Source organism: Seriola dumerili, unplaced genomic scaffold, assembly GCF_002260705.1.
Source record: "Seriola dumerili isolate Sdu_G_001 unplaced genomic scaffold, Sdu_1.0 BDQW01000191.1, whole genome shotgun sequence".
Lineage (NCBI taxonomy): Eukaryota > Metazoa > Chordata > Actinopteri > Carangiformes > Carangidae > Seriola > Seriola dumerili.
Genome location: NW_019174446.1, coordinates 1 through 217,410, shown reverse-complemented (window position 1 = coordinate 217,410; position 217,410 = coordinate 1). Strand labels below are relative to the sequence as shown.

At 41.0% G+C, this 217,410-nt stretch overlaps 7 protein-coding genes and 1 long non-coding RNA gene across 9 annotated transcripts; 5 read left to right on the top strand and 3 right to left on the bottom strand.

Moving 5' to 3' along the window:
* Nucleotides 1–6,915: 6,915 nt before the first annotated feature.
* LOC111227776 (phosphatidylinositide phosphatase SAC1-A) lies at nt 6,916–19,419 on the bottom strand. Its single transcript, XM_022753484.1, has 20 exons — nt 19,364–19,419; nt 18,767–18,864; nt 16,265–16,339; nt 16,045–16,172; nt 14,280–14,429; nt 13,938–13,997; nt 12,968–13,001; nt 12,464–12,565; nt 12,093–12,178; nt 10,539–10,625; nt 10,389–10,457; nt 10,156–10,235; nt 9,964–10,062; nt 9,683–9,821; nt 9,335–9,404; nt 9,161–9,233; nt 8,634–8,727; nt 7,427–7,519; nt 7,285–7,342; nt 6,916–7,156 (listed from the first exon to the last, which is right to left on the bottom strand). The coding sequence occupies exons 1-20, from the start codon at nt 19,390–19,392 to the stop codon at nt 7,020–7,022; spliced, it is 1,761 nt and encodes a 586-aa protein (XP_022609205.1). The 5' UTR covers nt 19,393–19,419; the 3' UTR covers nt 6,916–7,019.
* Nucleotides 19,420–24,884: 5,465 nt separating this feature from the next.
* On the top strand, nt 24,885–34,082 carry fbl (fibrillarin). The gene is made up of 9 exons (XM_022753541.1): nt 24,885–25,000; nt 27,848–27,976; nt 28,123–28,284; nt 28,474–28,568; nt 28,800–28,970; nt 29,488–29,620; nt 29,711–29,823; nt 30,075–30,220; nt 32,875–34,082. The coding sequence occupies exons 1-9, from the start codon at nt 24,991–24,993 to the stop codon at nt 32,897–32,899; spliced, it is 984 nt and encodes a 327-aa protein (XP_022609262.1). The 5' UTR covers nt 24,885–24,990; the 3' UTR covers nt 32,900–34,082.
* Nucleotides 34,083–34,671: 589 nt separating this feature from the next.
* LOC111227913 (dual specificity tyrosine-phosphorylation-regulated kinase 1B-like) lies at nt 34,672–85,683 on the top strand. Of its 2 annotated transcripts, none has more exons than XM_022753662.1 (13): nt 34,672–35,347; nt 75,057–75,223; nt 76,396–76,515; nt 77,562–77,750; nt 78,280–78,427; nt 79,362–79,511; nt 79,919–80,055; nt 80,704–80,850; nt 81,277–81,417; nt 81,918–82,038; nt 82,546–82,728; nt 83,441–83,544; nt 83,953–85,683. In XM_022753662.1, the coding sequence occupies exons 2-13, from the start codon at nt 75,155–75,157 to the stop codon at nt 84,466–84,468; spliced, it is 2,025 nt and encodes a 674-aa protein (XP_022609383.1). In that variant the 5' UTR covers nt 34,672–35,347; nt 75,057–75,154; the 3' UTR covers nt 84,469–85,683. The 2 variants fall into 2 exon arrangements, with proteins under 2 accessions (XP_022609383.1, XP_022609382.1); XM_022753661.1 differs by lacking the exon at nt 34,672–35,347 and adding an exon at nt 59,824–61,885.
* LOC111227915 lies at nt 85,305–88,435 on the bottom strand. The gene is made up of 3 exons (XR_002665361.1): nt 88,175–88,435; nt 85,742–85,880; nt 85,305–85,390 (listed from the first exon to the last, which is right to left on the bottom strand). It is a non-coding gene; the product is annotated as an uncharacterized LOC111227915 (long non-coding RNA).
* Nucleotides 87,992–101,507, top strand: ppox (protoporphyrinogen oxidase). The gene is made up of 13 exons (XM_022753663.1): nt 87,992–88,076; nt 91,000–91,086; nt 91,697–91,831; nt 92,963–93,078; nt 96,295–96,427; nt 97,496–97,640; nt 97,769–97,962; nt 99,471–99,531; nt 99,635–99,753; nt 99,869–99,982; nt 100,101–100,250; nt 100,408–100,450; nt 100,533–101,507. The coding sequence occupies exons 2-13, from the start codon at nt 91,003–91,005 to the stop codon at nt 100,667–100,669; spliced, it is 1,431 nt and encodes a 476-aa protein (XP_022609384.1). The 5' UTR covers nt 87,992–88,076; nt 91,000–91,002; the 3' UTR covers nt 100,670–101,507.
* Nucleotides 101,508–102,058: 551 nt separating this feature from the next.
* rbm42 (RNA binding motif protein 42) lies at nt 102,059–109,562 on the bottom strand. Its single transcript, XM_022753660.1, has 12 exons — nt 109,225–109,562; nt 108,875–108,931; nt 107,714–107,849; nt 107,477–107,546; nt 106,262–106,333; nt 105,402–105,556; nt 105,032–105,202; nt 104,671–104,805; nt 103,362–103,479; nt 103,003–103,100; nt 102,471–102,567; nt 102,059–102,272 (listed from the first exon to the last, which is right to left on the bottom strand). Exons 2-12 carry the CDS (start codon nt 108,928–108,930, stop codon nt 102,160–102,162), a joined length of 1,221 nt encoding a protein of 406 aa, XP_022609381.1. The 5' UTR covers nt 108,931; nt 109,225–109,562; the 3' UTR covers nt 102,059–102,159.
* A 4,137-nt stretch (nt 109,563–113,699) lies between these two features.
* Nucleotides 113,700–189,322, top strand: LOC111227846 (NLR family CARD domain-containing protein 3-like). The gene is made up of 12 exons (XM_022753571.1): nt 113,700–114,414; nt 121,022–122,897; nt 123,785–123,958; nt 172,495–172,668; nt 178,127–178,300; nt 178,809–178,982; nt 179,954–180,127; nt 180,279–180,452; nt 181,263–181,436; nt 186,494–186,667; nt 187,809–187,982; nt 189,313–189,322. The coding sequence occupies exons 1-12, from the start codon at nt 113,700–113,702 to the stop codon at nt 189,320–189,322; spliced, it is 4,167 nt and encodes a 1,388-aa protein (XP_022609292.1).
* A 9,477-nt stretch (nt 189,323–198,799) lies between these two features.
* LOC111227688 (NLR family CARD domain-containing protein 3-like) lies at nt 198,800–209,453 on the top strand. The gene is made up of 11 exons (XM_022753323.1): nt 198,800–198,898; nt 199,406–199,425; nt 199,711–199,836; nt 199,958–200,052; nt 200,734–200,810; nt 200,972–201,200; nt 203,430–205,233; nt 205,961–206,134; nt 206,585–206,758; nt 208,698–208,744; nt 208,918–209,453. Exons 1-11 carry the CDS (start codon nt 198,830–198,832, stop codon nt 209,451–209,453), a joined length of 3,351 nt encoding a protein of 1,116 aa, XP_022609044.1. The 5' UTR covers nt 198,800–198,829.
* The last annotated feature ends 7,957 nt before the right edge of the window (nt 209,454–217,410 follow it).

Sequence of the window (217,410 nt, the reverse complement as noted above, 5' to 3'; positions counted from 1 at the left end):
CAGCAAAGCAGGGAGACATCTAGTTTAGTAACTAACGCATGCCACAGGTGAAAGCCTGTTCCCGGCCCCCGGTTCAGTTCCAGTAGAGAAGCAATGGTAAAACTAGAATCACGTCCTCGTGGTTGTCTGCCTCCTCCACTCAGACTAGTTTCAGGTTGCAGGGCTCAGGTGATCTGTTTATCCAGAATCATATAAAATATGAACCAATTCTGTGAAATTTCATCACCCTTGCTCTGTGAAGTTTTGAGTAATGGCTAGAAAGTGTTTCACTGAGGTCACGGTGAACTTTGACCTTTGGTCTTTGACCCCAAAATCTACTCCGTTCATCCTTGAGTCCTAGTGAATGTTAAAGTGTTACTGAGATATCGTGTCCACGAGAATGGGACAGAAGATGATGGATGGATAACTAAAAATCAATATGCCTCTGGCTGTCGCGGTGCGGAGGCATAAAAAATTCTATTTCCTCCTGACCTCCCACAATAGAGGAATGCACAGATATATACAATGCAAAAAATTACGTTCTCACTTTGCCTTAAATACATAATACATTCACTAAGTTATGGTCAAAATAAGTTCTCCTATGTGTATGGACAGGCACAGCCACATATGTTGGAGGTTAACAAATGAATTGAACCTTGGTTTGTCCTTGTTTAGTTGGACGCTTACTTGTGTATGTTGATGTGTATATATACTGTCACATTTCTTCGTCTTTTTTCCTGTCTTGAAATTTTGATAACTCACTGGAGTTGTCTCCCAACACCATTAATGCACCACGTGTTAAAATACATCTTTTTTTCAGGATTGTTGTTGGATAATTATTGGAAATTCTATTGAATACATTTTGTTTAAAAAAAAAAAAGGAAAAGGATGTTGAGAAAGGAATGGTTCTTGGGCCATGCTGTTCATGTTTGCTGCTGACTTCTACTACTTCCTGTGTCTGTAGCACTCTGCAAGGCGATATTTCCTGTAACTGGTGAAATGGTCTCAACTATTCCACAAAAACACAAATTACAAAAAAATATATATTTTCCGTCTCCTTTTATGCCCAAAGTTGTTTGTATTTTCAGTGGTTAACTACACAAAAATGGCCAAAATAAGTTATTGAAACTATTTGAATACACTATGAAGCATATGAATGTAGCCTGAACCACTAGCAAATGTATTAATTATATGGAGTTCACTTCTCCCCAACACTGATCTTATTCCTGTAGTTTCTCCACCTCCCTTTCTGCTGGAGCCTCCTGAATCAGCCAGTCATGTGTTATACTGGAGTGTATTTCAGATCCCATTATCTAGGTCGTCTTTCTGTTTATATCAGGATGTAGACTCAGGATGATGTTGTGATGAACTTTGAACATGCCTTGAATTCTTGAGCGAGTAAGATGATGCCTTACACAAAGTTCCTCCTGGGTCATTTATATGGTTGTTGTTTAATGTTTGATACGAAGTAATATATTATTTCGGACCAACCTATACCACCTAAAAAACATGTATAGCAGCTAGACCGTATCTGTCGTTAGGCTACTGCAGACCAACGTTATTTCTTATCAAATTCCAGATAGCTCGGAAGTCGAATGCCATGGCCTGTCAAGTACAGCGTGAATGGCTTGACCTCGTCGAGCTTGGACTTGGTTTACGACAACAGGTCTGATGAGCGGCCAATTGCATTTAACAGTAAGTATGAATCAATCAGGATTATTGATTTGTTTGGTTCTAATTTCAGTCATTTACAAACAAAAATAGTTCCGCAACTGTACTGTTGCCCTGAAACAACAGCGTAGACATTTGCCTGACCTGAACGATGTTCATATAAGCACAACTTGAGGTGTATGCAACGGAAAGTATCCTGCTTCTTTCCTCCCCTACATCATCAATCAGAATGCTTATTCTCTGGAAATATAGTTCATTCTCACAAAGTTCGTGTAAAATTAAGATGGATACAGACTTGTTAATATACCTTACATTAACGGTAATAGAAGCACCTTGTGAAGTCAAGTGATAGCATGTAGTTAAAAAGTCAGTGCTGTTGGTGCTCTGGATAGTCAGCAGCTCAGTGGGAATGACTCTCATCCAATCAAATGTACTTGGTTGGTAACAACTGTTGTATACAACCGTTAACATTGTTATCATCCACACACACCTCTAAACTGCCGCCCTAGAAGAATTTCCCCGCGTAAGAATCTGACAAATTCTTTTAATCCCAGTTTCCAACTTCATGCGGAATAAGTTATTAATATTAAAACAACGGAATAAATTTGTCCCTCTAGGTCACCCAGTGTGTGTCTTCATTGTGACATCCACCAGTAGTCTTTGTTTGTAGAACCCCTTGGGTGCAGAGAGAAGCTGTCCAGTCTCAGACCCAGGCTCTGATGTTCCTGTCAAAACAGAGACCAAAGGGATTTTTACAACTATGGACAGCTCCTCACAGTAAACAGTAGTACCATTAAAAATATCATTATATACTCTTAAGCTGAGACACTCATCGTGAAGAAGGAATTATAGATACAATAGACTTGTAATATTTGAGCTAATAGAGAGCCAATATCTCTCTCAAAAAAGCTGTAGTTCAGCTTCTTCCAGTGTAAAGTAAGTGGTGGCTTGAAAAGTAACTAAGGAAGCTTCCCCAACGCTGAATAAGATTATGTAATAGGCTCATGTTGTTGATCAGTGATAGAGACACAGAGAGGAGAGAGCCCAGCTGATGATGATGATGATGATGAAGAGAGCTCTGTCTCTAACATGATGTGGACTGAGGCGTCAGACTCAGACTCCTTCATGTTCCTCACACTGGGTTAAACATTTGTGACACAGCAGTTTCTGTCAGGTCCTCCTGCCATAAATACCACCACACTTTTTATTGACAATGCATGATAAAGGTATCAGTTCAATAGTGTCTGAGTCACTAAGTTTTATGGTGTTAGGTCAGTGAGCTTCAACTTTTTAGGTTCATATTAAGAGCACGTTTATTAAATCACGGCACCATATGAGAGCAAGTTCGTGTGTTTGAGCTCTTTTACTACAAATCCTGTTCAGAACCTCACAGTTCCACCAAACACCACGTTCCTCGCAACGAACTCCACTTTGAGCAGCTCACTGATAACATCTACTGTATATGGTGCTGTAGTACATTCATATAAACAAGGCAATAATATGTCATGTTTTCAGGTTACTCTGCTGCCGCCAAGTGGCAACAAAAAGGAAGTTGTTGTGTGTTACTCTCCCCCTCTGAGCTGACACTGTCTCACACTGCTTTGACGACAAAGCACAAAGAAGAACCAGGACACTACCATGATCATCTGCCCTGTTTATTACTGCAGCTGCTGTCAGAGGAGGCATGTCATTGGCTGTCCGAGTTTCCAGTGAGAAAAATCAGGTAACAAGAAAAACACTCCTATAATTACATAACAGCTTTTTACATTCTGAGTTCAGCAGAGGTCAGTAAATGATTATGTACAGTCAGACGCCCCCTCAGTGAACAGTAAGGCAGCAGCTCGGCCTGATGGGTAAAGGTCCGGTGAGTACAAACAACAAATGAAAGAAGAAGAGTTGGAATGAATTCTCCTGCATCAGCGTCACAACCTACAGTCTGACACCAAAACAACGTGGTCTCAGCATGGACTGAACTTTACGGCGTCCACTCCCTGAACTCATCCTCAGGTGGGTCATATAAGGCTGAACACTGTCCCTCATTCTCCCCTGGTGCTGTTTTATAAGAACCTGTTCAGCTGATGTTCTACAGTCTGGGCCCAGGTTTCTGTGGAGCTGTCAATCATGGTGTCATCACTGTTCTGATGAAAACGACTGCAGCTTCTCCCACATGAAACACACACTGTAACACACACGGTACACAGTACGTTACATACACAGCAGGTTTACATTCAAAGAGGATTCTGCCAAACATGACATTTTTTTCCCTTCACACCAGCAACAGTCATATATATATATATATACAATCTATAAAAAACTATAATATATATATATATATTGTTTTCAGATTGTCCATCCATACAGTTGGTTGTCAGTCCCATTCCTGTGGACATGATATCTCAGTAACACCTTGATGGAACTTCTTCAAATTTGGCACAAACATTCACTAGGACACAAGGATAAACTGATTCGATTTTGATGGTCAAAGGTCAAGGGTCAATGTGAGTGTGATCTCACAAAACACTTTCTTGCCATTACTCTGGTGATGTTCTGTATATTTCAATGTCAACAAATCCCAGACTCAACCAACTAGTGACCGTCTCCTACCAACCAGCACAGTGTATCTACAGTCTGATTCCTCTGAGCCACAGAGCTCCAGTTTCAGTGACATGTTCCTTCACCATGAACACACACTGTAGTTTATTTAGACTCGGTCACACATAATCCCAAACAAAGTCAGTTTCCTCCTGTTTGTTTGATAGAAATCACTGTGATCAACTGTTTCATCAAAAAATCACTGAGAAAATGAAACTATGTTTGTGAGCAGTTTTTAAAGATTTCCATCCTCAGTAGGAACCAATGAGCTGAGACCTGAGGGACAGACAGAGGAGGGAAGTCAGGAAGTACTGAGACGGACTAACACACTGTTGGTTCTGAACTTTTCATGGGATTTGTTGACAAAAATAAAATTATAGTTGAACGCTAGATTAAACCTTTAAGTTCCTCACGAGTCAAAATCCCATGTGGAGTAGTTTTGTAGCTGCGAACTTGTGTCAGAGTTCAGAGATCACCTGGAAGATCTGACCCACATTCAACTACAGGTCTGTTACATCACTCCTTACAGTCCCCATCACAGATCACATGACAACCTGACAGCTGTCTGATCTAAAACACGGAGCAACAGGCCACAAGGATTCAGATCCTGCTACAGGAGGAGGAGCTCTCAGATTCAGAGTCAACTGAATCGTCATCTACATTTCTGACACTTCACATTAATGTGTCAACTTTAGTGGAACAGATCAGGAGCGAGTGTTGCTACTGTTGATACACTGAGCCGGTGATCCTGAGGGAACCACAGTGAACATCAGGACCGACAGCTTGGGAAGACTGATCAAACTACATTCACCTCCTCGTGGTTGTTTCCTCCACCAAGCAGACAAGCTACAGGAAATATGGTCACAATCTACAGTGTTGAATCATGGCCAGAAGTGCTTTTGCAGAATATTATCACAGTGAAGTTGACCTTTGACCTTTTGGATATAAAATGTCATCACTTCATTTTATCCTTATAGACATTTGAGTTAAATGGTGTCATAATTCATGTATGAATTTGAGTTACGGCCAAAAACATGTTTTGTGAGGTCACTGTGACCTTGAACTTTGACCTTTGACCACCAAAATCTAATCATTTCATCCTTGAGACCAAATGGAGGTTTGTTCCAAATTTGAAGAAGTTATGTCAAGGCGTTGCTGAGATATCGTGTCCATGAGAATAGGACGGACGTACGGATACGTCTCTGACTGTTGCCGGCGCACAGCAATGAAAACTATTCATCAACTTGTCAGATGTTTGGATTGAGTTCTTTGTTTGTTGTTTTCTTCCTTTAAACAGTTGAGGACTTGATTTTCATGAATATATTATTTGGTGAAGAAATAGAGTTATATGGCACCAACATGATGAGAGAGTCTCCAACACGCTACATGTTTGTAGTGTTTGACCCATAGATAAACCAACCTGACAGTAATCAGACCAGGTTCAGGTTTAAGACCTGAGTTTGGTTCCAGTCTCTGGTCAGAGCCGGACCACATGACACAACCTCAACCAGTATCACAACCAGCCGAGGAGCAAAATGAAGCTGGACTCAGTAACTGCATGTTCCGCCCCACCAGAGTCCACTGAGGACGGACTCTGTCCCAGCAGCACTGTTGTCTCCCACAGTCAGCTGTGACCACCAGAGGGCTGAAGAGGACTGAACCTGTGGCCCCTCCCACAAACACACGGTCCAGGTCTTAAGGCAGATTCAGGTTTCTCCATGAGGGTGAAACACTGGGCCTCATGCAGACACATGATGATAAACGGCTACATGAAGGTTTCATTCACAGACAGGCTAACAAAGAGAAGGAGGAGGAGGACGAAGCAGGAGAAGAAGAAGAAGCAGGAGGAGAAGGAGAAAGAGAAGAAGCAATGAGATGCCTCACTGACCGTGATGAATACACCAATAAACATCTACTGTAACTCCACCCAGTGAAGCTGTGATGATGATGATGATGATGATGAGGATTCATTTAGCATCAAGTCTGTTTCATTTATATATTTTATTTCAGTGTAATATCTAAACTCCAGATTGGTTCAGATTAAGGCTGACCTGTACTGGTCTGGTCTGGTCTGGTCTGGTCTGGATTGTCATGAACTTGGTTCCTCTTAAATCCCTAAAAGAACTAATGGAGGTTCTTGCATGAGGCCCAACAATAAAGAAGCATAAATCTACCTGCTGCATCAAACCTCAGTCGGTCTGTCAGACCAGAGTCCACTGTGTCAGTGGATCAGAGGCTGGACGTGTCACTGACCTCCAGACGAGCAGCATTGAACCCGAGGCAGAATCACTGCACATGATGAACATGTTGGCAACAGCAAAAAGAAAGACAAAGAGAAATTAACAGTACATACAGTAAATCATTCACAGCTGCAGCAGCTGCTCTGATCTGATCCCAGTACATCCAGTAAAGGACAAACAGGAAACAATACGTCGGTCCCACCACACATCCAGTTAAACAAACTCCAGAGAGTCCAGTAAAACCAGTGGACAGACAGTCCTGTCCACCTGACGACTGCTGCAGTGTGGACAGCAGCACCCCCGTGCACCCCCAGTCTCTGTCTTTCCACCACCGCTGTACACGAGGCCGGCCCCCTGCCCGCCGCCCTCCTCCTTCCTCCCTCCTCCACCACCACCCCCCCTCCCCTGTCAGTAAAGGCTCCAGGCCTGCTGATGCTGATGCTGATGCTGATGCTGATGCTGGGGGTAAAGTGATGAAGAGCTGGAGGATGAGGCGGTGAGCTCTCCAGGGCCAAGCTGCTTTCCACACACACACGTTCAGTCCAGCTTCTCCTTCTGCACCAGCTTGGGAGCATCGACAAAGTCACGGCCGTTAAAGAGGATGAGGCCGCCCGTCACCACGCTGGCCGTCCCCCAGAACAAGACGTAGGCCAGAGTCTCAGTCCACGTGTCACCTGAGAGGGGACAGCGGGTCACAGCAGGTCAGCAGAGGAATACAAACATGTTTCAGTGCAGACATGTTACAAGCCTGATGTGAATTCATTTGAAGATAAATAAACTGTTGAACTGCAGTTTGTCTCACCAGCCATCAGCAGGCAGATGATGCACATGGAGAAGGCGACCACCATGATGATGGGCAGCTGGAAGGAGAAGAAGACCAGAGTCACATTAAACACGTTGGACAATTTAAACCTGATCAGTCCATCATCCCGAGTCTCTCTCACCGTCAGGAACTTCCAGTCTTTGGGGTCACGCAGAGGCGTGGTCCAATCAGCTTCCTCCACAGCATAGTTCCCCAGGAATACATCAATGGAGTCCTGCATTAGAACAGACCAGAGTTACCAATGTTTTTATTAATACAAATAGTGTTAATTAACTAATAGACAGGAAATCCCTTTCAAATTATCATAACCGTCTCTGGAAATCGTCACACAGGCTAGAAACCTTGGAATGATCCTGGATGCTGACCTCTCTTTCCAGAGCCACATTAACAGCACAGTTAAAACTGGTTCTTATCGTTTAAGGAATATCACAAAAGTGAGGAGTTTTTTATCCCAGGAGGACACTGAAGGATATCTATCTATCTGTCTGACTTGGTTGTGAACTGTGAACCAGTTAGAACCTGTTATTCCCCGGGTCTCCACAAAAATTGGTGAAACTGCCTTCAGCTTTTATGCTGGAACATGTAACTTAATCACAGTAGAGGTGCTGCCATCTTTTAAATAAACTGTAAACTTTCCTTTTTAGCAGCGCTTTCCAGTCATCTGCTTTGCTGCTCTTAATAAACCATTTAATTTTATTTTTTATAGTTTTTATTTTTTACTATTCGGTTGTTGGTCTTAATAATCTTCTTTTCTTTATGTGTATTTTAATTTGTGTCTAATGTTTTATCTTTACACTTCCCACATCATTTTTGTGGTTGCAACCTCCTTGATAACTCAGGCTTTGTGCAGCATGTTGCGCTTCCACCTGGAATGAAACGTGCTGTATAAATAAAGTTTTTCTTACTGGCAGAGTGAAGTCCTCAGCTGCCCTGAGGGTATAAAAATCTCTGTTCTGGATCAGGTTCAAATTTAGTTTTGGTTCTTTTCAAAAGTTCATTAAAATCTTTTACATTTCAGATGTTGCTTTACATGCTGCACCTACTCACTGCACCTGAACTGAATCCTCCTCATTCAGACTCTGGACTAAGCTTCTGTTGTCAGGCAGAATCACTGGAGCCTCTTTCTGTTGCCATGGTAACATGTTACCTCACTGCTGTACACAGTGTTATTTGAGAATGAACAGAAAAGTGCACACACCTGAAAGGTCCAGTGTGACTGTGCAGTAAATTGAATAACTGCAGGTGTGCTCAGCTACAGTGAGTATGATTGGTCAAAGTTGAACCAGGAAGTAGCGCTCAGGCTGTGAGAGGACACCTGTCTGACTCACCTGTCTAAACCCGTCAGAGAAGTTGTTTTTGTAATATCGGATCATGGAGTTCCAGCCGTCCATCAGCAGCCCCCACTGAGTCCTCTTCCCCGTCCTGAAAGAGCAACCAATCGGTCAACACCACACAGTGACCTTTGACCTTTCCTCCAGCATCTCCATTTACACCTGTAGACTTTAATATATCATAACTCATTCACTTTACTGAGGACGTTCATGCTCCTAACTTCACACTAAATCTTGATTCTGTTTCAAGTGGAAGTGACTGGACACATCAGTCAGTAGTGATCAGTGAGGGCCAGAAGAACAGCTCAGGAGAACCAGGTCAGGAGAACCAGGTCAGGAGAACCAGAACATATCAGGATTCCTCTTCTATGAACATCCAGGTGTTTTACAAAGCCGGACATTATCTGTTAAAATATATCTGAACCCAAGTGTTGGGGGAGGGACGGCTCGACAGATCTCCATCCTTACGCTGAAGCAGGTAGCTAACATGCGATTAGCTGGTTGTTATCTGTGTGACAACTGACCTGGTGAAGTCTGTCTTCAAGGCTCCAGTTCCAGCGTACTGCTTGGCACAGGCGTCAGCATTGTCTGCCCAGGCTGTGAGTGGACAGGGAGGGAGACAGGGAGAATGAGGATAAACATCTATGACCTTAAATCTGGGTGTATCAGGTGACTCATTTGGGGGGGGGGGGGCTTACCGTTCTTGTACACCTTCTCAAAGTCTGCCTGCTCCTCAATCTGCTGGCCCGTGTGCAGGACACCCATTTTCTACAGGAACAAACAGATCTGAGTTCAGAGGTACAATCAACATAAACCTCCTGACTCACATGTCAGAGGATGCTAAGCTAAAAGCTACGACTGAGCCTCCCTGTTCTCCGATCTGCTCTTTTCTCTTAATGCAAAAGCAACACTTCCCGTTCACCTGAATATAAAACCACTGCACTCCACACAGCCTCTGTTCTCTATGCAGAACACGTTACCACTGTTCAGTCGTTTTATCACTGTCCTTCTCCTCCTCCTGTATTGGGGGGGGGGGGGGCTCCTACCCGTAGCTGTGACTGCAGAGACCGCCGTGCCAGCAGACTCTGGATCACATTGGTCCGGTCCAGACAGTCCATGCAGTTGCTCCGAAACGTCCCCTCCTGGTTCAGCAGCACCTTCCCATCTGCATCCACCAGGAAATATCTGAACACACACACACACACACACACACATACACACACACACACACACACATCACACACACACACACACACATTATTACTTCTGATGTAAAGATATGTGCACATATATATATCAGCCTGGTGTACTTGTATGTCACACTGACCCAGATTCATCCTGCATCTCAGCGACCATGTCCAGTAAGATCTGCAGGCGGTGCCACCTCATCCGACTGCACTCCTTGTGGAAGTCAAACGCTATGTACCTGCAGAGAGGAAACAAAGACTTCAACCAGATCTGAGGTGGAGGACACATGCGGCTCTAAAGGGATGGATGGAGGAGGCGGTGGTAATCTTACTTGATCATGCCGTTACCCAGGCTGGTCACCATCTTGTCAAACGCCATCTCCAGTGGCTTCTCTGAGCCCTTCTGGTTGATCTATGGAAAAACAGGAAAACAGGAACTCGGTGGTTTTATCTAAACCTAATGTAAACAGCCATAAATGAATATGTGGTTGTCGTGTCTCATTATTATTCTTCTAATCAGGGTCGTATCACGGATTAAACACACAGAGTGCAGGTTTGAGCTCACCAGGTTCAGAATGACTTGTCTTCCATAGAGAATGATCTGTGAGTCAAAGTGTCTCTGGAATCCGTCCAACTACAGAGAGAAGAAACAAACTGCATGAGGCAAACTGACAGACGCACAGTTCGTCTGACATCAGTGTGGAGAACAACTCACATGGTTCACTGTCTTGTTGATCTGTGGTTTGGGCTTGTACTTCAGGTTGGGTCTTTGGGACCAGTAGAAGGGGATGGAGCCTCTGGTCTAGGAAGGGAAAGGTCATAAACATCATCCAGTCTTCAGTCACCCACTGCTCCACATACAACACTGTTGCAGCCGCAGTGCAGAGGATTTACAGCATTCTGTCAGAGTCCACATTTCAGAGTGGACCACTGGACCACAACAGGAATGTGGACAGATGTGTGCAGCAAAGTGATGACCACTGTGGGGTTTCATACTGTATATATCATGGAAAACTGATCTAGGGGGAATATAATAATAACAAGACTAGGTGAAAAGCTAGTACATGTCTGGACCGCCTGTGGTCAAATCCTGATTTTATAACTGTGACGTCGTCTGACAAAATCACCAAACACGTAAATTAAAGATGAAGACTGAGCTGTGAGAGAGACAGAGAGAGAGAGACAGAGAGAGAGAGAGACAGAGAGAGACAGAGAGAGAGAGAGAGACAGACAGAGAGAGAGAGAGAGAGTGGGAGAGAGGGAGAGAGTGAGGATGACTCACAGCCTCCGTCTGGATCCACAATAGTTTAGTCTTTATTTACTTCAACTCCAGAACGTCACAGACTTTTATTAGAGGCAGGTCTTTATGTCTAACTCCCTCTATTTGATATGTAGAGTTGGTCACAGTCGTTAGTACGAAGCCTCGTTACAGATGACCTCTCTCTCCTGCTCTCTCTGCTCGGTGTGTCTTATGTTTAGTTATTCCACTGCCTCTTGCCATAGTGGAGGCGAGGCTCAGTGTAATGGAAGCGCTCCTCTGCTTCCTGCAGTTCCCAAGCAGCTGGGAAACCAGAGCAGCTCGGTAGACTGACCATAATAAGATGTGTAGCCCAAAGCCCCCAATCAGCATCCATACACGTCCAAAACCTGAACCAGGTTTACAAGTTTAAGTTGTCAACACTGCAGCTGTAAACACCTCCCTAATAGAACCTGTTTGCACCAGAAACTCCAACTCATTGACGAGGCACTCGGCTGACCAGTGATGGAAATATCATCAGTCAGTCAGTGACATTCCAGATTATAGGGCTGCCCCTGCTGTTGCGGTCCAGCCAACAATAATAATAATAATAATAATAATGAGCCAAATATGCACCTATACTGTATATATGTAACAGCACTAAGATTATCTATAAGATCTTTTGTTGCACTGATGTTTCTTCGTCTCATTGTCTTTGTTTTCCTGTTTTTCTTAATGTGTAGACTTTGTCTTGCACTGGTTGTGTGTTCTCTTTTGTGTAATTTGCGTGTGTTTTAATGTCTGTTCAAGGTGAGACAAACAAAGTTTCTTGAATTGAATTGAATAATCGTACAAAACTGACACAGATTGTTGTAATGATAATTTGAGGGTTGATGCTGTAAAGTATTTACAGTGTGTGGCATCATGATGAGAGGACAAAACGTTAACATGACATCAGCAGGTTGAGAATCTGGACTTGGTCTTCCTCCACCTGAACTGAGGCTTGAGTTCTTCATCACAGCTCTCACTCACCTGAACAAACGAGGCCTTGGCGCTGTTGAACTGCACGATCTGCTCCGTCTCTACGTAGTTAGCAGCGTGGCCTTCAGAGTCAATGCCTGCAGACACGAACACACACAACTGAACACACATCTAAAGGCTCGAGAACTGCAGAGACAGTGATCTGGACTTCATGTGCACTGGATGTGCCTGCAGAGTGTGTTTTTGTCACATGACATTCATTTGATGTTCACAGTGAGGTTTTTTTCCTGTCACAGATGGTTGTAAAACAATAATAACTATACTGTAAACACAGTACGTCTGCTGAAGACGCTCCTCTTCAGAGACAGACCCAGTGGACATGAGACAGAGACGTGACACAGCTGTGTGGGCGGAGCTGTTACCTCGGACGTAGTAGCGGACGCCGGCTCTGAAACAGCTCCTCCTGGAGATGATGCTCCACTCAAACACCTTCCCGTTGATGCAGCACGACTTCATGGTGATGACTGGTCAACAGAGGAGTTAAGAAACCAACAGAACTGACATGGAAGAGCGGAGAGTCACATTTAAATAAAACATCAAATAAAGAAAATTATCTGATGACTGATGATGAATATCTGATTTTTTTTTCTCTTGTTGGATCAGCATGAAAAATCTTCTTCATAACAAACACATAGAAGACTGTTTACTGTACTGTTGTTTTTCTACAGCTGATAGTCACGTGTTCAAGGACAAACTCGCCTCTATCAGCATATCTGACTGCATAAAGTATATGGAAGAAATAAAGCCATAAAGACGGCGTTAAACTGGACACACCTTATTTACTGCTTCCCTCTGATAACAGGTGAGAGGGGACAGGCCTCACACTCAGTCACTAACATGCTGTTGTTACACTGATGAAAGGATACAGCCGTGGATGACAGGATACACAAACTTGTGCAGCTGGAAGATGAGAGCAGTGTTAATGATGATGTGTTTTACTGTCACATGGATGTTATCATTCTGTTCACAGTTGTTCTATAGGTTACCTGTGTAACCTTGGTTCTTGGTTAATCACGACACTCACAGAGCCAGAGTTACACAAGCAGCCTTCAGCTCCTTCCTGTCTCACTGCGGGACAGGGACTGACTGACCAGGTACTGCAGGGGTTGAAGTAGCAAAGGTAGCACAGGTGAGAAGTGATGACCAGCTACCTGTCTCAGACCCTGGTTACATGAAATGAAGATCTACAGCTCTGGTGTTCTGGGCTGGGAGAAAAGACTCTAATCCTTACTGAGGTCAGCCCAGGACCATCAGAAACAAACCAGGTCATACCACCTGTCATCTGAAGAGGTCTAAAGGTAAAGTAGTGTCACCTGTTCCCACTCTTCATCAGGGGGAAGGCCTGCTGTCAGAGATGGGGATAACTGCACGTACAGTCTCTCCTGGTGTTGGTGCACACTTTGAAACTGATTGGAGTCGTGTGGACACTGAACAAAGAGAGTTCAAACCCTTCCCACTTTCCACCTCCACACGCCTGACCAACCACTGCAGAGAGTGAGGAGGGGAGGGGCTTTCAGACACTCCCACATGATGCAATCCCTACTTAGTTTACATGGTTAGTTTACTTAGTTTATAAATGATTAAGTGCTTTTTTTATTTTATATCACTTTTTATGAGCAAACATATTTTTAACCGAACTGATAAAGACTGATGGAGAGTTCCTCTGCTGAGAACAAAGAGTCAAAGCAGTGAGGTCATGAGGTCAGACTGTATCACTGCTGCTGCAGTCTGCTGTGGTGAAAGCAGCTGGACCTAAACACAGCTCCAGACCCTGGTTTCATAGTCCTCAGAGCTCCAGTCCCACAGTGAGACGGCAGAACATTAACTGTGTCTCACCTCCGGCTGAGCCATGAACTCCCGCAACAGGTGACCGTTCCAGACAAAACGCTGATCTGCCTGCAGCATGGACAGTAAGCACATGTTAATACAGAGCCAAGTACCTGGGCAGACGTGGGCGTGGCCTACGCCTGGAGTTGAGGAACATGCCCCCAAAATATATTTAGAAAAACAAACGTTATTGAGATAGAAGATGTTTTAGTTTTATCTACAACTATTAAATTATTCATGTGGATTTAACTTTGATTTTATGATTAACACATTCTGATTGGGCATCTAATTCCACACTGCACTGTATACAAGGTATTTAAAGGTATACAATGTATATAATGTGTATCTAACCCTCTCCAGAAGGCTCATCTCCTGGAACTCGGGGCTGGTGTTGGCCAGCCGCTGCAGGGTGTGTGTCAGGTCGTAGTCTGTAGCGAAGTAGAAGCCGTCTGTGTGAAGAACACTGTTGATCATCGACAGGAAAGCCTTGTTGTCTTGCATCTGAAACAAGAGACACATCCAGCTCCAGAGGAGGGCAGAGACACAAACTCTGACGGTGGAGGGGAGGGAGGACACCTGAGCGACCTCAGCTACACCTGAGGAGCAGCTCATACTCCTCCTCCCTGATCCTGGTCAGTGTCAGTCAATGAACGGTGAAAAAAAAACTTTCACACGCCCCTGTTTCTCCGTAAGACGGTGTCATTATTGAATCCCATTTCACGTCTGTGCGAGATAGTATATTGTTTTTTTATCACATCATTCCAGATGTTCGCTTATATCACAAACTAATCAGCCTATACACTACATCATTCCAGCTGTGTGAGACAAAATAATCTCAACTCAACTTAATGTTTTTTTTTAGCTTTCTCTAGTTCTGCATCATTATCATCATGATATGATTACATGTTATTGTTATTTTTATAAAATGCTAATTCTAAAGAAAACAGACACAGTTGTTATAGTTTAGTTGGTTGTGTTGACCTTTTGAATAGTTTCCATTTCAGAGGAATTTCTCATAGGAACTGCTCCATTGATTTATTCATTATTTATTTTCATTGGAAACTTTGTTCTTCATACTGTACATGTTCATGTGTATATGTATATATACTGTATATCTAGTTTAAATGACTTGGATCTTTCAACAGGCCTCCAGTGGTTCTACAGTTCTGTATCAGTAACTGTGGAGAAAATGATGGACCAGGTCAGATAAAGTGTTTCTCCCTGGTCCTGATGATGCTTCATCTGGACAGATGTGACTGATACAACAATTATCTGTCTGGATAGTTTTAATAAAAATGACAGTATCAGAGCAGATTATTTTAGCTTTAGGTACACGACAGTTCAATGGCTGTACAAGGCGTGCCATGCTTAGGCCCCACTGCCTGCTGGGAAATAATGTGTAAGAGACCCCTTGAGTATAGTTCAGGTGGTTTATCTTCCAGGCCTCAACAGCCCAGGGACTAAAACTATGTGTACGCACAAAACCAGAAACACACACACACACACACATTCTTTTCATCAGAATTATGAAGCCGTGCGTTCACATGGTTCCACTTTATAAATCTCACTCATTGTGCACAAGCCTCATTTCCACTCCCACAGTTAGCCATGAATGGATGAAGACTCTCCCTTAAACAGTCAGTTTGTATAAAAACACCGTCTGTGCCACAAGTTCTAGAGAGAAGAAAGACGGGAAGGACCTTCATTTACTGGGAGCAGAGAGTCTTCATGAGGCTCCACAGGCTCCAACACTGTGATTATTAATATTCAAATAGTATGAAACAGTTACAGAATGACACAATAAATAATCAGGATATTAAATGATGCTGAAGGAAACATTGAGAACAAACAATTATTTCTGTTTATGAAATGTAAAACTGTAAAACTTATAATGATGATAATGAATGAAGCTCCGTGAAGTCGGTTATTTTATTAGGTGTTAAATTATGTGTCTCAGCTTATTTCACTTTGGGAAACCGTGTGTCACATGGTCAAAGGAATGTGTGAGGTGACACACTCTGTCTTTATAAATACCAATTTACATGAGGGAGGTGGCGTACGCATCATTTATACATCTGGCCCCTGGAGTCAGACCATTAAAACCAGAGGATCCTACCTGGTTGTCTGTCAGGTGAAGTATCGTTTTCTTATAGGAGATGATGTCAAAGTCCAGAGCCTTCCACACAGCGTGACCGAGCAGATCCCCCACCTTCTGCTTCTTTGTGATCACCACCAGGTACATACCTGACACACACAGGTGGTGATGAGACACACAGCACACAGCTGGAGTCCAGCTCTCTAACAGCTGATGGCTGCGATCTTCCTGCTGAACTCACCTGCCACCAGACGTATAGTCCCCATGAGTCCACATACTGGCCTGGTCTCGGCTGATGCAGGGATGTCCCTCCTCACTGAGGACACAACAACAGTTATCAGGACTTTTACTGACTTCAAGAATGACACACCTGACTGATCGAATACAACAATATTAAGTGGAGCTCGCAGCAGCAGCAACAGGAGCAGCTTCTCCCTGTGCTGCAGTCACAGAGCGACTCAGTGTGTTTGAGTGTGTGTGCGGCTGGACTTATCAACCCAGACTAAATCTGGGTTTGAAACCGCTGTTTCAGCTGATTCTGTGCTTTTATGACATGTTGCAGACTCCTCATTGAGCTTGTGTTGTGATCAGCATGGGGCCATGTCACATACTGTACACACAGCACAGAGATGTACAGCTGATATTTGCCCCGGACCTCAACCTCTCTAATGATGCGAGGAATCTAGGGTAATATTTGTCACTAAGCTAAGCTTTGATAATCAAGTCAAACACGTGCTTCAGTCTCGATTCTACCAGCTCAGGAATAATTCTATCAATCACTGACCTACAAAAAGTTATACACATGCATTTATCTATTGCAGCTTGATTATGTGATGCACTTTATTCAGGTATCAGCCAGGCCTCCAACTACCATCTTCAGCTGATAGAAAAAGCTGCTGCTGGAACTAACAGGTACAGCCACATGACTCCAGTGCTCACCTCCCTTCATCGGCTCCCTCTTAGATTTCATATTGATTTTAAATTTTTACTAGTGACTTTTAAAGCCTTAAATGGCTCTGCCCCCAATTACATCTCTGATGTATTGACATGGTATGTGCTCAAACAAGGAGTGAGATCGGTGGATGGAGGTCTGCTGGTCCCCGCAAGGTCAATGCTTGTGACTAAGGGTGACCGGGCGTTTGATCTTAGAGCCCCAACACCCTGGAACTCTCTCCCACCTGGAATCAGACACTGTAAAGCTTTACCTTTAAATCTCTTCTAGAAACGCGTTTCTTTGTCTCGGCCTTTGGTTCGATGTTTGATATGTGTTTTATGTATATTGTTTTATCACTAATGATTGTTTTTACATATTTTATTTCCTCTTTTCACTCACTTTCAGATCTTTTTGCATCATGTTTTTTCTTTATGCTGTTCCACACTTCTTTATTATACTCAGGTTCTTTGACCTTTTATTTTATCTGGCTTTACTTTGTTCTTGTGAAGCACTTTGTAACTTTGTTAAGAAAAGTGCTATATAATTAAAAGTTCTTCTTCTTATTATTAAACAGGTTAATTGAGTCCAGCTGTATAGCATGAATCAGTCTCTGTACATAAGATCAGTGTGTTATAAACAGGCTTCAGCCCCCTTCACTCTACTGTGTTGATATGAAATGGATAAAATTACCATCAATAATTCATAATGACCGAAAAAAATAATCCAGGTCTTTGTAGGACCCCCTTCAGCAGCAGGTACAGCTTCAGTCTTCTTGGCCCTGTTCAGACCTGGTATTACCATGCGTCTTCAGTGACCCGATCACAAGTGGTCCTCTCTGAGTACGTCAGTTCACACCTGGCTTTAAAATGCGTCTCCACGTGTCTCCAGTGAAAACTTGTTACTGGATCTCACTTGCTGCTTTATATGCAGATAAACAGGTTGTCAATGTAATTGTGTGTGTGTGTGTGTGTGTGTGTGTGTGTGTGTGTGTGTGTGTGTGTGTGAGTGAGTGAGTGAGTGAGAGAGAGAGCAATCGGGGCACAGAGGGGTTAAGCAAATGAAAGCGCTGCCCACAGCTCTACAGTGAAATAAAGTTTTAACTATTTGAAACAGTAAAATATTTCCCGTTCATTATAAACTGTGTTGGACTAATCAGACTGAGACAGAGGACGTCAGTAGAGTAGTCGGTCCTTCAGTGTGGCCCAGGACACATTCACGTTCACACTGCTGAAAGAATGTGGACACATGTGGTCCAGACCACCTCTGAATGTGGTCTGAGTGATCCGATCTCAAATGCATCTTGGGTGCGTTCACCTTCTTACCTGGTTCCTCAGTTTGTTTGGATACAAGCTCTATAGGAGTCCTGGTTCCAGACTTGTTCCTCTTCACAGTTATTGCCCCCAAGGTGCTCCTGGGAACACTCAGAGCTTTTTGTCCTGATCTCTCTCACCACAGTTAGATCACAGAGGTCTAATGAGAGTTCACTGGAATTCATGTCTTTGTCCTGACCTGCAGGTGAACTGTCGGACCCGATACACACAGGTGAGTGTTTCTAAACTCAGTTCACCACAGGTGGACTCAGTCAAGGTCTAGACTAACTCAAGGATCATTACACCAAACAGGAAGCAGCTGACCACAGTGTGGAGCCACAGTGAAGATCTAGAGACTTTAGTTCATTTTCAACACATTTGCAAAAACATTGTTAATGTTTTCACTTTGTCAAAAATGTCAACGTCATCCATTTCAAATGAAATCTACAACACAGTGAAGTGAAGGGTCTGTGTAGGTGCTGACCTGACCTGTACCCACCTGTCAGAGTCATCTCAGTTGACACTCTGTCAATAGCCAGGACGTCCTCGGAGCCATCGTCACAGGCCTCTATGTAAAACTTCTCTGGTGTGGTGCGCCTGGTGAGACAGAGACAACAGCTGTTTCAAAACCAGCAAACACCAACATCACACCTCCACCACCAGCAGAGCCAGCACCTCCAGCCGTAGATGGCGGGCCGGTAGAAACCAGAAACCACTACACTAAACACACAATGAACAGAGAGCAGCTATGAGCTAAGAGCTAATGCTGGGGCAGCTGCTTCAGAGTGAGGCTCAGTAACAGCTGCTAACGGTCCTCTGAGCTGGAGCTCCACTCTGAAGCACAGCAGCCATGTTACCGATCCTGCTGTCAGACCCAGGTGGACTAAAGCGGACCGTTCGTACAGAAAAGTTGGTCCGGGAACGGGTGTAGCACAGTTATCAGTGACACGAAGGCAGCGCCGAGCAGAGACCGTGCGCTCGGGGATCTAGTTTATCGTGAGCCCGGTCGGTATGAGGTCCTCCCGGAGACCTTTCACTCAGCAGAGACATTAGACACACAGCCGGGACTCTTCACACACTCTTCATTAGCACTTACAAGTTGAAGCTCTCATAGGTGCTCGCCATCTTTCCTCCCGTTTGACCTCAGTGACGTGTCACCCGCACACCGGCTACTTCCGTCATGAGTGGCGGGGAGATGCAGCAGCGAGACACGGGATGGCGCTGGCTCCACGGGGGAGGCTCACCCATCAGGACAGGACAGTATACCTAGATCCTAATGGAATAGACTCCTTAACCCGATGGCAAAAACATTTTAAAACTCAGTTCTTCCACTCCAAGCTTTCTGATTTCCCTCTTTAATGTGTATCGTTCCTCTGCTTGACAGATGTTTGTTTATTCTGTGCAGTGTTTTATTGAGTCAGGTATGTCCTACCATTAGCCTTGTTTGCCTCGGTGCTCCTCTTAGCTGTTCTCCCTGCGCCCACTTCTCTCTGTACTGCATAAAGGTGTTGTCCTGTTTTTCTTGTATCCCAACTATGCTGCCACTCTCTAATGATGTTTCTTCTGATTATTCATTTTGCTTTACTAAGTGAAATGTCCAGGACCTCCTCCTCTTTCAGAGCCTATTTTGCTAATGAACTCACAATTTCATTGCCCTTAATCCCTCTGTGAGCTGGTATCCACATAAATGTTATTAAAATATTCATATTTCCCAATCTGTGAGGACTTTCATATATCTCATTGACTATATCCTGCCTACTTTCACATGTAAATGACTGCAGTGACATTAATGCAGAACATGAATCTGAACAAAGAATAAAATTCTTAATTTTAAATTCTTCTACCCACTGTATCGCTGTTGCTATCACCATCATCTCCACAGACAAATGATCTAACGCTCCTTTTTTTTTTAACAGAAACCTGAAAGACTGGTATAGAAAAAGCATAACCTGTGCTTCCTGTATTAGGGTCCTTAACTCCATCGTTCATATTGGAACAAATGACTGATATAATGTTTGTAATCAGTCTTCAACCAAGACTACGATATTTCCAACACCTTTATGTACCTACATTTTTTCCAGTATGTAGAAATCAAGTGACACTGAGGGAAACAGCCAGGGTCGTCTAACTGGAAACGGAAACGCAGGGATTTATTTTTGTCATATTTCTAGCAACTTTCTCACTACACCATGCAGAACACTCTGGCTCGGCCCTTTCTTTCTCTCAACATGGGAGAAGTACCTTTACCACTGGATCTCTATCTTCTGAGTGTCCTTGAAGATTTGCCCAGTAGTTCATTGACTGTTTGCATCTAAAATGCAGTGGCATTTCACCGTCTCAACCTGCAGAGAGGACACAGGAGTCGTTTTGAAAGCACAATAACAAAGTCTCAGAGCTTGACCTTGCACCACCTCCAACTTCTTTGAGATGTTTTCGCTGCTGAACCATAAGTGATACACCCATAGTCTAACACTGATCTAATCAGCGCTACATAAATATTCTTAATTGCAGATCTGCTCGCTCCCCAATCTGTTCCTTTTAAACATCTCATCACATTTAATATCTTTTTACCCTTGATGTTTATTTTATGAATATGTTCATTACATGTTAAATATGCATCAAACCACACCCCCAGAAATTTAAAGACTTTCACTTGTTCCTTTGCCCATACATCTTTAACTGTGTATCAACACCTCTCTTTCTAGTGAACATTACTGTTTTGTTTTTTTTCTACAGAGAACTTGATCCCCATGAATATGACCATTTTTCAACTATGCTGACTGCTTCTTGTATTTTTCATCTAATGTGATTATTATTTTTCACCCTTTTCCACAAAGCTCCGTCACCAGCAAACAGTGACTGTCCAATATAATCCTGAACTTGAGAAAACACATCATTTATCATAATGGAAAATAGTATTGGACTAATGACACTGCCCTGAGGAGTACCATTGTCTACTACATAACTAAGGCTGACCCAATTCTAACTTGAATAAATCTATCAAATAAGAAATCTTTTATTCAAATAAAAGTTGTACCTGTAATTCCTATCATATTTAATTTGATCATCAACCCCTCCTTCAAGACCATGTCATATGCCTTTTCTACATAAAAAAAAAAACCCATTACTGATTCTTTGTTAAATTGTGCTCTCTGAACCTCCGTTTCCAAACATACGACAGGGTCCATGCACCTCTACCTTTCCTGAATCCGCTCTGATGGGGTGATAAAATTCCTCTCCTCTCCACATAATATGTTAATCTTCCTGTAATAATTTTCTCTATTGTCTTTCTGATGTGTGATGTCAGTGATATGGGTCTGTAGCTTATTGGATTTGATGGCTCTTTCCAACTTCTTGGTAACTTCCCATATTTTTATTATAAAATCCTAGCAACTTCATAACAGCTAGAACGCCTAAATGTTTTAACATTATATAGCCTAACAAACGTCATCCTTCCCAGGAGAAGTTAGTTTAGACTTTATTATTGCCCTCTTAATTTCTTCCAAAGTAAATGGAGCATTCATTGCACTGTTACTGTCTTCCTTTATCTCAAGTAGTCCTGGATGAATTGATCTTGTTGTTTCCATCCTCCCTTGCCCTCTTCATTCAGGTTGTCCGCACTGTGGATCTTAGCAAATCTCAGCCCTCTCTCCATCTGCCACTGCTACTTCCTCCCCCATCTTAAGTACTGGATATTGCCATTCCCTTCTGATTGCTCTCATTCTCCTAATCATGCCCCAAACATCTCCCACTGGTGTTGTTCTCCCAATTTTGTTGCAAATGGGTCTGCCAGCTTTGTCTCTTTGCTTTACACACAATTTTTCTAACATTTGCTTGAATTTGCTTATATTTAATTAAATTCTGAAAATTATGAGTCTTCCTTAATCACGTGAAAGCTTTATTCCTTTCTCTCACTTCTTTACTCACCTGTCCACTGTGCCTGCTGAATTACTAGACACTAAGGTTAGATCTGGTACTGACGTGTTCCCTGTGTGCACATCTAGCCTGGTCCCTCCCCCATCATTTAAACAAACCATGTTCTTTCAATCTAACAGTTCTTCAATTATCTCACCATTTACCCCACCCCCCCATAATGGGCTATGTGCATTAAAGTCCCCACATTCCAACACCCTATTCCACCCAGCCCCTCAATTTGTGTTAACCTACCCAAATCTAGTTTCCTACAAGGATTGTAGTAGTTAATAATTACAAACGCCCCCTCACCTGATGAATGTTGCACACCCTCCCCCATGCGCCCTATGCGCCCTACCACACCTAACAGAAACATAACCACATTTAATCTTAACCACGTTTCCTGTATACGAATGACGTCAGGTTTACTGGATAACCCATCTACATACTTTTTAAATTCCTATGAATTGGCCAACAAACTTCTAGCATTCCGCTGTAGCAGGAGGACCATTATAGTAGCTACCATCCAACCCATGTATGCTACTGACTTGCTTGAATAATGAGATTGTTTCTCACCTCCTCCCATGTCAGCCCACTTATATCTTATGTTGAACTGCTGCCTTTAGGACTATTTGTATTCTCTCTGTTTTGGATTAACTTCCATTGTAGCTATTACTACCCCTGCTATAAAAAGGACTAACTTCTTCAAATCAACCATCACTTTAACTTCATTTGTCTGGTCTGATTCTTTTGTGGGTCGTTTTCCTGCTGTGTTCATATCTTCAGTGCCCTCTCTCTGTCTCATCATCTGCATATGTGACCTTTCTCTGCACTCTTACCTGCTGTATTTCCATTTCTCTTTTCATCACTTCACACGCCCCATACCTCACACTGTGACTGCCACCACAATTACAACACTTTGGTTGTTTGCGCTGACATTGCCCATACTCAAGTTCTTCACCACACCTGGCACATCTTCTCCTATCTTATCATGACTTGGCTGTATGACCAAACCTTTGACAGTGGTAACACCTCATTGGCCTTGGTACAATTACTCTCTTACACTATAGCTCAAGAAGCCCAGCGTCACTTTCATTGGGAGCATTTTCTCCTCAAACTCAAGCACAACACACTCACTGTCTTTTCTTACTCCTTCTCGAATTACCTGCGACCGCTGAGCACTTTTCAGATTTCCTCCCCTAAGATTTGACTTTATTTCCTCCATAGTGACTCCAACTGCCCCCCACCCCCACCCACCCCAAACTCACCCCCTTACTCCACTTACTTCCTATTTCAATGCGGCTCGTACTTAACACTTTAAACAACCCTACTTCTTTCATCCTGTCCGCTCGCTCTCTCTGTTCTTCATTTTTACAAACAATCAACAGATTCCCATCTTTCAAAGCCTTCGCCAAGTGAATATCCCCAAACTGATTTCTCAACACAGACGTCAATTTCAGCTCCTCTCTCCTCCTCTGAGTGAGCAAAGGTATATGTTTACAACCAGTGAACACACTGAGGTTTATTTAGGCACGAAGCTGTGAAACTGTGTTTGTCTACATTTAAGGTTCAACATTAAGTTTATTGTTCCACAGAGTCGGGCTCTGCACCCATTTTGCAGCCATAGAAATAAATGACAACTTTTCATATAAAAACATACAGATGTGTTGAAAAAAATCAAACCAGGGTCATGAATAACAAACAAGGTTTTTAAAGGTATGTATCAGGGCCACATTAAAGGAAAAAACTAAATCTGAAATTTCAAGAATAGTCATAATATTTTAGGAAAAAAAGGTCATACAATGACGAGAAAAAAGTCTTTAAAATGAGGAACATGGAGCATCCTGTGAAGTTCTACTCTAGCAGAGGTTTCACTAATAAGGAAATACTTCATCTTTTTGCTCATCATCATCATCATCATCATCATCAGGACATTGAAAAGATTGTGAAGAAACTGAATCTATTGTCAGACAGATAAACAGCAGCTGCCAGAAGCAGCTCAGGCTGCCACTGACTGTCCTTTCACCTGGTTTATTGGTTGATGTAATATTCCAAAAAATTATGGGTTTTTTTTTTCCTCTCGAAATTCTACATTCTTAATTCTCCTAATATTATGACTTTATTCTCGAATTTTTAGATTTCTTTTTTTGTTCTTTTTATGCCTCAGTGTGTCCCTAATACTCCACCTAGTTTATCCACATTCAAGGTTCAAAATTAACTTTTTTGTTGTACACAGTGAGAGGCTTGTTTCGGCTCTTCACGCACTTTGCAGCCATTTTCTAACAAAAAAAAGAGATGTGTTGATAAATATCAAATCAGAATAGTATTCACAGAATGAATAGTGATAGTAATAACTCTAATATCACTCAGTAGAGTCCACACCTCCACCAAGACCAAACAATCCTAAAAAAGAAAGAAAGTGATAACATATGTATTTTTATATTCCGCCCCTTTGACCAGATATGATATGCACCAACCTTTTTATGGGTTCTTCTCTGGCCCCTCGCCCATCCCTCCACTAAGTCTGGTTCGGATCAGTTCAGGACTTTGTATTCAGTTTATGTTGAAAGTAAAACAACTTTCTGGATCTGAGAGAGACGGATGTGTTGTTGGCTTTGTGTATAACACCATTCCCCACTCCGACCAGCGGGTGTCGCTGTGGAGCCTGTTGGTGACACGGGACGCTGCAGTAGAAGAAGAAGAGTACGAGTCGCACGTGTGATCACAGTCCGTGTGTTCAGATCGGGTCCCGGTCCAGGAACGAGAAGAGTCCCGTTGACAGCGCCGGTTCAACGCCTTACACCTGAAAACATGAAGCCAGGTACAGTAGAGTCGTTAGCACCTCACCGTGATGGTGTTTTCATGTAACGTTGGACGGTAATTCGGTGAGGCAGTCCTCCGTCAGAGTGAAATAAGAGGTTGTGTTCGGCCTACTCCGCCATGACGCTCCGGTAACCTCACTACGAACCGTGTTCTCTGGGAGGGAAACCGCCGCCGAGTGTGTGAACTTTCTCTGGTTATATCTGTGACATGTGAGATAAAATACAGAGTTAACGCTAGGATAACGTCAGGTTAGTGGTTTCACGGTGGGAGCAGGCAGACCAGATAAATAACGGCTCACCATCGACACGCTGTGCACACGTGTTGAGCCTTGTTCAGCTGCACAGAGTCAGGACTGGTCTGTACGACTGATCCAGATCTCAATATTCCGTTTAAATGAATGTTTGTGTCGGTGCAGTGTTTACGGGGACGCAGATGTTTGAAGCCGGACGTATTCACTTTGTGCCACGAGGCACGATCAGCAAAGTTACCAGCAGCTCATGCTAATGCTAGCTCGGACCAGAGCCAACTGTAGCCTTGTTTACCGGACCCAGGTCCGCGTCCAGAGAGCTGATTTGCGTACCAAAGTAAGACTGGGTACACTATAAAAGGACCCGAATGTTTGTGGGTACTTATTACACCGAGTCGTGGTTGAAAAAAAAAAGAGAAAAAAATATGGGTGAGGTTCATGCTCATCTCATGTGTTCTCAGACTTAGATCTTACAGAAGTAAAGGTTTGGAGGATGAGGACTTAAAACTGTTTTTAGGCCTGGTATTCATCCCACCTCAGGTAAAGAGGAGCTGCCCCTCTAAGCCTTTCTATGGGACCACCCGGGACTGTGTCCATGCTGTGGCTGTCCTGCACAGTCCTTCACAGTGTTAATGTTAGCTGTTATTTTACTATATACGTTTGTATCATCGATACAGGTCTGTTCGTATTATTCCACAATATACTCTCTATCAGTAATGACGCCATGTTGTCTTCTGATAGCTAAAAGAAAGTTTTTGTTTTAAATATACACTGCTGTGCTGTTCTTCAGTCTCCCATGATGCCTCCAATTCTGCTGGCTCTTCTTCTGTGTCACATGTTCACTGGAGGCGTTTTTTCTCACCACCAGCAGCAGCGCTGTGGAGAAGTGTTTTTATCAGCAGGTCCATTTTGGTTTGTGTAATGCCGTCCACCCTGTCGACAGTAGGTGGTGCTAGAGCACCTAGAAAGGAAGCAGTGTGCCAAGTAAAGAAGGAAAGAGAAAACAGATTTTACTGAAAGTGGATACAAACAATACATCTCTCAAAAGAGTCAGAAATAATCCACTCTGCACAGTTGTGAGGATCCATGTGACGTGAACCTCATCCTCTTCCCTGTATGTGAAGAAATGTCAGCAATGAGTTAATCAATGGAGAAACAGCTTCTTCAGAAGTTATGTTGGTGCAGAGCAGGACGATGTGAACACAGAGGGGCAGTGAGAGGCAGGTGGTCTGGGTCTTCATTTAGTTTGTACAATGGTGTTTATCTGACACTTTTCATTTGTAACTCTGCTGTATCATGGTCACATCCACTGTAAAATGTGGCACAACAGCATTTGCATTTCAAGAATAAAATATGAAACAACAACTTGGCTTAAAAGGCAGAAATGAGGCAGTGACATCAAGGTGATCTGATGTTTCCACATAAAGAGTTATCCATACGAGTGATGATGGAGCAGCCTGATGTGTGTAGTTATTCTGTAGCACAGAATTTGTTTAAGGTAAACACAGTGGAAGGCCCCACCTGATGTCACCGCACTGTTGAGCAGCACTCGTCCAATCAGAGGCTGCAGATTCATCAACATATGTCCTGCTGCCTTCAGGTGCTGCAGGGATTTAAAGAACTGAAGGAGAAACTGTTCAAACAGTAGAAATCAGCTGTGGACAACAGATACTATCAGAATCACCCAAATGCATTTATAGATCAGTGCAGACTCATTTACTGACGCTCCTCCTTTAAACCACATGAATGTTATTTTTTTTTAATGCTGATTTAAACACATCCACCAGCTGGAGAGTGATTCATTAAATAGTTTATTAACATGTTAAGCATTTTGTCATTGGTGCACATTTGCTTCAAGTACGAAGTCTGCTCTTGTTGTAAAAGCAGCAGACTGTCAGTGAAGTGACATTGGTCCAGAAATAGACCTGGTTCTGAGACGTCTATTCTCAGCTCAAACCCTAAGACCCAATTTCAACCAAAGTACCAACAACTCACTTTGCGCTGCCTGAATTAAATCACCCTCCTACACTGTGGGTCTGTACTGGACACCAGAATACCATCAGCCAGAGGAGCACCTTTTCTGCTGGTTGTTGTGCCACCACACCAACAGAAACACAACTGTATGCACATCCTCAGTCCATGTTCCTGTATATATATATATATATATATATACACACATACATAAATGCATACAGCATCACAATGTATATTTTTGTACACTGATACGGTTCCCATTTACCTCAGTGTCAGAATTTCCACAACTGCAGACGAGCCGAAGCAATCGCTGAATAAAAACACAAAATATTCATCAAAAACAGTCAGGAGTATGGAGAGCAATAATTTAGCTTGATGATGAGGAGAGTCGAGAAAAGAAAAGAGGAAGAGCAAGATGTTTTTGGGAGAGTTTGCTGCATTATCAGAGAGATTACTGACTCAAGAAGTCCAATCAGACCAGTCACACTTCCTCCGATCTTCATGTGGGATCGTCCCACAGAGTTTTGTAGCTCCTGCAACATGTGAAGGCCCCGTTTATACTCCACAGCCTCCTAATGCACGTGTCTGAATCCCACTGAAGTGTCTCTGCTGTTCCTTTTTCAGGGTTCAGTCCTCGTGGGGATCGAGGAGGAAGAGGAGGACGGGGAGGATTCGGTGGAGGTAGAGGAGGGTTTGGAGACCGAGGAGGGTTTGGAGACCGAGGAGGACGAGGGGGATTCAGAGGAGGAAGAGGTGAGGCTGGAGGAAGAGGAGGATGATGATTGCAGTATAAAGCGTAGTGAACATGTAATCTGTATTGTATGTGTGTTGATGTGCATCAGTTAACATGTTAAACACCTGTTTTACCAGAGGAGCTCTAAAACGTGTCTGTTCTTCAGGTGGAGGATTCAGGTCCCCGGATGGTGGAGGATTTCGGGGCAGAGGGGGTGGAAGAGGCACCCCGAGAGGGAGAGGAGGCAGAGGAGGGAGGGGCGGTGCCGGTGGCAGAGGAGGCTTTGGAGCAGGGAGAAAGGTCTTGGTTGAGCCACACAGACATGAAGGTATTTATAAGTCCTGTTTCCTGTTGTTCTGGGTTATTAGTCGGGATGTAGTAACTTAATCCAGGAGCCTGGGTGAGACGTTAGTTTTTCAGCTGGCTTCATTCTATCCTCTGTGCTTTGTTTCTGTTCATATTCACCTGTAGACAAACTAGGTACAATAATGTTACTATTGTGTCCATCCATCCATAGGCGTGTTCATCTGCAGAGGGAAGGAGGACGCCCTGGTGACCAAGAACATGGTGGTGGGAGATTCTGTGTACGGAGAGAAGAGGATCAGTGTGGAGGTGAGATGTTAGTTCACAGCAGCACAGTGGTCAGTGAAGGCAGCACATTCATACTTGCTATCCTCTGCTGTGCTGCATTGCAAACTGAATGGGTAAATATCTGTTTGTCATTTATAAGACCACCTCTTCATCAGTCCTGAGGTCTTGAAGTGTCCTGGTCCTGTGAAACCAGCAGCTGTGATCTCTGGTGTCACAGTCAGACTCACTGTGCTCTGACTCCCTGTCTGTCAGGAAGGAGAGACTAAGATTGAGTACAGAGCGTGGAACCCGTTCCGCTCTAAGCTGGCAGCCGCCATCTTAGGAGGAGTAGACCAGATCCACATCAAGCCTGGAGCAAAGGTCATGTACCTGGGAGCTGCCTCTGGAACCACAGTGTCCCATGTCTCTGACATCGTTGGACCAGTGAGTACCACACACTCAGTAAAACCATCTGATTTGTTTAAGAACTTTACACATTGGACAACTTTTTAATTTAAAAGGATTAAAGCTCAGATTGTCCTGTAAACATGGTTCTGATGGCTGTCCTGTCGACTCATGTAATCGATCATAATCGTTTGGAATCCAAAATCGTAATCAAAAAATAAAATTAGGTTAATTGCCGAGCCCTAATGGATCCCTTTCGATAAGATTTTGTCCCAGTGTCACCCATGTGATAAAATATTTCTTTTACATGTCAGAGTCACACATTCTGTCACTGTGTTACTTAAGGATGGAATTAAAGTGAAAATAAATGATTCCCCCACTTTGAGAACCACTGCTCTAAATGAAACTTGGGATGAATTTGAAGACAGTTAAACCTAGTGTAACTGAGCTGAGCCTCATCACATGAATGTAATGATAGCTTGGTGTTATTTTCCTGACGTACGCGTGTGTGTTTTTTACATTGAAGTACCCTGTGTGTGTGTCTGTTGTGTTAAAGGATGGCCTGGTCTATGCTGTGGAGTTCTCCCATCGATCAGGTCGTGACCTTCTCAACGTGGCAAAGAAACGCACCAACATCATTCCCATCATCGAAGACGCGCGGCACCCGCACAAGTACCGCATGCTGGTTGGTAGGTAGAACTGACCACGGAGGCTGGAGGAGTCCTCATCCATCAGTCTGGTGGTGTCACTGCATCTTCTGAACCTCTGTGTCTCTGCAGGCATGGTGGACGTAATCTTTGCTGATGTGGCTCAGCCTGACCAGACGAGGATTGTCGCTTTGAACGCTCACAACTTCCTGAAGAACGGAGGACACTTTGTCATCTCCATCAAGGTACGCTGACGAGCCCCTCAACACACTGGAGCTCTGCAGACTGTAACACACGAAGTACACGCTCCGGTATCATGTCGGTGAACTGGTCCTGTTACAGTGACGTGTTTATAGAATCAGTCAGGCATTTAGCTGAAGGTACACCAACTGTTTTAGATGCTGTTTGACCATGAGACTGAGCTCTTAGTGGACAGATACTCAGTACGCCTCAACACGTACAGCTGCTGATGCCCATGCTGTGTTTCCTTCTCCAGGCGAACTGTATAGACTCGACGGCAGCTCCTGAGGCGGTGTTTGCCGCTGAGGTGAAGAAGATGAGCGCTGAGAACATGAAGCCACAGGAGCAGCTCACACTGGAGCCCTATGAGAGAGACCACGCCGTGGTGGTGGGCATATACAGGTACACCAGCATCAGGCTGACCAGCTCCTATACACTTTCTGTTATTATGAAACAATGTAGCACAGAACATACGCCCCATGTGTCAGTCTCACCAGCTGCTCAGATGACAAAACCAAGTCAGCTAGAGCTGCCCCCTGGTAAGTTAGTCGATGAGAAGTTCTGATTGGTCAGTTGGTCGCAGGAAATAAAAGAATCGATCTCCACAGGAAGTGGGGACCCTCAGTTCACATTCAGATTTACAGGCAATTGAAGACTCCTGACTCCTTAGTGTCCTGACTGTATGTAGAACTCAGTCAATGTTTAGTCTCATCCTCTGTGACTGGAAGGTCGCCAGTTCAAATCCAGCTCAAGACCTTTGTGCATCATCCTCCTATTTTTCTGTGGGTTGTGAACATCCACACACAATGGCACTTCGTTTTATAGTGTGTGTACATATTTATGCCAAATGACTTTCTTTTTTGTAATTGTCTTTTTTAATTTTTTAAAAGAGACTGAACATAAATGAACATCAGCTACGACTAACACCACATGAACCTGTGGAGCTTTTCGACATGAGGGAAAATAGATAATTAGTTAATAAGTTACACTAGATACATAAACAACAGGTGTATTTCTGATGCTGTTCTGAAAGATGAAACACATCAACAAACAGATCCCATCTAATGTTTCCCTCTGGATTCTCAGACTGAGAATAATTCTCCTGTCACATAAATATTTAACATTAGTTGATCTGTTCGTCAGCTCCAGGTTTTTCTGTCTCCAGTTATTTTTGACAGACTCCAATAATATCTATTTATCCTTCTTCCTCTAATCAGCTGCTCCAATCAGAAACTAAAACTTTTGATTTAGACAGTTTTCGGGATGATATGAACTTTAGTCCAAAGTGACGCCACGGAGGCACAGATTTAAACAGTTTGTTTTAACATTGAAATTTGTCTCTGAAGATGCTGAAGGCTCGAGTTTAATTTTGAAATTACCTTTTATAAGATTCACGCTTATGCTGTCATAAATATTTGAAGTGGCTCATTTTCTATCATCAAATTTAAAAAATATTTTGTCAGTGTCTGATTTGGAAGCTCTTCTTAAATCCTGGGTCATGTACAACCTGTTCAGACTTCAGCTTCCTTCTTCAGATTGAATTCTTTTGTTCCATGTCAGTGTGAAGTAATGACACTCAGTTTATAGTTAACTGACAGTGAGGGATGAACAATCACTTTACTCAGTGATGCTCCTTTTCCCATTGCTTTATGTTGAGATGTACACCATTTACTTCAAGGCCTCTTTGGGCTCTTATTATAATTAATAATCTCAGAATGAATGATCTTCACAAACAGGAAGCTAAACCCTCTTTGTTCTTTGGCAGCTGTAGAGGTTTTGTCCTCAGTCCAGATGAGTCTAGATCACCATTCTGTTCTGTTCCTGAAGTTGTTTCTAATATTTCTGTTTCTGTTCTTGAAATGTTAATTCATCTGAACAGAGTCAGTGTTAGAGCTTAGACTTAACTACAGCATTGAATTCTGTCACAAGTCTCACTTAGCTGGTTGTTGCTGTCAAACACAAACAGGGTTGTATTACAGGGAGTTCCTGAAGCTTCATGGTTTCTGTGGTTGATCAGAGCAGTGAATCACAGCTGGAGCTGAATATGGCGGCACCGTCGGCACCTGTATCAGCTGGGTTAAACGGCTCCATCTGCTGGACTGTTACAGAAGTAAAATTGTCACCATATATGACACATAAGTTAAACTGGAACAGCTAATTGTGATGAATAGTATGACAGCGAAGTGTGAATAGAGGACAGACAACCTGGGCTGTGGGGTTTACCTGTTCGTATCTCATCCAATCACGTGACATGTAAATGACTGAGACATGTAAATGAATGAGTGCAGGAGAGTCAGTTGTTGAATGCCTCTTACAGGATTTTAATATTGGTCTACATTCACAGTTGGCTCAAGATAACAACTTACTACTCACTGTACTTCTGTTATTTACAAATTGATGTTCACAATTCAAATATATACACACGTCTGGATATAAGGTCAGACCGTAACTGAAGCTCAACATCATCATTTAGCTTCATTACAACCCGGGTCATATTTTCATAGTTGGGGCCGTAGTTTCAATCAGTTATGACCATGTTGTAGTTGCCCAAGCAACAGGATCTCAACACACGGGCAAACCAAAAGTTGATCTAGATAATTTAGTCCTGAGTGGATGTTTTACATCCGATGGTTTGATCAGTTTTATGATTCACCTTTGTTTTCTCTTCTGAATAAGTCTGTGGATCGTTGGAGTTTGTGTCCAGCCTTAAAGTATCTCCTACAGTAGTCAGTAGTTCTACAGTATCTGTAGGGAGTCTAACAGGGTGGGGCCCATGTAAACCCAGGTCTACAGTGTCAGACCTGTGTGGGACTAAAACACATTAATATGGTGAACTAAGTAAACAGATGGGTCCAGGTGACGGTGGTGCTGCTCCAGGACTGGGACTGTGAGGTGTAGCAGTTTCACGTCCCTACTAATGTTCCCAGAGTTGAGTTATGGTGACAGGTTGGCACATACATCCAGACCCTCCCAAAGTGCTGTGCTCAGCTCTACGTATATAGTCCCTGCTCGTTTTCATGTCCTGTGTTAACGGACTCTCTCCTCTCTCTCCTCAGACCTCCACCTAAACAGAAGAAGTGAAGTGTGGCAGGAAGCAGAGAGAAACGGATTCCTGTTCTCAACCACCACCTATTTTACGTACCATCTGTTGTCTGTTGCCCTCCTCCTCCTCCACCTGCCTGTTTGTAGACTTCTGCAGTGTGAAAGCATGACGAGCACTCAGGGCAGAGCTGGGCTGGGTTTCCTTTTTCTTTTTTGAGTCCTTTGACCACCCACCTGCTGGAGGGTCTGTCCATTACCAGTAAGGTTGGAGCACATTACATGACACTGGGCCATTTGAGCCACAGGTTTCATCTTGAGTTTGCCAGATTGAAGCAGGTTATTATAGTATATATAAGTTTTATAAAATGTAGAGGTTCACCTCAGATGCTGGGTGGACTGGCCTCAGTTCACGTTATCAGGTCGGCTCCTGTGTGTTGTTACACAACTGTGGTCGAGTGTTCACACCCGGTCTTGTCGTGTAGTGTGTTCTCAGCCTTGAAGAGTAGTCTTGATTTTTATTTTTTTTATTTTTATTATTTTTATTATAAATTCACCAGCCTCTGCCCTGTGAACTAGTCACTTCCTACTGAGGAATATTTCAACTGTCATAACAGTTAACCTGAAAGACGTCTTTGTAATTACACACATTTGAATAACTACATGACTCCAGTGAGGATTTTTGTGGTTGTTTTATTTCATCACCTTTTCGCTTCTCTGTGCTCCTGCTTGTTTTCTTACTGAATGTCTCTCTGGTTTTTTTTGTTTTGTTTTGTTTAATGTGTTTCTGGTCTCCTGCTCCTGACTGATTCCAGAAGCACATCTCAAGTATTCACACATCATATACCCAGATGGGTAATATTTTTAGTGTACGAGTTATGTCTGAACTTATGTACAGTAAAATATACTTTTTCTTAATATGTTGTGTGTCCTCGTGTGAAGAGCTTCAGGTTGTCACAATATCCACCATTAATCCTGGTCTGTGTAGTGGTGAGGAGGTAAACTGACCCTGTTCGTGTGTGTGTCTGTGTGCTTGTGTACAGACAAATATAGAAAGTGACTTTTTCACTCTGACTTGTAATTTGATACCAGTTTAACGTTTGTGTGGATGAGTATGAAGCAGAACAGTTGTAGATATTTTACAACAAATTATGCTTGAAACCTTTTTTATTGACATGATCAGTAACTTTGTTTTAATAAAATGTTTTGATTGTTTTTGATTAAATCACCTTGTATATTTACCAATATAACAGTAAACTCCCACTCACATTGTAAACACCTGACAAACGTTTTTTATTTTTATTTTTTTTTAAAGCACTACATGTCCCCCTGTTACGCCTGAGACTGACACAGGTGATGGGTCAGTCCAGGGTGGTGGTCCAGTTCAGGACCAGGACCAGTACAGATGACAAATCATGTCCTCATGTGTTATACTAGTAAATCCAGACTCAGACCTACATCAGGAGCTACCGTCCTCTGCTTTGAGGGTAACAGGCTGTAGTGGTTGTTAAATCTATGCGGAGGAGAGCAGTCAGGTTCCCTCAGTGTAAACTCCCTGTTCTCACCAAACCGCCTCTTTTCTAATCGAAGCCTCTACACTAAAGCCCCCGGTCTGCAGTCGGGTAGTCATTTTACTACATAAAAAACCTGCTCTTAATTTAACGACTAACTTTTGTAAGTTACTCGTATGACTGTCCGCGGTGGATTTGTTTTGGCAGCCATTTTGTGGGAAATTTCTCTGGAGCGCGCTGGGCCGTACTTGCCTGGTGTCGGGAGTGCGCTCTCAATGCAGCCCCTCTCTCCTTTGACCGATATTAACATCACGGAGGGGCTGGCCGGCATAGAGCTAGCTGTAGCGGTGTGTGCTAAAATACGTGTAGTTTCTTCATAGCGGCTGCTTGTATTGTCCATCGGCCCATCGGCTGGCCGTTGCCCGCCAAGCAGCCTGCAGTGTGCGGACTGTCTTCCTCCAAATTCCAATGGCAGAGTTTTATTAGACAGCTAGCATGCTAGCTAAAAGCTAGCTGGCTAATGTTAGCTTCTCGCCTTTATATTAATTTAAAAAGCTGACGGGCTTGCAAAGTCATTTGGCCCACGCCGTATGTGTAAGGTGCTCTCTTATGTATCTGAGAATCAGTCTGGAACAAGTGAATTAAGTTTGCTGAACAGAAAGAGACTGAGTTTGAGGTGTCCGTGGTTGAGGCGGCGAGCTGCCCACCTCCCCTTAGGCACGGCTAGCTGTGCTGCGCCGGCGATCAGTTCCCATCGACAGCCCGCTCTCTGAGCTCCGGAGAATAACGCAATTTTGCTGGAAACTAATCTCACCGGGATTTTTTATCGGCTGCACAATTCTGCACTATCATATTTGGATTTCTGCTGTGGAAGAAGGACGACTGACCCGGGGGAGGGGGCTCGGTTCGTGCGGACAGAGGGAGATAGGGGTTCCGAACATGGCTGCTACGCGGAACTTGGTTCGACACACCGCCTGAGGTAAGACATAACCGGTCGGTGTTGTCTTTTTTTGATTCATGTATGAATTTGCGGCTGGTTGGTTCTTGTCTCTAATGTGTGTGTGTGTGTATGTGTGTGTGTGTGTGCTAGAGGTTTGACAGTCAATGAGAGGTAACAGTGCTGGGTAGCATAATGTTACCCCTTCCCAACGTTATTCGCCCCTGTCACCCGGCCTCGTGTCCCCATTCCTCTGCCGCTCAGATGGCTAATGGGGCAGGAGGCAGGCTTCGATTAAACAGGTGGGTTAACGTCGGTGTTGGACAATGGATCATGCTGAACAATTAAGGCTTGGCTGGCGTGTCTACAGTAGCTGAGGCGTGCATTATGGTGATGGACTACACGTTACCCCTTTTTAGTAGCATGCAATGTCCTCCAAGTCTGTGGTTATCAGCCCCCTGCCCTTCTAGTTTACCTTGTGACTGAGTCGTTTCTAACGGCTAACCATCTGGCGGGTTGACCAAGGGCTGGGTTGGTCTTAAATAGGCTAATGATTGATGCGATCAGTGTGCGTGTATCTAGGCAAGTTTCAGTAGCAGCGGCATCGCGACCTGCCTTAAGTTAACGCACGACACCAATAGACAGGGAGAGGGTGCCGGCGGAGCAAAACGGAGGGAGAGAGGGTAGATGAATGGTTGTGTGGCTGCATGATGGAGACGGGTTGATATCCTCTAGTATAGGCGGCTGCACACTGCTGGTGTGGCGTGTGGATGGCGATGACTTTGGGTGTCACAGCAGCCAGCAACCCCCGACTGTCCTCTGTAGATCTGCAGCGTTTCATCTGCTATGGCAGCTAACGCTAGCCACTAGCTTAGCTACCGCATCAGCCCCAGCCCCTACCCTGCCCTGGAGTAGAGGGACACAGGCTCTCAGTTACCGGGAGATGACTGCTTCTGGGCAGGGAACAGGGATATGAGGAGACCAGAGCTGATGCACAGCTGGAGGAATCATGACTTGACATCTCCTCCCTGTTTGTGTGTGTGTGTGTGTGTGTGTGTGTGTGTGCGCGTGCGTGCGTGTGTGTGCGTGTGTGTGTGTGTGTGTGTGTGTGTGTGTGTGTGTGTGGCTCTCTGGTCCTCTTTCTGTCATTGCTCAACTGAAGATGTTGTGGTCTGAAATTGTTGCCGATTTAAATACGGAGGTTTGTCATAGATGCTGTGCCCCCTCCCCACCCACCTCGATGAAGTTGTGTTGCTGTTTTTCTTGTGCTGCACGCAACTGAGTCTCAAAATGGACCTTTCTCCCCAGCCATTTCTGCCTTACTTCATTTTTTTCATTCATTTTTTTGTCCTCTCAAATCATGTCTTGGTGTACTATTCAACCACCAGTGTAGTAATGTGTCCACTCAATCAAAAAGGCCACATACAGGCCAGAATGGAAAAATTCAGGTGAGAGAAATGACACAATTCCTCAGATTGAAGCTCCTGTCACAGACCGGTGAAGAAGTGCTCATGGAGATGTAATCCAGGTATTTTCAGTTCCATTGAGTTACACAGGTCACAGGCCATATTGTTTGTTTCATGTCACAGTGGATACAGTGAATACATTCAGGTTGTGCTGATGAGCTGTGTCCATCATGAACCTGCTGCTTAGTTTCAGTCAGTGACTGGTCGGTACAAGTACCTGAGCCTGGCTGGAGGATTAGCCCCTTTCACAGAACTGAAACCACCACCACCACCCCAGCATGTATGAAAGCTAAGATGTCTGTGATTACATTTACCATCTGTAGCTGTGATCAGACTTTAAAACTGCACAGAAAAATATACAAATGTATTAGATATTACAACATTCCTTCACATAATTTGATTTAAATGGGAAATTAATTAGCATCTTGGTGTTGCAATACGGCAAAGTATAATACCACAACATGCATGAGGATAAGCATCACCAAGCTCAGAAATCGACTTTAATATCAAGACCTTGTCAGTTGGATCTGAGACTGGGTGCACAGTGGGAGTAGAGCACCTAGGAGTGGCTTCTTCCAGTGTTTTCTTTCCCTGCAAGATAACGCCTCATCCCACACATGTAATGTAAAGTAAATTTTTTGGTTTGCTCTGATGGCTGGAGTGGTTTTGCAGTCTGTGTCTCTTGGCCACAAACAGCCAATGGACTTGTTCCCTGACTGACAGCACAGCTGTGACAACAAGCTCAGACCGTGTGTGTGTGTGTGTGTGTGTGTGTGTGACAGCTCTGACACACAAATTCAACACTTTGATAGACGGACTTCTGAACTTACCAGGAACACTGATAACTCTTATTTTCATCATCATCCTCCTCTCTCATGGTCTCCTTCCTCTCTGCTCCCCATCTCCCTATGTTCATGGATTCATCCTGGAACAACAGCACCTTTACTCAGGCTCAAAGTTCTTCAACAGATGCATCTTTGCTTCAGCTTCTGCCATGTAGTGGCAGAAGCTGTATCTCTGTCCTTTGACTCTGCATGCACTCATACCCCCTCTTAACATTTCCTCATGTGTTATAATGAAACTAAATGGCAGCATTCACCACATGTCATCTGGAAACTGGGGTTTGTGGCTAACTAAGGTGGAGAACGTCAGAACAACCATGTTCAGACATTTTCTCTTCATTCTAAAGAAACAACCAAACGGCATGTTTTCAGGATCAGACACTTCCTGCACATGTCAAAGGTGGGTGAGAAAAGTCATTTTCCAGGGTGTTCACAATTTTTTTGTAAATGTGTACTCATCACATTTTTATTAATACTACTAATAACAATAATTATAATACAAATTATAGAACAGATTTTTATGTAGAGAAAGGAAAATTAGAACTGCATCAAATAACTACATCACTGTAATAGTATGGCTAATAATATAGTCACAAATAGAATAATCAAATAGATGTTCATTGTAATGTGAACTGATTGTTATATCAACCCAAACTGACCATGACTGAGCTTCAACCACTCATTGCATTGGGTTTGAATTCAGAGTGTTGTAAAATAGCAACACCTGTATCATGCAACACAATTTGACTGAATGTCTAGAAATGATGATGTTAAATTGTCCAGTTTTATTAAATTGGATTTTCTGCATCAAAGCTTCCACCCATGTCATTTTTGATATTGATTAATCTGTATATTATTTTCTTGATTAATCAATTAGTTTTTTAGTGTAAAAAATGTTCATCACAGTTTCTTAAAGCCTGGGGTGACATCATCAGTAAGTTGTTTCTCCAGGCAGCAGTTCAATACCTAAAAATATTCAGTTATTGTTGAATATCACACAGACGAGCAGGACGTTGTAAAACTGAGAGACTGAAACAACGGAGTGATTTAATTAGAGATAATTAGAGCAGCTGTTTTTTATTTAATATGATGTTTTTATCAATGTGATGAAGAACCTTGATTTGTCATGAATTCATCTTCTTGGATTATCAGTCAAACAATAGACATTATATTTAACATAGATGTTAAACATTTACTACTAAACTGATCGTGAGACTGAGCTGGTCTCCAGGAGCTCACCATATACACTATCTCTGGAGGTGGAGCCACTCAGTCCAGTAACAATTAAAATTGTAGATGAGTCATGTTATTGATCTGATCAGCACATTAATGACATCACAGAGACCGCCTCTTTTCACATTTACTACTAAACTGATCGTGAGACCACAGTTAGCAGATCTGTGGTTTCCCTCAGCTGAACACTGGACTAGCCATCACAACAAAATAAATACTGCTCAGCAAACATCACGCGCACAGGTAAACCTTCACATAGTTAGTGTAGTTAGTAAAATAAGATTGTTGCCTTACCCATAATGTATATGGGCTTTGCTGAAAAAACAGTCTAGTGTTTATTTACTCATTATTATTCATTTACTAGGATAATGCATTAATGGTATTGACATTACTCATAAAAACAAAAAGTATTTATTTAAGAATGCTACATATGTTGTTCAATACTAGTATTGATGACAAATTACCAATGAGTCATCTGAAAGTGTTGGTGTTACCTTTCAGGTATAACCTGATTGTGAAGGTCTCAGCAGGTGTAAAAGACATCTGTACAGTCTTAAGATCACCAGGTTGAAAGGTCACCTAACTCTGCCACTTCCTGCTATCTCAGACTGTAAAAACAAGGGCAGTTTGAATCGAGATAATGATGACACTAATTAATTCCAGATGTCATCATCCAGATAAAGTGTCCAAATACACATCACACACGAATGTCAGGTGAAAATTGGGTTCAACCTCACATCATCAGATCTGGTGGAAGTTGAAAAACAGTTTGAATAGAGCTTTTCTTCTGGAATATGCAGGAAAACTTTATCCATATTCACAATGGTTATCCACCACAGCTATAGACCACCAGCAGCAGTTACTCAGTGCACAGACATCCACTTTAGTAATCAGGTTCAGCACAGATGGAGCCGAAACCGCAGCTAGCGAGCTAATGTTAGCTATTCGCAGGTAGAAACGGACTCACCTAAGTTGGAATCTGTACACTGGTGCTTCAGTTCTTTCATATCATAAACCCTCCTCAACAAAGCCAGAGCTGCAGCCACCTGCAGCTGAGAGAGGTACCTAGCGCCAAACTGCGACTGTCTGACTCAAAGTAGCTAATGTAGCCAGCTATTGTCTACGAATTCAGATTAATTGAAATCAATAGATATAACACCTAGCATGATCTGGTGTGGTTGTTCTGCACAAGATGTGTGGAAAGAGCCAGAGAGGATTCCCATAACCAGTTCCCAGTTAGTTAGTCAAACACACAGATTTGTTGAGATCCTTGTAAAGGAAACACTAAACACTTATTAAACACCATCTCCCCTCACTCAGTGGAAAACATGCAGGTAGCAGACATTTGGTTTTTATCTCTGTTTGAAATGTTAGACATCGGCTGTAACTAATGAAAATTAACTCTGTAGCTGGTGAAATGAAAAGTTTGTCTTTTGGTGATGTGCTCTGTGCAGCTTGTGTCTGTACTCAGCCAAAGATTGTTTGTGACTGACGGAGTTCGCTGCAGCACCAGGAGACTGGGTGTAGTTACTCTTTAACAGTAAACTGTTGTAGCTAGCTGTTAGCTCTTTTGCTTAGGGATATTTGTTAGTGCATTTTTAGTATAATGTAAATATGTTAGGTTAAGTTTCACCCACCTAACTAAAAGTACAAGCTATATAAATTATGTTGACATTTCCAAAAATCTAATTCAATTGTCCATCAGTTCTCAGTAAAACAAAATTATGACTATATAGTCAGGCTCAGTGGTTGTACCATGGCACAGATGTATTTACATTTGAGGCTGTATCGTTCTACTGTGAGCAGTGTTGAAAATCAACATGGAAGATGTCTTTACAGCAGTATCAGATTTATATGATTTTTACATGAGGTGTGTTGATCTGTCAGGTCTTTGGTGGATTAGCCTCAGCAGACTTCCCAGTTTAGGTATTTTACACTCTGTAAACAGACATTTTTACTGATATCATAATGTAAATGACACACAACATTTCTGTGCATGTTATGTAGGATCTGTTGTCATTCATTCATTTTGTTTCCTTTATCTTTGTCTGAAGACTCTGTCCGTTCTTGCCGGTTGACTGTTGGTTGTTTCCTTGACATGTCTGTGTGTCATGGTGCAATAAAGGAAAGGCATGTTGTTAGTGTGGTTGAAACATCACAAACACAAAGTTGTGGTGAAATTGTAAATCAAAACATAATAATAGTGTGGCTGTATGATATTCAAAGCACTGTGTCACTCTATGATTTACAGTGCTATATATGTTTACTTATATATAGATATATTTTTCAATCTTGGGGCCATTTCACAATATTTTCTTTACCTCCAAGATTAAACCATTTGAAATCAGGGCCTGAAATTAATTTTTTAAAGTGAGGGGTGGATCCCTTAAATACTTCATATTGGGGTTTTATGAGCTTAGTTGTTACTGTCCTGTTCTTACCTCAGATTGCATTGAGGAGAACTTCAGAGAGCTGTACATGGCTGTAGTTTGTCATCTCTCTCCTCTGTAGGTGGTCCTGTCTCTGAGCTGCACCAGTGTCCATAGTCTTTCTTTTAGTGTCTCCCTCCTCTCTCTTGTGTCCATGCTCTGTTCTATCCATGTCCTCCTTCTGTTGGGGATAGCCAGGCTTAAACTGAGCATCAGATTGGTTAGGTTTGTATTACTTATTAAGTTTTGTTGCTGAATCCTCGTTCGCCTGACATCACAGTCTTTGCTGAATCTGCCTCACACTTTATCTTCTGGCTGCTGAATGAGAAACGCCATCTGGTGGCAACTTAAAGTTGGCGGTTTAAAGGCACAGCACCGAACATCTTCCAGATCGAGCAGCTCATTTCACTGTTAGAGCCACAGATATATTAGTGAGTCTAAAACCCTGTCTGTGGACTGCTGTTTCACCTCCGTAATGTTACCGTTACCTGTGTCAAGATCCCGAGTGTTACCAGTGGTGCCACTGTGCGCTAGTCTTTTCAGGTTCCAGTGTTTTTTTTCCTGAGCAGATTTCACTTCAGGTGAAGTTGCTATGAGTGAAATCTGTCTGTAGATGTTAATGAGAGATGCTACAGCAGCAGAGGGAGAGAAGTAAAGCAGATCAATATGCAAAACAATCAGTATGCAATTATTTTGGCAGACATTGCGAGATAAGTCATGCTTTCAGTGTGAATGGTCATTTTTCATTTCATTTTCACTGAAGAAAATATTAAAAATTTTGTTGTGGCTTGTGAGCCTGCACAAAAAATTTTGAGCTTGTTAGCTGGAAACATCCCGCTGTAAATATAACTCCATACAGCTCTACCTGTGTAGCGCTATGTCACTGAAAGAAATGAAGTTTATTCGCACAGCCCTGGATCTTCTGATCAGCTCGAGCTAATACCTTCATCAACCATAGTGTGCTAACTAGTCTCATTTAAATGAATGAAGGGCTGATGCTAACCGTCTAATCGCAGCAGTATCTGTCTTCAGTTTGCTCATGTTAGCGACTGTTTAAGATGAGAATCACAATTTTGTCCACTCAGAATTGAGATCATTTTTTTAATGAAAAAATGTTGATTGCAGTCGATGTATCTAGACAATAGAGACAATATGATCATTAGCTGGTGAAGGACATACTGCTTTTAACAGGCAGTTCATATTCAACTGGATTAAAAGGCTAAATTCAAAAATAATCTACAGACTGTTTTCTACATGTTAGAAAAAAATTGAAAAACCTTGAAAATGCTCACACTGTTTCTGCCTCCACACTCAGCATCAGAGTAGAGCTTGAGAGCAGGTAGCAGGTCCACACCATCAGGACCAGTTGAGTGGTGTTTATCTAGTGAAGCATTAATCCTGGTGTGGCAGTGTTGACCTGAGCCACATCTTGGACTCAGCCTCTTTAAAGCTCCTGCTGTGGTTGGGTGTTGGGGTTTTTTCTGCTGAGGTTACTTTGGCCTTTTGTTATGTGTCAGGTGGAGTGTCATTTGTTTGTCATCGTCTTTGAATCTGGTTCAACACCGCAAACTGCACAACATTTAACACACAACAACATATATTCATTCCACAGCTCTTCTCTTTCCTCCACCGTCTCACACACGTTCATTTTCAGCTTCCTGCCTCTTTGTCCCTCAGGAAGTGAGGTGCATTTGATTTGATGCACCACACCTCCCCTCTATAATACAAACATGACACTTGTCATTAAAAGTGGGATCACATAAAGGTCTGAACCTGTGGAAGAAAATCACTGCCATAATAATCTGAATTATAACTGAATGCTGAATTTTGAAATTTAATCACTACTGAAAACATTAAATACCACTGAATTTATTCTGATGAAATATATGACTTTGAAAACCACCTTTATCAATTTATTGAAGTTTGTGAAAGTCTGAAGTCAATTTCAGAAACCTTATTTCCAGATTGTTTATTTTAGAGCTTAAATTCAGATAGAAATGCACATGCCTCATATTCAGAAACTATTTAAGTGGCTTATGTCAGAAAACTTAATTCAGAAAAATAAAAGATTTGATGTAAATTTTCAAGTCAAGTGAAAAATACAACTGGTCAAATCCAGAAGCTGAAATTCACAATATCAAAGGAAAAGCACTGAAGCCTGAATGGATCTGGTCCAACCTCTGAGCTGGTCTCCAGGAGCTCACCATATACACTATCTCTGGAGGGGGATCCACTCAGTCCAGTAACATTTAAAATTGTAGATGAGTCATGTGATTGATCTGATCAGCACATTAATGACATCACAGAGACCGCCTCTTTTCACCTACGTTGCATGACTAAGACTTTGTTTGATCCCGACTTGATTATTGTGATGTTTTGCTGTGTTATCTTCCCTTCATTGACTCCCTCACACTGTCTGATTCTGCTGAGGCTTCAGATCAAACTTTAAACTCTTCTTTACACCTGAACTTTCAGTCAGCTCCTTCTTCTTTTACTGTGTCAGACTTTGTACCTGTTACCAGTGTAACACCGGAGCATCGTCCTCAGTCTCAATGAATCAGTTAAACCTAGTAAATAAACGCAGTAGAGTCCATGTCGTCCTGCTGATGAGATTATACTGTAAACTTTCTAAAAACCACTGCATCACTTATCTCTGTTTGTCCCCTCAAACATGAGTGTCCAGACTCTCTCTCTCCCTCTCTCCGTCTCTCCTCCTGTAGAGACCTCTGACTGCAGACCACCTGCTGGCCCATGATCCTGCTCAACATCCATATGATAATATTAATAATGATGATAATAATAATAATTATGATATCACTACCATTACTATGACTTTTTATCTAGGTTTGGGCTGATGTGGAATATCTTGATATTTTTCATAATATTGGAACATTTTTTCCGTTTTTCACAGTCTGACCATCCTGTAAAAAAAAAAAGAAGAGCCGACAGGTCGTCTCTCCAGCAGGTTATTATGATCCGTAGTTACATTTTGTTGCTAGGTGACATCTAGTGGCTGTAGTAATTATGACAGGAGCAAAAGGAAAAGTGCGTGACGTGGTATAAAGAGAACACAGGAATATGATACAGGAGAGCAGTTTTCGATTTCCATGTGAAAGTAGCTTTTTTGTATTGTAACCATGACAACAAAGACTGTAATGTTGAGGAACTACTTATTTTAACCCAAGTCCCAACCTTTTCCTAAACCTAACCAAGCCATGACTGTTATTATAGTAACCAATGGCGACACAGGTAAGTACGCCGCTGTCGGTACAGTCTGTGTGTTTATTATTGTAACCATGACAACCGAGATCCGGTACACCTGCCGCCGTAGGGGCACTATTCAGGAGCCATTCCTATGGGTCGTATCAGAAGGTTGGAAAAAAACAACCTATATGGTTGTTCAGGTTGGAGAAACATACAATACAATAATATCATCATATATTGGTAAAAAAAACAACAACGATACAACAATATGTATACTATAACAATATAAATGTATTATAAAAAAGAGCCCTGACATGACATCTACAGTGATTTGGTGTTATATAAATAAAATTGACTTGACTTCATGTGTGCAGTAAGGCAACAGACAACCATAGTCCTGCTTTGAATCAAGGCAGGTCAGATTTTAATCATGGAATCACCTCATAGTATTGAAAATGGGGTCAGCTGATAATGTTGACTTGTAAACAGTTTTTTTGTTTTTGTTTAAGGCCAGTTTCAAACATTGTCAAGACCATATTGATTTTATTGCAATTATTTGACAAAGCAAATACATGAATGCTTTTATCAACTAGAGTGAATTAATAAACTCGTCTGTGGTCAGGGGCAGAGTTGGAATAAAAAGTGGTCCAAGGCTGGCCCACCAAAACCCAGTCATAGGTTTATTAATTTATTATGGTTATATTATTATTATTATTATTATTATTATTATTATAGTAGACCAGATTCAGTGACAATTTTATTTTAATAGTTTAAAGAAAACCTCTTTCATGTTATACTCCACAACTACAACAACACATCAGCTACAGTCAGAAAAATGACCATGTAACTGTTACTACAGGTCAGCCAGGGATGATCAGACTGGACAGTAGAGCAGTAAATACAACAGCAGACATGTCTGACTTCAGATGTATTTGTTCTTTGGGCTTCAGTTGTGGCTGCCCTCAGTACACCTGGACACATAGAGTCACACAGACAGAGACCACTGTGTGACTAATGGCAGATATCTGAATCTGTGTTTCCTTTATATACATTTTGCAGCGGCAGCTCACTGCTGCAAAATATCACCACACCCGGAGGGAGAGAGAAAGGTAGATATAACTAACATTAAGTTAGATTTTTATTACCTATTGATATTCAGTCTAACCGCTGCTGTACTACAGGTACAACAAAACCCCTTGTGGTAAGACTGGCCATTGAGAGCACCAAGACAAATCCCAGTGGGCAGCAGTGTGACAGGTATGTGTTCCGGGACAGGGCCCAGTTCACCGATTGATTAATTTTGTCTTTGACAGACAAACAGTGGAGATTTCATCAGTCCAGTCTGGGTAATGGGTTGTAACCATAAATATCTCTGTTTAGCTTCAGATGGTTTTCTGTAAAGATGAAGGTCATTCCAGCAGTCTGCCTCTTGGTTGGTACTAGGGTTGCTACCTGTTCCGGTTTTCCCGGGATTGTTCACTTTTTTGAGCGAATGACCCTGAAAACTAATATTCTTTCTTGGGAAACAAATGGTCCAGTTATTTCAGAAAATTTTGAATTTCATTGTTTCAGGTAAAACATTTGTTTCCGACTACTGCTTTTCTGTTTCCCTCCTGGTTATGTCCAATCTTGTGTCCGTAAATGTATGAAAACAGCTAGAACAGTGACAATGCCTATACTTTTATTTGATTGGTAGCAGAATATAAAAGGTTAACTTATTACCTAGCAACTGCCTTGGGCATCCACATCCACGACCCCAGGCAAGGAAGATTGAGGTGGGGGTTAGCAAGAGTGTTAGTTAAAAAAAATTTTGTCCATGGGGTTGTCTGTGTAGTTTTTTTTAAATTCACATTTAGTGAATTTTTTGAGTTTTTTTTTTAAATTCACATTCCCATTACTCGTTAAGTACTCAATTTCAAATTGTGCATCAAGCAGATTAATGGAAACACACCTACTGTCTCACCAGTAACTTAACAACATGCCCCCACCAGCACAGCCCCCTGCTCTGTTATAACACAATCCTGCTTCTGGTCTGAAGCCAGACTAAGCACTAGGAGCTGAAATCAGGTGAACAGTCAGGGTCATGTGACTGAAAGCAGATGACCTGTTGTTGAAGGAGAACGTGATGAAAGCAGGTAAAGTGTTGGAGCTAGAGAGCGAGTCAGTGGATCTTGAATTAAGTTTTTGTCAGTTTACCTTTGTTTACTCCTCCTGAGTGGAGACTTACCCTGAATATGAACCTATATACAGTGTGTCTGATCCTAACCACTCATCTAAATTTAGATCAAAGTCATTTACATCAGAGGAGAGGAGCTCGAGGCCTCAGTTTGTGGCCGATTTAGACAAAATGTCTCCATTCAGCTTATGTGAAGTCCAGTATCAGGTCCTGAATGTGACCAGTGACACAACCTGATATGCAGGAGTCTCTCGAGCTCTGACACACAACATGTGTCTCAAACATGTTTCATTTAGTCCAAACATCTACAACTAAAAGGCAGAATACACTAACAATCACACACACACACACACCACACAGTGACAGAGACCCTCTGCTCAGTCCTCTCAGCTGTAGTTCTTGTCTTCAGGTCTTCAGGTCTTCAGTCTGTCTCCTGGTCTGGGTCTGTGTGGGGGTAATTTGGGCGAGAGGCTTGTTGCATGTGGTCCCTCCACCTGTCCTTACTGGGACTCTATTTCTGGGTCTCACACTGAACCTGACTATGTCTCGCCTGGCAACAGTGCCTGTATATATATGTATACACTGTGTGAGCGTGCGTGTGTGTGCGTGCGTGCGTGCGTGTGTACATGTGTTATTCCAGAGCTGTACAGGCTCATATGGACCGGCTGTAACAGCAGAACTGTGACCCAACTGAACCCTTCAGCTATAACAGGGCTGAGACTAATGTTGGCTCCAGGATCCAGTTTAATGAACCTGACGTGTTGCTGGTCTGAGATACAGAGTGTGTGTTGAATGAGTCTGTGTGTGTCTGTTGTCCGACTCATCTGTGTCTCCTTCTGGTTTTTAACAGTTAGACTTCAGACCCTTTGAACTCATCAACCACTCCTCAGTGAAAGAGGTTTACCATTCATCAGACCCACTTGTTTATCACCTCGACAACCTGCTTTCATTTAGATGAGCAACCTATCAAATCAACCAACCCTGTTAAGGTGGTATTTAAAAGTCAATGTACAATAAAAACTGCACCAAAATAATATAATAATAATAATGTTTGCTACATGTCTGTGTGAACCATACGTAACTGATGGTTTGTGGTTGGGTCAGTCAAGTGTTTACATGTTACCCTCTGTTTTACATACACGTCCAGTAGAGGGCCACCCAGACCCAGACCCAGACCCAGACCCAGGAGCCGGTTTCACAAAGATATTTCAGACTGGTCTGTAGTGTTGGTCCAGTCTTCATTTTGCTCATAGATCTGTTCAATAATAAGTCAGACCGTTTCACAAAAATAAAGACAGATCAAAGATTCTATGACAGAAACATTAGACACCTTACCTCCAGGCTAACTGAGGCCTAAGACCAATGTTACCATGGTAACAATCAATGACACCTGTGCTGACCAATAGCACCCAATAAGAAACAAGAAAACATGGCTCATAATTTGCGGTTTGTGAACATTGTTATAGAGAGAGCAAAGAGATGGGAAAGAGTTTTTAGAGACTGCAGTTTTTTTTCAGGTTTTTTGTATTGTTTCATTCTTCAAGTAAAACGTCCTTGTAACTGTTGAATTCTTTCAGTAGATAAACATTTTTTGCTGGGTAAACTGAGCTCAGTGGTTGGATGCAGTTCTTTGGTCTGGCATTTTTTTATTTTTTTATTTTTTTCCTTTACTGATCATATTTTCACTTTAACATGTTGACAACTAACCATCTACAAACCAACACTCTACACAGTCTTCCAGAGATCCAGATCCTGAACCAATGAGGAGCCTGAACCACAACAGTGAAGCTGTAAAACAGAAACAAGGAGCTGAAAGACTCAGTGACGCTCTGCAGAGTCAGAGATGATCACCATTTACTCCTCTGATCCATTGATCATATAAAAATATTGATCTCATATATACGTTTGAGCACAGCTGCACATGAAATAAGAAATGGACGGAATTATTCATCAGCTGGTTTTTGTTTCTGGGTTTTTACTGATACAGTCAAAAAGTTTTACAAAAAGTATCAACAATTCACTTTCAGCAGGTACGTATTAGCATCTGAAGTGTCAGTGAGTGGTCATTCTGAATCATATGTGAGATAGTTTTAATTAATATTTCAAAATGAAAAAAAGAAATCTAGTAAAGCTGTGTTTAAGTTTAGTTAGAATTATATCACAATAAATGTATAACCAATGAAAGAACAGTGTGCTGAATGTAACTGCTTTAAAGGTTAACAGCAACAACAACAATCACAACTGTTTATTAAAATATATTTATCATACAGTGAAAACATCAACCACAGTACAACACAGGGTACACATGATAAACCATCCTAGGATAGTGAGACTATGTGTGTGTGTGTGTGTGTGAGAGAGAGAGAGAGGCAGTGGGCGTGTGTCCACAGGAGGGAATAACTGTGAGAGTGAGCAGACAAAGGATTTTCAGCAGAAAGCAGGAGACTGAAGTTTCCACCATGAACTCACCACTTTTCACTGAGACGACCATGTTGGAGCGAGGATGTGAGCGTCATGTTAGAACAGAATCAGAGTTCAGACATACTTCACAGCGAGCAGAGAATGAAGTTGGTCAAAGACCAGACAACAACACAAAATACATTCACAATAAAAACCCACCAAGCAGCAAGTGTTGATATGGAAGCATTTATCATCAACACACAGTCCTGTACCTGACTTCGCCTGGATGTCATCCTGGTTTAGTGTTCACCAGATGTGTCCTTGTGGTGAGCAGATGCAGTCCGGTGTCTCCTGGCTCGTCAGGTGGTTCGGGGTCTTACCTCTCTGCCCGGGTCCAGTGTGTGAAGTGATGGAGGGACTCCAGAGAGGGAGTCCATCACCTTTTATCTCTTTGAAACTGTGTGGCTCGCAGTAAAAGTGAACTGGTTACAACAACTAATTAACAGATGAACAAGACAATGTTATTGTACAGTAAAAAACCTAGTGGTGATGGAAGAACACACGGTCCTTTTTTCTTTGTCCTGATCTCTGTACGGCTGGAGCAACGGCACCACAGAGGGAGGGAGAATTTAGTGTGAGCACAGGTTTTCTTTATAAACACCAATGACATGAGTGTAAATGCTGGGTCCAGTGGTGGACTTCAGACAGGACATGTGAAGCCTCTACATCATCAAGTTATACATGGAATTGACAGGAAGTAGTTGCAGTTGGTTAGTTGCACAAAATACTACGAGCGAAGAACAGCAAAGACAGTTGTAGCATTAAAATGTAGACTGCTAGTAAAGACAACAAGGTCATTAACAATTGTATTTCATTATCCATGTTTTGTTCACCACTGTTAGTTGAGGCTGATAAGGTCCAATCAGGGAGAGACTGTAGATGTCTTTGTCATCGTTTCCAAAGGTCTCAGTTTCTGGCCATCCAGACTACAACACAACCCCAGCGTTTTCAAACTGGAACAGGTCCAGCAGATTATCTGAAAGTCTCTGTTTCAGTGGCTGGAAAACTTCAGAGTTCGCCTCAAAACCAGGTATATGTCTGGACTTTGTATGGTCAATCTGCGAAATTGATGAAGTAGTTGAAAACTGTTGTGGATCCTCTGTAAACGCCCCCTGATGACGTAATAGAAACTGTGCGTGCCAAATAATTTTGAAAGACCAACAGCCAGTGGGGAAACTTCAATACTCAACCAACCAATGGTTTAACTTCATCACAAACTCGACAGTCAGTGGGCGGCCGGGGGAAAATGAAGAACCACACTAACTCCCAATGTCAGAGACCATCTTTGAACAGAGACTGGGATTACCAGCTCTGCCTATATACAACCACCTGTTATCATGTGACCAAAGTCCACTGGGTGAATGAAGAACATGGGATGTAGTTAAATGCTGTAAGTGAGACACAGATACTGTTCAAAGGAGAACGTTGCTGCGAACTGTGCTAGCTGTGTTTGTCCTTGGCTTGTTTGTTGTCCATCACCATGGACACTGGATCTAGTTTGGTTTTATCAATCCATAGAAGACTTCTACCATATTTTATTTGAGTGACATCAACTACTGTACCAGAGACACCGTCTGTCAAGATGTGGTTAATACTTCATTAAAGACACGAAGGACTCAGAGAATCTGATTCAGACCTGTTGGTGGACAACAGACTGATGTTCATGGTGGAGTTCTTTTTACTTTAGTAGATTATAGATTATTAGTACTCTAACTGTAAACTCACCCTCCTGTGTATGGTGCATGTTGTTGGCTACATGCCATACAGTACCAACACCTCATAATCCCCAGATGTCTCCATAACCAATATTACATTAGCCTTTCTTATTGAGGTCTTTTGTACAGTGAAATAATAGGCAGAGCTTCCCATAAGCCCCGGCTGCTGGCCAAATGGCCAACTGCTCACTGAAGTCCAGACATATTCATGTTTGATTCTGATAAAATATTCTGATTAACAAGTTGTGATTCGCTCTGAGTGAACGTTTTATAACCACAAGCCTCAAGACAATGTGAGTAGCATGATGACACAGAAACATCGTCTATATCAGTCCCATCTGTGTCCTGAGTAGAGCGTTACAGTTGTCTTCAGTGTTTGATATTAATATAGTATATTAGAAAAATATTAGTAAAATAACTGATGATCAAAACGATGGCACAGACAGGAAACGTCCTCATTAGACGGATAACACTGAACTTGACGACTGAACAGCCAGAAATAAAAAGTCACTGAAACTAAATTTTCCAGAAACACCACACAGACCTTTATGGACTGAATGAATGAATGACCTTTATTGTGATTTTACAGACACATTACAAACACACAGTAAAAGAGGCCTCTGTCATGAGGAAACTGTAGCTGTATAGCTGTTTTGTCATTGACAAATTATACAAACTAATGTCAGATGTTTTCAAAATAAAACTTGATGTAATGAAACTTCCTGCAGTGATTTATATGATCAAGTATGCTTTTCCATATCATACATTTTACATAGATACATAAATGCACAGTTGTAGTTATCACAGTCACCTTCTCCTGCTTTGTGTGAACATTCATAATTCAGACCTGTTACCTGCACATAGGTGTGAAGTTATCAATAGAGAATAAAATAGAGAACAGATGGCCCAAGTGGAAACAGGTTTTTTAAAGAAGGAAACTGAATATTTGTATCATTTCTAATTCAAGGTTTGAATTGGTTTTAATTTAAATTTTTGTAAAGAATATTTCAATTCAGAACTAATGCCATGTTAAATGTAGGCTAAATGTATAAATAGATCAGTTAATAGATAACCGATCAGCTATTTTACTGATGCATCATGTGATTTAGTTTTGGATCCTAATGATTTTCTACATGAATCAGACAAACATGTTTTTGTTTTATAGAGCGGGTCGAGGAACCAGACAGAGAACCATCAGAACCATGAATGTTCTCATTAGTCAGGAATAGGCCTGGTTTTAAATATTAACAGCTATAACAAGAAGCCTAATTCTCCTTTACAATAATTCACTACATTATTACAATCAGGTAGAAGAACGCATTAAAATATGCAATAATTAATATCAGTGTATATGGTGGAATAGTGGCATTGGTGGACATCAAATCTGGGCTCATGGTCAGAATTTTTCTCCAGGGGGACATGCTAATATTTGCTAATTGCTAATTACCAATGAACACCAATGTAATTATTTGCAGGTATTTGGTATTAGACAAATGAAACCTGACCTGATGGTGGCGCTAGAGGAAAAGTCAGAGGATCACAAATGTTATTACAGTTCATCCTGAGGGGACTATGAATGTGTGTATCACATCATGTCCACACAGCCAGTGGGTGTAGAGACAGTTAGAGACAACAATGTCCACCTCGTGATGGTTCTCCAGGATCAATCATAGGATCATCACAGTGATCCGGCTCTAACTTCCTGAAACTGTGAGCATCATGGCTGCCAAGACTTCATGGCAGTCCAGCCAGTGATTGTTGACATATTTCAGTCTTTCAGTCTGGACCAGAGTGGTGGACAGACCAACACTGAATGTGGGACAGACCGAAATTGGAGCCTCACAGTAGCATGGCTAAAAATACTTTACTTTAAATAATTCAATAAGCACACAATGTTATGTTGCCAAGTGGTGGATAAAGTATTGACCAAATCATTTCCTGGTATCATGATCACATTTGTGTCTGCTGCAGAAGTGATGACTGTAGACTTTAAATCAGTTTCCTGGATTAAAACCTAACATTAGTTCTGAATGTGAACACAGTCTCTGGAACTTCAGAAACTGCATGTATGATTTCTTCACGTCTTCAATCACATCTATTTTGTTTTTAATAATTAATTTATTTTACTTTGAAAAATAAAATAAGTGAAAAAAATGATCACCTGTTTATACTAATGACTCTCGTATCCACAGAAAGGATGAGTGAAACTACAAGAATACAACTTGTGAAAATCAGTTCTTTTACTTTAGTAGGATTTTTCATGCAACACTTTTAGGTGTAATGGAGTTTTTTTTTTACTTTTGCTTAATAAAGGATCTCAATATAAGTGAGTCAAGTGAAAACCAACCATGGCACTAAAGTGTTTACATGGAAAGGGTATATTTTTACTCTTGGTGTGTATTTCCACCACGAGTTTGCTCTTATATTTCATAATTTCATTTGAATTGGTTTTAAAGCAAAGGGCTGCGGGCCGGACTCAAGCCCATGGCCGCTGCAGTTAGGACTAAGCCTATGTGGTATGCGCTCTACCAGGTGAACCACAGAGGCGCCTCCAATTTTAAGTATTTTATATACTCTTGGATATTTTAATTTACTGCATAACATATTTTATCTGCTCATTATAGGTTGCCAAAGATTTTATCGAACTAGAGCTGAACAATATGAAAAACATAATGTGACTGTGATTTCACTTCACGATTTCAAGTGGATAGTCATTTTTTCCTTATATTTTCACTAAAATATAAAAAAAATATAAAAATGATGATGATGGGATTTTTGTTGGATCTTGACCAAACAATCATGTTCCTTTACATGAATATGATCTGGAGGCTGGGGGGCTGGGGCATCTCTGTAGCACCACAACGCTTCTTACCTTCATCAAACAAATTCAAGCTCTTGTGATTTGGATATTGCACTTGGCCAAATTGTGATTTCGATAATATTTCAATTAATTGTCCAGCCCTAACAAGAACAGTAACAGGGTCAGGGTCAGGTGATGCAGGAGAAGGACGTGTGGTCCGACCTCATCAAGAACCTAAAGTGTTCTGACTGGCCACACCTGATGACTGAGTGAAAAGCTGCTGGTCACAGAGAGGAGGAGATATATTCTTTCAATATGGGGATGAAAGCACATATTTTCAGACCGTCTCTCCTGTAACACAGTCATAGTGTTGTTCATGTGTAAAGAATAAAGAGAAATGTGAGAAAAGGTGTTGCCCACTTTCTCAACAGCACATAGCTGACCAATCAGTAAATGAATGCATAAAAGTCATATTTCTGTTCTGGAGAGATTGCTGGAACCAGACCACAATCCCCTGTCAGAGGACATGTAGCAGTGTCTCAGCACTGAGGGAGGTGGGACCCCTGTGAGATGACCCGATATGCAGATCTTCACTGTCAGGGTCATGAGAACTGTAGGATCCTGAAACCAGGTCATGGGCAGCTGAGGTTGAGAAACTGTGACCTACAGCTGAAACAGAATATTGAATAAGAGCTTGTCTGAGATCCTGAATCATGTTCTTATCTAAACTGTGATCAGACACAAACAGCTGATGAGCTGAAGGGTCATTTGAGCATGCATGGCATCCATACAGTGTATGTGTATCATGGTGTCTGGTAGGCTGACTGACTGATGCTGCTAACTACAATTAATAAGTTACTACAGACTGAGTCCTTTCACATTTATTTATTTAAAATCTGTTCATTTTTTTTTTTTTTACATTATTAGGTTATTGTTTTTTAAACTTATGACGTCACATCAGGTTTAAACTTTTTTTAATTGAAATGTATTGTGTCAGTTAGTCATATCAGTGTGTTTTATTTGAATAGAGATGGCAGACGGTTTGCTAATTCCTGAAGCTAACCTTCTCCACCGGCTAGCTAAATGTACATTAATGGCATTTGTGCGTGTTGAACACTGACGGGAGCACTGGCAGCTCCATTCCCAGAGGCTGTAACCCAGTCTTATATTTTATTCCTCTTTGCCTGTGTCATTCCTGCTTCGTTTTGTTTTTGTCTCTCTGGCACCGCCAAGTGCTGAGAGAGAGGAGGGTATGTCGGAGTGTGAAGTGCTCCTCCACTCCTCGCTGAAAGCACCCTGCAGTAGCAGCATGGTAATTCTGCTCCTCTATCTTTCCTCTGCATCATGTTTACCTAGCAACAAGCATCACCCGCGGCTGGCCATCCCATTGGTCATTTGAAAACGCACCGGGGACCAATGGCAGGGCTGTTGCCATGGTACAGTGTATAGTTGCCGGGTGGAATTTTGCTGCAAGGCACGTGAGTCTCAGAGTCTGCTTGCCTCCCCGCGCTGCCGTTGTAATCTCCGCTGTCTGGCCGTTAGTACCGCTGAACGTGACTTAGTGGAAGCCAGTCAGTTACTGTGTGAAGGAAAATACTGACGTTTGTTCACATTTTCACTAATATAACCACACTCATGCGCCTCACAACAGACAAGAGAGGGAAGAGCGGCTGAGCAGAGAACAGGAAAGGGCTGCATCTGATTCCACAGCCTGTTTAAGTCCACTGTTCACAGGCTGCTGTTCTGCCAATGTGCTGTATCATTACCTAACATGTACTGAAGCAGCATTTCAGCTTGTACCGAGCTTTAAAGGTGCTCACAACCATCTTTAGTATTTATAAAAAAAATGATGAGAAAATAAATTAAAAAAATCTCTAATAAAGTAATTTTTTTATCACAGCTACTGTAGCTCAACAAAATCAAACCCTGAAAATGCTAAGACATAGATTCAGATACTGATGATTCATGTTGAGACAAATTAGAGCACAAGAGACTGTAAGTGCTTATTTATTATGTGTACCAATGTGCATTTATTCGTTTTTGCAAATTACAGCAGTCCTGGGATAGTATACTTAAAAGTGTAAATGTTATAGATATAAATAAAAATTAAATTCAAGTTTTAAATTAGCCTTTTGTCTAATTTCTGTTGTGAATCCTTTTGATTGAAATAAGCTTTCTATACAGGGCACTGAGTTAACATGTATAATATCTTATATATACATTTGACACATGCCAAAATATTAGTTCAGTGACTTTTATACTACATATATATGTTTTAATGTTATTCCTTCTGTTATAGGGATTGATTTTCTTTTCAGAAAAAAAGTTTGTTAATGACATTTCTCAACACTACATCTTTTTTCAAATAATAATGACCTACTTAGTGGTGGTCAACAGTTAATATGATAACTTAGTGAACCAGCAGAGAACCTACAGAACAGTAGTGTGTGTGTTTGTACTATATGAATGTCCTGTCATCCCAGCGCACACACACACACACACACACACACACACACACACTTTTTCACCTGTTGCTCATCTGTCTGTAATTGTGGAGCTGAGATAATTGTGGTGTTTGCGTTGCATGATGAGAAGAAATGCGGTACCCTCCATGTTTCTCCTCAGTGCAAAACACACATATGCACACAGTAGGCCGGTGGAAAGCCAGCTGAGAGTAGTTGAGCTCTGTCTTCCTGTCCTGTGTTTCTGCCCAGCTACTTTCTTACATCCTGTTGGTTGTGTATCTCATGGTGTGCCTGCCCATACAGAAATAGAGCTGACATAAAATCAAAATTAACATGCATGCTCGGGTGAAAAGTCCTGGTTTTGGCCTAAACACGGTGTCAGATGGTCTTTAGTCACTGTTAAGTCTGCATGTACTCAGTTCTGGATCAGCTTCTTTTGTCACACCTCAGTACACATTTCCCTGTGACTGGTCAGGAGAACCTTTATTTCCTTTGTTGGCATGTTAGTCTCTGTATACATTTCCTGATGAAAAGGTAATAGTGCCAACATTATCTTTTCACTGTCTAATTTTAGTCATGAAATCAACAGATAGCTAAACTCAGAATGTTAAAGTAAACGTGTAGCAGGCGCTGCCATGTGGCCTTAAAGTCCATCATTTAAAAATGTTACTTATGGTTCCTGCTGTGTTAGTGCTAGTTCATGTATATGAAGAAGGTCATCGTCTATAATGTTATCATTTCCTACACATGCTAAACTTAAGTCCATCTGGCTCTGCACCTATGACCCTTTTACTTAAAGAGGAAGATTGGGACATTTTATTACACAGGAAGAAGAATTAGTTTAATAAAGTTCAGTGAAGATATAAAGTATGTAACACTGTTCGGGCCTGAATTAACAAAACAGTCAGTTTTCCTGGACTGTACAATGACAAAATAGATATAACAAAATACAGAAAACACTAAAACGAGCATTTGAAATCAGTTTCTCATTTAAGAAAAGTAAGAACAATAAGTTCATTATTTCGACTGTTTATTGTGGAGATATTGTGATGAATTATTTTTTGAATACAATGGATTGGAGATAATTTTTATCTTAATTAAAGTTGCCACATATTACAAGACATGATTAAACACACACACCTCTTCTCTGATGCTTCTCATGTTTTTTTTCTCCTTGTTTGGTTTAGTGGACAAAACAATGTTTCCTCTGTATCTGATTCATTGTAAATCATCATCATCTCCTGCATCAGCTGTGATTTAACTGAATTCATAGCTCATGTAACATTTGTTATGGATTTCACATGTGAAATGTATTTCTGGTCTCATGTACACAGGTTCAGTTTGGTTTGGATCATAGTGGAGTGGCAGTCCCACAGAAAACTTGACCTGACAAACGGTTGTCTTCTATGGAAGTAAGTGTGTGTGATGTGCACACACTTCACATGCTTCATGCTTTACATTGTCATGGCTCCCTCTCAGACCAGACAGACCCAGTCACCATGAGCTGGGCACTGGGCATTTTTGAGGCAGACCTCCTGTAGTGACACATCTGGATATGATTAGCATACATTGCTGCTGTGCTTTGTTGCTCTGTAATGTTACTTCCTGCTTGTTTATGACTTATCTCTGAGACGGATCATTTTAATGCAAGCTGTATAATTATAGCACGTTATTAGGCCATGCCATCTTATTTTAGCTGTGACTGGTCAGCTGTTTTTCACTGTGTGGGAGTGCAGTGATTTGGACCATGGGTTCTGGAGTCTGGAGCTTTAGTGGATCACCAAGGAGAGCTGCAGGAACTGGAGTCAAAGGGACATTACAAAGCCAAATACAGTAATTACACTGACTGAGGTTTGCCTTGTTTTGCAAATGAAACACACTTTATAAAAAATTGAAGATTTCTAAATAACATTGAGCTCAGTTATTACTGCAGGTTACCATTACAGGGCTTCATGCACAGTATTAGAATATGGCTTATTACTGTATCACCTTAGAATAACAAAACAATATGGACTCAAATCAATACAACAATACAGCAATTAAGTTGTAAATTGCAGCAATAAACAACAGAAGAAGCTGTCGTGTTCAGAGAGTACCATACTGCTGTTCCTAAATTCCAGCCACAGGATTATCATGGGAGCTCTTACCTTTGTACAGCAGGTAATTACAGTAAGCAAACTGCAGTGGACCAGTACTTTATTCATTACACATTACTGACTGATTAATCTGCACAAAAGAAAGAAAGAAAGAAAGAAAGAAACCGAAAGAAAGAAAGAAGTGACACACATTTGTCAGTGCGGTGTGAGTTGTTTGAGGGTGAGTTTTCCTTTAAGGGGGTGTCAGCTGGTGTATGACAGTGTTTGTGTGCTGAGCTGTTCCCAGGCAGCATTGTGCCTGATTTAGCCGGAATGCTCGGATAGCAACAGTAACAACTTTTAGCTTTGGCTGCTTTGTGAGGAGAAGTCACACATCTCAGCTGTACAGAGTCACTCAGTGACCATGTGCTTATGGAAGCCTTTGCCCCCGCTCCCCTCCCCCCACGCACCCACCACCACCACCACCCCTCACCCCCGCTCCCCGGCTGTATCTCCACCCCCCACCCTCCCTATTTCCATTTCTACCTGACATCTTCAAACTATTTCCGCGTCATTCCTGCCTCGCGCCGTTTGAAGAGACAGTGGGAAACTAAGCCGAGCGCCCCGCCCACAGACCCAGTAGCCAGCCAATTACAGCCGGGGACGGGACTTTATGTAGCCAATTGCTCTGCAGCTGCCATGGCGTCGGGTAGCAACAGAGGCTGTAGAGGGAGCGTGTACCCGAGCACAGAGAAGTTGAAATATTTTCAAAGACCGGAGGAACAAAATGAGCCTGTGTGAGGCAGAGAAAACCCAGCTGTCTGTTCACTGTACAGCAGTTCTTTCACACAAATGCTTATCTTGTTAAAAACACATTATCCACCGGGTTAAACTTTGTCCACCTTAAACTAGTTCCTCCTTACATTGTAGTTATGAAAAATCTATCTATTGTATGAGGGGGAAAGGTTCATGTTTTAATGTCGTTTACCAACACAGGCCTCTGTCTCCAGTCCCCTCCCTCCACAAACAGCACAATGAGCTTCTTCACAGCAGAACACAACATATGTTTATTAAAGATCATAACCTGTATTTTTATAAACCTTTAGAAAACATTTTTCTTTTAGATTCTGTCAAGGTTCAGACTGATAAGTTTAGAAAAGTACAACCTATTATTGACCTCACAGGAAGTGGTTATTAATATGTATCTCTTAGTCTTTTTTCAGAGTTTTAACCATGAAACTGTAGAAGGAGGGTTTCAGTAAATTAAGTACAGGTTGTCTATGTATGCGTGTATATAAAGTCCCAGTATATATATCCCGCTGTTACTATAAATGGACAGGACAGGAGAGGTCTGCTTGGAACAAACTACTGCGGTCAGAGGGAAGGTTACCGTCCCGCTAACTCACTCGGGCTGTTGATAAGGCTCCACAAAAGCCCTCGGCCTCAGAGAGCCGCTCGGTGTGAATTTACTGGTGAAATGTCGCTAATGTCATTTTTCGTCCTGTGTGCGTATACGACCCGGTTTCACCAGGACTACGTGAGGCTGCGCCAGACAGAGCAACTCCGACCCCTGCCACGGGCACATGGTATAGTCCCTATCGCAGGGTGGGGGAGCCGTGTGGGAGAGCAGCACAGATTCCGTCTAACGGAGAAGCACGGAAAGGGAAACGGGCGAGAAACATGAGTCCAAATCGCCCCGGTGAAGGTTTCCACCTCGAAGGAATAAAAAATCTCCCCCAGTGATGAGAAGGACGAGCAGAGGAGGACGGTAGGAAAGAAGAGCGGAAGCAGACGGAAGAAGAGGCGCGTCAGGAGGAGATCAGAGGCGTCTGACAGCAGCTCAGGAACTCCGCTGGATCTGGTTTCTACTCTTCACTTTGACACGAGTTTCAAGTTTTAGTTCGTCGCAGTTCGGACGGTGTTTGTGGTTTTACTTTGGTGTGATTACCTCAGAGGCGGACTGACTCCTTCCTGGATCCAGTGCGGTGGTAAACAGAGCACTGAACCGGACTGTGGAGGGATAATGCAGGCCGTCAGCGGCTCGTCCTGCCCGTCTCCTCAACACGCGGAAACATTTGGCTTCTGACCCTAGATCCTGGATCTGAACTTTCTAAACCCCATTTCTGCCCAAGTGGTTCCTCCAGGGGCAAGAGGCGTGTAACTGAGTTGCAGTATCCCTGCTGGTCCGTCACTGTGTTTCTGCTGGCCCGGATCTGTGGATTCCCCCTCAGAGGAACTTAGTCCGGGACCACAGGTCTCTGTGAAATCAACACCTAGCAGTGGACGGGTTTGTTTACACAACTGCTTGTTGTCACAGAGATCTCTTGTGTAGTGTATGTGGATCACATTATTGTCTGGCTTTTTGAAAGGGCCCCTTCTCACCCTGGGGGAGGCCAGCCACCTTCTGGGCGGGTGAAGGGGAGCTGAGTGACCGCAGCACACAGGCTCTGTGGAGCTCTGGCTGTACAGGCTGTGTGACAGTGCCAGTGCAGGGCTGTGTGTGTGTCACTGGATTAATCTGAGTGATAACATCACTCTACACTGCCCTACTCTGTCCAGTGACCAGTCCCCCCAGAAAGCGCCAGTAATTGGAGCTATTTTTAGTGTAAGGGATGGGGTAAAAGCAGGCAGCTGGAAACCCAACTCCCCTCCACCTCCTTCTCTTCCACCCCCTCTGTCACACTACCTCGCTCAGCCCACCTGGCAGTATGCTGGGCGAGCCTGGTTAGCACAGACTTGACTTACAGCTAGTTAGTATGCTTTACAAGTAGTCTGGAAGAAGAGCAAACATTGGATGAACTCATTCTGATCTAAGACCTGTTGGAACCATAACCACCATGGAGTCTTGGTAACCTGGGAATACTAGCTGTACTGTGTTCTACTGGACACATAAATAAACCCTGTTCTGGATTACGATTTAGAAGATGTCTGAAGGACTACTAGCTGTGTACTTTTGGTTAAACCAGCCCTGGACTAAGTGAACCTATCATAAGCAAGTAGAGTCTATGCCTTCACCCCCTGGACATTTAGCTCAAACTCTAAATTCAGAGTAGTTAACATAGTGGAGTAGAAGAAAGATCTACCTTTGACTACCTAAACTATCAGTCACCAGCGATCTGGAGCGGTACAAACCTCCAGCACAAAGAGAAAATGCATGAAACTGCCGAAACCAACGTAACTAAAAGCTAACCTGACTAACCAAATATTCTATTTCCCCCACCCCACACCCACAGAGAAACAGAATATATATGTTGAATGAGAGATCTATATCTTTAGTGTTACTCCACAGAAGACAGAGATTGCATCCTTTATATTTTTACTTCAGAGAGACGAGCTGCCTGTACACCAGTTGTTTGCCTTAGAAACCACAGTCACAAAAAATCTTACAAAAGAAATAAGCCAGAGAAGACGGTGCCTTTTGATTGGTTGGTCGGTTTCCCACCATTTCAAGATTCATTGATTTTTAGTTGGATGTAAACTGTTGAAGTGAACTCTGGGATTGAAAACACGCCTGATGACAGTTACCTGACCCCTTACAAGCCCCGCCCACCAGTCAGAGTGTTTTGATTGACAGTGTTTTCTCGCTGGATTGAACAATTGCCAAGCATTTCCATGGTGATCACGTCATCATCCGTGGAGGACAAGACCGTGCCCTCTTGCAGGATGGTCCAATCAGAACCCTGGATCACCTCTGCCCTGCTTCGGAAGAACAAGAGTCAGTACACGCGCACACACACACACACACACACACACACACACACACACACACATACACAATCCCACTAATATAAACTGTAATATAAACTGTATAAACTTCTCTTACTTCATATTATGTCATGGTAATCTGTGTATTGATACTCGTGTGTGTGTGTGTGTGTGTGTGTGTGTGTGTGTGTGTGTGTGTTATGATTGTTTCTGTGTCTGTTACTTTACAAAGGTTGGATGTGTTGTAGTTAATATGTCATAATGCTGGTGTGTGTATGTGTGTCAGTGTGGTGAATCCTGGTAGCTCTGGTTCTGAATAGGATCACAGTCTGTGACCTAAAGCGTTTTTTTTTTTTTTTTTTGTTGAAATTTTTACTTCTTTTTTTCTGTGGTCAGTTGGGACGACTGATGAGGACTGGGTGTGAGGGTGAAGATGGTGTCTGCAGTTTCACCACTTCACACACAGTGGGCATCACTTTGTGCAATTTAGTCACAGAATAAATAAATAAATTAATATCTATGTCAGTGGGTCCACTGGCTCTAAGTGGGCGACGCGCATGTGGATCAACTTTGTCAAAAAAGTAGAATTCAATTCAGAACAACTTTTAATAGTATTACTCTGTCTGTCAGTGGCTCTGTCGGTCACGTGATCACTGTCTCTCGTAGTCTACGCTGCTCATAGTAGCGACTCGCCAGAAACTAGCTTGCACCATAACATCACCAAACACACATTTGATATTGAATATTGAATATTGACTTGAACACAAAGAAGGAAAACACTGTGCTGGTCTGACTTGAACCACTTTTCTTGATCATTCTCAGCTGATCTGACTGTTAATGTGTCAGGAGTAAGACGTGTTGTAGAGACGGAGTGAGTCTGATTTAGTTATAACTGCAGTTGTGAAGCAGTTAATGTTGTTTAAAAGCTCTTACTACACTCTCCTGCTGCAGTGGTTTTTCTTTTACTTAGTTACAAGCCTCAGTGACACTTGATGCAAATAATACTGAGTTGTGGAGTTCGCCTGTGTGTGGACTGATGTTCAAGTGCCACGGGTTCAGGTCCGGGACCAGTGGCACAGCTGGGGCTGGGTGATGTACTGAATATTCACTTGTCAGTTATTGTACACCTGGCGGAAGCCAAGTCTGAGCCAACAGTTCTGCAGTGAATCCTCCTTCAAGAGTATTTTATAATGTCTCCTTCATCATGTTCAGTTTGTGTTGAAGTTGTTTTAATGAAGTGTTGACCCAACACAAGGGTCATTTTGGAGGATGTAGTTGATGGTCACAGGTGTTCTTATTATTTTCTCCAACCTAATAACTACGTCTTTCAGTGACCACACAGGTGAGCCACCACCTGAAACAGCTTCAACACAAACTTTCATGAAGGAGGATTCACTGCAGGACTCTGTTAGTGTCAGACAGGTGTTCCTAATAAACTGACAACTGAGTGTATTTACAGTAAGTGAAAGAGTCCAGTTGGTGACAGGTTATCTCATCTGATCAAATGTAGATTGTCTATAATGTGATGACAGATATTGATTAGACTTTTGTGTTGTTGACTCTGGTTGAGGACATGGTACAGTTTATGATTTTACACTGTTGCCTTGACTGGACTTTGTTGTTATGTGAAGACATGTCAGAACTGATTGGTTCATGTCAGTGTGCGTTGTTGGGTTTTGTGAACGAAGGAACATGCAAACAACAACAACTGAGTTCACAGATGTGCTCAGTGGTCTGCTAGGTTCAGGTTTAGGTTCAGTCATGTCCTCATTACCTCACTGGAAAACAGAGCTTTGTTGTTCTAACTGATGTTATGAAAATGTTCTTTAATGTCTAATGACTGTGATTGTGGTCCTCAACATCTGTGACATCTCTGACCTCTGGCATTGCACATACACATGCACAGTCTGAGTGAAGGTTAAGAGGCCAACCATGATCTGCTGAGTCCCAGGTTCAAATCCACCAGGGACCTTTGTTATATCTCTCTCTCTAATAAAACCCCAACCCGCCCAAAAATAATAAATTAGAATATGTATATATTTTGAGACTGAGATCACACATGATCTGAGACTGTGTGCTGTGTGAGTTTGTTGGGTTGTTACAGCTCAGACTGTGAGTAAATCATCAAGTTAAAGTTTTGAAACCTCTCACATGATCCACAGAGATTTACATGTCTGTTACGGAATGTAATATGATGGTCCAAAAGCTGTTGGCCTGCATGACGAGTGCTGTGCAGGTCTACCTGACTGTGGATTACCTGTAGTCCTGGTGTGGGGTATCATGTTTTTTTCCCAAATTTAGAAGTTGTATAGAATCATGTATAACTGCTCAGACCTGTAGATGAATGTATATTATTACTGGTCCTGGCCCAGTTCCAGCTTCCCCGTTCAGCCCTCACCACTGAACCCTCACTGACTGTACACCGACGTCACCTGTGACATCACAGGAAGTGTCTGATGAATGGGACAGCTCTCTGAGACATCCTGTACAGTGTGAGGCTGATATTTCAGACTGAACATGGTTTAATGAAGTGGAGGATTTGTGGTTCTGTTGACATGTGGAACCGTTCTGTCAGACTTGATAAACATAAGTCAAACTCCTGCCTTCACACAGACAGGTGACAAACCTCGCTCCAGGTTTACTGACACACTGTTGGATTTTACTCTCATTTCGTTCACCACCTCAGTACACGATTTAGAGGATCTATACAAGGTTCTAGCCATTACTGATGAGGTTCTCAGGATTGTTGAGGATTGTTTAGTGGTTGATGGGAAGGTTTTAGAGTTCCTTCAGGTTGTTCTAGGGGTTGTTTACAAGGTTTAAATGATCACTGAAGAGGTTCTACTTAAGGTTTTAGGAGGTTTTTAGTAGTCAGTAAGAAGGTTCTAGTGGTCCCTTAGAAGGCTATGGAGATCCTTTAAGAGGTTGTAGTGGTCATTGAAGAGGTTCTAGAGGTCTTCTAGGAGTTCCCAGGGGTCTTTTGAAGGTTTTAGTGGTTCTTTAAGAGATCTAAGAAGTCCTTCAGAAAGTTTCTAGTGGGCTTTTAGGAGGTTCTGGTGATCCTTTAAGAGGTTGTAGTGGTCAGGGAGGAGGTCCTAGAGGTCCTCTAGGAGTTTCTATGCATCTTTTGGAGGTTTTAGTGGTTTTTCAGGGGGTCTAATAAGTACTTTAGGAGGTTTCTAGCAGGCTTTTAGGAGGTTCTGGTGGTCTTTCAGGAAGTTTCTAGTGGGTCTTTAAAGGATTTTAGAGGTTCTGTAGGTGGTTAAACACCTATGGGAGATTTTGTGGTGATGTATTAGACAGCGTTCACCATTACCATCAGGAAAACACCAAACGAGGGAACGTTCTGTGGAAGAACCTTGTTCATCCCTCCGCTACAGTACTGAAGAATTTATGAAGATGTTCTGGAGGCTCATGGTGGAACATCACATGACTAACACACTTTCTATTCCTTTAATTTTTTCCCATGGTTCTGGTTTACAACATGTGTGACTATGAATAAAAGGAAAACAGCCTCTTACTGACTGATCCTCATTTACTGTGGTGAACTCATGTTAATGGGAGAACTGTTGATTCAGATCTGAAGCTTCCTGCTTACTCTTCAACATAAATGTGCTTCACTGTGAAGGTAGTTGTGGGCTTTTACTGTGAAACCACCATAGGAATTGCTGAGTTAGTTATTGTTATCAAACATATTACTTGACAAGCTTTGTTTAGAAATAGATGTTCACATTTTGTCAGTTTGAAACAATGTAGAGATGAAGTTGTTAGTGTTAGTAAAGAAAACCATCACACAGGAGCAGTGAAGTTTATCTGTTCAGTTTGAGTAAGTTATTACAGTTTAGACAATGTTGAGACTTTGGACATATAATTAAGATTAACAGCGGTCAGGACAGTGGTTGGTTGTTGGTCAGGTGGTGTTTCAGCCCTCTTCTTCTACACCTCCTCTGGGCTCCTAATATGTGTGGCAAGGAGGTGTCAGATGAAATGAAGGTGGATGAATGAATATATTTTTTCTGTCTGTGTTGTTGTTGTTGTTGATAGAAGTTTTTTACAGGACAGATCAGACCTGAGTGAAATCAGCTGATATGAACCAGTCTGCATCTGTCTGTTAGTCCCATCTTAACTGAACATCCAGTTCTCACAGCTGATCTTTACACAGTAGTGCCTAAACACTACTGAGCTTTCAATCATGCCACATGATCTTCATCAGTTGTCATGGAATTGTAGATGTATATATTTGAAATTCTTCTGAGCCAAAGACATGTTCACATTATATTTAGTCAATGTAAAAATGGACCCTTTAATATACAAGATGCAGCATCTATTGACCAGTTATCTGATAATTACATTATTGGTTAAGTAAAATATTTTTTTACCTGTTTTTACCTGTGTGTAAGTAGTTCACCATATAAGTCTACATCATTGATGGTTGATGTCTTGAACAACACAGAGGTCTTTGTCATTTGGTTTCAGCACGTCATGAAACAGCGTGACAGTGATTCAGGTTTTTAGGTTTTCAGCATCAAACCACAGGACACATTTTAGAGAGTGTCTTACAGGCTGGTTTCTTTACACACTGTGAATTACATGTTGATTAAAAAACTTTAGCCCCTACAGTTTGTCTAGAGCCCATCCTGGTTCACTGTGAGGCTTCATGGTCTGGCTCTTGCTAACCTTCAGACCTGTATGAGCCTGTTCAGAGGTCCTGGAGAGGACCTGGCTTTGTCTTCAGGACCCAGAGGGTTTTGGATTGAGCGGTCCAGGGAAATGAGAACATGGATGGTTTTATCTCAGATATGTTCATGCTTTACATCTGCTTTTTTATTGTTGTCATTTTTAATGGGTGAGTTCTCTGTAAATAAAGATAAGGTCATGTGTGCTGATTGGTGTTCATGTAGCATCATCATCATCAGTCAACAGGCACTATTCAGACAAGTGTCCCCTTGTAGACCTGTATAGTCTACATGTAGGTGTGTTTGACCCAGTGTTGGATGTTTGCTGCTGTGACAGTGGTTGGTTATTGGAGTCATGTGTGTTACTGTGCTGCTGTTACGGTTGTGTCCAGCAGGTCTTTGAGAGAACACGACTCTGGTCTTTCTTATGTTGGAGGTAGACACGTGAGTCCAGGCCAGATTCTTCATATTGAGTAGGTGCTGTTACTGGGCTGCTGATCTGTGTCAGCTGTCCACCCAGTACTAAAGACGCACAGACAGGTTCAGCTGTTTCTGCATCATTATCATAGGAGACTTGATCCTTATCACTCTGATGTAGACAGCAGGTTTAGTCTTACTCCATCCTGACAGTTCTCCACCTCCTCATTTATGTGTCCTACGTCAGTCTGTTGATCCGTACTGTTGTAGCTGTTGTTCTGTGTTTTTGTAATCATATCATAGTCTCATAAAATCTCAGATCCAGCACCAGGACCCAAAACAGTTCCCAAATATGACTTTGATAAGACTGTGTGTTGTTGGCACCAGTGGAACCATGGATCAAGTTTCTAACATCACTTCTCCACATGTGAGAGTTCACAACAATGAAGTGTTTTGTGTTTGTGATTGTCCTAATGGAAGGCAACGTGTAGTTGATCATTTAATGTGGTTAAGAGTGTATTTCCTAATGTGAGTCATTAGTTTGTGTGGTCATGGCCAACACTCGCTGTAGTCAGTCAGTGTGTGGTGATGTTGTGTAGTCCGAACAGTGTGTGGTTGTATCAGTGTGATTTACAGGTCTTTGATGTGCATACACAGGTGATCAGATATCCCTGTGCTCAGCTGCTCTGTCTCTCTCTATGGCCACTTTATTAGGAACATCACGTCAATATCAGCACAAATGTCAGTCAATAACTAATAAACAGATGTTTGCAGTAATGTCTTACACATTTTCACATGTTCCTACTCTAAAAAAACTCACTCACTATAAATTCTTTAATAATCAAAGTAAAGACTCTTTTCTGAAATGTTTGGGAAGTTTCTTTTTATGTTAAAAAGTAAACACTGACTGATTTTATTTAATGGTCAGATGTTAATATCACCAGGGCTTGTGACTTAAATATATATGTTTGCTATATTCATTTGTTGTCATTTGTATTTTGATTTTCTGTTCACTATTGGATGTGGAGGGTAACTCTTGCTCTGAGGTCCAGCTGTCAGCAGTGAAGGTTCATGCAGTTCATGTGTTCATGTTCTAGTTATTGATAAGCGGCTGTATTTACTGTATATCTGTCATTCAGATGTAAACACACCTCTGATACCCCTCCCACACCAGCACAGTTACTGGGGTCAGACTTGCTTCGGGGGTCAGCCCTCCTCCTTCATGACCTGGGCTGGACGTGGGTCTGAGTCCACCTGGCTCTGGTAAACTGGTGTTAACTTCAATTATATCAACAATTAAACATCATCTAAACACATGTTCAGTAAACCTGTATCATGCACACATCCAGGTGTCTGAAAGGTGTATAAGGTGTTTTATCCAGGAAGTCAGTTTTGTGAGGGAGCAGACAGTCCTTTCTGTCTCCACTGATGAGTGACTCTTCATATTATATGACGAAGACATAAACTGACAGAATAAACCAGACCAAGTCATGCCACTGGCTCTGTGAGGCTGTACTGGTGCCCAGTGCTAACATCAATATGCTCACAATGACAATTAGCATGGAAAGATGAAAAGGCGAAGAAGATCACCAGGGCTATTACAGTTCATCCTGAGAGTGAACCACAGTTCATCACAATCTGTTCAATAGTTGTTGACATATTTCAGTCTGGGCCAAAGCAGTGGACCGGCATGTCCAACAATAAGAGGATTCAGTCTTTGTTGATCATGGTCTTGAATCAGGTGGTCTTGACTGGAGGCCTGTGTGTACTCTCATTGTTTTGCTTTGGAATTGAAATGTTGTTTTTCTTTATTTTCTTTGTTGGTGTTTTAAAATGTTAGAAACTCCTTAACATGTCACCCACAGAGCTCCTCTTACCTGGTTGAGACTCTCATTTTGAAAGTGAGCCCACCAGGTGTGTGTGAGAAGTGAAAGATGTAAGAACTACAAGAGATGAAGTACAAAAATTTAGGAAAGGTTTAGAGTGGGTGACATCACAGGTCATGTGACACACTCTGACCTGCACCCATTATAATCCCAGAAGAGGACTGAGAAAAGCATTAAACTGTGATCATTTAAAAACTGTACAAGATGTCAGAAAGCTGAAAGTCATGTGACGAGTTTAAAGCTTAGATGAAGGCCAAAAGATGTGACTTGATTTGTGGATACAGATTGATACTGTGCAAGTCTTCAGTCACTGCAGTGAACATATATGTACTGTGTGTATATTAAACACAAAGAGCTTACTCAGATGTTAGCCCCTGCCTCAGTATGTTCATCAGGTGGAGTCAGTCAGTTTCAGGACCCGTGGGAAGTTTTGGGTGAAGTTACACGTTTCTGTGCATCTTGATCTCAGTTCACACCTGGGGTGTATCCATGTGTCACTCCAAGTGTGTTCACATGTGCACCAGAATCCTGGTTCACAGTCCACTGTAGAGTTCACATGGAACATGCAGCACAGAACTGGGATACTCTGGGAAATGACGGGTCTGTAGTTTGTTAGTGGACAGAGGGTAAAAACCTGAAGTCATGCTGAGACCACAACAGTCAGCCGGAGTCTTAACAGAAAAACTCTGTACATGCAAGCAGCAGTAATATATCTGTGTGTTAGTTTGTCAGCAGGGTTACACAAAAACTGATTTACACCAGACTTTGTGAAGGGACGTTTTTTTTTTTTACTTCACATTGTGAGACAGAACATTTTTGACCTTTTCGTCAGTTTCTCAGGAAATAATGTATGGATATCAATGTAAACAATCAGACATATTAGTGTTTACAGTTTGGTGCAGATCCAGATAATAATCTGGATCTGGTGGAAGAAAATGTTTGGCCTTGATGGATGTATGAGTTCTACTGAGAGCCATTTAACTTACTCATTTGATTTATGTTATATTAATTCTTTGAGCCTGTCACTGTGTGTGTGACATGTTGTCATTGTGTATTAAGGGCTGATGTTTCTGATGTGTGTGTGTTGTCTGGCTGGGTCAGTTCAGGTGTGCTGTTTGCATCTCACTAACAGTAATTTTCAAACACACACACACACACACACTCAGCTCGACAACTCCTTTGACATGGTGCATTTGGTTTGTGTTGCATTAGCTGGACCTGTTCAGAACCCAGTGTAACTGGAGCAGCCATGTTAGTGGGTGTGGCACACAGCCTGAGGTAGCTCTAGCTCCATGTTTTAAAACATGTGTGGAGCGAATCTTTAAAAGGTTTGTTCATATTCAGGGATGAAATGTTTCAGTCTCACTTTATTGGAGATGTGTAGTTTTTATGCTTTTCATGTAACCACAGTTTTAACATGTGAATGTTTCACTGTGAATCAGTCTGTCTCTACACTGTTTGTGACTAGATCAGTTTAATACTGTTGTGTTCTGTTGGACTCTTCAGACGTGGACTCTGTATCAGTGGAAGTGGTCTGGTCTGGACTACAGTGGTGGATTTAACAGATGTGTGTGCACACTGATGTTAAAGGGTTGTTTTTCATCATTGAGGAACTGGTTGTGAACAGGAAGTGTTTCTGTCTGTCTGTGTTCTGTGTGTTGTTCTGTTTATTGTCCCGTGTGTTGTTTTGTTTGTTGTACCGTGTGTTGTTCCACGCGTTGTTCTGTTTGTTGTTCCACGTGTTATTCTGTCTGTTGTTGTATGTTGTTGTGTATTGTATTGTGTGTTGCACTCTGTGTTGTCCTGTGTGTTGTTCTGTGTGTTGTTCCGTGTGTTGTTCTGTTTATTGTTCCGTGTGTTGTTCTATGTGTTGTTCTGTTTATTGTTCTGTGTGTTGTTCTGTTTATTGTTCTGTTTATTGTTCCATGTGTTGTTCTGTTTATTGTTCTGTGTGTTGTTCTATGTGTTGTTCTGTTTATTGTTCCATGAGTTGCTCTGTTTATTGTTCTGTTTATTGTTCTATGTGTTGTTCCGTGTGTTGTTCTGTCTGTTGTTCTGTGTCTTGTTCTGGTTGTTGTGTTTGTTGTTCAGTGTGTTGTTCCTTGTGTTATTGTATGTTGTTGTGTCTCGTACTGTCTGTTGTATTGTACTTTGTGTTGCTGTGTGTTGTATTGTGTGTGTTGCTGTGTATTGTACTTTGCGTTGCTGTGTGTTGTGTTGCTGTGTGTTGTATTGTGTGTTATATTGTGTGTTGTATTGTGTCTTGCTGTGCTGCCTGGAGTGACTCCTCACTGTTGCCCTAAATATTGTTACATCATTGTGCATCAACACAAACTGATGGAGATGAAACAGTCGTCAGGAAGGAGAAGATGTCTGTTATTGAGCCACTGAGCGGTCGAGTGAAGTGAGGAAGGAGGAAGATGAGAGAGAGGATGGAGGGATGTATGAATGATGGATGGATAAACAGAAGTAGATTCAGTGGCAGAGAGGGTTTTGAGAAAGCAGGAAGGATGATGAAGGAAAGGGGGAGGAGAGCGCGGCTGGTAGGGTGGGTTGAGTTGCTAGGGGAGAGTATGTCAGACTGCTGCTGAGAGCCAGGCCTGCTATTGGAAGCTACTTGCTTAGCAGGAGCAAGGCGGAAGAGGAGAGAGAGAAGTAGCTAATGAGTATTGTAGGCTGGTTGCTGAGACAGCACTGGGTTTATTTATAGAGTGCTGGCCAGCCAGCCCTTAGATACCAACAGCGAATCAGCTGACAGAGAAAGAGGGGGCCCCAACCAATGGCAGCGCAAGAAGGGGGATGCCAGATTGAGGAAGTGCTGTGAGTGCCTCTCAGTCTCTTAAAGAGACGGTGCAGATTTCTCAGTACTAGGCAGATATTCTCCCTCTCCAGCAGTGTCATGTCTGTAAGCAGGCCAGGACCCAGAGCACCACAACAGTCCCAGTGACAGTGATTGGATTACTCTCTCTACCTCATCACACAACAGAACAAAGTACACACATGCAGTTCAACACAGAGGTTCAAAGCTGTTCTCAAACACAGCCTCATTTAGCCACAGCTCTGTTTAAAATCTGAGGGAGCCATTAAAAAAAACGATATAGAGCACAGAGCAGGAGACCTGACTGTATGGAAGATAATAATGGTGAGGAACCTATAATTATAAAGTTATTCTTACATGTTCACTCAGAGTGTCTGCCCTGAATTATGTTATAGTGACATAAAAATAGACATCATCATTTTGCAGCCCTGAACTCTCTCTTTCTTTGACACGTATAGAGATCAGCAGCTCTGCATTACTGACTGGGTTTTCCCTCCATATGTAAATCTGAGATTGTCCATCTAATGGCCTTTTCCCACAGGCCCAGTATAACCTGCCTTAGTGTTCTTGGTGTCACGGCCAGTCCAGGCTGGATTTCCCAACCAAACTGTGTAGAGAAAACAGCATTTCAAAGCCTTTCTGTGGTCAGCTCTCAGTGCTTCAGTATATATGTTTTAGAGTTAAGTTCTTATTTCCATCTGATTGAATTGAGCATCTTCTCGGTTTTCTGATGTGCTCTTCTCCTTCTCCTGTTACTGCTGCAGTGCAAACTGTATTTCCTGCTGCTGCTTCACAATAAAACCTTTAAACACAGATGTACAGTGAATTTAGACTTTAAAGATTTAATAGATTATAGATTTTATATTTTATATTGTTTAGATTTTATATTGTGTTGACGCTTCTGCCTTTTGCTGGTTGGTGATGTTTGCTACCTGTTTTACATTAATAGGTCAAACTGTTTTTCACAATGTGGATTCTTGTTGCTGATGTTGCGTTCACACAAACTCCATCATTCTGTTGTTTTAAAGTAAATATTGATATGCTTGACTGTCACGATAGTATGTTTAGTGATACTATATCGATTCTCAAAACAATGTATCCATTTTTAAAGAACAGTTTACATGCAAAGATTTGTGATAGACAGTGGTTCATTTTGTGTTGTGTTTAAACTGTGTAGGGTCATTCCCCGGCTGCATCAGCAGCTTCTCCTGAGCTTAAGCAGGTGGACAGACACCCTGACATGATCCTGGAAGAGACCTTCATAAACTTATTAAATATATAAAAATATAAATTATTTTCCCCCTCCATGATGCGGAGATGACTCTTTGACTCTTTCAGCTTCATCCTTATCAACTCTTCTTCATCCTCAGTCTCTGAGATCTTTGTGTTGATTTTTCTCTAAATGTCTGAGTGTTGTTTATAAGTCAAAGTGTCTCTGACCCAGAACCTCCAGTCTGGTTTCACTAACTGACTCCAGTTAGCTTCTGTTCATGTCATTAGTCGATAAGTTCACACACAGTTTCCAGCCACACTGTGAATGTTTGAACAAGAACAACACAATGATTTGTGTTATTAGTTACAATAGATTGTGTTTGTTTATTATTGTAACTTAGATGATCTGATCATATTTTAAGACATTAGATAAATGGAAATAACTCTAAAGGGTTCACTGACTTGTTCTTGCCACAGTAAATATTATACATCAGTCTATATTTTAAAGCTGCTGACAGTCTCTTATCAGATTAAATGAACCATTCAGACACAAACTATTTGACAGTGAGTTTGATATTTCCACACAGCTGAAAAACCAAAGACCAACTGATGCTGCTCACTGACACATTTATATATGTACAGACTCCTGTGCCGACCACCGTCTGAAGCTTTTGTTGTGTGTCCGGCAGGGTTTGCTCAGCCCAGTGTTGGCCCACATTAGCAGCTGATCACTAAAGCACTGAAGAAGTTGTGGGTAGAGAGCTGTCTAATTGGTTTTTCATACAGACCTTTGCACCTTTTTTTTCTTCCACGTGCAAAACGCCACAAGTCGATAAGACCAAAGCAAAATAAAACAGTTCAAATTTTTTTATTAAATGATAAAGGCTATATCCCAGGTATATGACTGTTGAATTAGATAGTGGCTAGCTTGTTCTGTAACAGGCAGAGTGTAGGTTCATGTTGGTAGCCAGGTGGTTTCCTTTGTGGTGCATTCAAGTGCAACTTTTAACAGATAGAAATTTGACCTGAGGTTCACCTTTACAGAGTTCACCGCTGCAAGATGAACCAGTAGTAGGGCCGTTTGATTATGGCAAAAATCATAATCACGATTATTTTGATCAATATTGAGATCACAATTACGATGCATTTATTGAACTTGAACTGGGTCTTTTTAACAGTGGACTTACTTGAACTTTAATTACAATTCAACGTAAAAACAAAAAAAGAATTAAAATGAGATAAATAAATAAGATAATACATAATATCTAAAAAAAACTAAATGAGATAAGGAAACACACCTGATCTCCTAAGTGACAAAGGGGCGGGATACTGACATCAAATGTGAGACAGAGCAGCAAAGAGAAGAAAAAGAATGAACCCGCAGGCATCAGTTTACAGGTTCTGACCTTTTTGATCTCAGTAGAAAGAAACAACTCAATCCACCAAAGTTAAAGTGATGAGCAGCAAGGAGCAGGTTTCAGGCCTGAAGTTAAGTCACTGTTTAAAAGAGTGAGACCAAACACACACGTGTCTGTTATGATGCTGAGCTGCTTCTATCCTGTTTCAGCTACAGCTGGTCGGGGTTGTGTTGTGTGTTTGATTAATTGTTATTGTCGCATGTGTGTAACTGAAGTATAAAGTGTATTGTTTGAAGTGTTGTGTATGTTCAGGACACAGTGACTGATGTCATCACTGAGTTTCATCAGGTTTGCTCTAAGACAACTTGAGTTATGGGCAAAGTCCTGCTAAGCCCCGCCCTTTGATGTCAATAAATCTTTCATGTCAATAAATGAAAGTGGACAGTAAAGTTGTATTTTATTCTGTTAGTTGAGTCATAATAACTAACCACTACTTCAGTATGACATAGTTGGTCACTATAAGGTTATCACAGAATGTGTTTAAACTGCTTGGGTGTTTTCTGGGACTTGGTAAAGACGGTCCTGTTGCTCTTGTTGGATATGTGTGGTACAGGTGGTACAGTATGTGTGTCTGTTCTGGAGACTGATGATCAATGACTGTGGTGTGATGGAGGCGTGGTCTCTGATAGAACAGCAGGAGCTGTGTTGGACCAAAGATGGAGGCAGAGGAATGGATTAAAATGTTGGAGTTTCCCTCTCTGATCATCTCTCTCTCTCTCTCTCTCTCTCTCGCTCTCTCTCTCTCCCTCTTCAGGTGTAAGCAGCTCAGGATGTCCGCCCACCTCCTCCTCCTCCTCCTCCTCCTCCTCCTCCTCCTCCACTGCCCAGGGCTTCTCCCTCGCTGAGCCAGCCATGACCAGCCAGCACACACATACACACCCCACCTTCAGCTCCATCCACTCCATGGCCGAGCAGCAGCAGGTAAGACACACACACACACACATTCATTGATGCCACAAATGTCTCGTCCCACGAGAAAAAGTACAGTTTAACAGTAAAATAGTGTAAAAACAAGACAACACACACAAGTATAAATCTACAGGTAAAGCCACGCCCACTGTGACAAGGTGAACTTTCACTGTCTATGAAAAGTCAGTGTCTGTGTACACACTATATACATGAATATCAGTTCATCCTTATCCACCGTTAAAGGAGCTATATGTAAGATTTTGCTATCGCAACATAGCTAACATTAGCATTAGCCACTGTTGAAGAAGCGTTGTGAGTTCAGCATCAAACTTCATTCTTTTACTCACCAACAGCTGTCTCCAGAGGTGGAAAAAAACACCAATGTTAACTCCTGTTTCTATTTGATTGGGTTTTGGGGTTGGTCTATTGGTGCTCAGTTTGTTGTTGGTTACCATGGTAATCATTGCCAACAGCAGTATGCAAATGCTCTACCCAAACCTCATCCCTCTACCTGAGGAGCTTCCAGTGCCACCAGCCTGCTGCTATACACCATCCACCTGGTGTGACCTCATCACACAGGTGAATATGACAGGAGTAATGTAGCAGGATTAGCTTGATTTCAGTCAAGAACAGAGCGAAGGAGCAGATGAAGGTGGTTCAGGAGACCCCACTGAACAAACACTGCTCATGTAATGTATCAGAGGAAGGACTCACAGCACAGGGAGGAGAGGCTTCAAATAGACTAACACTAAAAAATACTGGGACATGAGCACCATTCTATCTTTATTTATAAATATGATGATAGACAAAGAGACAGTGTTTAAGTTAGGCTAATGTCGACTCTAAATTTAACTACATACACGACACAAAATGATGTCTATATAGAAGCAGATTGTTACAAAGGGTTTTCATTCACCTTCACAGTGTGTTGTGTCTGTAGATGATGCAGATGTGTTGATACCCCCCATGCTATATGTTTGCCTGTATAATGTGGTACCTTTACTTCAATGTGGAGGTCTTCGTTTTAAAAACACAAACTTAAAGTGAGTTTGAATTGATCCACAGTTTCTTCTGTTTAAAAAGCATCAGTTATATCATCCTGGTGCATCAGACTGTCAGTCTTGTTAACATGTAAACCATCAGATTCGAGTCATGTGTGTGAGACATGTTGCTGTTCTCTGCAGGTGCTGTCTGATATGACCATACTCCAGCGGAGGATCCCCCCTAGTTTCAGAGACCCTGCCAGCGCCCCACTGAGGAAACTCTCTGTTGACCTCATCAAAACTTACAAGCACATCAATGAGGTATGACTGACACACACACACACACACACACACACACACACACACACACACTCAGGTTATCAGTGTATTTGCCTGTTTTCTGCATCTCATGTGATGTTCGAGGTCCCTGACATACTTGTGTGTCAGTGGGACCTCCACCCAGGGTTCATCAGGGAGGGTTTATTGTTGGGGGTTGGTGGCAGAGGTGTTCAGTACTGGGCCTGAGAGAGTCAGGTTTAAATGAGCTGAACTAAACTGTGTGTTTCCTCTCTTCACTTGTGGTTCTGTGTCACAATATTCTGGGGCCAGTTGCACAAAACAGTTAAGATTTCCCTCTAAGAATGCATTAAGATTTCCTTAAAATACAGAATACGAAATACAGTTGCACAAAACAAGGAATTACTTGACTGCGTTCATGGTGATAATTGGAAAAAAATGTTTTATGCCACATATACCACATCTGTGCAACACCTAAGTAATTCCCTCAGAGAAGGAGAAATAAAACCTTAAGGGTCATACTTAAGTAGAAAACTTAAGGTGTTTGTGCAACCGGACCCTGGAACTTAGATGTAATTGACTTAAAGGGACAGTTCATCTGTAACAGTGTCAACCTCATGATGTGTCTGTTGTTTGGACAGTAAAGTGACCACCTTCACCATGAGATCAGGTGACTCACTCAAGTGCCATGAATGTTTGTATTTAGTTAAAATAAAACGTGATTATTGTATTTGATTGTTGCTGCTAACAGTGTAAAGTGTACACAACACATCAGACAACTGGAGTTACTCTGAATCAGAGCAGGCTGTAGAGGTTAGTTACCATGGAGACAGGTATATGTACTGTACCTGTGCAGGTCCACTGGTGTGGACATGAGGAGACTCTGCTTTACACCAGGGACTAACAGCTGTAGTGATGACAGGTGTGTAAAAGTTACATTTAACACAAAATCCAGTGTCTGTTCAGAGGAGACGGACAAGAAGAAGAACGCAATCATGAAAGCAAGTTACACAAACAGACGATTTGATGATGAAGCAGAGCTGGACCCTGAGCTGTGTTGTCCTCCACAGGTGTACTATACTAAGAAGAAGCGGCGGGCCCAGCAGGTCCCTCCAGAGGACAGCAGCACCAAGAAGGAGAGAAAAGTCTACAACGACGGCTACGATGACGACAACTACGACTATATTGTGAAAAATGGAGAGAAGTGGCTGGACCGCTATGAGATAGACTCGCTGATCGGGAAGGGCTCGTTCGGACAGGTGAGGTCCACAGAGGAGACGTCAGGAGGAGAACTGAGTCCACGTTTAACTCTGGTCCTCACAGACGATCATGGTTCAGTGGTTTCAGATCCGGAACTGATGGATAGACCAAACAAACAGGCCCAGAGTCTGTCAATGAATTTAAAGGGACAGTTCAATATTTTGGAGATATATCTGCTCTGTTTCTGTGAGTGAGACGGTCAGGTCATCGTTAGCCTAGCTTAGCATAAAGGCAGGGAAAGCTAAATAATACCCTGACTGTCATGTTTAATCTGTGCATGAACATAAATGTAAAAAAAGGACAGTTTGTGTTAAAGACAGTTTCCTGTGTGTATTTAGGGAGGACTCTTTACAATTAGTCCTCATTAGCTTTAATCACAGCAGTTCTCCTCCATGTTACATGTTCTAAACATGACAAGACAAAGTCCTGCCAGCACCCTGATAGTCTGGGACATCAGAAAATGAAAAGCTCTCAGTGTGTGTGTCTGTCTGTGATGTCATGTTTAAGTGTGTTGGTGTGTGTTTGCAGGTGGTGAAGGCCTACGACCACCACGAGCAGGAATGGGTCGCCATTAAGATCATTAAGAACAAAAAGGCATTTCTAAACCAGGCACAGATCGAACTTCGCCTGCTGGAGCTCATGAACAAGCACGACACTGAGATGAAATATTACATAGGTAAGAAGAACGACACAAACACGCCTGGTACAGAGGTGTAACATGTTTCTGGTGTGTTGGGTGTGTTAGACTGTAGCCTCTGTGACTCCGTCGAGGCTGCAGACATGAAGCATCTGTGAGGTGTTGTTAGTCGTCTGTCACTGAGACACTTGTGTTTCTATAAATGTGTCAATCCACATGACTCTGACACAGTATCACTGACATCAAGACGCCAGGGTTTTTTTTTAACGCTGTAGGTCAGTTTTCTCCTCTGCAGCGCCTCCTGCAGGCAGACGCTCACATCACACTAACCTCATTCTTCATTTCACAATAACACAAAACTGCACAATAAAAACACAATAAAGATAAAAGCTGGCTTCCACGGTGATCCTGGCTACACAGGGAGTGGTACAGCTGTGTGAGTCTGATGGAGCAGATAGACTTTTACTAAACACCTCACAAGCCTGCTTCCTGTTTTGCACACGTCACTACAGTGAGTGTAAGTCCACTCGATGATTTTTAGTTTAGTTTTCAGCTACATCTCACAGTCTTCATCAGTTGTCATGGAGACGGCTCTGTTGTCATCACCATACTCAGCTCAAACGATGACAACTGATCCACTGATGAAGACTGTGAGGTGCTGTTGAAAGCTCCAGAAAAAGACAACAAGGCTTTGTTTTGTTTGATGTAGCTGGAGACAAGAACCAGAACCATGTATCAGACAGGTTGAGCTGGTCTGGGTCAGTACTGTCGGGTGACAGGCTCCTGTAGTGTGAACATTAATGACTCTGTACCTCATCTTTCATAAGAAGTTTGGTAAATGTCACTTACTGTACATCTGACAGGAAATGATTTGATTGTTCTCTGTTAACGCTCTTCCTTGTTTCCCATCTGTGTGTGTCTGTGTGTGTGTCTGTGTGTCTGTGTGTGTGTGTGTCGTTCTGTGTCTGTGCAGTCCACCTGAAGCGTCACTTTATGTTTAGGAACCATCTCTGTTTGGTGTTTGAGTTGTTGAGCTACAACCTGTACGACCTGCTGAGGAACACCAACTTCAGAGGAGTCTCCCTCAACCTCACTAGGAAATTTGCACAGCAGCTCTGTACAGGTACACAAACACACACACACACACACACACACACACACACACACACACACACACACTTTCATGTTCGGCTCGGCTCGTTGTGCAGGTCTGCCCCCAAGTGGCAAAAAGAAAAACTTTTGGCTGCAGGTTTAATACATCATCAGATCGTCGTCCAGTCATACAAATGATTTAATCATTTAATGATTAAAAGATTAAATCAGGACAATGCTGATGATAATACATTCAGATTCATTGCAGCTGGAATTTCAAGAAAACATTTATCATCTTAAAGTAGGCTAAATCTTTGATGTTCCAGTCACTGATCCAGTAACTGGTTTCCAGTTACAGTCCCAGTCCACACCACATATAACCAGTGCTGAAGCTGGTCCTGATAACAACAGTAGTAACAATGTCCTTTCTGTGCACAGCGTTATTATTCCTGGCCACTCCGGAGCTGTCAATCATCCACTGCGACCTGAAACCAGAGAACATCCTGCTGTGTAACCCCAAGAGATCCGCCATCAAGATAGTCGACTTTGGATCCTCCTGCCAGCTGGGACAGAGGGTGAGCCGGGTTCACACACACACACACACACACACACACACACACACACACACACACACACACACACACACCTTCCCAAAATGTCTGTTAAAGTGTACTCATCAGTTCATCATTAGGGTTTAGAAGCTAGATGAATGAGTGATGAATGAATGAATTAGTGGTGTAGTATTAGAAGGATAGAAGGAGCCTCTGTAGCAGCAGTGACTGAGTGAGGGTGAGTGAGTGAGTGGATGAAGCTGCTGCTCTGTGAGGAGAGCACAGTGCCTCACAGTGGACAGCAGCTGGAACAGCAGCTGGAACAGCAGCAGTCAGTGGACTTCATCTTAACTCTTAAAGATGACAAGATGCTCCACAGCAGCGACCGACCTCTGCTTTAGAGCTGCAACTAATGGTCGATTAATCCATCAACAGACATGTAATCAGTAACTATGTTGATTATTGATGAATCATTTTAGTATAAATCTTAAACATTTCCTGACAGACTTGATACTTTTTACTGTACATGACAGTGAACTGACTCTGACTCTGAATCACTTGAAACTAAACATCTGAAGATGTCAGAATATGTGAGAAAATAACAGTCAGATTAACTGAAGGTAGTGTCGAGTGTCTAACCTCCTCTCCACCTCCCCCCTGTCCTCCTCGCAGATCTACCAGTACATCCAGAGCAGGTTCTACCGCTCTCCGGAGGTCCTGCTGGGAATGCCGTATGACCTGGCCATCGACATGTGGTCTCTGGGATGCATCCTGGTGGAGATGCACACTGGAGAGCCTCTGTTCAGTGGCTCCAACGAGGTAACAGCAACTCCTCCATCAACAGAGCTGAGTGATGAGGCAGTGTCATCGTGGTTTAGGCTGTAGTTTGTTGTTGGTAGTTAGTTGTTAGTTATGTGTACAGGAAGTCAAGGCTAACATTGTGTGCTCATGAACAGCTCAAACATGAGCTATCATCTAAATACATCACAGCAGGGAGAGTAGAGCTGTTGAATATTAGACATTAATAACAATATTCAATATTTTCCTCGTTGGCTCTGCTCAGTGTCTTCTGGGCATGTGAGGAGTTTGTTCACATAACGAGTCTCATTAAGACTGATTACTGTCATTCAGGATTTTACAGTACTGCAGCATGTTGCCTCCTTAATCCAAATGTGATATTTAAACAATACAAAGACTCATTTTCTGTGTGTGTGTGTGTGTGTGTGTGTGTGTGTGTGTGTGCAGGTTGACCAGATGAATAAGATTGTGGAGGTCCTGGGGGTCCCCCCCAGCCACATGCTGGATGCAGCTCCTAAAGCCAGGAAGTATTTTGACAAACTGTCAGACGGTCTGTGGACAGTGAAGAAGAACAAGGACATCAAAAAGGTTTTCATTCAGCTCCATTCACACTTTCATTTACACGTCTGTCCTTCAGTCTAGCTGTGGTGGTTCATCCACTGACTGTCAACAACAGACACCACAGTAAATAAAACACTCACAGTGCGTCTGCTCCAGGCTGCTGCTCAAGGCCCCGGTGACAGTGAAAGTACCTGATTGAAAAGATGTTTACATGCTGACAAAGAAAAAGTTCAACAAAGACTCTGACTGAATTCAAAATGTAAATATTATTCTGCAGGCAAGACGAGAGTTGAACAATTGTCCAAAACCCAGTCGGCAGATTGTCAGGGCCTGTCTCAGTGTCTGAGAGTTAACCCAGTAAACCTCAGCACATGTTCACATGGTGTGACGACACTGTTGCTGTACAGGAAGTGCTTCAGTGCAGATGTGTGTCTGTGTTGGAGCAGTGAGTCTGTCACCACCTGTTTATCTACATGGAGGATCCTGAATTCATATTCTTCTGTGCTGAAATGTTTGTGTGTTTCCAGGAGTATAAGCCTCCAGCCACGCGGCGTCTCCATGAGATTTTGGGTGTGGAGACTGGGGGCCCCGGGGGCCGGAGGGCAGGGGAGCCAGGACACGCCCCCTGTGACTACCTGAAGTTTAAAGGTAAACCAACACTGCAGCAGTAGACACTAGACTGGTTGACCAAACATTATCAGATGATATTTATATTTATATAAATAAAAAATAAATAAATATATTTGTATTATATATTTGCCACAGTGATGAATACTATATAAATGATGAAATGTTCCTTTAATATCTGCATGAACTTTACACACAGATACAAAAACCAGTGTCCAACTTCCCCTTCAGTTAAACTACTGAAAACTCACAGACAGTTGGGAGGAATCAGCTGCACTGTGATGTCTGACATGGTGCATTCATCATAAAGGACATTTACACACACACTCTGAACACCTGTGTAAGCTGGCCTCTCCTGTAGAGGTAGACACTGAAGGCTCCGCCTCCTTCAGACAGCAGGTGTCCAGACAGGAAAGGAGATTATTCTGACTTTTTGACCACAGCCAATGTTCATTCACACAGAAGAACACGTGTCTCTGTCAGTGTTTGTTAAACTTTCTCCTCATCATCATGTTTGTCTTGTTCCAGACCTGATCCTGCGTATGTTGGACTATGACCCTAAAAGCCGCATCACGCCATTCTACGCCCTGCAGCACAATTTCTTCAAGAAGACGACAGATGAAGGAACCAACACCAGTTCATCTACATCCACCTCTCCTGCCATGGACCACTCCCATTCAACCTCCACTACTAGCTCTGTCTCTAGCTCTGGTAAAGCACACTCAGCCTGATCCACACACTCAGTCACTCCGTTCTCCTCCAGGAAAATGAGTTTAACATTATTCACTCACATTACCTCATGGAGGAGCTGAGGTGTCCCAGGTGGGGTGAGATGGGAGAACAGGGTGGTGTGTCTCCTGTAGGTGTCAGAAACAGACTCATTCTCCAGTGGAACAACAAACAGGTGAAGCTGGTGCTGGCTGAAAGCAGACTGTAGGCGGGTCAGGTTCCTCTTCACCTGAGGGGCCAGTCTGTAGTGTTGGTCCAGTCTTCATGTTGCTCATAGATCAGTCTCATGTTAGACTGTTTCACAAAAATAAAAACTCATTTTAAACCAAAAAAATTAAACACCTCAGGCCTAAGACCAATGTTACCATGGTAACAATCAATGACACCTGCACTGACCAGTACCACCCAACAACAAGAAACAGGAAAACAGGCTCTTAATTTGTGATTTTCTGACACTGTTATGGAGAGAGCAAAGAGAAGGGAAAGAGTTTTCGGGACTAAACAGATTTTTATTTTTATTGTTTCTCTCTTCACTAAATTTACAAAGTAAAGTCACTATGAATCAGAACTACAAGTACAGAGATCTTTTTCTTTGATCCAAAAAGTGAACCAACCAGCAGATTCAAAACCACAGTGAGAGATCAGATCAAGTTAGCTGTACTGTGAGTGTAATGATGGTGTGTTTTATCTCCAGGTGGCTCCAGTGGTTCTTCCAATGACAACCGCAACTACCGCTACAGTAACCGCTACTACAACTCTGCTGTTACACATTCAGACTATGAGATGACCAGCCCTCAGGTACACACCACACACACCACTGACCAGCTTCACTCACACACACACACACACACACACACACACAGAGTTAACGACCATCCACAGCCCTGATCTACAAACAGAACATTGATTATGATATTATCATTATTAATATTGTTATTATTTGTTTGTAATGTGTCTCTACACTGTTGGTGTAGCCTTCACAGACCCAATCATAGTAAGTGGCAAAATAAAAGAACCAGGACTTTGGGTTCAGTGTCAGTGACACATTTAGATCCAGGAACTAAAGCGGGTGGAAACCAGCAGAACCAGAGACAACAGATGATGTAGATGGTGTTGATGGTGTTCTGTTGGGGTTCTGTAAGTTCCTCCGTCAGAGAAGGACCCTGAATGTGTCTCACCTCTGTGTTTCTGCCCCCCCCTCACCAGGCTCCCTCCCAGCAGCAGATGAGGATGTGGCCGGGCAGTGATGGTGGAGGTGGGGGTCAGGACCCAGCATACACCCAGTTGCTGCTCCACAAGCCGGCTGCCTCCCAGCAACACCAGCGCCACTTCCTGGACGCGCCCCACCACCCCCACCCAACTTACTCCCACCACGGGAACGGTGGGCGTGGCCTGCGGCAGGGCGGACAGACGGGCATCGGTGGAGGGGGGGGGCAGCAGGGATCCTCGCCCCAGATGAGTGACAGCATGGATGTGGGCGTGTCCCTAGGGCTGCACCACCTGGGGGCGGTGTCTTCCATGGAGGCCTCTCAGTTTGGCTCAGCCTCCCTGCCCCTCGCTCTGCCAATTGGACTGTCTGCCTTCCGGACTCGGACGGCCCCCACCGCCCCAGGGCCACAAGCCCCGCCCCCTGAGGACTACTACCCTGCCTCCAACAACAATAACCCCGCTGCGGGGGGCAGAGGGAGGCCGGACTCAGACGAGGGGCCAGCCAACTCTTGATAAAACCTGAACCATGCCCTAAAGCCATACAATTTTAACTACAACTACTACAACTACACACATACAGCCAGAGTTCAGAGACAAAGAGGTGAACTTTGTGCTGAAGGAGACAGTTTGTACTGCATGAGAGGAGGAGGAGGAAGGAGGAGGATGCTGGGAAAACTCTCCTTTTATCCTGTTTTAGTTTGTTGTCTTCTGTTGCGACTGTAATTGGAAAGGAATGATTGTGACAGGTTTGTTTTTATTAATATTATTATTGTTGTTTAATATTATTTGATTTTTCTCGGGTTTGAGGAGTTGTGTGTTCTACTTGGTTGTTGTTTAAGCCTGGAGAGGAGGAGGAGGATGAAGAGGAAAGAGAGAGGAGCCATGCTTTTCCATTTTACTCCATATGGTGGCTGTAAGAGGACGGAGAGTACACGTTCATGTTCACACTGGTTAGTTATGACATTAGCATATTCATATGTGCAGCCCTTAGAGACGAGCAGTCTTTACACACACTCACACACACACACACAAACACACACACACATGTATCCAGTATCTGTGCATACTGCTGCATGGAGACGACAGACGCTGGTTTCAAAGGGAGAAAACACCAACATATGTGTGATTCAGGACTCATGGATTCTCTCTCCTGTCTGTGTTAAACTCACCTTTTCTTTGAGTTTGCGTCCTCCCTCTGTCGCTCGCCGCCGCCGCGCCGTGCCGTGACAGAGCACGGAGAGGGGGAGGGAGGTGGAGGGAGGAGAAGGTGACGGGACACTGATGCCTTCCTGGCGCTCATAGGGATCTCCTTCTCCTCCTCATCCTCCTCTTCTCCCCGCTCTCTTCTTCATCTCCTCCTTCTCCTGTTGTATTTCTCCTCCAGACAGCTCCTCCTCTCTGTGCTGCTAATCACCATGACAACTGGTCCGGATTGCTGCTAAAGATCCAACACAGATCAATTAAAGAAATAAAAAGAAATAGAAACAGAAATAAAAAAAACTTTTTAACCCTTCTGCTTAAGAGAAAAGGATAAAGTAAGAACCACTGCATCTCAATGTATTTATTACTATTTAACAAGAAAAAACAAACTGAAAGTAACCCTTTTTTCTGCTCTTCTTTGTTTGGTTGCCTTCTTTCTGCAGGTGAGCTCTGATTGGCTATTGTAACAGTGACAGTAACTGGTGACATGGGAATGCCACCGGTTGTGGGGGCTGGGTGGAGGGGAGGGGTCGGGGCAAAATAAAGTTGGATATATAATAAGAATAAAGAGTATACTTTTGCACACCAAAGTCAAACAAACACCAGATCTCCGCTTTTCTTCGTCCTAATCTGATCCAGCTTCATCATCATCACCTCAGGATGAAACTCCGCTGCTGTCGACCCACATCACAACACCACATGAAGGCTGAAGTGTTCGACACACACTGAAAAAGACGGGAAATAAATAATCATATGAATGAATACACACAGACTCTGTCATGTAACCATGAATGGTGATTGGCTGCTGCTGACAGCCAATCAGATGGCTGGGCTTGTTTGTCTGAAAGAATTTGGAAAAGAGTTGAAATGAAAATGAGCTGTAACAAACTCTTATTGTGAAAAGAAACAGGATGTTGAGCTTTAACACTTAATTCATTCAGTTTTGTCTATTTATTCATATGATCTTATTTATTTCATATTGGAAACTTGTAGACTTGCATCAGGAATCTGAGAGTTTAATGATGGTAAATATTTGAGTTTGAGTGGTCACACATACACACACACACACACACACACACACACACACATGGGTCATCAGTTATTCAGGTTGTTTCTGAGTGACAGAGTTCATTAATCACAGGTTTGTGTGTGAAACTGTGGGACAGCAACATCTGGTTTAATGGAAACCTTCAGAATAAGAGGAAAGGTTTGTCCTCACAGTGTAGTTCATCTTACTGGGAGCTTAGCTGGGAAAGGATGTGAAAACTGACAGCTGACAACTCCATTCACCTGAATGTAAAAAAAAAAAAAAAAAGCATGGTGGAATACAAACACTCAGTATTTGGCAGATGACCCACCTGTTGGAAACAGTGGTTTTATTTTGGTGAACTCTCTACTGTTTGGTAAGTGAGAGAGAAGTTTGTAACAACGCCTACTGGAGCTAGTCACCGTGGTAACCAGGACCATCACCTGTACTGTGAAGGTCAGAGGGTTATCTCTGGTTTACTGGTATCATAGAGATGGTTCACTTTTAACTGATGCACATCACCATGGTAACCTACACTGATCAGAACAGCCCCGACTGCTGACATCAGATCACCTTCCTACAGGAGCCTGACAGGGACACATTCACTGAGTTTACCATAAAGTGACCAGTGATCAGAGCAGTGGTTTTAAAGGGAGAGTTCACTTCACTGAACACTAGTAATGGTTCCATCACTGCAGCTCACAGTAACATGAGGAGACTCTGTGATGATGACTGGAAACAGAAGGAAAAGGCTGCTGGTCCTTCATTAGAATATAATCCACACACTGTTAATTAGCTCCCTTTGATTATTTTTTTTTTTTCATTGTAGTTTCATTCATTCATTATGAAACAAAAAAACACAAATACCTGGGCACAGACAGGTTTGAGCCGCCCACCTCATGGGCCCCCTTACTCTTTTTAACCCACTCCCCATGGATATTCAACTCTAGTCATGTTATGTTCTGCCTTCTGGTGATGTTGCTTGTCAATAAGAAGTCCTCGTCCAGGATCCAGGTGAACACAGACTGTACAACCAGAGTAATACACACAGATTCTATACACATCTGTCTCCTCTGTCCAGGAAAGGCTGATAAATTAAACTAAATGTTTCTATTTCCTTCATCAGAGGAGAATTTATTATTGAGTAAAGATTGTGCACTGATGATCTGTCTGACCGTCTCTGACAGCTTTTACTGTTGTTCCAGTCTCAGGACTGTTCCCTGAGAGCAGATGGACAGGAGGCAGAGGCAGTGGAAAGAAAAGAGGACAGGATGATGGTGGTTGAAGATTTAAAGAGGAGAAGGAAAAAGCAGCAGAGCCTGGGAAACAGTCAACTTTAGATCCAGTGTCAAACTGAACAGTATTTAAAATGAGAAGCTGTGATGTTTGTGTTTGAGGAGGAACTGCAGATCAGACTTCACTGAGTCTGAGTGACATTAACCTCACTTATATTCTGTTCACAGTTCAGTTCAGGAGACTGTTGTTTATGTTGTTTCACTATTTCAATATCTTTTAAGTTATTGTCTTAACAACAATAATAATAACAATAATAATAAAATTATTATTATTATTATATCTTTAATATCTTTGATATCTTTGAAGTTATAATAACACTATCATCATCATCATCATCATCATCATCATCATCATCATCATCATCATCATCATCATCATCATCGTTGGTGCAGATGTATGTAATACTCCACACCAGTTGGTGGCGGTAATGCATCATTTAATTGTTGCCAAATGTCATAAACATGAAGAGGAAGAAGAACTGTGGCACTTTATTCTGAAGGAGTCAGGGTCGGAAGTACAGACGGAAGTTTATAGGTTCTGTTGTCGAAACCGGCGTGAGCACGGATCCCGTCTCTGCGGTGATAAGTCACATAACAAGGTAACACCTGAACTTTCTACAGATTCCGTCTGTCTGGGTTAAATGTGAGGAACCCGGCGTCAGTGTTGAGGTGAGCTGGGTTCCGGCTGTGTGTTTACCTGCAGACAGGTGCCCTGTCCTCGTGTCTGTGGTCTCGCTGTATCATAAGTCCAGTCCGGGTCAGTGTAGCTGCTGTAGTTCGGGGGCCGGCGGGTCCAGCAGCCTCCATCCAGAGGCCGTGTGAGTGAGTGAGGGGGGCTGTAGAGCTGTGAACACCGCTGTTGTACGGCCTGACTGACCGGGCTTCACATTATCACAGCAGCAGGTTTCATTTAAAGCCTCCACACTGGCATCACTTCGAGAACCAGAACCCACCAGAACCTCCCCAGCACCACAGAAGCGGTGGTTTTATGTATCAGGAACTAGAGTATTGTTTACCGGCTGCCTGCAGGGAGGCGGGGATTGTAACATCAACTATTACAGCTACATAATGACAACATTTAGAGTCATGAAGTCTGCAGGTCCAGTGACGTCAGTGACGTCAGTGTGGTACTGTGGTGTGAGACAGTGGAGGAAAAGGAAACAGGAGATGTTCCAGTCTGAGTCCAAAGAAAACAACTGACTGTGAACAGGAGGTAAGTTTGAAATAAGAGAGAAGTCATTCAAGTCCCAGTCGTCCTCTCAGTCTCTGTGGAGGAGGACAGTCAGACAGACAGTTGGACACACAGCTGGTGACAGGGACACAGCTGATAAACCAACAGTTTTTCATATCATGATGAACAGCCCTCTTTACCAGTCACACCCAGTCACAGCTCACCAGCCCTCCTCACTCAGACCTGTTCAGACCTGGTATTAACATCCGTCTCAGGTGATGGTTGTCAGCTCTAAGTTCAGGTGTGAACGCACCCAAGATGTATTTAGGACGCACTGAGATCAGACCACATTCAGAGGTGGTCTGGACCACATGTGGCCACATTGTATTAGTGGTGTGAACGTGAATGTGTCCTGGGCCAGTTTCACAGAGATATCTCAGACTGGTCTGTGGTGTTGGTCCAGGTCAGTCTGATGTTAGTCAGACTGTTTCACTAGAGTAAAGACTGACTCACTTTAAACCAAAAACATTGCCCCTAAGTAACTCAGTCCTGAGACCAATGTTACCATGGTAACAATCAATGACACCTGTGCTGACCAGTAGAAGAAAAAACAGTAGAACATGGCTCTGTTGTTTGCTGACATTGTTATGGAGAGAGAGAAGAGAAGGGAAAGTTTTTAGAGACTGCAGCCATTTTTTTCCAAACCAGGCTTTTATTGTTTCACCATATGAATTTCCACTGAATTTCCAAAGTAAAATGTCCTTGTAACTTGAATTCTTTGAAAAGACAAACTTTTTCTGCTGAGGGTAAACAGAGTGAACAGTTGGATGCGGCTCCTTAGTCAGCCATTTTTTTTATTTTGAAAAAAGTCTTAGTTTACCCAGAATTCATTGTACCACAGTCCAGCTTAACATAGTCAAGAACTAAAGTGCTTTGTGCAAGCAATGAATTCACACGTCTGACTATTTGTTTTATCTAAGACACAGTCAGAGTCTATTTTTGTGAAACTGGCCATGTGGTTCCATATGTGCATTGCAACTGATCTTTATTGCCATTATTTATTTATTTACTAGCGTGTTACTCTGATTGCTCTTATTAGTATGACACTGAGAAGATGCCTGAAAAATAATGTAATAGTAATTGCAGTGTTAGGGGTACTGGAGGGAGACGGGACAACACTGAAGCGGTGCATCTCCGCTTGGAGGTTGCCCCCAGCAACTGCCCACGGGGAAGCTGGAAGAAGTTGGGAAAGTAGTGTAACAGATAACTGCAATAATCTTTCAAATGTGGATTCAAGCTCTAAAATTGGTATGTTAACCCTCTGGGGCCATTAATTCTAAAAATCCCATTAGCCACTTGAAATTTCAAAATTTCAAGATGGTCCCCATTTCTGGCATAGGAAACATTTTACCGCAGAGTTTTACCCAAGAGACAGATTGAATCTGGTTTTAGACTATGAGGATGTTACACAACTCCTAAATTTCCTCAGAGCTTTATTTGTGCAATATGTGCATAAAACACAATGTATTTGTGAACCATTTATCATGAATGATGAACCGAAAGAGTCAACAGTCTGCTTGTTTACTTTTTTTAACAACAGCTTGTCCACTAGCTCGCTAGGCTAGTCAGCAACACCTGAATTATTCATATGAGAAAATACAGGATGAACTTATTGCAAAACATAATATTTCCTTACCAGAAATGGTGGCCATCTTGAATTTTGAGAGGCTAATGTGTTTTATCAAAAGAATAATACCCAAGGAGGATTTGTGCCAAGTTTAGTACCTGTATCCACATTTGGAAGATTTACCTGAAACATGCAGTTATCTGCTGCACTAAAGGGAGGACACATTTGGTTGACTCATACAACAACACAGTAAAACAACAGGAAGTGCAACAAAACAACAACAGTTTGAGGTTGAACTGACACACACATGTTCAGTCCACACAGACAGTGTGCATGCATATTTTTGGCACAAATGGGACACCATCCCGGGCCACATTGAAGGACCGCCTACTCTGCCACAGTCTTATAAGTCCTGCCTCTCTCTCTCTCTCTCTCTCTCTCTCTCTCTCTCTCTCTCTCTCTCTCTCTCTCTCGCTCTCTCGCTCTCTCTCCCACACACACAAATACAACGGACCCGTCTGATTGGTTAAAAACAACAACGCACACGTGTTTATTTGTTTATAAAGCAGTGAAGTGAGATCTGATCACAAGTGGTCACTGGAGACTGGTGTGAACAGGTTGTTGTTGTTGTTGTTGTTGTTGTTGTTGTTGTTGTTGTTGTTGTTGTTGTTGTTGGTGTTGTCGGTGGTGGTGGTCATTAGATGTGATTTCTTTTTGCTCTTAGCCAATGAGAACTGTCGCAGTCATCGGAGGGGGGATTGGGGGTTTGGCAGCATCTTACTACCTGTGCAAGAGTCCCCAGGTTACCAAGGTAACACACACACACACACACACACACACTGCAGAACTGAAGTGATAAGGTGAACGCAATGTGTAGGTCATCACATGATGAAGAGGAGACAACATACACATTAATACGAACTGTGTCTTTAGGCTGTTTTCATCAGGTTGAAGTTTCTAATGAGTTGTTTGATGATGTCATGTTATTTGATGGTGTGTCGGCATAGAAGAACAGACCTCACTGCTGCCATGTTGCCTTTAGGATAAAGCACACAGGTGGAGGGGGTGTTATTCTCTCCAGTGGTCACTGATAATGTGACATTGATAAAAAATGAACAGGTGTAGGTAGGATACATGAAAAGAAAAAACTGTACAGTCTTTATTTGAAGGTGGTCAGAAGAAATCAGACACAGGATCAGTTAGAATATGTTCAGCAGAACTACCTACACACATATATATATATATATATATATATACACATACATACACATATATATATATTATATATATATATATATATATATATATATATATGTACATCATGTAAATAAAATCAGATGTAAGCTTCTTTGACCTCTACAATATTAGTTTTATCCTTCTGTGTGTTTGAATTGAAGCAACAGTCTGAGTCTTGTCCTCAGGTTGTAGTTTTGGAGTCCAGCAGCCGGTTTGGGGGTTGGCTGTGGTCCACTAGGAGGTCCGACGGGGCCATATTTGAACATGGACCCAGAGGGATCCGACCTGCTGGGGCAGTGGGACGCAACACACTCAACATGGTGAGTTCTAACATTGACTGTCCTGATAACCTGTACTACGAAGCTGCTTATCAACGGGCTCAGTTAACCCTGGGTTTACCTGTCCGGTTACGAGCGCGTTTATGTGAAAGAGACAAGGTTGTTAACTATAAACAACATAGTCAGAACCATGAATAAAGTTCTTAATATGATATGAGAAGAAACACCTGATGCCCACCGGTAAGTTTGGTTATAGCAATGTCCAAAAGTGATATTCAATAAGGTGAAATGTGAACAATATGATCACGTGACTGGAATAAAAAAAATATTTCTAAATATAATTACTATTAAAGTCAGACTGTTTCTGCTACAGAGAGGAGAGAAAGAAAGGAGGAGAGGAGTAGTTAATGTCTGATGAGTCAGTCTGACTGAAATGTTTACGGGACAATTTATAATCATGAGAAATATTGAACAGTGTGTGGATCATTGTTCTAATCAAAGACATCAGAGCTTTAGTTTTTATTTCCAGTTGTGGTCACAGAGTGTTGTTCTGAGCTGCAGTGATGAAGAAGAGAGTAAAAGCTTCATCACAGTCAGGAGTTCTGTTAGATTAAATGATATTTGTTCAATTAAAATTAAGCTATAATAGTTATGCTATATTTATTTAGCCTGATAAACTCTTTGTTTGTTAGAAGCTCTGTTTTAAAACCAGAGTGGACACATGCTGGTCTGGAACAGCAAAACAATTCCACTTAATTTAAATATCTACTACTTGTTATTATTGATCACTTTATTGTAAACTCTTTTGTCCCTGTCAGGATCCTGTAGGAATGATGACTCAGTTTTCCAGGTATCTGATTGGTCAGTAGTTTGGCTGTTGACAGGTTTTGATCTGATCCTCTGAAGTTAACCTGCGCCGGAGCAGATTAGGATTTCAGCACAAGTTACCATGGTGATTTAACCCGGTAACAAGTGAACCACCATAGTAGTACCGAAAACCCAGGGTTAAGCGCTAACCTCAAATCCTGCTTCGTAGTACAGGCCTCAGTTTCAGTCCGTTTGATTCTGCATCAGTGATGAAGATGAAACTACTGCACATCCTTGTCTGAAGGGTTATCAAAAACACCTGTAACATCCAACACTGTGTGTGTGTGTGTGTGTGTGTGCGCGCAGGTGGAAGACCTGGGTCTTGCGGGGGAGATTCTGCCGGTCACCCACAGTCATGTGGCGTCGAAGAACAGATACCTGTATGTGAAGGGACAGCTGCACAGGATGCCGTCAGGAATCAGGTCTGAAGACTGAGCTTCATGTTTGTGTTGCTTCTTAGTTTTAAATACAGACACAGATCTGAAAAACATCTGATCTCCACTCACAGTTTTCAAAACTTTTCACACTCTGAATTGAGCTGCTGCATCACTACAGCCTGTGTTGTTCTGTTCATGTCCATCCAGATATTATTATTATTATTATTATTATTATTATTATTATTATTATTATTATTATTATNGCTTTAGTTTTTATTTCCAGTTGTGGTCACAGAGTGTTGTTCTGAGCTGCAGTGATGAAGAAGAGAGTAAAAGCTTCATCACAGTCAGGAGTTCTGTTAGATTAAATGATATTTGTTCAATTAAAATTAAGCTATAATAGTTATGCTATATTTATTTAGCCTGATAAACTCTTTGTTTGTTAGAAGCTCTGTTTTAAAACCAGAGTGGACACATGCTGGTCTGGAACAGCAAAACAATTCCACTTAATTTAAATATCTACTACTTGTTATTATTGATCACTTTATTGTAAACTCTTTTGTCCCTGTCAGGATCCTGTAGGAATGATGACTCAGTTTTCCAGGTATCTGATTGGTCAGTAGTTTGGCTGTTGACAGGTTTTGATCTGATCCTCTGAAGTTAACCTGCGTCGGAGCAGATTAGGATTTCAGCACAAGTTACCATGGTGATTTAACCCGGTAACAAGTGAACCACCATAGTAGTACCGAAAACCCAGGGTTAAGCGCTAACCTCAAATCCTGCTTCGTAGTACAGGCCTCAGTTTCAGTCCGTTTGATTCTGCATCAGTGATGAAGATGAAACTACTGCACATCCTTGTCTGAAGGGTTATCAAAAACACCTGTAACATCCAACACTGTGTGTGTGTGTGTGTGTGTGTGCGCGCAGGTGGAAGACCTGGGTCTTGCGGGGGAGATTCTGCCGGTCACCCACAGTCATGTGGCGTCGAAGAACAGATACCTGTATGTGAAGGGACAGCTGCACAGGATGCCGTCAGGAATCAGGTCTGAAGACTGAGCTTCATGTTTGTGTTGCTTCTTAGTTTTAAATACAGACACAGATCTGAAAAACATCTGATCTCCACTCACAGTTTTCAAAACTTTTCACACTCTGAATTGAGCTGCTGCATCACTACAGCCTGTGTTGTTCTGTTCATGTCCATCCAGATATTATTATTATTATTATTATTATTATTATTATTATTATTATTATTATTATATGAGATATGTATTTCTGTATGTGGCCTCTAGCTTCACGGTTGTAAACTGGCAGTAACAGCTGATACTGCACACACTCATGAGTGTGTTAGGAATATTGTCTGTTCAGTAGAATCTTATCTGGAAGTTACTGTAGTTACTGTATGATCAATAAAAACTGATTAATATGGATTAATTACAAGGTATTGATACACAGAATTATCGTGTTAAATAATTTCAACCTGCTGTTGTCTCCCCCCTCTGGCAGTCAGAGTAATTACAAAAAAATGCTATATATAATAATAACAACCTGTTGTTGTGAAATACTGTTTGTTTTCTAACTGGAGGATCACAAACTTCAGGTTTCAAGCCATAAACTTCACCACATGCTGTCGTAGCTGCTGGTCCATGGCAACAGTTGCTCCTTCTGACACCGTGTTCTGTTGTCTATGTACACTGTAAACACATTAACAACATAAGCACCCAACACGACAGACAGCTGCATGTTGTTTCCCAGACTTTTAATGTGTCCCCCTTGCAACACAGTCCAACATGCTGTGGGTTCCTGCCCATGTATTTCATCTAGGAACCTACAGCATGTTGTACTGTGTTGCAAGGGGGGACACGTTAAAAGTCTGGGAAACAACATGCAGCTGTCTGTCAGGTGCTTCTGTTCACACTGTACATAGAGACAACAGAGGTGAAACACATCACTTCCTGTACTCAGAGCGGAGACGTCTCCACAGACAGAGAGATTTGCCTGGAGCTGAGAGGGTTAATCAATCAGACTTGAATGTAACAGATGTTCATTGATATGTAAAAGTCCTGAACTCCAGCTTTAAAGACCCCCTCCTTTGTTAACATCCATTTATATAATACAGACATATGAGGAGTGAGGTAATCATCAGCACCATGACTGAGTGTTTCCACCTTGAACTGCAGTGAACCAATGACAGTCTCATAAAAACAGATTCAGGGTTTCATACGTCACAAACCTCAGGAACCAATCCTGTCAACTTGTGAGGACAGGGGGCGGGGCTAAATAAACCTGAAACCTCGTCAGTACAGAGAGAGAGAGTTAGCATTAGCACAACCACTGACACTGTGTCAGCCACTGCCATTTACAAGCTAACAAACAACATAAACAAATAAAAGATGCTAACTACGCTAACCGCTCTGATCCGTCTGCTGGTCTCTGGTTCTGGTCTCAGACTCCTCCTCTGAGTCTGGGTCTGACTGAGGCTCAAACATGAGGCTGAGTCTCTCTGATGTTTCCTCCTCTAACCATCTTGATACTCTCTGCTCTTTCACCTGTCCACCTGGAGCCAGCAGGTGGTGGGCGGGGCATAAGGCCCGATCCCGATTTATCAATGAGGAAGTAAGAGGAGACGAGCTTCAGACCCAGCGTTTGATTTTTTTCTCACATTTTATGTGTGAAAATTACATTAAACAAAATATGAATCATAGAGGATTTTTACAGAGTTTAAAACATGTCCGTAGGAACTTTAATATAATAGTGAGAGAGAGAAATGACAAGTATCACTGTAAAGTACAGAGCCTTTTACATATGTTGTAAGTTGCTGTGAGAACATTATAGGAGGAGTTTTACACAGATCCAGGAAGTGATGGATGAATCAGCCACTTCATGAAATTAGATACTCAGACGTCATAGTGGACACATCTCTACTTGTAGGTGGATGGACGTTGATGGATCGACCTCTGCTGACACTTGTGATCTACACACTGCAGTGGCACAAAGAGTTTCTGCAGTTTTTGTTCTGATGGATTGAATCATATTGTACATGTGCTGTTCACCATGACTGTCCAAACGATGGGTTTAAATGCAGTCATCCCTGAGGTGCTGCCTCTACCTGTATCTGTGGCTCATTCATTACTCAGTGGCCACTGTAGTTCACCTGTTCACCAACACGGCTGTCGACTGTTATGATGCCTGTGATGTTAGAGATGCTAGTTGACAATAGTTTTGAACTGGACTGATTTTGGACTGGACTGGTCTTTGTTTCAGTGGACTTGTGCGGACAGTCCCACCCTTCTCTCGCCCCATCCTGTTGAGTGTTGCCATGGAGATACTGGTGAAGAAAAGCAAGGAGGATGACGAGACTATCCACTCGTTTGTCTCGAGGAGGCTGGGAGAGGAGGTGAGAATCAAACTACTGTAACATCATGTGACCAGCTTCATGTCTGAACCAGACATCACCTGCACTCCAGGTGTCCTGTGGATACTAAACAATGGTCATAGATATTACACCATCATTATCACAGTGTTACAGCATCATGTTGGTGTAACAGCAAAACATCTGCTGAATATTTTTTAGTATTAATTCATCTGCTGTAGGTCTGTGTCACAAGTTCACATGTTTTCAAGTCTGTCTTAAAGCAACACTTGATTTATTGAAGTCTGATATGAACTTCAGCTGTGTTTCAGGAAACATTTTTCTTTTCAATGCAATTTTATTTGTATAGCGCCAAATCATACCATCCATTTTCTCAAGGCTCTGCCTCGACCGGAGGGAGGGGCTTCCTGATGATAAAGAATTACAGTAGTCTAGTCCAAATGCATGGACACAATTTTCAGTATTCTTTAGAGACAGGATGTTTCTGATTTTCAGAATAATGGTCGGGTAGAAGAAGGCTGTCCTAGAGACTATTTTAAGTTTGATTTTGTATTATATTAATTTGACTTATTAAATGCTAATATTAGTTTAAGTAAGCTGACTATAAGGGCGCTTATGTTCCCGCTGTGTTTCTTCTGCTCTGGGAGCCGGTGGCCGTCAGGTCAGAGAACATAGAGCAACAGTTTTCTGACTGTGTTCATGTTTAATCACATCAAAGTCCTGTTTTGATATTTATTTTCTATTGGAAAGTCAACAGGAGTATATTATTTAATAAATTCCAGTTTCAATTATTGAAAGTATTATACATCCGTTCATGCTTTATAAGTGTGTGTGTCGGATACTCCGCCTAACCTTCAGTCGTTAATTTGAATGGATTAGCCGCTGTGGGATCTCTTCACTGATGAAGACCATAAGTCTCCTGTATATACAGTGAAGTCTTGTCAGTTACAGTGACCAGTCACTGAGTATTGTAATGAGTTGGACTTGAAACAATGTGAACTTGTCCTTTAACAGCGATTAACTTCGATAAATATTACCATAAATATTTCATTTCTTGCTGTTGTTAATTTGTCCTCCTCTGTGTGTGTCCAGCTTGCAGACATCGCTGTGGACAGTTTGTGTCGCGGCGTGTTTGCAGGCGACTGCAGGAAGCTGAGTGTGCGCTCCTGTTTTCCTGTGTTGTACAACGCAGAGCAGCACAGAGGTTCCCTGATCCTGGGTATGCTGCTGGGCTCAGGTAAACTCCAGCATCACTGAACTGATGTCACTGTTGTGGCCATTTTGTTGTGTTTCATTTTCTCCTGTAGTTTTGTGAGGGTGCAGGAGCGTGACACAAAACTTGTGTGTATGTGTGAAACCCCGTAGGTCCCGGTCCTGCGGTCCCCCCTGGCCCTCTGGCTCAGAGATCTGTTAAAGAGTCATGGGCCCAGTGGTCCCTGAGCAAGGGGGTGGAGTCCCTCCCAGAATCCATCACTGACTCCCTCCTACAGAGCAGGAGGGTGGAGCTTCACAGAGATGCAGGTGTTAAACACATCTGTCCTTCAGCCTCTGGTTGGAAGGTTAGTGAGGAAACAAACTGAGTTTAGTGAAGCTGACAATGTGAATGTGATGTTCAGATTTAACTGGTTTGACCTGCTGAATGATCCATTTAATAACCCAGCAGGAAGTGCTCATGTTCTCAGTGTTAGTGTCACGTTGGTGTCGGGGCTCTGACTGCACGGTCAGTCCACCACTTTGGTCCACACTGAAAAATCCCAACAACTGTTCAACAGACTGACCTGAAACTTTGTACAGAGGTTCACAAAGGAGGATGTTCACTTGGATGGCCATGAAATTTAGTACAGTGCACTCATGCTCCCAGGACAATTATGGAGTCATAGGAGTGTCATAAAATAAAAAACAAATAAATAAATGAAAACAGGAATAAATAAAAGAATAGGAAAAGGCTTTTTTTATTGTTCTATTTATTACTCATTATATTTCCACATTATTCTTTTGCAGATTTCTGCTTTTTTACGTCTCCTATGACTCCATAGACGATGAGTCCTGGTAACTATGGTGATCCCCTCTCTTTTCCTTTAGCTCCACCAGCAGGTTCAGATTTTATCCACTAGTGGAGAAATGATTTGTCGTTAGGTCCAGAGGAATGTACAGCTCTACAGCTACCAACAGGCCACGGCCGAGCGGTGACACCGGGGCGTGGCCCGGAGTCCTGCGGTCCGTCACCAAACCACACGGATGGGTGACAGATGGTCTTGGTCTCAGTTCAGACCTTCATGGTGAACCCTGACAACTTCGATGATTCATGATTTTCCTCTAGCGCCACCATCAGGTTCACATTGTTGTTTTTGAATGAATTGTCTCAACAGCTGTTGGATGGACATTAAATCTGGTTCAAACGTTCATGTTCCCTCAGGATGAACTGTGATAGTGGTTTAATGGTTTCATCAGCCTCAGCTGTTGGTTTTACTTGTGTAGAGCTAATTAGCAAATGCTAGCATGTTAGCACACTAAAGTAAGATGGTGACCAAGATGTTGGACATTATACCTGAAAACATCTCCATGTTTGAGTGTAAGAAAACAAAACTGAAGGAGATTTCCTCATTCCAGGGTTCATCTTGTTTTCCCAAACTTCACCTGTGTTCCTAGAGCACTGGCTGTAATGACCTTCACTGTGTTGTACAATGGGTTACTGTTTGGACACCTTTATTATGGTGGGCAGCCGGAGACACTTCAGACCTCTGTTGTTGGGTAACCAAGGTCTCATAGCTAAGGAGGCAGGAGGGAAGACTAAACTTGGAATCTAGCTGTTGTCAAGGACGAGCTAAAGGGAAAAGAACAGGACACATGTGATATTAAGGAGGTAAGGACATGTGACCAATAGCATCTTCACACATTATTGACTAGGATACCGTTTAATCTTATGTGGAATAAGATGTGGTAAAATGTTCAACCAAGGGAGACCTTTGAATACATACCCACTCAGTCACAAAAACATGCACTTCTCATATCCTTGTATTGTTTGGCAACTTTGATAACGTGTGTGTGTGTGTCTGTCTGTCTGTAGATCCATCTGGAGGACGGAGTCGTATCAGCTGATCACATCATCTCTGCTCTGCCAGCTAAAGGTGAGTGGTGGCTGCAGCATGTTCACAGTCCTGCCTCTTGTGTACAAAAAGAAAAAAAAAAGATTTTCTTCCTTACACCTCCCCCCTCCCTTCTACCCCCTAGCCCTCTCCTCAGCCTTGCCGTCCTCCTGTCAACCTCTCATCCAGGAGCTGCAGGAAATCTCCACGGTAACAGTTGCTGTGGTAAATCTGGAGTATGATGGTTCCATCCTGCCTGTAATGGTAAGAAACACACACACACACACACACACACAGTTGAAGTGTCTTATATTTCACAGTTGAAGTGTCTTATATTTTCAGTGGTGCCTAAAACAACCATCTGTGTGACTGTTCTCAGGGTTTTGGTCACCTGGTTCCATCATCAGAGGATCGGGGTCTGATGGGGATCGTCTACGACTCCGTTCCCTTCCCTCAACACAACAGACCTAATGGACAGACCACTAGACTGACGGTACACACACACACACACACACACATGCGCGCGCGCACAATATTGATAATTGCAGCTTTAAAGCAAAGCGTTGCTGCTTGTGATGACACACAGTGACAAAGCAGCACATGTCTCCTAGGTGATGATGGGCGGGGCCTGGTTCCAGGAAGAGTTTGGGGACCCAGATGCAGTAACAGAGAAGCGTCTTTTAGAGAGAGCCACTGAGGCGGTGCAGAGCCACCTGGGAGTCACCTCAGCGCCCAGCTGGAGTCGGGTGGCACTGCAGAGGGTACGACCGGACGGGAATCAAACCAGTGACAGATTCATGTTTCATTCATTTTTACATCGTTAGAGGATGTATCACACAGACACTGTGTATGAGTTCACACTTCACCCTGACTATTTTGTTGATATGTTGTAACAATCTTCGCTCTTTGTCTCTCCAGGACTGTATACCTCAGTATTATCTAGGACACCATCAGAGAGTAGGCGAGTATTGATCAAACAACACATCTAAAGACCAGGTGTAGTCAGACATCGTGTTAATGTGCGTCTGTCTCTCTCTTTCCAGAGTCCATGCGTAGCTTCATAAGGAAAACTAATCTCCCGCTGTCTCTCACTGGCTCCTCCTATGATGGCGTGTCAGTGAATGATGTCATCTTCAGTGGACGGACAGCTGTAGAGCAGCTGTTGGGGACTGTAGTCTGATGGAGCAGATGCACACACTCGTGTCTCCAAAGCCTTTTTTCAGTTCATCATTTCTATCATTTGGACTTGATGTCTGTAAGTCTCTGTCACTCAGGTATCACACACATGAACACCAGCAACCATTATCTTTCTACCCATAATGCCACACTGCTCTACAAGCACAAACAGGCCTGTTGTCTTCTGGGCTCTCTGCCTGTAGCTGTGGTGGTTTGTTCAACATTTACCTGGAGATGAGAAGTGACGTGTGGTCAGTACAAACACTGAATTGTGAAGTCCTCTTTTGTTCAGTGCCACTGCGTATGATTAAATTAATAATTGATTAATATTGTATTATAATATAACAGTGTGTAAATAATATGATGGGTTGTGTTAATAAATCCAGTATGAGAATGTGTCATGGCTGAGCTGATCCAGACTCTGCAGGCCCAGGTGTCTCTGCTTTGACCCTAGTTCTAGTCCTCATGCTCTCCAGTGCCTGATCCACTGATGTGACTTGCACCAATCAAAGCCTTATTAAGCTGTTGTTGTCATCTTCTCAGAGGTTTTATTACTGACTGATGTGATGCGAGCACATGTGACCTGCAGCAGCTGATTTCTATATTATTCCGTTATTACATTCAGGAGTGGAGGTATGTTGTACAGATCAGGCCTGAGAACACGTGGGCTTCCTCATGTTGACAATGAGGCCATAATGTCACAATGTGTGAAACTGAGTTACACATAAACACTGTTTAAGTCTACTATAACTATCACTGCCATACATCTGTAAAGAAAATCACTAAATTGTATTTAATTCCTCTTAAACTCTGTAAAATAAGAAACCTTAAAAAGGGAACAAGAGCTGATACTGATCCAAACAGACCACAGTGAAGCTCAAAGTGTTGCCTTCAGGGGTTCACCACTTCCATGTCATTCAGGTATATATACATACATGGCTAATCCCAGAAGCGTCTAGAGTCAGAAAACATGTCAATTGTGTTTGTTTTGAAGGAAGCGATCATTCACACAGTAACTCTAAGGTTACGATCCAGCCTTCAGAGTACTGTGCTGAATCATGGTTACATCACGTGCTGTCTGTCTGAGCCACGCCGCTGGGTCTCTGCAGTGGAGCTCACTGATGCTGGAGGAGCATTCAGAGAGCATTTAGGTGACTGTCTGAGGACAATCTTAGCTGGAGTGAAAACAGTAACAATCAATATGTACAAACGTAGTAGATACAGATCTATCAGCTTCCTGAGGTCACCTGATGGGTGAACCACACTACTGAAGAAGCAGAGGCCCAGGTCCAGTAAGAACTGACTGGGATCAGAATCAGTGAGAGTACTGCAATGTGAAAACAATGTGTTCAGGTAAAGATCCAGTAAAATGAACCAGAACCAACAATTTTGAAATTAAGGTTTTATTTAAGAAAGAGTGACCACCCAGACAACCTCAGGACAGCTCCTGATCGGACAAATTAAAATAAGACAACACACAAACTCGCACAGACACTATCTCAGGCCTAGTTTCTTCTTCTCCTTCTGTTTCTTGCGAACCACCTCCATGTTGCGGTCCTTCCACATGCTCTTCCTCAGTTTGATGGGACGACTGCCAACATACTTCCCTGGAAACACACAGCAGAGAGAGAGGGATTCACAGAGGCTGCAGGTATCAATATGACTGTCAATTAGTTATCAGTTAAAGCTGGAAGTCTCCAACTGTAAAATGCAACAAGTCCACATCAAAGGTCAACATGCAAACAGAACCAGGAAGTGATGAGAGGAGCAGGTGACAGAGGTTGAGAGTCTGTGAAGAGACTGACCGTTCATCTCTCTCATGGCTCTGACGTAGTCGTTTGGATCTTTGAAGCTGACGAAGCCGTAGCCTTTAGTCTTCCCTGTGCGTTTGTCTCTCACCACCTGAAAACAACAGTTTTTGTGAGGATTTCATACACACACACACACGGCCATGTGATGCCTAACGCGGGTTTGAGCTCATCACCGTCATTGTTTTGTGATTTTTTTTGTACTAACATTAACAGGAAGTGCTCCTGGATAATGTGAAGGTGTCATTACAGATCTCTGCAGCAGTTTCCAAGTGACCTGATGTGTACACACCCTCAAGTTTAACCCAAATACTGTTGTCTGCTGCCACATGGTTGTAAATGTATTAGTGAAATTCATTTTCATTGATGTACAGTACTGGAATTTACCTGAATGATGATCAATTATCGTCTCAAATGTTATACTGACCCTGATTCATGCGACAGGTGAGTAAAATGCTCTGGGAGCTGTAGGAATGAGGATGTGATTACAGGACGTGAGCAGAGCAGAAACACAGTAAACCAAGCCGACCTTAGCTTTGAGGAAAGACGGGTATCTGCTGAAGGCTCGGGCCAGTATGTCGTCATTCACCTCGTTACCAAGATCACCACAGAATATACGGAAGTCATCTGCGGCAGGGAGACAGAACAAAGAGTCGGACAGTGTTACCTTCATCCTGCAGCAGCTCCGCAGCAACAAAACACTCACATTAAGAGTTTAATTTTGTACACACTCAGCTGAGCTCAGTGATATCCAACATGTGTGGTGAAGAACCCAACCATTGCTGGGGGACAACTGACAAAATGTTGACATGCAAGTGTTGGTGATTTAGGAAGCACATCACAGTTTATGTTAATGATCTTTATCATTTGTGTTGCAGCAGTTTGTACCTGCTTCCCACTCCAACAGACTGGGGTCCTCCCAGCTCGTCCCTGCTGCAGTCCGGATACACTTCTTCACCTTCTCAGACTTTGCTTTCTTTTTGTCCTCTGTAGCACTTTCCACAGGCTAAAACACACACACACACACACAACGTCTTCACTTACATATAACTGGTAGATAAAGGAGTAGTTTGCTTTTCCCTGAAACATTTTTTGATCCTTAGAGACAGTTAGTGTGTTGGTCCAGTCCAGTTTAGGGAAACACTCTGCAGACGCTACACAAATGAGAGATTATGAGACACGATGTATTTATTCCTTCTTTCAAAAGGCTGAGCTGAGACAGTAAACATCCACCGTCTATGATCAGCTGCAGCTGCTCTGCCTGGAGCTGTGGCTGTGGTTTAATCTATGCTCCTATGAGGCTAATCTATGCTCCTATGAGCTGCTAAAATGGTTAAATAATATATTCATATTTTTTCGTGTGTCATATTCCGATTCAGCCTAGACAGACACAACTGAAGTGGAAGGAGTCAGTTATACGTTATGTTGCTGGTATGATGACATACTGACTGGGAGACGCTTCATGCATGAAAAAGAGGTTTGACTCCAAATCTCTAGATCACACGATGCAGCCGCGAGGCGTGAGACGCAGTGTGTTTGTTCTAACCCGTCAACATAGGTGCCGAAATGAAATCCAAGACGCTCCACAGCCTGCACGCTCACACCACACATCCAGTGTGTTCCTGGCCTAAGCTAGAGCTCAGGAATGAAGTAGCTTCAGAACAATGTGGTTTTGAATTGAGCTGAACATTAAAGTCTGAATGGACTTTCTTTGTAGGAGGAGCTCCCAATCAATAAATAAAAAGTTTTGGACCTGAGAACAACATATAGTGGAGTGCTTGCACAGCAAACCCACCATCTATCTCTCATGCCTATAATGTTCATGTGTCCACTACGGCAGCATCCAAATCACAGGAGCTGCAGTTTTTTGATAAAGGTCAAATGTGTCACAACAGACATAAATAAAGTGATGTGGTGCTACAGAGACGCCCCGGACTACAAATCATATTCTCCACATGTAAGAGAAACATGTTTGTTTGATACAAGAGCCAACAAAAATCACATCATCATCATTTCCATATTTCTCCAGTGAAAGGTAAATGAAAAAATGACCATTCTGATTGAAATTGTGACTCATATCACGATCACAATATCTGGCAAAATAATTGCAATATAATTTTTGTTGCAGCCACAGTATGAATGAGGATATGAGAGCCTCAGAGTTGACAGCAGGAAGCAGACTGCTGATCACTTGTACCTCAATGTGGGGGGGCTCAGGCTCAGGCATGCTGGGGCCAATGACAGTGCCGCTGTTGTCACTCTCCTTCTTGTCCAGTAGACCTGCCGCCATCACTGCTGCCTGCTGCTCCGCCACCCGTGCTGCCAGCTCCTCCTGAGAGATCCACATCAGACACATGAACAGCCAGCCTGATGCTACAGCAGCACCGCCACCCTACAGTATTACACACTGACCGCCACCACCCTGTTACTAACACATACCACAGTTAAGTACATTACTTTTAAAATACACCATAACACAAAACTTGCACTGATGCCGCCACAGACAGCGTAGAGCTCCCAGACATTATTGTGTAAGATATCGATCAAGACGCTCGTACCATTCTGGCTTGTCTCTGAGCTCTGACATCGATTCTTTTATGTCCAACAGGAGCAGGAGGAGCAGAGTAAACAGTCGGCGCTGCCTGGATGATTGACTGTGATGGTTTAACGGGAGGGGGGGCTCCCTGTCTCGTGGACGGGGCCGACACCATCGAGACCATGGCTCTGACCTGAGTGAGACACACCAACAGACACAGAGACACGAGAGTTCAAGATACAGGGTACATCACAAGAATATTAATGTGGAAAATGAAGTTTACCCCAGTAACGTTCATTTTTACCAGTAGCTGCTAATAAAGACATAAAGCAGTAACATCACACGGACTGATGTGGTGATAAATGTCCCTGTCTGCTGCTTTGAGCTCTGACCTGAGGGGCAGAAGCCATGTGCTGCATGGGCTGAGAGGGACCCTGAGGTGCCTGGCCCTGCAGGGAAGGAGGGAGCATCATGGGAGGAGGTGGAGGAGGCCGGGGCAGAGGAGGTGCTATCGGAGGACCACGCATCATTGGCAGCCTCTGACCACCTGAAACCGAAGATAAAAGCATCTAAATCAAGAATTAAAAGCTGCTTTATGATTTAAACTGGTGCAGCGACCCAGCACGCCTGATCTCCTCGGGCAGGTCGTTCTAAAGTCTGGAGGCTCTAAAAGCAAATGCACAGTCACCTTTTCCTTTGGGACAAATAACAGAGTTTAGCTCAAGGATCTCAGGCAGTGTGTTTGGTCATATCGCAGTTCTGAGATGTTAGAAGTTGACAAACCAGATAGAGCCTTAAAGTGATCACAAGTATTTTAAAATTGATCCTAAAAGACACAGTAGCCAATGTAAGGGGGATCAAATGGGTGTAATAAGATGACATGTTTTGGAACCAGTTGAGCTTGGCTGCAGCATTTTTTATGAGTTGCAGGAATCAAGATGTGATGAGATGAATGCATGAACAACCTTCTCCAGATCAGTGAGTGACGCTAATGATTTGATTTTCTCAATATTCTGTAGCTGATAAAAACATGATTGGACAGCCCTTTTTACATGGAGGTCCAGTTGAAATCACAGTCAAATATTACACCCAGATTTCTGGCAGAGGACTGTTATCTGACCTCTGAAGCTGAATGGAGTCTTTAACCTATGACCTTTGACCTCCTATGGAATAAGCAATTTAAACCATTTAAATGGGAATTACTCCTTGTAAAGGATAAACCATTAAACTAGTAGTCTACTGGTAAACTTACCAGGTCTCTGCAGGATGTGGGGGACAAAGGCTGGTCTCATCATGGGGGGAGGGGGGGGACGTACTGGAGGGACTGGGAGAGACACAAGTCACAGTGAGTGTTAATTAGTGTGTAAACATCTGAGGAGCACGAAGCCAGCAAGACATGAGTGTATGTATACAGTGAATGTATATTTGTCTTTATGTGCATCATGGGAGGAGGCGCTATTAGAGGACAGCGCATCATCGTCAGCCTCTGAGCACCTGACAACAGTGTCAGGATGTAAACATCAATATGAACCCATTTTGTGAATTTTTCCATTCAAGTCTACAGAAAGTGGTCTCAGACTTTTGGACCCCTCTTCATAACGTCAGTGAACCCTTTGGAATTTTATATTTATTTGTCATAAAATATGATCAGATCATCTAAGTTTCAATAACAAACAACCACAATCTATTGTAACTAATAACACAAATCATGGTGTTGTTCTTGTTCAAACATTCACAGTGTGGCTGGAAACTGTGTGTGAACTTATCGACTAATGACATGAACAGAAGCTAACTGGAGTCAGTTAGTGAAACCAGACTGGAGGTTCTGGGTCAGAGACACTTTGACTTATAAACAACACTCAGACATTTAGAGAAACATCAGCTGATGTGAACCAGGCCTCACAACAAAGATCTCAGACACTGAGGATGCAGAAGAGCTGATGAGCATGAAGCTGAAAGGATCACAGACTTTAGATCTTCATCAGTCCACAGTCAGACAAACTGTCTACAGATGGAGATGATTCCGTTCTGTGGCTACTCTCCTTGGAAGTGGAAGTCCAGCTAAGATGACTCCACAGCTCCGCACAGATGATCAGTAACAAAGAAGCTCAGAGTCACAGCTGAAGGCTTAAAGGAATCAATGGAGCTGGTTCACATCTCTGTTCATGAGTCACACTCAGAGCCCAGACCTGAATCCAGTAGAGATGCTGTGGACTCACACCAGACATCCTGAGAACATGTATGAGCTGAAGCAGCTCTATAAAGAAGAGCAGCTCTGATCAGCAGCTACTGGAAGAGCTGGTTTTAGGTTTAACCAGTTATTAAATCCACTGGTTCACTGACTGTTTCCACCTGCACTGCGAATGTTTAATGACTATGATCAACAAAGACACCAAGATCATAACTGTTTGTGTGATATTAGTGCCAAACCCTTGTTAGTGTACAGGTGTCAGGAGTTTATGCTCACCTGGTCCCACAAAGGCCGGTGGAGGAGGACCAACAAAACTAGCAGCTCTGGCCTCTAATGTCTGCTGGACCTAAGAGGGAAGAGACCGACAGAGTGTGAGGACGAGATTTAGCCTGAACTGCCAAAGACCTTCAATTAATAAATATCATCTCAGGCATTAAAACAAACAATACAATTGTTTCTATAAGCAATCTGGATAGTACATCACTACCCAGACACTACTAGAAGAGTACAAACCTGTCTGTAGGTGTTGGTGCCTATGATGGGTCTCACTACTGGAACCGTTGGGACAGCCAGGGCTACAGGGACTGCCTCTATAACAGGTGGGCTTCCTGATACTGGTACTGGACCACCAAGAACCTCCTGCTCAAAACTGCAGCGAAAAGAGTGTAAGACAGACTGACATTTATAGCAGGGGTCGACGCATGACTGGTTATATCTTTAGAGTCTATATTTGATTTAAAAAATACATATAACCAATAAAAGATGATGGTGAAAACACAGAACGATTGAATAACGAAAGTGTTGATTCTCTGAGAGACTGAACAGTGAATGGAAGTGAGGGACTCCATGTTGCTTATAGTGAATCCACTCAGTCAAGTAGAGCTGTGCAGTAACCCACTTACAACAGAGTCCAGCTGCAGGAAAAACTACAGAGGTTGGCAAGTAATTTTCTGCTGATTGACAAACTGATTCATCAAATTATCATTTCAACACTAATTCTGCAACACCAAAATGGCCTAATGCTTAATAGTCTAACTATTTGTTCTCTAGATTGCATGACTACTGAAAATAAAACATGTAATGTGTTTGGGTCTTGTTTATCACTTAATAATGTTTATATTTCTCAGTAAAACCTTTCAAACTTACTACAAGTTTTAATAAAACAAAACGTAATATTTCTAGCCTAGGTTTGACACACAACAAGAAAAGGTTTTAATTCAGTCATTCTGAAAGCTGCAATGTGACCCACACTATTTTCCTTCATCATCAGTAAGTAGACAGATGTGGATTCTAATTCAGCCCTAGTGGCTAATATCCCAAAATGAATGGTGTCCTACTGGCCCTGCTGATACTAGACACTATAAAGAGATATTCAGTAAATCTGTCAGGCAGATAAAACCTGACATGGGAGCATCAGTGGTAACACACAGACGGAAGTTTCTTCATGCTTTCCCTGAACCAACAATGCAGTCATCACAGATAAGTCATTTACATTCTCTGAGTTGCCTGTTTATGGTTATTGATGACATGGGTAAATATTTTATACTGCTGTTTCTGTGACTCTGTAGCAGTGTGTTCGTATGCATGTGGTGATTTGGCAGCTGAGCCGTGGAGCTCCTCCGTTGTGTTGGGTGGACTTTGGGTGAACAGACCCTAGACAACAGTTGTACTCACAGAGCCATCTCCGCCTCCATCTCTTTCAGACGCTCCTCTCCTGACTTTAGCGCCATGCTGTGAGACAGAAACACTGATCAGAGACCAGCCAAACAAGGGATCTATCTAGTTAAGTGACCAAACAATGTGACAAGTGAATTCGTAGACACACGAAATACAAAAGAGCGTCATTGTACAAGGCTCCACTGTTGTAATTTGGGCTAAAAATGTTGAGGCTACTTTGCAGAGCCGAAGTGATTCAGACTGAACAGTAAACAGTAGTCTGCAGTGGGATTTCTAACGTACAATGAACCGGAACCTTTCCTTATCTGACATGTTCACACAGGAACGTTATCAACCACAACACTTACCTTTATCTATGGTAGACTCCTCCGATATGAACGGTCACCTCTCGCTGACCAAGTTAACTTCACACGCTGGGCTTTCAAACTAAGCTAAGTAATGTTAGCTAGCACACCACCAGCTAGCTAAGCTGGCAGTTAACCGAGCTAAACCAGCTAACCTCTAACCTTAACGCTAACCGCTGTGACCTTCGCTCAGTGATTTCTACGCTAACTAACCTGGCTACATACTGGGAATAAACGTGGTGAAATTGTAGATAATTATTAAGAAGCTACTGTCCGAGTTGTGGACACCATTAGCTTAATGATATGTTATAGCCCCTGTAGTACCAACACTAGTGGTTCCGACTTCTTCTTTGCAAGTCAACATGACTGCCACCTACTGGACTGGAGATGCGCCACCTACTGGACTGGAGTGGAAGGCCAGCGTGTCTTTCCAGTGGTTGATTTGTGTAATTTCTATGATGCCTTTTTTTCTTTTTTAAAAATATTTCTTTATTTCAAAAGTTCCACATACACAAGAGGTCAAACAACCATAACAGTAGTTCCGTTGAAAAAGTAATTTGAATGATGCCCAGGACCATGTCTGACCCCTCAGTCTATAGAGGAGCCACAGAAGTGGCAGAGCAACGTAGCAGAATCCATCCAGCCTCAAAGAAACAGTTTCCTTCCATATTAAACTTTACGCCTCAGTTTTTTCTACTGATGATGCTGATTCTTTCTTATTACTTCAGTTGAACTGGATATAGCAGTAAAGAGTTTGTCCTTAGACAAACCTCCAGGTAGTGATGGTCTTACTCAAAATTTTTATAGAGTAAGGTCTCAGCAGGAGCTTTGGCACAGACCAAAGCAACACCCCTGTAACGCACTGGTAAAAAATATTGATGTAATGTAAAAACTAAAAAACAGTATATGTACTGAAAAAATAATTTGGATGTTCTATGGGATACACTGTAAAAATAACAAGTAAAAGGATTGTATAAAAGATGTAGATGCACTGTTAAAATGGAAACCAGTGTAATAATCATAAAAAGTAAGAGAAGACTAGTATAATCAGTAGCCAGGGGATTCACTACAAAATATGAAAACCAAAGTAAAAACACTGTAAAAATTACAGTTGAATTTGCAAAAATCAACATTTTTTAAAAGACTTCATCACAATTTCTTACTTCAGTAAGATTTCATCTGGTTTTTGTTTTCACTCCCATTAACTCTGTCTTTCCTAAGTATTTTTTATTGGTGTTGAATTTTAAAATTTGTCAAGGCTCAAACTCTTCAGGCTAGTTAAGAGCTTTCTAACTCTTTGAACTACTGAAAGGCAGTTTCTCTCAGAGCTTTTGAGTCTTCACTTTGGGTATTAGTCTTCAAATTCATTGAGACATCTGTGGATCAAACCCAAACCTCTAAAAATCTCAGCACTTTTGAGGTTTCACTTTTAGTGTTGGAGTTGAAACTTCATTGAGTCTGCTGAGGATTAAACCCATCAAAATGTTTGACAAGTCTTTCAACAGCTTGAGAGACTGGGACAGAAACAAAAACCTGTTTCTCTCTTAAAAAATTACAGTCTTTCCTCTGGCCATTCGCTTTCAAAAGTAAATCTCTGTCTCAGGATTGAACCAACATCCTGAAAACTTCTGGAGCATCATTGACCACCTCAAGCCACTGTAAACCTTCTTACTTAGAACTCTTAAGTCTTTCCTCTGGACATAAACCTTGAACACAGAGAGCCTCAGGACCACTTTCATTGACTGTCTTTGTCTTTCTCAGACTTTTAAACAAACCATGACAACATTTTAGTTTGAACTAAATCAGCTAAGTTGTCAGATTCAGAGAAAGACAAAACACTGATATTCACACTGATGCTTTTATTGTGAAAAGACAAGACAATGACAGAATCTTAAAGAAGTAAAAGTCAACATCTTTATCCTGTAATAATCATAGCTTCCGTCTTTAAAGGAAGAGGAAGAAGTTTAAAAGACATCATTTAGGAGAGTTTAAAAATTAAACTGATTTAATACATGAATCTGAAAACATGTGAGTGAAAGAGACAGACGTACAGACTGAAATATCTGTTCAAGAGTGAGCGCGATTCTCTAACAGGAGACTCTCTGTTACACTCAACACAGAGACACTGAGGAGTCAGACCAGAAGTAGGACCAGAACCCAAACCCAGGATAAAGAGGTTCAGTGAATGTGGTGTTGAATGTGTGGAGGTGGATCAGTGAGTCAGAGGAGACTCTGCAGAAGGACAGAGAGCCAGCAGGACAGTCCACATACACTGCTACTCTGTGAGAGACACAGGAGGAGGAGATAGGTGTCACTCTGTTATTGTGCCAGACAGAGTAACCACTAACATCAGAGCAGATCAGACTCCAGGACTGATCGTTCTTTCCAAACCAAGAGTCTTCACTGTCTCCGTTCCTTCTGATTCCTCTGTAACTCACTGATATATCAACCTTTCCTCTCCACTCCACCTCCCAGTAACAGCCTCGGGAGTTACAGAGTTGTCTGCACATGGATCCAGACCAAGGGTATTGCGAGGCAAAGAAACTCTTAAAGGAACATTTTGGAAATTATTATTGGATCTCTGTAGCATACATAAACAGGGCTTTAACTTGGTCTCCAATTAAGGCAGAAGACAGTGAAGCTCTCAATGCATTTGCTCTCTTCCAAACCAGCTGTAACAATGCAATGACAGATGTGGAGTATATGGGGGAGTTGGATAATGTGGCCAACATGTGCGCCATTGTTATTAAGTTGCAATACAAGTTGAGGAAAATGTGCATCCCCTTTGATATTCAAGAGAAACAAGCTCGAATATCCAAGTTTAAAGATCTTTATTAGCACACAGGCTAAGGTTGGACTGCACCCTTTGTTTGGAAATTGAAAAGACAGTACTAAGGGACAAGCCAAATCTCCAGTAAACCTCATGTTAGAGAGGAACAGTGGTAAGAAGATTTTTAGAATTTACAAGATCTTCACAAAGAGAAGGTAGACTTTCTTCCCGGTCTATGCTTCAGTTGTTTGAAACAAGGGTGCATGAGCATGTTCTGTGAGGAGAAATGAAACTGTGAAGTCTGCTCATCCTACTGTTCTGCACATAAAGAGGCAGGCTCCAGTAGACCGAGTGAATACATCAGTTCACCATATTGTAACCACTTCACTGCTACAAGGTCAGGATTGTAAGTTCACTAGGCCTTTACATTTCTGAGGAGATTTCGGCATCCCTCTGTCTTTATTTTAGGGCCTGAGCCAGTAAAGACACTGCCTCCACCTGTCTCACCAACACCAACAGCAGAGAGTGTACAGACACAGTGAGGAGGGTCTAGGTGAGTAAAATTCTGTCATTCACTTTCACAAGTCAGAGGAAGAGACTGTTTGATCCAGAACCAGTGGGTTCAGGATCTGCTTCTTCCCCTCAGCTGCCACCCATAAAAAAAAATCCAATATCGAAAAATCGGCCGATATATATATAGATATATATATATATATATCTCACTTGAGAAAAAGATAGGTAATGAAAGGATATTTTACAGTTTAACAATAAACTTTATTGTCTAAAATGACATCAGTGCACTGAAACGGTAAACTTTACTAGGAATTAAATAAAATAACTATGAAAATAAATAACTATAAATAAAAAACATAAGAACAACTATGTACAGTATATTATACATATATTTAACCTGAATGAAAACAAAGGATGAAATATACATGAAATACTGCCTATATAACTTGACTTGACCCAAGTATTTCTGCTACATTATTGCTAAATAAAAGTTTTCATATTAGCGCATATCGGCAATATTTGCACCGATGCCGATATATCTGTGATAGGCCAATATTGGCCGATAAAATTGGCTGACTGATCGGTCAGGCTGTAATTAACACTCACCCTGCCTCAGCCTTCAGTTTCCTGGCAATAAATGTATAACCAATGAAAGAACAGTGTGGTGAATGTAACTGCTTTAAAGGTTAACAGCAACAACAACAATCACAACTGTTTATTAAAATATATTTATCATACAGTGAAAACATCAACCACAGTACAACACAGGGTACACATGATAAACCATCCTAGGATATTGAGACTATACAGTGTGTGTGTGTGTGTGTGTGTGGGTGGGTGTGTGTGTGGTGAGATGGCGGACGTGATCAGTGAAGATCGCGTCCCGCAGGATCCAAGATGGTGGACGGGTCTGAGGGTGTTAGACCACGTGAGCCAAAAATTATATCTTGGATAGACAACCTTAAATGGGGCGCCGATTGGGGGTCGGGCTTCTCTGCTCACCTAATGCGAGTCCTCACCACATGTGTCTGACGGGGGAGGGACATCGAATATATATATGTATATATATGATAAATGATATGCTTATATGTAAGTGTGCGTGTGGGTGTAACCAAGGAGGATAAACGACTCACGGTGGAGTTGAGGCTTCAGAGGTTACAAGCAGGCCAGAGCAGGCCTGCTCTAGGTCGACCACATGTTCAGGCCCAACAATAAGATCAGTCTGTGGAGCAGATGTGAGCGTGTGACTGAAGGAACTAATGAAACAGGAAGTCAAACCCTCATCAACAGGATCTACACTGCGCTCCACATCACAGGGGGACAGAGTGAAGAGCTTAATACCCAACATGAGGTGAGGCAGCTGGAGACAGCTTACAAGATCAAGACCCTCCAGGACACTCCAATCAAGTGCCACAACATCTTTAAAGCCTTACCTGACCAACAGAGACACATCAGAGTGGTTTTGATGAATGGTGTTGCTGGTGTTGGAAAAACCATCTCAGTGCAGAAGTTCTCTCTGGACTGGGCAAAGGGCTTTGAAAACCAAGATGTCAGTCTGCTGGTTCTGCTTTCGTTCAGGGAGCTGAACTTCATCAAAAATGAGCGTTACAGTCTTCTCAGGCTCCTCCATATTTTCCATCCAACGTTACAGAAGCTCACAGCAGAGCAGCTTGCTGTCTGTAAAGTTCTGTTCATCTTTGACGGCCTGGATGAAAGCAGACTTTCACTGGATTTCAACAACCGGAAGGTTGTGCCTGATGTCACACAGAAGTCATCAGTCAATGTGCTGCTGACAAACCTCCTCCAGGGGAATAAGGAGGAGTACTTCAGGAGGAGATTCAGTGATGAAGAACTATCCAGCAGAATCATCTCACACATTAAGATGCCTAGGAGCCTCCACATCAAGTCAAGTCCCAATGCTCTGATCATTTTAACATAAAAATGGTCAACCGGGCCTTTTTGTTGACTTCCTTCACCTTCTTTGAATTTATTTTCCCACCTTTAAAAACAATGATTTACAGAGTGCTTTGACATAAAAGCACAACATACAAAAGAACAACACGTGACATATAAACCTATAAAACCCAAGCAAGCAACACAAGAACCCAACAACATAAATTGAGACCAGGTGGCAGAGACTCTTGTGAGGCCCCCTGGAGCAGACAGAGAAATCACCCGGAGAGCCATCAACAACCTTAAGGAGATGAACACTGATGATATCTCTCCTGACAGAAGCATCAACATCTTCTACTGTCTGATGGAGATGAACGGCCACTCAGTTCGACAGGAGAATATATATATATACATATATATATATAAAGACCTCCTGGGGCATTTCAAGCACTCTTGGGGGCCCCCTGTTGGCCACGAGGCCTTAGGCAGCCGCTTAGTTTGCTTATGCCTTGGGCTGCTCTGAACAATTTGTGTTGTGGAGTAAAACTGGACGGGTCCTAATGACTTTGATTAGTGTTGCTGTTTATTGTTAAACTGTGATGTGAGCGCAGGCCAGCGGGAGAGGACACACAGGATACAAGGCAATCCTAAAGCAGCATAATTTTGCAGTGGCAGCCTGTCTGCCTGTTAGACAGGTAATTTTCTTGTTTGTTTTGTCATGTTTGGGGTTGTTATATTAACGTAGGTAGCTGCTTCATAACCTTTTTCAGCTCTTTCAACATAGACCAACTTATGTTTAATGTATTAGCCAAAGCTAAGAGTAGATAACGCTGTGGTTGTAAGCAATGTTAGCCATGCTAGTAGACTGTAGCCAACTTTATATTTACACCTAACTTTGCTTTGTATATAATCTGTGCAGCCTATATGTTTGACAATGTCTGCATTGTAGTTGTGAGCCTGTCATTTCATTGGTAGCTATCTTATGTTTGACTGAAATGGCTTTGAATGGGACTTTTAAAAAAAAAATTATCGTAGTTTTGAGAGACTATTCAACTTCTACACCTTTGAAACACAGATTGATGTCTGACTGTCTGACCTGTGAGTGCAACTTTATGCAGATAGCAACGTGGTTTAAATGTGTGAACATCTGACCCAGTAAAGGATGAGTTTCATGGTAACACCCAATCAGGTATCACTCGGATAACAATCATGTTCCTGTATCAGCTGTAATTATGTGAAGCAGAGTATTTAAAGAAACATCTAGAGAGGAGCAGGAAGGAGTGACACCAATTCAGAGAAATGAACATCCCATAAACAAGTCTAATCAACAAGCTGTTACTTTCATCAGCCTGTGGAATGAAACCTGTTTACAGGTGAATGAAAAATGTTCTGCAGTACCTCTGAAACAGGTTTAGCCAGTTTAGAATTGAAAGTAGTAAATAAGACCAAGGAGTGACTTGTAGGATTTTATATCTTAATTCGTCTGAAAACCTCCTCTCTCTTTACATATTGTCTGGTTAAATTCAGTGTAATGTCCATTCCCATAGCTCTGAGGGCAGTAACACACTGGCTGTGTGGTGTGTGTGTGGTGGTGGTGGTGGGTTTTTATTCCGGCGCCCATGGGCCAACGGGTTAGAGTGGACACACTGCAGCTTCGTCGCATCTTGCTTATTTTTCATGCAAGACATGTGCATCTCCCAGCAAAAATAGACAGGGAAAAGACTTGTTGATAGTCAGATTAACATCATGTCAGTCACTGACACCTTTCACTAAAGTTGTCTATGTCTAGGCTGAATATGAATATGTAAATATATTTTTAATCATTTTAACAACTACATGTGGAGATTTTAGTGACATTAATAGTTGGATGAAACTGTTTTTTCTGTTAAAAACAAAACCTTAGAGCAACAGAGTGATGAGTATATTAATGAATTATTGGGGAGGAACCAGACATTATATTAAATTTACCATGTAAACTGTAGTAGGCTACAGGTAATTTCACTTCCCCAATATTATGTAGAGTTTTTTTTTGTCACTGATATCACCTTTTCTTTTCTTTTTTTTCTAGTTTCCTATTTTTTTCCTGTTCTTAATTTTGTAGAGCTCCTTCTTTTTATTTCACTTGTTCTTTGTTTTATTCTGGTCAGTTCAGTGTATTAAACACAATAATTATAACATATGAAAGAGATGTATGCAAATTGGTTGGTTGACAGAGGCATACAACCGTGAGGCGTTAATTTTTAGTTCTTTCTTAAAAAAGAAAGATTTTACATACAAACTGTAAAAGAGTGAAAAAGAAAACAGGACTGTAAACTGCCATAAATCAGCCCAACCTGAGAGCAATTACTGAAAAAGAAGTATTGACACAGCAGGTAAAACACATCAACCCTCCTTTCACTCAAGGCAGAAATAAGAATTTTGTATTTCAAACATCATGTTTTATAAATTCCTATATATTGAGGCTACTGAATACTAAAGTGTTAATTATGTGTATATCTGACCCAGTGAAGAATGAGTTTAATGGCACCACCAGTCAGGTATCACTCAGGTAGTGTCATGTTCGCAGATCAGTGTGAAGCATTTAAAGAAACATCTAGGTTTAACAGTAATTGCAGGACACACCTAACACATTTCCGCGCTGTTACTGTCATCAGCGTGTGGATTGAAACTCAACTCTTGTTGCCCGCAGGTTAAAGATGAATGAGAAACTTTCTGCAAAACCTCTGAAACAACTCAGCCAGTTTAGAATTAAATCTGACGAAAGGGACCAAAGATCAACTTGTAGGATTTTATTTGTAATCTGTTTAGTAAATGTCTATTAGGATAAAATGAGAAAGTGATGACCTAAATGGTCAAAGGTCAACATCACTGTGACATCATTATGTTCATTATGTTAGCACTTCTGGTCATTATTCAGTGCTGTAACCCAGGAAGGGGAGATCATGAACATACTTCCTGCAACTTGGCCAGTTCACAGAGGCATACAACCGTGAGGTGTTAAATTCTAGTTCTCTCTTAAAAACTTTTTTACATACAAATTGTAAAAGAGTGAAAAAGAAAACAGGAAAAGTAGAGTAAATCAGCCCAACCTGAGACCAATTGCTGAAAAAGAAGCATTTGCACAGCAGGTGAAACATATCTGCCCTCCTTCCACACAGAAAGAATCATTTGATATTCTAGCATTGTATTTTCTTAATTCCTATCTTAGCTAATGAGGCTACTGAATACTTAAGGGTTGAATGTGTGAATATCTGACCCAGTGGAGGATGAGTTTACCGATCAGGTATTTCAATTAGGAGTTTCATGGCAGTCATGATGTGAAGCAGAGTATTTAAAGAAACATCTAGGGAGGAGCAGGAAGGAGTGACACCATTTCAGAGAAATTAATTATCCCATAAACAAATCTAACAGCAGCTGTAGGACACACCTGACACATCAACAAGCTGTTACTGTCATCAGCGTGCGGACTGAAACCTGACAGGTTCAGTTTGTCACCCATAGCAGTTTACAAGTTAAAGATGAATGAGAAACTTTTCACAGAACCTCTGAAACAACTCAGTTTAGAATATAATCTGGAAGAAAAGATCACAGAGTGACCTGGAGGATTTTATGTGTAACCTCTAATCAAAACCTCCTCCCTTTTTACATATTGTCTGGATAAATTCAGCATAATGTCAATTTCAACAGCTCTAACTCCACCAGTACGACAACAGTCATATTATAGTGACTACTCTGCTGAAAACACTTTCTATTCTCTGTCTGAAATACCATTTTCATACACCACTTAATTCTTAAAGGAGGAACTGAGTTTCAATGACAGCATTTTTTGGGGGGTAAAAATAGAAACTGGGAGCAGCAGAGAGATGATTATATAAATGAATTATTGTTGAGGAACTAGACATTACGTTAAATGTGAGCTGTAGTAGGCTACAGATAATTTCACTTCTCCAATTTGTGTTTTTTTACCTGTGTTACATAGATTGTAGATTATGTAGATATGTAGATATGTATTTTTCATGACCGATATCAACTTTTCTTGTTTTTCTAGTTTCCTATCGTTTCCTGTTCTTTACTTTGTAGAGCTCCTTCTTTTTTATTTCACTTGTTCTTTGTTTCATTCAAATCTGTACTCAGCTCTGCTTTTTATTATTAACATTCACCAGAAATGCTCACTTGTACACAAAAAGTATGTATAAATGTCTCAGTCGTTATCTGTTCAGACCGTGAAAATCCTAACTTTATAGTTTTAACTGCTAAAAAATGTTATCTTAAAAGTTAATCTTTAATGATGTGCTTCTACTAATTCTTAAATATTGACACATGAAATTCAGTAAACAAGTCTAACTAACAACTTGATTTGTGTATTAGGGTTGCTTAACTATTTTTGAACACTGAAAATGTATAATGGGATTTAACTTTTCTTTTTACTTAAATCTGTAAAAAGCAGAAAACAAAATACTATAACTAAAACTGAATTAATCAAATTTAAACGAATGTAAGTCCACACTAAAGACAAAAAAAAACAGAAAAGTAACTTGTAAAACTCATTCATTTTATTAATTACATTTTCCATTGGATAAATTGGTGTCTGTCATTATACTGGTCAGTAAAATGAGAGTATATTGAGTTTTACTTTTATTATGTTTGTGATCAACACCTGCAGCTAGGGTCTGACATTTGCCAATTATTCAGACTTATGGGATATGTTATTGTAGAATGCTGACAAAACAGACATAATTTTTTATTTGTTAAAATCAGGAGGTGTTCAGATTTTACTGGCCACTACAGAAGCAGGTTCTCATTTTTCAGAGGAAATGGACTGAAAACCTCAGGAACATGATTCAGCTTTCCACAAAGAATGATGGTAAAAATCCTCAGTAAGAATCTGTTGAACATATTTACCTACATTTGTTTAAAGATCAGAGAGGCTAAGAGAGGAGTTCTTAAATTACCAGGTGATCAAGGTAGCTGAGAACAGGGAGGGAACACTGAAGGTGTTCAGATGTGTTTGCTTGGTATTTTTGGGTGTGACTCTTGAACAGACTTGTTTGTCCTGAGTCTTGTGTTTGTGAACTCACAGTTGGTGTTACTGGTTTACTTCTAAAACTGTCTGAAGTCCAGTAGATGAGTGATTGTATGGAGGAAGAGGAGTACAGAGTCTCCAGTACCCAGTCTTTGAAGAGTCACCGGTCCAAAGGAAATCCTCCAGACTTCAGTAATGAACCTTGACCCTCAGACACGAAGTAAGAAAACTACTACAAACTATATAATTCATTTTCAATTTCCACTGCCATTTTTTTATTTTATTTTGTGTTTGTTATTCAAATTTCTACTAAAATGTGTTTTCTAACTAAAATATTAGAAACTTGTCTTGACAGAGACAAATAGAAATTATTAATCAATCTCCCTGTTAGTATCTCTGAACATTTGGATGAAAAATTTTTCTGACGTCTGTATAATAAAATAAAAATTATCCAGTTTTTTAAGTTACAACTGTATTTCCAAACCAAAATTGATACCTGGATTACTTTCACTGCCTGTAACAGAAAATAAGTTTTTCCTGGTAAACTTTTTTCTTTTACATATTTTTACTGCACCTGATAAACATGACAGAGATTTAGAGATGTCAGTAATCAAAGAGCCATGGTGCAGGAGTTTAGTTTATGAAACACCAGATGGTGCGACTTGGACACGTGTGGGTGAACCATTCCTTGCTTGTGCAACAGTTGCCACTTCTGAAAGATGCTGATACAAAACTATAGTGACGAAAAGTTCTTCCTGAAGCTTGCTGCTGTATTTATATCCTTCACTTTAAAGAAGGGTGCTTCATTCAACTGTGAGTGTGACTACAAACAGAGTCACACTCTGTGAAGAAGTCGGAGTAGTGACGGTCCAGTTTGAGAAAGGCCCTGAGAGGCCAGTGGAGAGACTGCCTTCAAAGTCCCTTCAGCCAACCAGTGGGTTTGAAGCGGACTCTCCACCAATACCTTCTACATTCCTCTACCAGTTTGAGATATTTGGTGTTCTTATGCTCAGAGGGTTAGGTTAGGGTAAGTTCCAACATAGCCGTTTTCTTAGGACTAGGGATGCCCTGATTGCTTGGCCGCTGATCATTATTGGCAGATTTTCATTAAAAATATGTGACTGGTAGATCGGAATTAATGCTTCTAGTCACAGATCACCTTAAAACCCATCACCTTCACAGAGAGAGGATGAGGAGTGGTGTTTCTGTGGAGGAGCAGCTGTCCTGCTGTGCTTTGTGTCATCAAATCCTGAAGGATGCAGTCTCTACCAGCTGTGGTAGACACTGGTTCTGTAGACAGTGCATCACCTCATACTGGGACCAGTCTGGAGACTCCTCCTGTCCAGAGTGTGGACAAAAACCCAGAAGAAGACTGCAGACAGCAAGTCAGACCAACACTGTACAAAGTAAGACTGTAAATTGGTCTGCTAATGTCATCATTTCTGTCATTTGTTATATCACACAGAATTGACATTTAAGATGATCATAAATACCTCAATTAAACACCTTTGCTTGTCTTTAGTTTTTCTGTAGCTGATGAAAATAATCAGCAGATTCTCATGTTCTCTTTCTTTAGTTGGACATTGTTTCTTCTCTTTCAGTAGATAGTGGTCTGCAGGAGGTTTTAGATCAACATAAGATCAGTCTGTGGAGCAGATGTGAGCGTGTGACTGAAGGAACCGATGAAACAGGAAGTCGAACCCTCCTCAACAACATCTACACTGAGCTCCACATCACAGAGGGACAGAGTGAAGAGCTTAATACCCAACATGAGGTGAGGCAGCTGGAGACAGCTTACAAGATCAAGACCCTCCAGGACACTCCAATCAAGTGCCACGACATCTTTAAAGCCTTACCTGACCAACAGAGACACATCAGAGTGGTTTTGACAAATGGTGTTGCTGGTGTTGGAAAAACCATCTCAGTGCAGAAGTTCTCTCTGGACTGGGCAAAGGGCTTTGAAAACCAAGATATCAGTCTGCTGGTTCTGCTTTCGTTCAGGGAGCTGAACTTCATCAAAAATGAGCGTTACAGTCTTCTCAGGCTCCTCCATATTTTCCATCCAACGTTACAGAAGCTCACAGCAGAGCAGCTTGCTGTCTGTAAAGTTCTGTTCATCTTTGACGGCCTGGATGAAAGCAGACTTTCACTGGATTTCAACAACCGGAAGGTTGTGTCTGATGTCACACAGAAGTCATCAGTCAATGTGCTGCTGACAAACCTCCTCCAGGGGAATCTGCTTCCCTCGGCTCTCGTCTGGATAACTTCCAGACCTGCAGCAGCCAATCAGATTCCTCCTACATGTGTTGACAGGGTAACAGAAGTCCGAGGCTTCACTGACGTTCAGAAGGAGGAGTACTTCAGGAGGAGATCCAGTGATAAAGAGCTTTCCAGCAGAATCATCTCACACATCAAGACGTCCAGGAGCCTCCACATCATGTGTCAAATCCCAGTCTTCTGCTGGATCACTGCTACAGTTTTTGAGTGCATGTCGACCACAGACCAGAGAGGAGAGCTGCCCAAGAACCTGACTGACCTCTACTCACACCTCCTGCTGGTTCAGATGATGAGCAAAAAAGAAAAGTATGATTGTGAAAAGAAGAAGAAGAAGGACAAAAACAAGACCAAGAGTCCACAGGAGCTGATGAAGGCTAACAGGGAATTTCTTCTGAAGCTGGGGAGGCTGGCGTTTGAACAGCTGGAGGAAGGAAACATCATATTCTACCAGGACGAGGTGAAGAAGTGTGGTCTTGATGTCACAAATGACTTGCTGCACTCAGGAGTTTGCACAAACATTTTCAGAGAAGAGGAAGTGCTCTTCAAGAAAAATGTCTACTGCTTTGTTCATCTGAGCATTCAGGAGTTTCTGGCTGCAGTCTACATGTACCACTGTTACAAAAAGAAGAATAAAAAGGTGCTGAATAACTTTCTGGGAAAAGACAACCAACACAGGGGCTCAAACCCAAAGTCTGCTCTCAAGAAGATTTCTCAGATTTTTGGAAAAAATGACCTGTCTCTGGATGACTTCCTGATGGCAGCCATGGAGAAATCTCTCAAAAGTGAAAATGGTCACCTAGACCTGTTTGTTCGCTTCCTTCATGGCCTCTCTCTGGAGTCCAACCATAGACTCTTAGGAGGCCTGCTGGGTAAGAGAGAGAACAGTCCAGAAACCATCCAGAGAGCCATCAACAACCTGAAGACAATGAGCAGAGATGATATCTCTCCTGACAGAAGCATCAACATCTTCCACTGTCTGATGGAGATGAACGACCAATCAGTTCATGAGGAGATCCATGAGTTCCTGAAGTCAGAGAACAAATCAGAGAAGAGACTCTCTGAGATCCACTGCTCAGCTCTGGCCTACATGCTGCAGATGTCAGAGGAGGTTCTGGATGAGTTGGACCTGGAGAAGTACAACACATCAGTGAAGGGACGACGGAGACTGATCCCAGCTGTGAGGAACTGCAGAAAAGCTAGGTGAGTCCAGACATCACAGGCTACAGGCTACGGGATACCTTAGCTACTACTAGCATACCACTATCATACCACACATTTTTATGCCAGTACATAGTGTTACAGGAGTGCAATTATAGATCTGTGGAGTTCATATTAAGGACTCTTTATGTTGTGGTTTGTGATGAGCACAATTTTATAACAACAGACAGCAGTATTTTACAGTGAACAGTGAATGCAGTTAAGTTATAATGAGTAGGCTCTACAAGGTGTTTTGTAGTTCTTTTAAGTTCTTTTCTGTATCATTTTCCTAAGATTACTGAGGTCATAATGAGCATTGAGTAAAGTTAGGGAACACCTCATCCTCTTTTAAATCAAATTAAACAAAAAACATGCTGTTAAAATTAAAGATGACACTTTACATTGTTTAATTTCCAGCATTTGAATGAACTTTTTGTAGGTTTTACTATTGCTACATAGCCAACATTCGCATTAACAGCTGTTTACTTACAAGTCTAGAAGATACCTTCTGAGTCCAGCATCAAATTTCATTCCTTTACTCACCAACAGTTGTCTCCATCAGTGGAAAGCAATGCCAAAGTTAACTCTGGTATCGGTTGGCAACAAGACATCAACCCTGGCAGCACACTTGATAAGCAAAAGTATGAAGCGGTATCAAAAAAGAAAAAACTTTAAATAAAAAAACAGACTTCAAAACAAAAAGTGTTGTGCCTATGTAGTTTTCCTGGTTACACACAGAGGCTCCGACACTGTTACAGGAAGGGATGAGATGTGACGGATCAGTTTTATCAGTTTGCTTTCGTAATCATATGAACTGAGCCTGTATTTTTTTTTTTTTTACAAACTATCTGATTTCATTGTAACAGATTTCATATATTCTCTAATCATAGACTTACTGATTGCGGACTCTCAGAGACTCACTGTGAAGTCTTGGCCTCAGCTCTGAAGTCCAACCCCTCCCATCTGAGCGACCTGGACCTGAGTGGAAACAACTTACAGGATTCAGGAGTGAAGCTACTGTCTGCTGGACTGGAGAGTCCACACTGTACACTGGAGACTTTGAGGTCAGTTCACTGATTGTACCAGTTGTTGTTTCTTTTTGCATATATTTAAATGAAATTTGTACATTATGTTACACCCATCGGAAAATGGGCAGAAAAGTAATCAAAGTAATAAATCAGTGAGCTTTTATTCCGAACAACAGGAACTACCACAGTTTCCCGCTAGGTAATGTGGGCGGAGACAAAAACAATCAATCGCTGACTAGCAGATCAAGACCAAGATCATTGACAAAACAGTTATGTATGTACATACATATATATATATATATGTATATATATATGTGTATATATGTATATATATATGTGTATATATGTGTATGTATATATACATGTATATATATATATATATATGTATATATATATATATATATATACAGTATATATATTACTTTTAACAATAAGAATGAAATAAACAATGAATGAATTAAATACTTTTTAGCATTTTAACTCTTTAACAGAACATGAGATCTTAATGTCATTAAACAATTTTTAAACACAGCTTTTCATGACCATCCACATCTTTTTAACCTTATCGTGAATTTTAAATCTTATTACAGACTGTGAATTCAGTGTATTTTTACACTAAATAGATCATTACTGTTCAACTCTTTTAACTCACGTTACACACACCTACTTTGTAAATTAACCAATCATGATGCAGTGTGTGGTAACGTAATGGATGACGGTCTTGTCCAATTAAATTTTCTAATGGTGACTTGTGGCTAAAATTGAAACTTTCTTGCTCTCTAGTCAATAATATATCACCTTCGTTTTTATTTTACAATGTCAAATTAGTACATGACAACTCAGTCTGAAATAAACTCATAAACTTTTATGAAGTGGACCATGTAACAAAACTGAATCATGTCCAGTGGAACACTTAAAATAATATATAATATTGGTAATACCAGCAAGTGCTTTGCTGCCTACAGTCATTTTTCATTCAATTCATTCAGCCTACAATAATAAAATATTAATCATTAATCAATTAATTGTGTGGATAATAACACGGTCAACATGATATCAGATATACAGTTAAAGTCAAGTTCACATACACCTTAGCCAAAAACATTTGGTACCACTTTACAACAAGACTACCCTTATAAAGGATTTAGGAATGGTTTATAACTAGTTCATTACTTAGCTTGTTAACGCTTTATAAATCATTTATAAGCTGTTATAACACATTAGATAAAAAGGGCAACAGTGACCTGTTGCTTGGCAAATAGTGAGCCTACATTACTCTGTATTGTTAAGCCTCATGTCTCATTAGTAACTCCATCATCCAGCATTTGTACCTGCTGTTTCATCACATATTTAAGTTACCAGCAATTAAGCATGTTACATTTATAACTGGCAAAAGGGAGTCTTATTGTAAAGTGTAAAACACATCATAATTTTTTAATGAGTTACCTGTTATAAATAATAGTAACTCATTAATAAATTGTGATGTGTTTCAAACTTATAAATAAGGCTCCCTTTTACCTGTTAAAACTCATGAGTAACATTAATGAGTAGTAAGCATGAACTTGTTCTTGCCAAATAGTGAGCCTGCATCAATGTATGAAAACTGTTTTATAACTTGTTTATTTATTTCATTTATTTATGTATAACGTGTTAACATCCAAATTAATAACCCAATGACAAACTATTTTGAAATTCTTAGTCTTATTGTGAAGTGGTACCATACATTTAAACTCTTTTGCACAATTCCTGTCATTTAATCCTAATGAACATGACTTATCTATGGTAGGTTAGGATCACTTCTTCATTTTAAGAATGTGAAATGTCAGAATAATAGTAGAGAGAATAATTATTTCAGCTTTTATACATCCCCAGTGTGTCAGAAGTTTACAGACACGTTGTTAGTATAGCATTGTCTTTAAAATGTTTAACTAAGGTCAAACGTCTCTGCTAGCCTTCCACAAGCTTCTCACAATAAGTTGCTGAATTTTGGCCCTTTCCTCCTGACAGAACTGGTGAACTGAGTCAGAGTTGTAGGCATCCTTACTTGCGTATGCCTTTTCAAGTCTGCACACAAATTTTCTGTTGGATCGAAGTCAGGGCTTTGTGATGGCCATAATACTTTGACCTTGTTGTTCTCAAGCCATGTTGTCACATCTTTGGAAGTATGATTGTCCATTTGAAGGAATCATTTATGACCGAGCTTTAATTTCCTGGCTGATGTTTCGAGATGTTGCTTCAAAATATCCACATAATTTTCCTTCCTCATGATGCCATCTGTTTTGTAAAGTTCACCAGTCCCTCAAACAACAAATTATTGGAAAAATTACTTATGTCACGCACAAAATAGATTCCCTTACAGATGTGCAAAAACACGAAATCTGTGGAGTTGTTAAAAAATGAGTTTAAGTTAATGTAAACTTCTGACTTCAACTGTAGTGCGGGGTTGAGATTAAAACATTAGGTCTGAATGAGAATTCAGTGAGTGCTAGCAGAGAGCTCTTTGTTTGCTCTGTCTGAGCTTTGTGTGAGATGTACTGTATGAATTTGTGAAACTAAAGGCTGGGATGAGAATAGATTGAGTTCACAGAGAGAGCTTTCTGATGTCTTTGCTTGAGAAAGAAGAGGCACAAAAGTTGAGATTTTGTGAGTCCTTTTCTCATGGAAAAAAAACTGAGAGATGGGAGAAATAAGTTATAGTCTAATTTTGTTTTTTCTCAGAGTCTAGGAGAAATAAATGAGACATATTTGAGAACTCTTTTCTGATTTTCTTTTCTCTGGGTCTCTGTTGTAATTACAACTAAAAGAGAGGTGAGACAAGTTATTTAATGTTTGGGATTTAGAGCAAGTACACACTATATAGTTTTAAAAAGTTTATGTTCCCTAACAAAGTTTATTTAACAATCATTTAACTCTTTTATCTTTCATAAATTAAACACGGAGTGTATGAAGAGATATTTTGATCATTAATGTTAAAAAGCTCAATTGAAGTTAAACTACAGCATGAACTCACAGATCCTCTTGTACTGCTGCTCATCTGAATGTGACAAAAGCTGCATCTCTGCAAGAAAAGCTTAATTAAGCTTCAGCTGATATATATGTGTATGAACTCATGAAGTAATTTCTGTTATGACCCTGAGCCATCATTTGTGAGCCTATTTGTACTTGAGTGTGTTTTTGTTGTTCTCCCTCCCTGCCTGAGGGTGTGCTGTTCACCTGTCCTGTGTTCCTTTCTAGCTTGTTATTTGCCTTAAGTGGTTGCTGATTGGACCAGAGAGTGATTGCGCCAGCTTTAAAATGGCATTTGCCAATGCCAAGCTTGACTTCTCTACTCACAATCAAAGTGTACCTTGCTATTTTGTGAAGTCAGTGTCAACGTGCTTAGTTGATCAGAGTGATCTGTGTTATAAATTGTGTAAATATCTTTTAAAAGCAGTCCTGGTATAGGGTGAGATGCCTTTTTCTTTTGTGAACACTTTTCACATGTGTATTTGTTAGGGAGGCAAAAATCAAGCATCTTACCTGCTTGATTTTTGTTCTGATTTCTTTTTGGTAAATTATTGGATAAAATGACAGATTATTTTGTTTGTTGTTTTGGCTGTGCTCAGCTTGATGCCTATTCCTACCATAATTGTAAATAAGTTAATTCTGCTGGACTGCAAATTGTTGTGGCACCATGAATGGAGAATTCTTGCTATGCTTAGGTTTCCTACAGGCATAACAATTCTTATACCCGGCCTTTTACCACCTAAATAAGCAGGTATAACCGGGTTTTTTAAATGTGGGTAAACCCACTAATAAAAGCCAATTGCCCCCTTTTCCACTGCCGGTCGTGTTTGTGTTGTAGAATGAAGACACACACAAGGAGTGATGTCATCACATGCACTCACAGAGCACACACACAATGCAGGGGAGGAAGAGTGAGTGTGTTTATGGTGTCTGTGCTCTGAAAGACCTCCCACCAGGAAAATGGGTAAAAATGAGCGGGTTTACAAGGATGTTGTGTTTACATCACTGCCCATCAGAGCTGGAGCTGATATATACCTGCCTCTTCTGCAAAGTCATTTGACCCAGGTGTGAATGCTGATTGAACCCTTTTCCATTGCAGACAAAAGCTTAATGTTAGCAAGTCATAGCAGTTTCTGACCAGTGGAAAGGGGGCTTTACAGTAGTTGTGTTAGGGAGAGACTACTTCAGTCAGTGTGGACAGCAGGAAGAATCACTGGCACCAACACCTCTTTTAATCTACATATGAAATATGACTGACGGACAGGCTGGAAAAAAATGTGAATTTCTCCTTTAACATTGTTAAACAAACATTGTTTAACTACAAACCCACTCAGCTACAAATACAGGAAGATGATCATTGATAAAGTAAGGATTTTAGTCCAAAATGTCTGATTTGATATGTATTGATTGATCCAGACATGACTGTGGTCAGCAGCATGTTATGAATCTGTGTTGACATGTGGGTGATGTCTGTAGAAGGCTGACATTATGATGATCCACAATAACAGAGGAACAAAGTCACTTCATTTTAGAAAAAAAAGTTAATTGATGAGGATATCTGATTGATTATCAATGATTTGTATCTACATGATTTCTTCTTTATTCAGGTTGAGTGGCTGCAGTTTGTCAGAGAGCAGCTTCACTTCTCTGGCCTCAGCTCTGAAGTCCAACCCCTCCCATCTGAGAGAACTGGACCTGAGTAACAACAAGCTGCAGGATTCAGGAGTGAAGGAGCTGTGTGGTTTTCTGGAGAGTCCACACTGTAGACTGGAGAATCTGAGGTCAGACACAATTTTTTTTATTTCTGTGCTGAAATTAAAACAATATAAAAGTTGTGGTGACACTAAACTGCAGACATAAAGCTGATATCATACTGATCAACACTGAGGATCTTAATGGTAAAGTTTGTTTTCTTATTCAGTGGTTTAGTTCAGTGACTTTATTTCGTCTTTAAATGTCCCCTTTTCAGTTTTTAAAATAACACAGACACATTTGATCTATCAAACAATCAGAAATATATAATCAATAGCTGATGGTTCCATCACTTTAAAAATGCTCTGTAATGTTTGTACTGACTGAAATATTCAAACCAAAGACGACATAATAACCAGTTCTGTATCTGTTTGTTTCAACACTTTAAATAAGTTTTGATACATTCAATGTTTAAACTCAGTACACCATGTTTTGTGGCTCTGACATTTCACACAATAGTTAATTTTGTATATGTGTATAAAACTTTGGTCTCTCAATCAAAACAATAACAAAAGACTGCATTTGGTGACGTTGTGAAGTAGTGGATCATGGGAGTTGTCTTCACAGGCATTACTGTCAATTCTCACGCCTTGTGGCTGTGTCTAGAGATTTGGCATCTTGCCTGTTTTTCAAGTGTGATGCGCGTGTCCCAGCACAAATAGGCAGAGACCTGCTGATGTCATATTGTCATCATAGCAGCAACATTACCTTAAACTGACAGCTTCCACTATAGTTTTCTTTGTCCAGGCTGAATCTGAATATGACACTGACATGAAGTAATATAATAGTGTTTTTTAAACATTTTAGCAGCTGCATGTGGAGACAGTGGCACTTTACCGACGTTTTCTCTCAAAAATAAACCAGAAATTAATTTATATAAGGAGAAATCCAATGTTACAGTAATCTGAAAACTCTATGTAGAGCGATAGGGCTGCCAGTAACGGCAAAGCAGCAGAGACACATCTGATATGAACATGCACTCGTGCTTCTCTACAGTAGTTCAGCGATGTCAGTCGCCATACACACACAGCGTGTTCTCGGCATAACATTTCCTCAGCTTGTTTCTTTGATAACTTCAGCTCCAGACATTTGATGACTAAAGTCCTTCATCTGATTAAAATATATAGTTGAAAACAACCAAGGTGTAAAAAGTGTATCTTAAATGAAATGTGGCTTAAAACTGGATAAAAAGTAAATGTTGAGCCTCTGGCAGACAACCACAACACTGACACATGTACATAGAGGATATGATGTCATTCACTGGCGACCAAATGAAACGGACCATTACCATGATTAAAATCATAGATTTCTCTTGTTCTGGTATTTAAAAACACATTATAACTTTAATGAGAGCTCATTTTCACTGTTTGTATTTGACTGTTTTAACCTGCAGCCTGTTGGTTCAGGTATTTGAGTTTCCATTTTCTAAACTTTTACTTTCTAAACCTTCTTCAGCTCTGAACAGATGATTTTATGGTTTCAAGCATGAACGTTGTCTTCTAAAGTCAGTTTTTTATTCTTTATTCAGATTGAAGGACTGCAGTTTGTCAGACATCAGCTTTACTTCTCTGGCCTCAGCTCTGAAGTCCAACCCCTCCCATCTGACTGACCTGGACCTGAGTGAAAACAAGCTGCAGGATTCAGGAGTGAAGCTGCTGTGTGGTTTTCTAGAGAGTCCACAGTGTAGACTGGAGAATCTGAGGTCAGTTCACTGTCTGTTACTGCTGTAGATCTTTTTCTTTTTAAAAGTACACACATGCACACCTTGTACCTCTATCATTGTGAGGACACTGGTTTCTAACCCTACCCCTACCCAGAAGCACTTACCTGGGTCTAATTCTAAACCGAACCCTAAAACTAAATATGAACTCTCGAACAGCCCTTTGAAGTTGAGAGAACAGGCCAGAATGTCCTCACATTCTGAAAAGGTCCTCATTCTAGTGGTCTAAAAGTCACACTGGTCCTCACAACCATTGAAGTAGAAGTAGATGCACACACACATATCTGTTCCACTATCCCCATGTGTACAATTATTGATATAATACATTCCCTACCCCCTTACCCCTAACTGTACCCTTGACCTAATTGTAAACTGAACCAGGGGCGATTCTAGGATCCGACTTTTAGGGGGGCTCAGCCCCTTATGAGAATGACATGCATGCAGTACCTTGCTAAAGTGTTTAAGAACCTGTGCCGAGACTTGAAAAATGTTATCTTTACAAGTAAAGTACATGCAACTTGATAGAGCTCAAACTGACTTGCCAATGTCCAGACAACTACCTGTTACTGTAATAACGAGTTATCAATCTGTCAGCTACTCAAGACAAAAAAAAATCACAGAAAACTTATTTTAATGTTGAGCCATAAAACCATCACGTGGTAAAGGAAAAAAAAATTGACTAAATGAAAAAACATTTAAAGTAATTTTCTTCTTGAACTACCAGCATTAAAATAAAAGATAATGAGCAGCAACAGTAATTGAATAAATAAAGTTTTTTTTTTCTTTTTTTTTTTAACTTTGGCTCAATTCACCCCAAAAACTCAACTCAATTTTTCTTGACTACCTGTCCTTTTTCTCACCTGGTTCTTACTGCTCTTGCTCTCTCTTCCTGCTGCCTCCATCCTGCTCTCTCTCCTTCTCTCCCTCTCTATCCTCCTCTCTCCCTTGTGCTGTCAACCAAAAGAAAAGTGTAACAACCAAACAGATAATTTAGAAATAAAAGCTAAATGGACCGCTTAGGGCAATACAGTGAGATAACATCTATTTGACTTTACTCCCTCACCTGAACCTGGCTGCTTTCCTTTAAAAAACAATCATATATCCATTTTTGAACCCCCCCCCCAGCTCATTTCCAATGAGCCAGAGTTTGTTCCAATGCTTTGTGTTTTTTTCCAATTCACTGTCCATATAAGTACTGTAACATCAGTTAGCTCCTTAGCTTGAAACTGTGGGAGCAGACTAGCTCAGAGAGCTAACATTAGCTGATAACCTCTAAAATCGTTTAAAATCAAACTGAACCCTAACCAGAAGTCTTAAACCCGCTATTTAAGTTACGTTTTTGCTACCTCTACGTAACCAACCTTTATATTAACAGCTGTTTACTTAAAGCATTTTGCATTTTTTTCACATCTCAATTTATTTGTTAAGGGGGAAAGGCTTAAAGAACCAACCATTCTCAAGGTTGACATTATGATGATCCACAATAACAGAATAACAAAGACACTTGTTTTAGAGAAAAGCTCATTGATTAGGACATGTCTGATTGGATTTTGAATGACTTTTATCTACATGATTTATTCTCTATTCAGATTGAAGGACTGCAGTTTGTCAGAGAGCAGCTTTACTTCTCTGGCCTCAGCTCTGAAGTCCAACCCCTCCCATCTGACTGAACTGGAGCTCAGTGAAAACAAGCTGCAGGATTCAGGAGTGAAGGAGCTGTGTGATTTTCTGGAGAGTCCACACTGTAGACTGCAGAATCTGAGGTCAGATACAATTTATTATTTCTTCTTCTTTTAGATTAACATGATGTGGTGACACTAAACTGCAGACATAAGGCTGATATCATATTTATCCACACTGAGGGCCCTATCTTACACTCTGTGTAAAGTGCAACACAAGTGTCTTTTCTAGTTTCAGGCAGACACAGTTCTCATTTCCCGTCCAGCACCCACATTATTCAAAAAGCAAATACACTCACCTCACACACCCATCTGTGCAGCCATGGGCATCTTGGTCTTAAAATGTAATGTGGTCAGGTGCATTGTTGGCGCATTGCTATCCTGAGGTAGTGGAAAGTGATTGCGTGTTTGACTGGCAAAAACCTGGTCTTATGTCAGTGGCACAGTATTTCACTGACTAATATGTGCCAACATACACATGCGCACAGAGTGCACACACTATACACTGTTATGCTGTTATGCACAAGCAGAGTGAGCTGAAGATGCGCTTAGATGCATGGCTTAAAGTTCTCCGGCACTGTGTCGGAATTCTGTCATGGGGCTCGGGTCATTTTTAGATTCAAAAATAGATGATTATATGTCTATGGAAAATATTCTTGCATATTTTTACGGTCACGTAGCAAGAATATCACTATTCATATAGGGTATGTTTACAGCCATAAAGAACCCTATATTTTGTATACATCAAGTAGACCCACTTTATTAATAAAAACCTTTGTTTACACTTTGGCTCAGTGAAGTATCAGCTCAATAATGCACGTGACTGCACTGCAATGAATAGGCTATTCATTTTGTTTTCATATCATTGTCGCAATCTTTTGGACTAATCATTTGACAACAGTAGGCCTATTATGCTGCATACGCTGTTCAGAGACCAATGGAGGAACGAGTGTTGAAAAGTTAGAAAGATAGGCGTATTGGATAGGCTGTTCTTTATGGCTTTGAAAGTTGTGCCTGGACTTGGATCAAATTACCAGACTATGGTTTCCGACTGAGGAATGAGTGCGGAGATAATGCATTTTTCTTCCATTTGGATCTTTCAAGTTTATGTGAGGATTCACATTTTGAATCGATTAGATTTGGTGTTCTTGTCTTGCTGAAATGGGTTGCAATATGTGCCATAGCCGTCATCCATCTGGCTTGTAGCCTACAAGCCTGGCCACTTAGTTGCTGATTGTGAGATCTTAAAACGTAAAAAGCAGGCAACCAACCTGAAACAACCAAAAGGGGTAGTGTAGCAGCCCTTGGTGTCACTTGTCATGGCAGAGATACTCTTACGGGTGCAATTCCTTTATTTGTCTGTATGTCTTCTAGCATGTGAAAACTATATAGAAAATAAACACAAATGTGAGCAGTTCACATAAAATAATAAACAAATCCTTAATTTTTACAGTGTAATAAAGCACATGAACTCTCATTAACTTAAAACAACCAAAATACATACATACAATAAATAAGTATTTAAGTGCTGCCTAAAACAGCTCATTCAAGCCGTGATTAATACTTCAAGGGTGCTCAACTTAGCACATGTAACTTTCCTATTAGCATAAAATAACATCATGAAACATCACCAATAACATTTGCAGTTTCATAACTTATTTACCGCTCATACACAGAGCATAACTTACCTCGCTTTGCTTAACCAAGGTTGCAAACCTCTTGAATTTAGCTAGACTTATGTGCACAGTTAGCACTGCTAATTTAATGAACCTCTGCAGAATCAAACTACACTGCGGCACGCTGGGCATAAACAAACATATACAAAGAACAGTGTCCATAAGCACTACATTGTGCATAAATGATATGATGATGTAATTGACTGACATTAAGCTTCATTACGTACCATTTTCACTCACACGGAGAGACATAGGTGCGGAGAGTGAGAACAAGCTAGCAGACTTTTGACTTTTTTTCATACTGATTCAGCCCGATGACATGAATGATGTAATACAACTCAGTGACAGCACTAGTGGCCACTTACACTCCCACCAAATCATGTTATGATGAATGAACCCAGCAAGGTAAACAAACAGTGAATCATACATGATTTCTATGACTACACCTAAAGATATAAGTCTTGAGGTCACCTTAGAAAAAGTTAGACAAACATGTCTGATGTAAGAATGTTTTGAAATTGGCAGTCAATTATTCACTTTCAAGGAGGAACACCTGCTTCTGGATTGGCCGCCCGATGACTGAGGGTTTAGGGGGACAGTCCCCTTTCTTTGTCAATTTCATCTCCCCTACTTGAACCTTGACTTGATGAACCAAACCACCAGTCCCTTCTGTGGTTTCAACCACTCATATGCCACACGTTCCTTGGAAGTGTGTCTTCCTTGATGATGACTATGTCATTCAGTTTGAGGTTGCGCTGGGGTACATTCCACTTTTGCCTTAAGGAAGCATTCAGGAGGTATTCCTTTTTCCATCGACTCCAAAACTGTTCAGTCAGATATTTTGTATTGTACTTGGTGCCACCTTTTTGCGGCATACATATCTTCTTTCACAAGCTTTCCAAGAGGTGGTAAGACCTTAGATTTCATCAGGATGAGGTGGTTTGGAATCAAGGGCTCCAGTGACTTGGGATCATTTATCCCATCAACATTTAATGGACAACCATTTATGATGGCCATGGCCTCATAGAACAGCGTTCTAAGGGAGGCATCATCCAGTCTACCTGGACACTGTGCGATTGTGAAGTTCAGTTCTGTTTCTAACTGTCCGTCCTCCCACCAGAGGAACCTAAGGTAGTTGCGAGTCTCAGGTGAGACGTAGAATTGGTGAAACATCCTTTCAATGTCGCAGGTTACAGCAACTGATTCCCTCCTAAGACAACAAAGAAATCCCAGCAAAGAGTTGATTAGGTCAGGGCCTGTCAGCAGAGTATCGTTCAGAGAGATGCCACGGAAATTTACTGAACACTGAAATACAACTCTTAGCTTGCTAGGCTTCTTGGGGTGGTAGACCCCATGATGTGGCATATACCACACAGTCCCCCCCCCCCAGAGACTGAGGGGGCTGGCTCTGAATCACCTTCCATGATGGTTTCTTCCATGAAGGCTGTATAATGGTCATGATACTGTTTGTTCGCATTTAACTTCTTCTTTAGGTGTTGTAGCCTAACATTAGCCAGCTTCTTATTATTTGGTAATGATGGTGGGCTACTACCCTTGAAAGGGAGGGGCATCTCGTAGTGTCCATCTTCCTTCTGCTTAATATTGTCACTAAGAAGATGTATAAAGCGTACATCGTCTTGAGACACATACTTCTCCTCATAGCTCCTTTCATTAAAGTCAGATTCTAGGACTTTCAGCACATCCGTTGCTGGTAGTACTGGTAATTCCTTCACTGCCACCCGATGTACATGACTCTGGTCTCCCTGTCCATCCAAATGGGGATTGGTTGACCCTATAATGCTCGACCCAAGCACAGTCCTTTGAGAGAAAGGTTAATTTTCGACACCCCTGATGACCTCCAAGGGAGCTAGTGCTGATGGGCAATCATAACCAATTAACAACCCCACATTGCAGTCTCGCAGTGGTGGTAACTTGAACTCTCATGTTCAGGCCTGCTGTACTTGAACATGGATTTCAGAATTCAGTCCCCGAATCTGTAGACCACAGGCAGTTTTACTTGCTATTACAAGTCACTGGAAATGGTCAGAGTCCAATGCAATAGAATTTATTCTTTCACAAGAATAAAAGTGAGATCAGATCCGGATCCGAACTGAAGACAGAGTGCCTGTGCGCCATCATATAAAGTTAAGTAATTCCTCCTTCTTAGGTGGGCTCTCCACCTATTTTCTGAAGCAAACCTTTAAATGCCATGGGAAAAATGGTGTCCAGCCCTGTGTGGAATTTCGCCAAATCAGGCATGCAAGGTTATCATAATGGTGCCAGGTGTCCAGAAATCCCCCATCTATCCCCAACCTGGGCCTCACCATGGCTGTTCTCTAACACCATTGTTTTCAGGACCCTTCAGACCATTTTATTTTGAAAACTTTATTCCCCCCAGGTTCCATTCTATAACAAACTTACTTCAACAAAGGCTGGTTTACATACAAATTTAAGATCAGTTGTGAATATAGCTATTTCATTGGATATATAAGTTTAACATTCAATATGTTTATAATACATAGTATATTCTAGTGAAAATTTACTACATCTCTCCATCACGATATCAATATAAAAATTGTCTCTTCATCCCTTGCCCCAACCATGAACTTCAATTGTTATGCAGATGATTGTACTCATCAGTAAAGCCAAATGAAACCAGTCAGCTGGCTGAGCTACAAGCTTGCCTTATCGAAATAAAACTTTCTGCTATAAAAACTGAAGCAATTGCACTTGGCCCCAAATGCACCTCAAAAACACCTCAGAAAAATCTAATCATTTAGTTATCTTTCATCAGGATATGTCCTGCCTTTTTTCACCTATGTAAAATTGCAAAAATCTGGCACATCCTGTACTGTGAAAAACTATTTCATGTATTTGTTACTTCTAGGCTAAATTATTCCTTATTATCAGGATGTCTCAATAAACTGTGAAAAGCGTCGCTTGATCCAGAGATCATATTTCACCTGTGTTTCACCCTGTGAAATCCACAAAAGTCTCATATCTGAAAGAGTACCCAATTACCCCACTTGAACACTGTGCTCCAAGAATGCAGGCTTACGTGTGGTTTTCTAGAGTCTCCAAAAGTTGAATGGGAGGCAGAGCCTGAGGCTATTAGGCTTCTCTTCTGTAGAACCTGGGTCTGGGAGGCAGACACCCTCTCCCGTTTAACAGCCTTAAAACGTTCCTCTTTGATAAAGCTTGCAGGGCTTAGTTACAGCTGGCTCAGGCCATAACTAAGCCCTGTAAAAATATATATGTAAAAAGAAAAATCTGAAAGGCTGCCCCTACCACACCTTAAGTCCTATTGGCTTAAAATTTAACTCACACCTGCAAGTTAATATACTTAGCAAAAATCCTCTGTAAAGTAACAAAGGCCACCATGATGGAGCCTTGGGATACAGAAGTACACAGTTCCATTATAAATAAGGAAGATCAGCTGAAAAACATGACCGCCATCAACCAAAATATTTTTGCAAAGAGCAGGGTTTAGTGAATTTGTGCGGTTGTCATAAATCCTGGTAGATTTTTTAAGACCGTGTTTGGAAATAGGCCTACCAAAGCATTTTGAGCCTGCCCCCTAGGGATTGCCAGACATGTATATCTGAAAAACTGGACACAATAAATTGGTGTGCATGGTCTTGGAACAAAATCTGAAGAATCAAGGTCATTACTCAGTCAAATCAGTAAGTCACCTTCTCTGGTCAGGGGAAACCCCAGATGGCATAAGTCCTGCTTCAGTCGTGCTTCAGCAAAAGCTCAATAGGAATTGATACATATTGTATTGAAATGCTTGCAACCTGCTTGGACCTCGATAATTGCCACTTACGGCTATATTTATTATTTGTTTTTACTTATTTATTGATTATTATCAGTAGTAGTACTACTATATATCTGTATGTGGAACTTGCATGATGCTATGTTCCCTTTCTTCCTGCCTGTTAAAAGGAAGATTTTCCTCACCACTGTCGCCAAGTGCTTTCTTATGGGGGAATGTTGGGTCTCTGTACATAATATTGTAAAGAGTACGGTCTAGATCTGCTGTATATGAAAAGTTCCTGAAGATCACATTTGTCATGATTTGGCGCTATGTAAATAAGGTTGACTTGACAATGTATTTACAGTTGAAAAAGTGTGAAAAAGTGTTTGCCCCCTTCCTGATTTCTTATTTTTTTGCATGTTTGTCACACTTAAATGTTTCAGCTCATCAAACAAATTTAAATATTAGACAAAGATAACACAAGTAAACACAAAATGCAGTTTTTAAATGAAGGTTTTTATTATTAAGGGGAGAAAAAAAATCCAAACCTAAATGGCCCTGTGTGAAAAAGTGATTGCCCCCCCCCCCCCTGTTAAAACATAAATTAACTGTGGTTTATCACATCTTTGGAAAGCTGAGTTCAATTTCTCTAGCCACACCCAGGCCTGATTACTGCCACACCTATTCTCAATCAAGAAATCACTTAAATAGGACCTGCCTGACAAAGTGAAGTAGACCAAAAGATCCTCAAAAGCTAGACATCATACTGCGACCCAAAGAAATTCAGGAACAAATGAGAAACAAAGTAATTGAGATCTATCAGTCTGGAAAAGGTTACAAAGCCATTTCTAAAGCTTTGGGACTCCAGCGAACCACAGTGAGAGCCATTATCCACAAATGGCAAAAACATGGAACAGTGGTGAACCTTCCCAGGAGTGGCCGGCCGACCAAAATTACCCCAAGAGCGCAGCAATGACTCATCCAAGAGGTCACAAAAGACCCCAGAACAACATCCAAAGAACTGCAGGCCTCACTTGCCTCAGTTAAGGTCAGTGTTCATGACTCCACCATAAGAAAGAGACTGGGCAAAAATGGCCTGCATGGCAGAGTTCCAAGACGAAAAACACTGCTGAGCAAAAAGAACATAAAGGCTTGTCTCAGTTTTGCCAGAAAACATCTTGATGATCCCCAAGACTTTTGGGAAAATACTCTGTGGACTGACGAGACAAAAGTTGAACTTTTTGGAAGGTGTATGTCCCATTACATCTGGCGTAAAAGTAACACGGCATTTCAGAAAAGGAACATCATACCAACAGTAAAATATGGTGGTGGTAGTGTGGTGGTCTGGGGCTGTTTTGCTGCTTCAGGACCTGGAAGACTTGCTGTGGTAAATGGAACCATGAGTTCTGCTGTCTACCAAAAAATCCTGAAGGAGAATGTCCGGCCATCTGTTCGCGACCTCAAGCTGAAGCGCACTTGGGTTCTGCAGCAGGACAATGATCCAAAACACGCCAGCAAGTCCACCTCTGAATGGCTTAAGAAAAACAAAATGAAGACTTTGGAGTGGCCTAGTCAAAGTCCCGACTTGAATCCGATTGAGATGCTGTGGCATGACCTTAAAAAGGCGGTTCATGCTCGAAAACCCTCCAATGTGGCTGAATTACAACAATTCTGCAAAGATGAGTGGGCCAAAATTCCTCCACAGCGCTGTAAAAGACTCATTGCCAGTTATCGCAAACGCTTGATTGCAGTTGTTGCTGCTAAGGGTGGCCCAACCAGTTATTAAGATTAGGGGGCAATCACTTTTTCACACAGGGCCATGTAGGTTTGGATTTTTTTTCCCCTTAATAACAAAAACCTTAATTTAAAAATTGCATTTTGTGTTTACTTGTGTTATCTTTGTCTAATATTTAAATTTGTTTGATCTGAAACATTTAAGTGTGACAAACATGCAAAAAAATAAGAAATCAGGAGGGGGGCAAACACTTTTTCACACAACTATATATATCAATTTTCATATTTTCTCCCATTTCCCCCAAAGTTCAGCCTGACATGTTTGTGATCTTTGAAAACTTGAGGATCTTTAGTAGAATCTCAAATAAATTTGGCTGCACAACCTGAGTTTGTACAGATGGAGCCACTGGGGGAGTTGGTAGAGTTTAAGAGATGGAGACACTACATCTTTATTAAAGCAGCAGCATGTTATTTTACTGGTCTTAACCTGCAAACCTGCAGCCTGTTGGTTCAGGTGATTGGAGTTTCCATTATCTTAACTTCTACTTTCTAAATCTTCTTTAACTCTGAACAGACAATGAAACACTGAATGGTTTCAAGCAGGAACTTTGTCTTCTAAAGTTACATCTTTTATTATTTATGCAGAGTGAAGGACTGCGGTTTGTCAGAGATCAGCTGTGCGTCTCTGGTCTCAGCTCTGAATTCCAACCCCTCCCATCTGAGAGAACTGGACCTGTGTAACAACAAGCTGCAGGATTCAGGAGTGAAGCTGCTGTGTGGTTTTCTGGAGAGTCCACACTGTAGACTGGAAACTTTGAGGTCAGTTCACTGTTACTGTTGTAGATCTTCTATCTGTAATCCACAAATGAACATGTTGGTTCTTTAAGCCTTCCCCCATTAACTTAAATCTAACAAGTCATTTTTAAGTGTATGAAAAATGCTTCAGAATTTTTTCTGATTGGTTGAAAGTGAAAAACATTTATTAAGTTAGACTTCAGGTGAGTTTAGAAATCATATCACCCGTTGCAGGTGTTTGAGGTAAGTTTAGTGTATGAGCTGTGTGTGTGTATGGATTTTTTTTTTTTTTTGTGATTAAACCTCTTTATTGCTTTTTTCAGTTTACAAACATATCAAAGACATAAGATTCACACATAAAATATAAGGTAAGGGAAAAAAAGAAAAAAAAACATAACATGCACATTCTTCAATGTATGATACGGGCTGTTAGACATCTACATTACACTTGACGTTCATCCATCGAGCATAGAGAATTATATGATACATAAAGAATAAGGATGGGATACCTGAATATCAGTTGTCTTGGCAACTTACAAAAGTTACCTATTTCACTCAAATATGGGCTATATCTTCCTAAATACATCTAGACCATTAGTAACGCTGTAACTCTGTGAATAAGTTGCTTGTTATTAAGGATAGTTTCAAGTTTGAGGGCAGATTAACTTCCATTAGCAAAATACTTGATATGCATAATGCTGGATTCACACTGAGATCTGTCTCTAGTATGTTATTAATAGAATGAACTATGTCTAACCAGAAGATAAGCACCATTTCACATTCATATAGCATATGTGACAGTATGACCCTGTCAACAGTTATCATCCTTCCATAGCCCCAACCTTGACATTTTTGATGGAGTCCAATAATTCCTATTCAGTATTCTAAAAAAGATTAGGCATGTCTGCATGCCCTGGGCTATGGAGAACCAAGACTTTACCACCTTGCTCCAAGCCTCCCTGTGAAAAGATATTCCAAGATCTTTTTCCCAAGTGTTCTTAACACCCTCATAGTTTTGGTATTGATGTTTTCTAAGCAAATTATAGAACCTAGATGTTCCCCTTCTAAGTTTCCAACTTAATCACCATAATACCTTAATGTAAGCGACAGGGGTAAGATTTTTCTACTCTATCTACAGTCATAATACAACTCTTCAATTGAATAAACTTCCAAAAATCTTTCCTGGGTATATTATATTTTGACACAAACGGTTCAAAAGAGAGCATTATTCCTGCTCTTAACCAGTTCTCCTACATAATAGATTATTTTATTAATTTTTTATTAATTGATTTAGTTACTTAACTATATTGATTATTTTTTTAGTATGATAGGGATTGTCACATACTAAGTGGGCCATTCTCCAGCTATCTCTAGCAAATCTCAACAGTGTTCCTATTTGGTATATCCCCTCTCGTCTGAGAAAAGCCTGTATTGTGAAGGGCTCCACAAGTTTTATGCCTCAGCGTTGGTGACAGCCAGAGTGGGAGGCATATTGCTTTCGGATTGTGACACAATATCTCAGTAACGCCTTGAAGGAACTTCTTCAAATACAGCACATACATTCACTAGGACTCAAGGATGAAGTGATTACACTTGTTGGTCAAAGGTCAAGGTGATCTCAACACTTTTTAGCCATTACTCAAGACATGACAACATTTTCTCACAAATGGTTAGTATTTTCTATGATTCCGGATTAACAGGGATCTAGCCTGAAACTAGGTGATTCTAGTTTTCTCAATTGCTACTCAAGCAAGGGCAGAGGTATCTAGAAGGTTTGATTTGAATAACTGACTGAGTGAGAAGGCATCCTAGTCCACCCTCCTCCACTGGTGTATAAAATTTATTTTTATTATAAAGTGCCTCCCTACCCATCCTGTATGCATTTTTGTAAACTTTTCTGGTAAAAATACTGACCTTGTTGGGACCAGTAGTCCTCATGGGGACCAAAGCCCAGTCAAAATGAGGCAAAATGTAATTTGTGAGGTACTGCTCCAGTTTAGAGTTAGATATTATTTTGCGATGGTTAAGGCTTGGGTACGAGAAACTAAGGACCCAAAATGCAAACAGACAAAAAGGGTGCAGATGAGAGAAAAGTTTTTAGTAAAGAAAACAACCAACAAAACTGGCAAAATAGAACTAAGAAATAATCCGGAAACAAGGAACACAAAACGGCAGCTCAAGGACACATTTGGGAAACATGGCAAAACAGAAACAGATGAACTGACAAAGACAAAGGGGAAGACAGAGACTTACATACACAAGGGAGGCAAGGGTAATTGAACACAGGTATAACACATAAAGGGGGACAGACAATCAGCAAGGAGGGAAACAGGACAATGACAAGAAGTAAAATTGCCACGAGATACACGAGGAAGTCAACTTCAAAATAAAACAGGAAATTAAATAAATGTCCAAACATAAAGTGTCCGTCAGGGCAAACCATAACAGCTAGGGAATGCATTATGCCAATGACAGGTCCCCATTGATATAGTAAAACAAGGATGTAAATAAGTGTGTTTTTGTAAGTTTGTTTAAGTATATCCATGGGGTATATCAATTGTGTGTGTTTTAGTGTGAAAATTTTTCGAAAAGTAAATAAAGTTTGACTCAAATGTTCTTCAATTTCTCTTTAATTCTGTGCCATTTTTTCATAGAGTTGAATTTACTTATTAAACATGTTAAGGAGGAAAATTCTTAAAGGACCACACTATTGGTTTAATAAGTTCATACATTAAAAGCAAATTGTATTTATTTGACATTTGTGCTGATCATTTTCATGAACTTACATGTTAGTGTTTTTGTGGTGACATTGGGATGATGTTTGTAGAAGGCTGACACTATGATGATATACACTCATTTTAGAGAAAAGATGGTTGATTAGGACATATCTCATTGATTATCAATGATTTTTATTTTTCTAAACTTCTTTCTAAACCTTCCTCAGCTCTGAACAGATGATGAAACACTGTACAGGTTCAAGCAGGAACTTTGTCTTCTAATGTTACATGTTTTATTCTCTATTCAGACTGTTGTCCTGCAGTTTGTCAGAGATGAGCTTTACTTCTCTGGCCTCAGCTCTGTGGTCCAACCCCTCCCATCTGAGAGAACTGGAGCTCAGTGAAAACAAGCTGCAGGATTCAGGAGTGAAGCTGCTGTGTGATTTTCTGGAGAGTCCACACTGCAGACTGGAGTCTCTGAGGTCAGACACCATCATTTATTTCTGTGCTGAGATTAAAACAATGTAAAAGTTGTGGTGACACTAAACTGCAGACATAATGCTGATATCATACTCATCCACACTGAGGATCTTAATGGTAAAGTCTGTTTTCTTCTTCTGTGGTTGAGTCCAGTGACTATTTTTATTTCATCTGTAACTTTCCCCATTTGACGGGAGGTACATTGGTGCAGTGTTTAACTCTGGTGCCTCACAGCAAGAAGATTCTGAGTTAGAACGCTGGGCCTGGGGCGACTCTAAAGTGCCCCGAGGTGTGAATGTGTGTGTGACTGGTTGTTTGTCTCTGCATGTACGCCCTGTGATGGACAGGTAACCTGTCCATGGTGTACCCCACCCTCGCTCAATGATTGGCTCCATTTTCTAAACTTTTACTTTCTAAACCTTCTTCAGCTCTGAACAGATGATGAAACATTGAACGGGTTCAAGCAGGAACTTTGTCTTCTAAAGTTATATGTGGTATTATTTTTTCAGATTGAAGGACCTCAGTTTGTCAGAGATCAGCTTTACTTCTCTGGCCTCAGCTCTGAAGTCCAACCCCTCCCATCTGAGAGACCTGGACCTGAGTAACAACAAGCTGCAGGATTCAGGAGTGAAGCTGCTGTGTAGTTTTCTGGAGAGTCCACACTGTAGACTGGAGAATCTGAGGTCAGTTAATTTACTGTCTGTTACTGTTGTAGATCTTATATCTTTACTCCATAGCTGAACATTATGGTTCTTTACGCCTTCCCTCATTCTCTTGCTTAAGTCAAATAAGTATTTGATTATTTATAATCAATTGTCCTGTACACTACGCAAAAAGCTGGTAACACCTCTGAGTTCAATTGTACACGTGTGGTACTCATGTCTAACAGCAAGGGCAGCAGCGTCTAGTCTGCTGAACAAGAAAAGAAGAGTTCGTTTGGTTTGTCAAGTGGGGATAACTGTCAAATGTCAATAATTCCAACACACTGCTGATCCACAGCAAAAGAAACAGGTTTTAAGGCTTCTCACTCCATCTGGCTGGTTCCTCAGGTGAGGGGGGTGCTTTAACTTCTTTGGAAAGGTACACAGGCTGGGCTGGTTGTGGAAAGCTGACATTGTGAATTAAGGTAACATAGACCTGCCAAACCTTTTTAACATTGAGAACGTCTTACATCATGTATTTGCAAATTAGCTAGCTACCAGGCAGTTATATTGTCCATGTGTTGCAGATTAATGTGACTTTTCTTAGTACTGTGCAGCTGAAATAAAGTTATCTTGAAAGTTATCGGCAAATGTGTGCACACACGTTTTAGGAGATGGTCAGAATTCCAAAACTTGAGGTGAATGTATGTGAAAATGCTCCCTGCAAGTCAAAAACCAGGGCTTCAGCCTCCTCTGAACTGATGTCATATTGTTCACACATGCCCACAAACAGCTGACTGTGCCTAAATGTAAATATGTCCTTCCATTAGACTTGTTTCCTTCATTGCCAATTCATATGTTGAATAACTTGATATATTGGTGAGTAGAGAAATGGCCGTGTGCAAAGCAAAGTGGTGTGAAAGCATGTGAACTAAGCATTATTGTACTCATACTAATTTTTTCCAAAGGTTGGCAGGTCTGCGTAATGTTTTTGTAAGTTATTAATAACTTTGGAACACTGCTTTGTCACTTTTTGACCCAACATGCCCAAACCTGTGATATTTTCTAGTATGATCTTTCCCAAACCCAAGTGATCAGTGGGTCAACCCACAGGACTGTGGGTTATGGGTCAACCTGTGCATACTACTCCTTCAGATGTTGCAGGGATTTAATGAACTGAGGGAGAAACTTTTCATACAGTATAAAGCAGCTGTGGACATTAGATAATGTAAGAATCACCCACATCAATGCACTTATTTATTGACTGTCCTGCTTTTTAGTGTTTTTTTTTTTTTTTTGGTTGGAGAGTGTTTAATTAAAATAGATTATTTATACTGTTTTTTGGGGGGAATTTTTATTTGTTTATTGGATAGGGACAGTGAAGACAGACAGGAAACGTGGGGATAGAAAGTAGAGGAGTTACATGCAGCAAACGGTCTGACCAGCCAGGAGTTGAAACCAGGGACTCACTGCTCAGGGCATTTGCGTCAATGTGGTATGCACCCCATCTCACTTGACTATCGGGTCTCCTCATAAATTATTTGTATTTTGAGTATCAATTGAGTTTGCAGCATGCTTTCAGCAAGTATTTAGTTGAAATAGTGAAATAATGTGAACTGTTAAGTTGTTAAATCTGCAGTCTCTAGTCTTTGAGAAGTGTGTAGTGCCATTATACATGGCCATTCGTTGTGTTTTTCTTAATTAAATTGCCTGAAAATGACACCGGGCTGTGATTTAACTATAAAGACATCCATGCACATAAGACTGGTTGGTTATTAACTTGATATTCAGCTTTTTTATGAAGGAGATGTCCGGTTATCAGGGAATATGAGCTCTTTTCCAACTTTTTTTCCCTCCACACCGGCCGCTAGTGCCGGAGGCATATTGTTTTTGTGTTGTCAGTCTGAACGTACGTCCCATTCTTGTTGATTCGATATCTCAATAATGCCTTGACGGAACTTCTTCAAATTTGGTATTAACATCACTAGGACTACAGGACAGAACTGATTAGATTTTGGTGGTCCAACGTCACGGTGACCTCACAAAACGCAGTTTTGGCTTTGTGAACACAATATCTCGAAAATTCCTCAAGGGAATCCCTTCAAATTTTGCGTAAAAGTTCACTTGGACTCGAGGACGAACTGATTAGACTTTGGTAGTCATAGGTCAAAGCCATAGTGACCTCACAAAACATGGTTTTGGCCTTTTGAATGCATCATTTCCACACTTTTTAGCCATTACTCAAAACTTCACACAGCATTTTTGTTTTTAAATTTATTTTTTTGGGCTTTTTGTGCCTTTATTGACAGTGCAGTAGAGAGAGACAGGAAATGGGGAGGCAGAGAGACAGGGAATGACACGCATCAAAGGGCTGTCCAATGTGGGACTCGAACCGGGGCCAACTGCAGCGAGGACTGTAGCCTCTGCACGGATGCTCAACCAACTGAGCTACGCAATGCCCCCACACAGCATTTGTGACAATATTTCACACAAATGGTTAACATTTTATGACTGTGGCGGTAATTCTAGTTTTAACAAAAGTATCGTCTCATTTTTTATCTTTGAAACACTTGCAAACAGTATTGTGTAACATTAATTACTAAACTATGTGACCATGTGAGGGACAAGATATATTAGAATTGTTGCTAAAATAGTGTTGGTCTGATATAATCATATTAACCACCAAATAATTATTACTGTAACTACCTTTATTGTATATGATTATAATATACAATTTAAATAAAGCTACTGTACATGAATGACAAAAACAGATAACAACAATAATGAATCACACCAGGTTATTAATGTGGTCCACATTTGGACAAATGGGTGTTTTTCTTGGTTGTACTTGGTTGGAAAGTTTAGATAAAGCCTGACTGTTAGGAGTCACAGGATCTGAACACAGATGTGCTCAGAGATGTATAAACATGCACGCACATGTGTCTGCACTTGTACTAATTATTCAGATGCACATGTGGGATTTTGAGTAAATAATCGCACGACTGTCCTTTGTGTCCCTTTTCACCTCCCATAGACACACACACACACACATACACACACACTTGTATTTCTATCTTTGTGAGGACATTCATTGACATAATGCAACCCCTTGCCCTTTACCCTGAACCTTAACCATAGCAACTGAAGACCTAACCCTATCCCTTACTGTTACCCTAACCCTGAGCTGGACAGAAGTCTAACCCTACAAAAAACAACTTTAAAACCAGCTTTTAAAAGTTATGCGGTCCAGCATTTTGGTTCCCACAAAGCTGTTGGACCCCACAAGTATAGTGTCCTCCAGGTTCCATAACTCCCCGAGTATACACTGCTCAAAAAAATTAAGGGAACACTCAATCATCACAGTATAACACCAAGTCATTTAAGCATCTGATGCCGCCAAGCACCGCTACAGACTGTCCAGGAGCTCACTCATGCCCTGATCCAGGTCTGGGAGGATATCTCCCAAGACACCATCCACCGTCTCATGCCCAGACTTTGCCAGGAGTGCATACAGGCACGCAGGGCCCATACACACAACTGAGTCACATTATGAGTTGCTGTGATGAAATTCATGACTTCATCACTTGGATCAGCCTATGATTTTAATTTTTCACTTTCATTTTCGGTGTGATTGTGAATCCAGTGTAACACTGTCTTCATTTGGCCTGTCTTCATTTGGCCTTTTATCCATTTTTTAAGCATGTTTTAATGGCATAATTTGTAAATCCCAGTTGTTTCAACTATTTATTTTAAACTGGATTAAGGATTTTAGTCATTGCACACTTGGATTTTAACCTAAGAGAAACTGTATCTGTGGCCCAGTGAAACCATACCTCTGTGTGAGTTCTTTGGCCTGTCTAATAGCAGATTGCTACATTTCATATAAATGACTCAAATAGCTTGGACTGTCTCATGATAACTGAGACATGGTTGACCCTAGCAGACTCAGTTGCCTTAGCAGTGGCTACTCCCCCCTGATTTTAAACACTTCCATCTTCCTCAACCCTTTGGAAGAGGTGGTGGCTTAGCTGTGTTTTATAAAGTGTTTTAAGTGCCCTCTTATTTCATTTAGCAATTTTATATGATTTGAAATCCTAAGCTTTCTCATTTCAGGCCCTGTTCCCTTATTATGTATTTTAGTCTATAGACTCCCAAAGTGCAATAATTTTTATCACAGAACTTTCTGAACTCTTGTCAATTGCTTTATCCAAGTATGACAGAGTGCTTATTATAGGTGATGTTATCATTCATGTATATTGTCCTGCACACCCTATGAGTGGTGGGTTTTTAGATCTAGTGGAATCATTCAACCTTGTTCAGTCAGTTAAAGGAGCTACACACTCCAAAGGTCACACCCTTGAGTTGGTACTATCTTCTGGTTCCTGCCCAGAGAACTTAGTTAATAGACATCTTTGTATCCAACCACAAAGCTGTTATCTTTAAATAACCTCTTACCTCTCCCACACCATCACGCGGTCTTGCATTTTTACTGCTGACTTGCAGAGTTCAGTGGTGTTTTTTCCAATTAGCCTTTTCCTAATTCAACTTTTTCTAAGAGTCCAAATTAACAATAAACCTCATTTAACAGTTACTTTCTTATATTCTTGACCACATTGCTTCACTGAAAATTAGAAAACCAAGATCAAACACCCTCCCCTGGTTAAATGATCGCACTTGATCATTGAAACGTCGATGCAGATAATTGGGACGCAAATGGAAGCTAACTAATCTACTGTTACCCACAAGACCCTCAAGGAATGTATGACAAACTACTACAATGCAGTAAAAGATGGAAGATCAGCATATTTTTTCTGGCATAATATCCAAAAACAATTGCATCATATCCAAAAACAATCACAACCCTAGAGTCTTATTTAATATAATCGATTCTGTCCTTATTTGCCCATCCAGTAGAGATCTTGCACCTGAATATGACTGGACAGAGAAATTTGCTACCCATTTCATTGGGAAAATAGAGAGAATACAATCCCAAATTTCACCATATCCCCGAATTCTTCCCACCTCCAGCAACAATCTTGCCTCACTCTCCCAGTTCCAAACCATTAACATCACAGGACTAGATGAATTAATTTCTCAAACGAAATCCTTTATTTTTGGTGTTGATCTTATCCCAACTAAGTTTTTTAAAGAGATATTTCCTTCTGTCAGTTATTTTATTCTTGAGAAAGTTATTTCAACTCAACTACTATGTTTTACGAATAGTAATGACATTTTTAATAGATTTCAGTCAGGACAGCCCTCATGAAGGTTTTAAATGATCTACTTTTAACAGCTGTTAGAGGTGACTGCTCAGTTCTGGTACTACTAGATAGATAGATACTTTATTTATCCCCTGGGGAAATTCATGTGTCCATTAGCTCATTGTTGATAATAATAAAAATAAAAACAGATTAATCCACTTCCTATGGCTGAGGTGTTGTAAAGCCTGATGGCAGGCAAGGATCTCCTGAACCTCTCTGTTCTGCAGTGCAGTGAGATGAGATGTTTGCTGCTGTAGCTGCTTCTCTGTCCTGTCAGGATGTTGTGGAGAGGATGGGTGGTATTGTTTAAGATGGCCTCCATCTTACATTGCATTTGTCTCTCCACAAGAGTCCTGAGTGAGGCCAGACTCCTGCCAAGCATGGACCCAGCCTTTTTAACCAGCTTGTCCAGTCTCCTTGTGTTCATGTTGGACATGCTGCCGCCCCAGCAGACTGCAGCATAAAAGAGTACACTGGCCACCACTGACTGATAAAACATGTGCAGCATTTCACTGCAGATGTCAAAGGACCTGAGCCTCCTGAGGAAAAAGAGTCGACTCTGCACCTTCCAGTAGATGGCATCTGTGTTCAAGGACCAGTCCAGTTTACTGTCCAGGTGCACACCTAGGTATTTATAAGTGTGCACCCACCACCTCATTGTCCTTCCCTGGGATTTTGACTGGCTGAAGGGTGGGCCTACACCTCCGAAAGTTGATGACCATCTCCTTGGTCTTGAAGGTGTTCAGAAGAAGGCAGTTCTTGTCCTTCCATTCACTGAAGGCCATCGTCAGATCCCTGTACTCCTCTTCCTGCCCGTTCCTGATACACGCCACAATAGCTGTGTCATCTGAGTATTTCTGGATGTGGCAGGACTCAGAGTTGTATTTAAAGTCGGCCGTATACAGGGTGTACAGGAACGGAGCCAGAACAGTCCCCTGTGGAGCCCCAGTGCTGCTCATCACTGTCCCTTAGACACAGTTACCCAGCCTGACATACTGTGACCGTCTTGTCAGGTAATCCAGGATGTGAAGCAGGGATCCACCCCCATCCCTTCCAGGGGGATTGGATGGTGTTAAATGCACTTGAGAAATCAAAGAACATAATGTGACTACCTGGCTCATCCAAGTAAGAATGGGCCTGGTGGAGCATGTAAAGGACGGCATTATCCACTCCAACATGTTCTTTGTAGGGGAATTGTAGGGGGTCTTAGTGCATGTTCAACCTGTGGCCTAAGAAGGTGGAGAAGAAGCAGCCCCAGGGTCTTTATGATGTGTGATGTGAAGGCCACTGGTCTGTAGTCATTTATCTCAGCTGGTTGTCTTACTTTATGTACTGGAAAAAGACATGATGGTTTCCACTGGACCGATACCCTCCCTGTTTGAAGGCTTAAGTTAAAGATCCTCTGGAGAGGCTCAGACAGCTGGGCTTCACAGTCCTTTAACAGCCTCGGACACGCACCATCCGGGCCTGTTTCCTTTCCAGGACGTAGCCTCTTGAGCTCCGGCCTCACCTCCTCCGCTGTAAAGGACAGGAGACTTGACCCCAGTGTGGAGGGCGTTGCAGCTGCAGTGTCAGGTTGTGGAGGAGATGCCATAGGAAAAGCTGCAGCTGAAGCAGTGGGAGAGAGAACAGGTGAGGCTGTGTTGAACCTGTTCTCTCTCCCACTGCTCCACTGCTGAATTCATTGGCCTTCTCCACATCACCTGATGTTGCCTGGCTGTTCTTCTCTTTATAGCCAGTGATGGTCCTCATCCGCTTTCACACCTCTCTAGTGTTGTTGTGGCGCAGCTTCCTCTCCACTTTCTTTTTGTAGTCCTCCTTTGCCTGCTTTAATCTCCTCTTCAGCTCATGTTGCACACACCTGAGCTTCTCCCTGTCTCCATCCCCGAAGGCCTCCTTTTTCTGGTTGAGGAGGGTCTTGATGTTACTGGTGATCCAGGGTTTGTTGTTTGGAAAGCAGTGTACAGTCCATGCTGGTATTACAGTGTCCATACAGAAGTTAATGTAGTCCATGGTACATACAACCATTCTATCAAGGTCAGGGTCATTGCTTTTATCATTTTCCTGTGACTCCAACAGGACATTCCAATCTGTGCACTCGAAACAGTCTTTTAGACACTCACTGGCCCCGGGGTCCAGTTCCTGAATGAGCGAGTGGTTGCAGCCTGCTTCAGTACACAGGGCTTGTAGGAAAGCTGAAGAAAAAACAGATTATGATCTGATCTGCCAAGTGGTGGTAGAGCTGAAGCAGTGTAGGCGTCCTTGACATTTGCATACAACAAATCAAGTGTCTCAATTTTGCTTGTGGGATGGTCAACATACTGAGTGAAGCCAGTTGGGTGAGAGGTGAGAGCGACATGGTTAAAATCCCCCGATATTGCAATGAATGCATCAGGGTGCTAGGTCTGTACTCTTGCAACGTCACACGCGACTGCAGGCTCTGCTCATGGTTGAATATAAACAACAATGGTGAGAATGTGTGAGAAGTCCTTCGATACATAGTACGGTCTAAGACCAACTGCCAACAGTTCAGTATCACAACAGCAGACCATCACTGTGATGCGACCGGGGTTGCACCATCTATTGTTCACAAGCAGAACAAGTCCTCGACCTTTATTCTTCCCACTTGCTCTGGTGTCTCTGTCCACTCGTACTGCAGTGAAGCTGGGTAAATTCACACAACGGTCAGGAGTGTTGTCATTTAACCAGGTCTCTGTGAAACACATGAGACTACACTCACGATATGCTCGCTGGTTCATCACAAGTGCCTCCAGTTCATCATACTTGTTAGCCAGGGAGTTGACATTTCCCATGAAGATCGATGGAAGAAAAGGCTTATATCTTCATCTCCAAGCGGTTAGCTTAGCCCCACCTCCGGTACGGTACAGTATGGGATGTTTAACTCCATATCTGGTAAGCTTTAAAGCCAGGAGTTCTTCCTTTGTGTACATTATTTTCTCCATCATCAGACAAAACGACGTAGAATAAAAAACATAAGTCGACAAAAAATATACTAATATATACAAATATATTACAAAAAAACTACGAGCTGCGCAGACTTGCTGCAACTTGTTGTCAGTGCATCATTTAAACAATGCATTTGACACAATTAATCATTTCATGCTCCTGCACTGTCTAGAAACCTGGGTAGGTCTTAAGGGAACTGCTCTAAATTTGCTACATTCATACCTCTCCTCTCCTCTCCCTCTGTTGTCATAGCAAATGCCTCTTCCTCTGCTACCCATTTTAACTGGTGTTCCTCAAGGTTCTGTCCTAGGCCCTCTGCTATTTACAATATACATGCTTCCTCTTAGCCAGATAATTCAGAACCATGGTATCTCCCACCACTCTTATGCAGATGATACACAGTTATATGTCTCGCTTCAAACAAATAACCCCAGCAGCCTTGATAATCTGTTTGCCTGCCTTAGTGATGTTAAATGTTGGCTGTCCTAAAACCAGAAATATTTATGATGCAAATCTCCGTTTTGATGTACTAGTGAAGTGTTGTCCAGTCATAATTTTTTCAACTCCGAAAGATTGTTAAAATGAGATCATTCTTGCCTCCTAACTTACACAAGGTCATGCACGCTTTTATTTTCTCGCGCCGTGACTATTGCAATGCACTTTATGTTGGCATCAGTCAGAGCATCCTCCACCGACTACAACTAGTGCAAAACGCTGCTGCATGGTTCTTAACTGCCACCAAGTGATATGAACACATTACTCCAAACTTACACTGGCTGCCTGTTACATTCTGCAATGATATTAAAATTTTACTCATCACCTTCAAAGCATCAAATGCCCTTGCTCCAAATATATCAAGGACTCATTAACCCCATATATACATGAATAGGTGTATAAATGTAGTGGTGACATTTTGGATAATGTCTCTGGAAGGCTAACGTCATGATTATCCACAATAACAGAAGGAAGAAGACACTGTTCATTTTAGAGAAAAGACTGTTGATTAGTACATATCTGATTGAATTGTCAATGATTTTTATCTACATGATTTATTCTTCATTCAGATTCAGTGGCTGCAGTTTGTCAGAAATCAGCTTTACTTCTCTGGTCTCAGCTCTGAAGTCCAACCCCTCCTATCTGAGGGAACTGGATCTGAGTGACAACAAGCTGCAGGATTCAGGAGTGAAGCTGCTGTGCGATTTTCTGGAGAGATCAGACTCTAGACTGAAGACTCTGAGGTGAGTTCACTGCCCGTCTGTTACTGTTGTAGATCTTTAATCGACAATTGAACATTAAGGTGCTTTAAGCCTTCCCTCATTCGCTTTTTTAAGTCTGCATGCTGGTTTAATAACTATGGCAAACATACACTCCTGTTAGCATCATTAGCATAACTGGGCGTTTGGACATCTTGCTTGATAATTCATTTGCTGGATGATTACGTAGTCAACGAGGTAAGGTAACAAGCCAGGTATGGTGATCGCAGACATTGATACCTGCTAATTAGTGCCAACATATAAATAAAATAATACAGAATTTCACTTGCCTCAAAAGGCCGGAGTGCAGACTTCCTCACATTCTGTTAGTCAATTAACGGCACACAAGCCATATTATTTGTCTCACCACCTCAAACACAGCCAAGAGTTCACATGCAGTGACTCCAGTTTACTGAGGTTAAGCTGAGCAGGCAGCTAGTGGACTGGGACATCACTCGCCTTAATAAAATATAAACAGGTGAGTTATAAATTATAAATATTCACCCTCTGTACAGTTGTCATCAAGGAGGAAATTAGCTGTAGAGACCAAAACCAATCTCTGAGGTCAGACACCAGTTTTTAGTTCTGTGCTGAGATAAATATGATGTGAAAGTTGTGATGACACTAAACAGCAGAAATTAAGTTAAAATTATACTGACGTCAATTTCTGCCACATAGGATTCTCAGTTATATGTTGAATTTTAAAGTATTTTTTTTGCTGTTCCTTGGACTAACTTTGTCCAATCTGCTCTTAAAGTGGTACAGGTGATCTTCAAACTAAGCCTCATAAAAGTTATCATGTATTGTTGACTTTTGAAATCATTGGTTTGTCACAGCCAATCACAAACTCTGGCCAACTGTCATGGTTTGCCATGGCAGACATTTTATGATAGACTTTGTCTGGATTTTGTCACTTCCTGTTTTATTTTGTAGTTGGTTTCCTTGTGTGTCTCAATGTTTTTACTTTCTGTCTTGGTCCTGTTTCTGTTTGGTGATTGTCTGCCCCGCCCTAATGTCCTAATTGATGCAGCTGCCATTTTATTTTATTTTTTCTGACCAAGACTCACAAAGGTTATCACATGGATTTTTGATTTGTGGAAGCATTCAACCACAACAGCCAATCAAAATAGCTGTTATGGTGCCAAACAAGAAATTAAGTCTTTAATCGACTGACATGAAACTTGGTGTAAATGCTTACAACTATGTCCTTGACATAATACAGGCATGTTTCCATGTGAACTCTTGCCGGCTGGGCTGCGTGACTCCCACCTCACTACTTACAGCTATATTTCTCCTTTCAAACTTTTAAAAAACAACAAACTATTGATCTAATATATAATCGGTAGCTGATGGTTTAAACACTCTCATAACAATATATAACATTTCACAATCTTTTAGAGGCTCTACCTTTCCATACAATAATTCATTTAATATATTCAAAAAAATTGGTCATGTTTCCCCCAAAGTTTAGCCTGGCATATTTGTCAGTAGAATCTCAAAGAAATTTGGCTGCACAACATGAGTTTCTAAAGATGGAGCCACTGGTGGAGCTGGTAGTTTAAGAGGTGGACACACTACGTCTTTATTGAAGCAGCAGCATTTTGTCATTAATATTAATGAGAGGTGTTTCTTACCGTTTGTATTTGACAGTTTTAACCTGCAGCCTGTTGGTTCAGGTGTTTGAGTTTTCATTTTCTAAACATTTACTTTCTAAACCTTCTTCAGCTCTGAACAGATGATGAAACACTGAGTGGTTTCAAGTAGGAACTTTATCTTCTAAAGTCGATCTTTTATGCTGACATTATCCACAACAGAAGACAAAGCCACTCTACTCGTTTTAGAGAAAAGCTCATTGATTAGGATATCTGATTGATTATCAATGATTTTAATCTACATGATTTTTCTTTATTCAGAGTCAAGGGCTGCAGTTTGTCAGAGATGAGCTTTACTTTTCTGGCCTCAGCTCTGAAGTCCAACCCCTCCCATCTGAGAGAACTGGAGCTCAGTGACAACAAGCTGCAGGATTCAGGAGTGAAGGAGCTGTGTGGTTTTCTGGAGAGTCCACACTGTAGACCGGAGACTCTGGGGTCTGTTCACTGTTTATTACTATTTTAGATCTTTTTATGTTTTTAATCCACAACACAAGCCTTCCCTAACTTCCATAACTAACAAATAATTTGGAAGTCAAGAAAAAATACCTCCAAAAAATTTCTGACTGGCTAAAAATGAAAATGAATTGTTGTCAAATTCTAGGCAAGTTTACAACAGTCAGGTGACTGAGTTACTGTAGGGAGTCCATTTGTCTCTCATTCTCATTCTTCTTGCTTGATAGATTTTCTACAGTAAAGATGTTGGGAGACACTCGTTATGAATGTATTTCCTCTTTACACGTCACGGCATTTTACACCAGCCCTCAGAAACTCCTGCAGGTTAAACTGGACTAACAAAACACCTGTGTTGGGTCTGAGCACCAGCCTAAACTAATAGGCAAAACAGCCAATATTCAGACTCAAATTATTGCTATTAATCTGGAAATCTGATTAATAATTACCTTAATAACTATAACCAAATTACCATATCAACAGTATGTTAAAGTGGCTTAAGCCCACCACCCAAAACTTATAAGGCTTGAGAAAAAGCTGACTAAACACCTAACCCTAACCATAATTCCAAAACCAAGTCTTAACTCCCAAACAGCACTTTGAAGTTGTGTCAGTAAGAGAACACCAGCCAAAATGTCCTTTCCCAAAATGTCCTCAATTTATGGCACAAAGGGAGTGTGTCTGCCATTTCGCAACAAAAACACAAATTGATTTTGTTTTCCCTGGTAGCTATCGGTAGCTTTCCCCAAGTAGCAGAAATGATGGATGGTGGAACAACCGAAGTAACTCTACCTGGCAAAGAATAAGAGCCCAATTGTTCGTAGAGGCAAAGAAGGCAAACATAGAGAATGATAGAAGCAGATATTAAACAAGAGTGAACCTCCAACAGGTATTCACTTGGAGAGAGCTGTGGTCAGACTGGTACAAAACTTCAGCCCTCGACAGGAGAGAGACCCAGTAAAGAGACTAACAGTTTATAGGTTTATAATGGTTTGCTGGCCCACTGATGCGACGGCCCACAGGTATTTCTCCCAGTAGTCCTGATGGCCAGTCCAATTTGGGAGAGAGCTCCAAATCAACAATCAGTTGGCCTTATTTCTACGAGGTCTTTAAGCAACAAAACTTGCCTACTTACTTTTACGCATGGGTGTTTCACGCTGCCTTTATCATGAAATTGATATTGGTAGCCATGTTACAAAAGCTACTACTAGCAGTCAGAAACAAACATCTATGATTCATTGTATGTTTGATAATCTATACAAAGACCACTGGAAATGGCATTTCGAAAATGAACAGCGGTGAAACTATATTCTGTTATATTCTATATGGCCTTCACAACAGCGGCGCCAACTTTAATACCAATTGGAAACACTGTGGGGGGAAAACTTGAAAGGTTGAAAAGTTTTTTGTTTTTATCACTTCTTGTTCTTCCTGTTCTTCACTTCAAATTTTAAGGTGAAGAACAGGAGCCATATGTAAGTTTTTGCTATCACTACAGTAACATTAGCATTAATAGCAGTTTACTTACCAATCTAGAAGATGAGCTGTCTTCAGTGATGGAGAGCTACACCAATTTTAACTCTTGTTTTCCCTATATCACTTTTCTTCCCCTGAAGTTAGCACGCTAATCAGCTAGGCCTTTCCTGTCCCTCTTTATAATTATTTTAGTTTTATAATTCAGTTTAGCATGACAGGATGAAATAGTGTTACCCAGAGGGCGCATTCTAACCTCTTGTCTAGTAAATGCAACAATGACTGAAGCTCTTGGCAAGTGACCATTATCACCACCACCCGTTCCCAGCGAGAAGCCAGGATGTGGACATGAAATAGAATTAAGGATAATTTTTATATGTTTTTATTCTTTATTCAGATTGAGTGGCTGCAGTTTGTCAGAGATCAGCTTCACTTCTCTGGCCTCAGCTCTGAAGTCCAACCCCTCCCATCTGAAAGATCTGGATCTGAGTGAAAACAAGCTGCAGGATTCAGGAGTGAAGGAGCTGTGTGATTTTCTGGAGAGTCCACGCTGTAGACTGGAGACTCTGAGGTCAGACTAAATTTTTTATTTCTGTGCTGAAATTAAAACAATGTAAAAGTTGTGGTGACACTAAACTGCAGACATAAGGCTGATATCATACTGATCCACACTGAGGATCTTAATGGTAAAGTCTGTTTTCTTCTTCAGTGGTTTAGTCCAGTGACTTTATTTCGTCTTTAAGTTTCCCCTTTTAAGTTTTTAAGATAACGCAGACACATTTGATCTATCAAACAATCACAAATATATAATCAATAGCTGATGGTTCCATCACTTTAAAAAGGCTCTGTAATGTTTGTACTGACTGAAATATTCAAACCAAAAACGAAACAATAACCAGTTCTGTATCTGTTTGTTTCAACACTTTAACAACGCTTGCTATATTTTAACGATCCAAAGTGCATAGTCTAAAGGGCGTGGCGCACGTGTATTTAGGGTGTCTTCATGTCACATTTGCTATTTTACCGGTGGAAAAAACAGTTGCTGCAACAGGCACATGGTTCAAAAGGGTTGTTCTTAATGTCTAAATTATTCATGGTGTTTTGGGCCATCCAATAGACCAATCAGAGTGCAATCTCCCATTCCCTTTAAAAGCCGGGTGCGCTTGCACCTTGGCAAGGTTTGGATTCTATTTGCAGTCAGTTGATCACAGTCCTGGTACAGGCAGCAGCTCTGTGCGCCCCGTGGGGAAAAAGGGCTGAGTGAATCAACGCTCTGCTCACAGCTCTACAGTGATGTACAGTAATGGCACAAATGTCAACATTAGAAATATTTGATGTGATATGATGAGAAGTGTGAATAAATCTTGGGTTTGTTATGAAACTGTGGTGACAAATTGAGGTGATGAATGTGGAAACACTGCGGAGGATTTAGGTAGTAAGAAAGAACACTTCTCTGCAGAGTCTCGTCCAAGAGACATCATGACACATGACAGCGTTACACAACACACAACATGACACAAAGAGGCTCCGACCTTCTGAGGCTGTGCTGTAATGTTCCACCTGACATCTCAACATCTAAGCACATCTTCAGCTCACTCTGCTTGTGTGTAACAGGCAGGAGTGTATGAGCTCTGTGCGCCCGTGCATGTTGACACACATCACTCTCTTGACAGTGAAAATACTGCACCACTGACTTCAGACCAGATTTTTTGCTGGTCAAAAGCGTAATCACTTTCCACTGCTGGGCACTAGATTGAAAAATGAAAGTTGTTTTGGTCTGAAACTAGCAAAGACACTTGCATTACGCTTTGCGCCGGTTGTAAGATAGGGCCCTAAATGTTTCAACTCAGTACACCATGTTTTTATGGCTCTGCCATATCTTACATAGTTAATGTTTATATATATATCTGTATATAATATTCATATATTTTATATTTTATATTATTTACGTTTGTTCCCATTTCACCCAAAGTTCAGCCTGACATGTTTGTTGTCTTTGAAAACTTGAGGATCTTTAGTAGAATCTCAAATTAATTTGGCAGCACAACATGAGTCTGGTGGAGCTGGCAGAGTTTAAGAGGTGGAGTCACTGTCTTTATTAAAGCAGCAACATGTTGTCATCGATATGAGTGAGATTGTATTTGACAGTTTTAACTTGCAGCCTGTTGGTTCGGGTGTTTGAGTTTCCATTTTCTAAACTTTTACTTTCTAAACCTTCTTCAGCTCTGAACAGATGATGGAAGACTGAGTGGCTTCAAGCAGGAACTTTGTCTTCTAAAGTTATATGTGTTATTATTTTTTCAGTGTATAACTGCAGTTCCTGATCGATTATCAATGAATTGTATCTACATGATTTCTTCTTTATTCAGGTTGAGTGACTGCAGTTTGTCAGACATCAGCTGTGCTTCTCTGGCCTCAGCTCTGAAGTCCAACCCCTCCCATCTGAGAGAACTGGTGCTAAGTAAAAACAACTTGCAGGATTCAGGAGTGAAGCTGCTGTGCGATTTTCTGGAGAGATCAGACTCTAGACTGAAGACTCTGAGGTGAGTTCACTGCCCGTCTGTTACTGTTGTAAATCTTATATATTTAATCGACAATTGAACATTAAGGTGCTTTAAGCCTTCCCTCATTCGCTTTTTTAAGTCTGCATGCTGGTTTAATAACTATGGCAAACATACACTCCTGTTAGCATCATTAGCATAGCTGGGCGTTTGGACATCTTGCTTGGTAATTCATTTGCTGGATGATTACGTAGTCAACGAGGTAAGGTAACAAGCCAGGTATGGTGATCGCAGACATTGATACCTGCTAATTAGTGCCAACATATAAATAAAATAATACAGAATTTCACTTGCCTCAAAAGGCCGGAGTGCAGACTTCCTCACATTCTGTTAGTCAATTAACGGCACACAAGCCATATTATTTGTCTCACCACCTCAAACACAGCCAAGAGTTCACATGCAGTGACTCCAGTTTACTGAGGTTAAGCTGAGCAGGCAGCTAGTGGACTGGGACATCACTCGCCTTAATAAAATATAAACAGGTGAGTTATAAATTATAAATATTCACCCTCTGTACAGTTGTCATGAAGGAGGAAATTAGCTGTAGAGACCAAAACCAATTAGTGTATCAGGCTATAAACATGTTTATTGCTGCGGTAAAGTTGAGCATTTTAACATGGACTATGAGGCCTGACTCACTTTTGGAGCCAGCCTCAAGTGGCCATTTGAGGTTCTGCAGTTTTTGGCACTTCAGTGTTTGCTTCATTTTTCAGCCCTGGATGTTGTCAAGTGGTCTTTACCCTGAAACAGCCCTTTAAAATTGTGAGGACGGCTCAATGTGTCCTCATCCTGATGGTTGTATAACTCAATTTGGTCCTCATAAAGATAAAAGTACAAGTGCACACACACATACTTGCATGCACTTATATACACACGCAGCACACAGTCAGGGACAGGAAATCATATATCCAGGTTCAGGTCTTTGAAGTTTATTTAGTGTCTGAGCTGTATGTGTATTTGAGTTGTGAAAATTGCTCTAAACCTTCCTCAAGTTTGACTGAACACATGTTCTTCATTTTGAACAAGAACATTCAGAACATTCATTCTTTTTTCATAGAGTTGAATTGTTAAATGTGTTAATGATTAAAACACTAAATGACCACACTGTTGGTTTTATAAGGTTTAGGTCATTAATTGTGAACTGCATTTGTGTGACATTTCTACTGATAAATTTCTGTAGAAGGCTGACATTATGATGTTCCACAATAACAAAAGGACAGTCAGTCTACTAATTTTAGAGAAAAGATCATTGATTAGGACATACCTGATTGATTATCAGTGATTTTTATGTACATGATTTTTTCCTTATACAGATTGTGGGAATGCAGTTTGTCAGAGAGCAGCTTTACTTCTCTGGCCTCAGCTCTGAAGTCCAACCCCTCCCATCTGAGAGAACTGGTGCTCAGTGACAACAACCTTCAGGATTCAGGAGTGAAGCTGCTGTGTGGTTTTCTGGAAAGTCCATGCTGTAGACTGAAGACTCTGAGGTCAGTTCACTGTTATTGCTTATATTGAATTCACAATTTAAGATTGTGCTTCTTTAAACCTTCCCTTGTCGACTTCCAAAAGGTATTTTTTATTTAATTTAATTTTTAATTCTATAAGAAATGTTTGAATGCTGACTTGTTAAAAATGGAAAAACACTAAAGTCAGACCATAGGTAATCTCTTAATTATGATGGTCCACAATAACAGAAGGATAAAGTCACTCTACTCATTTTAGAGGAAATATTTTTTAAATGATTTTATTTATGATTTTCTTACATAAGAGCACGCACAGTCACAGTAAACACAATGGACAAAGTACCCAGTACCATTACAAAGAATTACAAACAAGTTGACAAAGAGACAAGAGATTCATATCCAGAAATCCCAAGAATAAAGTATCGACAAATGAAAAACAGGCAAGGTAGGAAGCTGCCCCTTCTGCCAGGAAAATCACACAAAACTAGGGTGCAAAACAAAACTACAAAAGAGAACAAACAAATAAAGCATTGTCAAAAATGGCTTCCACACATTCTGGAAAAAATGTTGTGAGTTCTGTTTGCTATAACGAAAACATCTTGCGGAGCAACTCTTGAAATATGGGAGTGATGGAGACTTCCAGTTTAGTAATACTAATTTTTCATCTGCAATCATACTTGCTTTAAAAGCCTGCTTTTGATGGGAGGGAAGGGCCCTTATCCTATCAGAACAACTGAAGAGTGCCATGATACAATCTGGCTGAATATTAGTTTCATGTTGTTTAGAAACCCAATTAAATATGTTTCACCAGAAATTAATTAGTACTGGACAGTGCAAGAGTTAGTGTGATAGTGATCCTTCAGCAGTGCCACATCTGTCACACATTGGAGAAACTGATTTGAATATCTTATTACATTTAGTTTTAGAATAGTGCAGTCTGTGTACAACTTTAAATTGAATTAATATATATCTGGAATTATGGCGGCACGGTGGGGCAGTGGTTAGCGCTGTCGCCTCACAGCAAGAAGGTTCCGAGTTCGAGTCCTGGCTCGGACGCGGGGTCTTTCTGTGTGGAGTTTGCATGTTCTCCCCGTGCCTGTGTGGGTTCTCTCCGGGTACTCCGGCTTCCTCCCACAGTCCAAAGACATGCAAATGGGGACTAGGCTGATTGGTTACTCCAAATTGACCATAGGTGTGACTGTGAGTGTGAATGGCTGTCTGTCTCTGTGTGTTTGCCCTGCGATGGACTGGTGACCTGTCCAGGGTGTACCCCACCTCTCGCCCGAAAAGATGCTGGGATAGGCTCCAGCCCCCCCGCGACCCTACTAGAGGATAAGCGGAAGAAAGTGGATGGATATATCTGGAATTGATCAAACAGCTCTGTATATTAGCCAACCATTACTCCCACAGTTTCTCTGACATTGTAAAGCCCCAATTCTTCTGCCCAGGCCTCCCTGAGACAGGCACACCAAAGGCTGTGACAAAGCAGGAGATCAGATGTACAGAGTTTGGCTGTAAGACATTAAATCGTGAAATATGTGTGGCTGTTTGGTTTGACTGTAAATTGTGGAATACCCTCCCACATGAAATGCCTGACTTGAAGGTAGTAATACAAATGTGGTTGCAGGAAGTGATATTTACACTGGACCTGAAGAAATAAAGCAAATGTATTATCTATGTTAAGATCACCTATACAGCATAGCCCCTCTCAAGCCCAGAAATACTGATTGTACAAGTGATTGTGTGCTATGGTAGTATGAACTGAAATATTTGGGCAGTCAAAAATCTTTTAAGAGTTTTTGATAAGTAATTTGTAGGAAGGCTGCACCCTAGAAAAAAAGATGCACTGGGAGAGAGTTCAATTCCTCTTCCTATTGTTTTTTTTATTATTTTGCTGCATAGTCAGAACAGAAACTTACAAAAAGAGGAAAAAAACTGCAAACAAACAAAGCACTCATGCAGCAGCAATCATGACCACAGTAGCCACAGTCAGAGAGAAATTAAGTGCAAGGTAGTGATTCTGTAAAAAAGAACAAAATCACATATACGTATTACAGTACCTTTTTGAGAGAAAAAAAAAGAGAAACTAAATACATGGCATGGTGCTTCACGTTGGACTCAACACATTAATTCTTAGCCTGAAAGAATATCAGTACAGGGTATCAGATCTTATCAAACATACCTCCTTTATCTTCATTGTAAAATCTCAGTCTCTCCAAGTATAGTGTGTTTGCCATTTCTCCCAACCACAATGGGTGGGTACACAGTCCAGCTTCCAGATTTGTAGAATTAACTTCATTGGAGTTACCATTCTAAAGAAGATGGCCATTTTCTCATATTTATTAGCAGAAAATAAAGAGCTAGTTGCTCCAAGAATCGTTATTGGGGGGATCTGGCACCCAAGTTTCCCAAAAAATGCTTTTCCAATAGGTGTTAAGTTTCCTGCAAGACCAGAGAGAGTGTGTTAGATCACTAATCCTAGACTTACATTGATTACAAAAAGGTGAAACATCAGAAGAAGAAAAAAACTTTTCATTAGAGCAATAAAGTCTATGTAATGTTGTATGAGATTATGCCTGATATTGACTGAACAGTCATGTATGCTCTTTAAACACTCATCCAAGATCTCATCTTTTAGTTCTAAATTCAGATAATTCACCCATGCCTGCTTAAGTCCTATTGTATTTTATAGAGTTTTCTTTTGTAGGATCTGACAAAAAAAGTTAAGCCCTCTACGAGTGGAAAAAGTGGAAAAATCATTATCGGTTAGACCAGGTATAAAGGAATGGGGGTATTCACATAGATTTTTGGAGCTTTAATATATAATTTCATACGACAGTTAGTTCCGACCAAGTAATTTGACTGGACCAGAGTCATTCCATGAGTGCTGATATAGAGCACAACGGCACTGGGACTTTTAACTACATGTATCACTCCACTTCACAGGTGATCTATTAACCGTTAATCAGCGTCACATTAACGGTCGTTATCTCTCTTACATTGTAACAAACAAGATGAAAATATTTCCAGAAATAACATTTGAATTAAATGATGTGTGGTCGTCAGAAGAAGATGAAGGGAAGAAGCCAGCGCACATCTGAGGTAACATGTAGACAAAGTAACAAGCTGTGCAGGTCAGGAAAATGTTTGTGTTGCTTAGCAACAGTCCAATACCAGTCCAGTTGCGGAACTATTTGTGTTGTAGATATATAAATGATAAAATTAATAAATAAATCATCTGTTGCTGCTTTTCTAACTAATATGGCACTCGTTCAACTGTTGTATAATTGTTTTCACAACCATGCTGGTATTCAGTAGTCTGTAACATCACTCCCTCTCGTGTGATATTGCTTAATTATCTGCTTCCAGATAATTATTGTATTGCCGACAACAAAGCTAACAGCTGTTACTTAAATATGACTTATTAAAAGTTGTAGGGCTCTGTCTTAATCACAGGTAGAACTGATCTTTATAAAATATTTCCACCTACTTTATGAACAGTTTCAACATGAGTGAATGATGAATAAAAGGATGTTTTCAGTCTTTTTATCTTCCCTAAGCTACCGGACACCTTTTAAGGTGGAAGTGTTTAGTGCTTTTGAAAGGCCAGGCGTTTCTTCATAGTAGCCGATGTGAGATCGGGAATGATTGACACTGGACGCACTGTACTGTAGCAGTATCATTTCTCTTGCAAGTCTCAGCACTAGTTCCTTCACCTGGAAGTGTTGCAGCCTGGCTATAACAACCTTCAATTTGCATGTATTGAGATGCTAAGCTAACACACTGCTTCTCCAGCCCCTCGATACACCTTTTGTGTGATTCGATGGCGGCCTCACTTACAGACATCTGTTCACTGACATCATGTAGCCTACAGCTGCTTTGCGGCTTGTGAGGGACATGTTGAGCTAAGCGAACCTCTCATCAATCGTGCCAGGACATCTTCACTGGTAATTGGCGTCATGGTGCTAGCAGCGTTAGCTTTAGCTCCTTCCAGGCCCGTTAACTTCGCCAAAGTCTCAGAATCTTCTTCCCTGACTCCCCTTTCTTGTCTCATTCGTTTACCTTGTTTTGCCATTTTGTTTAAAACTTGACAACTTATTTCTTACTCCAGAAATGAAAGTTGAATGTCTCTTGAGTGAGGTAAAATGTGAAGTTGAGGTGGACCTCCCTTGAGATGCATCTACTCCATGCCACAGCAAACCCGGAAGCCCCATAGATTCAATTTTTAATCAGAGTTGGCAGGCAGCTTACCAGTCATCACCAGGGGAGGCCTATTGCCAGGAAGTAAGAGTCTTTGTGTTTGCAGCCCAATTGGCCCAATCCCACTGTCCCCCCTCACAGACTCACGAATTTGGAGGCGCATTCCTGGTAAGTTCGGGAGGTTTTAGTTCTGTCCCACTGTCAAACCATCGAGGGCATGAGGGCTCTCCAGCAGACACTTGAGCCCTTTTTGCACACCTTCCGTAAGTCCGCATTTCTGTAGACTTTGCCTGAGGGAATTACCCAAAGTTCATAGCGTTGTGACATTAAACACCGGGTTGCCATGGTTATCAGAGGACGCCCGAAAGCGTGAAAAACGGCAAACAATGGCCATAAAACGCAAGAAATAATAAGATAGAAGAAGACGAAGAACACACATACATGGAAGTAACAAACCCTAATGTTATCATAACAAGAAAAAAGACAGACATGGCAGTGTAAACACACATCTCACAGTGATTCAGTGGATCGGATCTGATCCAACATAATTCTTTTTGTTTACACACAGGGAACGCAGGGAGGGAATAAAAATGTACAATCAAAAGTCCCAAACCCACAATTGAATGCAAATGTTTTGGCATCGTCAAGATAACATGATATAAGTGCTGTCACATTTATACTTTATACCATTTTGAGCCCTTATAGCCTCTCACACTCAAACACTTACCAGGTGATGTCAGTTAAGTCTGTGGGGGTTCAGGACTCAGGGTTTAGGGGGGGACACTGGGTTTGGGTATGTATGCCTAAATACAGGAAGGCCAAGACCACCCCTGTTTACAATCCTCTGTAAATGGGCTTTAGAAATGCAAGGGGATTTATCTGCCCAAACAAATGAAATTGAATCCAGGTTTCTAAAGACAGACAATGATAAATAAATGTAATGAAATAAAAACACTGTTTCTGTATAGTGTTGATACTAGAGGAATAGGGATAGAGCTAGGCATAGCCGCTGATTTCCTGACTCGATTAGATTCCAGTTTACAAGGTCCTCATTCATTGCAATTCCAAATTTGATTTGATTCGATTCAATCAGTTCAGTTAGAGATATTTCAGTTACAATACCAATTTTACTTAGATATGGATGAGATTCTCAGAAACCTAATGCTGTAAATTGTACCCTCAATGTTTAATTCTTTATTCAGGTTTAATGACTGCAGTTTGTCAGAGATCAGCTTTACTTCTCTGGCCTCAGCTCTGAAGTCCAACCCCTCCCATCTGACTGAACTGGACCTGAGTGAAAACAAGCTGCAGGATTCAGGAGTGAAGCTGCTGTGTGGTTTTCTGGAGAGTCCACACTGTAGACTGGAGAATCTGAGGTCAGTTCACTGTCTGTCTGTTACTGTTGTAATTTTCTTGAACATACATGAACAGTGTATGAATGCTGTGTTGACATGTGGGTGATGTCTGTAGAAGGCTGACATTGATGATGATCCACAACAACAGAGGAACAAAGTCACTTCATTTAGAGAAAAGATCATTGATGAGGATATCTGATTGATTATCAATGATTTGTATCTACATGATTTCTTCTTTATTCAGGTTGAGTGGCTGTAGTTTGTCAGAGATCAGCTTCACTTCTCTGGCCTCAGCTCTGAAGTCCAACCCCTCCCATCTGAGAGAACTGGACCTGAGTAACAACAAGCTGCAGGATTCAGGAGTGAAGGAGCTGTGTGGTTTTCTGGAGAGTCCACGCTGTAGACTGGAGAATCTGAGGTCAGACACAATAATTTATTTCTGTGCTGAAATTAAAACAATGTAAAGTTGTGGTGACACTAAACTGCAGACATAAGGCTGATATCATACTGATCCACACTGAGGATCTTAATGGTAAAGTTTGTTTTCTTCTTCAGTGGTTTAGTCCAGTGACTTTATTTTGTCTTTAAATGTCCCCTTTTCAGTTTTTAAAATAACACAAACACATTTTATCTATTAAACAATCACAAATATATTCAATAGCTGATGGTTCCATCACTTTAAAAAGGCTCTGTAATGTTTGTACTGACTGAAATATTCAAACCAAAGAAGACATAATAACAAGTTCTGTGTCTGTTTGTTTCAACACTTTAAATACGTTTTCATACATTAAATGTTTAAACTCAGTACACCATGTTTCACACAATAGTTAATTTTGTATATGTGTATAAAACTTTGTCACATTTCCCCCAAAGTTCAGCCTGACATGTTTGTTGTCTTTGAAAACTTGAGGATCTTTAGTAGAATCTCAAATGAATTTGGCAGCACAACATGAGTTTAAGAGTTCAAGAGGTGGAGACACCACATCTTCATTGAAGCAGCAACATTTTGTTATTAAAGGTGCTACAGAATATATGATTACACGTGATCGACAAAATTCTAAATGATCAATTATCAATCGATTAGTCATGCCCACCCCTAGTTCCTACACCAGGCACCCTTTTCCTTCTATCCCCCGCCCTCCTCCCACCATACACCTACTCACTATTGCACAGAAGTATTACGAGAAAGGACCGACCAGGGCTACGTGGTTAGCATGTTGCCTTCAGTATTAGAAAACATGTGATAGAAACAAGAGTTGACGTTGTTGCTTTCCACAACTGGAGTGGTGGGTGAAGGAATAAAGGTTCATGATGAACTAGCAACATTTCTACTAGATAGCTACTACCGTCTATGAAGGGATAGCAAAACTTGCACATATCACCTTTAATATAAATGAGAGTTGTTTTTCACTGTTTGTATTTGACAGTTTTAACCTGCAGCCTGTTGGTCCAGGTGTTTCAGTTTCCATTTTCTAAACTTCTACTTTCTAAACCTTCTTCAGATCTGAACAGATGATGAAACATTGAACGGTCTCAAACCTCCTAAACACACATCTTTCATTCTTTATTCAGATTGATGGACTGCAGTTTGTCAGACATCAGCTGTGCTTCTCTGGCCTCAGCTCTGAAGTCCAACCCCTCCCATCTGAGAGAACTGGACCTGCGCTTCAACAAGCTGCAGGATTCAGGAATGAAGCTGCTGTGTGGTTTTCTGGAGAGTCCACGCTGTAGACTGGAGACTCTGAGGTCAGTTCACTGTCTGTCTGTTACTGTTGTAGAGCTTATATCTTTACTCCACAGCTGAACAGTATGGTTCTTTAAGGTTTCCCACATTCACTCTATAAGTCTGAGAAGTTATTTTTAAGTTTCTGTAAAAATGCCACAGAACCTTTTCTGACTGAAAAGTGAAAAAACATTTAAGTCAAACTTTAGCTAATTTACAGTATAAACACGACCTTATTGTGACCAGTAGTCCTCATAGGGACCAAAGCCGAGTCCTGGTCAAAACGTCATTTCTGAGGTACTAGTCAAGTTTAGGGTGTCCATAATTAACGAAGTTTGTTTTTTAAGTGTCAGTCCAATAATTACACATTTTTTTTGCTGACCATGTTCAGGAACATACATGATCAGGTGTCTGAATGCTGTGGTGACATTTGGATGATTTCTGTAGAAGGGTGACATTATGATGATCCACAATCACTATTTGACTAATCGAGACACTATTCATTTTAGAGAAAAGTTAATTGATTTAAACATATCTGATTGATTATCAATTATTTGTATCCGCATGATTTCTCCTTTAATCAGATTGTGGGACTGCAGTTTGTCAGACATCAGCTTTACTTCTCTGGCCTCAGCTCTGAAGTCCAACCCCTCCCATCTGACTGAACTGGAGCTCAATGACAACAAGCTGCAGGATTCAGGAGTGAAGGAGCTGTGTGGTTTTCTGGAGAGTCCACGCTGTAGACTGGAGACTCTGAGGTCAGACTCAATTTTTTATTTCTGTGCTGAGATTAAAACAATGTAAAAGTTGTGGTGACACTAAACTGCAGACATAAGGCTGATATCATACTGATCCACACTGAGGATCTTAATGGTGGTTTAGTCCAGTGACTTTATTTTATCTGAAAACAACAACACAGATAAATTTGATCTATCAAACAATCACTAATATATAATCAATAGCTGATGGTTCCATCACTTTAAAAAGGCTCTGTAATGTTTGTACTGACTGAAATATTCAAACCAAAGGCGACATAATAACCAGTTCTGTATCTGTTTGTTTCAACACTTTAAATAAGTTTTCATACATTAAATGCTCAAATTCAGTACACCATGTTTTTGTGGCTCTGACATTTCACACAATAGTTAATTCTGTAAATATGTATAAAGTTTGTCACTTTTCCCCCAAAGTTCAGCCTGACATGTTTGTTGTCTTTGAAAACTTGAGGATCTTTCTTTCTGCACAACATGAGTTTGAACAGATGGAGCCACTGGTGGAGCTGGTAGAGTTCAAGAGGTGGAGACACCACGTCTTTACTGAAGCAGCAACATTTTGTCTTTTATATTAATGAGAGCTGTTTCTCATTGTTTGTATTTGACTGTTTTAACTTGCAGCCTGTTGGTTCAGGTGTTTGAGTTTCCATTTTCTAAACTTCTACTTTCTAAACCTTCTTCAGCTCTGAACATATGATGAAACACTGAGTGGTTTCAAGTAGGAACTTTGTCTTCTAATGTTACATCCTTTATTCTTTACTCAGGTTGAGTGGCTGCAGTTTGTCAGACATCAGCTGTGCTTCTCTGGTCTCAGCTCTGAAGTCCAACCCCTCCCATCTGAGAGAACTCGACTTGTGTAACAACTACCTGCAGGATTCAGGAATGAAGCTGCTGTGTGGTTTTCTGGAGAGTCCACGCTGTAGACTGGAGAATCTGAGGTCAGTTCACTGTCTGTCTGTTACTGTTGTAGAGCTTATATCTTTACTCCACCACTGAACGTTATGGTTCTTGAAGCCTTCCCTCATTCACTTGATATAGTCTATTACAGCTTTTCTCGAAGTATGGTCTACGGACAGCCACTGGTCCATAAGTGAACCCTAGTGGTCCATAAATAAATTTGTTAAAATATCATGTTTTAAATGTAGCCTTTCGCAAACTTTCTGAGTCACCACACAGCCTAGTTGTGAGTAGTGTATATGTGTTCTTTTCAATATTAAATCAACTCATCTGGATATTCAAACATTATTTGAAATGGTTGTCTTACAGTGTTGTCGGACTTCACCTTAACGGACCATTTTGGACTCTGTCTACCCATGTAGTTTCTCCAGTTTACAGTTTATGTTTTATGGTTTTTGAGGAGTTAGGTGGTCTGTGAGTTTTATTTTAGTGTTAAGTGGTCCTCAGTCTGAAAAAGTTGCACCTGTAACTGGAGGTATGGTTTCCTGTCTCTGCTATGTATATGTGTCTGTGTGTTTGTATGCATTTTGTTATCTCTTTGGGACAATTTACAGTATAAACACGACCTTATTGTGACCAGTAGTCCTCATAGGGACCAAAGCCGAGTCCTGGTCAAAACGTCATTTCTGAGGTACTAGTCAAGTTTAGGGTGTCCATAATTAACGGAACTCAATGCAATGTCCTCACAAGTATGACTGCACAAACTTGTGTGTTTGTGTAAATTGTTTTACACTTGTTATTGACTGAAAAAATTAAACCCATCAGATTACATTGTGTGGGTTTTTTCATGGATTGTAATTTCCTTGTTAAATGTGTTAATGATTAAAACACTAAATGACCACACTGTTGGTTTTATAAGGTTTAGGTCATTAATTGTGAACTGCATTTGTGTGACATTTCTACTGATAAATTTCTTGAACACAATTCCTTGTAGAGTTTAATTTACTTTAAATGTTTAAAAGGAGGAAAATTCTTAAAGGACCATACTGTTGGTTTACAGTAATAAGTTTCACTCCTTCAGCTGCAAATTGTATTTATTTTACATTTGTGACACACATGAACAGTGTATGAATGCTGTGTTGACATGTGGGTGATGTCTGTAGAAGGCTGACATTATGATGATCCACAACAACAGAGGAACAAAGTCACTTCATTTAGAGAAAAGATCATTGATGAGGATATCTGATTGATTATCTATGATTTGTATCTACATGATTTCTTCTTTATTCAGGTTGAGTGACTGCAGTTTGTCAGAGATCAGCTTTACTTCTCTGGCCTCAGCTCTGAAGTCCAACCCCTCCCATCTGACTGAACTGGAGCTCAGTGAAAACAAGCTGCAGGATTCAGGAGTGAAGCTGCTGTGTGGTTTTCTGGAGAGTCCACACTGTAGACTGGAGAATCTGAGGTCAGACTCAATTTTTGTGCCGAGATTAACACGATGTAAAAGTTGTGGTGACATACTGATCCACAATGAGGATCTTAATGGTAAAGTCTGTTTCTTCTCCAGTGGTTTAGTCCAGTGACTTTATTTTGTCTTTATCTTTTCCCCTTTTCAGTTTTTAAAATAACACAAACAGTACACAATAGTAAATGTTGACATGTTTGTTGTCTTTGAAAACTTGAGGATCTTTCTTTCTGCACAACATGAGTTTGAACAGATGGAGCCACTGGTGGAGCTGGTAGAGTTCAAGAGGTGGAGACACCACGTCTTTACTGAAGCAGCAGTTTATCTGTGTTTAGCTGCACTTCACTGTTATTGGGGGGCTCAGGCAAATCCTTGAAAATAAGGAGTGGGAGGTTTGTTTTATCTTTGTATGCTGCCTTTTATTGTCTGAACAGGATAAGAATATGTACTGGTCAGTCACACAGGTGGCTTTCACACAGTACACTATAAAAGAACAGCTAATTATTTTAGCCAGGAGGCCAACTACCTATCTTACAGAGTACGATATGCCATTATTTGAATATTTCAGCACTTAAAAAGTATAACTCATAACTCTTCTCATGAACATTTTTATAAATCATATTGCACATACAGTATACGTTGATATGTTGGACATACAGATATTATTACACATCATTTGCACATCATGCTGTGCTCGGCAACTCACCTCGAGAACATCTCTCAAGAACAGGCAATGTTCCAAAGCTGCCAGTTGCATTTATTTACTCCCCCCAAGAGAGGGTGCCCTTGAGCCAATAAATCCATACATAGATATAGGACATAAAACTAAAATTATGGCAATCATAGCAAGTGGAATCACATCCTATATCAGCTCTGTTACAGCACCATGTTGCCATTAATATTAATGATTATATATGAATAATAACAGATAATATTAATATTAATTTTCTCACTGTATTTTAATGTTGTAACCTGCAGCCTGTGGGTTCAGGTATTTGGAGTTTCCATTTTCTAAACTTCTACTTTCTAAACCCTCTTCAGATCTGAACAGATGATGAAGCAATGAACGGTTTCAAGCAGAAAACTTTTCTTTTAAAGTTGCATCTTTCATTCTTTATTCAGATTGATGGACTGCAGTTTGTCAGACATCAGCTGTGCTTCTCTGGCCTCAGCTCTGAAGTCCAACCCCTCCCATCTGAGAGAACTAGACCTGCGCTTCAACAAGCTGCAGGATTCAGGAGTGAAGGATCTGTGTGGTTTTCTGGAGAGTCCACACTGTAGACTGGAGAATCTGGGGTCTGTTCACTGTCTATTACTATTTTAGATATTTTTATGTCTTTAATCCACAACACAAGCCTTACCTCATTAACTAACAAATAATTTGGAAGTCAAGAAAAATGCCTCCAAAAAATTCTGACTGGCTAAAAAGGAAAATTAACTAGAAAATTCCAGGGAAATTTTGAGTGCCACGGGGGCTACTGCCGGAATGAGTACATGATTTATTTCCAGTGTTCAAAAGTCACCCTGATCATATTCTGGTTTTGAGAAATGTCTTGATATAAAAGACAACTTTGGGAAAAATTGGAATTTTAACACCAAAAGTCATAGCACCTCTTTCGGGATCAAGACGCACGTTTTGATGTATATATTACTGGGGTTTTCTCTCAGCTATTCTAGCTGTAGAGGAGTGCCTCGGAGCTGAGCACCCGTGGCACTAATTACATTTAGTTAGGTCTTAAATATGTAAGTCCATTTACTGCTTCCTTTGTTGCTTTTCTTTTTGTTTTGTTAAATGAGTGAATGAAGTTGTGACGGTCTCCACTGAGACAGAGGAGAGGAGAAGCTACTAGCCCTCTCTCGCTGTCACTTCTAGTCGCCTTGCTCTCCTCCCCAGTAATGTTAAATTTAGCACAAAAAAAAACATAATAGTGGTAATTTAAATAGCGGTTCATGGGATTTATTAACCCTCAGGGGTCCCTCTGTCCTTTTTTGGACATTTTCTTCACTTTTCTTTTTTGATTTGCTGATCATTTTGGCTGTGTTACAGCTGAAGGTATGGATTTCTGCAAGAAAGTGTCTTTTTTGACATATTTTTAAAATCTAATGTCAGTTACTGTTACAGGTCTATTATACACTGGTAACACATTTTGTACCCTCTGGGGTTCCTCACATCCAAAAAAGGACACACAAAGAAAATGCTATAAAATCATCATATATCAATATTTTTTTCTGCTTTTTTTTGCATACATCTCTTAAACCACTTCAGTTCTGCTCAAACCTACCAAATGTTTATTAGTTTTCAGGATTTTAACCCTTTAAATGCCAGTTTGAAGACATGTTGCCTCTTGTTTTATTAAAAAAAACAACACAGAATATGAGATATTTCCCACATAATACATGATGGAGGGATGTGACATTGTTTTATATCAGAGTCTTTTATATTAAGACATTTCTCAAAACCAGAATATGATCAGGGTGACTTTTGAACACTGGAAATAAATCATGTACTCATCCCGGCAGTAGCCCCCGTGGCACTCAAAATTTCCCTGGAATTTTCTAGTTGTTATGTCAAAATCTAGGCAAGTTTACAACATTCTTTACATACCCACCCACCCACCCACCGACCAACACACACACACACACCCTCAAAATATCCTCAGCCAGATGGGTCTGTAACTCAAATTAGTCATCAAAAAGATAGAAATCAACACAAACACACACACACACACACACACACACACACACACACACACACACACACACACACACACACACACACACACACACACACACAGTCAGTTCACTGTCTGTCTGTTACTGTTGTAGATCTTATATCTTTACTCCACAGCTGCACGTTATGGATTTTTAGCCCTTTCCTCATTAAATTTCATAAGTCTAACAAGCATTTTTCAATGGACCACAACAATGGGGCCAGCCGTATCAATGTGAATGACCGAGTTCTGAAGTTTCACTATTGGGTGTTGGAGTTTCACCATTACAAAATGAATTGGCACAAAGTTTCTGTTATGACATCAGGGGGTGTTTACAGACAGTGTTGTCAACTTAGTGCCTTTGCCTCTAGATTTACCAACTTTTCTGACCTTTTTAGTGACTACTTTTCAAAAAAGCTGCTAGCAACAAATCTTGCAACTTTTTGGACAAACCTTATGACGTTGTGGTTATAAAATCAAGATTTAAGCAGCAGTCGAGCAGCAGCTTGGAAGTTAACAAGTGGTCTTGATGGGCTGCGTTTCAGTCACTATTTCAAATTTGTTCCGTTGTCTGACAACAGAAACAAAAAACATCATTATTACTATTATTAAAGGGGACCTATTATGCTTTTGTGAGTTTTTCCATACTTATACTTATAAAGGTTTTTTGCATGTAAATGGTCTCCAGAGTCACAAGAATCAAAGTTTACATCAAAGGGAGGAACTCATCAATATTTCTCTTGTTGCTGTCCACCTGCAAGCTTGGCATGCCTCCACACAAGGCACAGCACATAACTACTTATGATGAAGAGTTTTCATTAGTTTTGTAGCCATGCAGAAAAAGAGTGTTCTTTTCTACTTAATTTTTCCACGGTTCTCCACTGCTCCAAACATTATAATGTGAGCCCTCTCTTCAAGGAGGACTGCTTCAGAAACCACGCACAGTTAGATGCTTCATTTTCACAATGGCTATTTCTGTAATTAACACTTGATGTGGATGAACAGGGGACTAAGCCTCACAGCCTGTCGGTCTGCATTGTTATTGTGGATGTTAACTGCATTACTGCAACCATATCGCGACCAGATCCCGTTAGTAAGAAGCAGCATAGCAAAGATATAAATGCTTAAACGTTTGTCAGTGTTGACATGCTGTACCTCATTAGCCCAAATAAATTATCCACAGTTTATCACTGAGTTAATTTTTCAGTAACTATTCCCACTAGTGTTAAATTCATTCAGATTTACCAGCATCATAAACCAGCAATAAGTGAAGCGGTGGAGACTCCCTACCTTTCAACCATCTGTCTGTTCCTCCATTATTTGTATTCCTTTAGTCCGGAAGTGTCCACACTTAAAAAATCAAAAGGGTGTCATATAAAAATATTCCAAGTTATGAATAGTGTCATCCGAAGTTTGTTTACACAAGACATGCAGAATGTGTCATTGCCATGGTAGTTGCTGGCAAGCTGACCAATCAGAGCACAATGGGCTCCAGCTCCAGTGGGAGGAGGGGGGCCTTAAAGAGCCCTGAGCTCTAACGGAGCGTTTCAGACAGAGGGTGAAGAAAGTGCAGTATAAAATATACAGCAGAAGAAAAAAAAAGTCTTTTCAGAACATTTAAGCATTTAATTCTGTTTTAGTCGACACCAAGAATGAAATGATTAAAACTTAAAAGGGCCATAATAGGTCCTCTTTAAATCATTTATTTAAACAGGTAGTCTCATTGAGTTCAGGATCTCTTTTTTAAGAGAGATCTGTATACAAAAGTAAATAATTCACTGACATACATTGTACATTTTAACAACCTTTCAAAATGCACCAGTGAAATATTAGAGTGTAACGTCATATGTTTTTGGAGCTCATTCCATCTGTATGCAGTGTAGTATTTAAAACCAGGTTTTACGAGTTGAGTGTGAGCAAGAGGAACAGGTGAGGTCCGGCTAAATTAACCAAGAAGTGAGGACCACCATTTCTTCTACACTTACAGACCATTGCATGACACATTTTATCACTAGATGGCTCCCTGACTCCATTTTCCACCTCAGTTTCCTCAAAATACAAAAAGGAAAAAAACTGGCTTTTTGCCATTGAAGTGAGAACCTTTTCATGGGGGCGCAATTGGGTTCATGTCTGGCAAGACTATTCTAAGTACCTTCTTTGTTTTGCCTGTTGCCTGTAGCCATTCTTCGCTAGCCATTATATGTTTTAGCATAGACAAATAATGTAATAATATGTCAATTATTAGGTATTCTGCTTGTCATGAGCCTCAAACTCAATACCTATTAAAATATTTTCAAATTGAATGTGTGACCATCGATAAGACTACTGCACCAATGCACAGATGTACCTCTGAAATAACTTAAGCAATACATATCAATATCAATTATAGTTGTACATTAAAGCTGCAGGTGCAAACTCCAGTGACCAGAACTAGATTTATTTAGTTATACTGCTTATTGTCTTATTGCTATGTAATACTACTGATAGTACTGCACAACCCAAGCAGCATCAACCAGCATCAAAACATACCAACTTTTCAAACTGTGTTTGAACGAGACATTATTAACTTCAACACAGCATTTTACTGTGCAATGAAAATCTTCAAAAGCCAAATTGTCATGTAGCAGACCTTTGTTTCAAAGTAACAATTGTGTTGTAAACAACATTTTTTGAACATCTTTCCAGGATCGTCGGCTCAAAGCTTTCTCCTCTTCTATGTACTTCAGGCTGTATGAATGTACCTCAGGTCGAGATCATTTTTATTTATATAGCCCCAAATTGCAACAGAAGTTATCTCAAGGCACTTAAACTTTAATTTAACAAATGTTCTTTGCTTCAAACCAATCAGAACATATTCTGTGGAAATTCTTCATGGAGTTGAATTTACCTGTTAAATGTGTTTAGGAGGAAAAGGGCCACACTGCAAATTGTATTTATTTTACATTTCTGCTGTCTATTTCCTGAACATATATGAACAAATGTATGAATGCTGTGGTGACATGTGGGTGATGTCTGTAGAAGCTGACATTATGATGATCCACAATAACAGAGGAACAAAGTCACTTCATTTTAGAGAAAAGTTAATTGATTTGGACATATCTCATTGATTATCAATGATTTGCATCTACATGATTTATTCTCTATTCAGATTGAATGACTGCAGTTTGTCAGAGAGCAGCTTTACTTCTCTGGCCTCAGCTCTGAAGTCCAACCCCTCCCATCTGACTGAACTGGAGCTCAATGACAACAAGCTGCAGGATTCAGGAGTGAAGGAGCTGTGTGGTTTTCTGGAGAGTCCACACTGTAGACTGGAGACTCTGGGGTTAGACTCAATTTTTTATTTCTGTGCTGAAATTAAAATGATGTAAAAGTTGTGGTGACACTAAACTGCAGACATAAGGCTGATATCATACTGATCCATTAATGGTAAAGTCTGTTTTCTTCTTCAGTGGTTTAGTTCAGTGACTTTATTTTATCTGAAAACAACAACACTAATAACAACAATAACAGATATATAATCAGTAGGTAGTGGTTCCATCACTTTAAAAAGGCTCTAATGTTTGTACTGACTGAAATAATCAAACCAATATAATATATATCAATAACAATATATATCATAATAACAAGTTCTGTATCTGTTTGTTTCAACACTTTAAATAAGTTTTGATACATTCAATGTTTAAATTCAGTACACCATGTTTGTGTGGCTCTGACATTTCACACAATAGTTAATTCTGTAAATATGTGTATAAAACTTCAGCCAGAGTTCAGCTTGACATGTTTGTTATCTATGAAAACTTGAGGATCTTTAGTAGAATCTCAAATACATTTGGCTGCACAGGTTTGTATAGCTTTTATATAGCTTTCTGCATTGTTGTATTTGACAGTTTTAACCTGCAACCTGTTGGTTCAGGTGTTTGAGTTTCCATTTTCTAAACTTCTACTTTCTAAACCTTCTTCAGCTCTGAACAGATGATGAAACACTGAACGGGTTTAAGCAGGAACTTTGTCTTCTAATGTTACATCCTTTATTCTTTACTCAGGTTGAGTGGCTGCAGTTTGTCAGACATCAGCTGTGCTTCTCTGGTCTCAGCTCTGAAGTCCAACCCCTCCCATCTGAGAGAACTGGGCCTGAGTGAAAACAAGCTGCAGGATTCAGGAGTGAAGGATCTGTGTGGTTTTCTGGAGAGTCCACGCTGTAGACTGGAGACTCTGAGGTCAGTTCATTGTCTGTCTGTTATGTTGTTGCTATCCATCTATCCATCCATCCTCTACTCATCTCTAAGCTTCCCTCAGTTGACAAGTCCCCATTACATGACAGATTTAGGTCCCCACAGCATGAGTAATACCTGGGGTGCACAGACATACACACAGACAAACAAACACACACACTGTGGCATTGCTTCATTGAGTGTAATTTACTTGTTAAATGTGTTAAGGAGGAAAATTCTTAAAGGACCACATTGTTGATTTAAGAAGTGTCACTCCTTTAACAGCAAATTGTATTTATTTGACATTTGTGCTAATAATTTTCCTGAACATACTGTACATCAACAGAGTGTGAATGCTGTGGTGACATGTGGGTGATGTCTGTAGAAGGCTGACATTATGATGATCCACAATAACAGAGGAACAAAGTCACTTCATTTCAGAGAAAAGGTCATTGATTAGGATATCTCATTGATTATCAACTATCTTTATCTACATGATTTATTCTCTATTCAGATTGAAGGACTGCAGTTTGTCAGAGATCAGCTTCACTTCTCTGGCCTCAGCTCTGAAGTCCAACCCCTCCCATCTGAAAAAAATGGTGCTCAGTGAAAACAAGCTGCAGGATTCAGGAGTGAAGCTGCTGTGTGGTTTTCTGGAGAGTCCACACTGTAGACTGCAGAATCTGAGGTCAGTTCTCTGTCTGTCTGTTACTGTTGTAGATCTTATATCTTTAATCCACAACTGAGCATTATGGTTCTGTAAGCCCTCCCTCATTCACTTTAAGTATTTTTTAATTCTGTAAAAAAGAAATCCACATAAAATTTGGTGACTGGATAAAAGTTAAGATTTTTTCATTTACATAGTGCCTTCCCCTAACCCTAACCATCATAACTATTTGCCTAACATGTGTCCTAAATCCGTAAAATCCATAACTCAAACTTGTCCTCGGAAAGGGTGTGTGTGTGTGTGTGTGTGTGTGTGTGTGTGTGTGTGTGTGTGTGTGTGTGTGTGTGTGTGTGTGTGTGTGTGTGTGTGTGTGTGTGTGTGTGTTGATTTCTTTTTGATGACTAGTTTGAGTTATAGACCCATCTGGCTGAGGACATTTTGAGGGGTTCAAAGGGCTATGTCAGGGTTGAGACCTAGTTTTAGACTTCAGCTTAGGAGCTGAGAAATGCATTATTTCAACAAGTGTGCTCACAAAAATAGAAGTCCAAGTGTTTATGTGTGTGTGTTTTTCTGTGTATGTGTATTTAAGTGTTTGTGTGTGAAAGTTATTTTCAACTTACCTAAAGTAAAGTGTGACTTAATTCTTTTTCATTTTAAACCAGTCAGAACATATTTCATGGTGTGTTTCCTTGTAGAGTTTAATTTACTTTAAATGTTTAAAAGGAGGAAAATTCTTAAAGGACCATACTGTTGGTTTACAGTAATAAGTTTCACTCCTTCAGCTGCAAATTGTATTTATTTTACATTTGTGACACACATGAACAGTGTATGAATGCTGTGTTGACATGTGGGTGATGTCTGTAGAAGGCTGACATTATGATGATCCACAACAACAGAGGAACAAAGTCACTTCATTTAGAGAAAAGATCATTGATGAGGATATCTGATTGATTATCTATGATTTGCATCTACATGATTTTTTCTTTATACAGATTACGCTACTGCAGTTTGTCAGAGATGAGCTTTACTTCTCTGGCCTCAGCTCTGAAGTCCAACCCCTCCCATCTGACTGAACTCGACCTGAGCCACAGCAAGCTGCAGGATTCAGGAGTGAAGCTGCTGTGTGGTTTTCTGGAGAGTCCACACTGTAGACTGGAGACTCTGAGGTCAGTTCACTGTCTGTTACTGTTGTTGAGCTTATATTGAATTCACAACTGAACATTATGGTTTTAAAGCCTTCCCTTATTAACTTTTTTGGGTTTAACAAAGAAATTATTTTTGTCTTGTCTCGGTTGGTTTTTGTCTTCTTTCATTCAGGTTGAGTGACTGTAGTTTGTCAGAGAGCAGCTTCACTTCTCTGGCCTCAGCTCTGAAGTCCAACCCCTCCCATCTGAGAGAACTGGAGCTGAGTAACAACAAGCTGCAGGATTCAGGAGTGAAGCTGCTGTGTGGTTTTCTGGAGAGTCCACACTGTAGACTGGAGAATCTGAGGTCAGACACAATAATTTATTTCTGTGCTGAGATTAAAACAATGTAAAAGTTGTGACGACACTAAACTGCAGACATAATGCTGATATCATACTGATCCACACTGAGGATCTTAATGGTAAAGTTTGTTTTCTTCTTCAGTGGTTTAGTCCAGTGACTTTATTTTGTCTTTAAATTTCCCCTTTTCAGTTTTTAAAATAACACAGACGCATTTGATCTATCAAACAATCACTAATATATAATCAATAGCTGATGGTTCCATCACTTTAAAAAGGCTCTGTAATGTTTGTACTGACTGAAATATTCAAACCAAAGGCGACATAATAACCAGTTCTGTATCTGTTTGTTTCAACACTTTAAATAAGTTTTCATACATTAAATGCTCAAATTCAGTACACCATGTTTTTGTGGCTCTGACATTTCACACAATAGTTAATTCTGTAAATATGTATAAAGTTTGTCACTTTTCCCCCAAAGTTCAGCCTGACATGTTTGTTGTCTTTGAAAACTTGAGGATCTTTCTTTCTGCACAACATGAGTTTGAACAGATGGAGCCACTGGTGGAGCTGGTAGAGTTCAAGAGGTGGAGACACCACGTCTTTACTGAAGCAGCAACATTTTGTCTTTTATATTAATGAGAGCTGTTTCTCATTGTTTGTATTTGACTGTTTTAACTTGCAGCCTGTTGGTCCAGGTGTTTGAGTTTCCATTTTCTAAACTTCTACTTTCTAAACCTTCTTCAGCTCTGAACATATGATGAAACATTGAATGGTCTCAAACCTCCTAAACACACATCTTTCATTCTTTACTCAGGTTGAGTGGCTGCAGTTTGTCAGACATCAGCTGTGCTTCTCTGGTCTCAGCTCTGAAGTCCAACCCCTCCCATCTGAGAGAACTCGACCTGCGCTTGAACAACCTGCAGGATTCAGGAATGAAGCTGCTGTGTGGTTTTCTGGAGAGTCCACACTGTAGACTGGAGACTCTTGGGTCAGTTCACTGTTTGTCTGTTACTGTTGTATTGTTTTTCTCTAAGACTAAGAGTTGTTCCTTCAGTTTCATTAGTTATAGTTCGTTTCAGTGAGTTGTTCTGAATAATGTCTGTTCACTGGAGACAGATGTGCTCTGCCCAGCTGCAGGGTAAGCAGAAGTCTTGGCAGAGGGATCAGCGAATGGCTGGGTTCTTACCCCTGCGAGAAAAGATGGTGGAGAACAAGAGTTTGCAGCCTGTTGTTAATGCACAGTTTTTTCTAGTGTCACAGCCTGGTTCAATGACTGGATAGGAAAAGTGGAAACAACATGAGCTGGCAGATGAGCTGGTGATCCCACCAACATGCATTATGTTCCTGTATATCAAGTGTAAACCAGACCATGAAAATGTAATGTAAATCAAATGGTGATTGTCACTCAAGGGTTACTTCCTGTATCCAGAGGGTGACGCAATGACAATGATGTCATCGTAGAATTCAGATGTTTTCAGTGTGGGACTGTCATCAAATACATTAAGTCTGAGGCACATTGGACAAAGTATATTATAGTTAGCTGCTAGAACCACACCATTCAATGGCGGTGTTAAGCATTTTCTTACATTACTAAGTTTGGGACATATTGGACAATGTATAAAACTTCCTCTTGCAAAATTCGCCAAGCCACCAGAGCCACACCCTTAAATGAAAACTCCCCAATTTTAACAATAAAGCCTCATCAAGATCTAAAGTGTCGTCAACTTGCTAGGAGTACATGATTATCACTGAATATTGGCATGTGAATGTCTTCAGCCAGGACTTTTATCAAACATATAAAATCTGGGCCTGTTTGGACAATGCATGCTGGAGTTATAGCAACTTCTGATCTTTCTAAAAGATTTCCTCCTACTTTATGAGCACTTTCATCATGGGTGAAGGATGAAAGAAAGGATGTTTTCTGTCTTTTCATCTTTACTAAAAAAAACATTGAATCCAATGAACAGCTCAGAGGCTACCTGCAAATACTGGCAACTTTTAGATGTTAGAAATATCCAATTTTATATGATGAGAAGAGTGAATAAATCTTCAGTTCGTTATGAAACTGTGGTGGACAAAACAAAATCACTTCCTAACAGTGATACATTGCTGTCAGACTCAAAAGCTGAGAGGTCAGACTGCAACCTACTCCAGCTTCCACCTGCTCACAGGAGCAACACAAGGAGAAACAACACTGGGAGAACTGACAGGATCAACATTTCTGACAAGAGCAGCAAGTACCACAGGCTGGACCTGTGCACTATTGAAGACACTTTGGCACTGGACTTAACAGGACAGTCAACGTTTCAGTAGTTGCTGTAATTTTGCTTGGATCAAACTGTAGCTGACCTCTTGCAGCCCTTCCCAGCTTACCATGGTGAGGACCACCTTTCTCCCATTGTTTACCTACCTCTCGACCGGTTGGGTTGGAGAGAGAGAGAGAGAGAGAGAGAGAGAGGAAAAGAACAAGAACGTACAGTGATAGCAATATTAATAATAGTGATAGTAGTGGCAGTAACAGCAATAGTAATGTAATGGCAACTGTAGTGCTCCTACTGATAAAAATAGTAATGACAGCTAATAATAATAATTATTATTATTAATTATAGTAAATTTTAGCAGGTTTAGCAGCAGGTGTTGAACAGGATCATGGGGCAGTAGGTGGTTTGCAGTTGCAGTTCCTGTTGGAGAGTAACAGGAAGGAGATAGAGAAGGAGAAGGGAGAGAGAGCGGCACACAGCCTGGGTGCTTCATGTGCTTGAAGGAAAACACAAATGGTTAGAATGATGCAGTGATTTTCAGAAAGTTTACAGGGATCTTGTCGGCAGGACAACCCAGACTATACTGTACTGAGTTTACTGATTTATTGAGACTGAGGCCCACCCACTGGTGGTAAGATGGCAACAGGTACAGAGCCTGAATTTGTAAAAGAATAAGAAACTAAATGAAAGTTAAGACATAAAAATACGTTTTAAGTTTAGATTTGAAAGTCTGAACGGAGTCAGACAGTCTGATATCAGCAGGTTGCTCCTGAGCAGAGGGGCCCTATATGAAAAGGTTCTGCAGCCAGCAGACGTCTTTTTAACTCTGGGAACAGACAGGAGCCCTCCCTAAATTCTGGAAACAGAGAACATGAGATGGAGTATAAGGTTTAAGCAGATCAGACAGGTATGAAGGAGCAAGTCCATTTAGAACCTTATATGCCATCAAAAGCACCTTAAAGTCTGAACTGATATGAACAGGAAGCCAATGAAGGGAAGCTAAAATCAGTGTAATATGGTCAAATTTTCTGGATTTAGTAACAATTCTAGCTGCAGCATTCTGAACCATTTGAAGACTTTCATCAAGTCTTGATGAAACGAAAGCATGAATTAAGATTTCAGCATCAGTCTTAGACAGAAAAGACAGAATCCTAGCTATGTTACGTAGATGAAAAAAGGCAGTCTCGGTGATATCTTTAATGTGCTGAACAAAGGAGAGGGAAGAATCGAAAGTGACACCCAGATTTTTGACTGTCAGACTATGAGAAATCACAGTTATCAAGAGTTATTGTTAATTGATCAAACTGGTGTCTATGTTGGGTCGGGCCAACGACCAGCATCTCGGTTTTAGGAGCAAAAAGTTATGAGACATCCAGCTTTTCACAGTGTACAAACAGAGCTCTAAATTCGTAATCTGAGAGGAATCATCAGCCTTTATAGGCACATGCAACTGAGTATCATCAGCATAACAATGGAAATTAATTCTGTGGCTGCGAATAATTTGACCAAGAGGTGAAATATAAAGAGAGAAAAGCAGAGGGCCAAGAACAGAGCCCTGGGGTACTCCATGTTTCACAGCAAAGTATGTCGATATAGTGTTATTATAGGAGACGTACTGTGTTCTGTCAGATAAGTAGGACTTTAACCAGCTGAGGGCCAGGCCAGAAACACCGAATTTGTTTTCAAGTCGTTCTAAGAGAATACAATGATCTATAGTATGAAAAGCTGCACTGAGATCCATTAAGAGGAGCACAGAGGTCAAGTCCGAATCCATGGAGACCAGAAGATCATTTACTACTTTAGCTAGCGCTGTCTCAGTGGAGTGACAGGCCCTGAAGGCAGACTAGAACAGTTCAAAATTTGTTAAAGGAGAAGTTAACAGGGACTCAGTGTAATGCTCTGCTGGTTCTGTAGACGCTGGAGAAGAAGTGATTTTAGGTCTAATCTTATCTATTTTATGACTGAAAAATTCTAGAAAGTCATAGGCTGTAACGGGCAAGCAGCTAAGAAACAGCTGCTGCTGAGTGAGTTTAGCTACAGTGTCAAAAAGAAATCTATGATTGTGTTTATTGTTACTGATTAACTGAGAGAAGTAGGCTGCTCTAGCAGTGGAGAGAGCACGCTTGTATTTTAACACAGATTTGTGCCACTGAAAGAGTGCTTCAGATTTTGATTTTTGCCATATGCGCTCCAATCTCCTGCAGGCCTGCTTCAGGGTGTTTCTTCAGTAAACCATGGTGTAGACCTCTTTAACCATCTGGTTTTAGCGGTGAGAGAAGCAACTGAGTCCAAGAGGCTAGGCAGAGCTGTGTTTAATTTACTTGTACAAATTTTGAGGGAGTCAGTTGCTACAGTGAACGGAGCGAGAGCAGCTACAGTTGCTGGACCAATGTGTCATGAGGTAAATACATTTGAGCTAGTAATGTGTGGACAGGCTGGTGTTGCTTCAAACTTGATAAAAAAGTGATCAGATTGCAGAAGTGACGGGAGAGACAGTCAGACTCGATACCTCAGTTCCACGGGATAGGATCAAGTCTAGAGTGATATCAGGGTTGTGTTCTCAAAACTAAGGTACCAAGCGCAAATTACTGGATATATAAAAAGAATGTGACGAACCAGCAGACCCCATGTTGAGCAGCCTCACACCAACAGCATAACTCAGACTCAGTTGGCACTCCTTGAGTTGAAGTAGTAGTTCTCAAAAGTTAAACCCTCAGCTTTACTAGAGGCAAACGCATCAAAAGTGTCCAATCCAGGACCAACAGGATGCAATTTAGGCCATCCACTTCCAAGTGCTTATCCCCAACATCCATCTTAAAATGTACAGCAATTTTCACTAATTGCCGTGAACACTGCTCCAATAACACCTCTGACAGAGCTTTCAAAAATTTCTCCAGAAAACGTGGGGATTTACCTTACCTGCCCGAATGTACACAAACCAAAACTGATGCAGAAAAAAACAGAATTGCTATAAAAACCATCACACTAGTAGCAAGAACTCCCATAACCCATATATCGCCAAAGCACTCGCGCAGCTCCATTCCTCTAATTTCCTAGCCAGAAACTTACTAAACTCCCCCCTTGTCTTCAGGTGCTACTTATCATGGGTATTTAAGCACCACAACCCACAAGCTAAAATCCCCTCAGAAACCCAAAGGGAATCCGCTTCTAAGAACAGCAACTTATAAAGAGCATGCACAGGATCAGAGCTCAATACCTCATAAACATCAGCCTAACTTTGTCACTGTCATACTTGTTTAAAATATCACTAGTAACTTATTTAAGCTTTGCCCTCTCTAAAAATGCTAGTAGAGAGATCTCTGGTCTGTTTTTATGCATCCGCGTCAGCAACAGCCAGAGTCGGAGGAATATTGTTTTTCTCTTGAGAACTCTTCAAGGGAATCCCTTCAAATTTTATTTCAAAGTAGAATTACTTCTTGCATTCAGCTACATTACCATTGTGCAGCAGTTGTGTTTGAGCAATTGTAACAAAGCAATTGCCCTGGTGTGATCAATACTTTTTCTGATTGATTCTGATTGGACTCCTTCCACAGTCCAAACACATGCAGCTTAATTGCAACATAGATGTGAATGTGACCACGAATGGTTTTATTTCTCTGTGTCAGCCTTGGCGACTGGTCCAGGATATATCCCACCTCCTGCCCAATGTCAGCTGAGATAGGCTTCAGTCCCCTTACCCTATAGGATAAGCAGGTATAGCATATGGATGTATAGATGATTGCACTATCAATGATTTTATCTACATGATTTATTCTTCATTCAGCTTGCTGGACTGTGGTTTGACAGCAATCAGCTGTGCTTTTCTGGGCTCAACTCTGAAGTCCAACACCTCCCATCTGAGAGACCTGGACCTGAGTGGAAACGACCTGCAGGATTCAGGAGTGAAGCTGCTGTGTGGTTTTATGGAGAGTCCACACTGTAGACTGAAAATTCTGGGGTCAGTTCACTGTCAGTTATTGTTGTAGATCTTACATCTTTAATCCACAACTGAACCTTATTTATCTGTTGTAACACATTTCACTCTTTCTTCTCTAGACTAAAAATTATTCTTCAGTTTCAGGTCATTTCAGTCAGTTGTCATGAATGTCTGTTCACTTCAATTAAACCTTCAGAACTCACACAGACTCTCAGTCAGAGAACTGTTTTCTAAATACACTGTAGTAAGTTTCCATGTTAGTTGTTAAAATTGAATTTATTTTTATCACAAATATATACAGAAAATCGTCAAAACTGATATTTGTACAAATGAATTGACTTACACTTGATGAAAAATTGTATGTGTGTACAGAGTTAAATTTACTTGTTGAATGTGTTAAGTAGGAAAAAGGCTTAAAGGACTGTTGGCTTCATAAGTTTCACTCCTTTAACTATAAATAGTTTATATTTATATGATTTTGCTGCCGACCATTTTCCAAGGTACTCAATTAACCATCTGTTATTGGGGATTAAAAAATTTTTTTCAGTTTAATCTGTGTTTAGTTTTGAATTTCCTGAGCTGATCTGCAGGATAGAGACCATGGCCAAGCAAGACCTTTTTACAGGATCAGAACTGAATATTTAAAGTTGGATCCATTTCAGCCATAAAGAAAAGTATTGTAGCAAGTTTTTTGTTCAACATGTTTGATTTGATATTTACAATATCTTCTAGTTACAGATTGTACTGAGGTCAGCAGCATATTATGAATTTGTGTCTACATGAGTAGGTGTTACAATGTTGTGGTGACATGTGGATGATATCTGTAGAAGGCTGACATTATGATGATCCACAATAACAAACGGACAAAATCACTCTACTCATTTTAGAGACAATCATTGATTAGGCTGATTGAATTCCTTCCACAGTCCAAACACATGCAGGTTAAGTTCATTGACAACTCTCCACAACATTCTGGCAGACCAGAGAAGCAGCTACAGCCAACGTCTCATCTCACTGTGCTGCAGAACAGAGAGGTTCAGGAGATCCTTTGTCCCCACTGCCATACGGCTGTATAACAACTATAACTATAGCCATATAATGGATGGATGGATGAATGATCGGATTCTTAATTATTTTAGTTACATGTTTTATTCCTATTCAGGTTGATGGACTGCTTGTTGTCAGACATCGGCTGTGCTTCTCTGGTCTCAGCTCTGAAATTCAACCCCTCCCATCTGAGAGAACTGGACCTGAGTGAAAACTACCTGCAGGATTCAGGAGTGAAGGAGCTGTGTGATCTAATGAAGAGTTCAGACTGTAGACTGGAGACTCTGAGGTCAGTAGAGGGTTGGAGTCAGTCCATGCCTCCCAGATGTACAGAGACAGTGGTCCTCATTCATAAAACTGTCATACCACCAAATTTGATCTGAGATTGTTTGTCCTCTTATTTCAAGACTGAATAACTGATCAGTTTCATCTCTGTCACAGAGTCTAACTGAAGCCTGCGAATCACTGGCTCTTATTTCAGAGAAGCATCACATCACATTTTGTAGCCATGTGGTCTTTATACAGACTAGAACCTCTGCTGAAGTCCAGTAATCACATCTGTATATCTGTCAGATATTTTCAGTGACAGCCGCCATGTTTATTTGTCAGGTGACATTTCAGAAGCAGATCAGATGATTATCAACACACAGAGACGCGTCGTTTAAATGTAACATCAGCTGATGGGTAACGAGTAAATCCATCACTAAACTGTTGGTGCAGTAATGAAGGTTCATGACTCTAAGCAGTTAATTTCCGCTGTCTGTTCACTCTGTTTCACTTGTATGAAACAAACTCTGTTTCACTTGTATGAAACAGAGTGAGCAGACTTTTTTTTTTCCTTTTTCCAACAACATTTTTGTAACACAGTCAGTATGAAATACCAAAATACAAAAAATGCATGTTGTCCATTTTTGTGAATTTGTAAATTTGGTAAGGCTAAACCTCCTGATTGTTTTGTTCTTTGCATAGAATCTTCACGAATCCTTGGGGTTTACTATTCCAAATATATTCGTCCAGTGTATTAAAATACTTTTTTGGTATGCAGATTGGGATGCATTGAAATAAATATAAGAATCTAGGTAAGGTATTCATTTTAACTGCATTAATGCATCCAATTAATGAAAACTTTTTATGTAAATGTGTAACCTTGACACCCAAATAGGTCAGGTGACCCATCTTTGCCTTAAATTGAAACGCTTCAAATGAGATATCTCTGGCTTTAGAGTTAATATTGAGTAGTTCGCTCTTGTGCATGTTTAATTTATAACATGAAATGCTGCCAAAGTCTTGAAAAATAGTAAGCTGGGGAAGGGAGTTCATAGGGTCAGAAATGTAAAATAAAAGATATATAATGATACTGTTCTTGAGTGAACAGACTTGATGCTAAAGTCTGCAGGTCTGAGAGCTTCCAGCTCAGTCTGTTCAATCCAATATGTTAACATGAGAGCTGAAAGGTAGCAGGCTATGGTACACAGCTGCTCCACATCTGGTCTGAACAGGATTGAAGTCCTGACTGCTCTTTATACTGGATTTCCTGCATCACTGACTGACAGCTGACGAAGGGAGTCTCTGTAAACTATGATTCATCACCGCTGTTGTCTGTCTTCTTCTCTCAACAGCTGGAAGTGATGATCTTTATACTGCTGAGAGAGTGTGTGTGTGTGTGTGTGTGTATGTGTGTGTGTGTGTGTGTGTGTGTGTCCATCCTGATGATCGAGATGTTAAAGCAGCAGCAGCTAGTGTGTACAGAGGCTCTGACTTGGCCATATTACTGGGAGGTGGAGAGGAGAGCTTCATCCAACCGTGACTGACAGAGGAATCAGAAGAAGTGGCGATGTCTCTCAGTGCTGCAGTCAATTTCTGTTTTGATTTACATGGCGGCTCCATCCTGTGGAACAGTGGAGTACTGAACTTAATTTCTGCATATTTCTAAATAACATTGGAAGACGATAAGAAAAAGCAGCATCAAGCCTTCATGTGTATTTTTACTTCTTTGAATGCCCTGGTTATAAACATTAATATCAGCTGTTTCTCATAACAGATAAATATTTCCTTGCAGCAAACAGAAAGTAGATGGAACCTCAACAAAGTCTGGATCCAATCAAATCTTCACTGAAATTTCTCTCTGACTACAAACAGACACTTCTCTCTGGATGAAGATATTCATCTTACTTTTTGTGGTTTTGTTAGTTTAACAGCGTCTTGTGAACCTAATTTAATTTCTAATTTTCCAGCTTTCATTTATGTGTCACATTCTTTTGACACTTCATATTGTACACCAGTTACTTCTGTCAAGAGTAGTGTTTGCTTGCAATATTTTGGAGCGCCAAATAATTGTAGACAATTTTCTTGAAGATATTCACACATCCAAACGTCTTAGATGCAGGTGTGTTGCAAAGTGTCACTTCAGTCTCGTAAAGAAGAATATCTTATACACTGCTCTTGCTTAGCATCCCGATTTAGTGATCATCCTAACGTTTCCGTCTCTCTAGACCTTCATCAGAAGTATTTTAAACAGGGAGTGTCTTTTAAGTCACTGACATTGATTTGTGTGTCATATGTCATATGTTATATTCCACATATATACATAAGGAAGAAAAATAAATAAATATGCAAAAAATGAGTAAGACATCACAACACATGATCAAATATATTTACAAAATTACAGAAATTACAATCTATCAAATGAAAATTGGCCTTGCAGCTGTCATGAGTCTTTCAAAGTATGTAATTATATGAACTATTAGTATCTTGTGTGCCATAGATATGTCTATAAAGTCTTTAAACTTCTTGGAGCATGACATGCCATGGGATCTCATCATTCAGTCCTTTGGGGGATAGCATTAAATTAAATATCTAGTATACTTCTATTAGGAATTTCATCAATGTTACCACCCCTGTCAGGTAGAGTTACTTTTACAGTGCTCTGGATCCTAAACGATGAGATGTCAGAGTCATTAAAATGTACTGCTATTGGGTATTCTCTATCATTTCTCCTTATGGAGCTTTTGTTTTCACTTACTCTCTGTTTAAATGAACATTATATTTTACCAACATAGGAAAACCCACAGGGACATTTGATCATGTAAATGTGGAACTTGTGATGACATCTTTGATAAAGTACTTTTTCCCACTACGAGGAAGCTTAAACTAATTACCTTCGGTCATTATTGCACTAAGTACATTCTCTGCATTTATAATATCCATTTGGAAGAGGCTTTAACAGGGTCTGTGTACTTTTTTCACAGATATTGTGTTAGCATGTATCAGGATATACTAAAGATTATGTTGTCTTTGATAGACTATTAATGGTGGTTCTTTGAAGTCCATGGCTATTACTGAATCTGATAATATGTGCCAATATTTTTTGATGATTGGGCTCTAGGTTGTATTAAATATGATGGGGGTTGTCCTTTTCTACAGGGGATTATTTTGTTATAATTCATTTCTTGATTTATGTAAGGCCATATGGTATGCTTCCTCCACACAATCAGATCAATAATCCTGTTAGAAACCTTTGTTTCATATCTATCCATTTATCAATAAAGTCCTCTGTGGTGTGATAATTTCATCTGTCTGAAAAACTCACTTTTTGGTAGTGTGGGGTGATAGCTGTTTGCAAGCAGTAAGGTGTTTCGATCTGTGTCTCTTCCGTATAGTGTAGTGCTGTACAGTAATGTACCCAAATGTTTAGGAAATTAACTTTATCAAAAGAATATTCCATGGTGAACTTAATCTTTTTTATCAAGACATGTTGTAAACTTTTGTAGTTCATCCATGTCCCCCTTGAACAGACAAAAGATACTATTTAAATATTTTATCAACAAAGGGATTCTCTGCGGGGTTATATGAATTTTTCCTCTAATAGACCAACATACTGTATAGATTGGCATAACATGGGGTTACAGTACTGCCCATTGCTTAACTATTCACCGGAAAATAGTCCTCAAATTTGAAATAGTTACACCTTAACACAAATTCTGCCTAGAATAAATTCATTTGATGGATTTACAGTTATTTTTTGATTTTTCTTTTCTCTCAAGTAGTGTTTTAATTATAACTCCCATGGTGGGAAATACTTTACATTAAAAGATGCCAATTACAATTTTCCTTCACATTATTTCAGGAATGTTGTTAATGAAGTATATACAATCCCTAATGTGAGATGATAATGATTACATGTGACAACCAATCTACAGTTTGAAATTGGTTCTGAAGGTGAACCAATTGTTCTGATGAGGTTTGGGCTTATGCACTGTAGGTAGGGTGTATATACAGTAAGCCTGGAGAATGTGTTTATAGAAGAACTGTTCTCTAAAGGTACTCTTAGGGTTAAAATATGCATTGTTTGATTCATAGGAGAGGGATTTCTCTCGACCTTCAGATTTTTCTGTCAAATTTTGTGAAAAGAAAAACAAATAAATCTATTCTTGCATCAAATTGTCTGTGGTAGTGGGAAAAAAATGAAAAAGCTTTTCAATAGGGAAATATAGCGACAGTCAATTGTTCATTACTGCATCCTCCTGTTGTAGTTGCACATTATGTTTCTGTGGCCAGTCTCTTGTTGGACTGTGTCCCCTATCTGCAGCGTTTGTTCAATATCGAGAGAGTAAAAAAGACGTGTGACAAGGGATGAAGAGGGTGCAACAATACAACATAGCATAGATCACTCTGATGATAACACAGTGAGGAACAGCAACAAGATCTTCATTGAACTAATCCGTCTCATAGAGACAAGAAGCTCTGATGTGAAGCAGCAGATCAGATCCCAGCAGAAAACTCAAGTGAGTCGAGTTCAAGACCTTCAGGAGAAGCTGGAGCAGGAGATTACTGAGAAGGAAAGACACTGAGCTGAAGCAGTTACAAGCAGTCAGTCTACACAGTTACTCCTCACGGTCAAGACAATCTACAGACTCACCCAACATCTAAATCCATCCTCTGCATTGCTGTAAGGATATGGCAGCATCAGTGTCAAAGTCAGAGATAAAGTGCAGGACATTCTTATTGAGGAATGGACAAAGATCTCACTGATAGAGACAAAACTTGATGTTTTACCTTCACTGGAAGAGTCCAAAACTAGAGTTGAGCTCTTACAATATTTATGTTAAATAACACTGGATCCAAACACAGCACACAGAAAACAGTTATTATCTGAGGGGAACAAAAAAGCAACATATATGAAAAAAGGGACATATTCTATTCACCCAGACAGATTAATGATCTGGTCCCAGGTTCTGAGAAGACGTGATTTTAAAAACATGGAGAGGAGATATGACTTTGTTGGTTTGGACAGCAGGTGGTGCAGCTGCATCTATAATCAGCTGAGACTCAAACATACACCAGTGTTTTTGTCTCATCTGCACTCAGACAGACAGCACACAGGGAGACAAGCAGGGTTCAAACCTGTGACATGGACACAACTAAAATTGAACAACATAAGCATCAAGTTCAGCTGCAAGACATGAGGCTCTGAAATTTTATCAACTCTTGTAATCCAGTTTCCCCTTAAGTAGCTTTAAAGGTTGTGTCAGTGTTATTATCTACCTATATAATAGACTATATATATATATTATATTATATATACTATATATATATAGTTAAATATATTATATATATATAACCACATACTGTTTAACATAAGTTACAGGATATATTTGAAAGCTTGTTCTGGTTTATGCATTCATCTAAAAATTACACAAATTTGGACACACTCATCACCTCAGGATGATTTTTGTTTCTTTGGTCCTGTTTTCTGTATCCACATTAAAAACCAGACTGGAAAAGATTTTGTCAGGCTTATGATTAGTTCTGCATGTGTGTGTTTGTCTCACATAGTGTAAGTGTATGCACATACACTTTAATGTAAAGCACATAAATAGATAAAATTGTCCTGCCTAAGAAAACACAGTGAGACACAAAGCAGAAAGGAGATGTGTGAGGCTGAACAGAGAACCATGGAGTTAATGAGGACAGACACTGGGACAGATAGATTAACACAGGTTTCTCTCAGTGGTCTGGAAAGTATTAAAGTGAAACCTGGTGAATGACTAATAGATATGCTCTGAAGTATTATTATTTACATTATGAGATTGTCCGAACTGTATACATAGTGGGAACAGATTATAACAGGGTTACGACACATTATTTAAACAGACCTCATCAACATTCACTCTCTATTCATGTCATAATTTTCCTCTGTTCCGTGAACCAGAGCTGAAAAAGATTGTCCAAAGTTGAGTTTGGTGAAGATGTAAGGGAAAGATGGAATTAGGCAGGAGCATGGTGCATGAAAAGTAGTAAGTAACTTCAATGGCCTAAAACTTTATTTGATGGACATGGCAGAAAATCAAATCAATGTGACATTCTTTGTAGGATATGATGCACAAATGTTCTGGTATGAAGATGATCATGTGTTTTCTGCAGCAAATGTTCAGATTTTAGTTAACATAGAAATTTTACAGCACTGTGATGTTTTCGTCTTTATTTAGTTTTATGGCACTTGAAGTGACATCTGCTTTAGAAAGGTGCTGAAAACTTTACTTTCTCATTACTGTAACTGAACTTAATTCTCTGCAGAAAATCATGAAGAACTAGAATAGATTTATAAACTGTTCTATGATTCTTAAAAGAACTGTCTGTCTGAGTTCTGCAGCAGCATTCAGAGCATCATGTGACTCTTCAACTCTCCACTGACAGCAGATGAACAAGAGACTAGATAGATAGATAGATAGATAGATAGATAGATAGATAGATAGATAGATAGATAGATAGATAGATAGATAGATAGATAGATAGATAGATAGATAGATACACTGTGACAAGCTGATAATTATTATTATAGTATGTCCTTATAAAATCAAAACCAGTTGTTGTGTCTCATTCTTATTACCACCATCATTACAATCACTCATAACAAACACACTGGAAACAGCAGCATCATTTCAAGTTATCAACTTTTTTATTTAATGACTAAAGGATAATAAATGGTCATTTGAACAGTTTTACATTATTTCCTCACACCATCACAAGCTGGACAGTCTCATATGAGACAGTAACACATGGTCAGAAAGACATTTTTTAATGTCATCAGTTGTTGACACAATGACACACTGGAAATATGTATAGAAGACTGTAATAAATGGATCAATTAAATACTGTGTGCAATTTACAATCAACTGTTACTAACAAAAATTAAAAATGAAATACAGTTTTGAATCAAGGTAAAGTGCTTCACTGTCACAAGGCAAGTTTACTTTATAAAGAGAGGTAGCTGAATCTCCAGTGCAACATCATTTTTAGGAACAAGGATAATTTATAGAAATGTAAAAATAAAACTTCATAGCTTACAACACTTGGTGCAGCAGACTGTAAGAGCAAAGTTCAAAGCTGCCTTTTCAATTAAAGTGAGTATAGTGCAATAGTCTGTTCACAGGTTGACTGTAAGCTATTGCAGCTGTCAATACTGATGGAGGTTAGGTGCGAAAAGTCCAGGAGTCGTTATAAATCATCAGTCTTCGTGTGTGACACAGTTTATATGTAGCAGACTCACAGTCTGAGGGAGAAGCTGTTCTGAAGACCTACATCCTCCCCTCCCCCTTAATGAAGAGACCATCCATAGCCATAAGTGCGACTCCACACAGAGTTACACTCCGTCTCTGAGTGTGTAAGGATCGGATTGGAATTGGGCCTTAGTGTTTCAGTTTCTGTCCCTCTTTCTTGTCTGAATGATCCTGACCACATCCTGTTCTAATGGTTTTCACAGGGAACCTTTTAACCTCTTCACTGTCTGATCAATGTCTGGAATATTATCAGTCATTTTGCCAAGTTATTGATTATCTAAATTGCTTTTATGAATCTTATATATGGGTGTTTTCTTAATCAATGTTATGAGCTGATAATAATTGGAGGGATGGTTTCAGCTCTGTTCCCAGTGTTTTCTCTACAGATGAAGGTAGAAAGTCTCTGGGAGCTGATGTGGATGTGAACTCAGGAACGCCGAGGTCACATGATTCTTTTAAGATTATTGGCGGAGCCACTGCATGCTCTGAAGGGTACAGTACACTGCGCTGGGGCAGTGACGACCCACGGAATTAAGGAAATAGATTGGGTGTTAAGCAGGAAGCTGCAGGTTAAATATTAATGATATTAAAATCATATAAATGTGCAGCAACTGATCCTTGAGCTGAGCTGCAGGTTCAGACTGGTTTATTGTTTAAGTGTTTCAGAATGACAGCAGCCTGCAGCCACAGAGGACTGATGAAGGAGAGGAGGCAGAGGATTTCAGCACAGACCTGGTCCAGACAACAGAGAGCTACAGAATAAAAATGTTCATAGGAAGAAGCCAAGTTAAGTGGACTTTTGATTCATTACAGTCTCTGATGTTTCCTCTTGATCACAACCAAGCTGCTCTGTGTTTGTTGGTGTGTTGATGTGAACAACAGAGTTCTCACAACTCTTGGATAACGACTCTACAGTACAAAGTTCATCCAACAACCGACAATCAAGAATCCAGCTCAGGCCACAAGTAGAAGCAGAGATTTTATTTCCTGATGAGATACAAGACAAATCAGAGCGACTAACAGTCTGTGTTTGTGTCTTGATCAGGGGTCTATACCAGAAAGCAGGTTTAACAAACTCTGACTTTAACCCTGAACTCTGTGTTGATGAATTCTGAGTTTTTGGTTCAAGAGCAGCTGATCTGAGTCAACAAAGAGCAGAGCCTCCATTTTAATCCAGTGGAGCCAGAAAGATGAACAGCAGCAGGGAAATAGCCTGAACTGGACAAAAGGTTCAATAAGTTCAAACTATTACATTTTATTCAGCGTCGTCCACTAGACCACATTATTTAGCAGACTTTTATTTCCGTAATGGATATTGTGCTGGAATCTACTGTTTGTTAGATTTACTGTTCAAAAATATTTCTTCAGCTGTGACCTGATGGGGACAAAGTTCTGCTGCAGCAGAAGATGAAAATATAGAAACAGATTAGACAGAAATTCATAGATCTATGATTGTAACCTCAGATTCTGACCCAGAAACAGCAGAATTTATTCTAGGTTTTTACCAACGTGGAACAGTATCACACTCTACACTTCACATTACAACTGACACTGTTTTTATCCTTTAACCTCATTTGCTGATTAGTGTGACTCTGTTTTTATTTGATATAATATTGATAAATTTACAATAAATAATATATAATAAAATTATAAAACCAGAGTCAAGACAAGTCACTTTTATTTGTACAGCATCTCAGGGCACTTTTCAAACAGAGGGGGTCTAGACCTTCTCTTTATAATAGTATCTAGAAGCCAGCAGACGTCTTTTTAACAGACAAGATTTAAATTCAGAGTTTAAGGTTTAAACAGATCAGACAGGTATGAAGGAGCAAGTCCATTTAGAACCTTATATGCCATCAAAAGCACCTTAAAGTCTAATCTGATAGATCTGAAGCCAATAAAGAGAGGCTAAAATCGGTGTAATATGGTCAAATTTTCTGGATTTGGTTTCAATTCTAGCTGCAGCATTCTGAACCATTTGAAGACTTTTAATACAAGCACGTGGCCAGAAAACAAAATGTTACAATAATCAAGTCTTAATGAAACAAAGGCATGGATAAATATTTCAGCATCAGTCTTAGACAGAAAAGAGTGAATCCTAGCTATGTTACGTAGGTGAAAAAAAAACAGTCTTGGTGATATCTTTAATGTGCTGATCAAAGGAGAGGGAAGGATCAAAAGTCACACCCACATTCTTGGCTGTCAGACTATAAGGAATCACACAGTTGTTGAAAGCTATTATTAACTCTCTATCAAACTCTAGATCAAACTGGTGTCTGTGTCTCTGTCTGTGTCGGGCCAATGACCAGCATCTTAGTTTTGTCTGAATTTAGGGGCAAAAATGACGAGACATCCAACTTTTCACAGCAGACAAACAGAGCTCTAAATTCCTAATCTGAGCCTTTATAGGCATATAGTGAGTATCATCAACATAACAGTGCAAATTAATTCTGTGACTGCGAATGATTTGACCAAAAGGTGAAATATAGAAAGAGAAAAGCAGAGGGCCAAGAACAGAGCCCTGGGATACTCCATATTTTGCAGCAGAATATGTCCATATAGTGTTATTATAGCAGATGCACTGTGTTCTGTCAGATAAGTAGAACACCATAAAGTCCTGATATCAGATCCTGGTCTGGATTCTGGATTGGACTTTGATACTTAAGTTGTTTTTAATCGTGATGAATCAGAATCATGGTTCATGATTATTCGGGGCAATGACTATGGTTACCATGTTATTTTCTAAAAGAAACCAATGCGTGCTCCCTGGTGTTCCTCCTTCTGTGTTCCTGTCAGTCTACAATGATCCTGTAGGACAGATTGAGAGGTTAATAGGAGTCCCACTGTTACATACCTACAATGTAGCTTTTCATTGACATCTGTTTACATTAGTAAAGAAAGAGGGCACAAGGGGAGGAGAGGAAGAGGAAAATGTAGAGAAAAAAGGGTGGTGGGAGAGGGAAGATAAAAGAGGGCAGGAGGTAATGATTAGAGGAGGAGAGGTACAGTTTCAAGAGGAGAGGAGGACGTAGAAGTTGACAAGAGGAGGAAAAGAATGAGAAGAGGGAGAAAAGTAGCGGAGGAACAGAGGAGAAGGAGGAAGTAAATGTCAAACTCATGACTCTTCACTACCTTCCAATGGTCACAGAGTGGAACTATCACACTAATTCAACTAATTCATCGAAACATATCATGGGGTTGTTGTTCTAACATCAGCTGTTTCCTTCTGGATGTGTTCGTTTCTTGAATTGAAGAGAGAATCATCAAAATGTCTGGATGAAAGATTCCATTTCCATGAAGCAGAGCAGTAATATCCTCCTCATGAGCTTCATGACACCATCTAGTGGACTGATAGTAGAAGTACAGCAGCTGATGTCAGCTTCCTCTGCTTCACTGTTGTCTGACTGCATTCAAATGACACTGATATGAAACAGAGAAGAGGCGCCAATCAGTGGAGGAGCAGCTGATGTTTTTACAGGAAAAATTATGTAAATTTCAGTTGATGTGAAGATGAATGATTTCTGTTTCTCTCCACATTAAGGTGTGTGTGGGCTGATGTGGATGTGAATTCAGCAGCATGGATCAGTGTGAGGACAGAGAGGAGGGAGCCCCTCCCTCTAAAACCACTCTGTGTGGGGAACATGAGAGCCAGACCAGAGCTCAGAGGTGAGATGAGGATCTCTAACTGTCTATGACTCTTGACACTGACACTCATGAGCTCAGCCCTTAGATCCCTGCACCATCATTATTCATTCAAGGTTCTGTGTGTGTGTGTGTGTGTGTGTGTGTGTGTGTGTGTGTGTGTGTGTGTGTGTGTGTGTGTGTGTGTGTGTGTGTGTGTGTGTGTGTGTGTGTGTGTGTGTGTGTGTGTGAGTGTGTGTGGTGAAGTCCAGAGCAGCAGGACACACCAGACTCTGCTGGACTTGGACTTGGACCTGGACCTGGATCTGGACCAAGCTTTTACGCCTTCAAAAACAATGTCTCCATGATGCTACCATTATTTTTTAGAAGACAACATTCTTCAGTGAATTTCTCCACTCGGTGGCTTTCTTCTATGACTACCAGGATCAATGAGAGAACAAAATCCTGTGAATCTGAACCAGTCTGTGAATCCATCAACAGTGATTTGTCTGTGTGGCATCCTTTCAAAAAGGGATTCAACTCTGTTCAAAGGTAAAATGATGTTGAAAAAGTGTTTGTTTTTATTCAGAAAATTTCAGTTACTCTGAGTAAAGGATTTAGTTAGAACTATTTTGAAATATACACCTTTCACAGTGGAATTTGAGAAAACATTTAGTTTAACACCTAAAAATTAGGGGTTTCATAGTACAGCTAAGCCAAGATAGTACAAAATTTGCTTTATCACAAGTATAAAGAGAAATTACACTGTTTATCTCAGCACTCTCATTCCTTCATCATCATAATTCACCCTTAAGCTCTGTGTGTTTTGTGTTGAAGCCCAGAACAGCAGCATACACCAGACTTTGCTGCACCTGCTCCTGGACCTGGACCCAGCTGTGTGTTCATGAAGGGCAGCCAGTCAGTGACTCTTCCTCTTGAATTCAGACAATCTGTTGACAGAAGGTCAGAATTTATACCCGACAGAAAGGCATTTCACACTAAAGGTTAATTGTTGTGTTGACTGAACAGAGTTTTCATCAGTTTTTATACAAACTTGCACATTTATCAGTTGTTTTTGTTTCAGGATCCAGCAGCAGAGACCAGACTCCCCTGAACCCAGCTGTGTGTCTTTAAAGAGCAACTTGTCAAAGGACTTAATTATTCACTTTAAAGGACAATGTCCATCAGCTGAGATGTAAGTGTTTCTACCTGTTGTAAATGTGCACACTGGAAGGTGGAGGTAAAACTCATGATGTGGTTTAAGTACGGAGATAACTTTTCCACATTCAGTCTCTCCTGGAAGACATTCATAGTTGATCTCAGTTATTCTCATGAAAAGTGACAATTATATTGTATGAAAAATGAAAAAAAGAGCTGAGAGAGAAGTTCAAACCCTGCTGACTTTCTCACCTCCACACAGCTGACCAATCACTGAGGAAGGTGGGTGTTTCAGGTGCTGTTTGACCATCTGACAAACACCTCTGATGGAGTAAACTGATCCCTTGAAATGTTACTGATTCATGTTTGTCATTTAGTCAGTGAAACTTTACTGGTTCATTGTTTCATACTGGAAGCTGCCCAGTACAACCAGTCTGATACACAGCACTGAGCAGCTCCACTGGAGCAGCTGGAGGTTCTAGGTGCCTTGCTTCAAGGCACTTGAGCAGTGTTCAGTGAGGAAGGGAGAGCTGTATGGAGGGTTGATGAGAGCTGTTGGGACTAAACCAAACTGACTAATGAAGCCAAACATTGAGCTGAAAGCTACAAACAGCTGCAGACTGAGCTGTTGATTCTCAGTGGGATCGGCAGGACTAGTAACCTTTACTACTATATTCAATATAGTATGATTCCTCCACAGAGTGGACCAGGAGAGCTTGGAGGTTCCCAGTGGTCATTCTGCCCAGCAGCATCAAACACAGTTGGACTCTATATTTATGGTCTGTGCATGTACAACAACTACTTCTACATGTGCTCTGTTCACAATAATCTCCCTGCTGCACTTTTAGACCAGTGGATTGTCAGTTTGTCCAACATGAATCTGATGTTTGGCTCCATGATTTTAGTTTGATTGTGTCATTCACATAGTTTTCTGTTCCAGCTACTGGAAGAGGACATTGTCACTTTTGTGAAGAAAGAGCTGAAGAAGATCCAGAGGGCTCTGAGTCCAAATTACCCAGAATGCTCAGAGAGTCAGAGGGAGGATGAGGAGGTGTTGGGTGGTGAGGATGAAGAGCAGAGGAGGAGCAGCAGAGAGGCGTTTCTGAAGATCACAGTGAACTTCCTGCGGAGACTGAAGCAGGAGGAGCTGGCTGACTGTCTGCAGAGCAGTAAGAGGATTTCTCTAGAAGTTTAACATGATGGAGAAATGTTTTGTCATAACAAGAGATAAAGACATTTCGAGCACACCCTCCTAGCCCACCCTAAATCTCCAATACAGCATAAATAATACAACATTTAGTATTAATATTTTGCAGAAGGGAAGTAAAATGAAAAATAATAATGATAATTCAAAACAAACACACACACACACACACACACACACACACACACACACACACACACACACACACACACAAAGGGATTAATGTACATGAGATGTGAGATTAATTATCTATTTGTCAATACAGCCCAGGAATGGGCTCTGTGTCTTTCGAGAACAAATCCTGGCATCCTACAGTTCATTTATAAAAGATATTATGTGTACCATTGTTCAAGCTTCGTCATTACAGCGCCAACATAAATCATCTGTCTCCCAGGCCAATTTAAGACTGTCAAGTTTAGGTGCATTGTTATCCCTAAAAAGGTTGTAAAAGATTTAACCCCCACCTTTAAGGCATACATGTTTTACTAGATTTTGAATTTCAGTGATCAGGTCAGGTTTTAAGAACAGTGTCTAAGTGGGAGATATTTCCAGAAGTCTATATTTGTCAGATTATAGTGTTATTTCAGGTATTAAAACAACACCATCTGACTATTTTCATATAGGTCTGTCAAATGCAGGATTCCTGCTTTAGTCCACTGGTACCAGCAGAATGGCGGGTTTATGCATTATGCATTATGCAATTAAACCTTAATAAAACGTAAACAGGTGAGTTATATAAACAGTTGTTATGAAGGAGGAAATTAGCTCTAGAGACCAAGAACAGAGACTGTTTTTATACCAGGCTGTAAACATGTTTATTTTTGCTGTAAGTTGGACATTTTAACATGGGAGTCTATGGAGATTGACTCACTTTTGCAGCCAGACTCTAGTGGTCATTAAAGGAACTGCAGTTTTTGGGACTTCAGTGTTGGCTTAATTTTTCAGCTCGGGAGGTTGATGGTTGGTGGTGAAATAGAATTTTACAGTAGATCTCTATTGGAAAAGGAAATGCAGGGTCCCTCTACATTTGAAAATAATTATTTATATTGATCTAAGGCAATCTCCCCCTGTGATTTATGTAGTTCTTGGTATAAGTCATGAAATATTTTGTTAATTTCCCTCGTGGTAGTGTTGTTAAGTGTAAAATGGCAAATAAAGAATACTGTTTATTTCAAATCTCAAAGTATTTATTTTATTCCAAGTTTTTGATCTAATCTTTTAATACATTGAAGCTTGAGATGTTTAAGCTGCTATTCTAAATTAAATCATTCTAACACTCCATCCTCTTTTTAAGTGAGTTGTGTTAAATTAGTTGCCCCTTCAAAACTGCCTTTAATGCATCCCAGGTTATACAAGGTTTAGAGACAGATCCATCATTGTGTGTCTTATATTCTTCTATGGCAGATGTTATAAAAGTATATGACGCATGAATTTGTCATTGCCTATTTTTCACCTCATTATCTGAAGTTGCAACTGGTGCATGATTTGAGAGAACAATGTTCCACAATGAAGCATTATGGATCTGGGTTACAAGACTCAAGTAAGACTATACAGTATAGTCAATTCTGAAATCTGATGGGTGGATGGGAAAAGATGTGAAATGTGTTTCTCAAGAAGATGAAGCAAGGGCCAGATATCTACTAGACTGAGCTCGCCCATAATTGAATTAATGGCTGTACAGTTCTGAGGAGTCCCCTGTCTGCCCCCAGTTTTGTCTAATTGGAAGTCATTAACCTGACTGAAGCCTCCTCCCAGTATGGTTTCCAATAGTTCTTATGACATTACAAATTGATAGAAGAAGTCAGGAGATAGCACATTCAAATACAGTATTCATGGTAGCGATTCTATCTACCCTCCTGATCAGTATCGCTTTTAGACACTTGAAATACTTGACCAATCCACCCTTTCTTAAAATTCTCAGATTCCTCCTCACTCAGGCGAGTCCCTTGTAAAATTACAATATAAGATCCATTTTGTTTCAAATAACTGAGAATGTTCTTATGTTTAATAGGATGGTTATGACCTGAAATGTTCCATGAAACCACATTTATGAATCCCATATGTGGGACATTTACTCTCATCTCAAGACATTGGAAATAAGTTCATATATACATTCTTTAGGGGAATGAAATTGTTATATTTTCTTTATGAATTATGAATCAGCTATATATATTTTTCTTGTGTTTTCATTCAGGACATTTTGCTCCAGTTTGTCAACGAGAACTCAAGTCTAACCTGAAAGAGAAGCTCCAGTGTGTGTTTGAGGGAGTTGCTAAAGCAGGAAACCCAACACCTCTAAATAACATCTACACAGAGCTCTACGTCACAGAGGGAGGGACTGGAGAGGTCAATGATGAACATGAGGTCAGACAGATTGAAACAGCATCCAGGAAACCAGACAGACCAGAAACAACCATCAGACAAGAAGACATCTTTAAAGCCTCACCTGGAAGAGATGAACCAATCAGAACCGTGTTGACAAAGGGTGTGGCTGGCATTGGGAAAACAGTCTTAACACAGAAGTTCACTCTGGACTGGGCTGAAGACAAAACCAACCAGGACATACAGTTCACATTTCCATTCACCTTCAGAGAGCTGAATGTGCTGAAAGAGAAAAAGTTCAGCTTGGTGGAACTTGTTCATCATTTCTTTACTGAAACCAAAGAAGCAGGAATCTGCAGGTTTGATCAGTTCCAGGTTGTGTTCATCTTTGACGGTCTGGATGAGTGTAGACTTCCTCTGGACTTCCACAACACTGAGATCCTGACTGATGTTACAGAGTCCACCTCAGTGGATGTGCTGCTGACAAACCTCATCAGGGGGAAACTGCTTCCCTCTGCCCGCCTCTGGATAACCACACGACCTGCAGCAGCCAATCAGATTCCTCCTGAGTGTGTTGACATGGTGACAGAGGTCAGAGGGTTCACTGACCCACAGAAGGAGGTGTACTTCAGGAAGAGGTTCAGAGATGAGGAGCAGGCCAGCAGGATCATCTCCCACATCAAGACATCACAAAGCCTCCACATCATGTGCCACATCCCAGTCTTCTGCTGGATCACTGCTACAGTTCTGGAGGAGGTGTTGAAAACCAGACAGAGAAGAGAGCTGCCCAAGACCCTGACTGAGATGTATATCCACTTCCTGGTGGTTCAGCTAAAACTAAAAAACATCAAGTATGATGGAAGAGCTAAGACAGATCCACACTGGAGTCCGGAGAACAGGGAGATAATTGGGTCTCTGGGAAAACTGGCTTTTGAGCAGCTGCAGAAAGGAAACCTGATCTTCTATGAATCAGACCTGACAGAGTGTGGCATCGATATCAGAGCAGCCTCAGTGTACTCAGGAGTGTTCACACAGATCTTTAAAGAGGAGAGAGGGCTGTACCAGGACAAGGTGTTCTGCTTCGTCCATCTGAGTGTTCAGGAGTTTCTGGCTGCTCTTCATGTCCAACTGACCTTCATCAACTCTGGAGTCAATCTGATGTCAGAACAACAATCAACCTCCCAGAAGTCTGAACCAAGAGAAGATGGATCTGCAGAGACACATTTCTACCAAAGTGCTGTGGACAAGGCATTATGGAGTCGAAATGGACACCTGGACTTGTTCCTCCGTTTCCTCCTGGGTCTTTCACTGCAGACCAATCAGACTCTCCTAAGAGGCCTGATGACACAGACAGGGGGTGACTCACAGACCAATCAGGAAGCAGTCCAGTACATCAAGAAGAAGATTGAAGAGACTCCCTCTGCTGAGAAAACCATCAACCTGTTCCACTGTCTGAATGAACTGAATGATCAGTCTCTAGTGCAGGAGATCCAACAGTCTCTGAGATCAGGAAGTCTCTCCACAGATGAACTGTCTCCTGCTCAATGGTCAGCTCTGGTCTTCATCTTACTGTCATCAGAAAAAGATCTGGACATGTTTGACCTGAAGAAATACTCTGCTTCAGAGGAGGTTCTTCTGAGGCTGCTGCCAGTGATCAAAGCCTCTAACAAAGCTCTGTAAGGCCCTCTTCAGATCTGCATTAGCATGCATCGTCAGTGATCTGATCACAAATAGTCAGGTCTAAGTATGTAAGTTCACACCTGCTTTTAAAATGCATCTCCATTGACCATTTGTGATTGGATCTCACTTCCTGCTTTATATACAGATTAACAGGTATGTGTTGTTGTTTTTAGCAAATCCGAAAGACAGGTCCGTTTTCAATGTGCGCGTGTGTGTGTGTGTGTGTGTGTGTGTGTGTGTGTGTGTGTGTGAGTGAGAGAGAGAGAGAGAGCGAGCAAGGCACAGAGGGGTTGAGCGAATTAATTTGTACAGCTCTACAGTGAAATCAGGTTTTAACCATTTGAAAATATTTTGGTTTCATTCTAAACTGTGTTGGACTAATCAGACTGAGACAGAGGACGTCAGTAGAGTAGCCGGTCCTTCAGTGTGGCCCAGGACACATTCACGTTCACACTGCTGAAAGAATGTGGACACATGTGGTCCAGACCACCTCTGAATGTGGTCTGAGTGATCCGATCTCAAATGCGTCTTGGGTGCGTTCACACCTGAACTTAGAGCTGTCCACTTGTGATCGGATCACCTGAGATGGATGTTAATACCAGGTCTGAACAGAGCTATAATGTAGAAACAGTTGGATTTATTAACATTATACAAAGACACTGCTATCTCTTCAAAGTTGAGAAAATACATTCCTTTCTTTATTCCTTATTATCATCTCTTCAGACTGAATGGCTGTAACCTCTCAGAGAGAAGCTGTGAAGCTCTGTCCTCAGTTCTCAGCTCCCAGTCCTCTAGTCTGAGAGAGCTGGACCTGAGTAACAACAACCTGCAGGACTCAGGAGTGATACTGCTGTCTGATGGACTAGAGAGTCTACACTGTGCACTAGAAACTCTCAGGTTAGTCTGAGTAATAGTGTTTTAAATGATATTGGAAATTTAACAAATGTGAACTCTGGCTAATAAACAAAAATTTATCCATATTTTAATAGTGTGATTTAGAATATTTCATCTTTGTTCATTACGGTCCTATAATAATAAACTGCTGCGTTTTGAGCCTTTTTAAAAAAGAACAATTAGAATTTCAGTCCTGACACAAGATTACATATTACCAAAATCAGCAACTTCTCACTGTTTAATTTTAAGGTGTACAGTTGACTTTGATCAAACTGAGCAAATTTAAAGTCTTTTCTGCCCAGAGTTAACCAGGTCTATGATTTCCCTGTGAACCACAGCACAAACTGAGACCTTTGTTTTCTCAGAATGTTCTGTAGTCCAGTCCCAACATTGGAGGTAATTACAGTTTAACACAGATGTCACTTGCTTTCTTGTTTATTCATTCTTCTTCAGACTGAGTGGCTGTAACTTCTCTGAGAGAAGCTGTGAAGCTCTGTCCTCAGTTCTCAGCTCCCAGTCCTCTAGTCTGAGAGAGCTGGACCTGAGTAACAACAACCTGCAGGATTCAGGAGTGAAGCTTCTGTCTGATGGACTAGAGAGTCCACACTGTGCGCTGGAAACTCTCAGGTCAGGATTCATTAACCTGTTTAACTGATGCAATTCAAAATCAGATTTATATTAGTGGATAACCATCTAATGTTTGTAGGATTGTGTAAAGTACATTTTACTAAAGTTCAGCAGTACTTTCTAAACTCATCTGATTACTTTCCATCAGAATCCTTTATAATTTTCTATTGTTTTTGTTCTGAAAAATAAAATTTGATGTTTATCTTTAATAGATGATGTTTATGTTGGCTTCACTACAGTGTAAGAGCTGCTGCTATCCAACTAGCTAAACCCTTGCTTCTAAAATGATGACTTGAGTCATAGTAGACTTTACTTTCTGTTAACTATGGCTCTTTACAGCACCTCACACAGACAGAGTGAAACCGTAACAAAGACAGCATAAAACAATCAGCAATTTGATGGGTAATGTTTTTCCCAATGTAAATACATGTTTAAAAAAAACAGCGTTTTTAATTACAAAAGAATCAAACACTTTATGTAAATAACGGTCTTAACATTACCTTAAGTACAAATATGAAATTATTTATGTACGACATTGCCTCTGTGGTGTTTACACTGGGGATTAGAGTATGTACAAAGCATGTAGGAAGTGTCCTTTGCAATCTAAATCCTCTAAAGGATAGTTTGGATTATTTGATGTGGGGTTGTGTGAGGTTGTCATGCAAAGTCACTGTATTACCTGCAGTTGATTCAGAACAGCACGCTACCAGTTAGGAGAGGCAGCAAGGAGCACCAGCACAGAAGCTGATAGGTGTGTTGCTGTGGACAGGGCCAGCAGTAAAAACTTGTTTTAGACGCTTTTAAAAAATGGTCACAGAGAAAATCAAATATCCATTCAAATGTACACATGATTTAGAAAATTTTCAGCACTTTATCTTATCTTATTTGTTACTTTCCTTTGGTATTACATTTTCTTAACTGCTGAACTACTATATTCCTACACACAAGTGCATCTCTTGCGCTCAGTGTATGAAGCCACAGCCGCAGGTCAGCTGAGTGAATCAGAATAAGCTAAACTTTTCTTAAGATTTTGAAAATGGTGAGTGTTTGTGCTTATCCATTCTGTTCAAAAAAGCAGTGCACTGGGATGGGCTTACATGCATAATGCCACACACAACCCCACATCAAATAAGCCGGACTATCACTTTAAGCATGACAAACACTCAAAAAATAAAAGTCTATCCAACAATATGCCTTAAAGTCACGCAATAATTAAGATATCTTCTTAAATTTGTCTCAGACACATTGTACTAGGACCAAAATGGGCCAGAACCACAGACAACAAAACAGAGCACCATGTGTTGACAGAAGGTTCTTGTGTGTTGTTTTGTGTGTCTGCAGTCTGTCAGGCTGTCTGATCACAGAGGAAGGCTGTGCTTCTCTGGCCACAGCTCTGAGATCCAACCCCTCCCATCTGAGAGAGCTGGACCTGAGCTACAATCATCCAGGAGACTCAGGAGTGAAGCTGCTGTCTGCTGGACTGGAGGCTCCAGACTGGAGACTGGAAACTCTCAGGTATGGAGAAGCCTGCTGCAGCCACAGACACTTACTGATAGAGGAGAAAGAGCTGAAACATTTTCTGTGTCACAGCTGATGACAGATCAATATAGATGAGTGAGCTGACTCGTGGTTTCATCTTATTTGTTGTGACATTTGTTTGTGTGGCTTGAGAGCAAGAGACTGAAAGTGTGCCTCACACCAAAACCAATATCAAATTGAGAACACAAATAATTAAATATTTTCTCCATGTCAACACCATGCTTCGTATAATTACAAGATGAATGAAGACTCCCGTTCATTTTTCTCTTTGATGAATGTACATCCGAATGCACATACATTTGAACAGAATAATGAAATTATCTGTGTATGAGAGCCGTGTAATGTCCATGTTTACATGCTGAAATAGAGTGCGGTGGTCTGACCCTGCACCTCCTTTCAGGGTGGAGCCTGATGGAGTCCGATGGTTGACACCAGGTCTGAAGAAGTGTAAGTGTGTTTTCAATTTGATTCATGAAAAAAAGCAGCACATTCAACCATCTTCAAACTGTCACATCAGTCATTCAAATCACTGATGTCATGAGTCATCATCAAACTATCAATTAATGATCAGATGATAGATCAATAACTGCAGCTGTATTGTGTCTTGTCCTCTCCATCAGATTCCTGTGAACTCACACTCGATACAAACACAGTGAACAGAAACCTCAAACTGTCTGACAACAACAGGAAGGTGACACGTGTGAGAAAGGATCAGTCATATCCCTATCATCCAGACAGATTTGACCAGTGTCCTCAGCTGCTGTGTACAACTGGTCTGACTGGTCGCTGTTACTGGGAGGTGGAGTGGAGAGGAAAGGTTCATACATCAGTGAGTTACAGAGGAATCAGAAGGAACGGAGACAGTGAAGACTCTTGGTTTGGAAAGAACGATCAGTCCTGGAGTCTGATCTGCTCTGATGTTAGTGGTTACTCTGTCTGGCACAATAACAGAGTGACACCTATCTCCTCCTCCTGTGTCTCTCACAGAGTAGCAGTGTATGTGGACTGTCCTGCTGGCTCTCTGTCCTTCTGCAGAGTCTCCTCTGACTCACTGATCCACCTCCACACATTCAACACCACATTCACTGAACCTCTTTATCCTGGGTTTGGGTTCTGGTCCTACTTCTGGTCTGACTCCTCAGTGTCTCTGTGTTGAGTGTAACAGAGAGTCTCCTGTTAGAGAATCGCGCTCACTCTTGAACAGATATTTCAGTCTGTACGTCTGTCTCTTTCACTCACATGTTTTCAGATTCATGTATTAAATCAGTTTAATTTTTAAACTCTCCTAAATGATGTCTTTTAAACTTCTTCCTCTTCCTTTAAAGACGGAAGCTATGATTATTACAGGATAAAGATGTTGACTTTTACTTCTTTAAGATTCTGTCATTGTCTTGTCTTTTCACAATAAAAGCATCAGTGTGAATATCAGTGTTTTGTCTGTCTCTGAATCTGACAATTTAGCTGATTTAGTTCAAACTAAAATGCTGTCATGGTTTGCTTAAAAGGACAGAAATTTACTTTTGAAAGCCAATGTCCATAGGAAATACTCACATTTTTTATGAGAGAAACAGGTTTTTTTTTTTTTGTCTCAGTCTCTCAAGCTGTTGGAAGACTTGTCAAACGTTTTGATGGGGTTTAATCCTAAACAGACTCAATGACGTTTCAAATCCAACACTAGAAGTGAAAATTCAAAATCTGTCACTACATCAGAGTGGTGACAAATTTAGACATTGTGTGTTTCATCCTGAGCATGTCAGAAAGTCCGACACCCAGAGTTGTCTCCATGTCTCCATTATCTCTGGCCAAATATTTCAACTGTCTTAAGGATTTTTGCAGTCATGGGTTTAAAGACTAAAGACTCTGAAGGAAACTTGAAGTGGCAGACAGCGTGTCGGGAGAACCGGGACATTTCCTTGTGGCCTGGGGGTCATTTTGGCGTGTGCCTTAAACAGTCAACTTATCCTGCGATACTATAACAAGCAGGGTACAGCACTGTACCTTTGAACATTGGTACATTTTTGTACCTTCTTGTCTGTATGTCATAAAGAATATTTCTGTACCCCTAATCACAAAATTATACCCACTGGAAAGGTACAGAACTGGTACCTTTTTTTAAGTTTTTTTTATTTTTGGCATTTTTGCCTTTATTTTGATGAAGTGAGAGTGAAACCAGATAGTCAGTGGGAGAGAGAGGGAATGACATGCAGCAAAGAGCTGTGTGTTGGACTCAAACCCATGGCTGCTGTGGTTAAAAGTAAACCCATGTGGTACACATGCTATCAGGTGCTACTGAGGCACCCCCAGAATCTGTACCTTATGACGTACAGTTGGAGCGACCTAAAGGAGTTTTAAATCAAAACGCTGGGAAGACGTTTCACCTCTCATCCAAGAGGCTTCATCAGTTCGTGTACGCATCTGACCAGGCTGGGACTGGTCAGATGCAATACCATGACCTGGACAAATGAGAATATGCACAGGCTAGTTGGAGCGACATGTCATTTTATATCTTTATGAGGCAAAAACAACCCCCTAAATACAGAGACAAAATCATTTATAGTTATTGACCAAAATTTATTTAAAAAAACTGACAAATAGTTTACATCTTTTAACAAATTCAACATTTTAATATGTAAACTAATCCATTTTCAGTGCATGTCAATGTATTGTTCTGATAAAACTGATTTGTCCTTAAAAAAGCACATGACAAACAGGAACAAACAGGAACAAAGCAAATTCATAACTCACATACTGTATTAGATTCAATTAATTCAGTGTTTTAACACTTTGCACAAATTTTATCAAGGCTTAAAGTTGTGCATAATTGAGAGCGTGCCACCTAGAGTGACAGTTGGTTGACAGTTCGTATGCTTGCCACAAGCCACAAACCTTTTTTAAAAAGGTCCACAGTTATCAACCTAAAGACCATTTCAGTCCCTTACAGGGTACTTTTCTGATAAATGTACATTTGGGTACAAAAATTACATCCCTATTTCTCTGTGTACCTTGCCAAACTGCTGCTGCTGCAGAGTGTGTCCACACCTTACTGCTGTAGTAGTGCTACTGCCAGCCCTGTCATTCTACGTCAAGTTTGCCTTTGATAAGGGTCAAATAATGTCATTCTTGATGAGCGGGTGGAACAGTGACGAGTTCAGATAGCAGTCACTTGATTTCAGTTTACCCTCATTCAGAGCCAGAGAGGGAGGGAGGGCAGGAAAGAGAAAGAGAGGAGAGAGAGAGAGATTGAGAGAGAAAGAGCACATGAAAAGCACTGCCTTTCACCTAATGTTGTTAATTTGTTGACATACTGTAATTACGATTATGAATATTTCAATATGTCTGCTATGAATATATAGCACACACATAGCCTCTATTTTCTCATTTTCTAATACTTTTCCTCCAGATTAACATAGTGGCCAATCTTTTAACTAGCCTGGTACCCCTTACATCAACAAATAGTTTTAGCCTACAGAATTAGTGGTGTGATGGTTTGTGTGGGTGGCCTGGGATGAGTCAAATTCCCTGCCTGAAGTCTGCCCCTGGAAACTTGTAAAACTGTCTTTCAGGTAGCTTAGTTCAGGGAGCTAGAAAATTCAAAACACCAAAAGTAAATAAGTCAACATCAAGAAAAAAGACTTAGTAAAGACACGTGGTACATAAGAGTTTTGCTGTAGTCATATATACGTGATGTAAACATGGTTTTCACCCAGTTTTTTATGTTTTACAGTGCACCTGTAAAACCTGTGATATAATAATAATAATGATTGTAATAATAATAATAATAATAATAATGATTCCTTAATATATATATTTTGTTTTCAGTACAATTACTTATATAACTAGAAAATGTATTACCTGTGAAATTTGTGTTTGAATGCTGAGAGCTGAATGAGATTGCTGAAGCAATGCTGAAACAATCCTGAAGTAACTGAATCAACGGCTGAAAAGCAAAATATTTAAGCTGACAATGAATGGCCTGAAATGGTTGAAGAAACAGCTGAATTGTTGAAAATGCAGAAAAAAGTGAAAATCCTGCAAGCTAAAGTGTAATTGTTGAGGAGTTGGAAAGGTTGAAGTCAATACCCAAAGAACCTGAAAATCCTGATATCTTAACTTCATTATCTGAACAAAATGAAATGTATTAAATTTAAAGAAATTACTGAAGTAATGCTGTACTGCTGAAGCAATGCTGAAGTAGCTGAAGCAATGGCTGAAGATTAAAAGCAGAATGTTTAAGATGGAGGTTGAATGGCAAGAAATGGTTGAAAAAGACCTTAATTGTTCAGGTGAAGTGTAAAGAAACAGCACAAAATTGTACAAAAATGTGCAAAATGTGTAAGTTGAATTGCCTAAAATGCCTGAAAAATGCCTAAAGAAGAAATGTACAAGCAAAACTTGTAAGCTCAAATCTGAAGGAGATTTCTGAAGCAATGCTAAAATGGTTGAAGAAGCAGCTCATATTAACTGAAGTACAGTGCTTTGAAAAGTTAGATATCAAAATATTATACTGGAGCATCTGGGAGCTGAAGTCCATTACCTGCAAAAGTTGAGAACCGCGACATGTTATCGTTTTGTCTGTCTTTCTGTCTGTGTAGTCATTTTGTAGTCAAATGACAGACTGAAAAAAGTAGCTGAATATTTCCTGACTAAAATTGTACTGAAATGTATTTCCAGTGAAAACTGTGGAAACGTGTGTAAATCATTGTCTTGTATTTAGTGTTGAAGCAGCATGTAGCTGGACTTTGGCAGAAATGTTAAAGTGGTTGATAAACACCACGGATATCAGAGTCTCTAATCAGCTGATTTGAAACAGCTGTCAACAGGGGGTAGCCTCTCTAGATAAAGGATGTATACAGTTAAGGAAAGATGAGGACATATGTACAAAAATATACCTACATCTTCACCTACAAAACATACCATGGAGGTATATATACACACATATATCTCACTACAAGAATGGATAACACCTTACAGGAAATAAGTAAAATCTTGATCCTAATTAAGACCAGGGTAGCAACTTGAAAATTAAAAAACTTTCCCATTGGTTGAGTTGTTTGATCCTATTACGTCTACAAATTGATTCTGGGATATGATCTATGCCTGTAGCTTTCAGGATAGATGGGTTGCTGTTGTGCTTATCTTTGAAATGTCTAGCCATAGGATAGTCATCATTTTGGGTCTGTTGGTCTCTTAAATGAGTCCCAACAGTCCACCCTTTGTTGTCAGGATGCCACCTGACGTGTCATCCTGAGAGCAAAATGTACAGTCCATTTGTCAGTTCATTCAAGGGGCAACATCCAGGCATTTGTCAGCACTATCTTGGCTAAGCAAAAACAATCAGGTTACAAAGCAAAATCCAGATAATAACCACAATGATGGAATAGTATAAAACAACTAACATGCTGAAGAAAGAACATTCAGAGGCACTGTCACTGTCTGTGATAACATGGTCATGACATAGTCACTGTCAGATCCATGTGTTGACTGGTCCTGCGTCTGAGCCAGAATATCTGCGTAACGCCATCTCCTGCTCCTATTGTAAGAGTGCCCATCTCTACGCACTTGGTGGACATGGCAGTTAGGCTCAGTGTCCCCATGTGGCCTTTTATCACCCCCCTTTGAGCTGTTCCGAGGGTGATCTTTTGAAGTGACATGTCTGTGTGACACTAAGGTTTTTGAGCTAGCAGGCTCAGTTGTTTTCCCCCTTGCCTTGGAAGTGACCATGGATTCCCAAGCCTTTTTTGTCATCTTCTTTATTTCCTGCATGGTGGGCTTACCTTGATGCGTCATCATGGAAACGTGAGTGCATACACATTGACGGAGGTTCTGCAGGAACAAGGACTTCAAGGTGGAGCTTTCCTCTAAGCCTGTTGTGTTCCTACACTGAAAATATGCATGCCTCAAATGTTTGTAAAAGTCATTGGGATGTTCATGGTGGGGGTGTTTAATTTGGGAAGCTGCAACCACATTTGATCTCATCAGCAGCAGAAGAGAATTCTTCTGTCAGTGCTTGACGGAGCTCTTTGTAGTCATTTCTGACACTGGGAGGCAGTGACTGCATAAACCTGTGGACTGGTTTAGAGCAAGTTTCCTCCCTTTGGGATGTATGGGGCAAATCAATTAAGTTATGACTCCCTAAAATAGTCATCAATGTGATGATCAGAGTTGTCTGGATCAAAATGTTCAATGTCCTTAGCTATAAGCTCAAGCACTTCGAGGCGGGGGCACTGTGAGGTCCCTACTGATGAAAGCGAGACTGAACTAGCTGGATTAAAGGAAGGAGCTGAGCAGCTGTCATCACTCTCATGGAGGTGCAGAGAGGAGGGTACACAGTCCTGGAAAGCTTTGGTCTTCCTGTTGGAGGGGTGAGCACAGGTAATAGTATTATACATCAGTGGCTGATGGGAACCTGTCTCTTCAGTGTCAATTTCAAGAGGATGGGAAGTCAGGTGGGAGTAACCTCTGTCTCTGAGGTTGAGGAGCTGACTTCATTCCCATGGAGTTAGGGTCATTTGGGAATTGGTCCCATCTTCTGAGTGGAGGCAGAGTTAACCTGTCATTAAGGGAAGAGTGTGAAGCAGAGTAACCAGAATCACATGCACTGAACGTATGTGGTGGAGCAAGGCATTCTGATTTAAGTTTCAACAATTCCTCCTCATGTGAACAGAGCTCTAACTCTGCAGAGTGTAGGTCTCCTAAATAGCGCATGGCTTTCTTATTAGCCTCTTGAACTTCATGGAGGAGAAGAGCATTCTGAGCTCTCATTGATTTTACCTCCTCCTCTCAGGCTGCAACACGCATCTTTACAATGGTCATCACACCTAAGAAAAAAAAATTACATGAATGAGAACAAGAAAATAATAAAACTACATGGAGACTACATGGAGCAGACTCTCCTTAGCCTAATAGAGCCCCAAAATGGTTACAGGCTTTGTTGGATAAACAAAATCAGCAGACAAAGCACCTGCAAATGATGCTGGCCCCCGTCCTAACACACATAACTGGAGGAAATCCTGCTGCACTGCAAGCCTCTCCACCTCTTGCTGCTTCCAGTGGAGTAGAGTTTCTTACAGCACCCCACATTGGACTGGCATGCAACCGAGCCTGATGTTAGGCCAACCCTGAACCTGACCGTAGACAGAGAGCATGAGTGCTTAAGAGGAGGTGCAATATGCAATATGTCTGCTAGCTGCCAGAGCGTACAGGATTATGTTCTTTTAGTGGAGCAGCTCACCCAACACTTTGGAAAAAGGGATATCCTTACCATAGTAAAGAGGAAGTTGGGAGAAATTCGACAAGGTAGAGAGATGTCGGCCTCATCACACTTGTATATCCAAGCGTGGATCTCCTGCTGCAAGATCAACTGGCAAGTGACGCTTTCCTTAAAGGTCTAAGAAATTAAAGAGTGGCCTATTAAGTAATGAACCAAGATCCATGCTCCCTTGTTTGTGGAAGCTCATTGACATAACTTCAAAGCTACTGTGGGATGGGAAACTGAACTTCTGACTGACTTCTTGAGCTGATGATGGAGACACCTGTGAGGACTTCACTACTATCTCTCCTAGGGTGCAGAGCCCTCAGTATGTAGCTGCTGATCAGTTTGCTGCACTGACAAACCATGTCAAGACCCTTGTTCATACAGTAAGGAACCTACAGCTGCAGTTTGAACATTTCCAGTCTACATATGAGGAATGCCAGCAACTTAAAGAAACAACACAACTTCCCCTGCCATTAGAGAGAGAGTTGAACCATCCTCAGGTGCAGCCTGAATGTGCTCCCAGACACTTAGTCCCAACTGTGGAGCGGCTGGTCTATGTTTTAAACCAGGACACTTCATGAGGGACTGCATGAGGTCTCCGAGCCCAACAGATGCACATAACCAAAGTGACAGATTGGTTGCAGTCAGAAAAGACACTAAATACAGATCACCAACCACAGGGGCTTCAGATTAGCTGCACCAAAAACAAGGATGAGAGTCTACAGATGTGATTATAAATGGCATTCCAATGCAGGTTGTAGTAGAGCTCAGACAACAGTAATCTCTGAGGAGCTGTATTGATGCTCTCTGGAGGTGACCCAACAAGCCTACATAAGACCTACCATCCAAATGCAGGAGTTGGAAAAAAACTAAATGACATATTCTGTCATGATGTGTTCTGTCCGTCTGTCGATCCCCTCCGCTCTTAAATCACAGCAGCTCCTACACACAACAAGCAGCTTCATTACAATCAGCTAATTGGAGTGTGTGTGTGCACATGTTGCAAGCATCAGTTATATGCGATTATTTGTTATAGTTCAATTCTAAAAACCCTGTGACTATGTATCAAGGCTCAAATGAGCTAAGAACAGAGAAAGGCACAACAAAATGGTGAATATTAAAGGAGCTATCTCTAAATTTTCTCTGCTGATAAATGTATTTTCTTGCTGGTTAACATTGGTGTTTCTTTCCACCTCTGGAGACAGCTATTGCTAAGTAAAGGAATGAAGTTTGATGCTGAACTCACAAAGTTTCTTCTAGACTGCTAAGTAAACAGTTGTTAATTCTAATGTTAGCTATGTAGTGACAGCAAAACTTACATATGGCTCCTTTAAGAGCTACTAAAATCATAACTAAAAACAGAGACAATTCAGTAAAGACTTCACTCACACAGAGTTTACAGTAACCTTTAACTCTGGGTGTTGGGAACCAATACAGTCAAAAGACAAGTAAGGCACTTTTTACTTTTCAAAAGAAGGGTTTTTTATTTCACCAAAACATATCACAAATAGCAACATAAGAATTGAAAAATAAGTAAACTAGTAAATTAACTGGGCCAATGTTAATTTCTGTGGTAGAGTAATGTGAAACTGTAAAACCTGTTTTTTGAATCTTGTATTGTTAAGTGGGGTTGAGACTGGATGAAGTTATCTACCATATTTCACCCCTCCCACAGCAGAACAGATGCCACTTAACAATCGCCTTCATTGCAGAGGTCCAGCAATTTCAGACCTAGAACCATTCTCTTGGTGTAGGACCACACTGGACCTCACAGACCTGTGGAAACCATGACATGGACGACTCATTCTGGTCCGTATGACCGCTGCTGGTTTCTGCACGTCTGAACTCTCAACATGTG

Excerpts from the sequence above, each read along its gene's own strand:
- LOC111227776 (XM_022753484.1), bottom strand. The coding sequence starts at position 19,392 with ATGGCGAGCACCTATGAGAGCTTCAACTT. Across the intron at positions 14,430-16,044 it reads TTCACCTGACAGACAACCAG|ATGCAAGACAACAAGGCTTT; the intron begins GTAGGATCCTCT and ends CTCTTGTTTCAG. Across the intron at positions 10,458-10,538 it reads TCAACAAGACAGTGAACCAT|TTGGACGGATTCCAGAGACA; the intron begins GTGAGTTGTTCT and ends TTCTCTCTGTAG.
- fbl (XM_022753541.1), top strand. Across the intron at positions 28,569-28,799 it reads AGAAGAGGATCAGTGTGGAG|GAAGGAGAGACTAAGATTGA; the intron begins GTGAGATGTTAG and ends CCTGTCTGTCAG. Across the intron at positions 29,621-29,710 it reads CAAGTACCGCATGCTGGTTG|GCATGGTGGACGTAATCTTT; the intron begins GTAGGTAGAACT and ends GTGTCTCTGCAG.
- LOC111227913 (XM_022753661.1), top strand. The coding sequence starts at position 61,783 with ATGGTGATCACGTCATCATCCGTGGAGGACAAGACCGTGCCCTCTTGC. Across the intron at positions 80,851-81,276 it reads TGTTCAGTGGCTCCAACGAG|GTTGACCAGATGAATAAGAT; the intron begins GTAACAGCAACT and ends GTGTGTGTGCAG. Across the intron at positions 82,039-82,545 it reads TGACTACCTGAAGTTTAAAG|ACCTGATCCTGCGTATGTTG; the intron begins GTAAACCAACAC and ends GTCTTGTTCCAG.
- ppox (XM_022753663.1), top strand. The coding sequence starts at position 91,003 with ATGAGAACTGTCGCAGTCATCGGAGGGGGGATTGGGGGTTTGGCAGCA. Across the intron at positions 97,641-97,768 it reads GGGTATGCTGCTGGGCTCAG|GTCCCGGTCCTGCGGTCCCC; the intron begins GTAAACTCCAGC and ends GAAACCCCGTAG. Across the intron at positions 100,251-100,407 it reads GTCGGGTGGCACTGCAGAGG|GACTGTATACCTCAGTATTA; the intron begins GTACGACCGGAC and ends TTGTCTCTCCAG.
- rbm42 (XM_022753660.1), bottom strand. The coding sequence starts at position 108,930 with ATGGCGCTAAAGTCAGGAGAGGAGCGTCTGAAAGAGATGGAGGCGGAG. Across the intron at positions 105,203-105,401 it reads ACATGGCTTCTGCCCCTCAG|GTCAGAGCCATGGTCTCGAT; the intron begins GTCAGAGCTCAA and ends TGTCTCACTCAG. Across the intron at positions 103,480-104,670 it reads CTGAGCCCCCCCACATTGAG|CCTGTGGAAAGTGCTACAGA; the intron begins GTACAAGTGATC and ends TGTGTGTTTTAG.
- LOC111227846 (XM_022753571.1), top strand. The coding sequence starts at position 113,700 with ATGTTCAGGCCCAACAATAAGATCAGTCTGTGGAGCAGATGTGAGCGT. Across the intron at positions 172,669-178,126 it reads TGTAGACTGGAGAATCTGGG|GTTGAGTGGCTGCAGTTTGT; the intron begins GTCTGTTCACTG and ends TTCTTTACTCAG. Across the intron at positions 181,437-186,493 it reads TGTAGACTGGAGACTCTTGG|CTTGCTGGACTGTGGTTTGA; the intron begins GTCAGTTCACTG and ends TTCTTCATTCAG.
- LOC111227688 (XM_022753323.1), top strand. The coding sequence starts at position 198,830 with ATGGATCAGTGTGAGGACAGAGAGGAGGGAGCCCCTCCCTCTAAAACC. Across the intron at positions 206,135-206,584 it reads TGTGCACTAGAAACTCTCAG|ACTGAGTGGCTGTAACTTCT; the intron begins GTTAGTCTGAGT and ends ATTCTTCTTCAG. Across the intron at positions 206,759-208,697 it reads TGTGCGCTGGAAACTCTCAG|GGTGGAGCCTGATGGAGTCC; the intron begins GTCAGGATTCAT and ends ACCTCCTTTCAG.